The sequence below is a fragment of the Artibeus jamaicensis genome, unplaced genomic scaffold (genome assembly GCF_021234435.1).
Source record: "Artibeus jamaicensis isolate MK-2021 breed Jamaican fruit bat unplaced genomic scaffold, CSHL_Jam_final contig_1015, whole genome shotgun sequence".
Lineage (NCBI taxonomy): Eukaryota > Metazoa > Chordata > Mammalia > Chiroptera > Phyllostomidae > Artibeus > Artibeus jamaicensis.
In genome coordinates, this window is record NW_026521194.1 from 17,522,709 (window position 1) to 17,776,514 (window position 253,806).

Sequence of the window (253,806 nt, forward strand, 5' to 3'; positions counted from 1 at the left end):
GGTCCGAAAGAGGGGGCAATATCTGGCCCACCTAGGGATGCCAAATATTGCTGCATAACAGGGGCCCCTCCCAAGGACATAATACTAAAATCTACTGGGCTCTTCTGTCCGCTGCCAATTGGAAAGACATCTCTCAATGCCAGAGATTTGTGAAAAGGAAACAAAATGTTTATTTAATGCTATTCAGGCCTAATGCCTTCATTAAAATATCAAAGTCCTTTAGGGTATACACCTACACCACACAGCGCTCTCTTCTCCCACTGTCCCAACTCCAGCTACCGTAAATCAGGAAAAGAGCACACGTCTGTGTTTCAGGCCGCTGGCATCGTCATCTGTGTCAGGCAGGATCTCGAGTTAATCCAAAGTACTGTGGTACCCTCTCATGGTCCACTGGCAAGAGTTCTTTGTACCCAGTTCCAGTCAAAGTCTCTCTTGCTTTCCAGGCCCCTCGACCAAAGGGGGCACCCCAAAGCCTCATGGGCCTCTTCTACCAAAGCTGCAGGGGTCTGCACTCCACCAAAAGCATGTGGCTTTCTTCTTCACCTGGCTGCAGGGATCTCCATTCTGGCAAAGCTGTGTGGTTTTTCCCTTTCACCTGGGAAAGAGGGGGTCCGCACTCTGCCAAAACCATGTGGCTCCCTCTTTCACCTCACCAAGAGGGGGTCCTCACTCTGCTGAAACCGCGTGGCTCTCTCCTACATGACTGCAGGGGTCCTCACTCTGCCCCGAACCGAGTGGCCCTCTCCTCACCTGGGCAGTTATCCCCTCATGTCCTGGAGCCCATCTTTTTCAAGCTCTCACACAGGCACTCTCACTCAGGGGCACAGCCCCTAGTTTTATTCTGGATCCAAGCTACTCCCTTCTCCCTGGCTCAAAACTTGGCCATAGCTATTTAACATATCTATGAAACCAGTTAAAGGTTATAGATATGTTAAATAATCATTCCAGAGGTTAGCTGCAAAACTATTGCTATGCAAAACAGCTCTCAATGGCCTTGGCTCTATTCATCCCTTCCCCCTGGGGGGAGGTGTGAGGACATCTTATATGTCTCTCCAATATTCCTATACACTTTGAATTCTGGACACCATTCCAAATCTTTCTGGGGGCCCCCTGGCTGCACCCTGTATCATTAGCAACAGTAAATTTCTCTTTCTAAGCTTCAACTATGATGGAATAGCAGAAAAACAACATAAAATCTCTACTTCAATTCATATAAAAAGAGTGGAGGAAGTCACAGCTCAGAAAATAAGAGGTCCAGTGACAACCATGGACTTCTGCTGAAATGAAAACACCTGTGAAAGAACAAATAAAGACATAGGCCTGTGTGTCGAAGGCACAAAAATATCTTATAGTATAAGCACAGCTCCTGGGAAGAGAGTTTCCCTTGACTTATGTATGACTAAAGGACTTAGTTCTGCTCTTCTCTGGATTCCTGTAACAAGGTGCAGCCAAGAGGGGAGCCCCCCAAAAAGGGATTTGGAATGTGGTCCAGAACTCAAGGTGTCCAGGAAATATTAGAAAGACATATAAGATGTCCTCACCCCTTACCACCCCCCACAGGTGTGAGTTTGGGAAGGGACAGATGGAGTGGGGCCATTGAGAGTTGTTTTGCATAGCAACAGTTTTGTAGATAACCTCTAGAATGGTCATTTAACATATCTATAACCTTTAACTAGTTTCATAGATATGTTAAATAGCTGTGGCCACACTTTGAGCCAGGGAGAAGGGAGTGACTTCCACCCAGAATGTAACTGGGAGGCAACACCCCCTGGTTACAGTCCTGCATGAGAGCTTGGAGATGATTGGCTTCACGCCGTGGGGCCACACCTGCCCAGACTCACTATGGCAGCCCAGTAAAGCAGGGAGGATATGGGAGACCTGGCCAGTGTAGCCAATGGTAGGAGGAGTTGGAAATGGGGTTGCAAAGGAGGACTGGCTCGGGCATTTAAACGCAGACTCAGCAGCCAATGAGAAAGGGCCACACGGCTTTGCCAGAGTTGGTGGGACCTCTGCAGCCATGTAAGAGGAGGAGTGCCATGTGGCTCTGGCAGAGTGGGGGCCCTTGCAGTGGGGGGGGGTGGGTAGAGAGAACCATTCACTTTCAGCCAGAATGGGGACTCCCGCAGCCATGTGAAGGAGAAAGAACTATGCGGCTTTGCCAGAGTGGAGACCCCTGCAGCTAGGTAAAGAAGAGAGTCATGCACTTTTGGCAGAATGCAGACCCCTACAGCTTTGGTAGAAGAGGACCATGCAGCTTTGGAGGTGCTCCCTTTGGCTGTGTGGCCTGAGAAGCAGGAGAGACTTTGCCTGGAAGAAGGGTGAAATAACTCTTTGCCAGTAGGCCATGAGAAAGTGCTACATAGCTTTGGAGTAATTAGAGATCCTGCCTGGACAGCGACACAGCTGACAGTGCCAGCAACCTGAAAGTGCGCTCCTTTTCCTGAGTTACGGTACCCCAAATTGGGGCAGGGGGAAGCCTGTGGTTATTCTAAAGGACTTTGATTTATTAATGAGGACATTGAGTCACTACTTTAAGTTTGTATAGCTTTAAATAAACCTTTCCTTTCCTTTTCGAAAATCTCTAGCATGGAGAGATGTCTTTCCTCCGGTGGAGGACAGACAAACCCAGTAGGTGGTCCAGATGGTATTAGTATACTGTCCTTGGGGTGGGCCCTGTTGTTCTGTAACAGTTTTTGGTGTCCCTGAGTGGGACAAATATTTCCCCCTTGGACCTCTGTCCTGTAACATTCACATATAATTTTTTTCATTCTTTTATTATAAACTCACTCTATTCTAATTGTCGTAGTGCTTGTCTGTCTGTCTCTCCACCTTCCCACTCCCACCCGAATCCCATCCAGCTCCTTCAGGGTAGGTATCACATCTGACTACCATTGGCTTTAAAGCCCAATATGTATATAATGAGTTCTTAATCAATGTTGATTGGATTTATGCATGAGAATAGTCTCATTTTGAACCTAGATTGGAGTAGTGAGTTCATTAATCAACTTTGCATTAATAAAATTTCTTATCATGTCTCGACAAAAAAAATTAAAATGTAGGTGAGCCAATTTAGGTTTTTATTTTTCATTAGCCAGTGCCCAAACTTTTTATCATACTCTTACTGAATGGACCCCCCCTTCTTCAGGGTCACCCTGTACTAGGTTCACCTTGCCCACCACCAGGGAATTATAGCTCTCAATGTGAGAGATTGATGAAAAGAAAAGAAATTATTTATTCAAAAACTTATATACAGACTTAGAGTAATGACCTAATGTCTTTGTTAAAATTCTAAAGTCCTTTAAAACATACACAAACCCACCAGTCCTTCCTTTCTGCCTTTAACCCGTCTGGGGTACCATATAGCAGGAAAAGAAATAGAAGTCCATGGCTCAGGTGGCCCCTGATTCTCTGATCCTTCCCAGTAATCTGCACCCAGCTGGCAGGCCTCCAATGGTTCCCAGCAGCAGCAGCTATTTCACTGGGATCTCTAGTCCTTAATCCAAAACCATGTGGCACCTTCTCATGGCCCACCAGCAGCAGTCCTTTCACCCCTTTTCTTCCCGAAGCATCTCTCCTGCATTCTTCCAAATGGCTGAGAGAGAGCCCTGCATCACTGCTACATCTTGCTTTCTGGCTTCCTAAGCTACGTGGCAAAGGGAGCCCCAAAGCTGTGTGGTACCCTCCTTCTTGCCAAAGCTGCGTGGACCCCCCCTTCCATGGCTGCCGCAGCACCTGGGTTTAAATCCCAGTGCCAGTCTTCCTCTGCAGCCCCATTTCCACCTCCTCCCACAATTGGCTACACCTGCCAGCCTTCCCATATTTTTTTCCCAGCTTTTCTGGGCTGACACAGTAGCCCTGGGGCATGGAGCAAATCATCCCCGAGCTCTCATGCAGGCACTGTAACCAGTGGAAGTTGCCTCCCACTTACATCCTGGGTCGAAGTCATTCCCATCTCCCTGGCTCAAAGCATAGACACAGCCATCTAACATATCCACAAAACCAGTTAAAAGTTAGATATGTAAAATGACCATTCCTGAGGTTATTTGCAAAACTGTGGCTATGCAAAAGAACTCAATGTCCCTGCTCCATGTGTCCCATCCCCCAGGTCAGACTTGTGGGGATGAGGACATTCTATACTTTTAATATTTCCTGGACACCCTGAGTTCTGGACCCCATTATTAATCCTTTGGGGGTCCCCTGGCTGCACCCTGTTACAATGCTTTTGCTAAATGGAGATATTACTTTAATGTGAGCATGAGCACATCATCTGAAATGGAGTTTTGGTTAAAAGACTATAATATAAAATTAGATGCTAAGTATAAAAGTATAAAATTATTTTTCCCTGAGGAAAAAATATTCCCATTCAATGACACAATTCTAATTTTCAGTCTTGGAAAAAAAACATTCTAAATCTAGTTTGAGATCATTTTTGTAAATGATATACTAGCTGGGATGCAGTAAGGTGCAAGTAACAGGAAACCTGGCTTGCTAAAAATAGAAAGGAGTTTACTTTTCTTACCTACTAAGAGGTATGGAGACGAGTGACTGCGGATGTTAGTTCAGTGGCCCAATGATATCAAGCCCTATGTTTCTATGATTCTCTTAACCTTGCCTTGGGCTCACAGGGTAGCTGCCACATTTCCAAACATCACATCTACATTCAAAACTGAAAATAGATGGAGGGATTGTTCCAGCTCAGACATATCTGTTACTTTTTAATCAAGAAAAAAAAGCATTTCTATAAGACTCATTCATTAGTGGATTTAGGCATAAATGCATTGTCAACAAGTAGGTCACGTGGTCATTTATAGATGCAAGTAAGTCTGGGAAACAATAGTTTAAGTGAGAGGCAGTAAAGTACTTTGTCCAAGAAGTTGGGAATGGTTTTAGGGTAACAATCAAAAAAGTCAACCCCACAGGGCAATGTGAGGTGACAGAAAAAAATGCACTGAATAAATTCAACTTTAACCCTAAATTGGGATCACTGCTTTGCTGCTAGTCATCATTTTATTTTGTTTTTAATTTTCTTAGGTGTCAATGTCTTTATCTTAACAATGGAAGTTTTGTTATTATTCACCAAACACTGCATGTTTGAGAAACAGAATATATTACTTTAGGATGCATCTGAAAACCCCTTGTTTCTAGGTCTTCAAGCAAATCATTTTATTTCTCCTGTGCACCAATATTGTCTGCAACTTAAATGAGTTGAACTAGAGCATCTCACAATTCTTTTATACTTTACAATTTATTATTCTATGATTTGTGGCAATAATCCATTAACTAAATAAGTGTCTAGAAATCCTGGAGTTAAGCAAACTATGGAAATAAATAATTATAAGTGGTTCAATCACTGTAGAAAAGACTTAAACATTGGTATGCCCCATAAGTAAGCAATTACATTCCTCTGTATAAACACCAAAGAAATTCTTGCATTTTTACACTAATAAATAAGGAAACGAATGCTTACAGAGACACCATACATATAACAAATATCCAGAAACAACTCAAATGCACAGAGTAGGACATAAATAAGTAAACTGTGGTATGTTCACGCAACACAGACTATTTCACAGCAGTTAAATTTTTGGAATGCCATGGATGGGTTTATAAAGATAACATTGAGAAACATGAGTCCCAAAAGTTATATACCCCATGTCAATACCATTTTTATAAACTTAAAACAACTAAAACCAAATCATGCATTTATTAGAAATATATGAAAAATAACTATGTATGTTTCCAAATGGCAATGAAGTGATTATTATAACAACCCAGGTAGTAATGACATTAGGAGGGGGATCCTAGGACAACACGTGGAGGGGTTTCACATAGACAATGTCAGCTGCTGTCACTGTTCTAATCATCCCAGTGATACAAAATGTATACATATTACAGGATTTTAAATAAGTAGGTAAACACATACATGCACACAAAGGGCAATAATCTAATAGTATGGCAATATCAAGAATGATGGGTTATGATTAATCCCATTCTGTTTACTTAAACTTTAAGTGAAAAATGTAAAAGCCCAACAGCACAGGGAATATAGTTAAAAATTATATTGCGCCCTGGCTGGTGTAGCTCAGTGGATTGAGCATGGGCCTGCGAACCAGACGTTCGCAGTTCAATTCCCAGTCAGGGCATATGCCTGGGTCACAGGCCAGTCTCCAGGAGAGGACACACAAGAGGCAACCATACATTGATGTTTCTCTCCCTCTCTCCTCCCCTTCCTCTCTAAAGATAAATGAATAAAATTTAAAAAATTTTTTAAGATTTTATTTATTTATCTTTAGAGAGGAAGAGAAGGAGAGAAATATCAATGTATGGTTGCCTCTCATGAGTCCCCTGCTGGGAACTGGCCTGCAACCCAGGCATGTGCCCTGGCTGGGAATCGAACCGTGATCATGTGATTCGCAGGCCAGAGCTCAATCCACTGAGCTACACCAGCCAGGGCTAAATTTTAAAATTTTTATATTGCAATATAACTTTTAAAAGTTATAATTTATAACTTTTAAATTGTAGCTAAATGTTCTATTGCAATGACTATGTATGGTTCTGGATGGGTGCTGGAAACACTGGGGAGAGGACTTTGTGAAGCTTGTACGACTGTCTAATCACAATGCTGTACACTTGAGAACATACAAAATAATACTTAAACTGTAACTGAAAACTTAAAAATAAAATGTTGAAATTTATATATGATCTATGGAAGAAGGTCTTTAAAAATAAAGATCTTAAGCTCATGTTCTTCATTCCCCATGTCAAATAAATAATGCAAAGTTTCACTCACCTAAAATAGTAGCGTTTCTTGGCTATTTGGGATGCCTTCTATCAGAGCACCTAGTCTTGTAACTAGTGACACTAAAGCAAGGCAGCAGACCAGAAATATAACACATCCTGCCCCGAACTTCAGTCCCTCTTGGGACGACAGTCACTGTCTACTCTCCTTGACCACCAGTCTCACCCCTGCACTCCCTCTTATGGAGCAGGGTCAGGACAGTGAGACGTGAGGATCCACCCCCAGCATCTTCCTGAGCAGACAGGAGATTGTTGAGATGACTGAATACTTGCTTTGCAAAACAGGTCCTCTAGGACCTGTGAGAGGTCATGCAGAACCACAGATGACTCTACAAGCTAATGGGGAACACAGCAGATGAAGACAGGCAAAGATAAGTTATTGAAATATAATGACACATATACCCAAATCGAAGCAACTTATTTGCTCATTATTATGCACACACGCAAACACTCACTGTTACCATCATGGGGGATGGATATAAATAAATAAATAAATAAATAAATATATATATATATATATATATATAGTTTTTATATATATAAATGAACAAAATAAGCAGTCTTTGCTCTTATGAAATTTACATTCAACTAAAGAAGACTAGCAATATTTAAGTAAACAAACAAATAATTTCAAAGCACAAAAGTGAAATAAAGAAAATAAATGTCATGTATTATAATGGAGATTGTGAAGAGAAACATTGCTTTAAAGTACAAATGACTTCAGTCCTATCTTTAAGACCTTCAAACCTGGCAGGCTTTGCGATTGCATCAGTGCTTGTCAGAACAAGTTCACAGTTCCTTACACTTAGCAGGTTAACTTGTATCAGCCAAATTCAAGTGTCATTAGGCTTACACATCTGAAGCTACTGAAATCTGACCAAATGTGTGGAGTGCTCATGCCTCTTCACCATTCAGCCACTCTGTAATTAGGCTCCTTTTTAACCCTTCCCCCACCTCTTCCTTGGAACCCTTCAGAAAGAAAGGTGAGTCACCCCCCCCCCTTATAATTACCAGCAACACCTGAAGAAGAGCACATTTCCTTTAACAGGCTCCATGCATTTGACCTGTCTGAGGGTTGTATCTTAAGGGAATTTGTTTACTTATTTTTCATATCTAATTTTTATTCTGAAAGGTAAAGCTCTTCTGAATTAAAGTACAGTTGACATACAATATTATATTAGTTTCAAGTGTAGAACATAGTGAGAGTTCACATTTTTATACCTTACCAAGTGATTGGCACAAAAATCCACTATTCCTCAGTGACTGTGCAAAGTTATTGGGATATTAGTAATATTTCCTACACTGTACTTTATATCCCCATGACTTATTCATAAGTTTGACCTCTTAATCCCTTTAACGTTTTTGCCTATACCCCCCCACCCACCCAACTTTCTGGCAATTGCCAGTTTTTCTGTATCCATGGGTCAGTTTGTTTTGTTTGTTCATTTTTAGTTTTTCAGATTCCACACCTAAGTGAAAAGATACAGTATTCATCTTTCTCTGACTTAATTTCACCTAGCAAAGACCTGGTAGATCTATATATAATTTACATAAGGATGTATTTGGAACAGCATGTTACATATTCAAATATATGTTTGTGTGTGCATGTGCATGTGCATGTGCATGTATATGTATATGTATATGTATATGTATATGTATATGTATATGTATATGTATATGTATATGTATATCCATCCCATCTTGGGACCCCATATTCAGATAAAGTTTCATAACTAACACACTTCTTAGGGGCACCCATTCATCCATGGCTTTGAATTAATAATCACGAAGAAAACTTCTAAACTCTGACAAAGTTGTGACATCAGCCAGTGCACTGATTAAATCTTAGGGAGAAATTTACAAATTTCTATATATAACTTTGTGATTTTTTTCAAATTTTAAATTTGACCTAGAGTTGCTATCAGAAAGCCGATCACCTCTAACCTGCAACATGACATCTGCCAATAACCCACCTAGTTTGTCGTCCCTAGCAGTGAAAGGAATTTTATTTTGGAATAAATTTCTTGAGTTTCCAGTTCACCTCTTTCTTACTAGGCAACAGGGGTAAGTGAGAGAATGGTCCAGGAGATCTGTCATACAAACATTGTGTACATCTATTTCAAGACTGAAAGGTGCTGGGGGAGAACCTGCCCACCAGAAGCACTTGTGTTAAACCTTTCATCCCATGCCTGGCAGTTCATGAAACACTTTGGTGAGCAGCTGGTTGTGAAAACTTTCAACTGGTTGTTGAACCCTTTCTCATCTTCCCCAGTTGTAAGTGTTCCAGAGAGAATACTGTAGAATAGGGGAGAAATCAAGACAACAAACACAATAAAGTTAAAGCCACACTCATTTGCTGATAGACCCAAACCCTTTCTTTCTCACCATTTATAAAAAGCCATATTTACAATTATGACACACCTCATTTCTAAGTCACTGTCATTTCGCCACACTCTGCACAGAACCATGATCCTGGTAGCTCTCTGACATCACACTTCTCCCTTTCTCTAAAGTGGTTCCCGCAACACAATCTAGAGAGCAGCTTCTCTCACACTGAACAGGAAGGTGGGGGTATTCTCAGGCCCTCAAAAAATGTGTGTGTGTTGAGGGGGCTACTATGACGGGTTGGAATTATGCTATTATGGATGCTTCCAGAGTTTAATTTTTCTTTTTTCTTTCTCTTTTCAAAAATACTTTTTATTGCTGTTCAAGTACAGTTGTCTCCATTTCCCTCCCATCGCAGCCAAATCAAGATGCCAGCATAATTTTTGGCTGTCAGTCACTTGTGCAAGGAGTTCAATTTTAGATAATGTCCATTGTTTGTGTGAGGAATTCAAAATTTATCTTTCACTATAATAAAAGTAAATATATACAAAGCTTTCCAAACCAAACTAATTGCACATCTATGTAGCTAAGTCAAGATATTACAGGAAAGTCAGCCAAACAGAGAGGTGATCTCTAAAATCTTTTTAATAGCCCACTAATATCAGTGATGTGTGATTTGTTGCTTTATGAATTGTTTGCTCTTCCGGGTAACTGGGAATTTGTACAGAATTTTTTAGCCAGAGGACTTTTTCCAGAGACATTAATCTGTAATTCATCCATCTGTAAAAAGCCAAAGGCCTTTTACTTCACGTGGACGACTATTTCCTTGGGGTATATCCTGAGAACAAAGCAAAAATGGACTGAATTGACTGTATTTTCTGCCTTTCATCTGAGTGTTTGGTGTGCTGAACATTTCAGCACAAACATTTTCAGAGTTTTTTAACTTTAATAAAGAAAAATGTATTTCTTCATTTTGAACCATAGCTAATGAAATGTGACTCTGGGCCAAGAAAGGAGTGGTTACCAATTTCCTGAGAACTTAATGAAATACAAAGTCATTTGTATGAAATACAGAGTCACCTATAAACACGACTTTCTACTTAGATTGGTTCCTTTTATTTCTATGTTCAACTCATATTTCTTAAGATGTTTTACATTTCTTACCCCTTCTTTGTGGGGCATTGAGAATGTAATTTTGAAACTCAAGAGCCATCACCCACTTTCTTGTGTTCTCCCTTACGCCAGCCATCCACACCAAGAACATAGTGGTCCAGGAATAATATTTTAACATGGGCAGCTATCATGATGCTATTAATAAACAGCTATTCTGCTGATAAATCAACATGTGGCTTCTAATAAGTATGGGAGTGTCGCCCTCATCTCTTGTTCCTGGAATGCCAAATGCTTGTAATTTCAGTTTCAGACTAAAGAAAGTACCATTATGGTTATAGTAATGGAAGTGCAAAGTAAAAAAATTTTTTTCTTGTTTTACTACAAAAGAAAGATTGTGAAGAGTTTCAAGTGTGGACAACCCCATTTCTCTAAAAAAAAATTCTCCAGCTTTCCTAGTGAAGATCCTGGGTTTTTGGTAATCGAGTTGTATGTTGCTTCTCATGGAAAGCTGTTATTGATTCCGTATCAGTTGGAATCTTGGCTACAGCAGGAAGATCAGATTCACCCTTTCTTGCTAACTTCTGCTCTTGGGACCAACAGAATTCATTCCTGGTGTTGATAATCTTTCAGAACATAGTCCTGGTTTCATGGAAGTAATCTTTAGCTGTTGCATTCATTCTGCAATTTCTTTCAACACCTTTAGCCCTTTCTCTCCCTCCTTTTTTTCTTCTGATTTCTCCTTGAAAAATTGCCTCTAATTTTATGTCTTGAATTATTACATCTATAAATGGTTCTCAAGTAGATATTTCTGTCTCTAAGGAGTTTTCCGTCTTCATTTCAATAGCCTGCTGGACGTTTTTAGTTAGATTTTCTCAAAGCCCCTCAAATCCAAAAGGTCCAAAATGCAACACATCTGTGCCCTCTTCCAGGATCTCTTCCAGACCGTTCCCGTCGTCCCACTCATTACCTATCAAACCTGGCCTTTGTCTTTTACACTCCTCTCTTTCTGGATTTCCTCAACCACCTGCTCAGTTCTGTTGATTCTGCCTGTGTGATCTATCCCTTCTATTTCCTTGTTCATTGCCAGGGCTCGTTTAAGTTCTTCATTTTCTCGGATCCATGCCATGGCACTGTATCCTAAGTGGTTTGCCCACCTCCTGCCTCTTTTACCCACAAACCATGGTATGCACTACTACCAGACAGCTTCTGAGGATCATTACTCTGGTCCTCAGGAGCCAGCTCACAACCACCTGCAGAATCAAGGCCCCCTTCAGAATCAAGGCCTCCTGCAGAATCAAGGCCGCCCACGACCGTTCAGGGTCCCTACAACTTTTCTCTGGGCATTACAGGTCATTCCTCACTTCCCTCCTCTCCCTGGTACACTCTCTAAGCTCTGACAAAACTGAGCTGCTGGACAACGGTTTCAGACGGGGTTCCCCGGGGGAAGCAAACTGGGAGGCAGAGATGAGTGGGCAGGATGTATATTAGGGAGCGCTTTCCTACAGCTGTGGAATGGGAGGGATTGAGGCAGGAATGGGAGGAGGAGATGAGCTTCCATGCCTACACAGCAAAGATGGAGCTTGGAGTCAGACTGGTGCTGAGAGTTGTAATGAGTCGGGGTCGGGCAGGGAAGAGGGCTGGGCCTTGCTAAGCCTCGTGGATCCATCGCAGGATGTAGGCTACTCTGAGGAGGGCAGCTTTGTTCCCTAGAGGCATTCCCCGACAGGGCCCAGCTCACGCTCACCTTCTGACAGGACTCCTCACACAGAGAGAAATAAGCCCTTTATATTCCCTTTGTTCCACAAAGTGTCTCTGAGCAGTATATCATGCACCCTCCCACCCTCAAAATTCTCTATGGGCACTTTATACAAGTTCCATGGCAGATCGCTGTCTCTAAATGCTGCCATCTAACCTTTCTCTTTAGTCATTACATGCCCCTCTAGTCTCCTTTGCAAACAGGTGTAGCTATGCTTTAATGAATACCTGTGGCGAGTGATATATGCAATTTCTAGACTGGTGTCCCAAGGACCTGTTAGACCCTCGATGTCTCCTCCTTTCCCCCTGCTTCCTAAGAGCTGGGGCAGAGACTTGGTCCCGTGAGACGGAAGCTGTGTGCTGAGGCCGGCATATCAAAACGATACCACGAGGAGCCACCATTCCAGATCTGGACGGCTCATGCAAGAGAGGAAAAACTTTGATTTTGTTGAAGCCCCTGGAATTTCGGTCTTTGGTATTTCAGCTGAACTTGTACATCCTACCCAGTTCAAGCTGCAATACTTCTGTTCCCATTTCCATATGTCCATAGTTCACCAGTTCAAATGCTCCCTCATGCAGAGAATTTTGTTGATCTCCTCCCTACACCCCTAAAGCAAGGAGTAATGCTTTCCTCTGCTGCTCTTCCTTAGTAGTTTATCTGTATTTTGTATCTAATATGATGCTTTCATCTTAAATGGTCATGCTTTCTCTATTTCTCAGTTTTTCAACTGACCTCTAAATATCCTGCAGAGCAGATTCCAGGCCCCGCATCTTCTGACCCACCAGATCTAAATAAGACCTTTTATTTAGCAGATGTTTGTATTACACTCTGACTCAATGAAGTTGTTTGTAATATGGGATTGAAAATGGCATTTCTGTATTTTTTACTCATCAGTTTTGTAACAGAAAACTGTTTCACTCATCAAAGGTACTAGAAAAATCCCATTTTTCTCTCTCACTTAACGTCCTGCAGATATTTCAAATCCATTAACATATTCTTATACGTTCTCACAGGAGGGGTGCCATAGAAATAAATTTTCAGTCTTTTCCTTCAGTTTTGCTGTCCTCTCTTTCACGAGTTCTAATGAAAACTTAGGAATTACACTCAGGGAGTAGTTTTCATAATACAGACCCTCTAAACCTGGACACCCCCACCCCCCACCCACCCTGGTCTGCTTGTGCTGCTGGCCGAGGCTGGGGCCTCAGCCATCCGTGATCCTGGCAGGAGTAGCCCACAAAGACAAGCAAGTTGTCTTTGTGGGCTAAGCAAGTTCTCGTGTTCTCCACGAGAAACTACGGCTTTCACCCTCCTGCTCATCTTTGTGTGCCAGAGATCCTGTTTCCTGTTCTCCTAGCTTCAGAAAAGGATCCTGAGTGTCCTCTCTAGGTCCTGAATCTGGCCCTGGCACTTACCACAAAGGTGATCTCAAGGAAGGTGCTAAACCTCTTCAAATTTAATTTTCAACTGTAAAGTGGGACCAGAAGAGGGGCAATCAAGTGGCGTGGTTACAGCATGGACTCTGGAGCCCCATATACCTGGTGTTTCACCCCAGCGCCATCAATGATGGAGCCCCCACACTCCCCGTACACACCTAGAAAGCTATGGAAAGATCAGGAAAGACTCTGTGAAGGAGGTAATATCCGAGGTGACATTTAGGGATGCATAGGAATTGGGGGCTTTGGGAGAGAGAAGACATTTTCTCAGCAGAGGAAACAGACTGAGCCAAGACCGAGAGGCTAGAAAGTATTTGTGTGCCTTAATGATTTGACTGTCCCCTCCATTTCTGCATTCCAGGGCCCATAGAACAGAGAACCTGGCACACAGGAAACGCACACACATAAATAAGCAGGGAGATGAAAACATAGATCCCCAGGAAACTCACCTGCCGCCTACCTTTGTGGGCTGATTCAATGGTGGTGGGAAAACAACAAGATAAAGGTTAAAGAAATTAATGAAGTATTAATGGAAGTTCTATTTTGATGATCAGATTATATCTGTTGGTTTTATTTTTTAGTTTTTGTTTTCCAAATTTTCTGCAATGAACATGTAGATTTTCATGATTAATCAGAAAAAATTAAAATTTAACTTGTTTCTTCTTGCTGGATTTTTCAGCTTCTGCATTGCTTTGCTCAAGAATCTTTTCCATATTTCCCTGGATCCAGAATTACACAGGGACCTCTGCATTCGCCAGATTGGCTGGTTCATCCCTAAATCCAGCTGGTGAGAGTCAACGACTAAAAGAAAAGACCATGTTAAGATTTGTGTGAATCTAGTCAGATACCCCTGGTTGCCAGGTAGCAGACATCCCTAATCAATCTCAGCGTTCTTTCTAACCAATGGCAGGCATGGCTCAGGGTCCAGGCAGCCATTAATCTGCCTTAGTGAGCACTGAAACAAAACCTCAGTGAGCATCCAGGAATGAGCGTGGAGACAAAGCCTCTTTGCCAATACAGGCTTTGTTTTCCCACAGTTGAGCACATCTGAATAAGCTTAGCACACAAAACACCACTGAAAGGAAAAACCTTCACGCAGGCTGCCTTCAATACTGTGGCTTTCAGTGCCTGCTCCACATCCACACAAAATAACAGTAAGTGGCAACTCACAAGAAGGCCTTTTTCCATGGCAGCGAGACTGGAGCAAGGCTATGTCTCCGTACTCACTGGAGCGGTCGGACAATTCCAGAGGCCACACATGAAAGTGTCTCAGTAATTTATGCAGAAGTTACATATTAGGGGCCAACAGGCTTAATCCTATGCAAAGACAGGTTCTGTCTGCACCTCCTTGATCCACACAGTGTCCTTAAAATATGAATTGGCTGCATAATTTAAAAAATAGAAAACTTATATACAAATATGAATTTCTGGCTTCTCTAGAAAAATAAAGGATAGGGGCAATGGGCAATGAAGGACCCAATTTTCCCCATGCTGACAGTTGGCCAGAGATGAGCAGAGACAGGGCGTGTGCTCTCCAACTCAGCTCCGTCTGTCTCCCTTATCCGTCTCTATACTGGGTTGTTCTGCTCATTTTGGTAATTGGTTTCCGCAGACCTTAGGGTCTGTCATTATGCTTTATAGCTATTTGCCTACACATGAAAAGCATTTTAAACCTACTGCCTACAATCCATTCACTATTTCTACGGGAGTTACGATGACTCTGCAAAGCGGTGTCTGTTGCTGCAGGACAGAGGACCCCTGATGTCACTTACCATCCAAGTTACCTTTTTCTGTCTTTACCCTGAGGCCTGGCTCAGCCAGGAGCTCTGCCGCAAGCTCATTTACCCCCTGAGGCTGGCAGCTATTTAGAGCTCCAAAGAGATCTGAAGAACACTTGATAGACTCCTGATCATTCGGGATGAAGACTTTCTTGTGCTTTGTTTTGCCTTGTTTTTGTAGGCCCAATCGATTCACTCAGCTTATTTGGCTTTCTGATCATCAAATCGAGTCAATGTTCTCACAGGGTGGACTCTGTGGGGTCCCAAGTGCAGCCTTTGCAGCCACACCAGGGCAAGTGCAGCGCACACAGGCAACCAGCTGGCAAAGGCACATCACCAGTGCCCAGCAGGACAACTATCTTCAGGTAATGAGGAATCATGGCATTTCCTTTCTCTCTGGAAGTTATATATTCAGCCTAGAACACGTGGTCAAGGGCTGGACCTGCTGATAGGCTTCTGAAAAGACTGAGGAAGGGTAGGTAGCTTCTATCTAAGGCCTCAGACAGAGAAACACTAACTTTAGTGGACTGGAAGTGAAGCTGCACTTGGAAAAATGATTTGGACCCTTCATTAATTGAAGGACTTACTAAAGGATGCTTTAAAAGCATTTATGGTTCTTCTCTACCCCCCTCACTCCAGACTGAAATTAGCCAGGGGTTTTTATGTTAAGAAAATATCACAGTTCACAGGTCAGGTCAAAAAGCCTTCTTTGTCATCACTGACAGCACCAGACATTTAAGGCTGATCCATGATGAGTGCACAATATCTAGAGATACAACCTTCTGATGGAGAACCTGGTAATCATCTTCACACAAGCGGAAGGAACCCAGATATCTGAAGGAGAAAGTTAGACCGAATGTCACAAGTCGTTCTTCTTCCAAGGCACCTATGGACTTCCATCGACCTTCCAGCCCAGGTTACACATACATAACAATGAACGATCATGATATTAGGTCGAATTGCATGGCTTTCCCCTTTCAATCCCCTCTCCTCTGTGAATCCCTCCTTGAGCTTCAGGGCAGGGATACAGTCTCCCTCCTCTCTCCTCCTAAAGCACCTAATGCTTATGTCTATTAGGGCACTTACCACATTGTATTTACATGTTGCGTATCGCCTACAAGATCTGAGAGCTCATCACTGTGTTTTTGAGACCTGGCAAAACAGTGCAGGATTTTTAGAGACCAAGTGTTTGTGAAAGGCAGGAAGGAAAGAAAGGAAGGAGTGTCGGAAGGAGGGTGGAAGGAAACCCAGGCCAGATGGATGAACTATACAGCATTACCCACCCCAAGGGTCTGAGCTCCTCTTCCCAGCTGTTGGCACATGTTGCTTTCTGAGTCTTGGGTGTGTTTACTGTTTTGTTAGATTGATGATCTCTTGTCATCCTTCAAGACTGTTCAAAACTCCTTTCAGGAAGCCTTCCTGCATCCCTCTCCCACTTGCCCCTCCTAAGTTTTTACTCTCGTTCACAATTTCATTTGGTATGTGTATCTCCCAGCTAAATTGTGAGCGCCTTAGGCCGAGAACTGGTTTTTGTTCCTTTAATTCCTAGGAGTTGTTCCTGGCATACAGGTTTAATAAATATTGGCTGAATAATTAAATCACTGAGTGGCCATCCCTAACCCTTGCACAGCAACCTAACGGATGTCTGGCTTAAATTTCAAGTTACCTAGGAATTCCACGGTGAGCATATGGATTATCTACTTAATTATTAGCATTGAAGATTTAATTCTAGGGCTCTTGTTCTATTCTCCAGGGAGTTCTGGCTTCTGGGTCACTTTCTCAGTCAGTCACCGAGGGGTCATAGAATAGAACTCATTTCAATGTCAACCTCAAAAACAGAATGACTGAAAGGAAAACCTGTCAAAAACCAGGTAATTCTTTTTTTTAAATCAAACATACATGACACTCTAATATGCTTTCTTAATGTATAATATTCATGTCTTTTAAGTATTTCTGTATTTTTATTACATGAACTGACATATGGACCGTGATGAGTGGACATAAAAGTCACATACAATTATTCAGACCTGGGTAGAAGAGGCTCTCCGAGGGGATCTTTAAGTACGGTGCCCACTGGAGAGTAAGAGCCAATGAAGGCTAAATAAAGAAAGCTGAGGTCACAAAGGGCAGGCAGAAGTTTATCAGTTGGGTTTGGACTTGTTCCTACAGGAAACGAGAAGCCCCTGCAAACTCTGACCAGAGGAGCAGTGTGGTCAGACCAGCCCCTCCCTGTGCCAGGGCAGGAGACCCACGAGGCGTCAGGGGCTCCCGTGGCCAAACCAAGGCACGGCGGTGGGGATGGCGAGGAGACAGGCCGACAGACACTCATGAATATCGTCTGATGAGCTGCACGAGAGGAAATACCCTCCTTCCAATGTTTTCGATAACAGTTTGTATAACCAACATTTCTATTTCCTTTACAGCTTGACTGTCGATTTGGTAGCAGGTCAAAAGTGTGGATGCCATTAACAGCCACTGTCCTTAAACTCAGAAGAGAGGCACTAACCAAAAAAAATATTGATCATTATGATTTTATAGTGCGTTTTTTCTGACTGATGAGAAGCAAAGCATTTCCATTAAACCCAATGAAACTGAGTCCTAAACAGGAATATATTCATCATTAACCAGAGATTTTATTTTGCTCCATTAACTGCTTAAATTTTCAGGGAGTCTTCTATTAAGAGATCTGTGCTAAAACTCTGGATGGTATCAGGCACATGGCCGTTTATTCAACAATACATAAGAACACAGAAAAGGGGGTATGAAAAATGACCAAAGTATAAAGCTACAACATTTACATTAACAAAGGTTTTAATACAGACTTGACTGAAAGATGCATACAGTGAGTACTGAATCTCCATTCATAGGCAGCCAATGAAATTATGAATGAATTTATTGAAACAAAACTTCAGGTTGTGCACTTAAAAAATTACAAACCATGTAAAAATGAAAATCAACCATAGAAGCAATGGCTATCGAATAGAATGGGATGACTTGAAAGAAAGGGTTCAAGTATTGTTTGTAAAGTTCTTCAGACACCAGTCTTTGAAAAGTTGTGCATTTCCCATCTTTGCATAGTAAAACCAAAACCAAAACCACACATACCACTTGGCAGAACTCCATAGCTCTATGTGATTCGTGTTTCAGAACATGCACCTATGTGTACTGCTCACTTATCTAATAGGAGTAGCTCTAATTCGGGGGAATCATGCAGTGTCCCAGGTGAGCAATGAAGTCAGCGTGCATCTCCTCGTCCATGTGTCGCTGGTCAATGCAGCAGGAGTGTAGTGGGTGAAATGGGAACTGGTCATTACTGAACACTGACTCTTGTCGGGTAACAAACGGTGATACGCTTGTGCTTTGAGATCAAAGTAATAGCGAAGATTATTCACACCATGAAAATCAGCAAATGAATGGCATGGGCAAGAGAGAATACAGCAGAGTTTGAAACTACATCACCTAATACCACCAAAAGTAATTATAATCCATTGTTTACGATTGGTATGGTTGCATAATCTTTCATATTCATACACACACAGCTTAAAGCTTGTGCATTTTACATATACACACAAACAACTGAACAATGGAGCATAGGTTTGGTTACCTATGAAACTGCCGGTGTAACAAAAAGTTACACTGACATTTGCCATATATACATAATATTTGGGGACCACTGTGGTCTGATTTAAAACATAACATCGCACGTTTACAATGTTGTTTGTGAAATGCTCAAAAGTTGATAATAAAGATTGAACTTGTTTTGTAACCACCATGGTTTTGTTTCTATTAAGTCACCTGGTGCATCTGGAAGAGCAGTGAAATGTACACAGTGCGCTCAGCAGCGGTTTCGAATCCACTAGTGAGCAAGATCCAGCAACAGAGACATACATGATGCAGTGATGGGAAGAGATGCCGAGTAATCTGAGTTTCCTCCGAGGTGAAAGAGCCACTGCCACTAGGGACAGGGGGCATACAACCTGTGTCTGAGGAAGCCAAGAATAAGGCTGGCACACCTTGCAGAGAACCCTGTTACAGCAATATAAACATGTGGCTATTTCTAGAGGAAGGTTGCATACTGGTGTAGCACCTAGTACTCAGAAAGCAGTAACAGGATTAAGATGTTAGGTTATGGTCTATTGGAGCATATAGAAATCAAGGCTTCTTGCTCAATGACTGTGATACTTCCACACTTAAAAATACATGGAGAAAAATGCACTGTTTCAAGCAGCGCATTTTTAGGCCATAATCCTCCCCAAAGTCAAAGCCAAAGTTGTGAGACTAGTGTCGTGAATCGTGCTGAAAAGGAACTGAAAGCTATCAACTTGGTTGTCGTGAAGTGAACAGTATAATTGATGTCCTGTTCTTGAAAAGAGGACATCAGAGAACTATGGGTATTTGGGGGTCTTTCAGGAGAGCTCATTTCCAGAAGGACGCTTACTGAAGGATCATGGACAAGTTTTACATTCAAAACCAAGCTGGGGCCAAATTTTTTTAGTAACCTGACTGGAAGTGAAGATGACCATATTTATGGAAGAAGAAACCTCAGTGAAAGTGACCTAAACTCAGAGAGACTAGAGAACCCAGATTAGATCTGCAAATCTGCCTGGAAGGAAAAGAAGGTGAAGGTGCGTACGGCAGAACCCTGCTGCCACCGTGCACAGTGGTCCACAGACCAGCAGCGCCCTGTGGGCATCCGACGAGCTCACCAGAAGGTAAGTGGCTCTTTGCCTCCATGTCCAGTTTGACAGTGGGCTTCTACCATATATATTTCAGAGCAGTATGATGAGCACGAAAGAAATATTAACAGTAATAGATATGAATGAAATAGAAAGCTTAACTTATTCCCAAGCTTTCAACACTGAAATTTTTTTTTAATTTAAGGCTTTAAGTTTATCTTCCTTTCACATTAAAGACAGGGGAAAAAATTGTCACAACCAAAAACTAAAATCATGAGCTTGGCACTTTTGTGATTAATTTGAGAGGGTGTCTACTTTCTTACATTATATACATATGCTTATAATGACATTAAAAACTTTTAGAGACTTATCAGTACATATACTTCCATTTACATAATTTTCGTGTTTTTAATATGGGTTATTTTGTTTTGTGTCCCCCCAACTTTTGTTTATTTTTGGTTTCGAAGCATTTCATGTCATTCGAGCATTTCCTTCCTAAATTGCACCTGTTTTGTGCCCAAACTCCCTGCATCAGTGACTACGTCTGTCTTTTCTAAGCCCAACAATCACTGTACAACATGATACAAGAGAGAAGGACAGAGACACCTATGCTGAGAAAAGGAACCAAAAAGATGGGGAGCAAACAACAGACTCAAATTTACAGAGAACCTTTACAAGGAAAATAGTTCAATACAGACAAATGAACGTTGATGTGTCAAAATCTTTTTCCATATTTACATTTATAAAAGAACTATACAATAGCATCAACGCTCCAATTCCGGCTCCCACTTCCAAAGGCTGCTCAGCCCAGGAGAAAAGACAATGGGAAAGTGAATCACAAGAGCAGGGGTCTCTGGAGTTCATGGTCTGGTTTAGACTAGGGGGTGGGGGCCAGGCCACTTCTTCATGTTCATCTGTCATCTCCACCTTAGGAATTCAGTTGCAGGTTTTGCTGCGGATTGGCTTGCTAGCTGCTTGTTGTAGTTATGCCATGCAGATTTTACCCTTTCCAGAATTAGATCTTCATGCCACTGGAGTGTGTCATTGGTAGAAAAAGAAAAAAAATCATGCCAGGTCATTTATAAGTTACTAAGTGCCGGCAGGCTGAGGAAGGAAAAAAAAATCATTTGTTATTTTTAATGGTTCTTTTATTGCACTTAATTTTTGTTGTTGTTCCTTCTTGAGACCTTTAGTTAGGAAAAGACATCCTCGAATAGTTCTTTTTATAACACTGTCTTTTGTCCCCCTTTTATTGACAGGTGGTGGGAGGAGTTCTTTGAAATGATTTCCAAAAAAGGACGGTTTTCTTTTACCTCATCCTTGTCACCCCAACTTGAGTTCTGTAGTCATGACCACCCAATGTTCTTGTTTACAGGCTTAAGAGTTCTGGCAACGTCACTGAAAGTACGTCATACCCAGAATCCAACAGTGCGAGGCACCGTTCACCCAGTGCAGCTGATTCAGATGGGGCCTTGCTGAGAAGGATCGAACCTCCTCTTCTTGACATTTCTTCCCGAGGGCGTCGACGATGCAAGCAGAGGGGAGAAAAATCCACAATATTAATCAGATCATGATGAGAGAAGGGTGATGATAATGACAATGCTAGTTCCAGAGCAAAGTAATCAACCCACACCGAGGCAGATTTTCTGAAACTATCTTGCAACTGAAACACAGAACACCTCCTACTTTTGAATGTCTTGACATCTCCACTGGAATATACCCATTTGTGAAGACCAAAAGAAGCTTCAAGTTGTTCATTTGAAATCATTGGAAGTCTCAGCAGCCCAACTGGTCTCTTATTTCAGAAGTTATTGGCATGGCTAATTGTGACTAAATGAAAATTATGATATGGAGAACTCTTTCATTTAGGAGGACTAAGATAAACTCTGAAGGTTTTGCAGCTGATTTCCTCCAGGACCTGAGAGTTCAGGATCAGTGCATCAGCCTTTGCCAAGAGGGCAAAAAGCCTCATTCTACTCAGTTATATTGCTGCCTTGGCTGAGTGAGCAATTACCAGGCCATGGAACAAGCATTTTTCATGTATAGAAAGTTGAAAACCAGAGTGCACAGGAAGACAGTACACTCAGAGGAGAATGGACACAGGCTCAGGTTAGTTAAGCAAATGCAGCAGATTAGCTTAGTTGAAGGAAGCAAGTTAAAATTAGCTTAGTTGAAGGAAGCAAGGTAAAGCCTTGCTCACAGTGTCCAGTCTCCTGACAAGTGGTTCTTATGTTTAAAAAGAGAAGAGAACCAGCAAGACACTTGTACAAGGCAACGACAAAAGTTGGCTGCAACCTCCCCTTGGTCTGGTTTCATGTGGGGCATCAAGCAAGGGGGCTCATGCATTTAATCTGCGCACTGGGCGGGTGCAACACTGCTGCCACGGAGGCATCATGCAAAACCGGAGACCGAGGGGTCCCCAGGAGCCCTCACTCCCCTGCCCACTCTCTCGTGGCCAGCGGGACGCCCTTCCAGCCCCACGTACCGAAAGGATTACAGTATACTCCTCCTCCCCACTAGGTAATTCAAACTAAAAATAATAGCAAAGCTCAAAATAGGTATGAAGGCATCCTGTAAAAGTTCTTAGATTTTCCCCCAAATGACCACTTTGGTGCTTCCCTTTTGAGATATCAAATATGAAAGTCTTTAAAGAAAATCTCCTTTTTCTTTTTGAAAGTTTTTATTAAAACATCTTCTTTAATGGCCCAAGCATATGGTTCATTGATCTAGCAGGTAATCCACTGTGGTGAATACTATTAAAACAGTGCTACTTCCTTTTCTTTCCTATCTCCCACCACCCCCAACCCTCATTTGAGTCAATATTCTTGAACGAAGGCATTGCTGATACTGGCTCAGAAATAGAGCTGAAACCAAAGGGACGTCTCCCATAACGCATCCGTCACTAAGTGCTTCAGAGCACAGGGTATGTGTCTTCTACCCATGCTCGCAGCCCGTGAAGGCTGATATATAATGAACTACACTTCCAGAGAATCAGGTGGGGAAAAACAGGGACTGCTTGACCTTGTAAAATAACCCTGGACTACTACTAGTTAGCTATGCATTACTGGAACTAAAGAGAAATGTTAAACTAATGTTTCCATTAAAATGAATATAGAGGAGACACGAAGCCAGCTGGCGCTGTGCATGTAAATGATTGTATTGCCCACATCTAAATTCCTTTATTCAAATGCAGGGAATGCCAGGTAAATAGCCATGTCCAAGGTCATAACTGCAATCCAGTTCATTTTTAAATGGAGATATGAAATCCCATTTCAGCCTGGCCTACAGGCAACTCCAGTGTCCACAAGTTTGTGCTCCCCCTGACAGTCAGTTTTGGAAGCTTAGACTTCATTTAAAAAAATAAATAGAAACAATGTTCGACAGGTCACTGGGTTCCACGGCTTAACCAAGAGGCCAAACCGTGCTTTAGAACCATGTATTTCTGAGACGATGGAATCTGAATGCCAACAGGATTCCAGGACCATATTTCCTTCCTGCATGACAAGGGGCACACTGGTGAGACAGACTCACTGTGAAGGTCCCTCACATATAAACTGTAACCACTGGGGGACACTGTATGTTGACAGCCGCCTGCCCTGAACTGTCTATATGAACAAAACCTTTTTGTCCAACTGTAACGTGAAAGCACCACTACTATGGATACGTGCTTACTGTCTGCCTTCCACGCTGTTTCATCTGAATACTCTCTGCTCACTAGGGTAGTGATGGCAATTCACTTCCTCATCATAACCTGTACCGTAGTTCTGCATCATTATAAAACAGTGTCGTAACCAATAAACCTTGCATTGACCCACTTTCCATGACCTTTTACTATTTCTGAAAAACCTGTACTTTCTTCTATACTATATATTATACACATATACGTCTATATAAAATTAAAACAAATCTTTTCAGGTAACCATAACCATCTCAGATTGTAAATCCTTTAGATCTTTCAAAGGTATATTTACCTACCACTACTACAGTGAGTCTTATCTCTCCACCGTGAGTCCTTGCCTGCCACCAGTAATGCCTCACCCAACCCTTTCTAGGCCACCTTAGACTGAGTTCCCTCCCCGGACAGTTGAGTCAGGGGGCTGAACTGGGTCTTTCTGGCCCACCTGGCCCCACCACCACCTGCTAGATCCGAGTGAGAAAGTGCCTGACTCAGCAGTGGCCGGCACTAGGGAATTCTGCACTGGGGTATGGTCATGGAGTTCCAGTAAACAGCAGTCTGGTTATCCGCCTCGTGGGAAGACTAAGTAACACTGATCCAATTCCCTAACTCTGTAAAATCCAAAAGAAATAAAAATATACTGATTCTTTCCAGAAAATATTCTTACCCATATTAAGTTCCTTTGAAATTTCATCCAACTTGACACCCCAACAATTCAGTTAACTTTCCTTGTGAGGACCCAGATAGGGTCCTTTACATCTTCACGGTGTGAGAGCCTAACCAGCCTTTTCTGTAGAGTGGCCAGTGAATGGAACATGGGCCAAACATAAGTGCTGGCAAAGTCAGGCTCAGTAAGAATCTGCACCCCAAAAACTTCTCACAGAGGAGAAACCACATATGGTAATGCCACTCTTCCTACATTAACTCTATTAATGTCAAGAGCAGCTCTGCCAGGTCAGCATGGCCACCACTGCCATGAACCCCACGGGGAGAGCAGCACTGGGAGAGGGGAGAGGCTGCTGGGGTTCCACAGACCAAGATGCTACAATATAGTTGGGAGAGCGTAACACTCATCCTAAAATCTTGTGGTTTGAATTGCCCACAACCCGTGTCACTGCTGACTTCAAGTAATTTTCCTACCATCGCCTAGAGTTTCCCTTTCCTATTACCATGAACTAGGATGATGTTGACAGACTTTATGTGCATGCGAATGACCAGATCACTCATGTCAACTTTCCTGTATTCAAATTTAGACAATGTCAGATAAAAAGCCATGTCCAAGGTCATGACATTCTGTTCATTTTAAATTGAAGTATGAAATTCTCTTTTCCTTTTTTGGTCCTCTTTTCTCAGCTTTAGAGAAGATGCTACTAAAATGGCCCTTCATCTCCATGATTTTCTCCAAAGTCTAATACAAGCAACATCTCTAATAATGTAATCTTGTAGGTTATTATTCAATGTTAGATAGAGGCTATGCGTCTCCACAAGTCCCCCAGGACAGAGGGCTGCGACCCTCTGTGCCACAGCTCTAGCCTGGGGGTGTCAGTGACAGACAGGAAAAGAGCATAAGGTGAGGGTGATAAATGCAGATAGGTGGGTATGTTGGACAGTGTGGCGCACCAAGACCCTATGTTTGTTTTCAACAAGATTTCTCGGAGAAGAATTCTGAGACCCTAAAGGCTGGGAATCTGTAGACTAAACCATCCCTTAGAGACGTGATACTTTTGGAGTATGACCTTAACTCAAGTTACTGAGGTATATCTACCATATTACCGAACACATCAGACTATGTTGAATAAAAGAACCTGCCAAATAAAGCACTTTTCTACTGTAGGATTTCCTCAGGAATTCTACACTCTTGCTTGTGGGAATCTTGTTCGCATTAAGCAAAGACTCTACTATTCTGCTAAGCAGTAACCAAAATTTATTTTATTTTTGATCACAATAATCTGGACAAACCATCATTATCACCTTATACACCCAAGGTACATTCATTCACACATGCTTGCACACTCACGTACACTCCTGCTTTTTACCACGTATTTCACAGGGAATATGGTTTAAGAGGAAAAACTATATATAAAGAACAGCAGACAGTGGCAGGGTCGCAGTATAGCTGCACTTCTCATTTATTCTTGGACAGGTCAGGTATGGTATGACACCACTCCCACATCTGCCCTGCTCAGTGTCGCACCTGAGCAAACACACCTGAGGAAAAAGTGACAACCCCCCACAGTGGTTCTGCATCTTCCTTTAACCTGAAAGTTTACGTGCCCTCAAACCCTTCAGGGTTCTTTGTTAACATCTCTTCTAGTCATAAAAACCTGATAGCCAGAGGGATTTCCAACAAAGGTATTTAGAGCAACCTTCAAAACTATTTTTGAACTTTTGTTTCTGAAGGGAACTCTTCTGTATGCACATTGAGCTTAATGAAAAACTCAAAGGCTTTCCATTCCACTAGGAAATATATTCCCAAAGCATGTCTAAACTAATCACGTCCCCAATTGCCCAAGGGCTGAGACAACCTAAACTTTACCATTTGTCACCCAAAGTCCGTTATTGCTAAGTTGAAGTAGTTCTTTAATGCTGAACATAAACCACATAGCTACTATTGAAATTGAAAGCAAATTTAGAGCCTCATTGTAGCAACCAATAGCATAAAAAGCAGCAGTTTCTCCACATTTAAAGTCCTAAAGTTGTTTCACTTCTTCATTTTCTTTCAGAGCATAAAAATCTTGACTCCACACTGTTCTGGCCCTTTCTGCAATGTTTTTATTAGGGTCACAGGGCATGGGAAGGGGCACCGACCCAGCCTGCCAGTATGTGCCTGCACAGCATTCCCACGCCGCGCTGAGGGTCCCTCTCCCCACCTACCCTTTTTCTGTTCATCTTATGACTGAGACATCTCTTTCTGATATAAACAATCTGGACAGGGCCTAATCCACTTATATACACAGTGATAAAAGGCTTTTTCCAGTTTTCCCCAAAGAAACATGCAATTCAAGCTGTGAGCTAGGCGAGGCCGCTGTTTTGAGGTCCTGCTACAGAAGAGTGGTCTTATCTCCAAATGCTGAAATGGGAATTTGGTGTTGCCTGTGGCGGGTGACAGAGATACACAAAGATGCACAGCAGTGTGTTTTCTAGGCCTTTGAAACTGAGGTTTCCCAGTGCCTGAGCATAAGCCAAATTTATCTTTCTTGAAGCATATTTATGAAGGAGCTCAAGGGGGCATTATAAAATAACAGATCATGGAAAAACTGGAATGTACTGTGACCTGTTTACAGTAGGGAGACATCAAGAACATTTTTGCTTGAATTAGGCAAGTCCAAATAAATGCGTTATTTTATTATGTGCCACATGAAGTGAGTCAATATCTGGGCAATATCTTGTTAACATAATGAAAAATTCAGATATGAGTTGCCCATTTGGAGTGTGCTTTTGAAAAAATGTGGATGCCCAAACTACTGTTCAAACAAGTTCAAGTTCATAAATATCTCTGTAGAAAAGAGGTACTATTTGATAATAGCTCTCCAAGTTGAAATCACAGGAACTTGTAGGCTTGGTTTTTTTTTCCATAATCATTTTCTAATAACAACATTTTAGGTGCTTTAATTATACTGAATTCAGAATTCCAAATACAAAAAGAACTAAACTCCCTAATTAAGGCAATCGTTCTGACAATCCAGGTCAGAAACTTCCTCTGTTGAGTAACCAGATGAAGGCAAAGTGAGTTTTGAATTTGGGTAACGGTCTTACTTCCCACTTAAATTTGTTTCTATAGATCAGGTTGAAATTTAATTTATCACAAGGAATATTTGGCATGGAAGGTCTTATGTACAAATTATAAGTCACTGCAGCATGAAAAGCTAAAAAAAAAAAAAGAAAAAGCAATTACCCAGTGAATCTGCAGTATGGAAACATCCAACCTGAATAAATTAGGTTTGAAAATTTCAATCATACTTGAGGGTTATTTATGATTATCTGGCATGTATGTTGAAATGAACTTAGTTCAGGGATCAATGTATAATCCAAACTAAGGGATGCTGTGAAAACAGCCCAGGCTCCCCAGCCATGTCAATATTAGCAGTTAATTAGAAACTATTAAGTATGACAAACCCACAGGTTTTAAATTCCACTGTGAAGCTGCTAATTCAGTGGTTAGAGAATTAATAAAAATATGTTTGAAAATCTGTTTTATAAAATACTGAAGCTTTTCAAATCATAAAGCTACATGTTACATGTAAAAATAATGAACAAATGGTTACTTAGGTTGTGCAAGTTTCAAAATGTCAATGGACTATAAACCAGTTTTAAACAGACACAAGAGCTTTCTATCCACCATTTCTAACTACACAGTTTCCCCAATCGTCTGTGTATAAGTAAATGTATCTCAGAAGGCTGCTCCCAAAGGCCGGGATGTCTTCTATTAAAGAACTTCCACTTCTTTCTCCTTAAACCTGCGCATGGGAATTCCTTCTACATTTCATGTTTTCCCACTTGCCAGAAGATGACACTTGAGTTTTCAAATTTCTTCTTTTCTGACTCATTTGCGAATAAAGAAAATATTTATTTTAATCCATTTTACTGTTAAAACTTGTAGCAGGAACTCAAAACGTGGTTGTGTAAGCAGAAAAGAGAAGTGCCAGAGCCACTGAGAAGAAGGCATGCGGCGTTGCTTACTTAAATCCCCATCCTGTGCCCCCAAGGACAATAGCTGCTACCAGGATGGCACCAGCGATGGAGCCTATTATGAGATTGGTGGCACTAGGACCTGTGACAAAGGATCATGGGAAGAAAGTCATATGAGCCAACCACTTTCATGACCACAAGGGAAAGGCAGTTGAACGGTTCCAGGTAGTCAACACCCTGCATAAAAGATTGCTGAACACACACAAGTCACCTTTATTTACTCAGCTTCATTTCACTTTTCGATGCTATGGAGAGCTACCGCTTGGATTTGAATGCCTGTTGTCTAAAGTTCCTGCATCATTTACAATTAAATTCCATTAAAGTCACCTTTCACAGAATTTGAAGCAAATATGCCCCAGTCACTGTCGTGGCACGTCTTTCTCCTCCTCCCCTTTCCCAATGTCATGAATCAAACAAGTAAAAGAGCACATCAAGAACCCGACTGTGTTAGAATTAGCTCAACCTTCTGGCAAACGAGGGCATGAAAAGAAGGGAAAATATTCTACTGAAATGTTCTTTCAAGCAGCACATAGAGTCGTCTGAATGCTAAATTTCTTATCCCCCCACTGGGAGACAGTTAAAATTCAGAAGTCAGAGGAGGTTACCAATAAAGATCTGACTTTGAAGCCTTGTTCTCAAAGACACACTTCTTCATTGCACAGACTCAGGCAATGTTTGTGCAAAACAGTAACATGGGGTTCCAAAGGCAAGAGAAAGGAAGCATGAAACTCAGGTAATTTGAATGAAATAAAAATAAGAAAGTGGAGTTTTTATCAACTGTTTGAGGAAAAGATGATTTCCAGTACACCCTCTCCGCTCACATGGAAAACACCTTGACTCGCTTTTTTCAAATGTAAGCAACGTTAACTTTTTAGTCAAAGAATTATTTTAAATAGCCCATGTTACAGGGCACAGTGCCCCTCAACAGCAAAATACCTTCTTTCCTCACGTTATGTCCCTGTTCCTGAAGTCACAAGGCCAATTTTGGTAGTTCCCCTAAAATCCTCGGGTTTGTGTATGCATCCATTGCTGTGCAAAAAATTCTCTTTTCTGCTCACATCAGTGCCGTCAACTGTGTACATAAATGGATGCCACTTTCAGCAGCACCAAAACTGTGTGCAGCATCATGCTTTTACTCATAGACCACCCAGTGCTTGTGGGCGAGACGGGAAGGTGGAGGATGGCTACAATGGGAGTCAGGGATGCGGTCCCTTCAGGCTCCTGAGTTTGGACACACGCATAAGACTAACCACTGAGGTCCTACAGAACACAAGTCTCAGTGGCCTTGAGAGATACCAGTGATAATAAACAATAATGAGAGCGGTAAAGGCATGTTAACTACTGTACACCATATCCTTACTAAGTGGGTGCACTTCTAAGGACTTGACATTATCTCATTTGATCTCACAATACCAGAAGAGATAGGGATCCTGCCTCTCCGTTTCACAGAAGGAAAAATAGAGGCTTCTAGAAGTCAATGCATGGTGGAGAGAAGATCTGAATCCAGATTTGTATGAGTCCAAAGCTTACAGTATACCTCAAAGGTCAGCAAATCACATCCCACAGGCCAGCTGTGGTCCTGCTGTTCTCTCAAAGAGACCTTCCTGGAGCACAGCCAGGCTCGCTCACATGGCTTCCGACTGTGTTTATGCTAAGACAGCAGAGCTGTCTCTTGTAAGAGACATCCTGTCACCCGCAAAGCCGACACTATTTACCATCAGGCCGTTCACAGAAAACTTGCTAACCCTGCACTAATGAAACATCATTCCATTTTCCTCTGCAAAGTTTAATAGGGAATCACATTTTAAAACAAACATTCGAAACTATTTATATTATCATGTTTTAGACATGATTTGTACATGACTAACTCAGAAAACAGGCTAGAATTAGAATCAATACATAACCCACGAGAAACGATTCCTGATTTACAATTATAAACTCGGGAGTGGAAATAAAGCAAATCAAAACAAAACCCCTGTCCATGGAATCCTTAGTGACTAAATGAGCATCACACTACCGGTTAAATTAGTAAGTGTTAAAACTACACTGCACTATGTGGATTTTATTATTTTTACACTATATTTACTTGTTTAGCAATTATGGCAAAATTTAAGAATTGGAAGGAAAAATCAGTAAACTACTACCTAAAACAGTGTATAACCCAAGAATAATATCTATTTTTAGAAAAAATATATATACACTTACACAGACTTACCTGTCACAACCAGGAACAGTCCCAAACCAAGAACACCGGAAGGGGTGGGTGACAAGGACTACACTTCCCAACCAAAGTCCACCTCTCAGACTCAACGGGAGAATCAGTAAAATTCATCCCTTCCATTAGTAAGTCAACAAATTACATAAAAATGGAACTGGAAATGATTTTTTTAAAAACTATGTTTCTTTCAAGGAGGAATTTCACATAAACGTATGTGGAGAATTTTCCCTGGAAGAGGAATGTTGCTTCCATGTATAATCCAGTCAACAGACCCAAGGTGAAATTTTATAGGACTAAGTTTGTTTTCTCTACATATTTTATTTCATATATACTGTATTTTTAACAGGTATGGAGACACAAAATCTCTTTTCCAGTATTCCTAGCTTCTCTGGGGTTAACTAGCTTCGCAGACCACACTGATGGGATGTGACTTAGAAAATCCAGGTCCAGGCAAAGCCCTTCCTCAGTCCAGAAGAAAAGGCTTGGGTAGACACCGCAACCCACAGACCTGCTCCCTCGTAATGCTATTTAGGTCCCTGTGTCTCCCAGACCCAGTAGGACAGGAGAACATCCATCTGCCGCCATCAGTGGCACTAAGGAGGCCCATGTGTGATGTTCTCAACGTGCCTATTGTCTGGGCTGGCTGATGGGAGGATATCTGGTGATTCCTTGAGACACTAGTAATTTTGTCCCTGGGCCACTGGTGAAGTGTTATCACCACCACAGTGAATAGAAAAGATGGCACGGGAGGGACTATTTTTCTTTCTTGTAAATGCTCTCCCTGAAATTAGAAATAATCGCGATCATCTGTTAGTCTACAGAGCAGCAATCTCACGGAAGCGCTATCCCCCCGGGGAACTGACGACTCTTCCAAGGACACAGCTCAAGGACAGAGCGAGCGCAGGAAGGCACCAGGACAGCTGTACTTCCGTGAGGGCTCGACGGGCATGTGGCGTGCAGGCCACTTATCTAGACACTGGCTGCTTGTAAGACAAACCCACCAGGTAGTTAGCAATTTGCTGGTCCGAATTAAATATCTTTTCAGTCTCAATGCTGCCTGCTCCCAAACATAGATGTAAACTTCAAATTTGAATTTATTAACCTTTTTTTATAATAAAAACAGGCAATATCCTGAAAATCTTCTTTTCAAAAACAAATTAAGATGAAGACTCCTATATCACTCTCAATCAATGGAGAAAATATTAGAGGCTATCATTCAGATCATGATCTTTCTTTTTAAAGAAAGAGCTACAATTATTGATAATTCCTCATTGTATATGTGAACCTATTTGACTGGTGATAATGAAATTTGTTATAAGAATCCTAATAAAACACTCATACAAAGTCATTTTTGCCAATAAACAGTAAAAAAAGAAAGTCTGTATTTTAAAATGACTTTTCCAAGCAGAGGAGCAATGGAAGCTTTTGGGCCACTGCCTCGATTGAGCAGACATCCTCGGCACCCCGATATTATCTTATGCCCCACATTGTTCCAGACAGGAGAAGGTTCTCCGCTACACGAGGAAACAGCACGACACAAACACATCCAAGTCACAGCACAGTGGCACGACCACGAGACACACGTGAACGAGACAACACGGGAGGGCAGCTCACACACCGGGAACCACACGGAAACACTCCGAAACTCAGAAAGATGCTTACTCTATTCCCCACCCTGTGCCTCCAAAAATCACCCCCAGGGCCAGAATGGTGCCCGCCACAGCACCTATTAGCCTGCTTGTGGCCATGTTCACTGTGTGGAGGGAAAAACGGAGATTGTTTTTTTAACAAAGGAAATTAAATGCACACTGATTTCAGTCACATGCCAAATAACTTCTTCAGGAAATGCCTGGAAGGTCAGTTACACATTAAAATCTTTGCTCGGTGACTTGACATTATACTGCATACACACTGAAAATATTCAAGGAGAATTTTGAATCTACCTTCACACACCAAAAACCCTAATTAAAAACATAATCTCTTATACTTTTGGACACATAAATAATCCAACTGGAGTTATGGTTCCTATAAGGAGTGAGGTGAAATTAAGATGCAATTTAAACTGTGTAACAGCCAATCTGTATTTTAGTTACAAAGGTTATAAGCCGTTAGTGCATTTTTTAAAGAAACTCTTGAACTATAAAATATGTCTAAGAAGCTACATCTTTTGAAAATCCAGAACTTATTCAATTCAGTGAAATCCTTACAAATTTAAACATGAGTATCTTTAAAATTAAATGAATTGTTAACCGGGAAATTATTTTACCTGGAAAAGGCTATTTCAAATAACCCTGCAAAGTTTTTGTTTCTGCCACAGCATTTGACATTTTGCTTTTTGTTTACAGTCTTCGGTTCGTAGACTTTGCCCTGAGAAAAGTAAGGGTCTCTGGGAAGCCGTATTAACTGCTTCGGACCAGCGAGTGGTAGGTTACTGAGGAAACAATACTTGTTCACCATGGCTTCCACGTAGAGCTTTCGGTGCAAAATGGGACTGGAATGAGCCCGGGTCTCCAAGGCAAGATGCAAGAGCAAGATGAAGTTTAGGGTTGAAGTAGGAAGGCAGAATATTTGTGGTTGAGTGTGTCTGTGTATCTGTACATGTGCGTGCAAACATGTGGACATATAAACACTCTGTCCCACATTCCAAGTGAATCAAAAGTACTGGCTTCCTGTCCCTTTCCAAACGAAAAGCAGAAATTAGCTGTCACAAGGCTGCAGTCACACAGACTGCACTGTGAGACACAGTGAAACAAAACACACAGCCACAACAGGAAGCTGCAATTTCTTAAGGCTTAATATGGGGATCATTAACCTTTTTAGCTAAATATTCTGCCAAAGGAGAGTGAACCTTAGATCTCTGACCCAGGTGAACAACTCTACGATTACTTTATTTCACCGCAGGGCAAATCAGAGGAGATTCTAGTTTCATTATTAACTAAGCACAGCCTGAGTTGTTCCTAAAAACAAAAAAAAGATGGGCACACAACAGAAAACAGAGGAAGGTTCCTGGGAGTGCTAAAGGGAAAGGGAAAAAGAGCAACATAGAAGGTGGTGGTAATGTTTTCCAAATATGACAAGACACGATAATACTAAACCTAGACGATAGCTCAGATTTCTGAACTGTAGAGGCAAATACTGGGATGAAAGCTATGCTAGATATAATGCCTCACATTTTTAAGACCTTAGAAAATCCTTGCTTTCAGAATACTAAATCAACTGGGATACATCATGTTAAGTATATATATATATTTTTTTTGGGGGGGGGGCCTAAGTTCTAGGCATTGGCTCTCAGAGCCAAAGTACACAAGAGTCCTGGTGCCCCTTCAATTTTTATATAAGCCACGTATACTGAATTATAGGAAATACACACCTTCCTGTAAAATGTGATGCTGAGTGAACATGTGCTAATATGTTCAACATTATAGTGACTGTATGAATGATGAATAAAAGTAACTATTTAACAGGGCTTTTATATTTGCTGAGGATGTAATTTACTACTGCAGAATCCAGAGGATTAGGCCATCTGCAACGTAGATGTTGGAAACACAACCAGAGGGAACAAGATATTTGTCCAGATGCTTCAAATATGTATTCAAGAAAAACAGATATAGTCTGTAATCTCTGCTGATGAAAAGAATTATCTCCAAATTCTTAACTGATAAGTAGGTACTCTTAACAGCAAAGCGAGATAAAAGTGGAAAGATCTTTTTCGGAAGTATCCTCTCCCATCCCGTCCTCCCTCCCTCCTGGGACTTTAGATTCTGGCATATCGAAAATATGTCTAAAATCCATTTGACTCTTTATCAGGATGGTTACCAGGCTTATCTCTTTCAGTGCATAGTTTCTCCATCTGTTCTCAGATGGACATGAATTACCAGAGTGCCTCACGGGTGGGCAGATTTGGACAGGGGCCATACTTGGAAACGGAGGTCTCAGCTGTTCGTGGCCACGAAGAATTTATCATCTCAGTAAAAAGAAATGCCCTGGACCTTTGGGGGCCTATGCTCTGGTTTTACTTCTGTGCTAATTTATTTATTATATAACTGTATTTGTGCACTCACTCATTCATTATCTACTAAATGCCTTTTTCTCCCAGGAACTATGCTGGGCATGTAGTGGGGTATCTTTTTTCTCTTTTCATCCCACCAAACCTGAAGATGAAATTCTTAAAGATTCTAGCTAATAACACAATCATCATATCTCGAACTTAACTTTGCTCCCTCTTTGGCATGCTTATCCTTCATTGTAACTTGATTTAATTTAATTGTGGAAATTGTTTATTACCCTGCAGCATGTTTTGATTTTTGTTTCCTTATTTATTTCTGTCGTTTGTTGGTATACTAGTTATTACTTTTAGTCTTAGCCTCTGCTAACCAGTTCATATGTGCTAAAAGGTGGAATTTTTTTAAGAGTATATAATATCAAGAGTCAAACTCTGACTTTTCTCCTTTTCTTAAGAATTTCTATTTGATATGTAGAATTCTTCCACAGACATCATACTTCGGATATTTTGAAATTGTGTTTCAGAAACTGGGCAGTTGGTTTTTTCCCTTTTCTTTTCTTTCTTACTCTCAAAGAGTCTCTGAAACAGAAAGGCACACTATGTAGTCATATAATTACAACGAACCCAAACGGGCTGTGAGGCCATGTCCCTCAGTGTCCACACTTCAAAGACAGGAGGCCCCGAAGCCATCAGTTTTACTCTATGAGCCAAAGTTCTTTCTGTGGGGATTTATTATTTTTGCTAATATTTAAGATTAGGATAAATACTAGATATCCTCTTTACGCTTTAGAGGATCCTGTCAGCATGACAGATGTTTTATGTAGTTCCGTATTTCAACATGTCAGACACACACTCAGATCTCCTTCTTTTCCATGAAGTAATAATTTTTAAAAAGTTCACTTGGGGATACATAGGGCCAAATACCTAAAGAAATAAAAAATACATTATTTTATATGAGAATATTAATTCAGTCAGTTTAGCAGCCAATAAAAATGTCATGGCATTTTTCTGAACCCAAACAAAAGAAACACACAGTTGTTGAAAAACTTCAAAATTTGGTAAGTCCTTACATTACTGATGAGGCTATTATCAATGAGAAAGGTAATGGAGATATAAATATACACGAGCAGGATCGTATCTGACAACCATAACGTCTCATATTTATCATCTGAACTGCCCACAGCAGGTTTGTGCTCTCACAAAGGGGCCATCTGTTAAAAAGATGAATGCAAAGGTAAACACTAACACTCCTCAAGGTGTTAAGACTTAGAAATTATTGTTTTCAAAATACTAAATGCTAAAAATAGAACACTCCTTTTGATAAGCAATGGATCAGCTAAGCTTAATCATTACTTGGTTATTGTTTCAGCTTTTCTAACTTAATACATACTCAGCTTTAAATGAGGTTGTGTGCAATTTCAGAAAAAGCCCTGGGCTCAAGATCAGGTAACCTATGTTTTATTCTTGGCTCTGTCCCTAAGTATCTGTTACCCCTGTTGATTAAATTAGTTTTCACATTTGTAAAATGATGGGTCTGCACTAAATTGCCATTAAGGACTTTCTATCTGGTTTGATGACCATGATCAGGATGATACGGTCTGAGCAGGGCTTCCCAGAGATGTTCTATGTCCTTCCATGCCAATGAAAACATTTGATAGGGTCCAGTACCTTCTCTTCCCTCTTACAATGGTGATGTAAACTACCCAGTGAGAAAAGTTCCACTTTCGTACTCCATAACAAGCACCACAATGCAAAGATGCCTACAAGTTGACAAAAATTATGGGTATTTGACATGACTCTCCTCAACAGCAGGTGGGGGTGGATGCTAGGCGCTTTAAACAAAGTTCAATGTACTCTACTATTACAAAACAAACTAAAATAATTTCTTCCAATAAGTTCAGTGAAAACAAGTTGGGAGAAGAGAGACCAGAAGAGTCTTTATAGGTAAAATAAATGACGATGAGAAAAAAATAAAGCATATGTAATGGAAAATGTTTTTTTAAATCCTTACATCGTTTTTGCTTTAAGATCCTATTTCTTGCTGTTTAATATTTTTGATTTGAGAAATTAGAACAAATAATCTAGCACGGTGTGAGCAGTGGACGAAAGTGGACAACTTCGGCTGGTGCAGTGTCCACAACGCCAGTTCTTCCACGTATAGTTTCAGTCCCCACCCAGATGAGTAGGTGAGTCTTTTAATTCTCTCAGAAACTTATAATTAAACTGAAGGAAATACCCACAATACATTGGTTCATTTCTGACATCCTTGAATGCATGAGGCCAGAGTCACAGGATTCACCTTTGCTTTTACGACCTCGGTCTCAACCCAAAGAGTATAGTGGAGTGTGATCTATCTTTTATGTCACACTGTTCATGACAAAAAACAAAAAAGGCAATAGTTTCATTTTGTCTCTTGAATTTTTTCTTTATAACAAGGAAGTATAATAAAATTAAATAAGACTAAGTATTTTTTAACACCTTCTCATTGTATGTATACAGAACAACCTTCATTGAATGGACATAACAGGCCCAGTTACTGTGGGTGCTGCTCACTACATAAGGCAAGCACCTGGAGAGGCCCAGTCACCGGGTTCAGAACGGCCAGTGCCAGTCAAACCGGTTCCACCATGAGAAAGAATACATAGCATTCAGCTATGGAGAAAACCTTAGCTCCTCACACAGCTGCCACACCCACTGATCGAGGGGATTATTGGAGAACTTGTTCCCTGGCATATGTTGTCGGTTTGGCTAAAATAAACTCTTATTAAAAAGTTTTTAAAAGAAAGTACCGATTGTTGAAATATCTTGAGTTTATTACCTGTTACGCTTCCTCAAGGCAATACTGCAGATGAATAGTGCTAAACAGAAAACCAGCACACCCATATGAAGCATTTCCTTTCCTTTCCATATTCCCAGAGGGAAGGGCTATCGTATTTATTGAGTGCCTACTATGTACTAAGGATGTGCTGTCTTTTAAATGGTAGACAGTCAATACATATTTACTATCTGGATAAAAATAGAAGCATATAGTTTCTCCCTCATCTTCTCTTAACCAGTATATCAAAAATAAAATCATAATACCTACAACAAAGTGTTGTAGTTTTGATTTCTGTTATTCCCAGTTTTACTAGCATAATAAACTAGCTTCTACAGAAGCTAAAAAGATATAAATAAAGGTAAACCTATTATTTAGTTGAACTATAACTGCTTAAATTTTCTGGAAATCTAATAATTTATAACAATAACTATTCTTCATGTATATTAATTAATGGCTTTTTTCAGTTTAACCAAGATTATTAGAGAGCAAGAGGACTTCAACGATCTGAGAACCAATGGCTACGTTACTCACTCTGATGGCTCCATTGTCTCATTAAGAATGGAAAAAATACAACAGGAACAAAATACACCGAATACCTAAATTGACCACTTCTGAACTGTGGAATAAAAGGGTGGTTTTTCTTTTCTTTCCATTTTATATTTTCACATTTTACTTGACTATCCAACATGGGGCATATATTATTAATTAAACAGGAAACAACATTAACATTATCAAAATGAATTTCCATACCAAAGAGACAAAATTTAGATTTGAACGTGTTTTCTTTTTAATCTTTCCTGTATTTTCAAAATTTTCTCTAATAAACATGTGTTATTTGAATGATCAAAGGGTTATCTTTAGAGATAATGTAGAATTGTACCATATTAAATAGGAAGAAAACAAAACAAATCACAAAAAAACTGCTGTGAATATATTCTTCTCTAGAATGTAGCTGTTCAAATTATGCCCCCAATAAAGTTTCCTAGGCCTGGATGGGTCCAGGAATAAGGAACAGACAGAGCCAGGCCATTAATAAGCCCCTACCTAAGGAAAAAAGGCAGAGTTTCTAAGCCAATTGACCTCTGCTCACGTGTCCAGGTATCTGTATGTATTCCTGGAGGAAACAGCTTTTAGGTCTTTAAGAGAATCACAGACATGCTGTGCAAAGAAAATTTGGAAACAATGAACCTCTGTATCTCCTGTTAGGGTCTAAATCCTCTCTAATTCTAACTTCTGATGGTGAAATCCACAAATTTTTTGTTCTAGTTTTAAAGTAACAAAAGGCTACATATACAAATAGAATTGGTTCCTTTTTAGTAATAGAAGAACAGAAACAGACCATGAGGGTGTGTGATTGTGATTCTTATAGAATTTTAATATCACAGGCATGTTAAGCAAATGTATGAAGTGTTTCAACACACCCACTATTACTGAACATTATGCACGTACTTGAATAGCCCAAATCTCTTCAGGAATTGAGGGCTTTAGACTTTCATATGCTTTTGAAATCATATTTTCCCATATGAATAACACTGAACTTGAGAGAGTTTAAATAAGCTTTTATCTAAAACTAGGCAGATCAAAATGACACTATTTCTATACCTGTTTTTCCTAACTGCAGGAAAAAAGCATGGTGATTATTTATAAGATACTGTCAGCAGTACCGAGAGAAACTGGACAATTTCACTGGGAGACACCATTCATTCAAGTAACTCCTTGGTTTCTCAGGTCTGTGCAGTGCAACTGACAACTCTTTTTCTTGATCTTTGAAAACCACATGATGGGTTGTGATGAGGGAGACTAATGACAAAGTGATTACCCTATTCAGGAAGACACCGACTACAATATAGCATTACATTAACAGAGGAGAATGGGCCTGATATTGGGCACCAGCCCTGCCTCAGGCTACCTGGATGAGCACAGGTGCCACCTGACCTCAGGGCGTGGAGGCTGTGATCTGCAGAATGAGGGTGGTGTAGTTAGCTGCTCAATGAGACTCCTTTGACTTTTAAAATTCTAATTTCTCTCCTTTTAATGGGTGATTAAAACAAGTTTCAGATCTCTTGTGTTTTCTTTGAAGAAGTCAAGTCCCGTGAAAAAATTCAACTGCTTCTTAAATCAAAAGTGTCTTTAACACAGAGCATGAAGGACAAGCTCCGTGTTCACTTTTGAAGTACTGAGGGATGTCATCCACAAAGATTCAGCTATGAGAAAACTGACATAGCTCAGACAAACTATGAAATGATTAGCATCTGTGGTGGTGAAAAGAGAATGAAGTTTAAAGGAAAGTGGAAGAAGGAAAATTGTATATTTACTTCTTCCTAATCTCAGTTCTAGAATAAGAGATAATTCAAATAATTTTTCAATTCTAAAATCCTTAATTCTGCAGTAACATGAACTACACATTTCAATGGCTAAAGAGATATTCTTATGTGCCTCCATTCAAACCTATTAAGTTGTTCTACTGGCACCCTCAGAAGAGTAGCAATGAATTTAGCAAGCTGGGAAGTGAAACCGAAATCACACAAACCCTTCGGTCCTTCATCCTTGGAGGGATGAAGGTTCCTGACCGGATCCCGGATACTGCAGTCTGTCCCTGCCCAGGTGAAATCACAGATGCAAGTGGCTTCGTTACTACACACCTGTAAAGAGGAAAGAACAGAGATGGAACAGTTTCCTGTCCTTGACAGAGTACTGATGATAAACGTGAAAGAGACGTGGGGCCAGGCAGACATGTTAGGAGCCATTTGGAGTTTTTTAAAGTCTGCCACAGTGTTAGATATCAGACAAGGGGAAACCATGTATGGGTCAGGCAGGTGAATGGTGGTTTTCCAGTTACTTAACAACAACAAAAAAGATGAAAAGGAAGACATCTTATTTTAAATGTTAATCATTCACATTGATGTTATCTAAGTACACGTCTGACAATGTATTGATAGTTTTTTCATAAGCAGTTGTTAGAAACTATATTTTAGAAATATATATGCTTAATGCAAGGAATTAATAGAGACTGGTCCCAAGAGGCACTGCCAGAGATAAAGACCAGGAGAAATAAATCACCAATGCATTGAATTACCTCACCACGTTTGACACCAAATTTCATTTGGTGGCCCTGTCCAGCCAAATGAGCACCGCTCCCACCTTCCCTGCCTGCCCAGAACAGCTCTTCTCTCAGTGGGCCAGGCTAAGGCCCTCCTAAAGTGGTCTTTGTCTCCTCTCTCGTCCTCTGAGGACCAAGCAGCAGCTGGAAGGGTCTTGAAATTTAGATAAAACACATAACCGTCTGCAAACTGCAGACAGAGGAGGTTAAACCCTCATCTGCCTGGGAAAAACATTCAGAAACAGACTCTAAGAGCAGATAAAATCAACCTTAAGCCTACCGGTATAAGAAGTGTTTTCATCTGAAATGTTATAACACTGTGATTATAATTAACAAGATCAAATGGGACTCTTTTTTTAACGAGATGAAAAAGTGGGAAGTATAGCTGAGAGTCAAGGGCCCTTTCAGTGTATTGAGTTTTATAATGCTTACAAAGCAATGACGGAGTAAGGAAAGGTTCTGCCCACTGCTTTGACTTTAATGCAGCAAGTAATGAGAATTTACTACATGCCAGGTACCTATGCTAAGTGATGTATGTACAGCAGCTCAGTTATCCTCACACTAGCACCCTGAGGAACAAGAGAGCTTGAGTGACTCGCCCAAGGTCATGGGGACAGCAAGAAGCAGAGCCAGGATTCAGACTCAGAAGGATTCCTTCTAGCCCTTGATCCATGCTCTTGATCACTAGGCTGCACAGCTTCCCTTGTGAGCCTATGGTCCAACCAAACCTGAAACTATAGTTGCTGGGCATATGCTTGTGAGGTCTTTCTACCTTGTTTATCCTACAGCACCTGCTTAGCTCTCTATATTTTCGTTCCTTTTAACCTTCATCCCAGCATCTTCCTTTTCTGTTAAGGCTCTCAGTTTCTTCATGTTTCTTTTACCCATTTCTGAGGTCTGTATAAATTCTGAAATATCTTTCACTAAGCCATGTTTAAATAATTGTTAAGATTTGTTTTTAGATATTAAGCCTAGGTTTGCCAGGTGTGTCTGCCCGAACACTTTGTTCATAGAATTAAGAATGTGCACCGGTAGAGGGAGCACCTCTTTGACCAGCAATGATACAAATATAACCACAGGACTTTAAATATGTGAATCATATCAGCCAGCCAACCTTTAGCATGGTGTGACCTTGCACACATAGATACCCAGCACACATGCTGAGTAGCTAAAAGGGAATCACTGAGAGGGTTCAACTTATTTCCAATGGTATAAGTAATCACATTGGGTTTTCACAGTTCCTTTAAAAATTATATCAGTTTTCTTCCAACTCCTTAGATGTCAAGCTGTATCTAGAGGATGTGGTGAATATAAATAGCCAGTGACAAAATAGAGCATAAAATACAGCATATCAATATGTATGTGTGTTATCGTTAGCAGATAAGGGTACTAAGGAAATAAAATCACACTCAATGCGCAGACACTGGCAACAGCCACGGAAGGAGAGTTCCTGAACTGGAAGTCCAGGTGCCGTGAACTCTGAGGATGCCAGGTAATAAAGGTCTGAACTGGAACGCTGATGCCTACTTACCCCGTGGCCTGAACAGACTTTACCCTTGGAATCGAGTGGGCAGCTACTCATATTTAGGGCCTGAATCTGTAGGCACTTCCGATCTAAACACATCATAGATGGGCCACATGGCGTTCCGTCTTCCACATAGCCCACATCTGTATCATCATCTAAAACCACGTGAGCACCACTAAAAGGAGAAAGATATTCACACGGTCATTGGCACTATACTTACAAATACAATGGCAACATGAATGAGCCTTGCTGTTAGGACTCTGAAGAGGCTGCCCTTGGATATGGATTTCTCCTAGCATTTCTCTACACTTCCTTTCCCCTTTTCCCCACCACCTCTTAATAAAAGGGCGTGACAAAAGAAAATACCTATCTTTACCTTTATCATACTACCTGTATTCAGGAAAAAATGTCACTTATACCAAGTGTGTTCTAAATCTTCACTTGTAAGACGAACATTAAGATGATAAAAGAACCAATATTATCATTCGCTCTCCAAGGCTTTCCGATGTGTCATGGTACAAAAAGGCAGATGTTGAGCAAAATTAGCAAATAAAAATATTTTGAAAATTGTCATTAGATGATTGGATTACTCGTGAATGAAAAAATAAAGTGGGTTCCTCTCTACTGATATTTACTCCTAAAATGTCAAAGTTCAAAACAACTTAAATTTGAATAATAGTCAATACACTACCCTTACTGACAGAGTACCCTGCTGACCAGTTTACAAATATACCAGTACAACAACTGATTTAATAAGGCCAGTGTATCTAGAGACATGTGAATACCTGCATATTCACAGGAAGCTTATGTGCTTCAAACTATACTTGAGGACAACAGACCTTTCCAGGGAAGGTCTCCCTGCTGAAGACCCTGTGAGAACTGCCTTTGGGGCCACGTGAAACACTGGAAAACAGCAGCCATCTGACTGAGATGGCATTATCCAGTCTGGTTGGCCAGTCAACTCACTAAATTTTGGTCAAAATTACTTTTGGATGGTTCCAGATCTTACATTCCCTCCCATAAGATGAAAGCTTGCTACTCTGAGGATACTAGGGATAAAAGTTTGCAGATGCTGAAAGCAGTTCTGTAGGAGAAATCCCCAAAGTGTTTTGAATGACAGTACCATTTGATTGAAAGCACAGCATCTTAGAATTATGACTACTTGGAATATAATATGAGTCCCTGGATTAAAAAATAAGCCTCATATTTTCTGTGTTTTGTACTCATATGTAATTGGATATCAAATGTCTGCCTACAGCTATAAATAATATTTTAACAAATATTTTCTATATGTGATGATGTATTTATTAAAGCACCTTCTAAACCAGACACATCTACACGAAGTAAATCTTAAACTCTTTTTTTTGTAATAAATAATAAAACACAGTGTTCAAACAATGACATATTCTAACGCTTAAAGATTTAATCGTGGGTCTAAGGAGATTCCATAATTCTACTCTTAAGATTATAATTACAAAGAATGCCTCACTAGTAATAACTGGCGCAATTCTTTAACAAATGTAATTTGCAAATCTAGACACAACTTTGTCTTTCTTATAGATGACTCTTAGCATGAACGGTGATGATAAAACCTCAGTCAACACTCCTCTCCTGAGAAGTAGGGAATTTCCCTTGATTTTTCTAACTTTGTATTCTCCTGATTCACTAGGTTTTCCAATCTATAATGTTACCTGCAGTCAATCACCCGGCCTTGATGATAGAAGGAAGTTGGGATGATCTCTCCCTGAAGTTGGCCAATACGTGGAGCTCGTGTAAGATTGGTGCAGAGTAGAAATCCACAGAACACATCACTAAACATGTTTTTAAAAAAGAGTAAGACAGGAGGAATTATGCTCAAAAAATCAAAACTATTCAGTCCATATACATTTAAAATATGAAAACATGTTCTTTCCTTCCAAACAGAAACACTGGTTCAGATGCTGCTGGTTGGCCATGACTCCCCTCCTTCCTGGCTGACGGGATCACACTTTTGTTTGGAGGTAGCAAACTGTTCAGTCCTGAAAGATGGCCATGACTGGTGCCTAAGCTTGTCATGCGCTTCCATTCCCTGTATCCTCTTTCGGAGCTGTCCTTCCTTCTTATCCATCTAGAGCTAAAAGTGGCTGGTGGGTGTTGAGGAGTGAGAAGAAGCTGGCTAAGAAGCTGCTTGGGAGAATTTTGCTTTCCGGACAGAAGGTCAGAGCTTGACAGGAAGATCTTCGGTTCCTACCTTGGCTTCCTGCCTTTGAATGTGAATTCGTTACATCTAACTTGTAATCATTAAGTTCACGGGCATAAAGTACAGACTCAGTATGCAACGAATTGCAGAGTGAAGGGGCAGAAATTATCTGGGTGCTGAGAAAGGAAAGAAGGGGAAGGGCCTAGTTAAAGAACAAGATTGAATGACCCATAGATATGGACAATAGAGTGGGGACCAACTGTGGGAGCTGGGGCGGGGGGTGGGGGAAGCAACAGGGAAAAAAATGGGACTTTTTTGTCAACGACAAAAAACATGGTAAAAGGATAAGATGTCCTTAAAAAGTTTTAATGTACTAAAATTTCCACAAAAAGACAAAAAGGAAAAGTAGAAGAAATCACCTGGGTGCTTAGTGACATTACTCAATGACTCATCCACCACGAGGGCTCCTACCTCCAGCCCATTTAAGTAAACAATGAATTTCTTTTAAAAAATGAGCAAAGAATTAAAGTGGTACATCACACACACAAAAGGAAATCCCCTGTCCAAAAAACACATGAAAATGTACTACATTCCAACTGTAATCAGGGAAATGCAAATTAAAACCACAATAACATAGCAGTTCACACCCACCAGAATAGATAAAAGTAAAAAGTTGGGTAATGCCCAGCACCGGTGAGAATGAAGCCCCAAATTCTCATTTACATATTACTGCTGGGAAGGTTTACTATAGGACAACCATTTAAAAAAGAAAACAGTGTGACATCACTTTGGTGGCACTGAAAACATACATCCCTATTTTATGTATAATGACAGTAATTTTTCTTATAGGCACAGGCCTTTGAAAAATGTGTCCGAGTGTGCACCAAGCTGCATGTAAAGAATGCTCACAGCAGCATGGCTCTTAATACCCAAAACACAGAAACAATCGAAACGTCCACCAACACAGACGGATGGAGAAATAAACTGTGGTGTATGGCTATGACTGTGAATGAAAGTGAAACGAGTGAGCAAAAAATGAACACTTGAAACACTGAACTTGAAAAACAAAATACGAAATAATACGGAAAGTATGATTCCTTTTATATAAACTTACCAAAACTTTTAGCAAAAACACTTTGTCAATTGTTCACAAAATGAACGAAAATGGTATTTTACTTAGAATGGTCCCCCCAAATATGCACAGTCTATATGTGTTGCTTATAGAACTGTGTACACACTAGACCATGCATAGGACCTATCTTGTAGCAACAGCACCCAATTAAAACCCAGTATTAGTTTGTAATACCGTGGCCAAGCATCTCTTCCAAACAAACAGCAAGTAAAATACAGCATGTGAGAAATTTCCTGAGTTTTACAGAAATGGTGAGTCCATGCCATAGAAACAGTTTAGTCTGTGGCCATTACCCACATATTCTTTAAATGTACGCTTTAAAATTTAAAATACTGAACACTGACTTACGAATCAGTCCCATTTACTTTGGGCCCAGTTCACACTGGAAGCAGGGCCTCCCTGCCCACTCCGCGGGCCCCACGGCCGGCCACTCACTGTTTGCTGCACTGGATCCACCGGTCTCCATCCTTCCCACAGTTCCCCTTCTCTGTGCCTTCTGTGTTCAGCTTCTCGTAACAGAACTTGTCAGACCCTGAAGCCTCTTTTGGAGATGAGCGAGAGAAGAAATTTATTTTAGATATCTTTATTATTGATAAATAAACAAATAAATGAAGAGAACTATATTATAGTTCTCTAAACAAAGTAGTTCTCTTTATTATACCAGTGACACGCCAGTAAATGTTTGACAACTAATTATTTAGAAAAAAATCTTAATTTGCAGTACTGACCCATTTTTCCATGGTATAAAAATCATTATGTAACGTTCCATGGTGCAATACATGGTGAATTTCAAGGTATCAGTGTGATGTTGACTGGCTTCTAAAATTCCTGAAATTTTAACAGATGGCTTTCCCAAGCTAATACAAGGTCACTCCAACACACCACTACTTTTAACTTGAGAGTCAAATGCATTCCCAATTTTTGCTGGTGAGTTTGAGGGTAGGAAGTAGCAATGATCACCAGTAGAAATTAGTCAAGTGATACATAGAAACCTAATAAACATTTGTAGTGTTGTTTTATATTAAATTAAGAGATACTATAAAGTCTTAGCCAACCGACATTTTACACTGGCACCTGGGTGTCTATATTTAAACCTTTGAAAAGAAATATGTCTCTACTATCCTTCCTCTGTCAAAACTGAAGCACCAAGAGTAAATCTTTTACTTAAATGATACTGGCCAAGCACTTATGCATGGGATCTATTCTCCTTTTGTGTACTTTTTGTTTCTTTGGAGGTGACCCAGCCTCAACCATACAGCAGACCCATTTCTCTCTCTACTGGTCTGGCCCTCATGAACTGGAGTTCACTGGAGAGGCACTGCCAATGTCAGGAAGATGGTACATATTAACATTCCCAGAACGTCCTGAGAATCACGGCCATGCACCCAAATCTCTACCTGCCTGCACTTCAGGCATCCCCTGTGTTTCTTCACTTCACACTGAGGCTAACAGATTGCAGAATTTAAAAAAGTAAGAGCTAGAATTTTCCTGGGGCAAAAGAACAGAAAGCTACTTTTGGCGGGTAACTGTTAAATCCAGAATACAAAATAAACTATGCAAAAGGCTGGGTAATGAACGTAACCATTGCACTCAACCCAGTCTTTCCAAGTGGATGCACTATCCCTTCTCTTACAGGCACAAGCAATGAACGACACTGTTCAGTTCTGATGACCAGTTGCTAACTTCGGCAGTTGTTACTGGTGGTTCTGGGACTAAGATTTACAGTTCTCTTTACATCCTTTTGCAGATTTTTAAAAATAAAACATCACTCCAAACTATACATCTCTTTCAGCAAGACTGGCAGAAAAGAACAATACGAAGAGAAGACTGTGGGTAACTGTCAACAGGAAAACGCAACCTACTCGTTCCCCAGATGTACTGACACTGGTTGTCCCGGGTCTTGCACTCCCCACTGTAACAGCGGCCCTGGGGACAGGGACACACACGTTAGCAGGCACACGGAGACACTTCTGTTTCCTTCCCCCACAATTTTTAAAGTGAAAATGAGAATCACAAACATCTTAGGACAAGCGCAAGCCTAACAGGCAGTTAAAATGTAAAACTCAGAACGGACCTCATAGTACAGCTCTTTAACTCTAACTTAATCATCTAAAATTTTAAATGTTATGGTAAACAAAAGCTGGTATACTTCTTTGGATGCTACCAAAACCATGCTCAGCTTCTTTTGTTTGTGAATAGTTAGGTTATCACATGGCTTTAGGGAGGAAAAAACACATTATAACAGATTGTCATATTTTTCATAATAAACACACTGAAGTTCTTGAAAGATAGTCACAACTCAATAAATTAGATTCCTAATTCTTGCCCTTAAATCTGGACAATTTATCATCAGATTTAAATATAATATAGTTAGCATTTGGTACGATACAAAGCAACTCTGTGTTAGACCACTCTAATAATTTACTATTGTTTGAGCTGTAATTTCCTTTCAAAAATTTCATGTATTTTAAAAGACCCTTGTAAACAAATCCTTTTAAAATCACATTTAAAATGAATATGCCAGCATACCTGATTTTGATTACATGCGTATCCATCTTGTTTATGAAGGTTTGGTGGGCACTGAAAAATACAATATTTTTAGTTAATGTTCATTATGTTAAATACCTTCTGGTTATATGCATAATATATAAGAAAAGCAAACAAGTTCAAGCATGGTGAATATATAATTAGAAGTGTTTGGGAAAAAGATGAGTAACTCCTTAAGTAGATTATTCCAAATTAATTCTCCCATTATAGGTAAAAACTAATAAATTAGGTCCACAGTTGGTGCTTTTTTATGCCTCTCTGTTTTCCATGACGCAGACCGGAATGATAACTTATGTTCACTTGCCTACAGAGATAAAGGCAGAGGCATTAAAATGGACAATGAAGGGATATGAATCAGCTGGTTATGTAGGAGCAGACACATTCAGGGGCTAATTTATAGGCTGGCTCAGCTCTGTGGAAGATGTCAAATCTGCATTTGACACCCACAATGCTCACCTATAGGCAACATTATTGAAGAAAGAAAGAAAAAGAGAGAGAAAGAAAAAGAGAGAGAAAGAAAAGAAGGAAGGAAGATCCTCCCTTCAAGTCAGTGTAAGTGCCGTATCTCCATCACACTTCTGACCTCTCAAACCACAGACCTGTTACTAGAACAATCCTGACGTGATGGGTATTTCTTTTGCCAGGTCTATTTATCAAATACTAATTTAAAAGTACACTTCATTTTCGCCCCAATTGACCCTGAATACATTAAGTGTTTATTCTCTGTGCATTTCATTTGCCACATTTAAGTCAGCTAAAAAAAAAAGTTCAAGCCGAAGTCTCTACTACAATGTTCAAAGAAAATACGAAAAGGGGAAAAACACACGCACACAGACGTGGCAAGTAAGAAACACAGTAACATGCACTGAGGTCCTCCCTCAGTTTTCTGTCACCTCCTCAGGAAAGGACAGTTGCACTTTTTCAATTATGCAGGCCCCAAATAATTGGATTCATCCTTTATTTCTCCCTTTCCAGTCGGAACACTTTGAGATAAAATGCTTGAGTTCTACCTCTTTCTACAGAATATCCGACTCTGTTATAAGCAGTCATTCACTACAGCTTTTCATTCAACCTGATGGTGACTATTCAAAGAATATAATCATCAGCACTAAACCCTGGCATACTGAGCCAACTACACAAAAACAGAGATCCCTGTGGTCTCTTTCATCCATCCAAATCCACTCAAAACACAGTCATTATCTTATTAATCACTAACATTAATTATTCACTGACTCCAAGACAAATACAACCGCATGGAACAAAAGCGAACAAGAAATGCTGCTACCACAATAGGCACGTCAGGGTCTAAAATTAATTTGTCGTGTTTGGTCTTTTGTGATGGTTCAATAAGAAAGGACTCATAGAATTCCTTACCAATGAAAAATTCTGTACCTTATTACAAGCTGTCACAGCTACATGCAAGATTTCTAATCAATTTAGTTTTAGTTTGGGCTAATAAAAGCCAGTGATTTGTCGTTGGAACATTTAACAAGGGAAATTAGGGAATGTTTTATGGTCTCAGGAGACATTTAAAAGAGGAGAACCATAAATCTGGGTACTTTATTCTGCCTGCACAGTAACAGGCCTGTGAGCACAGCTCGAGATGACTCCTCCAAAGGCCACCCCAACCCCACTTCCGTGCCGTACAAGACGGTTCCCATGAGGGAGACTTCAGTGAGATAGCAGTTAAATGGGCTTATTTTAAGTCGTGTTCTACTACCTATTGACATGACATATCTCAGCTGGGCGAGTATAGCTTATTCCATTATAAACTGTGAAGTTTAAAAGAACCTCAAAGCCAGCAGTTGATGCTAATACCAAAATTAAGCAAAAACATACTCTGAGATAAAAGAGATACAGTCATAATGTCGCCAATCATACTGATTTCTCAGAGATGCAGAAATTCTCAGAGATCACATTTTCTTAATCAGTATTAGGATGGATTAAATTCAAAGTTCATTGCGCCTCACAAAGCCAAAGAACTAGAAGGTGCCTCAATCCCTCTTTGCCAATTACCTATTTCAGGCTCCATCCTGTCATTTAAGGAAATTATTACTAAGAAAACATGCTATTCTAATAAGCCACTGAGGAATTAATAATGCAGTTTTTACTTTAGACATATGAGATAAAAAATAACATTTAAAAAAACTTAGACAATAGAATATCTGGTTGAACACTGAGCTCTCATTATAAAAGCCCTGTTTGTAGGGAATGCTATGACAATTCAGGAGTTAAAGGGTGAAATGGAAATATTATACTTCTAAAAGAGCTGAAGAGACAGGACCAAAACAATGTATGATGGGTATAAAAATAGTATTATTCTATAAAGTTAAAAATATAACTCAGGGAAATGTGTATCAGGAATGCCAGAATACTTGACATAAAACAAAGAATCCACATAATTCTTACACTTTGCCACTACACTGTAACACATTTACAAAGAAACCTATTTACATGTTTAAATATAAGAAACAGATACACATAAAAAATCACAAAAGAACATCCTGAACACATGTCAACTGTACCATATCCTCACAAGGGCCCGTGAGGACTGAGTTCCAGATGATGTATATCAAGAACTTTCAAAGAGGTCACTTGGAACCTTTCTTTCCCTCTGCTCTTGTCCTTCCAGGGAAGGAAACTCAGTGTAACTCCGGCTCCTCTCAGGTCCCTCACTCAGGTCTTTCCCAGGCAGGTAGAGGAGTTGACTAGTTGATATACTTGGGAAGAACAATGGCATTCCAGCTCTGGTCTGCTACTCCTCTCTTGCCCACTCCCATAAATCATACTCTCTAGCTCCTCCATGACATACAAGCCAAGGGCCAGGCATTGCGGAAAGAAGTCAGCCCAGACCAACTCTGTCAGTAACCTGTTGCTATAGCCTGAATCTGGGATCTATAAAGAGGGCCATTTAGCCCTCACACTAAGCCATGGCTTTAACTTGGACATTTTCAATAATAAAAATGATATACTGGCCTCCATTTCTACTCTACTTATTGATAGCCTCTTAGAAACAACACAATCTGGCCATAGGTAACTCCACTCCTAGGAACCTATCCTAATTAGCTGACCTTGAACAAGAAACACTCTTAAAATGCATAAAGGTATCTCTGCCGTATTAATTATCATAATAAAAAGTTGCCAACAATCTACATATCCATTGCTGGATACAAAAGTCAACTAATATACACGAGAGATTCATGCAATCATAAAAATGATATTTGTGTAATAAATGGTTAGTGATATAGGAAATACTTTTTAAGTAACGTCAGAATGAATAGGAAGGTAAAATAAAATCCAGAATTCTTGCCAAGTTTCTACCTGTCCTGATTCCTGACTTTCCCTCTGAGTTGTTCTTGCTATTCTTTCACTGAAAGCTCTGCTTTCATTGCATTTCTTGAAGAAGTCAAGCTTCCGTACCTGCTCTTTGCTGCCCAGCTCCCTCCGATCTGCGTTTCTGCTTAAATGCCAGCTCCTCCAAAACCACACACCTGACCACCCCACCAAAAGCTCCCACTCCACCACTGTTTTCACATCACCTCGTTTTATGCTTAGCTTTTAGCCCCGTCTGATATTTTGTTCATTTTTTCTCCACACAGCAGAACAGAAGCACCAGAAGAGCAAGGGTTTGTCCATCTCTATTCCTGCCACATCCCAGTATTTACAGTAGTATGTGACACACAGTAGGTGCTCAAGAAATGTTCATTTGGATGACAAATTAAGGCTTTAAATAACATGACATTAATTTTTAAAGCCATAAAAAAGTATGCGCTGGCTGGCGTAGCTCAGTGGATTGAGTGCAGGCTGCGAACCAAAGTGTCACTGGTTCGATTCCCAGTCAGGGCACATGCCTGGGTTGCAGGCCAGGTGCCCAGTGGGGGGCATGTGAGAGGCAATTACACACTGATGTTTCTCTGTCTCTCTTTCTCCTTCCCTTCCTCTCTCTCTAAAAATAAATAAAAAATTTAAAAAGTACATAAATAAGGAAGGTTAGATGTCAACATTAATTATAATGTTACAGTAATTTTGACGTGAGGAAGATCATGCCACAGCCTGTGAACTGGGAAGCTGGGCTTCGTAAGCAGGGGCTGAGAAAGGAGGCTCCGCCCCCAGCCCCCGCTCCGCCCCCAGCCCCGCTCCGCCCGGAGCAGTGCTGCTTGTTTCCTGCTTTCCCTGCTGGGCCTCCATCCAAAATCTTGTTTTTAAAAAGGGTTTTGTGGCTTAAGAATGATTGGAAACAGTACATTAGTGCTTCATTAGTGTTTTAGATGTGGGGACCAGGAAAGAAAAATCAATTAGTTGGGTATAAACCATATAAAGGGAACTAATTATGAAAAGGAAACTTGGAAGAAAAAGATATTTAGATCCAAAAATCACAACAAATGTTCTTAAAATAAAGGCAGGGTGGAGAACTGGAAATTACTACAAAACAAAGCAAAACAAAGCAGAGGAGCCCAAGCATATTTGCACGTGGGATCCAAATGCAAAGCTGTAGGAGGTACCGAGAACTCAGACTGCCGTACCTGGCCAGAGTCCCCGGTACAGTACTCGGTGATGTCACACCCATTCACAGCATCCCGACACTCATACCCTCTTGGCTGGAACTGCAAATCAAAATTCAGCATTAGGAGCTAGTACCAGTTAATATTTCAAAGAGTTAGCATTCTGATGCTCACCTATAATTTTGATATTCTCTCACAACTATAACCAAACTCCTTGTATGAATTAGCAAGATGGTTGCAGAATAGAAGCAAGGCCCGGTTACCGCTCTCAGCAGTAAATATGAATCATTAGCCAAGGCAGTGAATGTTTGGATTTCACAACCCACTGTCTCCAAGTATCAGTTGTAAAACACAATGTGACAGCAATTATGCAAAGATGAAACACTGGTGTGTCTTAAGACAGAACAACACTAAAATATAAACATTTAGGATTTCTCTGAAGATTTGTGTACATGCCCAATGTCCACTAATTAATGATGATCTTGGACATTAATCTTGCTTTAGCTAAATATACACAATCAAATTTCAGTGGTTCCCTTTGGTAACACCAGTGAACGCCTTCTGTATACAAGGCATTTTGTTTGTCTGAGAAGGGGTAAGTAAAAGATGCACTAAAAAGCCCATTACCTTCAACAATTTATAATCTGGATATAAGGTGAGTATAAGCGAAGCTAAAATCTTTTAGAATACCGTAATATTTAATACCCATTAATACTGCATAAAATAATCAAAACTGTGTAGTTTTATGGGTAAAAGTAATATTAGATGTTTTTACAGATGAGGAATGGGAAGACTCAAAAAAATGGCTTTTCAAAATTAACTGGTTGCTATGGATGGAAGGAACTATGTGCCCATACACAAACAAACACACATTCATACAGTACTTTCTTATGCAAATTTTTTGTCTTTATAGGGGATTTAAAGAGTTAAATGTATGAAATGTGAGCACTAGCTTTTACGCTCGGGGTCTAAAATGAAAAGACCACAGAAACCGTCTCTCTTCTATTCAACCACTTAACCTGCTCTTCACCCGCATTAATAGGGCAACTGGCAATGTCTATTTTGATAGAAGTATGAATGTATTTTGAAGGAGACCTTGGAGGGTAGGATGGTTGACAGTGAATTACAGTAAAGGTAAATGTTGTTGCCCACAGAATTTGGGTAGATTTATTGATTTTACAACATTGCCACGCACCCTGTCAACCAACCAATTTGTGGCAAACTATACACATGTTCAATGTGTACACTGGGATGTTCAGCTAATATGGCAATGAAAAGAAAGATGAAACTATCAGGAAACTCACCAGACACGAGGTATTGTTGCAGCAGGGCCCGTCGCTGCAGTGGGCCCCATTGGAGAGAGAGCATTTCTTACAGCACAATCCATAGCATTCCTAGAAAAAACACTTCCCATAAGTAAGTGAGGAAGCTTACCCACTGTCACTCAGCATTCTCTCCACATCTGACTTGTACATAATCCAGACAAGGAGATTATACTACAGTAAAAAAGTACTTTAGGAAAGAAACAATCACTTAAACAATGATAGATTTCCTTCCTGCCATACTTCGCAACGAAGTATGATCTTCTATGAAAGGGCTTCTCTACCAAAAAAGACAGCTTATTTCATAGCAGGTACCCCACCCTTGCATAGCTCTATTACATTCTTCACACTCAATGTAGTTTTATAAAGACAAAAAATACACAACACAGAAATAGAAATGTGAGCTATGAATTTTTAAGAGGTGGGGAATTTGATTAGAAGGCCCTATTAGGTTTTTTCAGATGGGGCCGAAAGGACATGACTAATTCTAAAGGGCCTGAACTGGGATGAAGCACTGAAGGGCAAGATCAGAAAGAAAGGCAGCGCGAGACCACAGCCAACGACAGTGCAGGCTTCTCACTAATGTTATCCATCGTTGCTCTGGGTGGGAGCTGCGCTGCAGGGAAAAACGAACCCTGATACCTACCACGTGGAAACCACAGTCACACTCCTCCCCAGCTTCTACATATCCATTGCCACACTCCGTGGGCTCAAATAGCTGAAAGAGATTAGGGAGAGAAAAGGAAAACATTTTAATTGATCACAGAAAATCAGCACACCAATAGGGCCCTTCAGTCAGCTGTCACATGATATTCTGGGATCTCTTGGAACGGCATCTTATAAATGTGTCTGTGTGGGAAGTGCTGTTCACTTATTAATAACGTTCTAAAAACCATGTTTTAAATGGGGTAATATCTCTTGGCGACTCTCTGGTGGTGGGCTCCTGAGATGACCTCCACCATTACTGCTACTTTTTATGGAGATAAGCTGTCAGGAAGAATAGATCATTTCTCATATTTGCTAATGGAGCTAAGATGCATTGCTAATAAGACTCACGTATCTAATTTGCTGACTTATCTCGAGGAAGCTGAGAAGACATCAAAATTGTCAAAAAGATAAAAATGCTTCAGGTACAGCCAAATGTAATAGGTACCATCAAGTTAATACAAATAAGCTTAGAAAAAGGTGTGGCTGGAAATCCACATCCATCATTCTCATTGAAAATAAATCTATAGTGCCTGAAGCATATTAAACACACGTGCAGACATATGCATGAATATATAGAAATCTCTCAGTCATTCCTGGAACAATGGAAGAGTCGAATGTCTAGAATAATCCACCCTTGGGTGCTATGAATTTGCTTGCCAGATAAACTTTATTTCGACAAAATGTGGAGGCAGTTGATTGTTTATGGGAAACAGTCATATTTCCCTTAACCCGAAGCAAGATTTCTCTAAGCATGTCCACCACACACCTGGGTGAAGACTGAAACAGCACATCCCAACCCAAATCCTTAGAGGCATGAGTATGAGAGGGAGAAAGAGACTCCTTCCGCAGCAACATCACACACCCCAGGAAGGGGTGAGTTCCACTGAGTACCTGAGAAAGATCCAACCCTCCTTCCACTTCCAGTAAGGAGAACTACTATAAGAAACAAGGAAAGATGTAGGTACACATAGCTCACCTTCTTACACAACCACAGCAAAAATTACAATTAAACTATAGATCAACTATCCCCAGAATCATCAGAAAATCAAGCTATATGGAAGTCTGACAACCAAGGAATTAAAGAAGTCACATTCATCCAGATGAGTAGGGAGTTAGGAGGGTTGGAGATGCATGGAGACACGTGGAGATGCAAAGATGTGGAGATGCAGAACAGGAGGTCCCACACCCACATGCGATGGATAAAAATCAGGAGAGATGAGATACCTTGGGAGTGAGGGATCCAAGCCCGGCATCAGACCACCCAGCCCAGGGTTCCAGTGCCAGAAAGATAAATTCCCATAACTTTTGGCAGTAAAAACCAGTGGGGCTTGGGGCGGTGGAGGAAACCGAATGATTCTCAGGCATCTACTCTTAAACGGCTTGCAACAGACTTAGGACTTAGGCAGACTCACTCCCTCTGGGCTCCAGCAGCATACAGGGAGACACTGAAGTGTCTGGCATCAGGGCAAGTGCTGGGAGACAGCTTCCTATTGGACAAAACCCCAGAAGCCAGGCAGCAGCTTTGTCTCCTTTCTGAGTTCTCCCCCAAATAGAGCCACAGCAGGGCGATACCATATCAGAGATTCCATCAACCCGGTTCACATGGGTTGCCCCATCCTGGCAATTACCTAAGGGTCTACCCCATCCACAGTACTGATGTGCTTTTCTACAATAGGCCACACTACTAAGACAGGGAGTCAAAGCAGCTCTACCTAATACATAGAAACAAAAACAGGGAGGCTGCTAAAATGAAGTGATGAAGAAATAGGATCCAAGTGAAAAGAATAGAACAAAACTCCAGAAAAGGAACTAAACAAAATAGAGATGAGCAATCTATCAGATGCAAAGTTCAAAACACTGGTTATCGGGATGCTCAAGGAACACACTGGGTACTTCAAAAGCATAAAAAAAAAAACCCAGGTAAAAATGAAGGTTACACTAAGTGAAATAAAGAAAATTTTACAGGGAACCAACAGTGGAGGGGATGAAGCCGATAATCAAATCAATGATTTGAAACATAAAGAAGTAAACAACACTCGATCAGAACAGAAAGAAGAAAAAAGGATCCAGAAAAACAAGGACAGGCTAAGGAGCCACTAGGACAACTTCAAAAGTACCAACACTTGAATCATAGGAATTTCAGAAGGAGAAGAGAAAGAGCAAAAATTTGAAAACTTACTTGAAAAAATAATGAAAGAAAACTTCCCTAATTTGGTGAAGGAAATAGACATACAAGTCCAGGAAGCACAGAGAATCCCAAACAAGATGGATGCAAAGAGGATCACACCAAGACACATCATGATTAAAATGCCAAAGGTTAAAGATAAAGAGAGAACCTTAAAAGCAGAAAGAGAAAAGCAGAGAGTTACCTACAAAGGAGTTCCCATAAGGCTATTAGCTAGTTTCTCAAAAGAAATGTGCAGGTTAGAAGGGATTGGCAAAAAGTATTCAAAGTGATGAAAAGCAAGGACCTATAGCCTAGATTACTCTATCCAGTAAAGCTACCATTTAGAATCTAAGGGTAGATAAAGTGCTTCCCAGACAAGGTAGAGCTAAAGGAGTTCATCATCGCCAAGCCATTATTATATGAAATGTTAAAGAGACCTATTTAAGAAAAAGGTCAAAACTATGAACATTAAAGTGGCAATAAACTCACAACTATCAATAACTGAATCTGAAAAAACAAACTAACAAAAAAGCAGAACAGAAACAGAATCATAGATATGGAGCTCATTTGGAGGGTTATCGACTAGGAGGAGGAAGAGGGAGAACAGGGGAAAGGTGCAGGGATTAAGAAGTACAAATTGGTAGGGACAGAATAGACAGGGGGAGGCTAAGAACAGTATAGGAAATGCAGTAGCTAAAGAACCTATATGCACCACCCATGGACATGAGCTAAGGGTGGAAAAGTACCAGAGGGAATGGAGGGCCCTGGGTGGAGGGGGCAAAAAGACAAAAATTGGGACAACTGTAATAGCATAATCAATAAAATATATTTAAAAAAAGAAACAAAGAAGGTCTCCAGGAAAGTTGGCTGGGACTCTTCTGTAAGAAAGTCCAAAGGTCCTGTATCTGCCATATTTTGATCAGCAAGCAGGAGAAAATGGAAATGGGAAGGGCAGACTGGAACATGATTGGTGCTTTACATCAGGCAGCCCACGTGGAAAACATGGTTGTTGGGAAGGTTCCCACAGCGCAGAAAAGATGCACATAAGTAATGTAAAAACACATAAAACACACATGCATGCAACCTAACTAACAATACTTGAAAAAAATCTGTCCTTCATTACATACATATAAATTCTTTCACTGGAATACAAGGGGGCTTTTAAAAAAATCTGCTATGCAATTTTATATTTACTAACTTTTAAAATTGAAGGGGTATAGTTATTTTCATTAGTTGCCAAGTTATTAAAATAATTTCTTTCCGTACACAGGCAATGTTAGAAATCTAACAATGGATCCCTATATGCACACTCAAAATCTTAACTTTTGCAAACAACTCAGTGTCATTTCCTTCAGTGTGGTGCTTATAATTAGTTGGTAAGCTGCAAGGCAGATACAGTTAGCCATGTACATTGCAACTCAAAAATACCAGTCGCTGACATTAATTCATCATTACTCATTACATCCATTTTGAATACTCCGGAGTTTTCAGGTTTCTGTCGTATTGAGATGAATGCCATAAAAGGCAGGCAGCCAAGTTTAACGATGCAAGTTTACTTTAAAATTCCTGTTTGTTTTTATGCAGCCCCACTGAGAATTTATATGGCAGGCATCAAACTGCCGTCCCCCGACCACAGCAGAATCACTGAGTTATGGGGCGGGAACAAATTATTCTGTCAGTCATCCACATTAGTCACTGATTTTTAAAAAAGGCTGACATGATTGTGCTGCTCTCTCAAGTTGCAGAGTATTAAAACATTGTGTATAGCAACAAACTATTTTTGACTTATGAGGTAGTATTTTGAAAGGAAATACGAAATGTGCGAAGTTAGAATCTCAATACCATCTGCTAACTAGCATTGACCCTGCGTTTTTGCCTGTGGGGCAACGTCCTCCAAACATCTCACTACAGGCTTACAGGCCCTTATCCAAAAGCTGGATAGCTGGGGAATTTCAGAATTCTGGCTTTTCTGAATTTTAGAAAAGTACGATGCATTTACCACGTTCCATGTAAGAGCCCCAAGTGGACTGACGCATGCCCTATAATCAAAGACATTAACATGTCCAATGGGTCTTCTACAGACTCATAAGAAACTCTTCTAACTTTCAGAGCTTTTTGAATGAGGGATTCTTAGATAAGGGATTGTGACACTGTGCATGTGAACTGTGATGAAATGTCAATTAACAATATGGACCTTCTCAAATAGAAACTGTGTAGTATAAATACATATGTGTACTTATGGGATCGGAAAACACTTTGGGCCATTTTTTGGCTAGCTGATATTAGAAATGCCTTTTTTCTGGGAGAACAGACCACTGAAAAAGGAAGAAGGAAGGAAAAAAGGAAGGGAGGGAAGGGAAAGGAGGGGAGGGAGGTCAATAGATAGAGGGATGCAGGCTAAGACTTTAGTTATACCCCTAGAGAGAATGGTAAGGGCAAATGGAATCTCCGTCAGAGGGATAAGTTGAAGTAATCTATCTTAACCCAACCCACTATTTCTTAGCAGCAGCATGAAAACCCTCGCATGAAAATTTCAAAGACATTTTAAAAGATTACTTATTTTGGTGGGGGGAGGGTCATAGCTGGCACTGAAAAACCAGAGACTCAGAGCAGGGAAACTACAGTTTGGTCATTTATTTAAACAAGTCTCAGTCTTCAACAGGATAAAGCCTTTGATAACTAAATGCTAATCTGCTTGACAACAAACTTGCTCTCCAAGAGAGGTATCTGATATTTGGCACTCTTCTGTTATTAAAAAAATACAGAAATAACTACGCATTCTAAGTTACTGACCTTTGTTGGCCTATTGAAAAGGCAGGCTCCACCCCCTCTCTGTAAGAAGTCTCTATACTCCAAAATGCTGCACTTGGAGAACTTTCGGGAATGGGAAACCCTGAGGAAATAAAGAATCAATGATGCAAAAAACTTCCCAAAAACAGACACCAGAGAAGAAAACTAAAACCCTAGAATTAGAACAAAATATTCACTATGGACCCAGATGATTTTACACAGTTTTTGACAAGGCACTTTATTTTCAAATAGCCAAGTAATACGTGTGATAAGAGTTTATAAAACAAAATTCAAAGAAAATCGCAGATTTGGGGGCAAGGTCAGAACCTGCTCAGCATTCAAGCCCTTTGTTGCCTGGGCTTGAAGGAGTTTTTGAAAAGCTCATGACATAATTTGCTCATCTAGGCGGTATTTTGAAATGAGGTCATTTTTATTTGCTCTTTCTCAGTAAAGGCAAGTACTTTTTGCCTCCGTCCTGAGTAAAAAGAGTTCAGGAACCCACTAGATTTTATTTTGAGAAGGGAGTTGAAATGGTCAATTTATTAAAGATTATATAATACAAGCTTCAGCAAAACAATATGGGTAAACGAGGGAACCCTAAAAAGATGTTAGAACACACACATATGTTTTTAGTGTGCATATACGCAACAGAATTATGGCAAACTCCTATGAATAACAGCTTCTTATTCTCAACCACAAATACTACTATTGGGTGACATCCATGATTTAGTAGGACTGCAACATGAGCCTCTCTACGATTTAAGTGATCAAATTACTATCTCTACGTCAGTCAGTACCTGCAGGAATGCTGTACGCACACTCAAGGTTAAATAAAAGCACAGAACTTGATTCCTTGAGCATATCTGCAATTGTACTTAATCTGAGATTTGCAAGGCCACTTATGCTAGGGTATGGTCTAATATTTACATATCCCGATATGTGAGGGTGGTGTATGGAAGGAGGCAAAATCTGCCACTGTTGACCGTGATCTCTTAGGAGAACTACACAGAAACATATACTTGAGAAAATATATATTAACTGTGAATTGTTTTATCATACCCTAATTTTAGTCAGCCCAAAAATTCATTGAAAGGGGGTCAAATATACAGTGATGGAAAATGATTTGACTTTAGATGGTGGGCGCACAGTGCAATATGAAGGTCATGTATTATAAAAATTTATATTTGAACCTTATATAATCTTATCAACCAATGTCACCCCAATACATTTAATAAAAATTTCATTTAGAAATTAGGAGTTTAGAAGACATCCCTTTGTGGAACCAATGTTGAAAATGGCATTAAGTCCCTATAGCAGTTCTCAAAAAAGCCTTTGTAAGGCCATAGTGATACTGAACTATGGTGCAGAGGCAAGGGGGCCACGGAATCTAACAGTTTCAAGTTTAAACTACATTTCTAAAGCCATGTGTTCTCAAGTAGCAGGTAGCATGGTTGACTCTCTCTGCAAACCCTCATGCTCACACTCCCGATGTCCTGTGAGCTGGTGGAAGAATAAGGGAGGGACTCTGTACAGCAAGTTAGGGTTTCTGGCCACCGGGGCTCTGGTACTAGCAAAGGCTAACAGATTGAGCAGATGTCAGGCACTGACAAAGGAAGTCAGAGAGGCACAAGGGTAAGGAACCTCTCCCATCTACGAGGAGAGGGCTCTAGCTTAGGCAGCTTTGGGGCAGTGGTTCCCCAGGACAGGGGTCCTTGGGAAAGAGGGCAGTGTTTCCAGGCCTTAGTTCACAGAAGTAACGGCAGCTCCAGGGCAGCTGCTCTAGTGCCCAAAGTATCCACGAGAGGAGAGAGGAGAGAGGTGAGGAAATGTTCAACATCTATCAGGAGAAGACTACCTAATTTAGACACAATAAATCTGTCTTTAAAAAAGCATTGATTATATAAGCAGTGTAGTACAATTTTTATTGCAGCAACATGTCTATTTGTGAGTTCCTTAAAAAATGAATTGACGACGAAATTGATTTTCACTGACTGCTTTAGGTAGACAACCAGCTTTCATTCTAAGTGCACTAAAAAATTAATGACTCTATTAAACTTAGAAGCATTTAATACTGTGCTATCTTTAAGGGTTCATAGAAATAGAAGTAGTTACTATATTTTACACGTACCATCAACTTTAAATACAAAGTTAAAATATAAAGTAAATGAGTCCTTTCGCTTTTAAAATATCAGATCATTAATTATTGAATTTATCCTAAGTGCTTAGACTAAAAAACCAGTACCTGAGAGACGGTGCATCTAATTATATGCAGCGCTCTGAGCAGAACCCATTGATCAGACACGTGTATGATGAAAACTTACCCTGTCTCTTCCATTATGCAGCCACCCCAGGACTCTGTGCAGTCACATTCTAGTCCGAGGACACCATTACAGCAACAGAAGAAAAGGGAGACAACAGAAATCACGTCTTTCATTCTCATCACAGCTTCTAAATAATTTCTTACGACTAATTCCATGTCATAGCTACAGAAGGTGACGTCTCACTGGACAAATTCGACTTCTTTAAATCAGTATTTCTTTATTCTTTGCAGAAGTGCAGGTTGCTTCCTTAGACAACAGCTGGCAAGAAATACAGTCATGCCTCTCCTCGTTTTTGTAAGTGAGAGAACTCAATTAAGTTCCTGGGTCAGAACCTGCTGGTCCAGGAGGCTTCTTCTCTATGCTTCTAGTTGGACTAGTAGATGAGTTTCACTGGAGGTAGGTAGGCGGGTAAGTTGCATTTGAGCTGCTTTTTGACTCTAGATCTAAGCTCCCTCCTGATAGAATTGCACTCTTATTAAAGTTGTGAAAGAGCCTCGCCCGCATCGTGTGTCCACACTCGGGTGGTTAGAGTCCAGAGTGTGAGTACTGTCACCCACCACTGCACAGTACGAGAAGGCTGGTGGCACTCTGAGTAAGTATGATGTTAGGGATTTTGAAAAAAGGACATTTCTACAACCCAAACATACCAAGAATTACCTTAAGTTGCTCATCTTACATTTTTTTAGAGGAAAGAGATATACTGCAATTAAACTACAATGACTTAGAAATGAAGGACTATGTTTTAGTATCTATTTTTATTTTTTATTATTGTTCAAGGGCAGGCATCTCCATTTTCCTACTACCACTTTTCCCCGCCCCTCCCACGTGTTAACTGACTGGACATGCATCGCACAGACAGAATGGCATGTGAAAGTGAGTAAGAAGGTCAGTGTACATACTTGGCTTTCTGCTAGAAGGTTCCCATTGGATTCCAAGGTTTTGAGCCAGGCTCTGCGATAATACTTGTGCCACTGCCATTGGAAGACCATACTGTTTTTCAGAGTTGAAAGTGTGTGGGAAACATTTGAGAGAGTGCACAAAGCTAGTTATTATTTCTTAATCATTACCTCCTCACATCTCAGTTCCCTAAGTAAAGCCTCATAGCATCAAAACGCAGTACACGCTCCTTCCTCATTTCCTCCTTACAACAGGGCCCAAGAAGCAGAAAGCCTCTGTTAGCACATGGCGTCTATCAGCATTCATGCTCTCCCATGGAATCATAACATACAAGTCCTCAAAGGCTGTGCCCCAACACGACTCATAGCAAATCAGGAACACAACTAACTACGAGTTTGTCAAGACAGGTCTCCACTGAAGGTGGTTATGGGGACAACCTGGTGCATTCCACTAGTGATCAGGGTTTGCAAATAGTTGGGTCCGGCTTTCTGAGTGCTGTTGCCAACTGTTATAAGAATTTTTTTATATAAACAAAGGTACTGAAATCTGAACAGTGAGATTAAGGAAATCATTGTTTCAATTAATTCTACAATTAGGTAAGTAGAAGGCATAAAGGTAAAAAATTTACATAGGGAGAAAACAAAGGTACTGATTAGATACTATCACAAACTCTGATAGAAATGAGTTAAACCTAATGTGGGCAAAGGAGCATTATAACTTTCAAAAATGTGATAAGGGAAAGATTAATAAGCTTGTACGAATTTATCCACAGATGCCAAAAAATTCTCTTTGCCTTGCATTTGCCTGGTAATTATAAAACTATTCTTACGAAATGAAACAATACTTCTTTTCTAACAACAAAGACCAGTTTGGGTTCTATTTAGTATTATAAAGCACTAATATTATATTCTTGATGTCATTATCACTCTAAAGTCTGAGAAAGGATGTGAACTGGACCACAGGGAGAAAAAAAGAGATCAGATCAGGTGCAAAGATGAAGCTCTACTTTAAGAAAATTGACAAAATTTACCTCATTCACACCAACTCCCCTTGTGCGAGAGCAGACACCTCCAAAGTAACTCAGACTGCTTCTCTTATAGTGGAATGTCACGCGCCTTAAGAAAAAAAATCAGTATTAGGACACCAACGTCGACCATCACATAGACGGTCTCCTAAGACCCGTCTCTTCCCTTACACTGAATACCCCAAACCATCCCCCTTCAAAAAAAATCAAAAACTGCATTTCAAATACATTTAAATTTACACTGTCCTAAAAACCTTTACATTTGTATTATGTTAATAATCTCGGCTGAGGGAAGGTTAATGGAGCCCCTACAAAGCATCGTGTATCGGCTCAGGAAGTGAGGACACAAGTCGTGACTTTTTTCTACTAGAGAAGATCTGGTAGTGATACAAAATATTGCTGATTATTATAAAATGTTGATTGAAGACTGAAAGATAAGAAAGTAAATAGTGCAGGTGAGAGAAAAGGAAGGAACCTTGACTGGTCTGATTCCAGGACAGAACCTCAGAGAACTGTCTGAAAACAGCTTCACCATTAGTGGGGAAGGGAACACGTTTTACACACAAGAAAATATGGTACCTCTTTTCCTTAGTGATATAAGTTCAATTTTAGTCAGTAGTTCACCTCAAAGGTCTATATTTCCTAGCCTCTCTCCCAGCTCAATGTGGCCAAATGAGTAAGATTTAGCAAATGATTTCTTCGTGAAATAGACGTGTGCAAGCTTTCAGGTGCTAACTCGGCTGGAAGGAATGCCCTCTTGCCGTCCTCCAGGACTGTCATGCCTGCTTCCTGTAATGAAGGCTGGAGCACCAGCAGCCACCCTGAATCCTGAGTTGACCTTGTAGATGGAAGGTCTGAAGGTAGGAGGTTTTCTGAAGGTAGGTCTAATGACTGCAGAACCACCCTCCCAGCACCAGACAGCCCACCTCCATGCTTCTTACATCACAGAGAGCAATCAACATTGCCCTTGTTCAAAATCCATATGTTGACATAGAACTTAACTGATAAAGTGAAGGGATAAAGATAAACGTGAAGCCAAAGACTACAGGTACATACGAGATGAGATGCACAGCATCAGCGTGTTGCTTGACACGCTGCCGGTATTTGGAGAACTCATGAAGCATCTGCACAGGGTCGGTGGTGATGTCAATGTGATCCTTCTCAGTCCAGGTCTCTACAGCCACCAGGACAACCCTGGTATTGAGCTGTTCCTTGTAAATCTGGGGGCGTAAGACAGGACAGGTGCAGGAGGAAAATGCTGGGTCAAACAGGCACAGTCAGTGATTCAGAGTCAGCAGAGGGACAGGAGGGGAGGTGAGGGGGGAACACGAAGTCATCATTAGCTCGTCAGAGAGAATCTTCTTTTTCTTTCTCACTTCCAAGAGCAAAAACAAAGAGAGAATGAACAATCCCACAATCAGCCTTTCCTACAAGGTTATGTCAATCTCAAATCAGCACATGTGCTGGCCAGGCATCTGGCTTCAGGAGAGAGAGTAGGGACGTCAAGATTCTAAAGTCTGGACATAAATTCAGAACAGGGTTTAGAAAAGACACCCTCTCAAACCTCAGAGGAGGTAGCGAGTTGGAGCCAAAATAGCAGCTCTGGGTGGCGCATTATGGCCAGTAACTCCTGCAGGATTGGAACGGATGGCTAAGTCCTTGGACGAACACCAACACCATGGCTGGCTTGCCCTTGGAAGCTTTGTTACACGAAAAGTAAAATAACGCTGGGAGAGAACCACCAGTCTGAAGCCAAGAGAGAAAAGAACAGATTTGTATCACCAGTTCACCTTCGCCACAGGGTGGCGTCACTCACAGCGTTTCAATTGTGTCTTTCTGCTCTCTTCCTCTACTTTTGGCCCGGCAGCTAAATAATTCACATAATTAAGCAATTTCAATGAATGTTGTCATTTTGTCCTCTTTTCAAGCTAATTAAGAAAATAATGGATGACCTTTGAACACGCCGAAGAAAGGGAATATCAGCATGCCTAAATCAATGAAGCGAAAATGATTTTTACAAGAAGCAAGTTAAATGTAATGTCTTTTAAAAATCAATTGTTCAGCTGCAGAACCTTGTACGGTTACGCAAAATAAAAATTACACTTTTCAAGATGTAATTCTGTTCAATCATGCTGAAACGAGTAACCGGGCTGCTGCCAAGTAAACAGCTCTGGCGGGGGAAAGGTGTGTTTAATATTCTCATTTCCATATTCGCTTATAATTTTCCTCTCAGAAGACTGACAGGAGCTAAAATTAAAGAAAACCAGGTATAAATTGGCTTTCAGAATTTCAATCCTAACTCCATACGACACTCTATGCCCATCCAGCTGTGCCTACCAAGCATTGCATGAGTCTGCGTATGATTGGAGGGTTTGAACTGCGCAAAAGGCAGAAAAGAAGGCAGCTCTTTGGAGAAAATAAGTATCATTTAAGTATTTAGCAATTTATAAAATGGGTTTTGTTCACTAGTTAAGAAGAAACATACAATAAATATCAGATAAAAATATATTTAGCTGAACAAAATAGCACTTTACGTTAGAATAGACAAAGTAGAATGCTATATTTAATTTATGACTAGTCTAATGAACAAGTTATTGGAATATAATGAATAATATTCACATCTATGGATTTCCTACCTAAAACAAGAAAAGGCAAGAAAATCTTAACCATCACTCCCTGTAAATTACAAAATAAGGAAAAAAATTATCAATAGAAAAAATTTTTAGAGTTAGAGGTCTTTATAAGGAGAGAAGCATTTTACTGTTTCAAATCGGTTTTATTGGGGACGCACTTAATTCTGTCACCTAGAACTGAAGTCTGAAGCATTCATCCAAGAGGAACAGTAAGAAGATAAATTTGGGGTTCAAAATTTTTTTGCATTTCCTATACGCTGCAAACAAAATCCACCTCAATGTATTAGTTCTTCTGCCATACATTTAAGTCAGTAAGTTCAACTGATTATTATTAACAAAGTTTCCTCTGTCGAATTTAATTTACACTCTTCTTGGTAGCTAATTTTCTCCAGCATTTTTGTCCTCCTTGGGCGCTGGTGACAGTGAGAGCCGGACATCCCTCGGAAGCAACTCGAATGCATTTTCGGAGTTCCGAGAATAACAGGGCGGTCCCCCGAGAGTCTGGTAACACCCCTCTTTGTGAAGCCAGGACACTGCATATTCCCTTAGCCAGATGAGCTTAAAGGTGGCATTTTTACTTTTTCCCAGGAGAGAGCTAAAGTAAGCACAGAGAAATATACACCATTCTGCCTTGGGAAAATAGATTTGAGAAAACCGGATACTTACAGAGTCCACGAGGTTGACCACAGATTTTGCAAAGTTGTTGGTATGTGCGTGAGAAGAGCGATACTTCTTATACTGGGGAGGAAAAAAGAGGTATCAGTCACTGCTAAATCATAATGGCAAATCTCAAAATTTAGCAAAAGCAGAAACCCCACAGCAACAGTAGAAATTGGAGATTAAATATACAGAACTTAGTGTGCGCCATGTTGGGTATGGTGGCGTTCTCATATTATTTCTGTGTGAGGCAGCACAACTCTGACAACCTAAAACACCCACAATATTCCGGGTACCAGAGAGGGCCTCCAGAAATACGTGTGAGGAGCCTGGCTCCAGAGAAGTGAGTTTATTTCTGTCTCTATGTCTATAAACACAGTCCTTTCATCACCAATGAGACAAACTTCCCAGCTTATAAAGGGCTGATACCAGGACATTTAGTTCCAACTGGACACGTTCCTCACTTTAAACTCAAGGCCACATACACATCAAAAAAATTGCTTAGGCAGCACCTTAAACACTGTCTATGACGTGGAATGTATCTGCCATACATTCCAGTACGTTCTTTCAGAAGAATGCCTCCTCCGAAGGAAGACTTGGGCTTTTGACTGCTCAAAGTGAGAAGAAAGAAAAGACATAAAGCAGAAGTGAAGTGTGCCAATAGCTTATGATTATTTAAGAAAATAAGGAAAAATAAATCAATGGAATAGTTACGAAGCAACAGCGAAAGTTGTTTTAGCAAGGTGTACTTTGCTTACTCTGTCTTTGAGAGAACACTTGAAAACAACAGTCTACCACAGGGGCTCCTGCCCCCTACTGAGAAAAAAGAAAAACATGCCCAAACTGCCAAATAGGACTTGCACCTTAAGTTTTTACAGTTGTGTCTTCAATTACAACTATTAAAACAATGCATCCTCCATAAAGACTCAAAATATTTCTACATTAAAAACCACGATGCTCTTTGTTTGGCCTTTTCCACTTTCACACTGTAAATTTATCAGACTCTCCCCATTTCGTTCTCTCTAACCCTATGACTATGTTTTTAAACAAAGAATATATCTTAATGCTTACATATCTGATATTTATTTTTTATACTACTGAGCATACTTTCTCAGCCCATGATAAATGTTCAATAAATGAGTAGTGTGTTATTAGTAGCATTCATTAATTTAGAACTAGGTATATGTATAGCATTTGCTATCATATGAATGTTTGTATCTGTCCCCAAATTCATGTGTTGAAATCCTAACCCTCAAAATGTTGGTATTAGGAGGTGAGACCTTTGGGGGGTGCTTAGGTGAGGAGGGTGGGACCCTCATGAATTACTATTTATATAAAAGAGGCTGCAGAGAGACCCCTCTTGCACCATGAGGACACAGAAGGACATTTTAACTGCTTTTTTAAAACTGAGAATAAAGAAGCTGCTATAAATAGTACAGCATTTTAAGTTGCCTATCTTTAAAAGTAAATGCACAAGTCTCTCCGAGGTGATGAAACTGTTTTGGAACTAAGGAGAGATAATGGTTCACCACATAGTAAAGGTACAAAACACCACTGACTTGTACACTTAAAAAAAGTCTTGCCCTTAAGAAGCACACATCACAAAAAGAAAGTAAAAATACTAGTTCGAACTTCCTTTATGCAGTGGTGTTATACATCTATGAGAACAAATGGACATTCCTTCTGAATATTAATTGGTCTTTTTTGGCAACCTCTTTCTATAGTATAATGGGCAGGGAAATCTGACATGCAAGTTTCAAAAACGGAGGTCTTTTGAAAGCCTATCAAAATGGGATAAGATTTTCATTTATTTCATGTTTGTCATTTCCAAGTCTCTGATTTTCTTTTAGAAAGATCCCTCTGTCTGTTGTGAGGTGAGTGAATTAGAGAGGTTCAGAAATGGAAGCAGAGAGTTGTTGGGGAATTACTACAATAGTCCAGGTAAAAGATAACAAAGGCTGGACATCTGTATCAGCTGTGGACGGTGAGAAAAGAGAAGAATGAAAGAAGTCTCCTAAGTTTTGAACTTGAATAGCTGGAGGAGTGCTGGTGCCATCTAAAATAAAATCAGGAGAAGGACTTAGGGAAAAAGAAGTTCAGGACCCAGGAACCGAGAGTTCTGATTTGGAAATGTCCAATGTGAGATGCCTATTTAATATGCAAATATGGATGTCAAATAAGCTGTTGAATATGTATCTATGGAACTTAGAGGGCTAGAAGCATACAGGGTGATAAATTTGAAGCCATGCTATTACTTGAAGACTTGAGACTGGGAGGGATCACTCTGAAGGTGAGTGATAGAAGAAAAAGAAAGCCCCAAACCAAGCTTCAGAGCACTCCTATAATTCTGGAGTTCAGATATAAAAGACTAAGAAATGGACGGTGAAGTGGGAGAGCTGTTCTGTCACAGAAGCTGAGAGACAAAGGGAATCTTTCAAACAGGAGAGAATAATCAACGGTGTCCAATGCAGCCAATGTCTGCTCTGAGTTGAGATAGGAGATAAACTCATTCAATTAACAATTCTTAGAGAACAGTTTATGTGTATTCCTAACCATGAGTATTAGTGAGAGAGCACTCAATTTGGTAGGTACCTATAAAGTCGAGTTTTTCAGTATGCGGAACCTGTGAAACTAATAGAGAATAACACTGAATGTAAACTATAACTGAAAACGAAAAATAAATAACAGTGGTTTTAAAATAAGAAAAACCAAATGAGGTTTAAATTGAAAAATATTTGAGCTAGTACATTTTCGTTGCTGACTTACGCAGAAGAATACAGCAAAAATGTAAGCAAAACATTTGTATTCCATGTACTTTAAAACAGTTCCATCATTTTTCTATTAGAATAAGGTTTTTAATATTTATATTTAGATTAATGGCTCAAAGAAATATTTGCAGACCCTTTTCAAGGCTATAATTGGCTTACAAATTAGGCTCCACCAGCCAGCCACTAAAATGCTTTCTACAAAATTAAGAGATTGTGTGTGTGTGTGTGTGTGTGTGTGTGTGTGTGCCTAATGAAACCCACTGATGATCTGATGCTTGTTCAAAATAAGATATCTGCATTTTCTTCAGAAGGCCAATATGAGGTTACTGTGAATTAAGGAGGTAAGCTTGAATGTAAATGCAGGGAAACATTTCTATTTCCTGCCTGAATGAGAACTAATTGTGTATACAAAGAAAAATGCCCCATCTCCATTTATGAGAAAACTTACTTTCACATGATCTGAATACTGAAAATAATTTACATGTAAAGTGCCAAATTTGCCTTTCCTTCCTAAACAAATACAATCTTTAAGAAATTTGTTTTCTGAAAAAAATAAGATAAAATTAGAGCTTGATTTTCAATCCAAGGATAACAGTTATCAAAATAACTATGCTGCCTCATCCAGCACAAAGATTGTAAGATGAATACTCTCAGTAGGGTGATTATTCTAAAACCTTACAGCAAATCTCCTGATATTGAAAAACAGATGTAAATTATTCTAGTTTAGCTTTTTAAATCAAGACTTTTTTTTCAAAGCACTGGGAGTTAAACATTTCCCAGCATGTCAAAAGTACTGACTATATTAGCAAATAAACTACTGACCAAAACTCTTTAGAATGTTCTAGGCTTCAGCCAAGATATTTTATAAGAGAAGTGGTTAAGTGGAATATGGTTAAGAAAGTTTCTTACTTTATCTTAAGAAGAGGCCAATGGAGGGGGCAATAACTATTTCTCATACATTGTTTAAGTGTTACTAAAATGACACATTGAATGGCATTTTACTATGACAGAAGTAACAAAAGATTATTCATCTTTCCAATGTTTTAATCGTCAGTTAAGGATGGTCTCTTTGGGCATACCTTTATTATAATACAGGTGCTTATTTCCTATAATTATATCTGCCACAAATCATAATAATTAGCGAGGAAAATAACATGCTAGCAGAGAAAAGACATGAAATGAAATTAGAAAGCAGTGACCAAATACACAGATGGAGAAAAGCAGAGAGTAAGACTTTTACATGAAGACAAGTGAAAGTTGCCACACCTTGTTGACGATGTGAGAGGGGGTGGGCGGGGCAGGGGAGAGTAGGCAGGGGAAATGGGGGACAACTGTAATTGAACAACAATAAAAATATTTTTAAAAATAAATAACAATTTCATTAAAAAAACAGTTATATCCATCCAAGTTACAATCATTACTAAATAGAGGGAAAGTTTAGAGTCCTGAAATTTCTATAAAACCCAGTGTTCCAAGACACCACAAAATAAATGAAGTCATTTAATATTACCAACAAACAAAGTATCTAAGTATCTTGGCTTTAATGAGTAGTAAATGATAACTGAATAAAAAGTGAAGTGTATTCTTTTTCAAGTAAGCTGTTGGGTCCACAGCACATTGATTCTATACTCTTACCATTTTGTGATCATTAACAATCATAAGTTCCAAATATTTCATTTCTTCAAACACACCACGAGACGGCTGTGGAAAATAAAAATATATGGTCAGAGAGAACAGCACCATCTCTGATGAGGACTGGCCAATTATAGACTGACTCTGAATTTCAGAAGAACCCTTTGCTGCCTATTTAATAAACACCCTTGAAGAAACCTGCTCAGAGAAATAGAAAAAAGGGACCATAACATGTGAACAAACATTCGAGTATTCAGAAAAGAACTATATTTAAGTGTTATTAAAGTACTCATCAAGATAGAGAACCACCTATGTCATTTTTATACGATTTTTATATATAAAAGTATTCCAGTGAAAAATGTATAGTATAATTCTGTTAAAACAAATAATCTCAATTTCTTTGGCTCTGAGATGTGATAAAATATTCATCTCTATTTAAAACTTCAAGAAAGTCCTATGTAAAACACAATTAACAAGAATAGCAGAGTACTATCAACTGTAGTAAAATAGAAACTTTAATTCAATGGAGTGAAATCTTAATAATAGTATACTAATTATTTGACACACAGCTTCTCCCAGGAATAAACATTAACAATGGCAATATTCTAAATTCTTCTAAATTTTTATTATTATGAGATAATCTGTAAGAGCAAGGGCTAATTATCTTAGCCTTTATTTGGACTTCTATTTCTTTTTCACAATTAGAAGACTACAAGGTCATTGATCAGTTTATATTTCATAGGGGTGAGCTTTAGTGAAATGTCATTAGCCTGTATAAAACTTATTACCAACCACAGGACTAAAAAGTAACTAAGATATCTCTTTCAAGAAGAACTAAAAAGATATCTCTAATTTTAAAAAAGAACAAGAAAAAGAGACGTGGATCAATTATCACCGTCATACAAAGACAGGATCATAAAAGCAGGAAGATCTGACCTGCAACTAAGTTTTTGATGACTGGAGGTCTAATTTTTTCAGAAAAATTACATTCACCAAAACATTATCTAAAATGTGCAATTCCCAGTATAATTACTCATTAAGTTATCTAGTAAATTACCATGTAATCTATATGCTATGGAATTAATTCTCAGTTACATACTATTCACCATGTAATTACTAGACAGTCCCCGTCATCACGGCTTTCTCATCTACTATGAAAAAGACTAGCAACATAATTTCAGTTACGAAGCCCCTATACTTTTATCGATACATGGGAGCCAAAAGACAATTGCTGATTACATAATTATATGATTCTTATTTAGTAACTATTATGATACTAATGGTCAAATAGATTCATTCTGTTCAGAAAAACACATGCGGCTTCAAAGTTTGGTATCACAGAGGTTTTCATTAGGAAGAAATAAAAAATAAGTGTGATTAGCCAATATCTAAAAACCTAACTCTTTCCTATTTCTCTTGTTAACAGAAATGTCTTATGTGATGATATTATATAAGACATATTGTTATTTTTATAATTTTTTTCTTTTATAGATTCTAGATAGAGAGGAAGGGAGGGAGAAAAGGAGAGAGAGAAGCATCTATGTGAGAAACTTCCATCAGCTGCCCCATGCATGCACTAAGAACAGCAGACCAAATCCACATCCCAGGTGTGTATCCTGACTGGTAATACAAATGCCATCCATCCTTTCAGGTGGTGGAATAATGCCCAGCCAACTGAGCCACACCACCCAGGGCAAGCCATATTTTTTTAAATCTGCTATATTTTCAATAGAAAAAAAGTACTGCAATTTTCATAAGAAAACACTTTGAAAATAGAGCTAAAACAATACATTCCTTCTATGACATCGGGGTTCATAGAACACCATAATCAGCTTACTATAGGGAAAGTAGATTAAAAACTAATATACCTATAAGACTCAAATTTTAGGGGTCTTTGGTTTGTTGTTCTTGTGTGTAAGAGGAAGTTGCCCACATCTTAACTGTTTCAGGTGCACTTAGGTGCAATGATGGGCAACAGCTTAACGGAGTGAAATGGCCCCACCTGTGGCTCAAGGTCACACTCACATTCACTGCTCTCTTCCTCCTCCTTTTCAACCACTGTAATTCAGATAGGAAGGGCCACTCGTGACTGCTTTCCACACCTGAGTAAAAGAAAAAGGAATACCAAAATGTATGTTCAACTGCATTCCAATGGGAGTATGTTTTTCAAATATCGCATGAAGGAGTATTACATGAAGAAAATCTTCATGGATAAGAGATTTCATCTCAAATCAAAATTAAGGTGAAAAATGTACACTGGTCATTAAACATTTCACATTCTCACAGTCACACACATAATCCAATTTGTAATTAATAAATTATAATATACATCAAACATAATTTTCTTCCAAACATCATCAAAAACAGAATGAGTTATTCAAGACTCATTAGAATGTGTATATTTCGCCTACAATCACCTGATGTTCAATATCTGAAAATTTAACAGAATTCCACTATGCTTAATTCGGTTTAGAATTAAAAATAATGTATGCCATAAGCTTTTACATATATTATCAAGGACTTTTTACATCAATAAGCAAAAGCAGTAACATCACATATAGCAATATCCAAAAGAAGGCTTCTGCAAATCAGCATGCTTAAGATGTCTCAGGGACGAAGGCCTGTGAGAGAGAGTGCAAGTTGGCCGCAGAGAAGTAAATTTGACCACACTCTGGTTCCTCGTGCACCTTTAGTCCTGGCTTCATGTTTCAGTCTCTCCATCTGAAACAACTACCCACCCCTCATTACACGAAAGCTACCGTTCACTCCACCACCCATCCACACCGTTCACTCCAGTTCTCAAGTCAATTCTGCTTCCCACAAGCCTGCATGTCTACCAAGTTCCACCAAATCATAGCTCCTATTACATAAAATGGGATGGCTGTTTGAATTAAAACTTACTGAGATTCTTCATTTGCTTAGAATACTGTCCTGCCAAGGTTTTCTGGATTATATGTGGTCGACCTGTGCTTTTCTGAAACAAAAAACAATTGTAGACAACTGAAAAACAAGATGTAATTATGCCTCTATGGAACAGCGTTAGAACTTTCTGTAATATCTTTCCTAAAATGGGGGCATTTATATGCTAATGTTTTAGCTATCAAAAATGAAAAGTGCATGATGTATTGAAATTTCAATTTTAAATAAATAGAGCATCATCTAATTGTTTCAATTTAGATAAAAGCAATAGTCTTATTAGCTACTCTTAAGTCTTAGCTTTCTCCAAAGCCACAAATAGGAAATTCACAAGAAAAAAGCCACAAATGGTCAATGCATATATGAAAAAATGATGAATACTTTAATAATCCTTCAAAGTAAAAAATGGAAATATACGAATTGGTGCCTTCAAGTTGGCAAAGGTTTAAAAATTGATAACCAAAGTTAATTAAAAAGAGGTGAAAAGTACTCTTATACACTGCTGGCAGGAGAAAATTGGTAGCATAGTTCAAAGAGAAATTTAGCAGTTCTATTAACAGCCCTGAAAACATCAATACCCTTTGCTCTAGAAATTACACTTCTAGAAATGTCTTATTTCCATTACTAGTATTACTATTAGCTCCCATTACTGAATGCATCCTGTGTGCCAGGCACTCTTAATGAACACACTATGCAATTTAATCCTCACAAGAACTCCATACAGTGCATATTTCATCCCCATTTTACAAATAAAAATATAGGAGCTCAGAGAAGTACATTACTGAACTTACATTACAATCTAATGATCCAATTTATTTTTAAGTATATGTGAATATATCATTGGGAAACTGGAAGAACGCACACTGCAAAGTGAAGAGAAGTTATTTCTGGGTAATGGGATGATGTGCAACTACCACTCAGTTAAGTTCTTATTTTGCCTTTCCAAATTTCCTGTAATGTATCGGTTTTATAATCAGAAAAATATTTTTAAGAGGAGTGTTCTTAATAGCTTACATAGCCCTGGCCCCTAGCTCCGCTGGTCAGAGCATCATTTGGATATGCCAAGGTGGGGATTTGATCCCTGGTCAGAGCATATACAAGAATCAGCCAATGAATGCATAAATAAGTGGAACAACAAATTGATGTTTCTCTCCCTCTCTTTCTTTTTTCTTTCCTCTTTCTCTCTAAAATTAATAAATAAAAAGTTTAAAAAATAGGTTACATAAAAGACTTACAATAATTAAGAATTTCACCATTCATGTACTACCTAAGAGTAATGAATTCTCACTAGAAACATCACATCCCTATTACCTGACTGACTGTAAAGCATACTAAAAATAATGATAATAATAAACAAAATATCAAAAAACATCTAAATTCAAGCACATTAAACTCTGGTAATGGGTGAAAACGTATCTAGAGTAATGAGACACAATTTTAAACACAGACTAACTGCAAGTTTCAAGTGCTGTTCCTTTCCCTCCAGTGGCAAGAAAGATGAGGACAAACTGTTCAATGAAGACAGAAAAAAACAAGTACCACATGATTTCACTTAGATGTGGAAAGTTAAAAAAAAACAAAATAAATGGACAAACAGAAATAGTCTCAAAGATGCAGAGAACAGACTGATCATTGCCAGCCTGGAGAGGGGCTGGGAAGATGGGTCAAAACGGTGAAGGGATTAAGGAGCACAAACTGGTGGTTAGGAAACAGTCACAGGAAGCACAGCATAGGGAACAGAGCCAATAATATTACAGTAACTATGTATATGGTGCAAGGCGGGCACTAAACTTGTCACGGGGATCGATCGTAAGTTACAGAAGTGTCCATGCACCTGAAAGTAATATAATGTTGAGTGCCAACCGTAATTGAAAAAAATAATAAAAGTTGAAAAATAAAAGGCAGGCAGCAAGAACAAAAATAAAGAAGAAAAGGCATTCAGCATGCAGCGATCCACTCGGGAAGAATACGATCGTGGGTATAACAATGCAAAACCACCGCTTTAAACGTTAGGATAATAGCAGCCTATATTTATCAATCTCTTCAATAGTTTATTAGACCCAGTCACATACATTTATTAATTCATTAAAGCTAGAAAATTGCCCTATTAGGGATGTAATGAAAAATTACCTCATTTTACATGTTTAAATACTCTAAAGCTTAGGGAGCTGTTACTTTTCGTTTTGTTTTGTTCTTTAAATTTTACATTATTTTGTTCTCTAGGGTAACAGGGCTATTAATTAATGCCGGAAATTAAATTTTTAGCTGAATGAGTCAAATACTTTTGCTCTATACCTACTACTGGAGTATGGGAAAAACACTTTATTTAATCAAAATATCTTTATCTAGGTGGGGTTGTCTCATTATCTGTTAATTTTTATAGTTACTAGCTGAAAAATGATACAGGATTATTCAAACAGTCACCATGTGATATTTAATGACTTTTCTGTCTCAAATTTGAAATTGACCCCATATTCACGCATATATTGCCATGACAAAGGAAAGAAATGTTTGTTCAGCTGTTATTATCAACAGCCTGCATGACCATTACCTGTTTCAAAATTTATATCTACATTTCAAGTCTCTAAAGATTAAAAAAACATTTTTTGCTCCCTATCAAATGACTGCAATATTCTGACTCTGTCACTTTCAAGCTGTTCTCCCAGTAGCTGCTCTGTTCACTGACATGACTTCCCCACATGACCTCCCAGTGCCTTCACCTCCTACCATCCCGCCCTTCCCACTCTGCCCCAACCAGCCTTCCTCCAAGCTCCTCCAGGCTCTGGGAATGGTTCTGCCTCAGGGCCTCTGCATTTGCTCTTCTCTGAAGTGTTCTTCCAGCTGCCTAATTTCTGGAAGGCCTTTGTTCAAAACTAGTACCTCATTGTGCCCCTTCCCCGGATAGTTAATATGAAGGCTGAGCTCCACTCCTTCAGCCTGCGCATTCCTGTCGGCCCCTGCAGACTGTAAGATCCATGAGGTTGGGGCTCTACGTCTGTTTTGTTCACCTTTCTGTCCCCAGCACCTAGAATGGTACCCGGCATGTAGTGAACTCTCATGTCAGTATCTGATGAACATGTGTCAGATTTCAAATTTGGTTACATTCTATTAGTGAGCAACACCATCAGAATGTACTGAGATATAACTGACGTTAGAGCATGGTATAAGTTTGTGTGCAACATGATTTGATATATGTATATATTACAACATGATCTCAACAATGAGTTCAGCAAACACCCATCACCTCACATGATACAATTTTTTTCTTGTGATGAGAACCTTTAAGATCTACTTTCTTACCAACTTTCAAATAGAGAGTACAATATTACAGTCCCAGAATTTAATTGCCTTATAACTGGAAGAATGTACCTTTTGATGAACTTCACCCATTTCGGCGCCCCCACTGGCCTCTGCTACCTGCTAATCTGTTTTCCATTTCTATGTATTGAGCATTGTTTCAGATCCGACAAATAAGCGAGATCATATAGTGTTTCTTTGTCTGACTTACTTCACGTAGCATAACACCCTCATCATTTTTTGTCTAGGTTGCTGGCCTGTACATGACTCTAAACACTATTGTCAACCCTACCTCTAAAAACACTGAAATATTACATAATATAATCATAGTGCGGCCGCAAATTTTCCCACTGAGGGTTCTTAGACTCATAAAAGGTAATACATGCTTACAGTTGTGCACTTATCTAAAGAAGTGGTGACAATAAAAGCTAGCTGAAAGAAAAAGAAGTTGGTCTATACAAAGCATCATGTCCTCTCTGCTCATCCTATAGACTGGAAAGAACTTCCACTTCAGAAACCTCATTCTGCCACATCTTAGCATCCTTTACCCATAGCCTGGGATGTTCAATTTAAGCTTCACAATTCATGGTGTCATTCTAGGTCTGAAATAGGTACAATACATAAAGGCTCATTGAAATCTACGTTATATTCTTTTCCTTGCTCAAAGGCGAAGATGTTGAAAGAATACACCATAAGGGAACTGACGTTACAGCCAGACTTACCTCATCATGAACCAGCTCCAGTGGTTCGATCATGTACATGAAGGTATTATCTTCAAACATTCCACTGCAACACAAGAAATCATGCAAGGAGAGAATGAACACTTAGAGCAAACAGCAAGGAATAGCAGGTGAGCTTCATATTGTGTCTTTAAATATAAAGAGTATAGCTAAATAAATACCTTCGTGTTGCCCCAAATCTAATTTACATATCTGTATGGAATCCTGCTGTGGTCCCCACACTATAGTCAGACAGTGTATAGGCTACACAGGGTGTAAAAAGCGTACACTGCCCCAGTTGGTGCGGCTCAGTGGATTGAGCACGGGCCTGCAAACCAAAGAGTCACTGGTTTGATTCCCAGTCAGGGCACATGCCTGGATTACAGGTCAGGTCCCCAGTAAGGGGTGCGGAGAGGCAACCACACATTGATGTTCCTCTCCTTCTCTTTCTCCCTCCCTTCCCCTCTCTCTAAAAATAAATACATAAAATCTTTTTTAAAGTGTACACTAAGAGCAAACAAATTATACCTGACATAATTAATTTTTGAAATTAAATGGACATATTAGAAGATTAATCTGGGATTGGACTGTTTGTGCAGTTCCAGCATTGTGAGTTATTATTCCAGAATAATGCACAACTAGCCCCAATGTCTTGTTATGCAAATTCAATATCATCTATTAGAAAAATGGGTTCTTCATGCATAACAATAATCTAAAATTATCTGACTCTGAAGAGGCAAACAGAAGCATCTTTATGCTTGCAAATTGTGAATTTCCATTAAGCAGTAATAACTGTGCTGAAATTACATTTAATTTACAGAGATACAGGATATTTTACTACATGTAAAGATAAGATTTTCAAGACCGGTTTTCCCCACATGAGTGCAAATACATCTTTACACGATGTGTCCATGTCTGGTTCTAAAGGTGCCCACAGATGGTTTTTAAAGCCTGCCTCCAAGCCGATGTATGAGCTTCTCTCTTTCACACCCACTCTCGTTTGGCTAACTCCTGGTTCTCCTTAGGTCTAAACCAACTGGTATGTGCTCTGGCGTCCACCTCTGGGAAACCTTGCTGGATCTAAGTTAGGTTACCCTATGTCCTTCCCCTTCACAATACCTACCAAAGAGGCAAATTCATTATCAATCTGTGTAATCATTCGTTTAATCTCAGAATCTCCTACAAACTCTAGGTGTTCATCAGAGAGCAGAGACTGTGCCCTCCCTGTTCATTACTCCAGATCCAGCCCCTAACATGGGAATGGCACAAAAGAATCACTGCAATACAGATCTGTGACAGACGGGATGGAAAGAATGAGTGGAGGGAAGCAAGTTCATTCTCCCAATGAGAGGCCCACGTACTGAAGTCCATTGCAGGTCGACAGAGCCACCCTGGAGTCCTTGACACCTCGGATGCTTCCATGGTAGTAACAGTGCTCTCCGCCCTACAACGCAGAAGAAGGCCGACTTGAGAAATTATGCACCATGATTCACTACTGGGACACTGCTGTGCAGCAGAAGAACTGGGAGGATGGTCCCAGAAACTCCTCCTGGTTAATATGAAATTCCAAAGAGCACCAGGCAATTTTTCAACTTCCCTGTAATGAGCATGTGTGTACAAAATTTAATGAAGGATGAGAGGCTTGATGAAACTAAGACACCAATGCAACTGGCACAACTTATATACCTTTCTTAAGCAGGTAAGGGAGTACATACTTAACAGGTATTGTTCTGGAAGAGTCCTCTGCCTAAATGAGGAGAGACCACAATGTTGCTGTTTATAATCATTTGTTACAGAAAATTACATAAAACCTTATTTTTCCTTTCCTGTCATTTAAAATTAGTTTTTTAAAAAATTTTGTTAGTAATATACAACCTAGTTTTCAAAGTCAAATGGTAACTACAAAGCTTATGTTTTCAAATATAGCAAACCCTTCCTCCCTCCCTTCCCACCGCCACAGCGATCATTTTCAACTCCTAACCGCTTCTGTTGTTTACCTATGTACTTCTGAATGGAATATTCATACTCCTACCTCCTGATTTCTTGCACTTTAGAAATTATTTTCCTAATAATGAATCTTAACACCCCCTCTGCCCCCAATGCATTCCAATACACAGCATCAATTCTGACTTAATATTTAATGTTTACATCACCACTGTGCAAAGATTGTGCATAGCTGTGCCACTGCGAGTACATTTGCTTCCTTGCTCCATTTTAATGTTTTGAGAAATTTTGCTTCATTTTCTTGTATGATTTTCCCATTTATTTAATAGCCCCATTATCTAAACTATTACCTACAACTGTTCTACAGTCAAAGCCATCAGATAACTAACTTATCATATCCATTTTTTTCCTGGAGACACCCTATGGTTTCCCTTTGGCCTCCTGTCAGGCCCGGTGCACACCCACCAACCAAAACCGCTCTGCAGTTTTGCCCTCCGCCCCCCTTCTACTCTGATTCCCAGGTCCCATCTACATCTTCTCCATTCAGCCTCACCCTCCTCTTTTCTGGAGGCACACATCCTCTGATACTTTCTTGAAAAAGTGTTCATGGGAGATAAATCTGGTGAGAACATGCACAAATGAACATTACTTTTTCTGTCTTTCCACCTGTGTGACCATTTGGGTGGGGAGAGAATCCTGGAATGGAAGTATCTTCTCTTGGCATTCTGATCGCATTCTGCATAGTCCTACAGCTTCTAATGTTGATGTCGTGAATCGGATGTAATTCTAATGTTAGCTATTTCCTATCAAATGTATTTTTCCCTTTCAGGAAGACTTTAGGAAATTTTATTTGTCCCCATTTTTTTTTTATAAAATCTCATGACATGTGTTGGTGTGGGTGGGTCTTTGCTTATCCATTGCGCTGGGCACTCTGTTAGACCTTTTAATCAAGAAAATGCATACACTCTAGCTCTGGGAAACTTTGATTACTTCTCTGATTATTCCCTCCTTTCCATTTTTCTCTAAAAAACGGAACTTTTTCACCAGAGTACAGAAGATATGGTTGCCTGACTGTATATAAGGCCTGGAATAGATCAGGGATTTAAATGGGCTCCAGGCAGACTTCCAATCGACCTTTCTGTTTTCATGTGCCTTCAACTTCTGGGCCTTTCTGGGTGCAGTGACGTGAGCGGCTGGCTTCTTCTGGGTTTGCCCAGAAGAACTGCACGGAGCAGGAAAAGCTCGAACCTCAGTTACTCCTCATCCGCCTGCTTTCTCTCTCCCACAACTTTGTGGACACCTCTCTTCTGCTGTCTTTTCTTCTCTTGTCTTGCCCTTCTTTAAACTTCTTAACCACTATTTGAGCGGGCTATGGAAGGGAATAAATATAAGCATTGAATCCACAATGTTTAACCAGAAGCTTCCTATTTATTACCTTAAATGGAGCGTATTGGACATACTTTGACTTCTTATTGATGATTTACAGTCATTCCAATCACTGATTATTATACTGTATCACAATAGCCTCTGAGGCCACTTAAAGTGACTAATGGTGTCCACCCACACACCAAATGACCACTTCCCAACCAGCTCAATTTGTTTCCTCTTAGTAACTGTAATACAAATCTTCAATGTCAGTTGTCTAAATTTGGTATTATAACCTTGTTAATATTTGATAAAGGGTAGCTTTTTGGGTTTTGTAAAACAACCTTATGTATAAATATTGACTTGTATGTAACATGTCAACTTCTGTTTTCACAATCAGCTCTGGAACCTATAAGGACAAATGATATCACACATCTCAGTAATCTGAGAATCCAGCTCAATACCACACAATGAGACTTCACACTCTTCACATGATCCTCAAAGCAGTCACAGGTAACTGTAAATTCCATCAAAGTGGTTATTTAGGACGCAGTATCATACCAAAAGGCTATCTCAAATCAGGCAATTATTAGAAGTGCACAGCAAACACTGCCATATTTACTTGACCTTTCTAAGAAAAACTGTATTTTTTCAGGTACTCCTAAAAATATTCCTCTTTCCCCAGAAAATATTTCCAAGTCCTTCCTTAGATTTAGTTTCATTCACCGGCATTGGAAAGTGAAGGCTGACGTGCTCCCTCTCAGTGTAAAGGTCATTGTTATCCGTGTTAACTAAGGCAGAATCTTAACTGAAGGGAACTGTTTCAATTCCCTATGTATTGGAATGCAGACCACCCTATTTTCTGGGCCTCAGGTGAGACTTGAGGCAGCATCCCATCCCTGATGTTTATCAGCATCATTAAAAAGTGTTCATCTCTAATTGTGTAGTTATATTAAGTGCTCTAAGTAGTTTGGTGGGTTCTAATGCAGTGTTAATATTAGTAGTATTAGAGGGCTTTCTGAGCTACTAATTACTAAATTTATATCAAGTTTTTAAGAAAGCGTTATCAGAAAAATACCATTTAGCAACTCTCCGGATCTACGTGGCATTTTATAAACATCGCTGCAAAGTAACATATTGAGGTAGTTCACATTAAATAAATCCTGGCTGAAGAGGCATTCCCTCTTGGGTAAAAGGGGCGACAGTAGTGGACCAGAGCAAAGAGGCCACTTCGTTAACAGTGACACTGCACAGCCGGCCCCAGGGGTGCCGTCCACACGAGACTAGCCATCGTGAACACTGAGTCTCGCAGCAACTACTCTCTCCATGTACCAATGGGGAGACAGTCGCAAGGTGTTAAAAGGCTCTGCCGACGACGGCAAAAGCCGAAATGAAATCTCACATCTTCAGACTCTCAAACTGGTGTTCCTCCAGTCAGAAGGGCCTCAGGGACTTCAAGAGTGCTGGCCAGTGAGTTTGAGATCGCCAGCTATGCCTGGGCCACAGATATGTGACTGAGCAAACAGCAGGCTGGGGAGCCAACTGGGACTCATCTGGTTGGCGCACGGCACAAGTCTGCGTGGGCCTCCTGGGGCACTTTGGGATTCAGAGCTGTCAGTCAGTTACCTAAACTGAACGCAATGGAGCATCTGATAAGTGAACGTTATTGACTAGACAAAGGAACTTGTAAATCCTAGTCAGTATGCTCCCCAACTTTCTCAGCCTCCCACTTTCACAGAGCTGAACACCCCACAGCCAGGAGATGCTCAAATAACTGCGACCTGGCTCGACACGGCTGCCGGGCTAAGAAGCCCACTGGAAACCACCAGACCGCTCCTGCAAATAACGACGCACTGAAGCCAAACGCATCCGTTAACACACTTTCCAACCAGAAGTGGCCAGGGACAGCAACGGCGTGGGCCTAGGGATCACACTGCACAGTGGGAAACAGAGTTGTTCCCTGGTGTCGCTGATCAAACGACAGCAGTGGTTTTCTATTCGACTTACTTTAAATACAACCCAAATGGAAAACAGAAACCTATGTTTTAATTTGCTTTAAAGAAATAGGACCTATTGGAAATAGGACCTATTGTTTTAATTTGCTTTAAAGTTGCTCCACCTTTGTGTCTGTTTAATGATCTCATATGTTTTAGTAAAGTGCTATCACCCAGTTCTTACCATCCTCATCACTAAAGAGACTCTCATAAACTTGGTTGTTCACAGTGACCAACCTCCCATTTTTTCAACTGACTCCTGAACACGTGGATAAACGTTTGCAAAGAAACTACAATACATAGGACTTAGCTCGTGAATGTGTGTATTTTGATATTCCTGGATGTATAAGAAAATATGACTACATATTCACTATTCTGTATACATATCTTTAAATACCTCAAACTTAGCAACTAGTATCAATTTATTTCATATACCAGTGGTCTGGCAGCAAAAGAGGAAAACATGTCTATAACTGGACACATATACCTGAATGTGAATATCACAGAATTAAGGAAAATTTTAAAATATTTTAGAGAATCAGAGAACTTGTGACCCCAACAACGCCAGTTTAATTATTTACCTTTATTAAACTCAATGGGGGGGTGTTTACATATGAGAACAAGTTGGCTGTACCAATGCCATATAAATTTTTAACAGTTCACACAAAATTATACTGTGGAAACTTAAAATAGCTTTGTGAGAACAAATACTGTCTGCTCTCTTGACTTCATGGGGATTTTTTAAACTTCCAGCCAGGAGCCACACCCACCAAGGTCCAGTCCCTCTGACAACAGTCCCTGTCCGGAAGTCCTCACGGAAGAAGGGTGCTTACGTTGAGCCCCAGAGACGACTCAATAAGGAAAGCACACGCACACGCACGCACACGCACACTGCAGTGGGGACACTGAGCAGGGTGATGTGACTGCAGTGATAAAGAAAAGGACAAAGGCGGGGATTTTTATCTGTCTGGTTCACTGATACATATCCAACACTTAGAACAGTGACTACAGCACAGGAAGCACAATCAATACTGTTTAATAAGTGAGCGAGAATGGCTTAGTCATGAGCCTCAGGGGCAAGACCTGCCTTAAAGGAACAGAGGATTCTTGTTTGTTGAGAAAGTGGGTAAACAAACCTCATTCCCCACCTGATGGTTTTTTGCCTTTCAGGTATAATTGACAAACCAGAAAATCCACTCTTTTAAAGAGTACAATTCAGTGGTTTGCAGTATATTCAGAGAGGCGTGACGCCATCACCACTATCTAATTGGAGAATATTTTCATCACTTCACAAGGAAATCCTGTACCAGTAGTCATTCCCCATTCCTCCTTTCTACCACCTCCCCACAGCTCCTGGCACCCACTTATCTGCTTTTGATCCCTGTGGATTTGCCTCTATGTGCCTATTTTGGATATTTCAAATAAACGCAATGATATAAATATGTGGTCCCTTATTGTAACAGGGTACAGCCAAGGGGGGGCCCAAATAGGGACTTGGAATGGGGTCCAGAACTCAAGCTGTCCAGGAAATATTAGAAAGATATATAGGATGCCCTCCCCTCTCCCAGCCACAGGTGTGAGATGGGGGAAGGGACATGTGGAACAGAAATGTGCAGAGCTATTTTGTACAGCAACAGCTAACCTCTGGCATGGTCATTTAACATATCTATAACCTTTCATTGGTGTCATGGATACGCTAAATAGCTGTGGCCATACTTTGAGCCAGGGGGATGGAAGTGACTTCCACCCAAGATGTAATTGGGAGGCAACTCCCCTTGCTTACAGCACCTGTGTGAGAGCTTAGAGATGATTGGCTCCATGCCATGGGGTCATGCCTGCTCAGACTCACTGTATCAGCTCCGTAAAGCTGGAAGAATACGGGAATGCTGGCAGGTGTAACCGATTGTAGGAGGAGTTGGAAATGGGGCTGTAGAGGAAGATTGGCGGGGGATTTAAACCCAGATGCAGCAGCCATTGAGGGAGAATCACGTGGCTTTGGCCAGGGTGGGGACCCCTGCAGCTCTGGGAAGGGAGAACCATACGGCTTTGGGGTGTTCCCTTTTGCCATGTGGCTTAGGAAGCAGGAGAGACTTTGCCTGGAAGAAAAGGGGGTGAAAGGACTCCTGCTGGTGGGCCATGAGAAGGTGCCACATGACTTTGGATTAGCTGGAGATCCTGGCGGCAACACAGCGGATGGTGCTGGGAGCTTGAATCTTGGACCTCTATTTCTTTTCCTGAGATACGGCACCCCAGACTAGGGCAGAGGGAGAAGGAAGGACTGTATGCATCCGTGGGTATTCTAAAGGACTTTGATATTTTAATGAACACATTGGATCACTACTTTAAGTCTGTATAGCTTTAAATAAATATTTCCTTTTCTTTTCACAAATCTCTGGCATTGAGACACATCTTTCCTCTGGTGGCGAGCATTGCAAATCTACCCGAGGGTCCTTTAGGTAACAGTATATTATACAACCTCCTTGGCCCTGTTCTGCAACATTACAGAATGACTCCTTCTACTTAGCATAATGTCTACAAGACTGATCCAAGGTGAGCATGAATCAGGACTTCCTCCTTTTCTACGGCTGAATATTTCTTTGTGTGAATATACCACATGTAGTTTATTTATCTGTCAATGGATGAACATTTGGGCTGTTTCCAATGTTCCATTATAAATAATGCTGTTATATACATCCATGTACAAGTTTTTGCTTGGGCATATATTTTCAATTCACCTGGATATATATATATATCCAGGTGTGTGTGTGTGTGCGTGTGTGTGTGTGTATAAGTTTAGAATTGCTGAGTCATATGCTTAACATTTTCAGGAACTGCCAAACTATTTTCCAAAGGAGCCCCACCGTTTTACATTCTACCAGCAGTTTATAAAGATTCCAGTTCTCCATATTCTTGCCAATATGTGTTATTATCCATCTTTTTTATTATAGCCATCCCAGAGGGTGTGAAGTAGTACCCATTTAAATTTAAAATCAAATGAGGGAGTGATCAAAAAATAGCACCTTCATTTTTGATAGCACTATACTAGAGGAGAGAGAGGATTAGCTGGGGATCCAACAGGCCTGCTAAGGCTGCACCCCTGAGTTGGCCAGACTTGCCAACCCAGACCCAGGCATCGTGGGACGACCAACCCTCACCCACCACCCCATGCACACACGGACTACCACTTACAACTGAGACCGTGGAAAAGTAGAGAGAATGTGCTCTTCCTGTAGGGAGGTGGATCTCACAAAATACAGAGAGGAAAGGACTACACGGGCATGCCCAACCCCCTTCCCACCCGGTGCCCTTCTGTCCTGGGTAGGAGTGAGTGAGGCAACAGAAGAAGCCCGGGTGAGAAAACAGCTAGGAAAGGACAGTCTCCCCATCCCAAAGTGACAAAGAGGAATAAGGTAGGGGAAGTAGGGCTGGGAGCACTGTATCCATCTATTCAACCTTCCACTGCTGTGTGGGTGGTAGTTCTTTTTATAAGCAGAAGAGAAACCAAAGAATTAGCAAGCACTTAAAGTTAATGGTTCACCTAAAAGGGTTTTAATAGAAATACATTAAATTTGAAAAGTACTTTTAAACTGTCATATAGGTGCCTAATTCTTTTATAAGCTATGAAATATTTAAAATTAACTTATTTTTAACAGGTTCATCAGCAAAGTTAATCAACAAATCAAGAAAGTGGTTACTGCGTATCACATGCAAAGCATTGTGCTAGAAACTCTAACAAAAGCTATTCCTCAGTCGGCTGCAGAACAAAAGTCTTCCCTATGTGCTTACTGATTACCTAGCAGCCAGGCTACATTACCGACTGAAGTGGTTACCCACTCCAGCTCCTTCACTTATTTCACAAGGAAAGAAGCCCTTGTAACCCACTTTCTTCTAATAAAAGTAAAGCCTAAAGCAAGAGCCTCTTCTTAGCTAGAAGAGGGAACTAGGTAGGAGCAGGGTAGTGATGAAGTAGGAAAACCTAGACAAGATTCTTCAAAGTGTGGATTCAACATTTTGTTTGAAAATTATTCCCAGAATATTTCAAATGTTCACACTTATATTTAATTTCAACGCTGAACAGGCTATTAGTGAATCTGTTTCTTTCTCATCATGTGAATACTAGTGCATACGTGTGTGTGTTTGAGTTATTTGGAAGAAAGTGTGCACAGAGCAGGCTTTTTTAACCTAGCCATTTTTAGACATTAATTTCTGGTACGCTCTACAAAGATTTCTCTCAAACAACATGGAATGCAATGTATAGTTTTTAAAAACGTGTATGTAGTAGGAGTGGAAATGTGAATTTATACAAACCTTCAGAAGGAAAAACTCAGCGTCTAACAAAAAACCTTAAAACAATATGCCTCTCTTGACCCACAAAATCCCATGACCGGAATTCATCCTTAAGCAATTATCAAAAATGTGTTCAAATGGCTGTGTTCAAATGTATGTGGAAAGCCTTTCTCTAGAGTTCTTTGCACAGTGAACAACTGGAAACAGTCTGTCTATTTCTATGGGACCTTTAAACAAATTATAGCAAATAAATAGGAAAAAATTATGCATTTTTAAAAATAAAAGTTTAGAAGATTATTTACTATATGCTAAAATGTTTGTGATATTGTCAGGTTACAACACCCTGCTGCATGACAGTGTCCACATTAACATCCTGGCTTTGGCGAGTGTTATATACAGACACAGATACAGACACGACAGACTGTTCCCATTAATTCATTATACACGAAGCAAGTTTGGGCACATGACCTGTTTGGAGAAAACGGGTCATAAACAGGAGAAGTGCAATGAACACAAAAACAAATGGCAAGGGACATTTCTTTTGCCAGAGTTGAGCCACTTTTTGTTTTAAATTTTAGTTTCAAACAACACAAGATTTGACATCTCTTGTTATTAATGATAAGGCCTCCTTTGGACACCTCGAATGACCTCTGGAAGCCCATTAGCTATTCTGCTTCTAAAATTATACACACACACACACGCGCGCGCGCGCGCGCACACACAGACACACTTCTTAGTGAGAAGTCTGGATCCAGTTACTGCAGCCTGCAAAGGTGGCTCATTTGCTGAGTCTATAAAGTTCTTGCACAGTCTCCTCTGCTCCAGACTCATGACTCAGCATCTGCAGTGCTCCCGGCACTGGCACAGGGACAGAAGCTGTGGCTGTACAAATGCCAGGAAGCACCATTCCCATGCTTGATTTAGCATTTCTGCTCACTTTCCACAGCATTCAATTTTAGGGAGATTCAAACCCCCCACCCCCAGATGCAGCCTAAGGCAAGAACAGACAGATCAGTGACAATAATATGTGGAAGTTCTTAATCTGGGGCAGAAAAGTCAAAGGTTTGGAACACATCAAATCCCAGTTTTGCCCACTGTTAATTAGACAGCTACAAACCCTGAGTGATGCCATGTCCCCCAGGCAGTATTTACAATTAAATATGTGTCTTGAGGCTGTCGGATTGTTCCCCACTGTGGTCTATTCTCCCGTGCTTGGAATATCCATGGACACCACTTTCACTCCATGGCACTCGGTGGATTTCTCCTACAGATCCGAGTTTGCATGTGGCTATTCCAAGGACTTTTACCCTGACGGGTAAAGATCACTGTGTTCCTCACGTACACTTAATCTCCTCACATACAAATAATCTGCTCGCTTCAAACTAAATCCACTTGCTCCTTATTGATCTTCCCTGAAGTGAACAAAAGTGAACCTCCAACGGAAGGGAATCAATTACCTAATCACCCTTATGTTCCAACACTTGCTGGCAGGCTTATTTTGCCCTCTCTCTGCCTTCACTTCCTCCTTTGCATGACAGGAGTAACATCCACCTCATAGAACTGTTGTGTAGGTTAAAAGGGAAGGCACTCCCTAAATTTTCCTTCCCCCACCTTCGTGGGCACTGAAGTCACTCGGATCAAATACTCATCCCAATAACCCATCCACTCCTACCATTCACTTTCTATGACCACAGCCTGGTAATCTACTAATTTAAGATGCTGATATGAAACTGTATAGCTCTTTCTCCCACTCACTTACTAAGATATTATATGTAAAACAAAACAATAAACATTTCTCTACTGGTCTAAATACACAGAATCTCAACCATTATCTTAAACATTTGTAAATTTTCATAAACTTGTCCTAAATAGATTTTGAAATGAAACATATAGAATTTTTGCACTGTTGTATAAGAGGATAGATGATTTTATTGAGATAGACATCAAAACAACGCAGCATGCACTGAACAGTCTATGATTAAGTATATTTATACTACAGGATTTCCATACACTGTCAACCATACCTTAGAGTATTGTGGTTTCCCATTTTCATAGTGAATCTCCACATAATCAGAAGACAGCAAATCACTACAAAGGAAAAAAATAGAGTGATTTCTGCATCTAAGATAGATGGAGGTTTAACAATAATCAGTTCAGTCAATGAATGTGAGGGGCAGGTGCACCACAGTCCAAATAGCTACAGTCCAAAGTGAAATGAAGTTTCATCAAGTTTCAGATGTTATCCAGCAGGAACTCATTCCTCAGTCTGTTCAAACACACAGGACATGGACAACTGAAGGGTGAACATCTTTTATGCCCACAATTCACCCCTTGATGGACATGTCAATTAACACAGAACAAACAAAAAAGGCAGGTTAGCAAGAGATTGCCTTATAAAAATCCCACTATAGTGATCTAAATAATTAGAATCTCATAAGACACAATCACCAAGAAAGAGTACAGAATAAAGGCCAACTCCCTCACACAACTATTCGACTCCGCTGTTGTAGCACAAACCAGCCACAGGCAACACAGAAACACAAGCAAGCTGCTATGTTCCAATTAGATTTCATTTATAGCCACTGAAATTTGAATTTCACACAATTTCACACACCATGAAAGAGTATTCTTCTTTGTTTTTGTTCAGCTTGTTAAAAATGTAAAAAACAACATTCTTAGCTCAAGGACTATACAAAAACAGGTATGGCTGGACTTGGCCCAAGGACAAGTAGTTGGCCCAATTTGCCAAATACTAAAATAAAAGATCAGTTAAGTATGTAGATTTTGGTGTCAGACAAAGTAGAATTCAGAGCCTAGCCAGCCCCTTCACAGCAACGTGACCATGGACAGGTTACCTGACTTAGCCTTCATGGAAACAAGGAAATGGAAACAAGAAAGAGTATGAAGATTAAATGAAAACACGTGCACAGTGCTTAGGCCAGAACTCAGCACAGAGCATATGTGCAGTGATGGCGCTGAAGCTGTCACTCTGGATTTTAACTCAACCTCTTCATATACATTCCCCCCTGTAGAACACACAGCATACAAAATATGGGCATCTAAAAGAACACAGGACTGTTTTAGGGTACTTGGATCGTCATTTGAACTCTGCTCCTAAAAATAACAAGCGGTGACTCACATTTACTATGTCCTAGGCACTGTTCTAAGGACTGTAAGGGTATTAACTCATGTAATCAGAAGGGTAACTGAAGGACAACAGAAGGTTCTAGTGCGAGCCAGATGTGCACCCTAAATGTAGGCTCCATTTCCTCTTCTGCAAGACGAAGGGCTGGAGCAGACGATTCCTCAGGTCCCTCCTTGCTCTGACAGTCTGTTTTCTATAAGTCTACCTAATGGTAGGTTTTCTTATTAAGAACTCTTGACACTACTTCTTTCACCAACACCTCAGAGGACTCGATGATTCTGCATCATTTTGAGAGCTGCACTGGATGTAGTTCTAAAATGAGCCAATGAGGAGGGCAGGAGGAGGCCCAGAGCCAGGCAGCAGAGAACCTGGGAGTGGCACCTGCAAGGGCCTGGTTCCCTGGGTGAGCTGAGGGCCAACATTTGCACCACAGAAATAAAGCACAGGCCTGTGCCTTGGACAGGTGTTTATAATGAAGTTAATCATCAAATGCGCATCTACCGATGATTCTATATTCAAAACTAAATTATGGTACATACTCATTCCCTGCTGAAGAACCTAAATAATAGCAAAAAATAACAACAATTCTTCACTCCATATCCTTGGGAATACCTGACAGGGTGCAGAAACTTCCTTCATACCTAGTTAATGAAGTCAGCAACCGGCACTGTGAATATACACCAATCGGGCCGCTGACGGTACCATTTCTCTGAGGAACACGTCTGTGACACCAGGAGACAGAGAGTCTTCACTAACTGCATGCTAATTACTTCTCTCTACAGGTAATTCATTACTTTCAAAATTCTCCACCACACAATCACTGGAGCATGTCTAAGAGTTGCAAATATAAAGTTATTTTAGTCTACTACTTTTGCTTGTAATTACAAAGGCAGATAGTTTTCTAACCATTAATTGCCAGATCTGATAAAGGTCACTTTAATTATCCTACTTCTCCTTTCTGAAGAGCCTCTCCCCACGCCCCCAATTTACATAGCTGTTTCTAAAACTGATGGCATTTGGGAATACTGAGGAAGAAAAACAGCTCCTTCTCTAGTAGCCTGTGACAGACACTGAGCGACGTAAAATCACACCATATTCTTTGCATCACCACATCCCCCCACCTCCTATAAAGAGCACATATCCCCACCGGTGCCATTCTTTCCTCCTGGCTGACCACAGCAACCCCTCCCTTAAAATTGCTGCTGTCACTCATCGCAGCGTCTCTAGCCCTCACACAATGCCCAGTGCACAGTAAGCCCAGCCAACGTGTGCTGGGTGAGCAAACATCTAGCAGCATCTACGAGATGCCAGGCCCCCACCATGAAGGGTGAATGGCTTCTAGTGTTTTAGAAAAATAACTTGAATCCCTTACTTTAAAGAAAGAACCATAGGCTCCTTCTATGGAACCTTGTTGTGAAAGACTGTAAGTGGCATAACCAAGCATGATGTTTGGAATGAGACAGCATAAGTAACAGGGCCTGGGGTTATAAAGAAGACTGCTAGGAAAGCCATACCCTGGACCACAAGGAAACCGTCTGTTCTACATAAGTGAGAGATCATTCACTTCCCTGTAAAAAATAGTCCAACTACCAGTCCCCAGAACTTCCAGTTCTGAAATGAACTGTTGAGCCCTCAGGCTGTATCTGTGATTCGAACACCAAGTAGATCGCTGGAAGCAGCACACACTGTTCTGAAGGGACCTAGAGGCCAACGGGGCATTCCTTCACCAGCAGAGCTAGGGAAAAATCTAGAAGAGTAGCAAGCACCAAGGCTTAACAACTGGGTGACCATATAATTTATCATCCAAATCAGGCCATTTATGGGAGACAAAAGAGACCCATTAATGATTATGCCAGGACAACAGACATCAATCGGAAAGGACTGTCCTGGGGAAAGTAGGACACATGTTTACTCTACTATAAAGCTCAAATGTAAGGTACTCACATCAAGTTCTACATGAAAGATCAGGCTAGTCCATGGGTAAAGGAGACCCCCAAAGCTGAGATGCTACTAAATAAGCAGTGTGTGAGTATGCCTCCTTTACCAGTTGTTTTTGGGTTCTGTGGTTGCTTAAATGGCCTCTGTTTTAAGACAATTGTGAGTGGGCACCTTAGGTTCTCTCTCTCAGAGCATAATATCAGGATGTAGACACTGGGAGAGGAGTCAACAGCCCAAGACCAAAAGCTAGAAAGCTGTGAGTCCAGTCACTCTAATACCCTGGTCTTCTCAGGTCTAGACCAGCCATTCTCCTTCCCACACAATGCCTTTGTTCTTAAGTAAACAGTACCACAAATATCCCAATTCAATTCTCGGTGCTAAAACACATAAATTCGTTTTCATAGGTATTCAAACTGGAACTGGAACAGAAGTCAATATCTATGTGAACAAAGAGTGAAAAATTATGTGTAGAGAGAAAGGAGGGCGACTAATATCCATTTTCATAATTCATGCATGTGATTATCTTTTGAACAGTGTTTAACTTCTCAATATTGGGAACCCTGATTGTTTCAAATGGTCCCTAACAGATTCACCCAGGAAGTCTCCTGCCACCCTCCCCACCAGGTCTCACATTCATTCATTTAATAACAACAAGGGCTGGCCCTATGGATAGGCTCAACTTCATGGAAAAAAATGCAGCCCTAAAGGAGCTATGTTTCTCTTCCTTTAAAAAGCATACCTTATGTTGTACAATAGTTTCTTATTTTAATAGGTGCTATATATGCATTGTAAACATTTTAGTAATTATGGGTAAACAAAAAAGTAAAAACCATTGGAAGTTTTACAGGAAGCAATAGCCCACTATTATGTTTGTGTGTATATCTCTGCAGATGTTTTTCTATGTGTGAATATAAACATATAAACATATTTTTTAAAAGTTAACATTATCATAACATTTTCTAATTTTTTCATTGAATGATGCTGTGAACTTCTTTCCCATCTTTCTGTAAAACAGATAAATCCGTTTTATAGAAAGTGTCTGTAACAACAGATAAATCTACTCACGAAACCTCTTGTATCACTTATAGAGAATAGCCATATGTGTGTATGTATTTACTCTTGTCTAATTATTTCCTCAGGAAACCTTTATAAGTAGTACTTGTAAGATTATAAAAGCTTACGTATTTAATGGGTGAACATGCTTTCAGGGCTTTGATGGCTATTGCTAAATTGCCCTCTAACAAAGACGTATTAACTCATGTTCCCAATAGTAATGTGCGCAGTGCCAGTTTTCCTCCATTCTTGCCAGCTTGGGCTACTATCATTCATTTTTATTCTCTGAAGTGATGAGGGAAAGTGGTCCCTTGTGGCTATTTGAATGTACAGGTCTTTTCCTGCTAATACAACTGTAGGTTCGTATATGATTGATTACTTTTAGTATTTCTTTTTTTCTTTTTTTGGTGAATAGCATTTTGCACATTATATTTTGTGAATTGCCTGCCCATGTCTTTTGCCCACTTTCTGTTGACTATTTGTTTTTGTGTGTTTTTGGCTCCTTATGTGAAGGATAGCAATCCTTTGTTTATATATTTTGGAAATGTTCTGTCTTGCCTTGAAATTTTGCCTTGAAATTTTATGTGTGGTCTCTTTATAACTTATGTAAATTTAAGAAATTTTTAAAGTCATCTTTTAAAAAATGATTTGTGGATTTAATGTAATGCTTAAAACAGTGTCTCCTTAACATTCAGCTATACTTCTATAGTAAATTTATAGCTTTATTTTTAAACCTACATATCTTTAATGAGTATATTATTACTTTGGTATAAGATTTGATGTAGGGATCTAATTTTCCCAAAATGTTTTGTCACTTGTTCCAAACATACTTATTTTTTATTTACCGCACTTTTCAGACTATAAAATGCACCCCCCCCAATTTGGGAGGAATAGTGGTTGTTAATGCAGCTGTTGAGTTCTGTTTACACTTACATTGGTGAAATATTATGCTATTTATGTTATTAAATATTTTACTACATTTTTTGCCTCAAAAATTTTTTCCCTATTTTCCTCCTTTAAAACCTAGGTGTGTTTTATGGTCCGAAAAAAATGCAGTATTTTCTTCTCTACCAATTTAAAGTGCCATTATTTTCACATTTTACATTTTTGATGTGAACTTGAATGTCTTCTCAACTTTCTATTCTGCCCTTTGGGGTGTTTGTCTCACAGGCCAGGACTCTCTGTAGTGTTGTTACTACAGTAACGTATAGGGTCCTATTGTTATTTCTCTTTTTTAAGAAATGTTTGGGTAGTTATAAACATTTATTTTTTAACACGAACTTTAGAATAATTTTGTCCAGTTAAAAACTTTCCAAGATTTCGTTTGGGATTACATTAAAATTATAGAATGTATGTATATCTATACATATATACCTGTATGTATAAGTATTCACATACATCATAAATATATAAAATTTGTTGCCATTGTTGTCGTTGTTAGCAGAGACTTTCCTCCAGATGACTGCAAGGCTATTTTGCTGATGCACGTAGAAATGTATTTTATTGTTGCCTGTTTCTCTTATAACTGGCCCCCTTCCTTCACTCTTATTATTTTTGAGAATTTCCCCATTGATTCCCTTTATATTCTTTTCACCATTTCATGCATACCTTGGAAAAACAGATACTGTACAAAAATGTGCAGTTTTACTATACATGCTAAAAATGAAAGAGGTTGGGAGTTCTTGTTCTGGGATGTAGCAAGAACTGGATTTGGAGGAGAGTCGTTGTTTTTGTACAAAGTTACCAGGGGGCAAGTTTGGTAATAATGCAGACATGTCCATTCCCTATAATTTTACTATGTGTCGTGCCTGGTTTAATAATTGTATAAATAAATGTTGCACAGATCAGAAAATAACCTGGATTAGCAATATTTGACAAACTATAATATTCACTATTTGAAAATTATGCATCAGAGCATTTCAGTTATGTGTGACTGCATCGAAAAGATGTGCCATCTTTATTTGGATGCCAGTTTTCCTTGTGTCTAGATTTTTTTTTGTTTCATGACATACGGAGGTAAAACCACAAATGTGAGAGTAACTACAGTTCTGTCACAGGAGTTTCAGGATGACTGGTATATGTGCAGAGATACTGGCAGCCACTCTCAGATTGTTTTAGTTGCTGCATATGGTTTGCTTTAAACGTTGGAGAGGAGAAATGAAACATCTTTCAGTTTTATTTAATTAAAGGTGTTTCTATTGATGCCATTTTCTCTGAAGGGAGCTCACAGTTATTTGTGTGTTTATTTGTTAATAAATTTATATAGGTTTCAGGTGTACAGTTGTATAGTACAGCATCTGTATATTGTATTGTGTGTTCATCACCCCAAGTCCGGTTTTCCTCTCTTACCACTTATCCCCCCTTTACCAACTCCTACCTCTCCCAACCGTCTTTCCCTCTGGTAATCACCATACTATTGTTTGTCTGAGTATTTTTTTCTTAATCCCTTCACCCTTTTCACCCAGCCCCAGCCCCTCCCCTCTGACAGCTGTCAGTCTGTTCTCTGTATCAGAAAGGAACTCCTAACTGGCTCTTTTATTGGCTAATCAAGCTGGCTTGTGTGTGGACACTCAGCTTTGATATCACCTTATGTTTATCTCTTATTTCTCTCCTAACTTTGCCTTTCTCTACTTCCCTATCTGTTCATTTGCAGCCTGCCTATCTTTCCTGTTCTTATTATACTGCAGTGTTCTTAGCTATATTATGGGGCACGGGACCATCACCTATGAGATGCAGGAGTGCCTGCACATTAAAATTTCTGCTGCAACCTCTTGGGTGGTTTAGGAACTTGTGAAATTCCCATTGTGACCCTTAAAGAACCTTACACCCCTACATCCTGCTCATGCTAGGAGTGTTCTCCACCTTCTAGGACATATACGCACACTCCCCAGCTCTTGCGTAGCACGCCATGTTTGCTTGATCTAACACAAAGCCTCAAATCAACCTATAATTGCTTGTACCCCCTGAACATACTGTTTCTGTACTCTTAAATCTCAACCTCTCCATGTCTACAATTTTTAAAACAGCTTAAACTTCACTGAATTGTTTACATCCAAAGGAGTATATATTTTTGAGTTGAAACAGTTTTTCATATAAAAATGTTTTTAGGTGGGATGAGTCTAACTTTTTCTTAAAACTTGAGACAAGTGGTGATTGAACACCATTTTCCTTTTTAAGCCTATTGTTTTCAAAAGGAAAGCAATGTAAGGGCAGAAGAATTATTGTAAGGTTACCAGCTTCTTCTGTGTATATGAATGTCCTGAGTTTAAATTCTGTGTCTCTCTTCATTACAACTTACAGCATTTAATAAAGTAAAAATATTTGTGTTAATAAAAGGGAAAAAGAACTTACAGTGTAAAGAGAGAGTGGGTATCTGGTGTGCATTATCAACGCCGTTATGCCGTTGGGAGAGAATGGATTCACGATTAACTTCAGGCCCAGGAGAGGAAAGGAAAGGAGCCACAGACATTGACAATCCCACCACCAACTACACAGGGAACAGTGGCCGCCCAGCTGCCTCTCCCTGCAACTCAATGTGACCAACATTCCCTGAATACCCGAAGGAGGTTGAGGTGAGGACAGAAAGGGAAACAGAAAAAGAGTTCTTAGCCCTCAAGGTGATCATCAAAATAATCTCACCCCAAGGTGAGATTATAATCTCACAATTAAAATAAAACAAGGCCAAGTGCTGGAAGCAACCTAGGTGCCCATCAGTAAATGAATGGATAAAAAACTACAGTACTTTTACACAATGGAATACTACGCAGCAGAGAGAAAGGAGTTCCTACCCTTCATGACAGCACAGATGGATCTGGACAGCATTATGCTAAGTGAAGTAAGCCAGGCAGTAAAATATAAATACCATATGATCTCACCCATAAGTGGAACCTAATCAACAGAACAAACAAGCAAGTAAAATACAACCCAAGACATTGAAATTAAGAACAAACTTACTCCCAGTCAGGGCACATGCCTGGGTTGCAGGCCAGTTCCCAGCAGGGGACAAATGAGAGGCAACCATACATTGATATTTCTCTCCCACTCTTTCTCCTTCCCTTCCCCTCTCTCAAAAAATAAATAAATAAAATATTTAAAAAATAAATAAATAAAAAATTTTTTTTAAAAAAAAGAACAAACTTACAGTAAACAGAGGGGAAGTGGGAGGGGTTAATGGAGGGAAAAGGGGGAATAGTTTTCAGGAACAACTATAAAGGACACATGGACAAAACCAAGGGGGAGAGTAGAAGCACTCTGAAAGGAAAATGGAGACAACTCTACTTGAACAACAATATAAAAAATGTGGGGAAAAAAGACAAGGCAGCATATACCCTACTATTGTAACAAAGCATCAAGCTGCTCCAAAGGAGAAGTTGATTTCTACTAAGGTGATTAGAAACTTCTCAAAAAGAAAAGCAGGACCAGGGCAAATTCATGACAAAATATGGACCAGAAAATACAGGCAGGAAAGAGCAGGCCACACAGACAGCGACCAGGGTGGGCAAACACGTGAGACAAGAAAAGGTGAACCTATATTCAAGGTACAACTAACCTCCAGTTAGACCAGAGCATCAGTTGCAGGAGTGATGGTGTTAAAGAGGCACATTTCGGACCGGTCAATACACATGTTTAAGCAAGAAGTTGGAACTTTCAAAGTAAAGTGCCCTCTAGGGCCAGGGCTCAGAACGTGGAAGGCCAAACACAGCTCTCCTTTTTATAAGGGCTGAGAGCATATACTGCATTTCTGTCCTCAGAAACCACAGAGACTTTAGGGCCTGGGAAGGGCTGAACACAGACAAGGTTCCTTTAGTGGGGCTATTAGAGCCATCTGCAAAGTAATTAATGCTAGCAGCAGGAGAGAATGGCAAGAGACCAAAGACACTAAGAAAAGGCCTCTGCACATGTAAAAACCCGTAGCTTTAACCTTCCTTCACTCATTCCATTAATGGCTAAAGACTGAATGAGAGAAAAAAATGAAGCAGATGAGAGCCAAAGAAAAGATGAAAGATTGCTTAGTTTTGACTTCAACACTTCCATTTCTTTAAATACGTTTGTTGTAAATTAGAAATATTTGTCCTAAAACTTGTTATGCAAATGCTAGTATGAACTTTGAATCTGTATGGTGTTTTAATAAAGAGTAAGACTTTTATAAAGCAACCACAACTGTCTGTGTGTGCTCTTTCCCTCCTTTCTGCCGTGCTGAAGTATCTAACCCCTTCTTTCTCCTGTGCTGCTACAGTCTGAGTGTGCGTGATATCTGCTGGCTGACCTGAGACCCAAATCTTCTGCAGAACAAGTCCCACGAGACAGACTACAGACGAGTCTGCACAGCCCCATAAAAGAAGAGGCATTGAAGTTGCCACCCTCCAGTTCTCTGTACTAAGCAAAAACAACACTCTGCAATTATGGTTTTCTTCACTCATATAACACAGGGACTTTTAGAGATGATAGCCATAGTCCTTCCTCAATGTTAGATGTTTAAGAAATTATCCCAATGTAGTGATTAGAAACATGGTACTGCAGTAATATCAAACAATGTGGGAGATAAGAGCACAGCATATCAAAAAATAGAAAGGAAGGAGGAAGAAAAAGAAGAATTTTAAAATGTTTTCTTCAAGCAAGTATGAAATGATTATAATACAAAAATAGCATCTATTTTTAATTGCCATTTAGAAAAATGATTTTCAAATTTTTCTCACCTTCCGAGCACATTTCCTAGCATCATAAAATTATTCACTGAGCCTTTGATTTTCTAATCAAAAGTCAAAATTTGCCTAATGGTCAACTAACTTCTCAAGTGAAGAGAATTTTTCATTCTTCCAAATTATGTACTATTTCAAAATAATAACAAGATAATAGACTTCTGAATAATATAGAATTTATTGGGAAAACTACCATTCACTTGTAGCTTCTCTCAAAGGGGGATTTCTTCAGACTTATGTACACTTTTCCGACTCGAAGTAGTTTATCAGAGTGCTGACTGATAAACTTTTTGTTTTGCTCATTGTTACAGGCTCAGGCATGGAAGAATACCTGGACTAAACAGGCACCCAGAGCTATTTGTTCCTTGAATGAATTAACATAAATTAATGAATAAATAGGCAAACAGGAATCAAGAGATCCATTTCCTAGCCTGACTCTGACACATCATCTCTGAGATCTTGGAGAAGTCCTCAGTATTGTGGAGCAAGATTTCTTCTTCACAGAAATAAGAATGTTGAATTACAAGATCTCTAAAGAAACTTCCAACTCTAAAATAGTGAGTGCACACATGAGTGCCCTCGTCTCCGACTCTAAAAACACACCTGTGGTAAGGTGGAACTTGGGGCCTGTTACTGCACACATCTTATCCTTTGGTACATGCTTTGTCAAAGAATTAACTGTCCCTACACCGGGCCGGGACCCTGGGATTTCCAGAATGGTGCTGAAAGAACAGTTCCATCTGTGCTCCTTGGACACTGTAAAGAGCTGTTTATAATTTTTTTTCTAATTCTACATGTTTCTCTGTACCTCAACCTCAAAAAATAACACCTCAAGTTTCTAGGTGTAAAGTGGTAAACTCTTTCTACACATGAGATTAATAATGAACAAAAATCTTTCTCATAGTAACTAATCCGAGCGCTAACGATCCAGGTCTGCTAAAGCCACCTTTGTGCTAACACCAACCCATGTAAGTGGTATATTGAAAATCAGACAACACAAGAACAAAACCACTAAATTGTAACCAAAAATGTATAGAGGGCTTAAAGTCAGACTAACATGCTTTTTTCATAAAGATACTGAAAACCAAGGTTAACAGGCAATACTAAGTACTTATGATATAAGTAATGTATGATCAGCAAATTTCATGAAATTTGATGTCACTTTGAAAAAATGTATAAAATATTGATTATGGGTGATCAATTTAATCTATTCTAGTCTAAGGATACAATCTGGATATTTTCTGTTCTAATACAACAACTGAATTTTTATCTTTTAAAAGCTGATCAGATCATTAAGTTTTTGCACTTGATTTCTAAATATATCTCAAAAGTCAGTTAAAGTAATTTATAGGCAGCTACCTTCCTTCTTTTTTAACATATATAATGTGTCAGTAATAAAATCAAATCAGTGGTGGCCAAAAAAAGAAAAACAGATCTATAAATCAGAGTTTTAAGACAATTTCTATAATGTTTTACCTCCAGCCACACCACTTTCATTTAATTGTCTTAAAATTTTAAGTCCATACAGACAATCTTACCCTTTACCACTAAAATGCCTCTCAATGTTTGGACCAAAAGCAAGAATTTTCTAAGATTCTAGAAGCAGCCAAATCCCAGGGAGACTGACACAGAAAAAAGGAGAAACTACTCTATTTAGGTCCTTTCAGAGAAACTATTTTTAGTTTAATCTTAAAACCAGACATTTTTGGAACCCTGGTGGAAAGTCTAACAACTATATGTGATCCATTCTGGCAAATTCACTGAGTCTTGATAGTAAAGTGGGTAAAATTGGAGATGATGGGAAGGAGAATGACCCTTCATATGTGAATTAATTCATATCCAAGAAGGTCATACATACCAAGGTTGGTAACTTGCAACAAGGGTAGAAAATGGAGTGGTTTATATTCAGAGAAAAAGCCAGAACCTAGTAGTCTGGTAGAGTCAAAACTCTAGATCAAGAGAATTATCAGGAATTGGAATACATAAGGAGGCTAAAGATCACGCCAGCATATGAATATCTGATACACAAATGAGATTTTGCAAACTAACATCACAGAGAAAGGGTAGGTACTGTTATATCCACAGTTATCGATATTGTTGCCTACACAGAAGGAGCATTCTAATAAAGTTTTGTTGATGACCACTCAACAATCCAGGAAAATTAGAGGAAACAAAAGACAAGACACAATGGCATGCAACACTCCAGTCTGGGGAATCCACAAGAAGCTGAATGTCCTACAAGCAGTGCTTAGCCCCTAGATGAGTAAGGCAGGGCCTGAGACAGGACAGGGCAGAGGTGGGAAGAAATCTTTGAAACTCAGACCCCTTTCTGTCTCTGTCTTACAGATAAGTATCCATGAAGGCAAAAGCCAATCCCAAAAGTCAGCCTGTGAACAGTGGGAATGTAGGGCTGAAAGAAGAATGAATGATGGATGAAGGATGGAGATCACGCTAAGGGCAGGCCTCGATATAATTTCAACACCTACCTAGAACTTTATGAAAGGAGTGTGTGTGTGTTGCCTTATACTACCTATAACAAACAGTAAGACATGGAAATGTTGCTGGTATAGATCCTCAAGGAGCAGGGGTCAAGGAGGCAAAGAGAAACTGTGTTTTCTCAAAGGGAGAGATCAAAATAGGACATTTCTAATTGTTCCTTATAACACTGACAAGGGTAGACTGGGTGACAGTGCACTGAATGCTTCCACTATATATATTTGAACCTTTCATCTCACCCTAATTCTGACTTCAGTAAGACAGCATGAACAGCGGAACCCTTTCACAGACCGTTGATTCCTCTTACAACCCTAAACAAACTTTTCCTCTATCAAATGCAAGGAATAAACATGCTTCCACATCTTTATTTTCTTTGGATAATTCTTTTATTATTTGGTATTACTATTTTTCTTTTTTCTTTCCACTTTTTATTTTTGAAAAAAATCCTCAATCTCCTTCCTACACAAGGTTTAGGATGAGCTGTTCCCTGGGGAAGGGGAGTAAAGGAAATATGTCTGTGGAGGACACGTAGAGAGCACTCGAGACAACCATAATGTTCTAATTCTCAAACTGCATGGAGGGTATGTGTGAATACCCATTTATTAGTCTTTAAACTGCAAAGATATCTTTCCACTCCTTTATGTGTGTATTTCATCATTTTAATAGAGGAAAAGGAATCCAAAATATCTGTAAGTAATAAAAACAGAAGGACCCAGTACAATTCTGACATTAAGAATTTTGAGTCAAACCGAGCCAGAAATGGACGGAAGAAAAAACATCTAAAATGCAAAAGCTAGCACTGCTACCCAGAGGGGGAAATCTCTGAAGGATCCGTGGGAGGTGAAAGGCACAGAGAGAACAAAAGGCAAAGAACTTTCTCCTCCTCTAAAAATAGCAGGCTTATTAGACCATTTTTAGACTACAGTGTTCATGCAGGAGTCCATTTCTATTAAAAGAATAAAACTTAGAAAGGGAAAAGTTCTTGGAAGATACCAAAGTATGAAAAAGAAAGTACAGAAAGGCAACAAAATGTAATAGGCCTGACAGGAGTTGAACTATATGTGATTTTATTATCAAAATATTTAACTTTCAAACCAAAGAGCTAACGGTCAAAAGATTAAAGGGGTGAGACAAAACCCTTCCACACAGGTTTTCCAAGGAATTCTGTTAAAACAGGGAAGAACGTGGGTGGTGCAAGGTAACCTAACCCGCACAGCTGCAGCAGGTGACACATCCCATACCCTTCATTGGCACAGTCTACAAACTTCAACTTAATTATTTTAAAGAAATCCTGGTTTTCAACAACTAAAACTGCCATGACTGGAAAATATCCATCTCAGTCGTTTTGATTGTCACTTACAAACATTTATGAATTCATGGTGCCCACAAATGACTCCCCTGTCTCACTCCCACATTCCCCATTGTTTAAAAAGATGTATTTGCACAGGGGAAGGTGGGAGTCATGGGTGACACCACCAACAGTGGGTTTAAGGACAAGTAAAACTGTGTCACAACTGTACTGTGTCATGGTAGACAATACAAGCCACTTCTAGACGTTTGATGCTCAACCAGATAAAACCTTTTCAGAGTTCCTATTTTTTCATCAAAGACAGTGTATTCCATTGTTAGATATTTAGAACATCCAATAATTCTGAAAAGAAATTGTCCTGGGAGAGCTTTCACATGCATGCTCAATGCGTCAGATCCGTGTTGTAAATTGCTCTATCTTTATACACAATTTTTGAAATCCTGGGGCCAAGGAATGGCACTTAATGGCCTATTTGGATGACTAATAATATCTAAAACCGGAGGGTAATTTTGAGATGACTAAGAATTTAAATATCCACCCTAAGCTGCAATCTGAAGTCAGAAGGGACTGAGTAAAGTAATGGTACAATGAGACTTTTTTCTGTGCCTCATGCCCGATCATTCTTACATTTCTTAAGTATAAATAAATTCTAGTTAGTTTATCCTTTTAAAGAATACTGATCAGGCTGTTTTTAAAAAATGAAAGGTAATTCTGATTTGTTACCCCATAACCTCAGAAAACAAGCCTGTGGATAGCCGTTGTCTTTAGCTCTTTCATCTGGATTCTAGGTACTAAGTCATTCTCCAGAGTTGCCTAGATTTCACCACAGATACCACTGAAAGAATGATCTAAATACCCCAAATCTCTGGCCCCTCTCCCTCGAACGGGATATCCAGTAAAAGTTCTAAGTTACTGGACCCTCATTATTACCAAGTCATCCCTTTTATAAGTTCAAGGTGACTGCCACTACAGCACTCCTGAGAGAAATCGTGCATAATGGTTAAAACATTTCCAAAGACTGGAAATGTCTCCCTCCCTCTCACTTTCCATCTTTGACTATCACTGTGTTTTTTCATGTTCGGATTATAAGCTCCTCATAAATAACAACAGGAGGACAAAAAGTTGATTAATAAGCAAAAACTACTATACATTCCCTATGAAAAGAAATGGTCCCAAGTTCAAGCTACCAAAAACTACGAAGCTGAAGACCGGGAAATCTGAGCCACCGCCGATTCCCCAGAATCTCACCAGGTCAGAGCACCTTTCCGAGGTGATGTGAAGGACAGGAAGGAGGCAGGGGAAGTGCCAACACCTGCCCACCGCACAGAGACCAAAGGAGGCTCTGCAATTTTTTCCATGCGCCCCTTCAGGACCCTGTTGAGGGACGTGCCTCTCCAAAGGAGAGTTACAGACCAGTGAGGAATAATGAAGGCAACAAACCCAAACAAGCTGTGGGACCCTGGCTCGCCCCTCTAGCCCAGTCGCCATACCCTTTTCTCCCCACACTGTGCTTCGGCAAACAGTTACCCCCTGGCGTGGAGCCATCATAACAAAAAAGAAATGAACAGGGACTTGATCATAGATACTGAGGAAAGAAAGAAGGAAGCACCAACGCCAGGGAGATGGAGGATATATATATATCACATCACAAGGAACAGAGGAAATGTTCGGATAAATACTTCTCAGTGGCCTTAAAAAATTTCTAGAATGACCTCTTTTTTAAAAGGAGCTCAAAGAAAAGTCAAAATAGAACAGAATAAGATAAAAAGGAAGCTGGCAAAGCTCCAGAGGAGAAGGAAAAAATAAACATTACAAGGATCCAAATACAGTTGGAAACATAAAGTGGGGACCAGGAAGCCATGATAAGGTGACAGAGACGACAGGTAACAGAGGACGGCACACACACAGTGTTGATGTTCCCGACGGAAAGGATGGACACACGGAAGGAAACAGGCACAAACAGAACACACATTTTCTAAAATAAAATTTAAAAAGCCTGAATTTGCAGCTCGAAAAGACGAACCATGTTCCTGGAAAACTTTATAAAGATTACTAGCACTAAATAGTGTTATTAACCCTGGGGAAGTTACTGATAAGGAAAAATCAGATAATCATGTAAAGAGGAAAAAAGAAAGCTCTCTAAAGAGGGAAAACGAGGTTGCCTCAGACTCATTCACAGCAGTTCCCCGAGCCCAGAGATGGGGCGCCATCGCCATGAAGTGCTGGAGCCCAGACACGGGGCACCATCGCCATGAAGTGCTGGAGCCCAGACACGGGGCACCTTCGCCATGAAGTGCTGGGCAAAGTATGACTCAAAAATTTCATATCCAGCCAACTGCATACTCTCCGACTATGAGTAATAAACACACCTTTTCAAGCATTCAAGAATTAATGAAATACAATACCCTAACGGCTATACTGAACAATATACTTTTCAGTTAGTTCCAGTCAAGCAAAATACAAATAATCCAGGAAGAATGAAGAGACCGTGGTAAAAGGAATAAGGGCGGGTGCTAAATCCCTTAAGTAAAGAACTACTATTCACTGTGAGATTTGTGGTTACTGAACAAAAAAAGCCAGATGTTATAAACCTTGACAAGGTAAAAGAGTATTGTAACACAGGTGAGGAAGAAAGGGGAAGAAGGGTAAGTGTATTCATTTTTCTTCACTCCAATATACAATCTTAGTTAATTATTCCAAGCAATGTTTTCCACTTTATTGGGGCATTTTTTAGCATGTAATATCTCTTGTTATAAAGAAATATTCTTCTGACCTTCATCAATTCCTTTATTTTCACTTTTCTTTTGTTAAATTTAATATTAAATTTAATCATTTATATTTAAAATATGATTACAGATTACTCCTATGTTTGTAAACCACCTATCATACCTTTCATCTTTATGCCCAGAGTTCTCTGACTTAATTTTTATAAATAATAGTAATGGTTACTTCTGAACTGTAATTTTCAACTTTTTCTTTCCACTTTTGTTGGTATTGACTGAATTTCATAATGAGCACTATCATTTTTATAAAAACATATATTTCTTTAGGAAAACTGCTTTGGATTTATCTCTTCTGTGTCAGAAGTTCAAAGAGTTCTGACAACAAAAAGGAAACTCATCGAAACAGCCGCCATTCGCTGCGTTTTATAAGATGATCCAGTAAGCGGACAGGTCTGTAGCACCGGTACTGAGGATGACGTAACTCAGGAACCCCATTACTTTGTCCTGGAAAGCTGCCATTGTAATGAAATCCTGCTTTCGGATGGAAATCAATAAGACTGATATTTACCAGTGACCTCGGAGAGAAAAGGTGGGAGAATTATCCATGGCTACTAAGGGGCTCTTGTTACAAATCTTAGGTTGTTGCTGACTTCTCAAAAACAGGAACCAGGTCTTTACCACTCAGACACAAAATGCCCATTTCGGCACAAAGACCTAGGTAAGTGCTAGGTAAGTGCATGCTAACATCTGCTTTAATGAAGTGATATCTGAGAAGCAGAGGGCTTTACTAAGTCCTTAACTTTTGTAAGTACTGTTGTACAACTTACTTACAACTTAAAGTTAAGTAAGTACTTAACTTTATATTCCGTAAAAGAAATATAAAGTGAACTAGGCAATTTTTAAAAAAGGAGAAAAGCTCCCTTCATGTCCCTTCTTCCCCGTTCCCTTCATACCCTTATCCCACCTGGAAACCAGACCTAGAAGTAAAGGAAATTCAAGCAGGCTGCATGGTGGTCACTGCCCTACAGATCTGTCGGTTCCAAGCTTATAAATACATGAACTGGCATAAAGTCTACCAGGAAGAAAGGACACTCCTACAAAGCTGAAAGACACGTATACACTAAAAAGCATGTTTGCATTTTTTATTGCAGTAATACTAAACACAAGCATAAAACTATGACTTGAAAATACATGACACTGAACATTCAGGCAAAATCTCATTAACAGCAGTAAGCCAAAAGGTGGGGGGGAGGTAGGAGCGGATACAGGGGTAATAAATGGTCATGAAAAGGGACTTGACTTGGGGTGATGAACACACAATACAATGTACAGATGATGTATTACAGAACTGTAAACCTGAAACCTGTTAATTTTATGAACCAATGTCACCCCAATAAATTCAATTAAAAAAGGAAAAAAAGGAACAGTAAACTTTCCAATGAACCACCTGGGAAAACTCTATTCAGTAAATGCTGTTAGGCAAGGCTTTCATTGCAACTTGTCATCTAAAATGCCGTGGCTTTGTCAGCTGTCAAAACCTGAACTCTACTTTCTCCTTGGAAAAAAAAAAACAAAAGGCCTGTATTTATTCCTATGTTAACATTGAAAAGAACCCCCTCTTATTGCAAGGTAATGTATCATCCCATAATGTCTTTCAGAGCCTCTGAACACCTTCTTACATTTAAAAAAATTTAGCCATCCCATCCTCTTCCACGTATACTTTTAGGTTTAGACCATCATTAATTCTAACAAATACCTACTGTTCAGTGTGAAAATACAAGTACAATTAACTAGAAAACAATTTTTTTTCATTCTGCTCAGACAATGCTAAGGGGCATAACTACATACCTATTAAGGAGTTAGACTGTTTTGTCAGCAACAGGAAAGTGAAACACAATTTTTCTAATTGATATAAAGCATGGGAGCCCTTATCCTTTAGGGAGCAAACAACCATGAAAACAAAAAGACTAGATCTGCAACAGCAGAAGGTAAAATTCAATGAAGGTAGCCTGCTTACCTCAACATGAACATAGAGATTTCAAGCTGTAACTGAGCAAAAGGTTGAACAAGTAAAGGCCAGAGAGTGGGAACACAGGAATATGAAGATGCTTAATAGCTTACATTGTTCGGAGGTACAGTGGCCCTGGGGAAAGACTCAAACTGAGGTGCTCCTCTACCTTGTGAACACACCAACCACGCGGTGAACCTGGGAACTGAGGCTTAAAGACCATCCCATTTCACTTTTCAGGTAAAATCACTACTGTTTGTGTCCCCACCCTTCTCCCTGTTTATTCCTTCTCCAGGGTCAGCTTATGGTAACTGACCCCTCCCATAAGCCCCTTCTTCAGCAGTACTTGCTCAACAAAGTCCAGATAAAGACTGCCTTTGGTCTGGAGAGACTGGGATGGTGAAATATAATGCCTGGCTTGTCCAGATTCTTGGTAAGAAATTCCAAGAAACTTCTTGGTGGCCTGTGAGGCCTATATTAATTTATGGGAAAGAAACAATGCTGGGTTGTTAAGAGAATTCTAAGTTTTAAATCCAACCCTTCTTCACAGGATGATCCATTTTATAAAATGTCACTATACAACTGTATTGAGGCCAGGCATTCCCATGAATGCACGTGAATCAGAGTGGTCCCACAAGACCCCCCAGCTTTCTCAAACCTGGATTCTCTGTACACTCAGCACTGCATGAGGCTGCCTCTTTAGAGAAGCAATGGAACTCTAGGGCCAGACTGCTGATTTGAATCCCAGAACGACCGCTGACTAGAAGTGCAATCTTCGTGTGCAAGACCTCAGCTCTGTGCCTCAGGTGCATCCTCCCTAAAGAGAGGGTACAACGTGCAGGCGTTGCTGTGAGGATTCAGTGGGTCAGTTCACAAATGGCACTGTGCACCGCAGCACACACCGGGAGTGATGGATGAGCGCTTATTACGGTCATTTTTTCTTGCCTGGATTCCAAGTCCTGCTAACTTTGAGTCAACATTTGTATCCTTTTGCTGATAATTCTGAAAGTGAAAATCAGACCTAAACCATCACTGTCAGAAGCCTTGGTTTGCAAATATACACCACTTGCAAATTAGGTAACTGGAAGTTTTGGTAGTCCCTTCTTGCTCTGCAAGCCACTAGGCTCTACCAATGCCTGGAGAGAAAGCCTTAAGGAAATGACATTTGGTATTTGATTCCTCGAAACCTCCATTCTCAGTCTCAGAATACTCATCGAATTTCTGATATACTCATTCTTCTTCCTACTTACTCCTTACTATCTAAATAATCTGAAATATTTAGATACAAAATGCACAGTTTAATAATCCCATGTACACAATCTAGAGTCATACACATAAAAGTCCAATAGGCAATATGCCCCACACTGGGAAAGAGAATGACAATGGCGGTGGACTGGAAGTTTTAAGTCTTAGGTCCCAGGACTCAATATAAACTAGGCCACCTTGGGCAAAGAGTTTATAATTCAGTTCACTTGCCAGTGTGGAATTTGGTGAAAACTCAACAGGCTCTACAAATTATAAAGCATGTATCCAATTGATAGCTACCTTTCTGAAGTTATTCTGTTATAAAGTAAAATAATACCTCTTTTTCCCCAGGCCTCAGATTCCTGAGACTCTTAACCACCTGGATCGTGGCCAGCACCAAGGACACAAGGCAAATCAATACTTTAAAGGTAGGACATCTTTTACACTTGGCTAGAGAAGACCTTTATTTCAAGGTCACTAAATCTCGGTTTGCATAAAATGCTAATAATTTTGCTTATCTCTTTTTCCGGCTATAACATTAAAAAGCAACAAATTAGCAAGAGCTGGGCTGAAAGAACAGGTTCACCGATAGTAAAATCATAGCCTACAGCAAGAAAACAGGTGTGATATATATTATACAGTTGGTCAGCCAGGTGAAACAATAACCTTGCATATTTTTAAAAAGTTAAATTATATCTAATATATATTCTATCAAAGAAACAGGAAAACATTTAACCCATTTTAGAAAAATTCTTTCAAAAGGGATTCTTTTAAGTTTACTACATCAAGGAATAAGCTTTAGTTATCTGGAAAACTCACTGAACATAAAACAGTCCATTCCCCCAGCAACCTTATATAAATGAAGATTCACAATGTAAAAGCTTTAAAAATAGCCCTTATAGGTTTTAGGTGATGGGAGAAAAATAGGCCAAAATTTACATAGTTTCCATAAACATAAATGTGTAAGTGGAGCTGTGATCATTTCCAGTGGTTTTTAAATAGAAACCTTACTATAGTTTCAATCAAGTGCTGCCATGAACAGAAAAACAGAAAATGAGCCTGCTCAGAAACCAATACCCTCACCATCAAAAAGACTGCGGCCAGAACCGATTTATGACCAGATATTTGCACAACATTATTAACGACGGGCAGGAACCAGAAAGCGCACCCAGCTGCAGGCCCTAGACACCTGTTAAGTGTCTATGATACATGCCAGTCTCTTTCACATACTGCACCTCGGTTAGGCCTACCATCCATCTCAGTTCACAGTTTAATAAACTGAGGCTCAGTTTTTAATAAACTGAGGTAGTTGAGCATTCCCCCAGTGGTGGAATGGGAATGAATGCTACAAACCTAAATCACATTTTCCACTACACCCCAAGAGTAATTTATTCCCGGCACAAATGATGACTCCCCTCTACCTAGTGTCAGGCACGGTTCTAGGTGCTGGTGGGTCATGTGTTCCCTCATCTCTCGTCCTTTCCCCACCCGTGTCTCCTCTCAACCGACCTTCAGACAATGCCTTTTTGTCTCTTCTACTATAGCATCCATGGAAACTTTTCTTCTTATCCCACAGGTAACAGTCTCTCTCTTGACATATGATATGACCTTCAGCTTAAAATAAACATAAGTACAATTCTGCAAAGTGAATGCGCTTCTCCTTTTTAATTATGTTAACTATTCAAATTAGCACCATGACCACATCAGACAACACAGTGCGCTGGAAAAGTCAAACTCCATTTCCCTAAGGATCACAGTGGCTTGGCCAAATTACTGCAATCTCCAGGGAACTAATTTATACTGCTTCACCTCATAAGGTTTACGCTTATATTTCTAAAGCCATTATCCAATAAAAATAAGCAATTAGCTTCCCAACATACTGAGAATAAGTATGCCTGGAGGAAAAATAGTCACTTAGTCCACCCCACAAACGAACGGGATCTGAACACTCTACCGAGCCTCGTGCTTTGCTCAAGAGTAGACAGGGGCAGCCTTTCCGCGGGGCAAGTCTGCAGTGCCTCAAATCAAGTACACATCTGTCCTATCAGCCAGCTCTTACTGATTTGTTGCTTTTTAATGTTACAGCCAGAAAAAAGAAATAGCCAAAATGAATAGCATTGTATATAAATCAGCATTTAGTAATCTATTCAAAAGACTCGAAGTCTTCTCTAGACAAGTTCAAGAGATGCCCTGCCTTAAAAATAGTGATTTCACAGACTCCATTGCACCCTTCTGCCTTGTGTCCTGGATGCTGCTCCTGAATATACGCACCAGAAAAATTCTTACACAGGTTCATGGGCAACAGGTCCACAGGTCCATTACAGTATAGACTGTGGTTGCAGGGAGCTAAAAGGAATCCAGATTTCTCCCCCTGGGGAGAGCGACGAGGGCTAGATACACCCCACGGTTAGACACAACAGACTGGACGTATACAGTTGAAGGCAAAGCTCTTTAAATGTTATGCTGAGTAGAGATTGGTAGCATAATACTTAGTATCGAAAACAAAATTATATGCCTCAACCTATAATATATGTATTTATAAGAACATATACAAATAAAAGATCATATAAAGACAAAGACTTTGTCTTTGTAAGACAAAGTCCCACGTAAGACACTTAGTTGGCACTGTTGCCTCGATTAGGACAGGGTGGGGGAAATAAGAAGGGGACCAGAAATGACAAGAGTGAAACCATTACGAAATATTGGGGCTCTGTCCAGACCAGTGATAGGGTGTTCCATGAATGAGGAAGATGATTAATGGCCTGAATGTTTATGTTACGGCAACCTCCTGAAGTTCATGGAAAAATTAAAGGAATATTCATTATAATCGCCAAAATACAGTATATTTACAAATGCTTGACCTCTTTCCTATTGCTCTTCAAAGTCAATGGAAAATACTGATTTTACCATATTTGTTTTACATAGTAATGATTCAGCAAATAACATGTTATTGAGAAAAATACATGCTTTTCTTTCTTAAAAAATTTTAAATCCAGAAAACACAGAGGAAATATTTTTGTTGGCTCACAGGTAATACAGAAGAAAATATCTACAGCTATTCATGAAATGTTTTTAAATAAATTCATCGGTGACCGCTTTTGAACAAAGACAATGGCCAAATAACTTAGCCAACTTAAAGGGCACAGCCTTACACACAGGTGCCTGCTGTGTGGACACAGTAAGAGAATTTTCGACCAGATTTAAATGGCCAATGTGTTAATAATAATAAATATAATAAGTAAAAAGGCATGGTATTTAATGCTGATGGTTTTTAGATTATTTTTCTATATACCACCATCACTCTCCAAACTAAGGAAAGTTAACGTGTTTTTTCTAAGATTCTTCTCAAAATCACCAGCTCAGATAGAGATTAATTTTTAACATCAATTTTCATTTTTAAATAGTTTAATATTTTCTCCAAAGAAGACAATAAAAACATATTTAAGTTACTGCATACCAAGCCAGCATGTGAAAATACTTTTTATATTTCAATGCAATTTTAGAAATAAAGCTAAATTATATTTAACATGTTGGGTTTTATATCTCCTAATGGTTATGAACTGTTCTCTTAATAGACTGCACTCAGTTCATGTATAAAGGTGTATATCATAAGACCATATAAGGTCATCTATAAAACATGAGACAGCAAAAATCGGACAGAATTCACCCTGAGATTGCTTTCACCTCACAGATAGTCCTTACAGACTTCAAAACACCATTTTTAGACTGCAAAACCCTCCTACTTTTTAATACTACTGAACACTAGCAGAGAAAACTATAAATAACTTCTTATGTGCTTAAAAAATGGTACTTTTCAAGTACTAGAAAAATCCTTTTTGTAACTTTCCAGTCTTTTCTACTTAGAAAATAATCGATAATCTTATTTGGTATTCTAGGTGAACATGTACGAACAGAACCTTGGTTATTCATGGGGAGGGGAGAACAACAGCAATCTCAGGATAGGAAGTGCTAGTAACTGAATTAAAGAGACTAATATTCAGTCTCCAAAAGTGAGTGACTTTTAAATACGAAACTCAGACTGGGAGGTAAAAAAAACTACAGAGATAGAAAAAAGGGAGGTAATAAGTCCGTTCAGTCTAAGGATCAGACCCCTTGGCCTGAAGGCGCTCTGAAAAACAGAAGAAAACCACTCGGGGGGATAAGGGGAGATTCAAGGGCCAGCTAGGAAGTTACACTGCATGGTGTTTCCGAATTTATCGAGCCCCTCCTCTCATGGTTCAAAGGAAGCTCATGAAAGCCGCAAGTTGTTCTTGGAGACAGGAAACAAATACACAAACATGAATGTAATAGTTTTCACGCCAGTGTCAAAATTAAAGCTCTTTTTTTAAAAAAAATTAAAGCTCTCTTAATCAAATCAGCAGGCTATGTAAACTCTTCCAAATTCAAAGTGGAGCTTCAAAAGTTACATACTTTAACCAAGTTAAGAAAGGTGGGAAGCTCACCTAACACAGCCTCCTTCAATCCAAGAATCAAGTGTTTTATGAAAGACATCGATACCTTGACTCGCAACTCAGAAAAGCACCAGAGTAATCCGTGATTGCATCCAACTCTCAAAGGCGATCTGGATCATGCTTTCTTCAAATAGTAAGAAAACATCCTTTATTCAAAAACATTAAAAAGTGCAAAGTTACTACACTCAAAGCCCTAAATCAACAGTGGAAGGTGACAGAGGGGCTCAGGTGGAAAGAAAAGTGTGTCAGGAATGTGTCCCCAGCTAATCGTGAACTCCCCACACAGGTGGAGGCGCAGGCCATGACAACAGACCTAGCACAGACCCACCCTCTCTCAGGCTCTCGGACTTCCCTTGATGCCAAAAGTAGAGAAAAAACAAGATGGACCCTCTGGATTTCACTCAAAAGACAGGACAGGGACATCTGTGCTGCTGCAACAAAAGCACTACTATAGGGCCGTTTTTTCATCCAGTTAGACTGAGAAAAGCATTCTGATTTGATTCCAGAGTCTGTATCACCTACTGTACTGCTGTGGCAAGAGAGAAGTCAGTCACATGAAAGGTTTTAGTTCCTTCTTCAAGACCATTTTTCACAAATGTGGTAATATCATCGACTGTCCCAGATAACCACCCACATACCTATGCCACACACACGCTGAGTTCCACCAAAGGATTTGTGGGTTTTGTACTTTGAGAGCCATGTAATTTAATTATTACTTAGTTGGAAGTGGGCTTCAAAGGAAGAGCCAAAAGACTGATTTTCTTTTGGCTTCTGATACAGCTTTGCTGCCAGACAGTGAGGATGGCGCTACGAGACCACTCTACACTGACATTAGAATCTGATCAAGGTACCGAGCAAGTCTTACATACTGGCTCTTACAGGAAGAAGAAAGAATTCCCTCCACATACAACAGAAAAACGCCATTTTTCAAACAAGTCACGTAACATTTTAATTATTGAAAGTACCTCCAAACAGCCTATCTTGAGGAGCACTATGACATCCAAATAAGAAAATGCAGGAATGGGTGTTTTGTTGACGGGACTGGGAACAGGAATAGCTTCACTGTTCTCTGAATCTACAGACTTGGAAACCTTGCCTCGAACTGCTTTTGTGAAAAAGGGTACTTAACAGTGTCTTTCAGTTCGCTCATTTTTCTCTAGTTCACCAAATCAAAAGCACAAAAGAACTGAGGTATTCAAAGCTGGATGGAAAGGTAGAAGTATTATTGACTTCTGAAAGCACACACCGCTGTCACTCTATGTTAACACATTCAGTGGCAAGTACACTAATGATTTCATAGAAATAGAATTAACTAGACCTTCCAAAGGAAAAAGGGCACATATTCATTTTTAACTTCAGGGAAATCAGCCCTTCACTTTTCAGCTCATAGAATGACTCCTAGTTATTAGTTATCAGTGAGAAAACCAATGCAAAATAACTATCCTGCATCAACAACCGTCACTCGTATATAGCCAGTGAATATTCCGTATGAGATATTGATTCATCCGTAAAAATAAATGAGTGCTCAAGAGTTATTGCTCCCCCAACCCCATTTAAAAGTATTAAAAATAATTCACCCTAAAATTACTCATCCTTCAAAATACAGCTCAACCATCCCTTCCTCTGCATAGCTTTCTCTGATCCCACACTAAATTGTGGGCTCCTTAAAGGGACTACATCTCACCCTGGCTGGTGTGACTCGGTAGATTGAGCACTGGCCTGGATCCAAAAGGTCCCTGGCTCAATTTTAGTCAGGGCACATGCCTGGGTTGCTGGACAGGGTCCCCCCAATTAGGGACATGTGAGAGGTAACCAATTTATGTTTCTCTCACACATGGATGTTTCTTCCCCCCTCTCTTTCTCCCTCCCTTTCCCTCTCTCTAAAAATAAATAATTGTTTTTAAAAAGAGGGAGATTACATCTCATTCTTCTTTGTTTCCCAATAATTTAGCATAGTACAGAGGCTGAAGGAAGGGAGGATGGGCAGGTGCTGCCAGTCACACAAAGAAACCCTTCACCATTGTCTGAAGAGCTTTAAAGAGCAAAGCACCCACCTCCTTAGGGTACCAGCTCATCAGCGCTTAATGAATAAATACCAACAGTAACAAGAGCCTCAGATGCAATTAAGTGTCTAAGAAATTCTAGGGATTTATAAGAGACATAGTCTTGTCCTTATGCTGTGAGATTCTTCTTGTCCCATAGTTTAATCTGTTATTTATTACATACGTGAAGTCATTTAGGCAAAAAATAAAAGCAGAAGCAGTGAAGTGCACATTCTACATTGTGTTAGAGACTTTTAGCCTCTTACTTGAAAAATATTCCTGTAAGAAAGATAAATATTTTTATTTAATTATTGTTCAAGTACAGTTTTCTGTCTTTTACTCCCATCCCAGCCCACCCCCCAGTGGTCCCCACCTCCCTCCCATTTCCATCCCACTTAGTTGTTGTCCATGTGTCCTTTATACTAGTTCCTAAGACAAATACATTTTTAATTTTAAAATTATTTTAATTGCAATTTAACTTAAAACTTTCAGCAGAAATAGTCTTCTGGAACAGCCTGTGTAGACTGTTGTTTTTTAAACACAGGTGAAATACTAAAGCACATGGAAATCACGGAAGATAAATTAGAACTAATTACTTAAAGAGAGGACTTTTATAAATACATCACAGTAAAAAATAGTTAAGATTCTAATATTATAATTAATTTTTTAAATTAGGGGAAATGACTCTATGAGTCTTGTCTATAAATCATCAAAAATGATTCTAGAAATAGCACAGTTCCTATTAGCAGCAGAATTTAATGCATTATTGTTTGGGCTAGATTTATGCAAGGAATAGGAGTACTGAAAGTTTAGCAAAATATAAGAAAGGCAAATGATATAAAATTTATTTCTCTAAGATCCATCTTTGTCGAGCTTTCCAAACATAAGTTCAGTGGAATTACTTTACCACTGAAAAGTGTCTCAACTCGCAAAGGCATTAACAGTGAGCAATCCTGAGTTCTGGCCCAGCTCTGCCACTGACCAGCTGTGCAGTTTTATTAATTTCCCCAAGCTTGCATCTTCTATCACTCCACGCCTCACCTCTCTTGCTTACCTTCAGGCCTTCACAAACTCTAACACTCAAACCTTTGGCCAAATCTTAAGCTTTAGGTCCGAGCTCAGACATGTAGCTCCATAAACATTTAGCTCCCTATCCACTCCCACCTTCCCACGAGGGTTAAGAGCCCACCACACGCTTCTCACACAATGATGTAAATGCCAATAGGCCTGGCTTTCTCTTCCCTTGTTCTGTAAGCTTCGTGAGGAAAGCATTTCTCTCTGGCAGCTTCAAGAGTGTCTGGCACTTAGTAGGTCTCAATATACGTTTCGGAAATAAAAAAAGTGCTTGGAATGGTTCACTAAAGGCTTCAATCAATGGAAATCTGTCGATCAATCCACTGAGGTTAGAAAGAACTTTATGCATTTGGCTTTCACAGAAGGTCAATATGAGAAGTCCATTTAAGTAACATTTCTGGGTCATTCACAAAACCATGGTTTCAGACATTAACCATGCTACTGAAGGCTCTGCTACATCAAACTAAAGAGATAAATTTCTCCTGGATAGGAAAACATTTACATCTCTAAGCAGATAAACTTTTATTAGGTAATGGGAATTATATACCACAGTATGTTGCCTTTCTCACTTAACCATCAGAAAAATAAAATCTAAATTTAATTAACTACTATCAATTCAGTAAGTACTAGATGCCTAGTAACACCAAATCCTATACCATGATAAATTGCTGCTGCAATTTTTATACATTCGTCTTCAAAAGACCAAGAGTTTTGAAGAATGAATCAAGTTCAAGTTTTGTTTGCCTATATTCTTCAAAGGGTCTTTATTTAACCCACCAGCCATGAAATAGTCTTTTAATTCACTAAATATGTGAATTAGACTATTTTTTATATCCTAAATTAAATAAACAGTGCAATGTGATCCCATTCACAATTAGAAAGCTTTGACTTCACCAGAAAATCTTAGATGCCGTATTTCTTTCTCCCTTGTGCTAGAGGCCGTAGACATAGATTCGCCCTCTCTGGGCAATCACAGTCTTCTCATCTCTTGAAACTTAGAGAGTCTAAGACCAGGTCTTAGGGCCCTCCTGATTTCCCCGGCCTGGTGTTTAATCTCTCTGGGTCCCATTCATCCATAACAATTATTAACAAACAGGCAAGAGGGCATGGGGGTGAGGAAGTCACTCGCTGCAGGCTGAGGCAAACTCCCACTGCCCTTCGCTATCCAAGAGTTACATTAGGTCCTGTCTACCTATGGAAATCAAGAATCAATGCATAAATACCAATGGTTTAGATGTGATTTTATTTTTACTCTTTCTGCTATTATAGTTTTATAATTATATAATTACATATCATTGTTTTTTGTTTTAGAATTATGAAGGTCACTTGCAAAACACTTTGAAAGTAGGTCAGCTACACCATGCTTTAAAAAACAGAACTAGAACCTACTTAGAAGATCCTTAATTTATTACAATTTTTTTCAGGAGTTTCTCGACCTGATCTACCCAGAATAAGATGGGCCGTCATCTAAAGCAAATGATAACGACGACACCTGAAGCAGCCAATATAAGGTTAACTCTTTAACCAGAAATATCCAAGGGGGACCTGAAAGGTACACAATGGATCGGGAGAAAGCATCCAAACGTTTAGAATTAGACAGGAAGGGATGCCTTACGAGGTGAAACCCCCACAGCGATTCATCCCTGAGAGCACAGGAAACCACAGACCACTAACTACTGGACCTGCAGGGGAAATAAAAAGCAACGTTCATCTACATCATATTGCACGTGACAGCGGCAATCAGCATTTATGGCAATTTGGGGGATCTTTGTGTCTTAAGATTCCTTGTTATCACAGATAATACCGAAACTATGAAAATAGTTCCACTCTTCCTGAAGTACATGAAGATAAAAAGACCATAAAATGCACCAGTGTTAATTACGGGAGACAAACAGATTTACCCATTACCACGGAGCGGCTTAATGCTAAACGTCTCATGGCAATAAGTAAGCAAATAAATGAAAATTAGGATGTGTATAAATTTGCGAGGGCTGCCTTAACAAAGTGCCACTGGTGGCTTAGACAGCAGAAACTCACCTCCTCACAGTTGCAGAGGCTAGAAATCCCAGATCAAAGTGTGGGCGGGGTTGGTTTCCTGCTGAGGCCTCTGTCTCTGGCCTGCAGGTGGCCACCATCTCTGTGTCCTCACGTGGCATTTCCTCTGTGCACACACGTCTGTGTCCAAATTTCCTACTCTTGTAAGGACACCCGTCATATTGGATTAGGACACACCCCAAAGACTTCAAAGACAACTGAATGGCCTCTCTAAAATCCTTATTTCCAAATACAGCTACTCTAGAGGTACCAGGTGTTAGGACCTCGACCCGGGAGTCTGGCGTCGAGGGGGGAGACACAACACATAATAGATGGTCTGCTCAAAAAACAGAATTTTTCAAAATCCTGTTGGGGCCTTATTTTCTTTATACTATTAAAAATGGACTAAAATCGTCCAATTCTCTTTTTCTGCCTTAATCTGAGCAGATAAGCAATCATTAGAATTATGCCCGGCTCACTTGTAAATTGCTATCCAAAGCTGTGATCAAAGCAGCCACATAAGAAGGCTCCAGATGGACAGCCCACGCTGAAGCCCAGCACGTGACCGACTCTCCCCAGGCCTCAGGTTGCTCAGCTGTAAACAGAGATTATTCCATCCTCCTCACAGGGTTTTAAAGAAACCCAAATCGAAGAACGTGGGTAAAGGGCTTACTTAAGCACATGGCCTATCACCCTCATTATTACTGTACTAGACAGCTCTCCTTACACAGATCCCTGAAATTAGGAAATAAAGCATTGAGGCTGTGAGTTAGCAGCATCTTGGAGACACAGGATCGTGCCATGAAGAGCAATGTCACACACCATGCCTACCTCCTCTGGACTACAACCCGGAGAGCGTGCCTTAACTGGCAGCCGCAGCAGCAGAGAGTGAAGCCTGGGCTCTGGAAGGACGGCACTTTCCCTGCTTCCCTGGCTCGGATGCATAAGAGGCATTTCTGCAGCAGAACTGATAGGAGGCAGACAGTAAGGGAGAAGCGTGGGGGCAGCAGTGACATGCACAGCCAGCCAGCCTTGGTTCAGGAGTCACGCAAACTCAGGAGCTGAGTCGGAAGACGGCAAGGCCACAGCATCGGCCGGAGAGCAGGTCAATGCTCCTCACTCGTCTCCAGCCACCGCTCCTAACTGCTGGCCCTCGTCACTCACAAAAGGCAGCAGGGCTGTTTCTTCTCCACACGTTCCTTCTTCCAGACCAAATTTAAGTTTAAATCTCCAAAGTTGCAGAGCTGAAATAACATTCAGCGGAGTGAGACTGAAATTCCCTCTGCGAATCTGGTGAAACACGGAATGGGCAGTTTTGCAGTTGCTGCTTGAATGTTCAGGCTGCTTTGAGTGAAGCGGTCACCTCCTGCCCCCTCTTCTCTGCTTTGCCATTTCCTCTCTCCCTGCCCCATCTTCCCACACAGACAGCGTCGGAGGCAAACTCTGGCATGCCCTGCCCACATGGCCTCAGCACTCCCCTCCGTACACTGAAGGCAGCAGACTACAATGACCGCAGGCTGCTGGCCTCAGGGCCTGTTCTACCCAGGGGGCAGCACGAAGGGAGGTACAGGAGAATTATTGCTCTGAGAAGCAGCCCTCTACCAACGACAAACTGGCAGTTGGTGGACAAACTTCCATCTTTTCGGCCCCTCAGTTGAAAAACATTCTGGCATGTTCTAAAGAAGGAACCCACAGACTCCCAGAGGTCCTCAGTGGGCTGAGCCCCAGTCGGGCACATGGGAACGCTCGCCTTTTCAGTTCCCTCCTCTTCCCCATCTCACTTCCCCACTCCCTACAGGTATTTCCTAGACTCCGGGCCACAGGATTTGCTACCAGGGGTATCAAAACCACGACAGCATCCTTGAAAAGGAACGTCAAGTCCCACCTTACCCATGAAAGCATCCCTCAGCACCAGGGCCTCCAAAGTGACTTGCTATCCCGTTTTATTTCTGTCTGCATATGTTTTCATCGCATCGCTCCACTGAGGGCTCCTGGGGGGGAGGGATCCTCTTACGCAGCTCTGAATTCCCTGGTTGCTCAGCACAGTATCTGACGTACACTGGACACTCAGTAAATGCTTGTTGGCTGAGTAAAGAATGAATTAATCATGCTAATCAGCACCGAAAATCAGCTTCCTTATTTAACCTAACCAAAACTACATCACTGTGGCTCTTTTCTTCTTTCCAAAGCACCGCGTGAACTGCTTTTAATGAGCAAATTACTGTGAGTGTATTTCTTTAAATCAGCGTTTTCTTAATTAGTATTCATCTTAAATCAAACACCCCTGATTCCCCCCAAACCAGAACAAAGATCCTTTTCAAAATCCAGAACTACCTTACTGGATGCGTTCCTACAAGCTTTTTTTATCCTGCCTCTCTTCTTACTTAACACTTCTTTAAGGCCAGCCTTTCCAGGTCAATCACCTGTACCGTGCACCACCCTACCTTTTCCTGCACACACTCCACAGCGCACACCTCGAACACCATCCCTGGGGGAAAGGAAACATCACTGCAGGTCAGCACACACATCTCTGCGCAGAAGAGCTTTGTATTTGAGGTCTGTGTACTTCCCTGAACTGGGGATGCTCCATCAATTTTCCTTTTCTGAGATTCCTGGCAGCCCCCGGTCAGTCTCCGCCAGCCACATATGTGCACCAAAGCCAAATCCAGGTACGACCCAGGGCTAGCAGTGCCTCCCCACGGGGTCTGTCCGAGGTCACAGAAGGTGTAATATTTGTCCAGATGCCAGTCATCCCTCTCTGCTCTAGACAAAAAAGTGTGGACACAAAATGATGGAGCTAAGTCGGACCAGTACAACTTTCCCAGCAAGTCAGGCTGGAGAAGGAGGCTGGCACCTTGGACTAAAAGAGGCTTTCTGGGGAGCCTGAGAAGGTGGACTCAGTCAGCCACACTACCCAGTAGCAAGCAGAAGAGCTAGAATGACAGCAGTGAGTACCTGATTTGTACAGATTGCCGAGGAGACTCTTGGGGCACCAAGGGATTCTCACCTCACCCAGGAGCAGATATTTTAATGTGAGAAGCCGCCAAAGCCTAATTCCATCGTTTTAGATATAAAGTAAGCATTCTGATTCCTCCCCCTTTGGAGGAACAAGTAATGGTATAGAAAAGAGTGGGAGTCCTTCACTCCCTGTGAAAGCAGAAAGGTTCCCAGGGGCCCTCTTCTCCAGGGTGGTGAGATGAGAATGTAGGGAGGGGCAGAAAGTATTTCATGATATGGTCACGCATCACCAGGGGGGCCTCTGTTCTCCAAGGTGCTGCTTGGGCATTATTCCTCAGCCATTGCCCTCTCATCTCAGGGAAATGGACAGATAGAGAAGAGCATCCTCCAAAGACACACCTGTTCACCCAAAACCTTCTCTGCATTTCTCCCAGAGCAGCCCATTGATGACAGAACCCCTGCTCACACTGTGGAATGCAGATCACATACACCTGATAATTGCACATGCACGATTATTTTAGCTTGGCACAGGCTCAACAATAATAATGATTCGACTTTCAGCATTTCCTCCAGCCCCTCATCCAATGTCAGAATTGCTTCTCTCCACTCGGTCCCCGATGAAGCAAAGCCCTCCCTCTCCGGGTTTCTCATCCACTCCTCAGTTTTAGGCTATCGCCATCCACTACCAATGTCTCGCCTTGATTTCACCCAACAGTGTACAGTGCTCTCCTGTACACTGGTTAAGACAAATGCCCAGGAGAGGCTTGTAAGACCCCTGCATTCTCTCTCTAGCGTGCTGCTCTCATAGGAGCATGCTGCTGCTTTATCAACCGACACTTTACATCTGATGCATGTTCCGTCTGCTTCTCCCTCCGCACCAGGCAGAGGTCAGACGAATTACAGAGATTCATTTCACAACAAACAGGAGAGCATGCTGAGGGCCTGAGCAATCACGTCAGATACAGCCAGACGGAAAGTTAAAAGAGCCAAATATTCAATGAGTTCTTTAATGGATGTCTAGTACAGAGCATGTAGGACAAGTGGAGGAGTACCAGAAGTATTACAAATGTGCTTTGGGTCTTTCACTCAACAGAAGTATATTGGTCTAAACTCTCAGTGCTCACGCACCTCTGCCATGGGCCCGTCAAACTGTCTCTAATTTTTTCTTCAGTCCACTTTCAGTAGGGGAGAGATCACATAGTACACTACGTTCTTCTCATTTACAAAAAGAAAAAAAAAACAGAAAAACACTGACTAAAACCAAAGCAAACTCACTATGTGGCTTTTCTTAGATCGTGAGCTCCATGAGGTGAGACTCTCCAATGCCAAATCCCCCCAATGCCCAGCCCAGGGACAGCCTTGCTATGGTAACAATAATGAGTCATAAATACCAATATTTGTTGAGTATATTCATCAGCTCCAGCTGCCCTAACAAAATAGCATAGGCTGCGTGGCTTAAACAAGAGACATGTACTTCTCACACGGCTGGAGGCTGGATTCGAGAACAAGATGCTAGCCGATTCAATCCCTGGTGAGGACCCTCTTTCCAGCCTGCAGACACCTGCCTTTTCGCTGTGTTCTCACACAGCAGAGCCAGGGAGCCCAAGGGGGCACCAAGGTGCCTCTTCTAACAACACTAATCCCATCAGATCATGGCTCTGCCCCAGGACCTCACTGAACCTTCATTACCTCCTTGTTGGCTTTATCTCCAAATACAGTTATGTTGGGGGTTAAAGTTTCAACACAGGAATTTTAGGACACATTCAGTCCACAGCATTAAACATGTCCTTCCAATGAGAAGATGCATAAACACCACATATTATCTCATTTAATCCTTACAACAACCTACAGCTAGAAAGGAAACTAAAGTTTAAGAAGAATGCAGGAAGGGGCAAAAGTAGGTTTACAGCTGTGAGCACATGAAACACGGAGTTTCTTTTTATATTATTATTTATTAATTATTGTATTGTTTTCCATATGAACAACGGTAAATCTACTTTTGTTCCACCCTGTACATCCATACAATGGCATACTATTCAACTACAACATAGGTGAACCTTGAAAACATTACACTAATAAAAGAAATCAGTCACAAAAGAACACAAGTTGTACAAATCCATTTAGATAAAATGTCTGGAACAGGCAAATTCTTAGACACAAAAAAGCAGATGAGTGGTTGCCAGAGGCATGGGGTAGAGGAGAATGGGCAGTGCCTGCTGCGGGTAGGTTCAAGTTTTCTTTCTGGGGCAACAAAAATGTTCTGGAATTACTGTACTTTGCCACGTATAATGTGTACCCACGGTTTTTGTGCACATTACACAGGATTATTATACCCCATGGTATGTAATCATTATACCCACACATAATGCACAGACGATAGGAATTTTAGGGTATGTGAATTATATCTCATGCTGTTGTTAAGAAAGAAGTTGAGAAACTGTCCAAGTTCCACAATTAGTAAATGGCAGCCCCAGGCTCAAACTTAGGTCTGACACCAGAACCTGAGCTTTCAACCATCACATAGCTCTGATCACGGTTATTCCCAATGAACATTTGCTGAGAGACACAAGCAAACTGAACTACAGGCTTTGGCATAATTCCAACGACACATGTGGGGAAGAAAATCCTCAGAGCCCCACCCCCACCCGCCAGGCACTTCAAAGGATCAATACACATTAAGAATTATTCATCTACGAATCCCTTTTAACCTTCTGTAACTTGGAACAATTGTTATTCTAGAGGAAAAACAAAACAAAATGTAAAAGGAGGGTATCCTGCAAGGAATATGAGTAAAGGTCCTCTGAGGCCAAAATTAGGATGTTTTGAGCCAAATAAAATGTAAATCTGTGGGTGAGCGTCTGTGCTCCCCCCGTCCTCCCGTGTCTTTCCACCCAAACGCCTCACTGCAGGCAATGCTCTGGCCACACTGTTCCTCTCTGATCTCGCCTCCTCAGTCTCCCACCACCCCCGCTCTCCACTGCACTGCGGTCACACCTGCCTCTGTCCTTCTTGAACATTCCACGCTCTCCTCAACACCAGCTGTCTCACTGCCCTAGCTGTGAGGGGTCCTCAGCCTCCCAGCCTCCTGGGGTGGCTCATCATTGAGAATCAGGCTCAGCTCAATGTCCCTCTGCAGACACACCTTTTGGCTTCTGTGACATCTCAACAACACTGGCCACCCCCACCTACAGTCCCTCTCCATCACACAGCTGAGTTTTGTGTCCTTCAATGCACTTGTCTTTATTTAGTGGCTCACCGTCTGCCTTCTCCCCTGGAATGAAGCTCCATCGGGCAGGCAGGGACCTGTCTATCTTATTCCCAGCAGCATTAGCGGTCTTTGGCATATAGCAGATGTTCACTCGACATTTGCTGAACAAATAAATAAAAGACACACCTCTGCCATGAGATGCCTCAGCAAGCCGAGGGCTCACTCGTTCAATCTAGGACAGCACAGAGTCAAAAAGGCTCTTCTCGAGGGAACTCATATCACAGTAATCTTCAAAAGCTGGCAATCCAGGCCTGGTAGAGTCATTAACCATCTACATTCTATGGCCACCCCTTCGATTAGTTGGTGTTAACATCTTTATGCTTTCACTCCTCCACTGAGCCCACATACTTATTATATACATTTTGCCTTTTCCCTCCTCTAACAATTTTAAATTGTTATAAATAGTGTGGCAATGACCACCCTATAATGGGAATGAGGTTTCTCTTTCCTCAGAAGCTCTTTTGGTTCCTCTGTGACTGATTTAAAATTCTCTTGGCTCATTAAGTTTATTCTAACATGGATCAGACTTTTCCGTTAATCCCGGCCATTGAAAGTTATTTAAACTAGAGACCCACGCTGGCCAACTCATGTCACGTATGCTTACAAAGTATAATTCCCCTGGCTCCAGGCCATCATTACACACTCACGTTGTCTGCAGATGGTTCGGAAATCTGCACAGGGGATATATCACAAGATGAGAGCTCCCACGGCCTCCCTCCCACTGCACCCACTTTCCCCTGCAAGGCCTCCACTTTCTCCCAGTCTATCAGCCTCCTCCTGACCTCATCTCCTTTCTTACCCAGAATGCATCCTGATATTTATCTACCCAAGTTATTCACCAGTATTCAGAGAGGTCCGCCTCCACAGTTTTCCACTGAACCCTGATCCATGCTACAATTTCCCCGCCTTCCCTCATAAACTGCAGTAATAAATAATAATAAATACATTTTAAAAGTCTACCATTGGGAATAATGATGCCAGACTAATGCATAACACGTGATTTCTAATGAAGGCTGCTCATAAATTTAGCATGACCTTGGTGAGCTTCCCCACCCATTCCTCTCAGCAATTAACCTGGACTTTCATGACTTTCCTCAAGCCCCAACATACCGTCCCTCTTCATCCCAATCCCTATGGCAGATAACGCCATTTCCAAGCAGAAAAAAATCTTCTGAGATGTGTTTCCTGAACTCCATCCCTTCACCTGCAAAGTAATCTTTACCTGCACACGCAATAATATCTTCACACAAGATGAGAATGAACTGTCTTTTCTGGTTCAGAACTACCAATAAATTCTGCCTGATCTCACTCCCTTCTGTCTTCGCCCAGATCTTGCTCCATAAAGTCTCTCTATTCTGTATCTTCACCTCTCACTCTTCTCAGCTCCATCTCTCAGCCTATCATCTTGCGCTGTTATCCCTAAAAGGCCCCTCCCTTGACCCCAGGGCCTTCCTTTAGCCACTACTCTGGTTCTCTCTCCTTCTCAAACCTCCCCGATCAGCACTTGCTGTCTGCACATCACCTTCTCTCATTCACTCCCAGCCCACTGTCACCTGGCTTCTGCCCCCAGAGCTTCACTGAAACTGCTGCCTTCAGACCAGCACTGACTGCTTAATTGGCAAAACCGAAGGGAAGTCTTCACTCCTTATCTCCCTAGATCATTCTACTGCAGGTGATGCTGTAGATCCCACTCACCCTCTGTCGCTTCGTGGGCTCCTCTTCCTCTCCTCAACACATAGCTATCTTCCCAGCTTATGTTCTCCCTATTCTACCCACCCTCCCTGGACAATCTCTCACATCCATGTTTTCCATTAACACTTACATGGAAATGACTCTCAACTCTGTTCTCTCCAACCCCCGGGTCTTCTTGAGCTCCAGACTGTTATAGCCACCCACCTCCTAGACACGGTGTCCCCAAACCCCTCAAATCAATTATGTCCTGATTTCACATTCTTTTATGTTTACCATTTAACCTGTTTGTTCCCTATGCTACCCATTTCAGCTGGATCCCACCATCCACCCAGCATCCAACCAAGGCATCTATTAACTTTAACTCTTCCTTATGCCTTGTCATCCGCATCCAAGGAAACTTAATGGTTTTTATCACCTGAAGATTTCTTGAAAGCATTTCCTTTCTGTGCCTCTCTACACTTCCTGAGAATTGAACTTCTGTTTATTCCCCTTACTCCACTTTTCACAGTCTAGGAAATAATGGGCAAGCACTTGAGCATGATATACAAGATCTTCCAGGACTTGAGCTGTCTCTAGGCCTACCTCTCCTGACTCATCTCCCTCTGCCCCAACCTTGTAATTTACCACGAAGTTCAGCAAAAAGCCGAATGCTCCCTTAACAGCCACAGAGCTACATGGCCCTGCCTCCTTGGCACGCACTATCTCCTCGAGCAAATAATTCTCTGTATTCATTCATCCTCACTCCCTCTCTTTCTCTGCTCCCCCCTCACCCATCCCCAAGACTTCCCTTCCTCACTGACACTGGTCCTGTAAGATTTATCTCAAGCCTCACCTTTCCAAGATGCCTTTTCATACTTCCCCAGCCTGGAGAGCTGCCTCTATTTGGTGCATGTTTATCTCTAACACAACAAATTTCACTCATTAAAAATTACATGTTAATCTGATGGCCTCCCCCAACTAAACTATAAGCTCCTAAAGGCAAGGATTGCTCACAGCAGGTGCTTAAGTTGATTCCTTTGCACATTAAATATTAGTGGTAAATAACTTTCTGATGTGTTTCCAGACTTCTAACTACCCTGGACGTCCCATAGGACCCTTTCTCGGTCATTTGTTTGGGAGGCTCTGCTGTGGCCATCAGCCTCAACCAACACATAGCAATGTTGGTTGCTACCACACTGCAGTCTGGAATGACAGTATCCACTGCAGTAAGAGTTAATGGGACAGAGGACCTAAACACTAAATTTAGCCATAGCTAACTTCTCAACATAGTCTAAGATTTGGCAAGACAAATCTCTTAGATGGGCGCAGTGCTGACACAGCCTGGCAAAAAGGAACTCAACCAACGCTCAGCAGACCCAGAAAGAAAAACCTGCAGTACTTCTCACAAAGGAAGTTCTGAGTTCTGCTGATTCATTCCGACTTAAAGCTGCAATAACACTTGAGCAAGGAGCACCCAAGCTGACTCTACATTTTTTTCCTGCAGAGTTCACAGAATTTGGCATACAGGAAATTTAATAGTTCTTCTTTAGAACCCTTGACGATTTCTCAGATTATTGATTGTGGTCATCTACATTATAGTGTCTGATGGCACCACCTGGTATTTTTCTGGCAAAGATGAAGTCCCGGTCAAAATGCTGATGAGAGTTTACAATGCTGATGAAAGCCTCTTGAACTAAAGAAACCCACACAAGAAATCCCTTTCACCAAGTAAAGTTCACTGCTAACTCCGTGAGAGGTTGACGAGCCTGCCTTTATCATCAGCTCTTGCCCATGCTTTGTACAAAGGCACCTGCACAATGGGTTCCAACTCAGAAAACTGCATTTGAATATCAGCATAAACACATGTTCCGAGAAAAGTCAGGCAGATTTGTATCAGGGCCAAAATTTCTAAAAGACCTGCATGACAGCACAGCAAAGAAGCTTCTCAAAGTATTTACAGGCCATCATTTTCTTTCTTCCTTTAGAATTGTGATACAGTAGGAGAACTGCCTAAAGCAAGGATAAGAGAAGAAATTTTGAGACTGAAGTCTAATCATACTGGAGTTGGTCATTTATCCTGCCTCCTATATACAAGATAGTAATGATTTTATAGTTAACATTTAATTAACTATAAATATTACTTCAAGCATTTATTTCACTTACATCATAATATCCAAGTACTATATTTGAGATATTTCACGAGTCAAATGTTTGTTTTTTCTTTCCAGAATAGGAAAAAAACATGAACTTCAGACTTGCATGTTTTTCTTTAGGTGCTATACAGCACAAAATCAACTTCAACAACAGACATTATTTTGACTAAATCCTTCTCATGAAGTGAAGTTTTATTACACTTGCTTAACAGGATTATGACTAAATACTTACTTGTTCAGTGTGAGGTCAAGAATAAATCTGGAGCCAAAAGCTTCAATCTGGAAGCTTGCCTGGGCCAGATGGACAGCCTAGGGAGCCAAAAAGACAAAAAAAGTCCTTAGCTTACTTTCCTGCCTTCAAAGCTGATACATCAATATCAAGAATATTTAGTAAGAACTTTTTTATGGATTGACTTACTTCTTTACAAACCCTTATGTAACAATTCATTCTTCTGTTTGTGTTTATTAAAGATGTTATATACATTTATTTTTAGACAGAAGGGAAAGGAGGAAGAAAGAGAGGGAGAGAAATATCAATGTATGGTTGCCTCTTATGCGTCCCCTGCTTGGAACTAGCCTGCAACCCAGGCATGTGCCCTGACTGGGAATCAAACTGGCAATCCTTTGGTTTGTAGGCCAGCACTCAATCCACTGAGCCACACCAGCTAGGGCTCATTCTTCTTTAAAAAGAGTCTGGTGCATTGTCACAGTTGTACTCGGAAGTCCTGAATATCTGTGCAGCAAGAAACTCAGAGAGTCCTTTAAAATGAACACATCGTGATGGAAATCAAGAGTATATTCAGCTGGACTTACAAAGTGACCATGATGAATTGTGCAAAAGTCCGACTAATTAAAGCTTGGCTTCAGCTTATTTTGTGCACAAAGCTAACCAATTCTTTCTGCACACCTAAGTGAAAAATCATGTCAGCTCTCTGCTCTTCATCAGGAATTGGAACTTTCCCTAAATGATGTATCAGCAGAACGTTACAGTAAAATGGGATAGCACAACCTTTTAACTTCAGGAGCACTTAGAACCAGGCCCTCTGTGACGACTGAGAGTTTATGTCCCCCTTTAAAAGACACCCATGTATACCCCACCGCTTCTCAGCCTTTCAGCTAAGATGAGGTAAAATGTGTGTGAAAGTCACACATTTACAAAAGTTATCACTACTGTGCCTTAATTCAAAATACAAAGATAATCTCATCTACACACAAACCATGTGTACTAGGTGTTACACATTAGTATTATGTGTACACATTCAAGATTAGTATAGTTCATAGAATCATTTTGAATAATGTAAATTAACACATCAATGGATCTTTTTTATCATCACCCAAGGACATGTTTATTGATTTTAGAGGGAGGAGAAGGGAGGTACAGAGAGAGAAGTATCAGTGTGAGAGAGCAGCACCACTGTGCCCTGACCAGGAACCACCTCCATGACCTCTAGGTTCGTGGGCAACACTCCAACCAACGGGCAACCATCCAAGGCAAATCAATGAAGTTTTGTCCAAGTATTATCCAATACAAAACTCTCCTTTGTTCTCCTATGGGGAGGGGGGAAGGGGCAAGGATGGATGCAACATTCACACCCTTCTCCCCACCCCCTTGCTCACGAACATCCTTCCTCCAGGCTCCCTTCCCAAAACACAACACTGGCCACAACACTGGGGAAGCCGCACATGCACACAGCAGGCTCTTTCCACTCTCACTTTCTCCCCAACTGAGGCCCTACTCATCTTTTAAGGGCAAGCCCACAGCATTACTTCAAGGAAACTCTTCTTCACAAGCTTAAATGAAAGTGAACTCTTCCTCAGGGCTTCGGGGCAAACTTTATTTGCCCCTCCCTCCACTGGCAGGAACACTTCCCATTTGGGCGTGGCCCTGGCCCCGGCCCCGGCCCCGGACAGCGAGCTCCACGGCTCACATCACAAGCATCTGGCAAGCAGTTGTAGACTAATGGCCTTTCCCCAAAACATATGAACTTCCAATTAATTAAGCAAATGCTTATTGTCAAGACTTCTGTGGTGCCAAACCTATAACATACTATAAACCATGACTTCTTGTCAAGCATAAGTGCTGGTGAGAGAGTCATTCCATAACTGTCAATAAATCAAGTTCATCCGCATCACTTTTGAACAAATGCTAAACACAAAGCAATGACAAGGCACCTCAGTCCCTAACACCAGGTGACACAACGCCAAACGCCAACAGCCATGCAGAACAGGGCCATCGTACTTGATCTGGGTGTCCCACGCCCAGAAAGCTGCATGGGGAAGACACATCTGTCTGGTCAAGTCCGGTCTCCATCATCCGCAGAAGAACCTCCCTCTCCCTGATATGCGGGTCACGCACAGTCTTTAATCTGAACTGATTCTGTGTCTTGAAACATTAATTTTTGCATGAGTATTTTTATATTGATGAATTATTTCTACGAGGGGAAATTTTTCAGCTCTGGGTCCCAAAAGTTTTTAAAAAACCCCAAAACCTTACTTCCTGAGAATAAAATAGGTCCACAGACATATTTTCTCTTAGGAATATTAAATGATAGAGAAGAGTTCATTAATAAGAGCCCAGCCTAAAAGTGGTGATAAATGTACCTCCTTGAGCATCTTTACAAATACTAAGAAAAGCCAGTGGCCCAGCAAAAGTCTCATTTTACAGCAAATAAGCAATGAGACAAGTGCACACCCCAACAAAATCCCGGCGCAAGACGAAACAGCCTAGTACTGACAGCTTATCCCACTTCATAGGATTGCTGGGAGTTGGACAGTTTGATCATTGCTGCGTAAGTTTATACAGAGCCAATGTGACAGGTTGAGTTTGGCAGATTTACGGAGCAGCGAGAAAATACTATGAATACTGAGATTCTTCCACTGTGTTTTTCAGTCACTTGTGCCACACACGCATTAAGTCCCACTCTGCGCGTAAAGATGGTTAGGATGTGGCCTCTTGCTCAAGGAACATCAGGCTCCAGGGAAGCTGGGGACGCTGCCAGCCTCAGAGTTATGTCTAAGGGGTCACAGGGACTAAGGGTCATCGAAAGATGTGATCTGAACAAAATTCCAACAGATGCGTAAGAATCCATCTGGCAGGAGTAGAAAACACATTCAGGGCACGGGGCAGGGGGTGGGGGCTGGGAACATTCACAAAAACTGAGTAAAAAATAAATACAGAAGAAAACTTTTAATGTTTAAAATAGAATGTAGCCTGTAGGGAAATGGCTTTTAAAGGTAACATCAAGCAATGAATCTAAAAAGAAGTGGGCGGGAGACTGTGGGGCTTTGTGTGACATGCTCAGTGACAGGACCGCTCACCTACATATACATGCCTGTGGCCAAGGCGGCACGCTTTCCTCTCCATGTGCCCCCATATCCTCAACACAGTGCCAGGCACATGCCACTATCATCACTGCCATCCTCACCATCCAGGACAACACTGTGACTCAAACCTACTGACGGATCACTGCCCACAACTGAAACAATCACAGTGTCATCGACCACCTTCCTGTTTCTCCACAAGGGGAAAAATCTGATTTTATCACATGTATCAGTACGAATGTTGTAACTTTTTAATTTAATGCTAAGAGGCAGCACATTTCCCTATAAAGTGATTTCATATTTCCTCAAGCACCAATTTTCCTTGTAGGAACATCAAATGGAATTAGTATATTCATCTACTATACCTGTATCCATGTTAAGTAATTTCAGTTCAGTGGTATGGGTTATCCCCCTACATTCTGTTTCTCTTCCCATTGCTGTGCGGTCTGCATCTGTATGCAGAGTACCGATTCCTCTCTACACCCAAATAAAGACCTAACAAATGTTACTTTTCCTTGTTATTCTGTGCTGTTGACTCTGTCATATCCTGAGATGGCTTTTAACTTCTCGAATCTCGATTATTCTACATCAATTGATCACTTTTCTTCAACAAAGTATTATACAGTTTTGATAACTGTCACTTTTAAATATGTTTTCAAATCAGGCAAAATGAGTCCTCATCATTGTTGTTTTACAAATTACATTTTTGGATATTATTCGCTTTTATTCTTATTAACCTACTTCTTCCAAATGATAGAAAAATTGGAAGGATGGCCAAGATGAGCAGAAAATTGTATAATATACGGCCACAACACTTATGGTTCATTAAATATTGCAGAGTGATTCGCTGACCAGCATCACTGACACTCAATGAAATACAAAGCCTACCTTGAGTCTTTTACAAAGAAGGAACTCTGCATCAAGGTTTGGAGTGTGTTCAGTAATACAAAGTCAGACCACAGGAATACTTGAGAGATGAGTTCATGAACACACATAAGGTCATAATGAGTCATTTTCTCTTTCCAGATACCTGTTAGACACACTTGATGATTAACACTTGTTTTTACAAGGACAGTCACTGAAACAGAACTGGGAAGAATGCAGAGTTTTATCGTCAAAGAGTCATTTCACGAAAAGAATAAGCACAGCCCTGGGCTCAGAATTACCACCCTGAAGGACTGAGAACAGCTGTTGCCTAAACACTCCGATATTTTTCCTTTGACTCAGAATCTGGCACAGGGAAATTACAGGAGCTCTATAAACAAAAACAACTAAACTCAATTATATACACAAACCTCCTTCACTGAAAGAACAATTTACACATCTTAACAACGTGCTTTTGTTACTGTATTTTCCTTCGAATAGACGGCACCTAATGGTATCTTATTAAACAAGTTTAGGAGACGGTTAGGGTCCTCAGCGAAGACTGGCTTTGCATTTTATGAATCAACGCTACGATATGAAGCAATCATTGTGTTCAGCTTTGCATAAGGTATATTATATAAGCTGAACAGACACAGTTATGTTTTCTTGAGACTTATATTCTAGAACAGTTAATTTAACATGGTGATAGAAACAAGAGAAAAACGTGATTACATATAAAAATAAAAAGCAGGCACTCCCAGGATATATACATTTTCATGCAAAAATGTTTCACACATAACAAGTGCTCAATCAGTCTTCTTTACTACTTGGCAAGGATTTGTGAGTTCTATTTTGTGAGTTATATGAAGTAGGCATATAACTGGAACTAAACATGGAAGATGAAAAGTTTACTTTCCCAGATTTCAGAAAATGTTATGAGACTGAATTTCATAATTCAGTCGAAAGTGAGCAACCGGACTTGAGGTATATTCTCAATCACAACATCCTCTGAGCATGTATTTTAGTTTAGTACATGGTGTGGGAACCAGAGAAAAATGTGGGAGGAGTTTCCCTGCTCTTGAGGAGACAGTCTTGAAGTAACAGAGGAAATGTATCCAGAGTGACATGTGAGTAAGAAGAGAAAATGCTTTCAAATGGAGGCAGAAGCCCTGGGAACTACCAAGCAGGTCTGCGCAGACACCAGTGGGAAGCTTCAAGCTCAGCTTCCTAAAGAAGAGGCCTGTGGACTTCTAGGAAGGGAGGTGCTAGAGAGAGCAAACATGCTGAAAGGTTAGAAGCCAGGACTAATAAAACTGTCTCCCCCACTGAAAGGAATCGTGGAAAAAGTAAAACACTAAATAGCTGATTACTAGTGAGACTATAGGTGATTTTTCCTGTTTTTAATTCCCTTATTGCTTTAATAATATTGCCTATTCTATGTTCAGGAAAGTATCAAACATATAGATCTTGGCTATAGTAAATGGAATAAGTGCTCATCAGTAGATGAATGGATAAAAAAACCTGTGGTATGTTTACACAACGAAATACTATGCAGTAGTAAAAAAAAAAAGAAGGAACTCTTACCTTTTGTAACAGCATGGATGGACCTGAAGACTATTGTGCTAAGTGAAATAAGCCAGTCAGAAAAGACAAATACCATATGATCTTACTTATATATGGAATCTAATGAACAAAATAAGCTAGTGAGAAAAACAGAATCAGAGGCATAGAAGCATGGAACATACTGACGGCTGTCAGAGGGGAGGAGGGTTGGAGAGAAGGGATAAAAAAAGGTAAAGGGATTAACCAAAGAATATATATGCATGGTCCCTGGACATGGACAACAGTGTGGGGATGGCTTGAGGGAGTGGGGAAAAGGGGGGAAAATCAGGATGACTATAATAAACAATAAAGTATAATTAAAAATATATCAAATATATATGTTGTGATTGTGCGTGCCCACGTGTATGTGTACATATATACAATAACCTTCTCAGGAAGTATTTCTCCCTCCCTTTACTTGTTTGTTTATGGTTTTTTTCTCCTATCCTTCATGATTTTTCAGTAGATGCTTCAGGAGTTTTTCTTCAAACTCCTTTTTCTTCAAACACAGTGGGGGAAGTTTCTAGAATCTCAAACACCACCTTCTTCTGAGATTCAGGACATTGTGTGGTGTTTCAGAGAAGACAGGTTTGGAAATTCACCCACTAAGAGGGAAGAGAACCAGCTAATCAGACACTGGGAGGAGCCTGCCTGGTTTCAAAGGCAGAGCTGCTGAAGAAAGAAGATCGGAGAGCCCTGCATCCACTGGGTCGCACGGTATGTTCTCTTCTTCATACGAAAACAGGGGACATAGAACCTGGTGACCCAAATAGTTCCATTCCAACAGGAAACACACTGTCCAGTTTAAACTGAAGTAAGTTTGAGGAAAATGTGTCACTTTCTTTAGATCACATAGACCTTTCTGTAAATGACGAATTTGGGTCTATGCCAAATGAGCTGGGAAAACATCAAAGTTCAACCTGTGGGTCTTTTTTCTGGATAATACAAAAACTCAAATACATAAATATATCTTAGGGGTTTTAAAGTCCAAAAGAGAACATCAATAGACTATTTTTCATTACAATCTGGTTCTAATCCTTTATTCTAAATTTGCAGATGGGTAATCACCAATGTGATCAGGACTCCCACATGATAAAAATAATAATGCGCTATATTTCTTGTGTTTTAACTATCTCAGTTATGCAGAATAATATATCACCCCATGAAGGTAAGTTGGATAAATATGGTTATTACTCTTTTATTTTTAAAAGAATTTTCCCAGGGCTCAGAGAGGTTAAATAATGTTTTTGTCCAAGGTCACACATCGAAGGAAGAAAGATGAGGTGTTTGCTTCAGTTCAGTGAGAAAAAAATGTCAAGTTTATGCCAGAAATCCTAAAACCTCAATGTTTGAGGTTTTATATATATAATAGCAGCTTACCATTGAATATATATAATAGCAGCTTACCAACAGGATGGGTGTGGGGATTAAATTATATAATAATGAAACAGAAGCTTCTGGAAAATGTTGGCCGCGTAGAAAGAGCTCAATAATTTAGGAATGGGGTCGAGGGGGTAAAGTAGAAGGAAAAAGAAAGAAAAAAGGGGGGAAGGGGAAAAAAGAAAAGAACTCTATTAACATTTGAAAAGGTTATCAGCCAGCTCCGCCTTAAAAGTTCTTTTCCAATATAGCTGATCACCTTCTAGAAAATCCAATGTGCATTTATCCTCTGTAAAATTTGCAAATTTTATATTTTTTATTGCTAATTACCATCAGGTATTATGCTTTGACCTTGTTCAAGTCGTCATGTCTTTAAAATAATATGAATCATTTTCCTGAGAAGTGGAACAGCTGCAAATGTTAGATGAAGGCGATTTTGCAAATTAAGGTAATTTGCTGAACGTGTTAGATGAAGGCGATTTTGCAAATTAAGGTAATTTGCTGAACATTCTTCTCAAGATGTATTTAAATAGGTAGTTTGTGGGAGACAATGCCGTCATCACCATCTCCTTCTGGCATGACAGGATTATTGGTTAACCCAGTAACAAACTGGCACTGAATCCCTAACCTGTGTAAAATTTGGTGGCAAATGTGAAGATACAGAAGAATTGGTATTGATATCGAAAAGTGTATAATCTGGTTAAGGAAAGGAGATGAGAAAGGACAAAGAGTAGGAAATTCAATACCTCAATTTAATAATAATAACAAATATTATCTGTGCCCTGGCCAATGTCACTCAGTGGGTGAGCATCATCCTGTAAACCAAAAGGTCATGGGTTCAACTCCTGGTCTGGGCACATGCCTGGGTTGCATGTTCGGTCCCCAGTCGCAGCGCGTGTCAGAGGCAACTGACCGACATTTCTCTCTCACATGAATGCTTTTCTTCCACTCCCTCCCTTCCCCTTTCTCTAAAATCAATGAACGTGTCCTCTAGTGAAGATTAAAAGAATAAAATAATAAACATTATTTGTAAAGATGCCACATACAATTTAAGCACAATTAATTACTCAATTTAATGTTAACGAGTGCATGGTCTGGGTTACAAGTGCATTTAAATGAGAGGAGTAAGAGTGCTGAGGGCTGGAAAGAGCAAGGGAGAGCGTTACTGGAGAAGTCTTCACATTTAAGGAGAGAATTCAGATAACTCTGGGGCCAAACAGGATGAAATTTCAAAATGTTTCTAAGTGTTAGCTAATAAATAGAGACTTAAGGAACTTGCTTTTGAAGTAAAAACACCAGATGCCTTCAATTCTGGACCATTAACTATGTTCTGGATTGTGGTGAGAATTAACTCATGGCGGTTTAAATTATAAAGTGAAGCATTTCACGAGATCAAGGGGTCGTGTGAACAAAAGCCCCCAAAATACTAATGTATTTTGTTAATCAATCTATTTTTCAGCCTTAAACCAGGAAGCTGAAATCGCTGCTTTGACGGGTATTACAGACACAACACCAAACATCAGCGGCACTCACTCTTCTCCCAGCCCAGAGACGGCTCAGCATCTCCGTGGGCGAGGCAGGTCACCGTTTGACCTTGTCTGAGCCGACCTAGCCCAAGAAGGTAGAACGTTTACTCTGAAAGACGTCTGGCCAACATTCAAATATCTAATCTGATGACACAGGAAGAAAGGATAGCATGTCATATTTTAGCTTCTGACAAAATCTTTTACAGGAGCTCTTTCCAAAAAATAAAAGTAAAAAAATAAAAAGGCAGTTTAAAAGAGAAACCAGTTTCATCTTCCTCTTTTCTCTTAACTACCCTCAGTCTGAGGTGCTCTCAAAGTTTGACACAGACAAAAGGTGGACTGTGCAGAGAAAAAATAGTGCCATTGATCATCCAAGCAGATATTCCAATGAATAAATCATAAGTTAGCTATACTAAAAATTCATCTTTTAAATTCCTCATAGTCAACCAAAGAAGAGAAGTTGTATCTAATATTACAGGGGGAGGTCTTTTTAGCCCTAAAGGGTCACATTAATTTCTTCCGGAGTGATCACTGCAACCCAGGAGAACTCTGTAACAATACGCTTCCACCGACAAAGCACCTTCGGACATTGGCACGAGCCATCTTTTATAAATTTACCCCTGGTGATTAATGCTTGCTGGATATTAAACTGACCGGGCTGCCTCCAAAGAGAGCTGAAATCATAAGCCTTCAGAGCTCCTGCCATTTGAAAACGTGCAAAGTACTACAAGTATCACTATAGCTCTATTATTTCGCTTTCCTATATTTTCCGAAGGACGGATAAAAATACAACTATGACAACAGTTACCATGGAAGCGGTTCCTTTCTACTGCCTTTCTGAATAGTAACATTTAATTTGATGCATTAATCTAGCGGCTGAGGTGTGATTCACTTTGCTCCTTTTCCTCATCAATTCCCACCTCGCCAAACTGCATGACTGCAAGGGGTGCCTCTCTCTCCACGGCCACTCGTGTCATAAAGCGAGAACCTATTTTTTCTTTCTAGCCAGAATCACTGAAGGTCCACTAAATAATTTAAATCAGAGAAATAGGGTATACGCATTTTAGAACGCACAAGACACCAGCTCCATGCATAATGTCTGTGACTCATTACGAGACAGTTTTTTCAAATGTGCTTATATAATGGTAGTACTAGCTTGAAAGAAGAAAGCGTCCATAAGGCAGCGCTCCCAGAGGCTCCCCTGGTCTGCTCTCCACAGTCTCTGGAATCCCAGCCACCACAGCCCAGTGGATACAACTCAAATATCTATCTATCGAGGGCAAAAGAAGGTTCTTTCCCTTGGATCTTTATGATGACCACTTAAGAAGTAGACGAGAAGGAACGAGTCTGAAATACGAAATGAGATTTATGATGCAGAAATGACACAAGTCAGTTGAGCCTTATTATATCCAGCAAACCATATATGCGATCGAGTCCATTCCAATATTAATTTCCAGTTCTCCCTCACTGAGAAACTATTTAAAATGGACAACCAAGGGAGGCTAAGCAGACCTGTTTATGCCAGATCGCTCTTTTCTTGAGATATCTTTTTTGTTTTACTTTTATTTATTTTTTATTTTAATTGTTGTTCAAGTACAGTTTTCTGCCTTTTACCCCCATCCCAACCCACTCCCCCATCCCCCCCCACCTCTCTCCCATTTCCACTCCCCCTTGTTATTGTGCATGTGTCCTTTATACTTACAAACCCTTCCTCTTTTCTCCTGAAAATTCCCTCCCCTCTCCCCTCTGGTCACTGTCAGCCTGTTCTCAATTTCAGTGTCTTTGGTTATACTTTGCTTGTTGGAAAACAGTATGGAATTTTCTCAGGAAACTAAAAATAAATATGCCTTTTGACCCAGCAATTCCACTGCCAGGATTATATCCTAAGAACCCTGAAACACACCAGTACTACCCTGCAAAAGAACCTATGCACCCCAGTATTCTTGAGACACCTTGATACTACTCATCCTGAGGGTGAATCTTACACTGCTCTTGTCCAGAACTGGTTTGTGTCAGGATCTCTATACCAGTGCTGTTATTTCCATTTGAAGAAAATTTTCAGGCTCTGCTTATCTGTCCATAGCAAAAACACAGCTATTTGACAATGGTATTCCTAAGAAGCCTTTGCTTCCCTTAATTACCCTTCGCAAGATGTGTGCCACAAGGTGGGGGTTACTGGGGTGGAGTGTCCTTCTGTCCACAGGGACCCACCTCTGTCTGCGGCTACAGGGTAGAGACTTCTGGGGATTCTGGTTCTTAGCTGTGTCTGGATCCATCCTTTGCTCTGAATTTAGACCTTAGCTATGACCATGGGTGGGTTGCATTCTGCCTTTTTGGATGGGAAAAGTAACTCTCAAATTGGGGGCCAAGACAAAAATGGATTTCCCCACTGTACACACATGCAGTAGCTGACGGACTTCCTAAGAGTGCTGTTAAGCCAGACCCTGGACATAGGGGTTCCCAGTTGTCGTGTATCATAACTTCACTCAAAACAAGTACCTCGTGCCGTACATGCTGTACTCGAAGCTAGATGTGGACAAGATGATACTGCTGTGACCTCACTTTCTCCAACATTCGGCTTCCACAGAATTCTGTGAAATACCAACCACTCACCCTATAGTCACCAATTTTAAAACTAACATTTAGAATACTGACTCTTACACAGAATATCCTGCCTATTTTGGTAAGCAAATGATGGACTCACCATTTCCACAGAATGTTTAAGGTTCATTAAAACTCCATTTTTATTTACAAATGAGAACCCAAAATTGCATGGAACATTAAAGGCATATAAAAATAAATACAGTACTTTGGAATACATCTATTTTATATGCTATCTCATTGTTCACTACATCGGATATGAAATCACTTATTCAATCAACAAATTATTATTCTCTCTACCATGTTCCAAGCAGCAGAGGGGAGTAATACAATCAACAAGTAAATTTAAAGCCAGTCAGTAAAAGGCAGAAAACTGTACTTGAAAAATAATAAAATAAAATAAAATAATAAAAATAAAAAATAAAGCCAGTTAGATGGTGATAAATGCTGTAGATGGAAGAGAATAAAGTAGGTAAGAGGCAAAGGTAGTTAGGGAGTGCATCGTATAGAGAAATGACAATATCAAATAGAATAGAGAGAGAAAAACTCTGAAAAGGTGACATTTGAGCAAAGATCAGGAGAATAAGGAATAAGCCACATGGATATCCAGAGAAAGAGAACTCCAGTGAAAAAGGAACAGCTAGCTGCAAAAACCCTGAAGCAGGAGCATAGTCGTATGTTAAGGCACAGCAGTCAAGGCCGGTTTGGATCAAGTGGAGTAAGTCCAAGAGAGTGTCCTATGCGATGAAGTTAGAGAAACAATGAGGGGTCAATTGTGTAGGACCTTGTAGGCCACTGTAAAGAAATGTTAATCCTTTTTACTCTTAATGAAATAAAAAGTTGCTGAGGACTTTGAGCTGAGAAGTGATGTGATCTGCCTTCCACTTATCAAAGTGCACTCAGGCTATTGTGTTGAAACAGAGTAAAGGTCGGGGTGGCCAAGAGAAAAAGCAGAGTGTCCAGTTAAGATACTGTTGCCGTGATCCAGGTAGGAGTTGAAGGTGGGTTGGACTTTGGTAACAACAGTGGAGCTGACGAGAAGTGGTCAGATTCTGGGCAGATAATTAACAGCTGAGTCAACAGGAGTTGCTCACAGATCAGATACGGATTATGAATAAAACACAGGAGACAAGGAAAAGTCCCGAATGTGGGGCCTGAACTAACCAGAAGATGCAAGCAATGGGATGAGGAACATTGGAGGTCAAGGAGGTGGTGGTAGGAAAACAAGACTTCTATTCGGGATCTATGAGGTTTGATATGCGCATTACATATCCAAGTGGAGATGTGGAATAGGCAGTTAGACATAAGGCATATATAGACATATCTTTTAGGTAACATTCACTGAGTAAGTGGGTTAAGAAACAATGAACAAGTAAGTGAATGATTAAGTGTACAAATGAATGAGTGAATAAATGAATGACTATTGAAGATACAAAAATTCTAGTAAAAGAAGAGGAGACTATAATTCAAATTCGGCAGACAACATACTGTCTGAAATAGCTATAGCTTAAAAGGGAAAACGAAGATAATTGGGGAGGCAAAACTGTAAAGTCAGTATAAAATAACCCACTCACTGGGTTCTAAAATAACATTTTCAATTAAAACAGTGTCACTTTGGAACCAAAGAGGTATATTATGCACTACAAACTCCCCCAAAACAATTCAAGTCCAAAAGCATCATTTTCACGTCTTGTATATGTGTTAAAATTCCAAAGGAATGCAGAGTAAATGAAGATGTCAGTTCTCCAACAAACCACGTAGGATATATGCACGGAGATACACACACACACACACACACACACACACACACACACAAAACACAACACAATGTTGTCTTTGATTTCTCTAGTCTATTTCCATATTCTGGAAGTCATACCATCTTAACTGTTTTTTCAAACTTGTCCCTGCTTTTAGGCATACATTGTGATATATCTAATTTTTTTTTATTTTTTTAAATTTTTTATTTTTAGAGAGAGGGGAAGGGAAGGAGAAAGAGTGGGAGAGAAACATCAGTGTGTGGTTGCCTCTCGTGAGTCCCCTGCTGGGAACTGGCCTGCAACCCAGGCATGTGCCCTGACTGGGAATCGAACCGCGATACTCTGGTTCACAGGCCCGTGCTCAATCCACTAGCTACGCCAGCCAGGGCGTCATATATCTAATTTTAGGAATTTTTAAAAGTCTACATTTACTGATTTTAATTTACTAATTATCTATCAACTTAGAGGCCTGATCTAAAGACACAGAAACTAAGGTATATCTCATATCCAAATAGTGTAGATTTCTCAAAATCTCTAACCAATATAGAAATTAAAGTTTATAATGCAAAATCTATGAATGAAAATATTCTAGAGATACAAATCCCTTCATTCCTACAGATGTTCCTTGGGCTCCTACTTCAATTAGCAAATGACAAGAAAGGAGACGTCAACATTTTTTTTTAAATCACAATGCTATTGTAACAGTGCCGAAAAGTAAAAATCTGAGTCATAACTAGAGAGGGCATGATGTTAGTAACACTTGATAAATAATCCAAAATAAAAACTGCTTATACAATATAACATTAGCTCCAAAAATATACAACTATAATAAATTTAACATTGTTTTATCTCAGCCCCATAAAGAGCAAGCCATTTAAATTAAGACCTCAGCAAATTCTTTCTGCCCTCCATTCCAGTTAACAGCAAATTAGCCAGCCTATCGCAGAATAAAAAGTACGGACTCTGCCAGAATACTGTAGTATTTAAGTCAGGGTAGCAAAGGATGAAGTCCGCTGGCTCCATGCTCAATCAGGTTTATGTGAGAAACAGCATGTATGTTGCAGGACAGAAGATAATAGTTCCCATTTTCCTGACCTCTAGGCTTATAAGCTTTATTAACAGGCTTCCTCAACCTCAGCACTACTAACATCTTCGGCTGCGTTCACCGGCCTGGGAGAGGCGGTCATGTGCACTGGCGTTTGCTGCCAGCATCCCTGGCCTCTACCCACTAGATGCCAGCAGCATCCAGTCTCCAGCGTGACAACCAAAAATATCTCCAGACGTTGTCAAATGTCCCCTGGGGAGGGCAAAACCGCCCCTGGTTGAGAACCCTTGACCTATATGTTCAGGAGATACATAAATTCATACAGATTCCTCCAGATGTGTTGCCTTTACAAAAAATGTAACCTTCATTCCACAGCTCACTTTGAGGGCTTGCCAGAGCCCTTGAAACAAAACAGCAGGAAGTCCCTGACACTCACAGAAAAGGGGAGTTTGGTTCTGTCAAACGTGAAATGTTCTTCACTGCTGTAAAAGCAAATCCTTCAAAATGTATACCCATAGAAATCTCCCCCAAATTAAACTATCGGGTTAATCCATTAAATGACTCACATGTACTCTTGAAAAACTAATAAAGAAATGTTGCAACTATCTACACAGTCCAGAAATTTGGGGTTTTTTTAAGAGTGCTTAATGTTGCTTTTTTTTCCACTCCCCATAGTGGCAGCTTATTACCTTTTGAAATGTCATTTGGTGACTCAAAAGAGAATAACCGTAATTTAAACAGCAAGAAATGAGGGTGAGTAACTGTACGCAGCCTCAGTTTGGAAGTTAATAAGCTGTCCTTCTATGACGAGTATAATACGCTTTTTCTGTGGGTCTAAACGCCAGGCCTCTAAATACCATTTCCATGCAGGTGGAGCCCCCATTTCCATCTCACTCCATCCAACCTGCCCCTGCGACCACCTCCAAGTCGCCCGTCACCATCTCCACTCAGAGAAGCAGCTGTCTGCCCGAGGAGCACGGGCGCCACCTTCTCCCAGCCTTTCTCACACTGGGAAACAGCAGCACCATTGCCCAGGAAAAAGCCTTGTAGTCATTCTTGACAATTACTACTATTAACAAATTTCAATAATTTTGTGACTTAAAACAACACAAACAATTATCTGACACGTCTGGAGTTCAAAAGTCCAACATTAAAATCTACCATCTAATATTAAGGTGTCAGGAGGGCCATTTCTTCCAGATGCGCCAGGGCCAATAAGTCCTCTTCTCTCTTCCAGCTCCTAGAGGCTGCCTGCATTTCCTGGCCTGCGGGTCCTTCCCCAAATGACTGCCACCTCTGCTTCCATCATATCTCCTTCTCTGACTCTGCCGCTTCCATGGACTCTCATTATTACGTTGGGCCCACCCAGATATTCCAGCATAGCCTCCCCATCTCGAGATACTTAAATTAATCACATCTACAAAGTCTTTTTGCCACGTGTTAATATTGTGATTTATAAGAAATATTTCTGTGCAGTCATTCAGATGACCAAAGTATATATGTCTCATATATATTTGGTCTTCATCCAAGATTCCTGGCTTACAGCAACCAAAACCCTTAGAAGGTTCTTAGCAATTAAGAGCATCTTTTGTCATATTTGGTTCCTGGGGTATCTTATGATTCACAAGAAGCCCCTTTCCACCACAACTGGGTCCATGCTAACAAGATGACTTTTGGAAAGCACTTAAGGATGGAATCTGGTTGCCAGAAGAACCAACAATGAATAACAGGTTGGAATGTTCAGTCCCACCCCCTGGCCTCTCTGGAGAGGAGAGAGACCCAAGGTTCAATCAACTACCAATGGGCAATGATTTTACCAATTGTGCTGATGTAATGAAGCCCCCACAAAAACAAAAGGAGGAGGCGCAGAGAACTTCGAGGTTGGCGAACACATGGAGGGATGTGGAGAGAGGTGCATCTGAGTAGGGCATCGAAGCTCTGTGTCCTTTCTCCACTCTTTGCCCTATGCATCTTTTCTATCTGGTTGTTCCTGCATTATATATCCTTTATACAATAAACCAATAAACTAGTACATAAATGCTTCTCTGAGTTCCATGAGCCATTCTAGCAAATTAATCAAACATGAGGAGTGGGTCCAGGGAACCTCGTATTTACAGTCGGTCAGTTAAAAGTACAGGTAAACACCTGGACCTGCAACCAGCATCTGAAGGATGGGGTGGGTAGTCTTGTAGGACTGACCCCTTCATCTGTGGGATCGGATGCTACCTCTAGCAGTGCCAGAACTGAGCTAAGTTTTGGACACCTGCTAGTGTCCCAAGAATTGCTTGTTGGCACGGGGAACCCCCTCAACACAATACAATTGGGTCATCATAACCACCTTTTACCACATAAGGTAACGTTATTCATAGGTTTTGAATATTAGGATGTAAACACCTTGGGGGGGCATTATTCTGTCTACCACATCTCCTAACCTTTGCTAGCCCACCCACCCCCTCAAATCATCCACAATTTGGAGGCTCTACCTCTGAAATATAGCCCAAATCAACAACTTCCCCATAATTTCTCTGCTACCACCCTGCTAAGGCCATGCAGACTCAGCTGGACACCTGTGAGTGCCTCCTAACCAGTCTCCTTGCTGCCACTCTTGCCCCTCTGCAGCTCGTGGTCTATACCGCTGCCAGAACTCTGATCTTTGCCAAATATAAATCAAGTCATGCTATTTCCTCTTTTAGAACCCATGAGTGACTTCCCATTAGATGAACAAAAGCCTAACAGGCCCTTCATCCTCTAGCCCCTTCTTACCTTTAAAAAATAATGGAGAAGGACATCCACAATGTTTTACTCCCCAGAATGTCTCTCCATCCCTCATCACCAACCTTCCAAGGCCTTGCACACTGAGCAGGAGCTCTTAGCTACTTATCAAAGGGAGGTACTTATGTTTCAGCCACCCTTCTTGAGTCTCCAGTTTTACTTCTCTCTCCCAAGGCAGAAGACAGCAACTTACCACATAATTTTAACCCTCAGCCCTCCCTCTCCAAGTCCATTTTAAGTGCAAAATTCTTACTGACACTACAAAAAATTTTTAAATGTTCAAGGAAAAAAATCAGGAGGTGGGGGAAGAAAGGAAAGAGCACCACATAGTGTGATATGTACTTCGTAATTCTTTGCAGGCAGACAAGATAATATCTTAGGTTGATGGATCTAAAAATGAGGCAGAGATGAAATATTTAATGTTAAAAGAACTAAAAATAAAAATTTAACCGAGTTTGGGAAGGGATGAGAAAGAGCCTTTTACTTTTCATTTTATTCCTTTATGAACTCTGAATGCTTAGACCATGTAAATCCAGTAGAGTAACTACTAATTGTATACAATTAGTAGCATAAAACAAATTACTCATCTGTTTTTTTCACCTATTGTAACATTGCTTCCCTCTGATTCTCAGCACTAAACTCTTTTAGAATTACCCCTCCAGAAACTGTCCGGCCAAGGATTTTCTGGGGTAAATAAATGAGAGGGCACTCTAATCCCACCAGCAGCTTCTCTATGGAAAGTGTTCCTTAGGCCCGCCCCCCTCTGGGTCTCTATTTTTCAAAACTCTTTTTCTCCAGATCACCTCACACCAACCACTTTTGGAACCAGCTACTCTTCTCACTTGTAAATAACAAGGTCTGCACTTTATAATTCCTCTTCTTCCAACATGACAGAATCTCAGGGAGGTAGCTACTCCACAAACACAGCCATCACATGGAATAATGAACAATCCCGAATCCAACCACTTAATCTGCATTTCTTTGCCTCTGAGGAACACCCATTCCACTCTTATTGGAGGATATTTCACAGAATTTTAGGGCCATAAAGGAATTCGAGAGGACAAACTCACCAACATCAAAGCTGTCCGAGATAAAAATGCAAACCGCCAGACCTCATACAGATCTACGCACTCTAACTGCGTAGGTGTCCACAACCTCCCAACCTTCCAGTGCACATAAACACTTGAGACAACCCAAATCAAACCCAATGTCTCCACTTTAAAAATGAGTGTCAAATCTTGAGAGGTGAGTGATTTACCAAAAGTTGCCCGCCTAATATACAGCCAATTAATTCTCCTGCTTGTATATTTCCAGTATCCCTTTTAAAGAAACTTGTGTGATAGAACATCCAAAAAGTATGAGAAGGGAACTGTGTCAACATAATAAAGGCCATATATAAAAACCCACATCTAACATACTCAATGAAGAAAAATAGAAAGCTTTTTCTCTAAGATCAGGTACAAGACAAATATCCCCACTTTTGCTACTTCTAGTCAACACAGTACTGGAAGTCCTAGACAGAACAATTAGACAAGACAAGACAAGAAAAGAAAAGGCATGCAAACTGGAAAGAAAGACATAAATTACTACTGTTTACAGATGACATAATCATATATGCACAAACCCAAAAGATTCCACCAAAAGAAAAAACCTATTAGAACTAATAAATGAAGTCATCAAAGTTGCAGGATACAAAATCAACACACAAAACTCAGTTGTATTTTTACACATTAACAATGAAATATCCTAAAAAGAAATAAAGAAAACAATTCCATTTACAAGAGCATCAAAATGGAATATACTTAAGAATAAACTTAGCCAAGGAGGTTAAATACTTGGATACTGAAAACTATAAAACGCAGATGAGAAATTAAATCAAACACAAATAAATGGAAGGACATTCTGTGTTCATGGACTGGGAAACTTAGTGTTCTTAAGACATCAATACTACCCAAAGCAATCTACAGGTTCAGTGTAATCCCTATCAAAATCTAAATAACATTTTTTGTAGAAATTTATCTATCTTAATTTTTTATTTTAATTTCCCAGAACTTTAAGAAATCCACCTCAAGGGACCCTGAATAACCAGAACAATCTTTAAAAAGAACAAACCTGAAGGTTTCACACTTCCTGATTTCAAAACTTACTACCAAGTTACTATCATCAAAACAGATGTAAAAATAGACACATAGATCAATGGACTAAAGAGCCCAGAAATAAACCTTCACATATAGAGTCAATGAATTTTGAGGAGAGTGCTAAGACCATTCATCAGAGAATGGACCATCTTCTCAACAAATGGTGACAGAAAAACTGGAAATCTACAAGCAAAAAATGAAGCTGAGGCTTTAACTTACCCTGCATATAAACGTTAACTGAAATTAATCAAGGACCTAAACATAAGCTCTAACACTAAAACTCTTGGGAAAAATAGGGGGAAAAGCTTAATGACATTAGATTTTTCAGTGGCTTCTTGGATATAACACCAAAAACCCAGGAACAAAAGAAAAATAGGTAAGTTGAGCTTCGTCAAAATTAAAAACTTTTGTGCAAAGTGCACCTCAGCACAGTAAAAACAATCAATGAATTAAAAATGATCAAAGGATTGAACTGACATTTCTCCAAAGAATATATATAATCGGCCAATAAGTAAATGAAAAACATGTTCAATATGACTAATCATCAGAAAAATGCAAATCAAAACCACAATGAGATACCACTTCACATCCATTCGGATGTCTGTTATTAAAGAAAAGGAAAAGAAAACAAAGCGAAGAGAAACAAAACAGAAGAAAGAAAGGCAGAGAGAAAGGGAGGAAGAAAGGAAGAAAAAACAGAAAACAGTGTTGACATGAACATAGAGAAACAGGAAACTCTGTGCACTGGCTGCTGGTGGGAAGATAAAAATAATGCAACTGCCATGGAAAATGTTTTGGTGATTCCTCAAAAAATTAAAGAGAGAATTACCACATGATCCAGCAATTCCACTTCTGGGTATATACCAAAAAGAACTGTAAGTAGGTCCTCAAACAGATACGTTTATAGGTTCATGTTCATAGCAGTGTTACTGACAATGGCCAAAAGGTGGGACAACCTGTGTCCACCAGTGGATGCCTGGGTAAACAATGCGGTGCATACATAAATGGAATATTATTCACCTTGAAAAGGAGAGAAATTTTGACACATCCTACAACATAGATTAACCTTGAAAACATTATGCCTACAAAGACAGTAAAGTAAGTCAGTCACAAAAGGTCAATACTATGGAAGTCTACTGATATGAGGTACCTAGATAGTCAAATTCACAGAGACAAAAAGTTGAATGGTAACTGCCAGGGGCTGCAGAGAAGGGGGATGGGGAATTAGCATTTAATGAGAACAGTTTCAGTAGGAGAAGATGAAAACATTCTGGAGAGAGATGGTGGTGATGGTTACACAATAATGTGAATGTACTTAATGCCATGGATATGCACAGTTAAATGGTTAAAATGGTAAAGTTTATGATATGTGTATATATATAAACACAGAAAAATGTAAACACGCAAAAACTGAACGATTCATCCTCTTTTGTCTTTAACATCATTCTGTTTGTCTTGTTCATCTAACCATTAGTAAATCTCAGCTTCCAAAATATACCCCCAAATACTCCTTTTGAGCAACTTTCATGTCTGAACCTCAGCTTACACCCCCCTTTCTGTGATCCCCCTCCTCGTAAGGCCCGATGCTTGCAGCACAATCTGCTTCCTTCAGCTCTGACGTAAGAGACCCCTTTTAAAAATTCTGCGAAGACACCCATCACCACTAGGAAGCTTCTCTTCTTTGGCCTCAAGCAACATCCCCAGCTTCCAAGGAGTAAGAAAGCACTGCTCTCCATAGAAATAAAAACTGTGATACTCACAGTTTCATTTTCATCAGCGACCACGTGGTTATAGAGAGAGGGAAAAAAGTCACTGAGCGTGGTATGGGTTGTTGCACTGAGGGGTGACATGATCCAAATTAGCACATAAGTAGATCACGCTGCCTGGTGTGTGTAGAAAGGACTGGAGCCAGAGTGACAGGGGTAGGACAAAAGCAGGGACAAGAGTTAGAAAGATATTTAAATAATACCAGGGAGAAGTGATGGTGGGTTACACCAGACTGGCAGCAATGGAAACAGTGAGAAATAGTCAGATTCCAGACAGCACTGAAGCAAAGACCACCAAGATTTGAAGTAGTGCTTAAAAGACAAAGGGTAAAGGTTCTCGGCCAGAGTGACCGGGAAGAAGATCTTCTATTTACTCAGATGGGGGAGAATGTGGGAGAGGCAGGTTGCCATAAGAGCTGTTAGAGAAAAGAGCTCTGTTTTGGACATGATGGGTTTGGGTTGCCTGTTACATATTCAAGAGGAGATACCAGATAAATAGTTGGATATAAAGCCTGGGTACCAGGGAAGAGATTATGCTCTCTGTGAAGAAACCGAGATACTTAAATGTTACATCACAAACAAGTGTCCTTAAAAATAATAAGTTCATAAACTTTAATACACTTGGGGGTGTTAAAACGTATCAGGCACAGTCAAGAACTCTAGGAAACTGAAATAAAAAAATAATTTAAGGTCTGACAGGTAACCAGGACACTTTATAAATTTACTATTTGGGAAATAATCCTAAAACAAATCAGTAGGTCTTAAAAGGATTAATGTCCCAAATAAAAGAATAAGGCCCTGGCTGGTGTAGTTCAGTGGATTAAGCACAGGCCTGCAAACCAAACAACTGTGGTTCGATTCCCAGTCAGGGCACATGCCTGGGTTGCAGGCTAGTTCCCAGCAAGGGATGCAAGAGAGGCAACCACACATTGATTATTTCTCTCCCTCTCTCCTTCCCTTTCCCTCTAAAGATAAGTAAATAAAATCTTTTAAAAAGAATAAAAGAAAAATACAGGTATAGTTCATTAAAAGAAAGTAACAGTTATTTTCAAGAAAATGTTTTCCTCACCACTGCAAAAGCCAAAAGTAACAGGACAGCATCATCCCAATGTCCCACTGGTTCTGAAGGGAACAAGCGATCGAGTTCACGCTGCCCAACAGTGATAAATGCCTCTAACTGCAGTCTTGACACTCTACAGAGATGGAAGTTCACTGCATTTCGCAGGACAGAGCACAGCGATTAACAAGGTAATGACTAACTGTGTTCACTAATAGAGTTCACTAACTGTTTTCAGCCATAATTTACAAGAGGAAGGGAATCAGTGTACATATAAACTCTTCTTGGTCAGGGCAGTTAAGATGCAATGCTCCAAATTTTCCTTTCCAGTCATGGCATGTTCAATAATGTCTCAGTGTGTAAATAAAAAAAGAATTTTATTTCTGGTATTCTTACCTTCCAGATCAGAAGTTCTACATACTATTCTAATTGTCATGGTTTCATAAGTGTTAGATTACATTCTAAAGCCAGAAAACTATCAACTGTAGATGGAAGTGTGTCTTGGGTTTTGTTTTGGGGGGGATTGTCCTGGAGAAGGAAGAGTGGTGGGACATTTCTTAGGGGAATTATCATACGAGTATGTGCTATTTATAGTGTTTGAGGACACACTGTGCCTGCCTTAGCAATCAGCTCCACAAAGAAACCAGTTCACCTTACACCTCCCAAAATACCCAGGTCCAGGTCCGCCCGGCAGAGCCCCGGGTAGGAGCGAAGGTTTAGGGAAGACTCCGGTACACCCCTGGAGTACCAACAGCAGGTTACAGACGACTGCCTCCACTCTGCCTGGAGGGCTGCGGCCTCTAACACATCTCACCACATCCTCAAGCATTTACTCCACTCTCATCTGAGGTGAAGCAATCAATTCACCTGCAGCCTGCAGCCATAAAACCAGGAAGACCCCGGAGAGTCCCCCTCCCCACAAATATCCTCACAATTCCTTCTACACGCACCTTTTCTATATAGAATTTCCCTTTTATTCTTTCCCCCCACCTCCCTTTTTAACAAACAATCCTTTATTCATAAAAGAGCAGTCCACAACTTGGATTCCCTAGGCTTTGAGTCAGTAATAAGTAGGTAATATCCCTGAGTACTTCCTATATGCCAAGTACCATGCAAACCGCTTTCCGAGGGAGAGGCCATGTCAGTCAGTCCCAGCCGCTGGGGTGGGCACTGTTATTACGTCCACATTACCGATGAGAAAGCTGGAGCTTAGAAAGGCTCGGGAGCTTGCCCACGTCTAAATAGCTGGTGTTAGATCTTTCACGCCCCCGACCCAACCTCCGCCCCACTCTTCCCCAGCATGTGGCAAAGGAGTTAGTAAAAGAAGTCAGAGAACGTCTGACATTCAAAAGAGTGTAGTATAAATCATATTTATCCCACAAGTGAAGCTTATACGGCATCATTAAAGTGCCAACTTCCCTCCTTTGCACGGAAATAATAGCTTGTCTGCATAGGAGCACTGGTTATCGCATGCTGACAAAAAGTTTAAATTGGGTGTTAGTAAAAAACAGAGGGTAAATTAACCAGTTCCTTCTTATTAAATTCAGCTTGTTTTGAAGACCTATTTCTTCAGGCTGCAGAAGCCTGTATTAGAAAATATTTTTCAAAAAAAAAAGGAAGGGAAAGAGGGAGAAAAAAGCTTTTCTAGACTAGTGCAACATCTGACTGAGAATTTGGAAACACGAAGTGTGAACTCCCTTCTTCAGTAAACAGGGACGATGGGGAATCTGATACAGGAACCAGAAAGTTAAGATTAACAAGATAAGGTAAGCAAGCAGGTAAGCAAAGTATTGTAAAAATGTCAGCATTTTAAACAGGATTATGTATCTGGATGCTCCCTTCAGGGGAAAAAAAAGACAAAACCAAAGCACAGAGGAAGGCGAGGGGCGGTGGGTGCACTTGGTGTAATTAGTTCATAGGCCCTGAACATAGATAGAAAAGGCATCCACAAGGGACAGAAACTTTCCCTAGATGTGATGTGTCAAAAAAACAAGGGACTGGAAGTCTACAGACCAAGGTTGTGGTCATTCTGGCCGTGCCAATAATTCCCAGCACCCAGACCAATGGACCTGACCACTTTGAACTCAGTTTTCTCATCTAGAAAACATAAATAATCATCTAATAATTAACCTTGTTTTATTGCTGTGAGGATGCTGTCTGATTATAGATATGAAAATGCCTTGATAAAACAGTTTAGGGTCACTGCAAAAGCGATATATTATACTGGGAATTACCAGCATATTGCAGAGTGAGTTGCAAGTGGATGTAACACATTCAACTTTGCTGAAAGTCAAGAACAAGGAGACAGGAGGAGGATGGGCACACCCCTAAGTGTTGATTCATTTACATCATTAGTGGAGCCCATCTGCAATGCAACTATTAACTTTGAGAGTATATGGTATTAGCAGGCCCATTTACAATTAAAAGACAGTATAAAGCATCTGTACTACCCAATTAAGTGTTCCAGAGTAAAATCAGATAGAGAAAATTCTCGAATGTCAACACTAAGGAAAAGGAAGCACTGGAACAGTTACTGGATTAAAAATCAGTTTCTTCATGGCTCTGGAATGTTTTCTACGACATGTCTCTAGGCATGCTTAGGTTTGACTTCTAAAATTAATGTTCAGCCCCTCTGAGTGCAGAAGAATGATCATCTTGTTCCCACTCCCCTCCTAAAATTAAAAATGTGCTGCTATGGTCCTGACCAATGTAATTAGTTCAGTTTGCTGGGCATAAAAGTCACAGGTTCAATTCCCAGTCAGGGCATATGGCTGGGTTGCAGGCCAGGTCCCTGGTCATGGTGGTATATAAAAGAGGCAACCAATCAATGTTTCTCTCTCATATTGATGTTGCTATCCCTCTTTTTCTCCCTCCCTTCCCAACTCCCTAAAAATAAATAAATAAATAACATATTTTTTTGATGTGCTAGGATAACTCACTCCCACAAGTGGACAGTGCCATGCAGGTAAAAAAAAGGTGAGTGTCCCCAACTACATGATGATAGATCAAAGCTAAAGTTCAACAGTCACTGATTATGGGGCCCTATTTACAATTCTGTTCACTGGTTCTTTTGAACTTAACTCTCTGCAATTGATGTCTATCAGTAGAGGAGATTATTTTAATTTCCATTCTTTTCATTTCTAAACAGAAAGCTTAGAGAGCATTTTGCACTAAGACAGACTTTGCTAATAAATAAGTATATCTCATAATATAATTGGAAGTAGTTCTCTAATTCATTAGTTTGTAATTTTCCAGGCAAGGAAAGTAGCCTCTGTCTACTCTTCAGCCAGAGCAGATGCCTCTATCACAAACTCTCATTTGGAGCATCAAGCCAGTTTGCCGGTTTCGCTCCATCCCAGACGGGTACCCAGGGATGGAGAAGGCACCTCTCACATGCTTCTACAGAAAGCAAACACTTTACCCTAATATGCTAAGAATGAATGTGATTGCTTTAATATCTCATTATTCTGAGTAAAATATGATAACCGGATCTATTCTTTTCTGATAGAAGTCCCAGCATTAGATTTGATTAAAATTATTCTGAATTTATATAAATTCTAAACACAAAGACTCCTTTGAAAAACTGCAAAAATCACATGCTTGGTGGATTCTGAATGAGTGAATTATGTGAATGAATGAGTCTTTCATAAGGTTAAAGGGTACCCACGTCACTTGTGAATTGAATACTTTCTATGAATAAGGCCTTATGATTATGTACAGTTTTGAGAGGAAAAAAACCTTTTCACTCAGCAAACACATATTAGGAGCAATTAATTAATTACTCAGGTCTTAAAGGTGAAGATGACCTTTACCTTCTGATGATCTTCTGAAGCAGGGATTTACCAGTATTTGAACCTAAAACAAAAACCTAAACACATATTACTGACTGGTTAGGTTGCTACCACTGATCACAAGGGATTTCATAACTAGTCCCAGAGTTTGAACAGAAAGGAATGGAATTACCCAGACAAAATTACCTCCTGCCATGGACTGACCTTTGGGTAAACAGGCCCGGAAAAATGCTGAAAGGAGAACAAAACAGCCAATGTGTGTCACACCAAGGAGCTGCAGCTCCTCCAGAACGTTTCACAGTCTCTCCTTCACCCCACAAATCAAACTCATCCAGATGAAATTAGGCTTGTTGCACGAGCATAACAGCAGTCACGTGAGAAGTAAGTGTTCTGTGAAGATGAATCCGTCAGCAGCGGGACTGAGGGACTGACAGAGAGAGACAGGCGAGAGGCGATGACAAGAACACAATACAGAGAGAAAGAGGGATGGATTCCGAGGAGAAACGTCAAGACTTGATAAGTGACTATTTATAGACAGAAGATGAAGGAGAGAAGAGGGTCAGAGATGACTCTGAAGGTTCACTCTTCAATGGCCAGGAAAACAGTGGTACGCTGATTACAGGGAGCAAGGCAGAAGGGACAGCTGTCTCCCTGCCTGACTGCCCTCAGAGGACCGCCACCACCCACCCTGAGCAACGTCATCAGGCGAGTAAATGTTCTTGGTTCACTTTTTTTGACTGGATGCTGAGAGAAGGACAGTGGCCTAATCTGTTAACAAAACCTGTGAATAAGGAAGGACCAAATGACACCAGTCATATGGTGGGCAGGAAGGAGCTGAATATACACTGAAGACATTTTCCCTAATCCTCACCTGAGGATAGGCTTTATTGATATTAGGGAGAGAGAGAGAGAAACATCAACCAGTTTCCTCCTGATCGAACCCCCAACCTAAGAGTGTGCCCTGACCAGGGATTGAACCCAGTTTTTTGGCATAGAGGACAACACTCCAACCAACTGAGCCACCTGGCCGGGGCTGAAGGGAGACTTGGAATAGCACAGCTCAAACTGGGGACTGCTAGAAAGAGCAACAGCAGTCAAATCAGTCCAGGGCGAGATGGCCAAAAATGGCCCGGACTCTGGGGAGAGAAGGATCAAAGACTAGGGCCCACACTCAAATGCCCGAGGGACCAGGCAAGTAACAAAAATGAAGGGTGAGTGTTAGACGAGAAGAAGTGGAGGGGACTGAAGTCAACCGCTCGTGCCCACCCCACCTAAAGAGGAGAGACAACGGACGGGCTACTTCCACCCAAGATCACCTTCCAGAGAAATCATCCCACCCACCATGCTCGATCATGTATGCTCTTTTATCTTCTTTCAGCCCTTGTCAAAACCTCAACTCTTTGTGGGGTTGTTCTAGTTCTGTTTACGATCTGTCTCCTCCCACTAGAAGATAAATTCCCCGAGGAGCCACGGGACTGACAATCCTTCAATGCTCTGTCAACAGCGAGCTCGCCTCCTGGCGTCACAGGACCAGGACATTGGCTGAGGGGCCAACCCCAACCCCTTGTGTCTTCGCAGCCTTCACAGCCCTTCACATTCACGATGCGCCACTCTCATCACACCCCGTTCTCTCCGTAGCATGAGCTTGTGCCAGGATAAGGCCTGGGTTCAAACCCTGACTCTGTCCGCCACTTACCAGCTTACGTCCCTTTAGAAGACACTAACTCTGAATCTCAACTGCTACATCTATAAACATGTACACTAATGGGTTTCCAAAAATTAAGTGAATTTTTAACTGACTACAAATGTAACACTAATGCCCAATTCTTTTAAATTTCCCATACTTGAGTTTCTCATTTTCACACTCACTGTACCAAACTACCTACTGCCACCCTGCAGGCCAGAGCCTTTACCTCTGAATCCGTGGGTCCCTCTCCCCCAAACTTCCCTCCTCATTGCTCATTAGAGCCAGCTCAATTGTTTCCTCCTCTAAGAGGTTTTCCTGCACTTCCCTGGGTACCCACAGGCCTTTACTCTTACAACTAGCAACAGCGCCACCATGAAGTACATACAGCCAGCTGCCTGGTTGCTAATGACCTCCAGGTTATGAGCAAAACTAGGGGCTGAATTACTTTTCATCACTTTTACCAGAGTCCAGCATGGTGCCAGATTCGAAACAGGTATTCCATAAACATCCGCTGAGCAGAACAGAACTTAACAATTAACATATAAATCTGATTTACCAGATACAAGCGGGTGGGCACCTCTTGCTCTAACATTGAGAATTAATCCACAGCAATGACAAAAACTATGACCTGATCAGCTCTTGATTAGCCATATTTATGGTGAGTGCCAGTGATAGGAAATTGTTAATAAAGGTATTTTCACTAGGTGTGGTACACGCAGTACAAAAACTCAACCAAAATTATCTCTCCTACTGATCACAGTGCCAAAAAGTGGTTAAGAGAAACCTGAAGCTCTTTTGGATGCCATTTGATTATAACATAAAATTTCCCTGAAAGCAATACACTCTAACATATGAGTGTTCACTCATCAATTTGTTCAACAGCTGCTTCCTGACAGCCTATATATGCCAGACATCACCAGTGAAACCATTACAAGCGTGAATTCTATATACTGACATTTTAAAGTGAATGCCTAGGAGACCCAAAAAATTTGGTAAGGCGACTGAAGCCAGTACAAATGGTTGTACTGTCACATAACCTAATAGTTGTCACCCTGCCAATCCTCAGAAAGGATGCTGTATCTCTCGCTGTCCCACACCGAAAACAATGGAGCAGCTGGCTCCGGGATACTCAGGAAATGTGCAACTGGCCTTGACCTGAGGTGGAGCAGGAAGTAATAATCATCGTCACGATCTAAATTCACTCACACCTCTCTCTCCAACCTGGGGCACTGGGGGGGGGGGGGGGGGTGATGAGGAAAAACAACTTTGTTGTCCAGAGTTGTTGCATAGACATTTTTACAGTGTGATAACCCTGCTCACACCCATGGTTTGAACATTTAGATAAGGACTTGGGTTTAGGATTCCTGCCATAAATTCCCATTTTGCTTTCACATCTTTTAAAAGAGTCACATAGAATTAAGCCTGAGAACAGTTAGTGACCTTGGCCCAACCACCTTATGAGTAACAAGCAGGTGCTTGCTCCCCTGCCCTCTGCCTTCGGATGGCTGGGGACCGGCATGGAGGACTGTCCTTCCCCCAGCCCCACTTTGGGAATCTGTAATACATCTTCGACTGCTTCGTGTGAGCATACTAAAACTGAAGCTTTAAAACCAAAAAGTCTCTTCTCCAAAGTGGGAATGCAGATGCTGAGGGAGATGCCTGCCTACCAAGGGCAGATGGCTTGTGTCCCCTCATTCAGTTGGGCACAGTCTGCATATTCTTTTCTCAAAACACCTGCTCCCCCTGCAACAGGTAACACAAGGCTGAGCGTAAGCAGGTTGACTAAAGTCAAGGAGATGATTTCCACCTTCCCCGGATGCTGTGCTATGCACAGTACACCTCATCTGTCTCTTGGAAAAGCAAAGAACCCTAGGCAGTAGAATACAGAGAAAGTAATTTTTGACTAAAGGGACATTTCAGGAAAAGGCCTGAATGGGAACAGACTATAGCACCCCAAATCTTGCCTCTGTGGCATGACGATTATTTTTGACCAATTATTGTTAAGAATCAGCAAACACAAGAGATGCTCTGAAAAACCAAGTAGAAGTTAGCCTTTTGTAAGCGGCATTTACATTTATAAGAAATCTCCACTGGTAAGGGTATCTCGAAAGGGGAAAATGACTAAAATTTCTAGAAACTTTTAACAAAGGAGAAGGCGGAGACGTAAATCTGCATAACAGCCTCAATCTTGTTTACCACGCTTTCCCCACACCCTCCCAGAACTGGCGCTTGACTGGCGCTTGACTGCGGCCAGCATCTTATGTCTTTAGCTGAAGATGTTATTGAAGGTAATGGCATGGACCATTTTGAAGAGTTACTCGGTTTTCTTGGGCCTCTCTTATGTACACAGAAGGTCTACATGTTATTAAATTTGTTTGTGTTGCTCCTATTTACCTGTTTTTTAACACAGGGTGCATCTCAGCCAAACACCTAGTAGGAGAGAGAAAAAGTTATTTTTTTCTCGCCCACAGGTTCATTAACTTTCTTAGGAACAGACCTCAAAGAATTATCTCAGATTGATTGGAAGAATGAATGAATCTAAATTGTTTCTCCCTCTTTTTAAATGTATGGTCCATGTTATTCATATATTGCATTAGTGGTTAATAAAATGCTTATTTTTAGTGGTCATAAAATTCCATTTATGATTTTAAAAATATCTACAAAGGAATAAGATATGTCTTGGTATCTAAGCAAAACTAAATTTTTCCATTTCAGACCCTAATATTTCTACATGATGGTAAACTGACATTCTAGCTAGTAAGAAAAATTTATAATAAATCATCAGAAAATAAAGTAACCTGAAACATTAATCCAAAAGAACCTATGCACCCCAGTGTTCATAGTAGCACAATTTACAATAGCCAAGTGCTAGAAGCAACCTAAGTGTCCATCAGCAAATGAGTGGATCAAAAATCTATGGTACATTTACACAATGGAATTCTACGCAGCAGAGAGAAAGAAGGAGCTTCTACCCTATGTGACAGCATGGATGGAACTGGAGAGCATTATGCTAAGTGAAACAAGCCAGACAGTGAGGGACAAATATCATATGATCTCACCTTTAACTGGAACATAATCAACAAAAGAAAAAGTAAACAAAATATAACCAGAGACAATGAAATTAAGGACAATCTAACAATAGCCAGAGGGGTGGGGGGACAGGACAGTGGGGAGAAGGGTTTTCAGGAACTACTATAAAGGACACATGGACAAAACCAAGGGGTAGGATGGAAGCAAGGAACGAAGGTGAGTTTGGCTGGGGTGCGAGGGAGTGGTGGAGAGAAAATGCAGACTACAATAATTGAACAACAAAAGAGTAATTTAAAAAAAAGAAAAGGAACTATTAAGAAATCTGAATTTGAATAAGCTAGTAACTGTTCAGACTGAGGAGACCATATTCCTCATCTGCTCTAAACCGTCTTGGTTTGAGTATTGCCTCAGCACAAAATTATTATGTGTGCCCTCTCTCACTCTTAAGCGATGGCAGAGTTTGGGCAATACGTTGTCCATCACCCCTATATGGAGATAAAAAGATTCTGACAGGCATGAGCAGAGCAGGAACAATAGGCCAGGTACAGACTGTCACCGGATCAGGAAGTCCTAGGTGCCTAGCAATGGGGAAAACTAGAGAAAACTACTATTATAGGCTAGAACCTTGGCCCCACAGTTGACCACTCCTCCCCTAGCACGTCAACAGTCATGCAATTTAGATGCTCTTAGGGGAGGAACAAATGACTAAGGGACCAGGGAATAACCTCATACAATTACTCTGCAAGCCCTTGCATGACCACTCCCTTAAGCCTAAGCCCTCAGGACACTGAGGTACTACTATCCAGCATCAAATAATCTTAGGAACAAAACCTCGGGTCTGCAGACCACAGAGACAGGTTTTTGGTCAAAAGAGAAATACCATCTAGGCTTCAGCTGAGTTTCAGCTCCAGGCCCAGAAGAGCAGCAAAACCAGATGAACCGAAACCAAGGCTGACACCAGGACTAGCTGTAATAACTAATGACCCCATCTGGGCACTGACCAATCAGTAGAGACCACAACCCTGGAAAAAACAAAGCTGGGAAGCTGATGAATATTCTAATGAATCCTCCCCTAAGGACCCCACCTTTGGAAAACAGATAAAAAACCTTAAGACAAAGGGCCTAGACCACATGTGATGGCTCTCTCTCTTTCTCTCCCCCCACCCTCTCTCTGAAGCACACTCATGCCTTCTTCCTCAGGTGCATACCTTTGATTTCTTTCTCCTAAGTTCCAAGGGCCCTCTTTTGCCTCTATAACTTGTTCCCTGAGTCCACACAGCCCAGCTGGCTCACTGCTTCAACCTCTGTGACTGTCTCAATAAACTTTCTCTTGCATTTAACTTCTTGGTACTGAATTCTTTCTTAGCCAACTCAAGAACCAAGGTCTAATTCTAACATTCACAGTTAACAATTCCACAAGAAAAACTTTAAGGTTTTCAAAAAGCACTGGTATTACAGAAGTACTTTGTACCACCTGCTCTTGAATGCACCAAATTTGAAAGAGTTAAACATTTTAACTTTCATATCTGTAAAGTAGTAAGTCTTGTTCAACACTGAATACTTTATGAAATCAACACAAAAATCTGCCTTGCAACCTATACCTGGGACTTTCCCTCTTCACATCTACCCCCCAACTTGGAGAATCCAGGAGAATAGCACAGTGATTCAGCATTTCTCAGGCGTTCATGAAAATGTGCTTGAGTGCAATGAAATCAGAGAGGAAGAAAGGTACATACTACAAATATTAGAATCAAAAGTTATAGAGGCAAAAATCATGACATTCTACACGGCCTCTCTTACTGAAGTATTTATAAAGCAACTAAACTCACAAGCATCTCTCATCACTACTGTTAGGCAAGTCATCAAACATGAAAGCAGAAAGCACTGGGAAGGAACTCTTTTTGTCAACTAGTTCAAGAGATGCTTAAAAACAGAAGTAAAAGTGAAATCCCAGAACAGGAAGGGAAATTTCCAGGGACACACCATTTAAGAAGAACACTGTTTATACCCGCATGGTAGCACTTTTTAGAATCTTGCTTATCTCATGTTTGTGTCTCCTGGAAAACAGACACTTCTTGTTCCTCCGGGTAACCTTTATCTCTTATCTGAATCTGGAGCATACTACTTTGCACATAGAAATGGGCAACAAACGTTTGTTGAATTTAATAAGAAAAGTGCTTTCAAATATAATTACTTTGTAAATATTTTTTGAAGATAAAAGAAGCCCCACCACCCTGGGGGGTGAGAAGTGGAGAGGCAGAATCATTCCAACAGCAGGTATGAGTTCCACAAAGAGCACTCGATTCCTCTACACGAGTGGGGAATGAAGTTTTAACAAAACTATTATCATAGAAACTCAGTGATATTGTAGTCCAACCATGTCCCACCAACAAAGCAACCATACATGGTTAAAGCATACAACAGGAGTTAGTCACAGCCTCCAATAACTGAGTTACAAAGAAGTTCCACTGAAATTTCTTTCAACTCTCAGCTCAGGAGTGCATGAACATTCTTTAACATAGACTTTGAGGCGGTTTTTATTTCTTCCTCTAACACCTTATGCAAAGGCACTGAAGTTTGAGAACTTGTCACTTTACCACAGACAGTCTCATTAATTAAGAAAGTCATAAAATGGGCCTCAAAGCATTCATGAAGAGGGCCTTGGACTCTTCTTCCTTACAACCACCACCAACTCCTATCAGCAAGACAAATGAGTAGACATGATCCAGGAGTCAACCCGGTAAGTTTACGTGGGAGCAGATGGGAAAAGGGCTGCGAGACAGAGACCCATTCGTCTCAGACAAGGTGGGCAGCCACTACTGCATAACACTATGAAACCAAGTCAACTTCCCCAATAACAATAATCAGTACAAAAGGAGCATTTTCTCAGAAACCTGCCTGGTGTACAAATTAATATTCAGGTCTTTTGAATTTTATAATAGATGTTTCACAATTAGCTGTTTTAAAGCTTCCTAAAAGCCTGAAGTTTCTAACTCCCCATTTGTAAAAGGGAGATAGCTACCACTTACCTTCATTTTAGAAAACTAAGAAAACAGTAATGTAAACCACAGTTACTTTTCTAAAGTTCTACATGTTTAGACAGTTACTGTTCTTCTCAGTTAAACGAGGATGGTCCCAAGTAAAATATTTGACATACAGACTCAATTTTTCTGCTCCTGTGTTAATCTGCTTGGGTCGAAAGTATTATTAACTCAAATAAAGAATAGTAAGCAAGACAAAAAGAGCCCGTAAACTTTTTGGATACTCAGCACCTTCACCCACCGCTGAAGGCCTTTTTAAAACCAGCGCTACTTCCCGAAACCAGCCTGAAAAGTAAAGCGGCCACTTACAATGACTGCAGACAGTCTGAAGTCTGATGCTGACCAAAACTGGTCTCTCTATTATATAACTGGTTTGTGAATATTCACCATAATCTTTCAAAATGTCAAATTGTTTACCTACTGAAAATATAACAGAAAGTATTTTTCCCCCATTGAGCAATTAAAGAAAGAAAGAAGTTGTTTAAATTTAAACATTCCATTTCTAAGTGAAAGACTGATGGGGGAATCTGCAGCTGAACGGCCTCATTTAACAATCTTCTGTGTCCAGATTGAAAGTAGTTTTCATCATGGCAGGGGGAATACTGCACCCTTACATAAAGCCTCACAGGTATCAGTCAGGACTGTAGACATAGTCCCTTAACTGCTGTTCAGTGTCCAATGACCTGGAAGATACAGGGACCAGATTTCAGCTGTCAAACTTATAAGGCCAGTAAAAAAATTCCGACTCCAGTTTAAAGTCAGAGAAGAGAAAGAGCAATCCTATCCCCAGGTTGATTCCCTCCAGTTTCTCCCGTATCATGATATTGATTTCCTAATAAAATGTTGCAGTAAAATTTGTGAAATCAGATTCTGGCAGAAAATCAAATCCAAAGTAACTCTGTGTGGCACCTACTTTTGCATACCCCGCCCCCTGCCTACCTTGTTATGTTTTTGCTGGTGCCTTGCCTTTGTGTCAAGAATATGGTAAGAGCTTTCAGAGTCTTGGTTGATGTAATATACGAGTCTTGAAGGCAGCGTGATTTCTTTCTGCATCGCATTGCTGTAGCTGGTATTACTGCTGCTATTCTGTCGCAATGTGTTGTCGTCTTCTGCCAGGACTCCCAATTTTTTTTCTGCAGTTTCATTCCAGTGTGGAGCTGGTTGGAGAGAAAGGGGCAGGGGGCAGAAACATACACAAATGCACACATATATACCCTATAAGTACCAAAATGCATCTGTTCCATGAATGGCAAAAACAACTTTCTTATTTGTAAGCAGGTAAGAAGTGCACGCACAGGAAAGCAAGTTACTGCAACAATGAAATGGCCTGGATAAGTTAACACCCAGTAAGGCTTATACAATTATGGACTGTGGATTTTGACTTATGTTTTGTATGTACATTTCTAACCAGTCTCAAATCTATACTTCTACCTATGGGTTGGGGCAGAATGGACTTGAGGGAAGAGTCATTAAATGAACATAACTCAGGGGTTGTGACCCTCATCTGAGTCCACACAGGCTCAAAGGCATATTGACTAGGAGTCCCCATTGGAGAGCTCAGAATGCTCCTAAGATGACTTCAGTGCTGAGTTCAGATTAACTGATTCTTTTAACAAAATGGACAATTCCCTTTTCGTCTAACTTTGAGATGAGCAAAACTCCTTTGCCATAGAGGCAGGCAGATGCTGGCAGCTTTCCAATTCCTTTCTACGTTCCTGCCCAGGCCAGCTTTCTGTGTTCATTGATTTCCAATGGTATTGAACAATGTATTATCTGAATTGTTCATTATAATGACAGGCATTTTGAGAAATAACAGACCAAAGGTTTATATCCCGGAAGTTCCTCTTCCCCACTTTAATTCCAACAGCAGGAAATAAACCCAGAAGGTAATTTGAGGAAACAACACATTACCACTATTATCGCTACATCCTTCCGCATTCACATTCAGGCTCCACCACCCAAGAAGCAACTTGTTCCCTCACTGCATTTCCCTTCCACTGGGGTCCCCTCAGCCAAGTTGCACAGAGGGACCCGCATCCACTAAATACCTTCCAGTGGAACCGACAGTAATTAGAATGGTTTTTTAGTGAATGCAACAGAAATGGACTTCAAAAAAGTGAACTGGAATAAATGGGGGCTTGGGAATGAGAAAGGTGGAGAGGCAGGCAGGGAGGCGCAGAAAGGCCGAGCCCGGGACGTGTCCGGAGCGCACGGACCCGCGTGCCCTTCGTTTTCCTTTGCAGGGCCCAGCAGGCAAGGCAATGCAAAGGGCACCGGGGCCATACCCACCGCTGGGTGCAGCAGCCCCCCAGGCGCCGGGCCAGGACGAAGCGGAGAGAGGAGGCAGCAGGAGAAGGACGAGGAGCAGGCGGCCGGGAGGCGCGCGGGCCAGGGCGCGGGCAGGCGCCGGGCCGGCGGGGCCGCCGCGGGGGTCGCTGGAGGCTCGCGGATGGCTGCAACCCGCCACGGGCGTCAGCCGGGAGCTGCTGCCTGGCGGCTTCATGGCTCATAGCTCCCGAGCGCAGCTCGGTGTGGCCCGGGAGAGCGCCGGACTAGGCTGCGGGGAGGCTGCGGGCGGAGCCGGTCACGCCGGCTCGGCGCGCATGGTGCTGCCGCGGGCAGGGGGTCAGGACTCGGAACTAGAGACAGGGCGGTGCCCCCTCCCCTGCTTGCGTCTCAGGCCCTCCGGGGGCGGATGCTGAGAGTCGGGGGGTCCCAGTCGCTCCGCCAACTTGGAACCTCCCCAGATGCTCCTCCCTCCCTGCGGCGGGCGCGGCCGCTTCAGCGACTGCGGGGGCTGCTGCTGGGACTGAGGATGCTGAGCCGGCGCAGGGAGCGAGCGGCGCGGGGGCGCGCAGCGCGGGTGTGCTCCCTGCCCTCGAGAGCGCGCCCGAGCGCGGCTTCGGGTCCTGAGGCTGATGCTGAAGCTGATGGGGATGCTGATGCTGTTCCCTGGCGTGGGACGCACTGCGCATGCTTTATTGGGGTTGGGGGCGGGGCGGGGGCGAGGGGGAAAAAAGCCTCAGAGTGATGCAGCAACCCAGGCAGCTTCATAGGTGATGGTGGCACCTCCAGAGTTGGGGGGAGGGGAAGCTGTCAGGGGGATTAGGCTGAAGAGTAGGCGTCCTGGAGCTTCCAGGCCAAGGATGCTGTGCACGCAGAGAAATCGACCTGCCCTCTCCACTACCCCATACCTCACATAGCCTTTTTATTCCAACCCTCTCCTCCGGGAAAAAAATTGAGGCCAGGCGTTTTCTTCTTAATACTTTATTTCCTTCCTGCAGATAAATATATAAAGTATTGCTGCGGGGGAGGTAAAAATAGCGCGGCTCCTCATTTAGCTCGCGGGCAGCGGGTGGAAAACCAGGGCTGGGAAGCATGTTCTCGCGTCGCAGGCTGGCGGGCGCAGACGTTGAGCCGCCTCGCAGCCAACCAGACCCCCTCGCAGGGATCCCCGACGCGGGGGCGCTCGGCGCAGGCCTCTGTTCCTGGGCCAGTGCCTGGGGGCTTTACGGAAAACAGGAGCCGAAGACGTTTACTCAAAAGTTCAAAAAGTGTGTGTGGGCGTACTCGAGAAGGATTTAGAAATTCTGGCGGGGAGGAAATAAGGAGATTAGAAACGGAGTGTGTAGTACCTCTCCTAGGAAATGCATCACTTTTTAGCCACGTGGGCATGGGTGGGGGAGGACACATTTCCAATTTTGAGATCCAGTCTTGAGTTTTGAAAAGAGATTTTTCTCTTGATGCTTTAAAAAAAAAAAAAGTAAATCCCGAGTCGCTGATTTAGGTAGGTTAGCAACCACTAAATCTGATGGATTCAAATTAGGGACTGGGGCATACTTCTGACCCCAAACTCCCACAGTGCGAGCTTTCGTTTACTCACCCTTCCGATGACAGCGTGAGTAATACTAGTGCTGTCTTATTCCGTTATTGGCAGTTAAAATGGAGATAATGACATCTACTTTGCGGGATCAAGAATTCCACACTTGAAAGAAAGAATGTGGGTACAGAACACTATAGCAATGACAGGACTCCCGGTACTGTTAGCCACGTTCCCCACCCCCGCTTAACAAACAGGGGGAGCGGGAGGGCGGAGAGGGGCAGAGAAATATGGCCAGACGGGGATCGGAGATCACAGAGCTGTCGGGGAGTTCGCCAGTAATATTAGCTCTTCTTTTCTATGTCAGAGCTAGGGTGTCAATTTATTACACATTTATTAATGTAAACGTGTGTTCCATGCTACCTACCCCCAGTGAAAGCAGCAACGGTTTCCTTTTGGCTCAATATTGTTTCCCTAGAACCAAGCACGGTGTTTGCGGCACAGGGAAGAGTGTCACGAAGAACGTCCTGAAGGAGTAAACAAGTGGTGCGCGCAGCAGAGTCGCGGTGGGCCAGGCTGGCGAAGCCTCCACCTCCCTGCAGTTCCTTCTAGTAGGTCAGCGTTTCCGGGGGTGCCTCCCTCCGAGCAAGCGTATCCTGGATGGGTTTTCCTAATTGATACATGACATAGTGATCGTTTTGAAAACGGGCTTGGGAAAAAGGTGTTCGGAGGAATGAGAAGGGAGAGGGAAATGAAAGGCAAAAGATGCCCAGATACAAAGTTGTTTGAAGGGCATCTATCGCGATTGAGAGACAACCTCTCAAAACCAGTTCCAAAAATTAGAGCTATGGGTCAGCCTGGACCAGCGGACCGCACCCCCCACACCAGTTAGTTTTATAAGCTACGGTTCCAATGCAGGAGCGTTTACAAAGAAGGATGTTGTCTTCTGAATTATAGTAAAAAGACTGCATTTATTTACAGGAGTTTAATGGCTGAAAGCAAGATAATGTGTCAGCAAGTGAGATATGAGTCAGAAAAGGAGTAATCACTCAGAAAAATTTACTGGAAGTCTGGTCCTCAAACCATATATTTACTGGAAGGTTAAAAGCAGAATTAAATACCTGTTAAGTGGTTTGTTAGATTTAGTAATATTCTCATTAAGTCCTTTGGAATGGATTTACCATTGGGTTGGGTGTGTGGTGAGTGGAGGGGACACTCACAGGTAAGAGGAGGGACTCAGCAAGCTGGAAGGGAATGAAAAAAGGGAAGGTACCAGAAGTCACATTTAACTCTGGTTAAATATGTGCGCTGGACCGGAAGAGCATCAGGGACCTTCGGCGTGGCCTGGTCAGAGTGGTGGGTATGGAAAACTGCTGCAGCCACAGATGAAGGCAAGAGGCCAGAAGGTTCATGGAAAGGACACTGCACCAAGTGACATGGACACTAAGTAAGCACAATAAAGGATGTGTGTTTTATGGCCCAGCAATTCCACTTCTGGGTATATATCTGAAGAAACCCAAAACACTAATTTGAACAAATGTATGCACCCCTATGTTTATTGCAGCGTTGTTTACAATAGCCAAGCTAATGGAAGCAACCCAAGTGTCCATCAATAGTGGATAAAAAAGCTGTGGTTGATATATACAACTGAAATGACTGGGTCATAAAAAAGAATGAAATCTTACTAATAGCAACAGCATGGATGTACCTAGAGGGTATTATGCTAAGTGAAGTAAGTCAGATAGAAAGACAAATACCACATAATTTCACTTGCACATGGAATCTAAAGAACAGTATAAATGAACAAACGAAACTGAACCAGACTCATAGACACAGAGAACAGACCGATGGTTGCCAGCGGGGAGGGGGGTTCAGGACTGGGTGAAAAAGGTGAAGGGATTGAGAAATACAGATTGACAGTCACAAAATAGTCATGGGGATGTAAAGTACAGCATACGAAATACACTGGATAATATCATAATAATCATGTATGGTGTCAGACGGGAACTGGAAGTATCGGGGGAGCACTTTGTAAAGTATATGATTGTCTAACCACCATGTTGTACACCTGAAACTGATACAAAATAATAATGTAAACTGTAATTTGAAAATTTTAAAACAAAGGGTGTATGCAAGCAGTGACTCAAGTGCCAATACTGCTTATGAAAACACTTCAACTGGTCTGGTGAGGGAAGCCACTGGAACTCCTTCTTTGCCGCAGTCTGTTGCAGGGGACAGAAGTGGACCCACTTGAAACCAACAAGAAAACTGGGTCCGGACAGCAGCGAGCAAATGGTAAGGATGGGAATATTAGATTTCTAAGGACCTGCCTCAACAGAGCTGAGATTCTGGGAGAGGAGGCAGAGGAGCGAACACAGGAGAGGGGCCTAAAAGGAGAAGGCAGGTGAGAATCGGGGCAATGTAGCAAAGCAGGTTCACAAGGGCAACTAGAGTAGAATCATCATTTGGCCCGAAAGCCAAGGCCAAAGAAGGGGTGCAGCAAATTGGTGGCTGGCCATGATGCTGGGAAGTGGCCTGGGAGAGGGAGAGCCACAGCACCATCGGGGCCAAGGATTCCAGAGCAGCTACAACAGACCTGGCTGAGAACAGAGGATGCTGTTGCAGATTCAGCTCTTCGCAGCTTCTCCAGGGTTTTGTTTGTTTGCTTGTTTATTTATTTGTTTTGTTCTCTTGTTTCTTTTTAGAATGACTGGAAAGATTGATCTTACAAGTAGAAATGAATACCTCCAAAGGCAGAAGACAATGTGCTATTCTTGGTGAAAGTAAAAACTGAGATCTACTAGTGGGACTTTCCACACTGTTCAGGGGTCAGCAGACGTTTTCTACGACGGGCCAGATGGTGAATATTTTCGGTCTTGTGTGCCCTATGGTCTCTGACACGTATTCTTTGGTGGTTTTTCAACTTTTTAAAAAATGTTAAAACCAGGCCCTCATTTGTGATCTTATCATTTTAACTGCATTTATGCATGCACATGTGACTATATCTGTGTTATGTGTATAAATATTCTAAAAATCTCTCGTCAGCTGCACTATCTCCTATGTTTGTGAGCAGAGGAGCGTGTGCAACAGCCTACGTGGCTCTCCATCGACATTTAACTATTTGTATAATGAATAAGTAGTCGCTTAATTCTTAATAGATGTTCATCACTTGAAGGGTATTAGCAGGGAAAGAAGGGAAAGCAGCAGTTTTTCATTTAGAGATCATTCCCAGACTTTGACAAGGGAGAGAAATATCAGAAATCATTTGCCAAAAAAACCCCCCACAGATACTGAAAAGATTCCAGAGTCTTCTTTTGCTAAGATGTGTTTTCTGGTGAGTTTGGAGATGCTGAATGGATGCTACAGTCATGAGAGCCAAAGAATGGAGTAGCACCTGCAGTGACAGCCCTTTCTGGAGCCAGTCAGCATCAGTGACCTGCCTGCGGTCCTGTAACTCAACATGGAAGAGCAGCTTCGTGGCAGCAAGCTCCCTCTCCAGGCACAGAGATATCTCAGATGACCCGATTCCAGCTCACAAAAAATAAGTCTGCAAGTCCATGTTAAATGCACCTGCTCATTCTGAAGGACAGACCGCAACGGGTCAGTTCCAGCAGTCAAGATGTGACTGATGCCAACCCTACTAAGAAGGCAAATAAGTATTTATTACCCAAGCTGCAATGGTCACAGACATTTCCAGTGGAATCGTTGAACAGATAAAAACGTCTCAAAGTGTCAAATTGTGAAAACATCTGAAGAACGATAACCACTGGAGAAACCTAAACTTAAGTTCTTGCTTAAATTTTTTTATTTTTAAGTTACAGTTGATATTCAATATTATATGAGTTTCATGTGTGCCGCGTAGTGGTTAGGCATTTATATAACTTACAAAGTCATCTTCCATATAAGTCTAGTGCCCACCTGAAACCAAGCAGTTATTACAATAGTATTGACTGTACTCTCTGTACTGTACTTCACAACCCATGACTATTTTGTAACCGCAATTTGTACTTCTTAATCGTTTCACCTTTTTCACCCAGCCCCCCCATCCACCTTCCATCTGGCAACCATCAGAGTTTTCTCTGTATCTATGAGTCTGTTTCTGTTTTGTTTGTTCATTTATTTATTTTTTAGATTCTACATATAAGTAAAACCATATGACCCACGAATCTCGCTTCTGGGTATTCATCCAAAGAAATCCAAAACACTACTTCAAAAAGATATATGCAACCTCATGTCCATTGCATCATTATTTACAATAACTAAGATGTGGAAACAACCTAAGTGTCCATTGGTAGAAGATTGGATAAAGAATACGAGGTACATATATACAATGGAATATTACCCAGCCAAAAGAAAGAATGAAATCTTACCATTTGTGACAATATGGATGGACCTAGAGGGTATTATGCCAAGTGAAATAACTCAGACAGAGAAAGATAAATTAAGTTCTTAAAAGATACTACATTAGATGAAGGTTAACTAGGAATTCCTGGTGGAATAGTATAAATTTGGGAAGCAGTTGATTTTTCCTCCCACTAAGTAAACTTTAGGGTAGTTTATCCCACAGTTTGATGCGTTTACAAGCTGTGGCACAAAGGGATAAACAGGTATGTCATGATGATTTGTGGTGATGATATGTGCTACGAAAACCTTGAAAGAATTGTGTTTATTAAGAATAATCACTGAGTCAACATGCAAGGATTAAGCTCTCACTCGGTCACGGAGCAGCACTAGGAGTTTCTGCAGAAGCAAATTGCCATGTGCTAATGGAGGGGGGGTTACTTCAGTGTCTCAACTACTTTTCAAGATAGGAAGTGAATTTTATCTTAAAAGGTTAGGACTCCAGCAACAGAATTAATATACTAGTGTTAATCCCTATCATTTTTAGAGTAACAATAGCTAGGCCCTTCAGGAATGTTTACTTTAAAAATTACTGTGCATTTTACAGATCGTAGAGTAATTTTATCTATTTTCTTTTGTTTAATTCTCAATTCAGTGAGAAAGAGAGGGCAGTTATTACTGTTCTTTTGGGAGCTCCGTCTTGGATGCAAGGACACTAAAGTTCACTGGTTTTGATTTTTTGTTTTATTTATTGATATTTTTTAACCTTGACCCAAGGATATGTTCATTGATGAAGGGAAGAGAGAGAAAAAAACCACCACTGATGTGAGAGAGAAACACTGATCAGTTGCCTCCCATATGCACCTGGACTGGGGATTGAACCCACAACCTAGGCATGTGCCCTGACCAGGCCTGAACCTGCAACACTTTGCTGTATGGAATGATGATGCTCCAACCAACTGAACCACCTGCCCATGGCTATTTATTGATTTTTTTTAGAAAGAAACATCAAGTTGTTGTTGCACTTATTTACACATTCATTGGTTGGTCTTTGTATGTGCCCTGGTCCAGTACCAAACGTATAACCCTGGTATATTGGGACAATGCACTAAGCAACTGAACGATCTGTCCAGGGCCTCACTGCTGTTTGTACATTCCTGGCTGCACATTCACGTCACCTGGAGAACATTAGCAACCCACTGATGTATTTAGAATCTTTGAGAATGGGGTCCAACACCAGTGTTCTCAGAATCCTCCAGATTAATTGACACGTGTGGCCAAGGTTAAGATACATCGGGTAAAGGGAGTTTCCAAGATCACACAGCTGCTCAACATCAGAACTGGAATTGGAATCCTAAATACAAGTCTGATGCTGTCCCCAAGGTTTCCTTCTTTATTTCTGTTCTTATATCAAGTCAACCTTGAACTAGGAAAGAATTAAAAATTAGTTTAGTGTAATTGTTTTGGGATCTAAGAAAATACAAAATCAGACAACATTTGAGCCAGAAGTTACGTACCTTTAAGATCATCTGAGTCCAAGCCCATTGTCCAATTACAGAAACGAAGATGCAGCACTTAAGCTTGTTGCCCAAGGTCACAGTACACTGTGACAGAACTTGGACTGGATTCAGGTTTCTCTTTTCCAGCTTTCCAGTACTTTCCATTGTTCTTTGCATATGGTGTGTTTTTTTTTTAATTGACTTGCAAAAATTCTGCTCAGTCTACCATTCCATTTCTGGTTTCACATATGACACTGACTCGTAAAGATAAAAAAGGGTAGCCCTGGGCGGTGTGGCTCAATGAATTGAGTGCCAGCCTATGGACCCCAAGGTCTCTGGTTCAATTCCCAGTCAGGGTACACGTCTGGGTTGTGGGTCGGGCCCCCAGTTGGAGGCATGCAAAAGGCAACCACACACTAATGTTTATTTCCCTCTCTTTCCTTCTGTCTAAAATTAAATAAAATCTTTTTTAAAGGATTTTAAGAAATAATAATCTTTTAAGAAATAATAATATCAATAATGATAAGGAAGAGGAAGAGAAATTATTTATGCAACACTTACTATGTACCAGATACTGTGTTCAGTGCCTTATTGGCATGATCTCATTTAATCCTCATACAACCCTGTGGGAGTAATAATTCTATCATTACCCCCATTTTGAGGGAACGGAGACGTGGAGAAGTTAAAGGACTCGTGCAAGGTCTGGAAGCAGGGCTGAACCAGGAACTGTGTCTGCCTCACTCCCACCCACACCGTGATGACTCACAAACACCATCAACCTAGCAAGTGTAATAATAAAACTCACCAAAAAAAAATTCTGAAATTCAATCCTCTGCTCATTCCACATTTAAATAGCAATTAATTTTGTTTATAACCAGAGACAAAAATTCTTGATGCCATATCATCTATTTGACCACTGTCCCAAAGCAACTCACCTGACACAGTCTCGTAGAAGAACCGATAATACTCTGGTACCCGGGCACTCAGCTCTAAATACAATTTTACATTTCATTTTTGTCTGTTTACAACCACCGACACATCGACCCACACACAGGACTGTTCTGAATTATGTTTCCAACTTCACAGTAGAGGTTTCATACAATTATTTTCTAATTTCCAAAACAAAACCTAATTACCATCCAGACATGCGTGCCTTTCATCGAAGTCCACTCCACAGGAGGGGCCAAGATCCTTACTTACCAGATAATTGAATTTTTTCTAAATGTTAAATTAACCAAGATAGCTGCCCATTAAATTTAATTTCATTGTGATTGTGATTAATAACATTTATTAATCTACCCCATCAAATACTGTAGTATTAGCTTTTGCCACATATTGACACATTCAGATTTCTAAAGACATCACTATGAGAGTTTAAATCTTGATCAGCTGTCATGAATTATTTATATTCTGCTGTCCTATGGCAAAAAGAAGAGTTGACATTTATATCATTCTTTGGATGGTGCGACATGCTTTTGCACACCTTTTATCATTCCCTATACATATCGAAACAAGTAAGTTAGAGCTGAACTAGCTGTATGATTTCTATTAGGTTGTCAAGGGACCAGACTCTTCATGTCATGGACATAGACATGGCTTAGAGATAGAAAACAAATAATAGAGACAGACAATCACTTCTCCAGAAGGAAAAGATAAACTCTAGGATTCTACAGAGTCCAGTTCTAAGAAGTTTTATTTGCCATTCTGATAAATTATCTGAGGGGTAAATTGCATGCTGAAATGCACTGTCTTGCAGAAAACATTAAGTTCTTCATGTAATAAAATGTTTGGGTCAACTGAGATAAACTATAAACAAATTTGGGGGGGCTGTCTGACATGGCCTGAAAACTAGTAACAGAATTTCAATATCAAAAGTAAGTTTTGGCAAAAACGATGTAAACTGTTTATATACAGAAATAGCTATACATCCCGCCACCTTCAAACATCACTGTACACATAGGTTATCATCCAAATTACAGCTGGCAATCACACACATACACACACACACACACACACAGTCCTTCAACACCAATGTGGGGAACAGCCTGTGGAGTGGGACTGTTCCTTGAATAAAACAACCTCATCTAAAAATGTCAACAAAACAACATGATGACCAAATAGAAAATATGACCAAAATTACAGCCAAACTAACACCGACAAGCCCTATAAAGGAATTGGAAGTGGTCCAGGAAAAATGTCTTTTAAATGACTAAGCTGCTGCCCGGTGACAACAGCCTAAAAAAATAAAGAATGATGCCAGCTGGTAAGATAAAGAATTAAAGAAGGGTATATTCTAAGACTTTAAAATCATGAACAGTGTAGAGAAGATGAACATAATCATCCAAATCCAAAAATATTTTAATGAAGTAGTAGCATCTGAAACTTGAGAGATGCATTTTGGACAGGTAACAAGTAACACCACATATCATGTTAAATTCGTTTGTAGTAGACCCTTCTTGGGGAAACATCCCTGCTCAGAGGTTTCTCAACTTTTTAAAATTAATTTTATTTAGTCATTTTTCAAGTACAGTTTTTTGTCTATTTCTCCCATCCCAGCCCCCCCCACCCCATTCTCCCCACCTCCCTCCCATTTCCAACCCCCTTAGTTCTCGTTCCTGTGTCCTTCCTATTTGTTCCTCCAAATCCCTCCCCCTTTTTCCCCTTAACTTCCCTTCCTTCTCCCCTCTGGTCACTATCCCCTTGTTCTCTATTTCAGTGTCTTTGTTTTTATTCTGCTTGCTTGTTTGTTTTGTTGTTTAGCTTCCTGTTAAAGGTGAGATCATATGGTATTTGTCTTTCAACACCTGGCCTATTTCACTCAGCATAATGCTTTCCAGTTCTATCCATGTTGTTGCAAAGGGTAGTAGCTCCTTCTTTCTCTCTGCTGCATAGAATTCCATTGTGTATATGTACCACAATTTTTTTGATCCATTCATTTACTGATGGGCACCTAGGTTGCTTCCAACTCTTGGCTATTGTAAATTGTGCAGCTATGAACATTGTGGTGCATAGGTTCTTTGAAATTGATGTTTTAGGATTCTTGGGATATAATCCTAGCAGTGGAATTGCTGGGTCAAAAGGCAGGTCGATTTTTATTTTTCTGAGAAAATTCCATACTGTTTTCCATAATGGTTGTACCAGTCTGCAATCCTACCAACAGTGAACTAAGGACCCCTTTTCCCCACAACCTCTCCAACATTTGTTGTTTGTTGCTTTGTTTATGATAGCCATCCTGACTGGTGTAAAGTGGTATCTCATTGTGGTTTTAATTTGCATCTCTCTGATAGCTAATGATATTGAGCATCTCTTCACTTTTGAAAACATTCTGAGCAGTAGGTCCTCGAGACTATGTCTGTACCTCACAGTCTCACTCCCCAAAGGCTCAATGTGGTCAATCAAGTCTCTACTTGAGTCTGTTTTTGAAGACAATTTTTTAGAGAAGTTTAAAGTTCACATCAAAATTGAGGGGAAGGTGCAGAGCTTTCCCCTACACCCCGCTCCCACACAAGCACAGCCTCCCCCATTATCAACATCCCCCACCGGAGGGGCGCATTTGTTACAACTGATGAACCCATATTGACACATAACCACCCAAAGTGTATAGTTTCCATAACAATCACTCTTGGTGTTATACATTCTTGGTTTGTACAAATGGATGATAACAGATACCCAGCATTATCGTATTTTACAGAGCATTCGTCCTAAAAATCTGTGCGCCACCTGTGCGCGCCTTTCCCACCTTTGGCAACCACTGACCTTTTTATAGTCCTCATAGTTCTGCCTTTTCCAGAATGTCATATACTTGGAGTCATCTACTACGTATCCTTATCAGATGGGCTTCTCTCACTTAGTGATATGCATTTCATGGTTCCTTCATGTTCTCACGTCTTGATAGCTCATTTCCTTTGAGTATAGTATACTGGCCATTGTCCGGCAGTGCCACAGCCTATGTATTCATTCACCTAGAAAAAGACATTTTGGTTATCTCCAAGTTGTGGCAGTTATGAAGGAAGTTGCCATAAACATCTGTGTGCAGGTTTTGTGTAAACATGAGTTTTTCACACGTTTGGGTAAATACCAAGGAGCACAACTACTGGACATTTACTTTTGCAAGAAACCATCAAACTCTCTTCTGCAGCGGCTGTTCTACTTTTGCGTTCCCACGAGCAGCGTGTTAGAGCTCCTGCTGCTCCCCACCCTCCCCAGCGTCTGTGTTGCAGGTCTGGCCATTCCAACAGGCGTGCGGTGGTGTCTCCGTTGTTTTACTTTGCACTTTCCTGATGACATATGACGTGGAGCATCTTTTCACATGCTTATTTGTCAGCTATATATCTTCTTTGGTGAGGGGTTTAGTTAGGTTTTTGGCCCATCTCTAAATAGCACTTTTTGAGTGCTTCTTGTTGTTGAGTTTTGAGGGTTCTTTGTGTATTTTGAGCAACAGTCCTTCTCAGATGTGCCTTTTACATACATTTTCTCCAAGTCTGTACTTCTCTTTTCTTTCTCTTGACATTGTCTTTTGCAGAGAATAAAGTTTTTTAATATTTTAAAATTATTTTTACAGAGAGGAGAAGGGAGGGAGAAAGAGAGGGAGAGAAACATCAATGCGTGGTTGCCTCTCATGAGTCCCCTACTGGGGACCCGGACTGCAACCCAGGCATGTGCCCTGACTGCGAATTGAACCAGCGACCCTTTTCTTCACAAGTCCGTGCTCAATCCACTGAGCTACACCCGCCAGGGCAGAGAATAAATTTTTAATTTTATCATAATACAGTCTGGCTTATCGATTTTTTGTCTCATGAACTATACATTTGTTGTTCTATCTAAAAAGTCACTGCCATACACAAGGTCACCTAGGTTTTCTCCTATGTTATCTTCTAGGAATTTTGTGATTCTTCACTTTACATTTGGGTCTGTGATTTATTTTGAGTTCATTTCTGCGAAGAGTATTAGACCTGTGTTTAGATGCACTTTTTCGAATGTCAATCTCCAGTTTTTCCATCACTCTTTGTTGAAAAGACTATTGCCTTTTCTCCTTTTCCAAAAATCAGCTGATTATATTTATGTGGGTCTATTTCTGGGCATTCTGTCTTGTTCTATTGATCTATTTGTCTTTCCATTCATTGATACCTCATTGACACCTCACTAAACAGGAGGAAGATGGGCAAAAGCACTGGAAAGGATCAACTTGTGAGATACAAGAGAAACCAGAGCAGTGTGATGCCTAGAAGCAAAGAAAAGAATGTATTTTAAGAAGGAAGGATGGCTCCACACCAGGAAGACAATCCAATTCAAAAATGGGCAAAGGACCTGAACAGACTTCTCCAAGGAGGACATACAAAGGACCCAGAGACATATGAAAGGATGCTCAGCATCACTAGCCATCAGAGAGATGTAAATTAAAACCACAATGAGATACCACTTCACATGGGTCAGAATGGCCATCATTAATAAATCAACAAACAACAAGTGCTGGGGAGGTTGTGGAGAAAAGGGAGCCCTAGTGCACTGTTGGTGGGAATGCAGACTGGTGCATCCACTGTGAAAAACAGTGTGGAATTTCTTAAAAAAACTGAAGATGAAATTGCCTTTTGACCCAGCGATCCTGCTGCTGGGATTATTCCCTAAGAATCCTGAATGACCAATTCAAAAGAACCTATGCATCTCCAAGTTCATGGCAGCACAACTTACAATAGCCAAGTGCTGGAAGCAGCCGAAGTGCCCATCAGTAAATGAGTGGGGAGAGTAGTGGGAGCAGGGAATGGGGATGACTGTAATCGAACCACAACTAAAAAAAAAGAAAGGTTAAAAAAAAAAAAAAAGGAGTGATCAACTGAGCCAAAGCACAGTAGGAAAAGGGAAATGAGGAATGAGAATTTCCCATTGACTTTAGCAATGTGGAGGCCTCAAAACTAAACTATACGTATCTTTTTTTTCTCCAAAGGATTTATTGAGACGAGTTACACATACAAGGACAGAGAGGCTAGGGCGTATAAACAAGACTCTGGAAGGAAGTACAAGGACTCAGGGTAGAACCCAAACAAGAGAGTGAAATAAATAGAGGGAAGGAGCGGAAGGCCAGGAGAAGAGACCGACAGACTATCACACAGGGATAACAACATGGGGGCTCCATTAAAATCCCATTTACTTATAAAGATATACAGGCAGTTATGGGGGATCCTGGGGACCCCACACCACCTCCATTCCCCAGGAAGGGGCAAGAGAAGGCCATCTTTCCCCATGGTTGATGCTGTCAGGGCGAAGGGGCTGCCCTTGGAGGAGTGTTGGGGAGGTAGGGGTGGGTACAACCCCAGAGGACATCACCTGTTCCCCAGACAGTTACTGGCCCTGGAGGCGCTGGGCAGTGCCTGGAAAGCTGTGTTGAGGGAACTAGAGGGGAAGGTGGTGGACTGGGTGTGCTTCCGGGGTGGTCCAGGCCCAGCATTCCCACTGAGGACAGCCTGGCTCTGGCTGGCTCCATGGCTCCAGGGGACCCAGAGAAGGGACATCTGGGATTCCTCCCAGCACAGCTCCCACCCCCATCTGGAAGGATGGAGAGGAGAGATAAGGGTTCAAAAAAAAAGACCTAGCACCTTCTGGTGTCTTGGAAAACCTGATCCCCAAGAACACCCAGGCCTGGTTGTGCTGCCCCCAGAAGACAGCTAGAAGACCCGGAGTGGGTGTCAGGGAAGAAATGAAACTACCAGAGGCCATCTCAGAGGGTGATAACTGAAGGAGGCACCTCCCCTGGCTGGATGCTGGAGGAAAGGCAGGCCATGGGTGAAGGCCTCTTGGGATGAGGGCCTCCTGGGGCAAGGGCCTTTAGCACTACCGGGCTGAGGCCGGTGGGAAGAAGCAGGGCCTCTGGGCCTTCAGACTGAGGCTGATTCATCTCTGTCCCAGCTGCCCAGCTCCACTCCCCCACCAGACCCGGGCCAAATGGGCGTCATACAAAGACGTTGGCCAGGGCTTTGGCACTGGCATTGGCAATGAGGGTCTTACTAGGGTGGCAGGCAACAGCATGGATGGCCTCCCGGTGCTTCTCACAGTGGGCTGTGATCTCCTGCACTCACATTTTGTTGTCCAGTCTCCACAGACGCAAGGAGCAGTGGTGGTTCTCCGACATCAGGAATACACCATAGGGTTTATGGCCAGGCAGGTGGCCATGTCCAGGTGAGCAATACACTTCCCTATCTGGTTCCCCATGAAGCGAGTGCCTCTGCTGTCATGAGTGGTGATGATGAGGGGCTGGTTTGGATGACTCACCACCTGGTGGATCTGGGTTGGGCCACTGCTCCCCTGGGACTCCAGAGTGAGGGGGGCAGCCAACCTCCAGGTCATACAGAAAGTGTCCCCAGAGTGGAAGGAGACCACAATGTGGGCAGGCTTGGTGATGGTGGAGGCCATTAAGGTGGAGCTATCATGATTGCTGGCTATGGAGAAGGTACAGAGGCAGGTCCAGCTGCTCCTACTGGGGTCCCAGATTCCAAAAGAGGCCAGAAGCTGGGAGATGGGACTGAAGGCCAGGCCACACGGCTCTCCAGGAAGTGGCTCAGCCTGCTCAGTCATAACCATGTAGGGGTCCATGTTGAGGTGTGAAATCTTCCAGCTGTGGATGCAGGCATCTGCCCCCGCCACTGTGACAGCATTCACTGTTCATGCCCATGGCTGCTGCCAACATGGGCCCCTGTGCCTGGAAGGCATGGGTAGGTTCCATGTGTGGCACAGCATTCTTGTCTGTGACAGCCTTCTGAGGTTCCAGAGCATGCACGGGCTGCCAGAAGCAGTGAGCAAAACCTAATGGCTGTGGTGGAAAGCCAGGGAGCAGAAGCCATCCTAGCATGAGTAGAAGATGAATCTGGGGTTCCACATCCTTCTCAAAGCATCTTGGCCATTAGACAGGTCACACCTGAGGTCATTGTCATTGGTGATGGGCAGATCTATTAAGTCCCCCAGGCTCACCACCCTGCCCCCTGTAGTGTCCATGATGAAAACATAGAAAGAGAAGCCAAAGGAACCTTTGTGGGGCAAGGGCTGGAATGTGCCAAGAGGTATGACCATCACTTTGGGGACCAGCCCATCCACATCCCATAGGTCAGCTAAAATTCCCTGTTGTTTGATGCCCCCGCACCCCACTCCCCGGCTTTCCAGCTCATGGTGAGTTCCTCCTCCAGAGCATCACCCAGGACCCAAGGGTCTGGAGAGCCCTCCCTGTCCTCTTCTGAGCCCAGGAAGTCAAACTCACAGATGGCATCCTCTGAGTCACCCTCCTTGTACTCACCCTCCATTTTGGTCACCAAGCCTTGGCTGGCAGCTTCACATACTGCTTCTTGTGCTGCCCACTGTCCTGTCCAGCTGGTCCTCCTCATCGCTGCCCTCGTCGCTGCCTTTGTCCTCGGTTCTGCAGGAGGGAGACCTGCCGCAGCACTCTCTGCCGTCTCGGTCGCCTGCATTCTTCTTGATCTGTTCTGCCATCTATTTCACCAATACCAACTCCCCACCGCTGAGCCCCACCCACCTTCCTGGCCCCTGGGGCCTGCTATGACTCTGGGGCCCACTTTGCTGGGCCCCACTAAACTCCAACGAGAAGCCCAGTAGGGACCACATGCCCTTGGACCCCACATCCAGGATGGTGTCAGTGTAGCCCACCTCTTCTAGGTACTGTCAGAGGAGCTACTGCCCCTCCTGTAACAGCAGTGGCCTCTTTTCCAAGGTGACTGACTCCACAGGGCTATTGGAGACTTGTTCTGATAATTCTGGTCTCTTCTCCCTCTGGTTCAAGTCTGTCCCAAACTTCAATATATGATATTTGGCCCTCTCCTGCTGTGGCACATATTCTACCATCTTGATCCGCCACACCAGCTCTTTCTTGAGATGCTCTTGAGCCTGTGACTTGGCACATTCGGCCTATGAATGGGCCCTCTCCACTTGGAAGTGCGCCCATGCAGGCCAGATAAAGTGCAGGATCCCACAGGCTCAGAGCTTTGACCCTTCCTGGGGCCAGGAGCTGCCCCTGCTGCTGCTTCCCTTAGCAGCTGGAGGGCCCTGGGACCGGGGCGGGGGGGGGGGGGCGGGCAGAGACTGGGACCCTCCTGTTCAGCTGGTGCCGTGCCAGAGCACAGAGAGCTGCAGGAGGAGGCCCCCAGTGCCACCTCTCCCTTCCAGCCGCCCCTAAACTATACATATAGTGAGGACAACTGTTTGTTTCCTTGTGTTTGTCTTGTGCCCGTTAAACCCGGGAGCATCTGAGGACTATGAAGCTGCTTCTGCCCATATGCTTTGTCTACAAGTTGTAGTGATTTATTAGAATGTATTTAGTGCTACTGCACTCCTTTGTCGGAACAATGCGTAATTAAATAAGTTTTTACAGATCTCTGAAAAGGTGATTTTTTCCACTGTAATGCAGTATCTTGCTTAAACACTTTTTAACTTTTGAGGAAAGAGATTTTGTTTGTCCTGCAGCCCTGTGAAGAGTTTGTTTCAGCCTGCAGTAGGAAATAATGTTTTGCCCAGTTGTGCGCTAGATCACAGAGAATGTGAGTGTGCCAGTGCCCCGAGCAGCCGCGGTGTGCGGTGTGGGTGTGACAGGAGCGATGAAGGGGGACTGCTTGAGCCACAAAATACTTGTTCTTGCCCACACCTCTACTTCTGAGGAAGACAGAGACCTAGAGGAACATCAGGACGACCTGAAGGCAGCACTCCCCACCCTTAGTCACATCAGGGCCTGAGACAAAAAAGACAGTGTTTAGTAATATCTGTATGACACATGGAGGCAAACAGAGAGGTCTTTGGTCTGCCAGAGGGGACAATCCCCGTGGTTTTGGTCACCTCAGATGCTCAAAGATGCCCCAAAGACCAAGAGGCTCAATATTTTAGTGCATGATATGCCTAGGGATATTACCTGCCTTTAGTTCAGAAAATACGGATTCAGAAATATGAGTTATTTATCTCTACATTCTGAGAATCTAGCAGAGGGCTGCAGCTCTCAGAAATATTACTGAATGATAGACATGAATGTGCAGTTTCCTTCTGACCCCAGGGAATGGAGTGCACAGGATTCAAACCCTGAAGTCCCAGATACTGGACCAAACGTTCAGAATCAGTGTTATCAGAGGGCCCTGAGAGTTGTCCTCATCTATCAGTTCACAGGTTTTAAATACATGTAATATAAAAATGCAACCAGCAGTGTGAGGCAAACACAGCTTCATTGCTGGTAGAAATGCCAGCAGGTGCCACTGTTCTGGAAATGCAAACAACATGCCTTAACATTTTCATACCCTTGGACTTTTAGGAATCCGTCCTAATTAAAATTTCAAAACTGCAAACAACATTTATATACAAAGATATTTGCATAGTATTGTTTTTGCACAACACAGAACCTTGGTTAAGTATATTACCGTATGATAGAATTTTTTAATATATTTTATTGATTATGCTATTACAGTTGTCCCATTCCCCCCTTCATTTCCCTCCACCCTGCACACCCCCTCCCACCCACATTCCCCTCCTTTAGTTCATTTCCATGTGTCATAAGTTATTTTGCTTCTACATTTCCCATAATATTCTTGCCCTCCCCCTGTCTATTTTCTACCTACCATCTATGCTACTTATTATCTGTACCTTTCCCCCATCTCTCCTCCTCCCACTCCCCTGTTGCTAACCCTCCATGTGATCTCCATTTCTGTGGTTCCGTTCCTGTTCTAGTGGTTTGCTTAGTTTGCTTTTGTTTTAGGTGTGGTTGTTAGTAATTGTGAGTTTGCTGGTTTTTTACTGTTTATATTTTTTACTTCTTTTTCTTGATAAGTCCCTTTAACATTTCATATAAAGAGGGCTTGGTGATGATGAACTCTTGAACTTGACCTTATCTGAGAAGCACTTTATCTGTTCTTCCATTCTAAATAAAAGCTTTGCTGGATAGAACAGTCTTGTGTGTAGGTCCTTGCCTTTCATGACTTGGAATGCTTCTTTCCAGCCCCTTCTTGACTGTAAGGTCTCTTTTGAGAAATCAGCTGACAGTCTTATGGGCACTCCTTTGTAGGTGACTGTCCCCTTATCTCTTGCTGCTTCTAGAATTCTCTTCCTCATTTTAATCTTGGCTAATGTAATTATGATGTGCCTTGGTGTGTTTCTCCTTGGGTCCAACTTCTTTGGGACTTTCTAAGTTTCCTGGACTTCCTGGAAGTATATTGCCTTTGCCAGCTTGGGGAAGTTCTTTATTATTTGTTCAAATAAGTTTTCCACTTGTTGCTCTTCCTCTTCCCTTTCTGGTACCCCTATAATTCGGATGTTGGAATGTTTAAAGATATCCTGAAGGTTTATAAGCCTCTCCTCATTTTCTGAATTCTTGTTTCTTCATATTTTCCGTTTGGTTGTTCCTTTCTTCCTTCCGGTCCACTCCATTAATTTCAGTCCCAGTTTTCTTTCCATCACTATTGGTTCCCTGTGCATTTTTCTTCATTTCACTTAGTGTAGCCATTATTTTTTCATCTAATTTGCGACCAAAATCAACCAGCTCTGTGATCATCCTGATCACCAGTGTATATGATGGGTTGGCTATCTCTTGGTCACTTAAAAGTATTGGCTCTTGGACTTTGATTTGTTCTTCCACTTGAGCCATAATTTTTTTGTCTGGTCATGCCTGTTAGGTAGTAAGGGGAAAGCCTTAGGTGTTCACCAGGGCAGGCAACCCAGTGGCTGGGTTGTGATGCTGTATGTGGGGGTGGGGTCAGAGAGGGAGCAATGGCACTTGTTCCACTCTCTCTCGGATTTCAGTCCCCTCTGCTGCTTCCCCTAAACAAATTGGGCTTTTCTGGTGCTGGTTCCCAGGTGGGTGGGCTTGTGTACATTCTAGGACCCTGTGGGTCTCTCCAACAAACTCTCCTGTGAGGCTGGGAATCTCTCCCAACACCTCAGCCCCCACAAGTGTTTTCAATCGGTGCTTTTAGGCTTTATTTCCCATCACTAGGGTCCTGGGTTGCGGGGTCTGTCTCACTCCCCAATTTCACCTGGTTTATCTGTGCTGGAATGTGTGACCGAGATCAGCTGGCCACCTCACTGGGTCTGTTCATTGCCACCCCAAGCCCCGGTCACTAGCCACCATTTTTTTTTACCGAGACCCCTCTTACTGGTCTAGTTGAACAGTTGTCAGACTTCCATACAGTTCAATTTTCTGTCAGTTCTGGTTGTTTTTTGTTTCTAAATTTTTTGTTGTCCTTAATTTTGGTTGTGCAAGGAGGCACAGTGTGTCTACCTATGCCTCCATCTTGGCTGGAAGTTCGTATAATAGAATTTTATAAAACTTTTAAAATTTCATATGCAAAGAGTTTTGATGACACAATAAAATGCTTATTTCACAGTACTAGGCAATAGAAACAAAAATACAAAATGACATATTGATTACAATTTCAATCATTTAAAATGTATATGTTATGTACATACACAACCTACCAATATTCAAGAAATGACCAAGTGACCACTAGAGATGAGATTTGGGGGAATTTTTGTTTTCTTCTCTTTGTCATGCCATATTTTATAAATTTTTTATGGTAATACTGATGTATTTGATAAGATGTTTTAGTAAAATTATGTTTTTAGAATCTATAGTGAGATGTAAAGTATTTATAGTAGTAAGTAAAAAATCAAGATGCATAGTATAGTTACAACTATATAACTTTTGTAAAATGTATATTATTGTAAAAGGTATATTTTAAAAAAGAAAACTTCAAAATGGTAAATGTGGTTGTTTCTGGGTAATTAGATTGGGCAAATCATCATTGTCCTTTCTATTTTTCTGCATTTTTCAGTTTCACACAATAAAAATATATTAATTTTATATTGATACCAACAAAAAATTTCTTGACTTTTTATTCTAAATTCAGACATTAAGCAATACTTGGTAGAAATTTTCCCAAGTAGAAGATGAAGTAAGGCCAGGTTGGAGGAGGGTCTAACAGGCACGCAAGGGACAAAATCTTTTGCAAAAACATCAGTGAGACTAAAACAGACTCATTGTAAGCGTGAAAGACCTCATCCAACCCCATTTCCATAATCGAGTCTGCAGTCACTGCGAGACTTGAGAACAGCAGTTCAACTCTGACATTTTCTGTACTGCCACAGATAGCAACTTCTCTCTCCATCCCAAACAACTCCAGCTCGAGCCATGTTTTTGTTTAAAGCATTTCTAGAAACAAGATACTGTTGAACAGACATAAGGACAATAAAGACACAATGTCTCTTTGTTGTGTTTTTTATCCCCAACATGTTTTATTAAGATCCAGAGATGCCTGAGTGGTCATGGTCCCCAGATAGAGGGAGGTAATGGACCCAGATCACAGAAGGCCAGAGGATTGGTGGGAGGTATAGGGGCAGAGTTTTGTCCAGAAGATGAATTGATAAAAAGACCTAACATTTCTGAATATACTAAAAAGAGACTTAGCTGGAGGAATTTAGCCTTGAATTAGCAAACATGAAGAGCAAGATTATTATTAAGTCCTAGAAAAGCAACAGGCAAGAAAAGTCATCATATAATATCAGCTACCCATAGCATTTTATGGTGATAAAATACCACAAATATTAATATAATCAAAATTATGATATGACTATATTGGGAGGTTGGATGTATACATGGTGTATTCTCATCTGCCATAGCAAATTCCACAGTAGGGAATCAATAGGTTATGTGTGACACCCACTAAAAAGAAGTAGTAATATAGGCATGTTATTGAGGTATATGAAGGTAAGTACCAAAAAAAATAGCTAATAGTGGTCACAGAAATGGTGAGGCTTGCTGCTGGGGTATGAGCACATCAAGGATGGAAAGACATACTAGAAAAGGCTAATATAACTAACCCCCCTTTTCTCACCAAACCTGTAACAAGTTCCCTTAGGGGCTGTCTTTGTAAGTAGATGCTTAATTACCCCCTGCTCCCTACTCCACTTCAGTGTTTGCTTTTTACTGCAAAAAAAGTAGAAACATCTGCTCTACAGTCATTTCTGTTTATTTGGAAGATTGAAAAGTTATTTAAATAAATGAGCATTTCATTCTTCTGTACGGTTTTTGTTTTGCAGAAACCATCTTTTCATAAGCAGAGGGTAGCTGAGTATTTCAGTGGTTCCTTGCTTCCTCCTCCCCTCCCCTTCCCCAGGAGGCTGAACGCATTTGAAAGACAGCTTGATGCATTTAGCCTCACACAAGTGCCATTAACCACGTGTGGCTAATGAGTCTAAATTTAGAACTACTACCTTTGAAAAGCTCATTGTCTCTTTCATTGATAATACCTTTTATTCTCTGTAATAGGGAGAGGTCCATTTTTGTGTGTGTGAAGCAAGGAGTTTTATCTTTTTTCCTTAGTAGTACTTAAAATGTTTTCATTGCATGAAATTAGAGTTTTGACTTCAGATTTTTTTTTTACTTTTTTTTCAAACTGTTATTGATACAGGGTGCAGACAGGGGGGGGCCCAAAAAAAGATTTAGAAAAGTGTCCAGAATTCAAAGTGTATAGAAATATTGGAGAGACATATAAGATGTCCTCACTGCCCCCCACCAGGGGGAAGGGATGAATGGAGCCAGGCCATTGAGAGCTGTTTTGCATAGCAACAGTTTTGCAGCTAACCTCTGGAATGGTTACTTAACATATCTATAACCTTTAACTGGTTTCATAGATATGTTAAATAGCTGTGGCCAAGTTTGGAGCCAGGAAGAAGGGAGTGGATGGGGACTCAAGATGGAACTAGCAGGGACTGAGGATGGAACTAGGGGACTCAAGATGGGAACTAAGGGCTGCTCTCCGGAGTGAGAAGGGCTTGGACTCAGAATGTAACAAGGGGCTGCGCTCCTGAGCGAGATGGCCTGGGTGAGAGCTTGGAGAAGACTGGCTCCAAGACATGAAGGGCCCCCACTTGGCCAGATGAAGAGAGAGCCACACGGTTTCAGCAGAATGAGGACCCCCCTGTTGGTGAGGTGAAAGAGGGAGCCACGTGGTTTTGGCAGGGTGCGGACCCCCTCTTTCCCAGTTGAAAGGGAAAAACCACGCAGCTTTGCCAGAATGGAGATCCCTGCAGCCAGGTGAAGAAGAAAGCCACATGCTTTTGGTGGAATGCGGACTCCTGCAGCTTTGGTAGAAGAGGTCCACGCGGCTTTGGGGTGCCCCCTTTGGCTGCGGGGCCTGAAAAAGCAAGAGAGACTTTGACTGGAACTGGATACAAAGGACTCTTGCCAGTGGACCATGAGAGGGTACCACAGTACTTTGGATTAACTCGAGATCCTGCACAGTGACACAGCTGACGGTGCCAGCGGCCTGCAACACAGACGTGTGCTCTTTTCCTGATTTACGGTACCCGGAGTTGGGACAGTGGGAGAAGGGAGCACTGTGTGGGTGTAGGTGTATACATAAAGGACTTTGATATTTTAGTGGTGGCATTAGGCCTGAATAGCATTAAATAAACATTTTGTTTCCTTTTCACAAATCTCTGGCATTAAGAGATGTCTTTCCAATTGGCGGTGGACAGAAGGGCCCAGTAGATTTTAGTATTTTGTTTTCGGGAGGGGCCCCTGTTGTATAGCAGTTTTGGGCATCCCTAAGTGGGCCAAATATTGTATTGCCCCTCCCACCTCTTGTTCGGTAACATTATGATTGATTATTTTAGTCAAAGATCCTAGTAGGATTTCTGTATATTCCAACTGTTTATGGAGTCTATATGCTTCTCTGCATTTCTTTTTTGTTGTTTTTATTTGTTTGTTTTATTTTTTTGAAGTGTACACACATAGTTACACTTCATGGAGTTGCATCTAGCCAACTAACTATGTTCTGGTGAGGATGTAGGGAAAATCACCTCTCCCTAGAATTTCTACCTCTGACCAAGGGAAATGTGTCTTGAAGAGCTGTATGCAGATTGGAGGCAACTTGTTTGCCTGTTCTGTTGTTAGAAAATTGACTTAATTAGAAGACAGGCTGTGGGCGATCCTGTGCAAACAAAGAAACAGCAGGCAGAACCCAGTTAGCCTGGGACAGCAAAAGTCACACTCTCTTTTAAAACACTTTTTTGAATACTGATACTGCTTGTCTTTAGTACTAAAGGTACACCTGTTCTTTGTCTAAGACCCTAGAAATTAAACTCGCTCTCTAGCACGAAGTACCTGCTCAATGGAAAAACAGTGATTTTTTTTCCTTTTAATGTTTTTACAACGATGAGAGATCTGAATGAATGACTGCATTCTAGATTAATTTTACACTGCATTAAAACTGCTCTGTATTAGTTTTCGACCAAGTAGAAACACCTAAATACAGTGGATGTTCCATTTTATTTTGTACTGATGGAAACAGGAAAAACTTTTCACCCTTCTTGAGCCATCCCTCGGTGACCTGTGTGGACCTGAACAGATAACGTACTCACCTTGCCTGAATCTGGCAGATGGGTCCAAGTCCAGACTTAGCAGTTCCTGAGGAGCATGTAGTTTTGCATATAAGCCTGTATTTGGCTCTAGAAGTTGTTACTGTCCAAGAATGTATTACATTTTGGAATTCAGTTTTGAGCTACTTAAGGCTATAGCTGGTCACTTGGTGGATTTGATGGTAATCCTATATATTGGCTATGTGGAACAAATCTAGGCTTTTGGATTGAGTGTAAAATGTCTTCTTTTCCTATATTAATAGAGATATTAGATTTATTAGTCCTTGGATTTATAGTGTTATGACCACTGTGTGAGTGTGTGTGTGTGTGTATGTGTGAGTTTATGTGCATATCTATATCATTTGGGGCATCAATTTTATAATCTAACATCTACTGGGTTTGGTTTATTTTTGGTAACAGAGGAGCTAGGTTAAGAAGATTTTCCTGTGGTCAGGAAAATGATAGCTGATATTTTCAAGGTCAATCTAAAAGACTGCCTTTGATTTTAAGTTTTTGTCCATTTCTCATACCCAGGCCTTCATTCAGAATCTGAAAAGAAGTGAGAAAGAAAATTAAGTCACATAATTTTTAGGAATCCCATCAAGATCATACCCTAGACCCTGCTTCAAAAACAGAACAAAATGTGACTTCATGTTTCTCATTCATTCTCTCTACTGCCTCATTTTATGTGGGTATCCGGCTTTACCTGCTAAGTGTTAGAATACTGAAGGATTGCATGTCACTACAACAGAACAAACAGCTTCAAACTGAATCTTAGTCATCCCATGTGACAAGAGTTCTTCGGCCATTCCCAGTGCCAGGGAGTTTTTACTGGCAGTCCTTCTCGCTAGTCCAGCCTCCTGCGTGGTGTACACATTTCCTGACTGTGCCTGACGTGCATGTCTGTGACACAGGGCATTGGTGCTTGAACACTTATTAGGTTTCTCAGAAAGCTCAGAGTGAGGAAGTCACTCATATTTTTTCTTTTTTGGAGTACATGCAGATGTGAACATTTTAAAACAGATTGGTTTCACAGCTCTAGAACAAATATTCCCAAAAAATATATGGAACCAAAAAAGACCCCAAATAGCCTCAGCAATCCTGAAAAAGAAGAAGAAAGTTGGAGGGATCACAATACCTGATATCAAACTATACTATGTGGCCACTGTAATGAAGACAGCCTGTTAGTAGTGTAAGAACAGACACATAGACCAATGGAACAGACTGCAGAGCCCAGAACTAAACCCATGCCTCTGTGGTCAGTTAATATTCAACAAAGGGGCACGAGCATACACTGGAGTAAAAACAGTCGCTTCAATAAGTGGTGTTGGGAGAACTGGACTGGTACATGCAAAAAACTGAAACTAGACCACCAACTTAAATTCAAAATGGATAAAGGAATTAAATTTAAGTTGTGATACCATAAAAGTCCTAGCAGAAAACACAGGCAATAAAATTTCAGACATCCCATGTAGCAATATTTTTGCTGATACATCTCCAGGGCAAGGAAAATTAAAAAAATAAACAAATGGGTACTAACTTCAGCAGCACATATACTAAAATTGGAACGATACAGAGAAGATTAGCATGGCCCCTGTGCAAGGATGACATGCAAATTCGTGAAGCGTTCCATATTTTTATATGATCTCACCTTTAACAGGAAGCTAAACAACAAAACAAACAAGCAAGCAGAAAAAAAAACAAAGACACTGAAATAGAGAACAAGGGGACAGTGACCAGAGGGGAGAGGGAAGGGAATTTAAGGGGAAAAAGGGAGAGGGATTTGGAGGAACAAATAGGAAGGACACAGGAACGAGAACTAAGGGGGTTGGAAATGGGAGGGAGGTGGGGAGCACAGGGCGGGGGAGGCTTGGATAGGAGAAATAGACAAAAAACTGTACTTGAAAAATAACTAAATAAAAATTTAAAAAAATAAAAATAAACAAATGGGACTACATCAAATTAGGAAGCTCTGCATGGCTAAAGAAACCATCATTAATATGAAGAGGGAACTGACTGTATGGGACAGCATATTTGCTGATGATACATCAGGCAAGGATTTAATCTCCAAAATATATAAAGAACTCACATGACTCCACTCCAGGAAAACAAAAAACCCAATTAAAAAATGAGCAAAGGAGGGACTCCCAGCCAAGATGGAGGCATAGGTAGACACACTACCTCCTCGCACAACCAAAATAAGGACAACAATTTAAAAACAAAATAACAACCAGAACTGACAGAAAATTGAACTGTATGGAAGTTGGACAACCAAGGAGATAAAATAGGCACATTTATCCAGACCAGTAAGCAGGGAGGAGTTGGGCAACCAGACGGAGAGGGGTCGAGGCACAAAAAGCGGTGGCACTGGGCGTGCGAGACAGCAGGGGGTGGGCAACAGGCTCAGGGTGGCAACAGGCAGACTCAGCAAGGTGGCGATTGTGAAGTGAGGCACTGCGCACAAGGAGGCTGACCTGGCGGTCTCACATTTATGCGCAGATAAACCAGGTGAATTTGGGGAGCAAGACAGACTGCTCAACCCAGAGCCCCAGCAATGGGAAATAAAGCCTCAAAACACTGATTGAAAAACATCTGTGGGGCTTGATGCTCAGGGAGAGACTCCCAGCCTCACAGGAGAGTTTGTTGGAAACACCCACAGGGTCCTAGAACATACACAAGCCCACTCACCTGGGAATCAGCACCAGAAGGGCCAAGTTTGCTTGGGGGAAGCAGTGGAGGAGACTGAGATCCAACAGAGAGCATAGCAAGAGCCATTGTTCCCTCTCAGCCACCCCCTACACACACACATACAGCATCACAACCCAGCCACTGGGTTGCACCGCCCTGGTAAATACCTAAGGCTCCGCCCCTCATACACAACAGGCACCACAAGACAAAAAAAATGGCTTAAATGGAAGAACAGATCAAAGCTCCACAGCAAATACAACTAAGTGATAAAGAGATAGCCAACCTATCAGATGCACAGTTCAAAACACTGGTGAGCAGGATGCTCACAGAATTGGTTGAGTTTAGTCACAAATTAGACAAAAAAATGAAGGCTATGCTAAGTGAAATGAAGGAAAATGCATAGGGAACCAATAGTAATGGGAAGAAAACTGGGACTCAGATCAATGGAGTGGAACAGAAGGAAGAAAGAAACAACCAAACAGAGAAAATGAAAAAACAAGAATTCAAAAAAATGAGGAGAGGCTTAGGAACCCCCAGGACATCTTTAAACATTCCAACATCTGAATTATAGGGGTACCAGAAGGTAAAAAGGAAGAGCAACAAGTGGAAAAGTTATTTGAACAAATAATAAAGGAGAACTTCCCCAATATGGCAAAGGCAATAGACTTGCAGGAAGTCCAGGAAGCTCAGAGAGTCTCAAAGTAGGTGGACCCAAGGAGGAACATACCAAGGCACATCTTAATTACAGTACCCAAGATTAAAATGAAGGAGAGGATTATAGAAGCAGCAAGAGATAAGGGGACAGTCACCTACAAAGGAGTGCCCACAAGACTGTCAACTGATTTCTCAAAAAAGATCTTACAGGCAAGAAGGGGCTGGAAAGAGGTATTCCAAGTCATGAAAATCAAGGACCTCCATTCAAGATTGCTCTATCCAGCAAAGCTTTCATTTAGAATTGAAGGGCAGATAAAGTGCTTCTCAGATAAGGTCAAGTTAAAGGAGTTCATCATCACCAAGCCCTTATTTTATGAAATGTTAAAGGGATTTATCTAAGAAAAAAAGATAAAAAAACATGTATAGTAAAATGACAGCAAACTCACAATTACTAACAACCACACCTAAAATAAAAACAGAAACAAACTAAGCATACAACTAGAACAGAAACAGAACCAAAAAAACAGAGATCACATGGAGGGTTAGCAACAGGGGAGTGGGAAGAGAAGAGAGGGGGAAAAGGTACAGATAATAAGTAGCATAGATGGTAGGTAGAAAATAGACAGGGGGAGGGCAAGAATAGTATGGGAATGGTAGAAGCTAAAGAACTTATGACATATGGACATGAACTAAAGGGGGGGAATGTGGGTGGGAGGGGGTGTGCAGGGTGGAGAGGGAATAAAGGGGGTCATAGGACAACTCTAATAGCATAATCAATAAAATATATTTTTAAAAAGAAAAATCAACAACAAAAAAATGGGCAAAGGACCTGAATAGACATATAGATGGCCCACAGACATATGAAAAAGTGCTCAACATCACTAGCCATCAGAGAGATGCAAATTAAAACCCCAACAAGATACCACCTCACACCTGTCAGAATGGCCATCATAACCAAATCAAGCAACAAGTGCTGGCAAAGAAATAGTGAAAAAGGAACCTTGGTACACTCTTGGTGGGAATGCAGACTGATGCAGCCACTGTGAAAAACAGGATAAAATTTTCTAAAAAAAAATTTTAAATGGAACCGCCTTATGACCCAGTGATTCCACTGCTGGGAATATACCCTAAGAATCCTGAAACACCAATTTAAAAAATTAAATTGCACCTCTATGTTCATAGCAGCACAATTTCTAACAGCTAAGTTTTAGAAACAGTCCAACTGGGCATCAGTCAATGAGCAGATTAAAAAATCGTGACACATTTACATAATGGAATACTACACGGCAGAAAGAAAGAACTCTTACCTTTTGCAACAGCATGGATGGAACTGGAGACTATTATGCTAAGTAAAATAAATGAGTTGGTGAAAGACAAATACTGTATAACCTCACTTATAACTGACATCTAGTGAACAAAATAAACTAACAAGAAAAATAGATACAGAGATATGGAAACGTGGAACAGACTGATAGCTGTAAAAGGGCGAGGGGTGGGGGGAATGGTGGAAGGAAGGGGAAGGGATTAGTCAAAGAACATGAGTGCATGACCCATGGACATGGACAATGGAGAGGGGATTGACTATGGGAGTGGGGGTTGGGCTGGATGGAGGGGGGTCAAAAGAGAAAAAATTGGGGACAACCATAATAGAATAAACAAGAAAAAATGAAGTAAAAACAGATAAATTGAGTTGAAACTATTTTTTTCATTGTTATACCCTGTCGTTTTATTTTATTTTTTATTGTTGTTCAGGTACAATTGTCTCCATTTTCCCTCCACCACTCCCCCCACACCAGTCATTTCTAACTCCCACCCTCAATCCTATCCCCTTCTGGATTAAGAGAATCATAGTTATAAGTTACTACTTATGAGTTAGTATTACTCCCCTCTCCTCCCCATTTATGATCATGTTGTCACCTCACATTTGATAAATGGATGGTTTAAGTTATTGTAAGTGCATGACCTGTTAGGGGTGGGTTTTTTTTGAGTGATATTTCTATATTGTTGTTGACATGGTTGGAAGGTGTAATTACTTAGGTGGAAGGGAAGTGTAAGTGGATACCAAACTGGGCTTTACTGGAGAAACAGCTGCATTTGTCTTTTGTCCTACAGCACATGTGGAAAGGACAGTTTCAGGTACTGTGTGTGCTAACCTCTTCCTGGACATTATAAAGAATCCAACTAAAACAAAGTTTTAAACTATTTCATATGTGCAAGTCTATTGAAGCCAATTTTTTATTTTAGAGATTTATGTAAGTCTTTGTACTGAGATTCTGTGCCTTCTAATTTAAAAAACATGAAAATAAACTACTATGACATTATTTTTCTGCTTAACTCTTTATATGTTTATTTGCAAATTAGGAAGATTAATAGAAAAAAGGAAAGGACAGATGTGCAGTGCTTTTTTATCAAAAAATTTTAATAATAAATTAGAAAAAATATGGTTCCATTTGTTGACAGACTACTGCACACCAGATCAACAAATGCTCTCATGAACAAATATCAACATTTGCGGCATTTATTCTGACATTTCCAGAACAGCTTGGATGATTCGAGAAGATCATAAAAGTCTTAGTTCCTAATACTTATGCTGTTGTGTGTGAGAGGTTTTTATTAAACATAAAATATGTTGTCTTCTGTGTGATGGAACCGTTAAAAAATGAACTGTCACAGGTACTAAAGCTGGGCATTCAACATACTATATTTGACTCAAGGGTTCACACAATGCGATGTAGACAAATGTTCTCTCAACTTACATCCAGGATAGCTAAAATATTGCTTTAACACATGTGAAAAAGTAGAGCACTGTAACTATTTGGCTAGCTATAATTCCAGGCTGTCTAAGTTGAGTAATTTCCTCAGGCATTCCAACTTTGATCGACCACAGCAAGAAATTGTAGCATGTCTGTAAAGCAGCCAATGCATCTGTATATATGTCCTGAGGTAGAGAGAAGAGAGAGAATGCCAAGAGAGAAAGAACACTGTCGTTAAGAGCAGTTACAGAAAGAAATGGAAAATTTTTTTGTTTCCCTAGGAACTCTTCTTAGATAATTGAGCCTCAGATGTGTAACTATGCCTTGTGGTTCTGTATTAATAAATGAAAGATACTTCATTTGGCCTAGTAAAAATGTTTTCTAGCTAATTCTGCTGAACTGTATTGGGTAAACTCCATTAATTCTTAAATGTGTCATTCTTTTTCTAAATATTTGTTTATTTTTAGAGAGAGGGAAAGGGAGGGAACAGAGAGGGAGAGAAATGTTGATGTGAGAAAGAAACCTCAATTGGTTGCTCAGGACCAAGACTGCAAAACTCTTCTAGCAACAGTCCCAAGGGAAATGTCTCCTGCTCTCTTTCCTGTGAGCATATGCTGTGCTCTAACCCGGGTCAGTTAACATGCATTTCTTTTATTTCAACCTCAAACTGATCTAGTCATTTTAGTCTTTCAAAATACAGATTAAAAAGCCAACTATTTTATTTCCATACTGTATCGGTTAGAACTGTGTACAGTTAACGGTAGGTTGATAAAAGCTTGTTTTTCTCGCTTAGCAAGATATCAAATGGTAAGCTCCTGCCGGCATTTGCCCAGCTCAATGATGTCAGGGCTGGTATTTCTATGATTCTCTTGGTCATGCCACATGGTCGCAAGATGGCTGCCACATTTTTAAATGTCAAAATCAAGGCAGGAGGAAATAGTTAGGATCAGCACTAACCACATCTGTCCTCTTCTTAGCAGACTTCCATTTACATGCTATTCACTACAGCTGTGTCACATAGTCACCCCTAAGGAAGAGCAGGGGAGGCTGGGAAAGCAGAGAATGGGATTGTCACAATTGTTTTGTTAGATCATGGGTCTTACTTGGGAATCCTTCTTGCTTAAGACTGAGCACATTGCCACCCTGAACAAAATCGGGGTTCTGTTGGAAAGCGGGGAGGGAGTAGGGATATTGGGAAGATGCCAGAAGCATCTTCCACAGATTCCCAGTTCTAGTCATCAGACTATTGGTTACAGTCCCGGAAACAGCTATTCATTCGATATAAAACTCTGCCTGCTAACCAAATTTCTCCTTATTAATCAGCTCCAAGTGAATACGTGGTCCAGTGGATTGTAATGGCCTGTTCTGCTGGCACTTGATGTTGTTGTCTGAGTCATTTGACAACTTAACTCTTTGAAGCTGGGTCTATCTTAACTGAACTCCAAGGATGAAGCGTCCTCAAAGTAGGTGTGTGCGAGTTAAAGGCAGAGTTTTGTAAGCAATTTTCAAAATTTACAATCAATTTTATGAAGGGAATACATTGGTAAAAAGAAGCAAGCTTGTCAGAATAGTTCTGTAAGTATGATTTATGTCATATGAATACCTGGAGCCTCTTCAGCTTATTCAGTGGTTGTTGCAGAAAGTCAGAAGAGACTTTGGAATCCAGGTTGTACCAAGAGTAATGCATTGTATTGGCTGAAAACAGCTTTACTATTCTAGCGAACTATCCAATAAAAAAGCTATTATGGTCATCATCTACCATGGTGCACTTATATATAATTGCACAATTATTCTTGTTACTAATATTTTCATGTCTTAGTCTATAGGAAGAAATTGAAGCATAAAAAACAAGCTGTATAGGAACAACACAGAGTAACAAAGGGAAAGAGGTGAGAAACAGGGATTGATCTAAAGAGCACCTTCATGTTCAAGACCATCAGAAGAAGAGGAAAAATGTAATATTATTTAGTTGCAGTTCACTGGTGTTTTTACTGGGTTCAATACAGTATTTACATTATTAAGTTTTTTGTTTCATTTACTTTATTTTAATTCACACAATGTCTTTTTTTGTAGTCTATCATTTCTGCCTATTTCTATTTTGTAATTTCTGGTTCTCTATCTTTTTGAAGATCTGGAACATAACATTTTAAAATCACTTGATATGTTCCTAATTTTTTGCATTTCATTATGCATGAATCCATCTGATTGATAAATTTTAGGGGTAGTTTTTTTTTTTAGCATAGTTTTTTAAAATTTTTATTTATTTCTAGAAAGAGGGGAAGGGAGGGAGAAAGAGAGGGGGGAAATATCAATGTATGGTTGATTCTCGCACACACCCTCATTGGGGACCCAGCCTGCAACCCAGCTGTGTGCCCTGACTGGGAATCAAGCCCATGACCCTTCAGTTCATGGGCCTGCACTCAATCCACTGAATCACACCAGCCAGAGCTATAAGTAGTTTTCTTAATGGTGAATTTATATTTGGGTTGATAGACTCATCTTGGGTGGCATTACTCTTTGTTGCTTTGTCTTAGCTTGTTTTCTTTCCCTGTGATCACTCCTTTCCATGTCTAACTTTTGCACTTGCCTCCATTGAGCCTCCAGGGAGACCCACCACCCAAGACCATAACCTGGTCCTACCATGGAGGGAGAGTTCCAAGCACAGAGTGACAGGCCTATTTTAGATGTAGTTACTGAGCCTAACAGGCCCTGTTGCTGGGCTTGCTCTACTTCCTCCTGTCCTTGCAGGGACTCTGCTTTATAAAGTCAGGGCTTCAAGAAAAGATCAGAGCTGTTTTAACTCGTTTCATGGTCAAGGCAGGCCCACCTAGCCTTTGGTCTTACAGTGTGAGGCTGGCACTGCCGCCCCACCACATGTGGGTGTCATTCCCTTGAAGGAGTCGCACTCTTAACTCTGCCTATTTCTGTACCTTTAGCCCAGCAGGCCTATGCTGCAGTCCCAGCTTACTGCTGAATGTTTCCATTTCTAGCCCATAAAAATGTTTAGCTATTGTTTGTTTTGGGTTTTCTTTTTCTATAACTGCCTTTTAAGTTTGGAGCAGAGGGAAAATGATAAAGGATACACTCACAGTACTATTGGATGGATAAGTCTGGAAAGAAAATAGAGTGTGACTACAGATAAGTCTATAGATCAGGAGTCAGAAGTTGAAGAACATTAGAGTTTGGCCAAAGCATGGCCCTGCTTCCAAAAACATAGAAATTATCCAACCAAAGGCAGCGGGAGTATTGGCTGAGGAATGAATAATGCTCACATGCATATTTACTGTAAGAAACACAGACATATTCTAAAGAGGAAGAAAAGAAGAAAAAAACATTGCCAGAATAATCCATATGGTTTTTTTACAGAGCCCATCCATGCCATCAACCCCCATGACCTCAAATTCAGAACGAAATCAGTATGTCTTCTCCCACATGTTTTTTAGCCTTCTTTAGGCCAACAGAAGAAATACTGTTCTCTCTCTACCTCTTTTTCTGCAGCAGCACAACCTAATGCCTTACTGCTGTGTACAATTTCCATGTCCCCCTGAAGCATTCCCATTTCTTGCAGGTAGAGTCAGATGTCTTTTTCCAAACTTCCACCTGCTCCTAAGCTAGTTCCATTCCTCCTCTACAATATGGAGGCTCACACTGGTTGTCAGACTGGTGCCATCCTTCCCAGTATGCTTGCTGTCCACTTGATCTTCAGACAAAAAGTATTTTGAAAGCTACCACTATTCCTCTCCAAGTTCCAGACTTGCCACTTTCAAAGCCCAGGCAATATTTTTCTGATCCCATAAAAGATTTTGAATCCTTCTTCTTACAGTTTTCCTCTGCCCTTGAGAAAAGATGTGTGATGGGAAAAACAACTTTTGTTTTCTGAGTTGCTGCTGGGCATTTTACAATATGATAGCCCTGCTCACATTCAGAGACTGGGCATTTAGATGAAGACTTGAGTTTAGGATTCCCGCCATAAGTCCCTGCTTTGTTTCTCCTCGGGCACTTTTTGAAACAACTACTTAGAGTGAAGGCCCTGAAAACTCAGTGACCACTACCCTGACCACCATGTAGGTAAGAGCTGCTGGCCCCCGCTCTCTCTTCCCTAGGACAGAGGATCGCCCTTCCCAGCTCACTACACAAGGTTGGAGTACCCTGTTTCTAAAAGTCTATAAGTGACAAATCTTGTGACTATCTCCTTTGTGGGGTGGATTGAAACTGCACCTTCAATCAAAAGGACCCATGGTTTCAGTTCCCCGCAGCGGGAGCTCCAAGGAGCTGAAGGAGCTACCTGCCAGCCCTGTGTTCGTGCCTTGTGCCCCCTCGCCCTGCAGTTCATAATCTGCATATTTTTAATTCAACACACCAGCTCCAGCTTCTCAACACAACATGGTATCTAGAATCTGAATGTCCTGGCACCATAGGCCTTTATATTTTCCAAGAAAATGACGCACCTCTGTATAGAAAGGGTCCATTAGAAAAAAAAATACTTATAGGTATAGATGTGTATCCTTACATATATGGATATGTTAACATCTCATGGGGAAGAGGCTTTCTTAAGTAAGATGCTAAAAGCAAAATGGCAAACAAACAAAACACATGGAAAAAGGTTCGTCAAATGAGTTTGGCTACATCCAGACTTAGGCCTGTGTTATCCAGGACTCCAGGGACAAAGCTAAAAGAGAAGCAAAACTGATTAAGAGAAAATATTTGCCACATATTTGACAAAAGATTATTTTACAGAGTTATAAGAAAAAAGACTAACAGCATAATCAAAATGAGAACAGAGGCTGTGAACAGATGATTTCCAGAAGAGAAAATGCAAATAGCTAATAAACATATGAAAAGATGCTCAGTCTCACTAGAAACCATGGCAATCCAAATTAAACAATCATGACATAATATTTCTCTCCATTAGACTGAAAAAACTGTCCAATTTTATTAATGAGCTTTTGCGAGGTTTTGAGTCCTCTCAGACATTGCGGGTGGAAGTGTGGGTTGGCTCCCGCAGTGTGCACGTCCCCTACCACCCAGCAGCTGCACGTACAGAGCTATGTGAAACTCTGGTATGTGTGCACACTATGGCACAGACACACATGGGGAGGTTCCATACTGCGCCGCTCACAACAGACGAAAATTAGTAACATTTTAGTGTCTGTCAGTGAGGAAGTAGCTAAAGAAATTCAGATCCCTGTTATGTATGGTATAGCAGCTAAGAGGAGTATGTTAGATCTACTTGTGTTCACATGGGTAAATCTCAAAACATCATCACTAATTGAAATAGGCAAGTTGAAGAATTGTATGCATGACATTAAAGCATCTTGTCAAACACATGCCCAAACTTACACACAAACAATACTAAAACGACATTCTGAAAACTCATAATAGTGGTTGTTAGCTCTGGAAACTGGGAAGAAGCACATACCACAAGCAAGAAGTGGGATAATAGGATTGTGTTTGCCAAAAAGTTCATTTGGTTTTTCCCATAAGATGGCTATGGTAGTGCTTAGTTGTCTTTAACTTCATTCACAACAATTTTGTTAGATTGTATTGTGACAGCTGTCATATGAGCATTCATTTTTTTAAAAAGCTTATCAAAATTGGTAGATTTTTGTGTAGCCATTTGCATATTGAAAATGGAAGAAAACATGCAATATTTTTGGCATGTTATGCTTTATTATGTCAAGAAAGGTAAAAAAGTGACTGAAATGTTTAAAAAAGATTTTGCAGTGTATGAAGAAGGTTCTTTTATTGATTGAATGTGTTAGAAGGTGCTTGCAAAGTTTCTTGGTCCTACTGACATTTTGGCCAGATAATTCTTTGCTGTGGGGCTGTCTTATGCATTGGAAGATGTTCAGCAGCACCCTTCACCTCTACCCACTAGAAGCCAATAGTGCGAGAGAGCTGGCTGACATACTCAGAATATCCAAATCGATCCAATCCAATCCAATCAGAAAATTATTGGTGAAAATGAAAACTGTGTATTTTATTTTATGGAAAAAACTAAATGGACTTTTTGGCCAACCCAATAGCTAACATTCATCCAATACTCACTAAGTGTGATATAATTTTAAGTGTTTTGCATATATTATTACATTTAATACTTAAAGCTGCCCTTTGAGGTAGGTATTAATAACGTTTTCATTTTCCAGATAAGGACATTTAGGTACAGACAGGTTAAGTGACTTACCTAAAGTTGCACAGGCAGTTAAGTGGTAGACTTAAATTGGAGCCTAGGCAATCTGGCTGCAGCTCCTCCTTTAATTAGCCTGTGACAATGCCTGGAATATGGCACTGGGGTGGGGGGTAGTGGGACAATGCCCCAAGAGGGCTTGGTGGCAGCTTTAGCTGTAAGTGTCTGGTGTTTCGGCAAGAGAATGTATTCAGGAATCACTTACATAACTAAAAATTAATTTAAAATAGGGAAAGCAGTTACTGGTGTATCCTACCTGGAACCACCTCCAAAAGAAAAAGAAGAATGAATGAATAAAAGGAGGGAAGGAAGGACAGAACAATGGAAGAAAAAAAGGAACAGAGGGAAGAAGGAGGGAGAAGGGAAGGAAGCCTTCTTTCATGCATTTTCTAGCTTGAAGGAGGGGAGGAAGGAAGAGAGAGAGGGAGGTAACAAGGAGAGATGACTTCCACCCTTCTCCATCTATATAGTGATGGATTTGATAGCTCTGGTTTACTGGACACTTCGGCTCCAAAATCCATACCATTATCAGAATTGATCTCCGCCAGGAGGAGAAAGAGGAACAAAAAAGAAAAACAAATCCCTTGGATTGTGAATATACTCTCCAGTCCACAAATGCCGGCAACAACAGTCCAAAATTCTCTGCGGAGATGCTCTGTTTTGAGATGAGCCTTTCTTTGCCCTTGGAACTAATTCCTAACCCATTACAATCAGTTCTGTCTCATTACCCAAAGGATGTTGCCTGGCCTGCAGTTATGCTTGTTGTTTGGCTCTGATGGAGAGAAGAGACAATTCCAATCAAATTGCAGTTAAAGCAAGGAAGGAAAGAAAAGCTTTTCTTAGTTTCTAGAAACCATCCACCACCTCCCTTCTGGAGGTCAAGACCTTCTGGGGGGTAGCAGGCACCTCCATCTAAGTAGAAGCTTCTTTCATCAATCCAACTATGTGGGAAACCAGTTTTCCTAAAGAGAAAACCCTACAAGACAGTGAGCCAAAAATAAATTTTGCCTCCAGGTTTAACCTTTTCTTCAACACAGAGAAAGTTCCAGGCCCTAGCACTGTGCCCTAAACTGTGTTCTTGGACTTGACCAATCCCAAGGTCTGTGGCTAACCCCCTTGGGGGTGTAGTAACAGCCAAGGGAAGTGAGATTTGAGCTCCCCCACGTGGCCGAAGCCTTCTACTGACCTGGATGGGGCGAATAGGTTTCTGCAGGCTCTCCCAGATTTTTCAGGTCTGTGAGCAATCCTGATTCTCTGCGGATGTTTCCATAGCATTTTCTGAAGTAACATTATTATTTGATGGGTTCTTGTCCCGAGACACCAAATACTGCGGTGATTATGACTGCAGCTAGCCCAGCATATCTTTCTCAATAATAGACAGTACAATCTGCTTATTCCTGTGTTTTTGCCAACCCAGACGGCACTTCTTATGCGAATTCACTTTCTGAGCAAGTTTTTTATTTTCAGGACCATGTTACGATTTAGTATCTTGTTTTTCAACTATTCTATGACCAAGGAGAAAAATAGCTCTAGCCTGCCTGTGTCATTTAGTCTACTATAGTCCTCAAAACAGGGCTAATCTAGTCCCGTGATTAAGAATAAAATAAACCACAATGGGCTTGATGCATGTTCCTCACCCCCCGGATAACCTCGAGAACACAAAACACAGGGCCCCTTAGTTCAAGCTTGGAGTATTTTCTTCCTCTTCTGTCTCAGGAACTCCTCCCAGATATAGAGCAAGCCTTGAATTTGGCAATTATTCTTGCTGCAACAGCATATTTTCTGATTCCTAAGAAAATGTTCTTTTTCTTAAAAGAGTAAAATGACCAAAATGGAAAGGCAAACCACAAGCTGGGGAAATACTGCAACTAAAATGATAAAGCACTTATATAAAACTACCAGAAAGACCGTCACTCCAGTAGCTAAGGGTACAAAGATTATTTTCAAAAGAGGAAACACAAATGGGTAACAAAAATTGGCAATAGTTCAGCCTCTAAAAATCAAAGAAATAAAAATTAAAACAAGGTCACGTCTTTTATATATCATGTTAACAAAGATGTGTAAAATGTTAAAAGGATGTATTTGCATACAGTTGAAGAGACACTGGACAATTTCCTTTTGAAAACAATTTGAAAAAATATCAGTAGGAACCTTAAAAGAACTCCATATCCCTTGACTTCTGGAATTGATGCTAAGAGCATGCTACAAAATAAGTAGAAAGTTTTATGTACAAAATTCTTATTAAAATATTATGGGTAGAAACAACGTAAATAGTCAATATTAAAAGATTGTTTACTGCCATAGATTTCTTAGCCAACTGTTCCTCATTCCTGATTCTACATTAGAATCACTTGGGAATTTCATTTTTATAATAATGATGTCTTGGCCTCGTTTAGAACGGCTGAGACAAAACCTCTGGGAGTAGGATCTGGGCATGTATATATTTTTTAAACTCCAAGTGATTCTCATATTACTGATTGAGAGCCACTAGCTAAGGAAACTATGGAAGATTCATTAATTTGAAGATCATGCAGCCAATACAAATATGTTTTCAGAATTTTTTAAAATATTTTATTTTGAAACAGTTCTAAACTTAATGAAAAGTGATAAGGTTGGTACACGGAACTCTTTTAAGACCCATCACGCAGAAACCCCAGCCTTGTTTGTCCAACTAGGGATATATGAGTCCATAACACATGTGAAGTTGCGTCTACCAGGGAAGATTATTACAGACTCAAAACTTTTATTGGAGGTTGGTCACAGAGCGCAACCTTGCCTAGCAGGGATCAAAATTCCGGACTCCAAGAAGAAAAGCAGGTATTCAGTGTGAACCATATCCCGGTACAAAGAGTTTAGGCACAGTGAACCTCTCTTATCAGTTCGAGTAGTGGGAACACTCCAAAACTCAACAAAATCCAAGATTCCAAATGCTGACCAGGGCCAGTCTTGCGAACAGGGCTTTCTGAGGACAGGTCTTTTTTTTCCTGAGGCCTACTGTGCTCATGCTTTTCTATGCAGTAGGTTTGAGTGATGTTTCTGATGATTAGGCCCAGGCAATGTATTTTGGGCTTGAATATCACAGACATGTACTTCTCTTTGCACTTATTGGATAGAACACGACATCAATTGGCCATGGAATAAAGAATGAGATTCCATTTTGACGTTTGACTGCTGACAACTTTCAAGTCATTTCTATCTCTTCTCCTGCCCTATATCTGGGCAAGCTAACAAGAAAGCCCAGATGGTCACTACTTTGGTGCAGGTGAGAAGTTCAAACCACACAAGCCCTGGCCTTGGCCTGTGAACCATCACCAGATGCCCCAGCCCCCAAACAAAATAGAAACCCAAACCAGTCATTCTACCTGTTTTCTGAAGCCACACTTGTGAGCCTGCCCTACTGGACCCCCAAATGTGCGTAGTAAACCTTTTCCTGTCCTCTTCGTGTGTGTGATCATCAGTCTCAGCACCAGAACCAACTCTGGTAGACGATCCATCTCATCTCTAAAAAAAGTCCTGTTACCAGTGATATTGACTTTACATGGTTAAGACCGTGTTTGCCAGGTCACTAAAAGCATAAAGTAAGTCTCTCCCCTTCTGTAATCAATAAACATTTTGTGGAAAGATCATTTCACTATGGAAAATCTCATTCTTCACCTCACTTTTACCCACTAGTTGTGACATTCATGAATGTTAATCATTACTCTGATTCTTGCCAAATGCAGATTTTTCTAACATCATCAGTTCTACATTTAATAACTGACTTTCTACTCTAAGTATGACTTCTCTAGTTTTCTCATTTATTTATTTATTTACATATTTTTCAACTTTATTGGGATATAATTGACATATAACATATACAAATTTAAGGTATACAAAGTGATGATTTAATAACATACATATTATGAAATGATTACCACAATAAGATTAGTTAACACCTTCATCACCTCACATAATTACAATGTTATGTATGTGGGTGGAAAGAACACTTAAGATCTACTCTCTTAGCAAATTTCAGGTATATAATACAGTATTAACAATAGCCACCATGCTGAATATTGTATCCTTGAATCCTTTTTATCTGGTAACTGGAAGTTTATAGCCTTTAACCAACACCTCTCCATCTCCCCACGAACGCTAACCACTGTGCCTCCTTGGATGTCATCTCCTCATAGGCTATAGGGAAAATCCAGTCCCTGTTCTGCCTTGTCCAGAAGCAAACTTCTCCTTAATGGCCTTTTGAAAAGAAAGAAAGAAGAAAAAAGTAACATTGAATACTTTTTAAAGAAGAGAATGGAAAGAAAGGGAAGGAGAAGTAAAAGAGAGAGAGATACAATTGCTCACAGAATTTTTAATAACATTGGAGAAAGCTTGTGACTTAATTTTTTTAAGAATACAAAACTATACATACAATACGGTCTCATTTATGAAACCAAACACACACATACACACTGACCTGAGCTGGAACTCACAGAGATACTAGCAATGCTTGCTCTTCAGAATAGGATTTTTCTTATTTTCAGTTTTTCTGTATTTTCTGAAGTTTTAAAAACAATAATTAAGTAGCATTTTTATAATAAAGAAAAAAATCACAAGTGAGACCAACTCACTTCACCTTAAAATAAGAAGGAAAATAAGAAACGAAAAGAGAGCAAAGATGAGCCCTGGCCGATATGGCTCAGTGGATTGAGCACAGGCTGTAAACCAGAAGGTCGCCAGTTCGAGTCCCAGTCAGAGCATATGTTTGTGTTGCAGGCCAGGTCCCCACTGGGGGACACCTAAGAGGCAACTGCACCTTGCTATTTTTCTCCCTCTGTTTCTTCCTCCCTTCCCCTCTCTCTAAAAATAAGTAAATAAAATCTTTTTGAAAAGAGAGCAAGCACACAAAAATTACCCAAATATGCAACAATTTTTTAGGTAGAAGAATTCTATGAGTTTTCATATTAAGATTAGAAATCTCACCTAACATCCCAACATGTCACCATCACCACCACCACTAAAAATGTAGTGGTGGATCCAAGAGACTTGTAGCTCCAAATAAGATGCTCTGCATACAGAATAAGACTGCCTTCTCCTTTACACTGACCTGAAGACTCTCTCTCTGGCGTTGGCTATCCAAATTCTTGACTTAATGCTATGATGCTACAACGAACTTTTCAACTGAACTTTACGGTAATATTTAAACTCCATAGAATTAAAAAAGAAAAGGTAAAGTTATTTTAAACACCCCAAGGAACAAACACAGCTGTAGGGGGCGCTGCACATAAAAGCCTAACTCTCTTTGCTAGACTTGCATGTGGCATGTCTTCCACGATGCTTCCTCCGCCATCTTATATTGATAAAGTCAGTATTTGTAAGATTTAAAAAGATCTTGTCTACAGATAATTTATCTAAATGAACATACACAAAATAAAAATAGTCTTTTGCCCCCCGCACCAAACGTTTTGCCTCTTTTGTTCACTGATTACCCAGTAAAATTCAGGATTTCTTCTTCTATGTAAATCTTGTATTTGCCATGGCTAACTTAGTTTTCTGCTATTTTATTCATACATATTGAAGAACTCAATGACATAATTGGCTTTGCTTTTCACTCAGTTGCTCAGGGCTTATAAAAATAAAACACAAATACCCACAGCTGTTCCAGGCAATCACTCAGCTCTTTGAGAAAAAAAGAATTCAAATATAGGGACAGGTGGCCTCACTCTCGGCACAATATTAAGAATCAAGGGTTCAGGGACTGCAGCTGTGTTTCCAGGAGAAAACTAGCAAACTCCTAGGTTTGCTCGGTTAACTATCACTACCTATGGATACACAGGGTCAAGGACTGGTCTTTCTCAAGTCTTGCTTTTCCTGGAAGTTGACCAACTGTTATCCAAGGTCTTTCTCTATAGGAATACTTCAGGATTTCTGATTACACAGTGCAGATAGTTCAGCAGTTCAGAAAATGTGGAGTCAGCCAGCAAACTGTCAGGTAGTGAAATTGGTAAAGGATACACCAGGTGTTCTACCTGCCCTTTGTACAGCTAGCCTGATTGCAACAACTTGGCCTTCTAAGGACAATTGAGCAAGGGCATGAAGACAGAGCAAAGGAAGGTGATAGCTCAAATGGTTTTGAAGGAGATTAACTGGGTGATACTGTCTAATTCTACTCAATATACTCACAACACCCAGCTTAGTCCAAGATTCTGACTGCTACCTAGAAGAAGTGAGATCACAGAAGTCATGCTTCCAGCTCTTTTTAGCTGTGGCTGTCCCCAGAGCCTGCCTTGCGACCCCTTGCATCTCAGCATGGCACTACTGTTTGCAGCTTTATTTACATCTCTGACTATAAATTCATCACAAAAAATGGGACAACTGTAATGCCATAATCAATCAAATATATTTTTTAATAAACTTTTTAAAGCCCTGGCTGGTATAGCTCAGTGGAATGAGTGCAGGCCTGCGAACCAGACAATCGCGGTTCAATTCCCAGTCAGGGCACATGCCTGGGTTGCAGGCCAGTTCCCTGCAGGCCAGTTCCCAGCAGGGGACGCACGAAAGGCAACCATACATTGATATTTCTCTCCCTCTCTCCTTCCTTTCCCCTCTAAGATAAATAAATAAAACCTTTAAAAAACTTTAAAAAAATAAATACATAAAAAGATGTGTGAAGAAAAAGAAAATTCATCAGAAATTTAAGTTGGGAGCCTTCACTCTCTCTTAGCCTTATGGGCCAGAGCCCTGGCCAGTTCTCCCAAGTGGTGATGAATCAAATAGCAGCTTAAATCTCTATACCATTTTCTACCCTAAATTACCATAAATCTTTTCCAAAACAATTCAACCAGTGATTCATGAGCTGTATTGTCACATCCCAAACATCTTTTATGGCAGCCCGTTGACTCCATTTATTTTTAATTCCCAATGGAAAAAGAATTTGAGAAGACTGATCAATATGATGATACAAGAAAAAAATCTAACAAAAGAAAAATCTAATGGCAATGTTTCATATATCTTAATAAATACTTAATAAATACTTAGGAATGAACATAGCAACAGAAAGCCATTGCCAACTGAAGTAAACATTGATGATGCACTCTTAAGGATCAGTCCTTCCACATGTTATGGCCTTCCAATCATCTCCTTTTGTGAATCCCAAATTTGAGTAATTCTTTTTTTTTTTAAGATTTTATTTATTTATCTTTAGAGGGGAAAGGAAGGAGAGAGGGAGAGAACTGGCCTGCAACCCAGGCATGTGCCCTGACTGGGAATCGAACCGTGGTTGCTTGGTTCCCAGGCCCGCGCTCAATCCACTGAGCTACACCAGCCAGGGCGAAATTTGAGTAATTCTTAAGAGGACAGAGGATTCCGGGAACATGACAGAGCAAGAAGCATCAGGAATCAGTTTCCTCACCTAGACAACAATCACACTGGCAAGACCTGTCTGATGTAATATTTTTGGAACTCTGGAGTCTACTAAAGGTTTACAACTTCCAGGGGGAAACTTGGACAGTAAATTGTGGCCAGTTTCAGTCAATTTCATCTCTTGGTGCAGTAGCAGCTACTCATCCCCCATGGTAGGAAGCTGTACTTGCATACAAGACTTGGGAGCCAGGATGAATAAAAAGGACCCCCTACATCAAATATTGGGGATATGTGCTCTGATAACTGATTGACCAGGAATAAAAGCCAAAAAGTTAATGATAAAAAGACTACTTAAATTACAAAATTGGGCTAAATTTGTTTTTTCTCCTTTCTCCTACCTTGCAGGAATTTGTAAAGGAGACCACTTCAGTTTTGAAGAACCAAGGAATCTACACATTGTCTTAACACATTCAAGTGATAGGGTAAGAGAATTGGATGATTTCACTGCAAATGAATGAAAGAACTCTGAGTGGAAACACAGTCTATATGGCATATTTGAACACTACCTATTACTGCCTTTTGTCTGGTCCTAGAATGATGAACTTATAGACCACCAGAGCTGAGAAAGACTTCAGTGCTTGTGTTTCAACATTCCTCATTTTACAAACAAGGAAACGTTATTAGTTCTTCAGTATCAGTTTGGTTCCTCTAAGACCCATTTCTGCCTCAGCAAGGCATGCCAGAACTCATGTGAGAGAAGTCCTCCACTAGGTTACATGATTCCCACACCTTTACTTGCCCTGTGCCGCAGTCCTTGTCCCAGGCTCTCTGTCTCTGTTAATGCTTCATCCAGTTGATGCATAACTCAATGCAGTATCCTCCCCTTCAGTGGTTCTCACTACAGAGCCAGCTTCATTGCCAAGCAGTAGTTCATGCTTTGACTCTATGGAAAAATGATCTTAAGAGCAACTTTGTAGGTAATCTTCCTCCTGGTTACCTAGGACCTAACCCTGAAGACCTCGTATGTTGACCAATAGGCAACATTCTCAAGTCTAGTTTGACCTAAGCAATGAGAATAACTCTCTTTTTCATTTTTCTACATCTTGATCTCTTCAACTAGATTATAAATTTCACCTTTCTAGTCTTGCCCACATTACCTAACATAATTCCTGGCATATAACAAGTGACAAGAATATTGGTTAATTGATTTAAATCACTCCCTGATCACCAATACAACCCCCACACTACATTCTGAGTGAGCAGTGTAGGCAGCTGCTGGCTTGATATAAATTTAGAGTTTAGGAGAGCTCTCCCAGCTCAAGGACCGTTTCTCTGCCAGGATACCTAAAATAACCACATTACTCACTCCTTTGAGTCAAGGCCTTGAAAATTCTTGTTAAAATGCAAATGTCATCTGAGAAGGATGACACGAAGTTATCAATGCCTATTAATAACATATAATATGATTGGTTTAGCAGGGAATAAGAAAGGTCCAGAATATGGAAGGACAGACTTAAATCAGCCCCAAATTTTAGGACCTGGTGAAATCAGGAAAGGCTTCTCAGCAATTGGTGGATGCATACTGAAAGAAAAAGGATCTTAGAAAATAGAGATGAGGTGATAGAAAGAAAAAAACCCACCTGGTACAGTGCAAAAAAGATTAATAATAATAGCTAATATTTTTAGGTACATATTCTGTGCCAGATAATGTTCCAAGTGCTTTAGATATATTAGCTCACTTTTTTTTCCTCATCTATAAAATAGGCAGAATTATTATTGCACACTTTCAGTTGAAGAAACCAAGGCAAAAGAAACCAAACCTTAAAATCTCCTCTCTGCACTCTAGCTTCTCATCTCTCATTCAAGGAAGTGGGTGCTGGGGCTACCACCTTCCTCATGCTGCTCCAGGTATAAATACCTACAGAAAAGCAATGGATTTGACTATACTTTCTATTTTTATTAAATTATATCTTACTGATTATGCTATTACAGTTGTCCCAATTTTCCCCCTTTGCCCACTTTAGACAATCCCCCTAATCCCTCAGGCAATCCTCACACCATTGTCAATGTCCATGGACAATGTATATATGTTCCTTGGCTACTCTATTTCCTATGCTGTATTTTACATCCCCATGACTATTCTGTAACCATCAATTGGTACTTCCTTATCCCTTCACCTTTTTCACCCATCCCACTCACCCTTCTCTGTACTAGCAACCATCAGAATGTCCTCTGTATCTATGAGTCTGTCTCTGTTCTGCTTGTTTGCTTATTTTGTTTTTTAGATTCAATGGTTGATATATATGTATTTATTGCCATTTTATTGTTCATATTTTTTATCTTCATTTCTTAAATAAGTTCCATTAAAATTTCATATAATAAGCCCTGGCTGGTGTAATTCATTACATTGAGCACAGGCCTGTGAACCAAAGGATCGAGGTTCGATTCCCAGTCAGGGCACATGCCTGGGTTGCAGGCCAGTTCCCAGCAGGGGCCAATTTCCAGCAGGGGAGGCACGAGAAGCAACCATACATTGATATTTCCCTCCCTCTCTCCTTCCCTTCACTTCTAAAGATAAATAAATAAATAATTAAAATTTTTTATATAATAATGATTTGGTGATAATGACCTCCTTTAGTTATTTCTTACTTGGGAAGCTCTTTATCTGCCCTTTGATTCTAAATGATAGCTTTGCTGGGTAGAGTAGTCTTGGCTATAGTTCCTTGCTTTTTATCACTTTGAATATTTCTTGCCAATTTCTTCTAGCCTGCAAAGTTTCTTTCAAGAAGTCAACTAACAGCCTTATGAGAATTCCCCTGTAAGTACCTAACTGCTTTTCTCTTGATGCTTAAGATTCTCACTTTGTCTTCAGCCTTTGACATTTTAAGTATGATGTGCCTTGGTATGGGCCTCTTTGGGTTCATCTTGTTTGGGACTCTCTGCACTTCCTGGATTTGTATGTCTATTTCCTTCACCAAAGTAGAAAAGTTTTCTGTCATTATTTTTAAAATCTGTTTCCAGTTTCTTGCTCACTCTCTCTGTCTTCTCTTTTCTGGCACCCCCATGATGAGAATGTTGGTATGCTTGATGTTGTCCCAGAGGCTCCTTACACTATCCTCATTTTTTTTATTCTTTTTTTCTTTTTGCAGTTCTCATTGGGTGTACTTTGATTCCTTATATTCCAAATTGCTGATTTGATTCTCAGCTTTATCCACTCTGCCATTGATTCCCTATAAAATGTTCTTTATTTTAGTTAGTGTATCCTTCATTTCTGACTAGTTCTTTTTTATGGTTTCCATGTCCTTTTTTATGCTGTTGAAGTTCACTCTGAGTTCATCTGCTCTTCCCATAAGTTCACTAAACATTCTTATAACCAGTGTTTTGAACTCTGAATCTAGTAGATTGCTTGTCTCTACTTTGTTTAGTTCTTTTTCTGGAGTTTTTTTCTGTTTTTTTATTTGGGCCACTTTTGTTTGTCTCCTTTTTTGCAGCCTCCCTGTATTTGTATCTATGTATTAGGTAGAGCTGATATGTATTAGGTAAAGTGTCCTAACATAGTAGGTGTTCTGTAGGGTCTCGTGGCACAGCATCCCCTGTCACCTAAGCTGGGTACTCGAGATGTGCCCATGGTGTGGACTATATCCACCTTCCTCTTGTCGTTGAACATTGATTGCTCTTAGCAGGTCAATGAGAAGGATTTTCTCAGGCTGATCAGCTTCAAGGACTGGCTGTGGCCTCAGACTACCAACCTCCAATCTCTGTGGAGGATTGGCTGTGCAGGAGTCCACTCCACAGAGCAGAACTTACTTTGGCAGGACTCTGGTGCTTGCTGAGTTCACCCCTTGGGTGTGTCTCTTGTGGAGGTGGTTGGGTAGTGGTGCTGACATGGTCTGTAGCTGCCCACTTGGGGTGCAGGCTCTGGGGCTTCCCAGAAGGTACAGGCCCAGGTCAGCCACTGCCTGTGTTCTGTCTGAGGCCATCTGGCATAAGCAATCTGCAGATGGCTGCTACTTGGGCTGGGCTTGTAGGTGCCCGAGTGAGTTCAAGCTGTGAACCAAGGCTAGCTGCTGCTACTTGCAGGCCTGGAGCCTCTTAACAAGAGGTAGGAGGCTTGCTGAGGCTAGATGCTGCTTTTTTGAGATGGAAAATCTTAAGCATGAGCCAAGATAAGCCATTTGTTTAGAAAAGTGACTGGGAACAGCTTGGGCTGGCCTAAAAGTTGGGTGGGACATGGCCTCAGAGAATCACCAGGGTGGGACAAACAGTGTGAGCCAGGTTAATGGAGTCTCAGTTATTGCGCCTGCCTGCCAGTTCTTTTGGGGTGGGTTCAGAAAAGGAACAATGGCCTCTGCCAGCATTTCTGTCTGGGAAAAAGCTGTCTCCTTGCTCTCGTCCTGATGCCAGACACTTCAGTTTCTCCTCGTATGCATCTGGTGGTGCCTTTCAAACTGCTGCCCCAGTGCTGTAGCTGAAAGTGAGTCTGAGTAAGTCTGTGGGCCCTTTAAGAGGAACTGCCTGGGAATCCAGCAGTTGCTGTCTTCCACAGCCTCGATCCTTGCTGGTTTTTACAGCCATAAATTATGGGGACTTAATCTTCCTGTTACTGGATTCCTAGGCTGGGGAATGTGTTGTGCAGCTGTGACCCCCCTCTCCAAAGATATCCTTCCCAATTTTTATCCACCACACATGGGTGAGGGACAAGCCTGTTCTATCTCCCTGTCCCTCCTACCAGTCTTGATGTGGTTTCATCTTTAATTCCGTAGTTGTAACCCTTCCATTCAGCTCAATTTCTAGCAGTTATGAATAATGGTTGTTCTATAGTTTAGATGTAATTTTGACGTGGTTGTGTGAGGAGGCAAGCTATGTTTGCATAGGCCACCATCTTAGCTTTCTTCACTCCATATAATTCAATTTTACTTTTTTCTTTAAGTTAAACACTTCTGAATGGCCACAAACAATTCAACAAACAAAGGGCAACTCAGAGTATATGATAAAGGGCTAATTTTCTTAATTGACACAAAACTTTTAGATATATGTCCCCAAAAAGCAGGAAAAATTGGCATGGCATATAAATTGGATTTAAGTAATTCAGAGACTTAAATCTAATTTAAAATGTTTGAACTTAATTATAATTACAGAAATGCTCCCTGATACCACAATATATTATTCCTCACCTATTAGCTTGGACACAATTTTAAAGATTGATACCTAATTTTGCAGGAAGTTGGGAAAAAGAGACTTTTATAGACTGTGATTTGAAAGGGGAATTGGTGCAGTCCTTTTTGCAGGGCAGTTTTAGAATATTCACCAAAATGTGAAATGCACATACAGTTTGACTCAACATCACTACTACAAACACAGTCAAACAATTCAGCAAGGATATCTGCCCAAGGATGTTCACTGAACATTTCTGTTTGGTAAGTAGATCAGAGAAAATAAATTATGATGTCATGAATACACTTCCATAGATATCAATGCTACACCCCAATGGTCTCCCAACTGAGTTCTATGCACCAGGGGTCCATTGAAAAATTTGGGACAATATAGGGAAAAAATAAAAAAATATACAATTAATATTGAATATATATTTATATAGTTTATCTCATTCTTTTTAAGTCATTCTCATGTATGTTTTAAAATGAACCTAATAAATAGATGTACTAGTTGAAGGGGTTCAGAGTATGGCACCCCAAAATGCACCATTCCAGCATAAGGATTATTTGAACTGAAAAAAACTGAGAAGAGACAGACACAAAAAAGACTCTCTACCCTCTATCTCTCTACCAAGAAAGGGAGGGTGATTCTTAATCACTGGGGACAACTCTAGATTCTTCTCATCCCAGAGATGTCACCAGAGAGCCATACATAACAAACCTTGCTGAAACCACCTTTATGTTCCATTAGTTTCCCCATATATTTACATTTTCACAATTTGCTACCCCCTAGAAGTTCAAAATCCCTTTCCTTTGTCTTGTCCCTTCTCTAAAACTGTATTTTCTTTATTAAGATGCTATATAAACCCTGATAGCATCTTTATCTTGGACTTCCCAGCCTTCAGAACTGTGCAAAATAAATGTTTCAGCCACTCAGTCTATTGTAATTTTGTTGTAACATCCCTAGTGGCCATACAAGGTCCTTAGCAATGGGGCTTTAAATTACTTCTCCCTGCTCCTTCCTTACTCCCTTTCCTCCTCCCCAAACCAATGTACTCACAGACTCTCACTTATGTGTTTTGAGAGATACTCCTCTGACCGTCTCCTGTGCTCCTACATTTAGTGCTTGATGTGCCACAAATGCAAGGCTTTGAATGATATTTACCAAGACTATTTCTTAGAGTTATGTTTTCAGCAAGCAACTTTTAGAAAAAAAAACCACAATTTCTCTCTCACTGGGACAAACAGCAGACTTGCTTAGTGCTTGCTGTTAAACAACAGGTTCCCAAGCTAGTGTTTCTTTCCTGTAACACAACTCACCGCAGTTTCAAACATCCACCTCAGCTCTTTGTGTCACTGTCATGGGGTTTAGAAAACAAGGAAACTGACTTGAATAGGCTGATTGATACTTATGCTACTTACCAGGCTGTATCACAGTCCTTTGTATCTCACACAGGAATCTTGTGTCTTCTGCCAACAGCTATGAAACCATAACAGGCTAAGTAACCAGCACGTGAGTACAGTAAACTCAAATTTCAGAGCTGACAGTGGAGCCTCTTTTCCACTTCTGTCCTGTTGCTCCCATTTTCACTTTGCTTGATCTATTATTTTCTCCTATTTTTGCTTGTGTCTTCTTTTTTCCTTTCTTTTATGGTTATCCCATTTTTAATTCTTTTTTTCTTACTGATTTCAAAATTACACTTTATATTTTTATTCACTTAGTAGTTATCCTTAAGTCATGCTTATGACCCCTCCTGAAAGTTTAACCACAATCTCCTTTCTTCTCCCAAACTCTACAAAGATTTCAGAATGCTTCAACACTAATCACACATCTTCTTTCTCCATGTTATGGTTGTCCTTTATGTTAATTTAATTCCACTTTATTTTAACTTCCTTTCCCTTTGTTTTGTTTACTATAGGCAATTAGTAAGCAGATTTACCATATGCTTACTAATTGTTTTGCTCACCATTGCACCCTGTATCCCAGTGGTTTCTTCTCGGTTTAATTCCTTTCTTACAGTAAAGTATAACCTTCAGTAGTTTTTTCAGCAATGGTTTATGAGTGGTAAATTCTTTCAGCCACTTTACCTGAAATACCTATATTTCATCTTAATTCTTTGGAGACTGCAAGAGCAAATTTTTTTTCTGAAATTTTTATGTTCCCAGTGTGCATAAGAACAATCTGGGCAAATTTGTCAATGGCACATTTTTTGGTTCCTTAGAGACCTTTTGTTAGTAGTTTTGGAAGGGGCAAAACAGGAACACATCGTTTTGATTATCACTTAAACTGATTCTGATATAAGAATGTCAAGGCCACACTTCGAGAAAAAATAGGGCTATAGACAGAGGAATGCTATGGAAAGGTTTTTAGTTTGTTTTTCACATTTTTCCCTATAAAAGTAACATACACTTATTAAAGGAATTTTAGAAGACTAAAGATATAGGGAAGAATAGGTCATTTAATTCTATCCAAATACAACTACTGTCAAATATACAGTTGATCATTATTAGTGGATCCCATATTTACAAATTCACCTACTCCCTAAAATTTCTTTGTATCTCCAAAATGAACACTTGTGGACATGCACATGGCAGTGAATAACTTTGAGTGGCCCGTCAGACCTGTACTTGTGTCCAGCTTTCCTGTTTCAGCTCTCGGTGTAGTACAAGAAGTACCAGCTGGAGATCAGCTGGGTGGGGTTTCAACTCCACCCCGACACCTGTTCTTGGGATAGTCTTAGGCAAATCACGTAATGCCATTGACCCTCTTCTCATTTGTAAAATAAAGAAAAGATAGAATCTACCAGGATGGCATGTTTTTAGGATTAAAGATTATAATCTATGTGAGATACATATTTCCCCTAGGAGCAATGCATCAATATTAGCAACTTCAGTGGTTCCCAGACTTTATGGAACATGACTACCATTATAAGAACTGACTGTGTTTCCTCCCAGATTTTTTAATACAAAGAAATTTTTTGTAGTGCTTCTGTTGAGATTTATAGGCTATATTTACTGCCCAAGGCCAGCTTCTCCCACTCCTCATAACCTTCCCTAGGCCATGGTTTCAGGCTGAATGCATATCAGAATTATCTGGGAGACTCTTATATAACTGATGCCAGACCCCACCCCCAGGGATCCTGATTCAATTGTTATGAATTGGGACACAGATAGCTTTTAAGAGCTTCCAGGTGGTTCCTGTGAGCAACCTGGGGTGGAACTTCTATTTAATCTATTTGGAGGAGAAGCTAATGGTCTCAGAGCCCCTTGGAGCCACCCATTTGGCAGCCCCTCTTGCTATGGAGGATTACTCCCCATTCATTCCCAACTCTGCACTGGCCATGGCTCATTCCTCTGCCCACCAGTGCCTGGAACTCGGGCCTCCTGTCCTTCCCGATGCTGCTCTTCATGCCGCTGACTTCAGGGGAGGGGTGAGGTGCAAAGGACCCCAGAGTGCCCTTACTGACTGGCCCTTTAGTCTCCTCTCAACAGTTCCACAGAGGCTAGAAGGGGGAAATGGGCTTTTTGGAAGATTGGAGGTGATAGAAGGGACTTGAAGAGCAAAAGAAACAAATATAAACCATGCACCAGATATGATGGCACTAACATCCATAAAAAGAGCCATCACCACCATAGGATTCTAAGTGCAGGCCCTGAATCCTGCCTTCTACCTCCTCCCTCCCTCAGGCAGCTCCTAGGACACAGCCTCAGGGGACATTTCCCTAAGGCTGTTCCCCAGTCTCGAATAATGTTCCATGAAAGATGGAGAGGGGTCTATCTACCCTTGCAAGACAAAACTATGCCTCTTCTTTCTCCTCATAGATACAGCAGATAACTGCCGAATCCAATGCACACACACACTGAGAGAAAATTCCTCAATAGTGAACAGTCTCAGTTCATACCAAGCGTTCAGAGAAACATTTTCCTAAATGTGAATTAACATGGGCCCCACATAAATTGAAGGTAACACTTTATCCTTATTAGGCAAAGCAATCCCAACCTCAACACCCAACAACTATTTCTTATATACCTGCTTGCAAACCCTTCTCAGAGGCCTGCTGGTGCTAACTGGACCATCTCCATGCATTTGTCCAACATCAGAGCCACCTGTCTCTGGCAGCCATGCCCTGGTTCCACAAAGAATTAGCACAGCTTGGAAATCCCTCTTGCTTTTCTATTATATTAAATCATTTTCTCAGGCAGGGCATTTTCAAAACTAACTTTTATCTGTGGTGGACGGCAATAAGAGGTTTATTATCCTCCCTGGAGACCACTTCCCTACCTCATCCTCCGGGTGTGGTGATGGAGATGGGAGGAGGAAAGGAAATTTGTATATTTTATGCTTTTGGATATTTAATACAGTTCTGTGTTTTAATATGCTTACTGAACATTATTGTACCAGTACTTTTCACACTATAAAATAGCGTAATTAACTATTTTAGTTGCTAAAAAATATTTCATTAGGTGTACCAGGGGCTACTGAACTACTCCCCTACATGTGTGTACATTAAGTTTGCTTCCGGAGGGACTTCCGCCAAGATGGAGACGTAGGTGGAAGCACTGCACCTTCTCACACAACCAAGTTTAAAAACAATAAAGTTTTAGCAACAAAAACGCAGCCAAACCACAGAAAATTGAACTATACAGAAGTCTGACAACAAACCCTTCAGCCAAACCAGTAAGAGGGGCAGAGCCAGCAGCACAGCGGGGTCGGGCAGGAAAGATCCACTAGACTGACCCGGGCACTCGACCCAGGTGCACCAGCCGCCATGGACAAATCCCAGATGTGGAGAAGTGGGCAGACCCACTGAGGGCAGAAGGTGTTGGACCCACTGAAGGCGGACCGTGGTTGCACATTCCAGTGCAGATACACTGGTGAAGGAGCGAGCGGTGAGACAGACCATGCAGGCCCCAGTGGCAGGAAATGGCAGAGGGGACCGCTATTGTCCCTCTCTGACCCCGCCCCCACATACAGCCTCACAAACCAGCGACCTGGGTGGCCCCCCTCTGATGAACACCTAAGGCTCCGCTCCTCATATGTAACAGGCATGAACAGATCAAAATATGGCTCAAGAACAACTCAGAGCTCCAGAGCCCATAAATCTAAGCGATAAAAAATAGCCAAACTTTCAGATGCACAGTTCAAAACACTGGTGATCAGGATGCTCACAGAACTGGTTGATTATAGTCACAAATTAGAGGAACATATGAAGGCTAAACTAATTGAAATGAAGGGAAATGCACAGGAAACCAATAGTAATGGAAAGGAAATTGGGACTCAAATCAAAGGAGTGGACCAGAAAGAGGAAAAAAATGACAAAACAGAAAAGGATGAAGAAACAAGAATTCAAAAAAAATGAGGAGAGGCTTAGGAACCTTCAGGACATCTTTAAACATTCCAACATTCGAATTATAGGGGTACCAGGAGGAGAAGAGGAACAGCCACAAATGGAAAACTTATTTGAACAAATAATTAAGGAGAATTTCTCCAATCTGGCAAAGGAAATAGACTTCCAGGAAATCCAGGAAGCTCAGAGAGTCCCAAAGAAGGTGGACCCAAGAAGAAACACACCAAGGCACATCATCATTACATTAGCCAAGATTAAAATGAAGGAGAGAATCCTAGAAGCAGCAAGAGATAAGGGGACAGTCACCTACAAAGGAGTTCCCATCAGACTGTCAGCTGATTTCTCAAAAGAGACCTTACAGGCAAGAAGGGGCTGGAAAGAGGTATTCCAAGTCATGAAATCCAAAGACCTACAACCAAGATTGCTCTATCCAGTAAAGCTTTCATTTAGAATGGAAGGGCAGATAAAGTGCTTCTCAGATAAGATCAAATTCAAGGAGTTCATCATCACCAAGCCCTTATTATATGAAATGTTAAAGGGACTTACCTAAGAAAAAGAAGTTAAAGAAACATGAACAGTGAAAGGACAGCAAACTCACAGTTATTAACAACCACACCTAAAACAAAAGCAAACTAAGAGGACAGCTAAATCAGGAGCAGAACCATAGAAATGAAGATCACATGGAGGGTTAGCAACAGGGGAGTGAGAGAAGGAGAAATGGGGAGAAGATACAGAAAATAAGTAGCATAGACGGTAGGTAAAAAATAGATAGGGGAAGGGCAAGAATAGTATGGGAAATATAGAATCTAAAGAACTTGAGACACATGGTCATAAACTAAAGGGGGGAAGGGTGGGGGAGGTGGTGTGCAGGGTGGAGGGGAATGAAGGGGGGAAATAGAACAACTGTAATGGCATAATCAATAAAATATATTTTTTTAAAAGTTTGCTTCCAGTTCTTTATTGTGCTAAACAGTTCTGCGTTAAACATCTCTGTAAAGCACCTTGCTTGGGACTATTTGCTGAGGATGGATGCTGAGAGATAGAAGTGCTGAGCCACGAGCCAGATACGTTTTTCAATTCTTGATAAATATTGGCAAACACTTTTCAAAGGACACGTGCAAACTAGCACCTTCAGCAGGAGGCTGGATGTGAGTGGCTTTTAAATGAGGAAGCGACGCGACCAAGCCTGCAGTTTAAAAAGGTACGTCTGGCTTCATAGCTAGGCCAGGTTACATGGGACCACGGCAGTGCAGGTGAAGCTGGAAGGGGCCTGGAGCTAACTAGAGAGAAGGCTTCATTAATTGACCTGGCCACCAGACAACCAGGAAAGAAGCAAGGCCCCTACTGGCCTGAAACTCGCCATGCATAAATGACAAGGTGGAAGGGACCCTGCTGTGCAGAGCAAGACATGACACAGTGTCTGCTATAACTGGGTGGAGGCAACCGAAGCACCCGGCAACCCCAGGATGTTTTCTGTCCACCTAAGTAGCGTTATGCGGAAGTGTGCTGGAGACGGATGCTAGAATAGCAAGAAGCGTACACCCATGCTCAGCTGTATTTTATAGTCAAGCTTTTGTTTGTTTTAAAAAACAAAACAATTTCTTTACTTTGTTTCTGATTGTGAAAATAAGCCATGCTCACTCTCCTATTTCTAATTGGCATGCTGATTGTCCCACATTTTAAAGAGCTTTAATGTCTTTTTGATAGTCCATACAACCTCAGGATAAATTTCCCTCGAGACAATTTTAGAGTCTAAAAATAGTAGTGAGAGCACTAGAGTTTCTTTTCACTTGAGTAAGAAATGTAATTTCTATCAATGACTTTAAATTGTTCATTTACAACTAACTGGAACTTATTTCTCTATTTAAAATCATAAAAACTTGCTTTTTAAATTCAAATACACAAAGTATACTGATCCAAACCCTGAATCTTAGATATATTACCTCTACAGCAATAATTTCAACCAAAAAGGATAGTAAACATCATCCGAAAAATCATCAAAATTACAATAATCCACCCTGCCTGGTGTGGCTCAATTGGTTGAGTGTTGTCCCTCACAGCAAAAGTCACAGGTCCAATTCCTGGTCAGGGCGCATGCCTGGGTTCTGGGTTCGGTCTCCAGTGGGAGAGAGGCAACCAGTCAATGTCTCTCTCACATGGATGCTTCTCTCCATCTCTTCCTCCATCCCTCCCCCTTTCTCTAAAAAGAAATAAGTAAAGTACTTTTTAAAATTATAATAATCCTCCAAAAAATAAGGATGCTTATTTTATGTAGTTTTGCTTAATTTGGTTTATCATTCACATCTATGAAAATTTGCTTAAAGATTTTTTTGCAAATCAAAGATGTCTGTGGGGGAAGCATGCAACAACATTTCTTTGGTATGAACTCAGATATTACTATATCTATCAGTCTCAATATGCATCTATACTGATTCCCTTTCTTAATTTTTATGTATTGGTTTTTAGAGAGAGAGGAAGGAAGAGAGAAACATTGGGTTGTTGCTCCATTTATCATAGGTATTCTTTGGTCAATTCTCATGTATGTCCTGACCAGAGATCAAACCCACAAGCTTGGTGTATTGGAACAATGCTGCAATCAGCTGAGTCACCTGGCCAGGTAGGGCTGTCTCTAGTGACACTTGCATATGCAAGCATATGTGGTGCTTTTTGTCAAAACCAGAAATAATTATTTTTACAACTGTCTCCCTCATGTTTACTTTGCTCCCACTGCTACAGAATCTACTCTACACCCTTGAAATGCTCAGTCTCATTTCAGGATACACCAAAAGCTCTGGAGTGCTGGGCACCTTCAAGAACACAAATGATTCCCTCAGCTGATTTTCCACAGACTTAACTGGCTTTCCTCTGAAACCAACTCTAGTATTTATTACATTGAAAACACAGTTTTTTACAATCATTCTTCTGACAATCAAGTAACAAGGAGGTAATGACCAAATTAGTATCAGAATTGTGAAATGCAAAAATTGCTTTTCTTGCCAACTATACTAAGGGTTACACTTTATCAGATAACAGTGAATAATTGCCCAGCAGCTTGTGGAGAAATTTTACTTAAAAAAAAAGTTTTTCCCACAATAGGAATAGAAACAGAAATGGTCAGCTACTATTGAAAACTCTATACAGTTCTAAAAGCATCATTAGTCTGCTTCCTTTCTTATGAACCTTATCTAACCCTGCTGTTCTTATAGAAAACCACTGATGCATAAACCAGGTGTTGAACAAGCTGTAAGTGCCCAGCACTTTTCCATCACCCTAGTTGCTTTCCACAGGGACCCAGAAGTGCCGTTTCCACGTGAAAATCGCTTCCTAATTAAGAACAAAGAGAATAATTGAGCAAAAAATCTTTTTCTTAGCAATTTTCAACATTGAGAGTAAAGAGTAGATTCAGAGGATTGCTCCCCAAGATGGAGTTCCACTCCCCAACAATCCTCACTGCCCTTCCAGTCTGGAGAGGCAGGAATTGGCCAATAGGTGCCCTTAGTGGGGTGAGAGGAAGAGAGGGTGGTAGTGGGGATAAGTTAATATATACATGAAGCCCTTAGAACAGTGCTGTACCCAGTAAGCACAGTGTGTTAGCTACTCTCACCATCATGATTAGTATTGCTGGCTTTCTTCTTATTAAAAAATCGTATTCCTTCTCAATACTCTGAGATTTTCTGGGTATCCAGGGCCAGTGGAGGAGATCCCAGTGTGTCTCAGCTCAAATAGATGGACAGGGTTCGTAGGCACCCTTCATCTTCTCCATAGATGAGGCAGAGTCTCTGGTGGTTTTCTCATGAGAGGTCATTACCACTGTCTTCCTGCTCCTGTAGCACCAGTACCACCAGCTCTCTGCTCTACCACAGCGCAGTCACAACTAGCAGGTGCCACTTCCACAGTGGCCGTCACTCTCCTCCACTGCTGCCAATATTGCCTTTGCCATTTCTACCGAGATGACCAAAGGTGATCTCATTGCCAAGATTACAACCTTTCTACATGGCTTACAGTAGTCTCTTCTTTTACAGGTTATTTTCTCAAAGCTATAGACACATGTCCTTAATGTTGGATAAGAAGATTTTTGTGTGACATCAAATCTTAATAATCTCAAAACCTCTAATGAGTCTTCATGAGAACAGAAAGAAATGCTTGGGGCTTATGGAGCGATGGCGTTTCTTCTATCGTTATGCAGATTGTATTTCTCGCCTTCATCCTCAGGATTATCTTCACTGTATTCACAACCTGCTTATACTCAAAGTGTCAGAAATGACCAAGAAGAATGCTCGATGGTTGTCCTAAATTGTGAGCAGGGAAAATGTGACATGGGGTGACAAATGAAATAATAGTTTCGAGATAGGTCCATGTTGACATTTTTAAAATAACAGCCTTGTGGAGACAAATGTGAAAGAAATGTAAAACAATCAGAAATTATACATATATTTTAAAGAACCCAGGAACATTCTGAGAAGTCAATAATATACAGAAATTTGGGGGATAAAGGGGTAGTCGATAAAAGTCTTGTAATTGTGATCCAATTTCTTTGATTATGGCTCTCTACTAGGAAACTCCTCATTCTTCCACTCCCACTGAGACATTCTGAACTCTCTATAAGCATTCAGTGTTGGGAAAGTGAGACTCTTTGACTGGCTTTTTATTTCCAAACAATGGGAATTCTGGAGTATTCAGAAACATGATAGAGGCAACCCTGACAAACATGTGGGGCGTGGGGGAATGAAACAATATTTTCATTTAAGATTTCATAGTTGTATATCTTAAAACCCATTTAGAAATATCAGGAGGGAAGACTTTGTAAAGTATACGATTGTCTAACCGCTATGATGTGCACCTTAAACTAATATAAAATAATATTGAGTGTAAACTATAATTGAAAAAAAAGATTAAGATCCAATGACTGACTTATCCAATAAAAATAAAATCCATCCAGAAAACCCATTTAAATTATCTCAAGAAAATCATGGTCTGATATATTGGATGTTTTATGAGAAAGTATGCCTCACAGTTTTTACCTCTCTGATCAGATATCAGAAGCTAGTGGGAGGCTTCTTCTCAAAGCCTGTGAATCTCCCTTTTTTGATTCCTCAATCCACCTTATGAAATCTTAAATAAAATTCCTTATCTATATGGAGTAGATATTTCTTGGGGAAATATGAAGAATAACTAATTTGTACTTCAAGGTTGATGGAGGTCATACTAAAGGCAGAGACAACCACCATCTGGTTAAATGTGCAATGTGCTATGGAAGTTTTGAGGAAGGAGATATGAAAGGTTTGAATGGGTAAAGTGAGAGTAACATCAGGTACCATGTCAAAGTGAAATGTCAAAAATTTGGGGGCAAATGAACTTTTCAATATTTCTCCTTTTTTAAGATTTTATGTATTTATTTTTAGAGAGGGAAGAGGGGAGAAAGAGATGGAGAGACACATCAATGTGTGGTTGCCTCTCAGGTGTCCCCCACTGGGGAACTAGCCCACAACCCAGGCAATTGCCCTGACTGGGAATCAACTTGGTGACCCTTTGGTTCACAGACAGGTGCTCAATCCACTGAGCCACCCAAGCCACGACAACTTTTCAGTATTTCTTAAATCACACAATGTACATAGATGACTGATAAGTGAAGGGAGATAAATAAGGGAAACTTCTTTGGATCAGTCATATTTAGCATATACTTTCATGCCTCAGAAATGAATAAACAGCTCTGGCTGGTGTGGCTCAGTGGATTGAATGCCAGCCTGTGAACCTGGGGGTCACCAATTCAATTCCCAGTCGTGGCACACGCCTGAGTTGCAGGCCTGGTCTCTAGCTGGGGGCATACAAGAGGCAACCACACACTGATGATTCTCTCCCTCATTCTCCCTCCCTTCAACTCTCTCAAAAAATAAATAAATAAAATATTTTTAAAAAATTAACAAACATAGATTCCAGTTTCAAGAATGTCATATTAGACTTCTGGTCAAGATGGAGGCATAGGTACACATGCTTTCCCTCCTTGTGCAACCATTGAAAGAGTTACGACTAGATCTCAAAACTAGTAACACCCTGAACTGTCTGAAAATCGAGCTGTATGAAAGTCTGGCAACCAAGGATTTAAAGAAGACACATTCATCCAGATGGGTAGGAGGGGCAGAGTCATGGAGACAGGCAGAGAGGTGGCGTGGTACAGAAAGGATGGGAGAGATACCTTCTGAGTGAGTGATCCCAGCCCCAGGCCAACCACATAGCCCAGGGTTCCAGCTCTAAGAAGACAGATTCCCAATACCTCTGGCTGTAAAAACCAGGGGGTGGAGGGTAGCAGAAGGAACTGTTGAATTTTCACTGCTTAAAGGGGCAACACAGTATTAGAACCTATGTAAACCTATCCACTCCAGGATTCACCACCAGGACAACTGGAAGGGTACCAGTTGCTCATGCAAAAGGGGTAAAATCACTAGAAATAGTGTGAGCACTGGGTGAAATGCCAGAAGCCAGGTAGTGTCATGGTCCCCTCTCTGAGCCCTCCCCACACAGTCACAAAATGGTGAAGTGGGTGTCCCAGCCTGGGGATTAATTAAGGCTCCACCCCACACAATTTGCAGGTGACTTTTCAACATAGGCCATGCTACTAAGGAAGTAAAAGCAGCTACCTCATACACAGAAATAAACACAGGGAGGCTGCTAGGTTGAGGAGACAAAGAAATATGGCCCAAATGAAAAAATAGAACAAAACCCTAGAAAAATATCTAAGCAAAATGGAGATAGCCAACCTATCAAATACAAAGTTCAAAACCTTGGTTATCATGATGCTCAGAGAACTTGAGTACAGCAAAAATAATAATAATAAAGGAAGAAATGAAGATTACACTAAGTGAAATAAAGAATAATGCATGGGAAACCAACAGAGAAAGGAAGCTGGGATTCATACCAATGGTTTGGAACATAAGGAAGAGATAAACATTTAACCAGAACAGAAAGGAAAAACAAGAATTCAAAAAACAAGGATAGACTTAGGAACCTCTTGGATATCCCCAAACATGCCAGCATCTGAATCATAAGGATGTCAGAAGAATAAGAACAGCAAGAAATTAAAAACTTATTTGAAAAAATAATGAAAGAAAACTTTACTAATTTGGCGAAGGAAATAGACATACAAGTCCAAGTGACACAGAGAATCCCACACAAGGACACATCATAAGTAAAATGCCAAAGATTAAAGATAAGAAGAGGATCTTAAAATAGCAAGAGAAAAGCAGAGAGTCCCCTACTAAAGAGTTTCCGTAAAACTGTCAGCTGATTTCTCAGAAGAAATTTGCAGGCTGGAAGGGACTGGCAAGAAGTATTCAAAGTGATTAAAAGCAAGGACTTATAACCAAGATTACTCTATCCAGCAAAGCTATCATTTGGAATGGAACGGCAGATACAGTGCTTCCCAGACAAGGTAAAGCTAAAAGAGCTCATGACCACCTACCCATTATTAAAAGAAATGTTAAAGGGACTTGCTTAAGAAAAAAAAAAGATAAAAACCATGAACATTAAAAAGGCAACAAATTCACAATGATCAACAGCTGAATCTAAAAAACAAACTAAGCAAGCAAGCAGAACAGGAACAGAATCATAGATATGGAGATCATTTTCAGGGTCATCAGCTGGGAAGGGGAGGAGGAAAAAATGAGTAAATGGTGCAGGGATTAAGAAGTACAATTGAAGACCTGGCTGGTGTAGCTCAGTGGATTGAACACAAGCCACAAACCAAAAGGTCGCAGGTTTGATTCCCAGTCAGGGCACAGGCCTGGGTTGCAGGCCAGGTCCCCATTGGGGGCATGTGAGAGGCAACCACACATTGATGTTTCTTTCCCTCTCTTTCTCCTTCCCTTCCCCTCTCTTTGAAAGTAAATAAATAAAAATTTTAAAAAACATAAAACAAGTTTACTTTCTAAAAAAAAGAATTATAATTGAAAAAAAAGAGTTCCAGCCCAGACGGAGGGATAGGTAGAAACATTTCCTCACACAACCAAAAGAAGGATAACAACCAATTAAAAAAGAATAAACAACCAGAAGTTCCAGAAAAGCAAACTGCATGGAACTACAACAACCAAGGAGTTAAAGAAACATTCATCCAGACTGGCAGGCGGGGTGGAGACTGGCAGCCAAGTGGAGAGGACGCTCAGCAAGGCCATGGACCACACAGGTAAGGCAGGGCTGGTTGTCCAGGAAATAAAGAATCAAAACCTCTAGCGATAAAATACTGTGGGTTGCAATGGCTGGAGAAAAATCTCAGTCCCACAGGAGAGTTTCTTGGAAAGTGGGGCTAGAGCAGAGCAACCAGCATTATTCCCTCTCTGACCCCTCCTCCACAGGCAGCAGCACAACACAGCAGAGGGTTGTCCTGTCCTGCCAAATACCTAAATCTCTGCCCCCTTACCATATAACAGGTGCGCTGAGACAAAGAAATATGGCCCAAATAAAAAGAACGAATCAAAACTCCAGAAAAAGAGCTAAACAACAAGGAGATAGACAACCTATCTGATGCAGAGTTCAAAACACTGGTAATCAGGATGCTCGCAGAACTGATTGAGCTCAGTCACAAAATGAAGGAAGAAATGAAGGCTATACTAAATGAAATAAAGCAAAATATACAGGAAACCACCACTGAAGAGAAGGAAACTGGGACTCAAATCAACAATTTGGAACAAAAGGAAGAAATAAACATCCAACCATAACAGAATAAAGAAACAAGAATTCAAAAAAATGACAATAGGTTTAGGAACCTATAGCACAACTTCAAACATTCCAATATCCAAATCACAGGGGTGCCAGAAAGAGAAGAGAAAAAGCAAGAAATTGAAAATTTACTTGAACAAATAATGAAAGAAAACTTCCCCAATCCAGTGAAGGAAATAGACTTTCAGGAAGTCCAGGAAGCCCAGAGATTCCCAAATTAATTGCACCTAAGGAAGAACACGCCTAGGCACATCATAATTAAGTTATCCAAGATTAAAGATAAGGAGTGAATCTTAAAAGCAGCAAGAGGAAAGGAGAGATTTACCTACAAAGGAGGGCCCATAAGACTATCAGCTGATTTCTCAAAAGAAACCTTACAGGCAGGAAAGGGCTGGAAAGAAGTATTTCAAGTCATGAAAGACAAGGATTACTCTACCTCTAGATTACTAAGATTACTACATCTAAGATTACTCTATCCCACAAAGCTACTATTTAGAATTGAGGGGCAGATAAAGTGCTTCCCAGATAAGGTGAACTTAAAAGAGTTCATCATCACCCAGTCCTTATTATATGAGATGTTAAAGGGACTTATCTAAGAAAAAAAGATAAAAAATATGAACAGTAAAATGACAACAAACTCATAACTATCAACAACTTAACCTAAAAAACAAAAACTAAGCAAACAGCTAGAACAGCAATAGAATCAGAGACATGGAGATCACATGGAGGGTTATCAGAGGGGAGGGGAAAGGAAAGAATTGGGGAAAGAAGGTACAGAGAATAAGAAGCATAACTGATAGGCAAAAAATAAATGGGGAGAGGTTAAGAAGAGTATAGGAAACAGAGAAGCCAAAGAACTTATATGTACAACCCATGGACAAGAACTATGGGGTGGGGCAAATGCTGGAGGGTGGGGGATGCAGGGCAGGAGGGATAAAGGGGAGAAAAAAATTGGTACACCTATAATAGCATATCAATAAAAATATATAAATACTTTAAAGTATATCAATAAAATATACTTTAAAAAAGAAACATAATTGGTGAACAAAATAGACAGGCAGAAGTTAAGAATAATACAGAAAATGGAGAAGCCAAAGAACTTACTTGCACTACCCATGGATATGAACTAACTGGGGAGATTGCTAAAGGGAAGGGGGATATTGGGCAGAGGGAGAAGGGGAATGGAATGGGACAAATGTTATAACATAATCAATAAAATACAATTAAAATATTACTAATAAAAAGACCATCCAATTATATATCCATCATATTTTCATTTTGTTTTATTTCCATTGCTGAGTATAGCTGCTAAATAGCTATTAAAAAGCTCCCTAATGTGACCAAATTACTGTGCTCTAGAACAGGCTGGTCTCAACTAAATTATAGGTGAGCTCCAAAGACCTATGACCCAGCCATGATGCGAACAGTTTACATGCTCAAAAGATAATTATGATAATTGTGTTTACGATAAAATAGGTACATCTGCAGAAACTATATTATTTCATTTTAAATCCTGTTCCAACCATTTTCTTTCTATCTCTTCTAAAATAGAGGAAATAACATTCCAACTCCAATTAGCTCAGCAATGAAGATGAATTAAGCGAGAATAGTGAGCAAGACAGAAAAGACAGTTTCAAGAACCTCTCATTAAAATGGAAATGAGATGTTAAGCTGAAGACAAGGGGAAGAAAATTTGTTCAAAAGACATTTGAGTTATGATAGTTTTAATGTGGTACTATAATGACAGACTTCTAACCAGTGATTAACTTAACTAGTCACATGAATCATCAACCTGCCAGTTATGTCAAAATGAGTTGGCCTGAACAATGAGTTCTGAAAATAGTCCCAGCAGATGTGAAAGCAAGTGGGAAGGCAGGTAAGAGAAAGAGGAGGGGAGGGAAGATTAGTTGAGGACAAGGTGGGTCCTGAATGTGAAGCAGCATTCCGTTCACATGCCAATTCACTATCTTTACTTCAGCACAATGAACTCTTCAGCATGGACTGGCTCAATTCAATGCTCTTCATCAAATTAGAAGTATTCTAACTCCCAGTAGCACGTTACTGTTTGAGATTCAAAACCAGTTACTTATAAATTCAAAACTAGCAGTCACCTATCTATATTGTATGATTTGGAAGATACAGAGAGGTCTGTTCACCCCTAAATCTTTGCACTTCCAGCTTGACATAGGACCTGAAACCTTCACTATTATAACCCTTCCATTAAATTAGATCCTTCTCTGGAAGGTCACTGGGAAAATGCTAATATTAGTCTTTAATATTAGTATATTAAAGACCACTCTGTTACACTCCAAACCACCCTGTTACACTCCTGCCTAAATATCCTTTTGTTGAGCATGGCTGAGGCTTTCCCAGTTGCCTGGGATAATTCTGTGAATATATCAGACCTACAGATTTTGGCTGATGTACAAGTGACTAAGCCAAGAGAGCACACATATTGACAAACATGAGGCTCTTTAAGAGATATAAGTAAAACACATTTTCAACTGTTTTTTTAATTAGAGGAAATACCGCTTGTGAGTTATTAAGTCTTGCAGCAATGAAAATTAAGGAACTACAACTACATGTAAAAACATGGATGACTCCCACAGACAAGGGTTAAGCAAAAAAAGTCAAACATAAAAAGACTCCATTAATTGCATTAATAAAACAGGAAAAGCTTCATGATGTTGAACTTGGAAATGATTTCTTGGTTATGATACTAAAAGCACAGGCAAAAATAGAAAAAATAGACAAGTTGGACTTGATTGAAATTAAAACATTTTGTTCATCAAGGGGCATTAATTATCAAAAGAGTACAAAAGCCCAGAGAAGAACAACAACAAAGCACAAACTGGACAAGAGGTGCTTAATAAATTACTAAATTAATCACTATTAAAAATTTTAAAAATTAAGTGGGAGATACATGCCTGGCCATATAAAGAAAGAGAAGTGTTCCCCAGCCTCAATTATGTATTATCTTTTTTATCAGTTATACAGAAACCACTAGTATTATGTAAATGTCCAACTTAGCTAATTTAAAAAATCTGTTACAAAAAAGTGAAAAAGTAACTCACAGAATGAGACTATATTTGGAAATCATGTATCTCATAAGGAATCAATATCCAGAATGTATATGGAACTCCTACAGCTCAACAACAACAAAAACCCAAACAACTTCATTTTTCAAATGGGCAAAGGATCGGGTGACATCAAGATGATAGAATAAAAGTTGTTTATCATCATTCCCCCACAGAATGCTGACTTTGATAACCAACCACAGAAGTATTTTTGTAAGAATTTAGCAGCCCAGCAAAGAAGTTTCAGCACACCACTGAAGCAAAAAATCAAAAAATAAGGGCATTGAAGAGTTAGGTAAGAGGAATAATTCCACTTTACCCCATCACCTCTCCCCCAAGGCAGCTCAACTCAGTACCAAGAGAGATCCCCTCAGTATGGGATTTCTTCCAAGGAGAAAAAGTGAGAGGCTACTGTATGACCACCCAGGTTCCCTAGCTGTTCAGGACACTGCCCAAGATGCCCACTGACTTTTTGCACCACCCAGAATACTGAGATGACTGGCACAACTGAGAAGTTGGAAGAAGCTGGGAGTACAAACAAGGCTCATAATTCATCAGAGGAACCTGTAATTTATGGTTCTACTAACTGCTTCAGAGATTCCATCAAGAAGCCTGCACATAAGCCACTTGGGACACTTTGCCTGTAGACACCCTCAAACCATGGGTATCCCCAGTGTTCCAAGTGCCCCACCCAAACACCCTGCTATGGTCAGCTCCCCATGTGCACCCTGGGGATGGCAAGAGTGAGCCTTTACAGATGGCATGCGAGCCTGTGCAGAGAGCCAGCCTAAATCTGCGGGTTTAGGAGGCACACAAACTCGAGCAATTGAGTGCACTACCCTAGGAAAAACAAATGAAAGGCTCTCACCACCCAGCCTGGCTTTGTGAGGTCAAGAAAAAGCATATGATCTTAAGAATCCCCCATCACCCCCTCTCCTAAGAAGAAACAAGAGGTGTGGAGTGGACACATTCATAGAAGAGGTCTGAAAGAGCTTCAGAATCCCTAACAGGGCTGACTAATGAAGAAATTTCTCTCCCAGCATCAGTGAGTAATACTGGAGGAGCTGATTGCTTCTTCAAACATGAAGACAGCAATGCAGTCTCAGAGAACATGAAATGTCAAGGACGCATGACACCACAAAAGGAATATAATAATTTTCCAAGAACCAGTTCCAAGAAAATGGAGATCTACAAATTGCCTGTCAAGTAATTTCAAATAATTCTTTTAAGGAAGCTCAGTGAGCTACAAGAAAAGACAGATAGATAATGCAATGGAATCAGGAAACTACTTGAACAAAAAAAGAAATTCAACAGAGAAAGAAATAATTTTTAAAAGTACCAAATAGAAATTCTGGTGCTAAAGAATGCAATAAATTAAACAAAAAAGGCAGTCATAAAGATGGTGACATAGGTCATTCCTGACTTCAGTCTTCCTTACAAGAAAACCAACTAAAAACTATCCGCAGACAAGACACCATTGTGAAAATCCCAGGGGTGAGGCTTAAGTACCCGCTGGACCACAGACTGAGAAGGGCCATATGAGAAACGTAAGAGGAGGAGCTCCACTCTGACCACATTGCCCCTCAACTGAGCTGGCACAGCACCACACCAAGAGGGCCCCCAAGGCCTACAGTTTACCCAGTGGGAAAAAGAGACCCCCAAGTGATCATCTAGCTCCCTCAGCATTGTGGGTCACTTCTTGGGAGGTCCACTTGGGTTTGGTTTCACAGGAATATCAAGGGGGATTTTTGGAGCTTGGAGTCCCGGAATGAGATTGTGACAGAGAAGGGAGCAGGGCTTAAAGTAAAGAGCATGCTGCAGTTCTTTGAAGATTGAGTTTCCACTTACAGCTGCATCCACGTGGAAATCCCTAGTGGAGGCAAAGACAAGACAATGGCCCTATCTGGCTAGGGAACTTGGTGGACATTTCTACCTTATTCAAGACCCCTAACAAGAAACATGGCCTTGAAGCATGTTCTTCTGTGCCACCCAGGAGAGGGAAGCTAATTCATAATCCTGCCTACTGCTGAAGGTACAACACCCCTCCTCCAACTAATCAGTAAACATGACCTGGGAATCCGGGCCACTGCAGAGCCTATTCTATAGCTGTGCTTGGACAGGGAACCAAGCCAGCAGTTCCATCCAACCATTCCCAGCCAGCGACACCTCAGAACATGGGCAGTGGCCTTGCCCCCAAATAGAGCCCGTGGCAAAGTCCCGTTTTTCCACAAATGATACCAGTGGAACAGTCCAGTGAAGGATGTTTCTGGCAAAGGAAACCTATAAGGTCTTTAAGAGGGGGCTGCTTACTCAATGCATAGATAGGAACCAAGGATCATAAAAAAATCAGGTAAGCATGACACCACCAAAGGAAACTAATGAATGAAGAATTCAGAATTATCCTCTTAAAGAAATTTAGTGAATCTCTTCAGCAGCAACTTGACCAAGCAGAAGGAAGAATTCTGATGTTTGCTACACATGAATGAACCCAAAGGACATGGTGCTGAGATAAGCCAGACGTAGGAAGACAAATACTGCAGAATCTTGCTTACACGTGAAATCTAGAAAAATCAAACTCAAAGCGACAGAAAGTAGAATGGTGGTTGCCAGGGGCTGAGGGGTCAGAGAGATGGAGAGAAGTTGATCACAGGGCACAAAGTTTTAATTAGAAGATGAATTGGTTCTGGGAATCCAATGTATAGCCTCATGACAAGTTAACAATAGTATGTTATATAATTAAAATTTGTTAAGATTACTTTCAAGTGTTCTCACTACACACAAAAAATAACTACCACTTCCTGAAGTGATGGGTATGTTAATTAGATTGATTGATTTCATAATGTATACATAAGTCAAAACATCATACTTCAATAAAGCTGATAAAAACAGACAAAAGGCTTAAATAGACATTTCTCCAAAGGAGATAGTACAAATGGCTAATAAGCACATGAAAAGATGCTCTCCATCACTAATCATTAGGGAAATGCAAATCAAAACCACAATGAGATACCACCTCACACCATTTATATAGCTATTCTTTTTTCATAAAGCCTAGAAAATAACAAGTGTTCGTGAGAATGTGGAAAAGCTTGAAACTTTGCCCAATGATGATGTGAATGTAAAATAATGCAACTGCTGTGGAAAATGTTATGGTCATTCCTCAAAATATTAAAAATGGGATCACTGTATGATCAAGCAACTCCACTTCTGGGTCTATAAGCAAAAGAATGAAAAGCAGGGACTCAAACAGATATTCACACACTCATTTCCCGGCAGCATTATTCACAAAGCCAAAGGGTGGAAGCAACCCCCAGTGTCCATCTACACAGTGGTACATACATACAATGGAGCGTTACTTAGTCTTAAAAAGAAAGGAAACTCTGGCTCTGTGCTACAACATGGGTGAACCCTGAAGGCATTATTTAAAGTGAAATAAACCAGCCATAAAATGATTCCAATTACATGAAGTACCTAGACCAGTCACACTCACAGAGACAAAAAACAGAACTGTGGTTGCCAGAGGCCGGGGGTAGGAGCGAAGGGGGAGGTACTGTTTAATGAGTGCAATTTTCCCTGGGGGAGGATGAAAACGTTCTGGAGATGAATGGTGCTAATGTCTCTGCAACAATACAAATGTAGTTAGGGCTTCTAAGCTGCACATCTAGCATTGGTTCAGATGCTACATTGGATGTTATATACTTTACCCTAGTCCAAAAAAAGTCACCTACAATAAAACAGGGCCTGCAGCTGAAGCTGTCTCTGCCAGCAGTTCCCAAAAGTCGGTCAGTCAGGACTAGTGCCTAGCTAGCTGCAGGGGAATTATTACTGGAATAGTTTGGATAAAGTACAAACTATAGGACCCACACCAAGACCCTCATCTGTAATGCATAGGGTGGGGCCTGAACATTTCTATGTCCCCAAGCAATGCTAAGGTGCAGCCATGTGTGAAGTTAGCTATTTCTGCCATTTTGACAAAGCATAGGTAGAGGCAAAAAATGTGATTCTTTTGTTTATAAAAATCTCAACTCTAAATACACTACTTTTATACAACAAGATAGATTTTTGTTTGTTTTGTTACGCGATGTTATATTGCTATTCAAGAAAAACCCAAGTTGAATAAATCAAAGTCTCACACCTTGACTTCACAGACATTTATTACTCAAAAAAAGATTGACTGATGTTAATCTTTTAAAATCAAGTTTTTAGACACATTTTCTCAACTCCCTATTAACTTTGTGTTGAAATTTCCTAAAAGACCCCAGAACACTTCCCAAGCAGCAGGGAAATGTCATCTCATACTGTGTCTTGGCAAATGCTGGCATTATAAAATGTCTGATTCTTTGCTCATAGGCACATCACAGTTTATATTTAAAATGTCAGCTTCCACCTGAAATAATCAGGGGATTTTTCAGCGAAAGCACTACACAGTAATTATACCCCATTTGCGCCTACAGATTCATTCATTATTAACAACTTTATGATTTTACATCACTGATCAGCATCTTGCTAGAGGCAGAAAATTTATCTAATTACATGCTAAATCAAAAGCCTAAAGATGTCTACAGGCAGTGCTTGATAAGTGGTGACACATGGTGTCATGGAAACATTGAACTGACACCCAAGGACCTGATACTCTAGACCATGTGCCCCCATCCCCCTTCAGAACTCAGCTCTCATCGCCTCAGCTGAGTGAAAGGAAGGGCCCTCAGCCAAAAGGTTATGCTTCCTCCCAGAGTCGGGCTAGACAGAATGGCCGGTGGCCTCGGTCCACACATCTCTGCAGGTTCACCCCCTGTTTACTTTCCTGGCGAGGTCCCGCCAGTGATACAGCTGCATCACGGTTCCAGCCCTCCGCCCAACCCTGCATCCCTCGCTCCACAGAGCTAGCTCTAATAAATCCTCGGCAACAGGATCTTCATTGCAGAGTCTGTTTCCATGGAAACCAGACCTGCATCAGCTATTCTCTCAACTAGCTCTGTAACCATAGCAAAGTCACTTAATCATACCACTGCCTGTAATTGAAGAAGTCTTACTGAGCTTGGGGCCACTGAAAACCCCCAGTGTCACACCGAACAATGTTCTGTGGTGGCAGAGACCTGCTCTCAGGTCTGCTGTGACAAAGTTCATTCATTTACAACCCATTCCTTTGTATTCCTCCCCATTTAGATGGCAAGGAAGAGAAATTCTGTATCACTACCAGGTGTCCGTTTAAGGTTCATCAATTCCAAAGGAGCCGATGGCCTTTTCCTGCAGGAAAAAATGTCCTGGAATGGGGGTTGCTGAGCATGATCAGCTCATTCGAGTTTACTGAGGACTTCCCCAGCTTTAGGATACAGTGCTGTGTCCCAGGACCCCCTCAGTCCCAGGTAAACCTCAATAGTTGGTCACCCTAATGTGGTTTCCTCTGCCCCCTGGTCCTTGGGCTTGCACAACTAGTCATCCCCCTGGTGACTCTGGCCACCTGGCTTGTACACAAGGCAGAATCTAAGTCCCAACCTTCGTGGCCCTTTTATTATCCTTGTGTAAGACTTACCAGAGTTGTGATTAGTTAGGCAATGATTTGTCTCCTCAGGAGATTGCAAGAGCCAAATGGACCTGTTTGCCTAGTTCATGACTGTATTCTTAGTGCCTAGCAGACAGGTTGGCACACAGGCATACCAATCAGTATTTGTGGAATAAAGGAGTGAAGTGGGAAGGGAGGAGATGGGCAAGAGAGGGGGAAAGACTAAGAAGAGGAGCAATTGCAGGTGAGAGTGAAAGTAAACGTGAGGAGTGGAGGACTGTACACGTGCCTCCAACCTCAGACCATGTACCACACCCCTGGATCACATCACTGTATCACTGAACAGTTGTTAAGTGTTTGGTAAGTGACAACACACCGATTTGACATGTATTCATAATTTTTAATTTATTTTTTATTGGTTTTCAAGTACAGTTGTCTCCATTTTCCCCCTCCCCTCACCCTACCCATCCCTGCCTCCCACCCTTGATCTTACTTCCTTTGGCTTTGTCCATGTGTTCTTTATACAGGTTCCTTAAAAACCCTTCAGATCAAGTATACTGTGCCTGGAGTACAGCAGACCCTCAATTTTTTTAAAAAATTGCCATGTGAATGAATGAGCTGCACTGCCATTTTGGGGGTCTCTGTTTCACATCAGTCCGTGGCAAGATTTTTAATTCCTAGGATCAGAGTACTTTCTCTAGAAGAAACCCTAAGCCGGCATTTGATTAAACCTCCCAATTTCTTTCAAGATATCTGTATATCACATCTTTGTTCCCTTAAAGTAATATTTTCTGTGGGTTTCTATTTTTTTCTCACTGGTTACTACTGGGATAAAGCAAGTCCTTTTATGTCACTTGAAAACACTGAAATTTCTCTTTTTTAAATTCTCAGAACCATAAGAATTGTTATAGTATAACTCCCCACCCACGTAACAGCTTTTTGATCTCGATGCTTAAACTGAAACTGGCCTAAATTGAAACATATGCTTAACAAAAAACAAGGAAATTCTGTGTCCTGTGAAGTTACTCATCAATACTAAATGTTACCCATTTTGAACAGCAATTCATAGACACAGAATTCATGTGGAGAATGTCATCCTATTAGATTCTGGCATAATGATAATTATTTTTGGTACACAAATGTGGATTTTGCCAGTATGAGCTACCAGAATTGATTTCTGCCTTTGTTTTGCTTTTATAAGTGACTTTTATTCTTGGACCACATAGGCCCAAGAGTAACAGTTTCATTTGTCAAGCTGAAAGATTATCTTTATCTCATCAATTTATTTCATACCAACTATAAAATATTTACTGCTATATTTTATAATATAAATCACGTGAACTAAACAATATAAATAGCAAACAAGGCAGATGATAAATAGATAGTTGGTAGATTAAACAGGTCAAAGCCTCTTTGTCTGATGCCTAACTGCGAAGGGAAATGGTGAAGTCCGCAGCCCCCTGGCTGCTCTCCCAGGGCTCCGTGGCTGACGAGATGAGGGCTTAAAGCTCCTAGGAGTGTTGCATTTGGGGAAGATACTCTAAGGCAGTAGTTCTCAGACCTTGACCCATGGACCCCTGAGGACTTTGGGGACCCTTTCATGGGGTCTATGAGATTTTTAAAAAGCAGTTTCATAATATTACTATGGCATTGAGTTTTTTGCCCACTGTGTTAACATTTTTATTGATAACACAAAACAATGGTGAATGGAACAGCTGGCACCTAGATTCATATCAAGACAGTGGCCCCAAACTATGCTAGGGGTCAGTATATTCTTTACCAAAATAACTAACTTAAAAAAATAGGTTTCACTTAAGAATGCTCTTTCACGTAAGAATCAGTAAAAATTATTAATTTTATGAAAAATGGAGAGTTGAGCACATGTCTGTTGAGTACTCTGTGAGATGAAACAGGAAGCACACATAAAGAACTATTGTACACTAATGTGAAATGGTTGTCTCCGTACAGAACGATTGTGCATTGATTTACAAACTGGACTAGCTGCTTTCCCGTGTAATACCATTTTATTGGAAAGAACAGCTGGCAGGCAAAGCATGCTTATTCAGATTGGGATCTTTGGCAGACATTTTATTGAAAATAAAGTGAGCCTTTAGCTTCAAGGAAAACAACTGACAATATTTTTGCCAAGGATAAAATGCAAGCTTTCACGTGAAAATTAGAATTTAAAACTTTGTATTCAGTACTGTGAATCTAACAGGTTACCAATGCTTAAAGATTTTTCTGATGAAATGGGTAGCGATAAAAACAAATGTGACTTTTTGATATTGTATATAATGAAACATTTGGAAGATCTACATAACTCAGTGACGTGGTATTTCCCAAGTGACCAACGCACAGTGTAACAAGATCATGCATGGGGAAAAGCTCCATTCAATGGGCAAAACATACCAATGGGTTTTAATGTGACAAAGTATGAAAAGAACACTGGTGTGGTTTTAGAGCCCACATTGCAACTATCCTTTAATAAACCACCACTTGTCAAGTTTCTGGGGTCATTTCAAAGACAAATATCCACAACGACCTGCCAAAGCTTTTAAAATACTCCTCTTCTGCTCCAACTTACATCTCTGTGAGGCCAAATTTTCTTCATAATTCAATGACAAGCAACAGATTGAATGCAGGAGGAGATACAAAAATCCAACTGTCTTCTATTAAACACTAAAAAGATTTTTTAAATTGTAAAACAGTGCCACTCTTCTCACTAATGTTTTTGTCTTATAAAATATAGTTATGTTTTATTAAAGATGTATTATTTATTAGCATATAGTAGGATTATTATTGCTATTTTTAATTAAGTTAATGTCTTTATACTTTTCTCATTTTTATAGAAAGTAAAATCTCAATAGATATAACCTATACAAACAAAATCCCTTTGAGATCCTTCATAATTTTAATAATATAAAGAGGTTCTGGGTCCAAAAAGTTGAGAACCACTACTGAAGATGCAAAAATCTTTGCTGGTTTGAGTTCTTTTACTGTCACTTGCAACAAAAGTTGGAAATGAAATAAAGGAAAAAGAAAAGAGTTGAGTTCCAAATTTGGTGTCACATCAATATAGAGATAAAGAATCAGCCCTAATACTCAGAACAAAGAACAAGAATTCAGCCAATGCAAGGTATAGGAGCCAGAGGTAACCGAAAATTTAAGTCTTCCTTATTCTCCCTACTTAAGGATCTGTAGAAATATTTAGAATATTTGAATTTGGAATTTATTCAAAATATTAAGAGGAAGAGTGATTCAAACTGACATCTGGGTAACCTAAGGTTCTAACAGAAAAATTCCACCTATAGAAATTTGATTTCAAGAAATTATACTGAAATGTCCATCACTGATGAATGAATAAACAAAAAGTAGAATATCCATACAATGGAATATTATTTGGCCATAAAAAGGACTGAAGTGCTGCCCTGATGGTGTGGCTCAGTTGGTTGGGCATCATCCCATCCAGAAAAGGGTTGCCAGTTCAATTCCTGGTTGGGGTACATATGGAGTGGCAGTAGGTCCCCATTGCAGCCTGCTCCAGGGGCAATCAACCAATATTTCTCTGCCACATCAAATTTTAAATATATTTTATTGATTATACTATTACAGTTGTCCCATTTTCCCCTCTTCATTCCCTTCCACCTTGCACAACCCCTCCCACCTGCATCACCCCTTTAGTTCATGTCCATGTGTCATAAGTTCTTTAGCTTCTACATTTCCCACACTACTCTTACCCTCCCCCTATCTATTTTCTCCCCAATGCCTATGCTACTTCTTTGTACCTTCTCCCCACCTCTCCTCCTCCCACTCCCCTGTTGCTAACCCTCCATGTGATCTCCATTTCTGTGGCTCCACTCCTGATCTAGCTGTTTGCTTAATTTGCTTTTGTTTTAGATGTAGTTTTTAATAACTGTGAGTTTGCTGTTCTTTCACTGTTTATACTTTTTATCTTCTTTTTCTTAGATAAGTTCCTTTATTGTTTCATATAATAAAGGCTTGATGATGAACTCCTTGAACTTGACCTTATCTGAGAAGCACTTTATCTACCCTTCCATTCTAAATGAAAGTTTTGTAGGATAGAGCAATCTTGGATGTGAGTCCTTGCCTTTCAATGACTTGGAATACTTCTTTCTAGCCCCTTCTTGCCTGTAAGGTCTCTTTTGAGAAATCAGCTGACAGTCTGATGGGAACTCCTTTATAGGTGACTGTCCCCTTCCCTCTTGCTGCTTCTAGAATTCTCTCCTTCATTTTAATCTTAGCTAATGTAATTATGATGTGCCTTAGTGTGTTTCTCCTTGGGTCCAACTTCTTTGGAACTCTGAGCTTCCTGGATTTCCTGGAAGTCTATTGCCTTTGCCAGCTTGGGGAAGTTCTTTATTATTTGTTCAAATAAGTTTTCCACTTGTTGCTCTTCCTCTTTCCCTTCTGATACCCCTATAATTCAGATGTTGGACCATTTAAAGATGTCCTGGAGGTTCCTAAGCCTCTCCCCATTTTTTAAATTTTTGTTTCTTCATTCTTTTCTGTTTGGTTGTTTCTTTCTTCCTTCTGGTCCACTCCATTGATTTGAGTCCCAGTTTCCTTCCCATCAGTATTGGTTCCCTGTGCATTTTCCTTCATTTCACTTAGTATAGCCTTCATTTTTTCATCTAATTTGCAACCAAAGTCACCCAGCTCTGACCACTAGTGTTTTGAACTGTGCATCTGATAGGTTAGCTATCTCTTGGTAGCTTAAAAGTATTGGCCCTGGGGCCTTGATTTGTTCTTCTGTTTGAGCCATAATTTTTTGGTCTGCTTGTGCTTGTTGTGTATGAGGGGCAGAGCCTTAGGTGTTCATCAAGGCTGGGTAACCCAGTGGCTGGGTTGTGACCCTGTTTGTAGGTGTGGGGTCAGAGAGGGAACAATGGCACTTGCTCCACTCTCTCTTGGATTTTGGTCCCCTCTGCCGCTTCCCACGAACAAATTGGGCCCTTCTGGTGCTGATTCCCAGGTGGGTAGGCTGTGTACATTCTAGGACCCTGTGGGTCTCTCCAACAAACTCTCCTGTGAGGCTGGGGGTCTCTCCCAGCTCCTCAACTCCCACAAGTGTTTTCAATCAGTGCTTTTAGGCTTTATTTCCCATAGCTGGGGCGCTGGGTTGTGCAGTTTGTCTCACTGCTCTTTTTCACCTGGTTTATATGCACGCAAATGTGTGTCCACGGTCAGCCACCCACCTTGCATGCCTCACTGGATCTGCTCATTTCCTCCCCACACCTGGGACTACCAGCCGCCACTTTTTTCTGATAGGACCCCTCTCTGCTGTCCACTGACTCTGCCCCTCTTACCAATCTGGATAAATGGTTCATTGTCGGACTTCCATACAGTTCAATTTTCTGTCTGTTCTGATTATGTTTTTGTTACTAAATCTTTGTTGTCCTTAAATTTGGTTGTGTGAGGAGGCACAGTATTTCCACCTATGCCTCCATCTTGGCTGGAAATCCCCAATGTTTCTTTTCATCTCTTTTTCCCTCTCTTCCCTTCTCTCCAAATAATAAGTAAATAAATTTTTTTAAAAAGAACGAAGTGCTGATTGATGCTAAAACATGAATGAACCTTGAAAATATTATGTTTAGTGAAAGAAGCCATATCAAAAGGCCACATTTGTGTGATTCCTTTTGCATGAAAGATTCAGAACAGGTTAATCTATAGTGACATTAAGTAGATTCATGGTTGATGGCTCTGGGGTAAGGAGAAATGGGGGTTGCTGATAATGGTTGTGGGGGCTATGAAAATGTTCTGGAATAAGTAGTGGTAAAGTCTGTAGATCTTTGTGAATCCACTTAATTATACATTTACAGGGTGAATTTTATGGTATATGAATTACATCTCAATCAAAATTATATAAAATAAGATATAAACCTGGTATAATAGTATCATCATACAGCTGCTATCAGAAACAACCACAAATTTGTGGCTGAAAACAATAGAAGTGTATTCTCTTGCCATTCTGGAGAGCAAAAGTCTGAAGCCAAGGTGCCAGACTCCCTCTGGAGATTCTGGGGAGAATCCATTCCTCATCTCTTCCAGCCTTGGTAGTTGCTGGCATTTTCTGACACATTATTTTGATCTCTGCTTCTGTCTTCACAGTGCTGTGTGTGTGTGTGTGTGTGTGTGTGTGTGTGTGTGTGTGTGTGATCTCTCTCTGCTTGTTTCTGATAGGGACAGTTGTGATGGTATATGTAGGGCCTTCCCAAATAATATTACCTCAAGATCCTTAACCTAATCATATCTACAGAGACTCTTTTTACAAAACAAATATCTCATACATTCCAGGGCTTAGGAGGTGAATGTATCTTTGAGAGAGCCATTATCAACCTACCATATCTGGGTGTATATGCAAAAAAACTGATGTGGTATGGTAGCCATTGATGTGTGCCAGCTGAACCTGCCTTTGAGAAAGAGCTTGCCAATCAGCATAAGGCATGCGGTTAGCTGACATTCTCCAGCTCCACCAATTTCAGGATGTGCCACAGTCCTTCAGGCAGCCCAAGCCAACAACTGAGCACGGCAGGTATGCAAGACTCTGGTCACCAGCAAACATGGGACTGCTCTACCAGCATCCCTTACACCAGAGCTCTCCACTGATCTGAATGAGCTTTGGCTCTTCCTACTTAATTTATCATCCTTTTCCCACTCCTTACCTACCCATTCGTATCCCTCTCCCCTTGATATTTCACAGGGTCACTCCCATAACTCTGTGTCGCTAATTTGGGCTTGACATATTCTTCTCAGAGGGTCCAAGCTCAGTCAGTTGATACAAATAGCAAGGTGGCCTTTCAGGACTATGTTACTCACTGCCCAGCTGCAAGCGATGACCCTTTGCCCCAGGTGCATTGATAGTCGCTGGTGAACCGTAGGAGCCTACTCATTAAACTTTTACCAGTGGTGACTTGGGAGATGGTTCTGGTGGAGGAGACTTCTCTGGCCAGTGCACTAATTCAGGCGTTTGAGAGTGAACAATGCATTCAGGACAATGGAGAAGGCTGGTTATTACTAAAGGACATGAAGGTTTAATAAAAAACTGAAGGCAGTTAACATTTAAAAACTAAGCATGAAAGCCAAACGACCTCTCTGACAACTTACAAAGAGACTTATCTCCTGCAGTGAGAAAGCAGACACAGCTGTGGAACAAATTCAGAGCAGCCAAACCTCAAAGATGATTGAATACTTGGCCAGTCTGTTATGCTAAGATCAGGACTCGGCTAGAAAATACAGGCTCTGAAACCTGGGATAGAGATGGATTCCTAAAAGACCTCGGCTCTATAGACTACCCTGAACCCTCAGAGACTTCAGAGACTACCTATGCCTCTCCGTTAAGAGATAGTATTTCACCCTGACTTGTGTAGCTCAGTGGGTTGGGCATCATCCTGCAAACCAAAGGTTCACCAGTTCAATTCCAGGGCAGGGCTCATACCTGTGTTGCTGGCCAGGTTCCCAGTTAGGAGTGCACGAGAGGAAACTGATCTGATGTTATTTTTTTCTCTTCCCCTCTCTAAAAATAATCAAATAAAATCTTCTTTAAAAAAAAAAAGAGCCCTGGCTGGTGTAGCTCAGTGGACTTAGCGCAGGCTATGAACCAAAGGATCACCAGTTTGATTCCCAGTCAGGGCACATGCCTGGGTTACAAGCCAGGTCCCCAGCAGAGGCCATGTGAGAGACAACCACACATTGACATTTCTCTCTCTCTCTTTCTCCCTCCCTTCCCCTCTCTCTAAAAATAAATAAATAAAATATTTTTTAAAAAAAGTTAGCATTTCCTTCATGAGGCCCTATAGTGAGTTGGGACTTGACCTGTGCAGAAAAATACTGCAGAGACCTCTCCCCTTGCAACCAGCTGCCCCTCAGAGCTGACGTCATCTCCTCATCGGGCTCCAGATCAATCACTAGGATGAAATCCCAGCACAACACAACTGGGTGTTCCTGTGCTGGAAATGATCAGGAAAGGAGAGAGTACACCCTAAAGGAACTGCAAGGATTCACTAGGATGTACTAACAGAAGCTGTGGGATTGCATTTTGAGTGTACCTGATCAACTCCTGTATAAGCAAGAGCTTACTGACTTAGGGTCACTCGCTCAGAACACAAGATTTTACACTTTGCAAAGAAGGACCCAAAAGAATGGGACCAACTTACTGGTAGGGTGCCTCTGAAAACCTGGAAAAAGCAATAGCCCATGCTCCGTGAATTTGAAATGCATGAGTTGCTGTGGCAGGAAGACAAAGTAAAAGGCTCAGAGAATCAGACAGGCTATGATGCATATATTATGGGTGTCCAGAGGAGGACAGATAAAGTGCTTCTCAGATAAGATTAAATTCAAGGAGTTCATCATCACCAAGCCCTTATTATATGAAATGTTAAAGGGACTTATCTAAGAAAAAGAAGATAAAAAAGATGAACAGTGAAAGGACAGCAAACTCACAGTTATTAAGAACCACTCCTAAAACAAAAGCAAACTAAAAGGACAGCTAGATCAGGAGCGGAAACATAGAAATAAAGATCTCATGGAGGGTTAGCAACAGGGGTGTGGGAGAGGGAGAAGGGGGGAGGGGAGAAGGTACAGAAAATAAGTAGCATAGACAGTAGATAGAAAATAGATGGGGGGAGGGCAAGAATAGTATGGGAAATACAGAATCTAAAGAACTTGAGACACATGGTCATAAACTAAAGGGGGGAATGGTGAGGGAGGGGGTGTGCAGGGTGGAGGGGAATGAAGGGAGGAATAGAACAACTGTAATGGCATAATCAATAAAATCAAATAAAATTTTTAAAAAAGACCAATCAGAGGATTCAGTTCTACAGGAGAACCTGGAGGACACACCATCCACAAAGGCTATCAGAAATGTAGTGGTGAGAAGGGCCCCAACGTCACTGAGAAATTCAGTGGTGGTCCTCCTCAGTAGATAAGGGCTGACTGTAGAAGAGGTAGTCACAGAGAATGGATCATTAATAGCAATGGTGATAAGGGGTCCCTGAAATAGTAGACACCAGGTAGTGGTACATAGCTGCCCAGCAGAAGCTCCTCTTAAGATGGAAAAGGTACACCTGGGATCAAGATCAAGCAGGACCAGAGAACATGTGTAAACTGAATGACAAAGTCATCTACACTCCCACTTATCTTCCATGGTGGTACAAATGCTCCTCCTTTAGCTTATACTTCATGCACATATTGGCCCCACATGACCAGCTGGAGCCAGAGGAGAAAACCTGAGTTTGGTGTACAAATATGTTATCTCTGAATGTGGAAGAAAGCTCAGATCAATAGAGGCTATATTACATTCCCATTCAGAGGTGAAGTTGAAAGACAGGGAAAAATCTTTACAATGTCTAGAGCTTTCAACTTGCTCACCAGATCATTCACTTTGTGCGGAAAGAGAAATGGTCCATGGTGAGAAAATATATAGAATCACGGATAGTAGTGAATGGCCTGAGAAACTGGTCAAGGGACTAGATGGAAAATTCTGGAAGTTTGGAGCAAAGAGTTCTGAAGTTGAGGCAAATGGACAGATATATGGGAATCAGCACCAGTGTAAAGATGTTTGTATGATATATTAACACCCACCAGAAAGCATCCACCACAGAAGAGGCAATAAACATTCAAATAATAAAATGACTCAGCCAGCTGACACTAGCCAGTCTTCACCACAAATCATCTGAGGACTGAGAGATGGGCATTTGAGTAGTCACCCTGTCAGAGATAGAGGCTGCACTGGGGACCTTCAGCATGGATGTTACTGACCAAGGTCAATCTAGATACTGTCACTTCTAAAGGTCTAACCTACCAACAATAGAGACCAGTTTTGAACCATGACATGGCACTATTTGTCAGGGGCCCCAACTGGTCACTTGATGACCATTTGACTTCTTTGGACCTTTCATGTCCTGGAAGGACCAGTGAGTGATTCATTCTCTTAGAAATACTTATTTTAAGTAAGTGGGTATCTTTCCTGCCTCCACCTTTCCTCCAGCATCATGACCTGGGGACTTAGAGTGACTAATCTGAAGCTATGAAGTTACACACAATATAGCATCCAAACTACTTCACAGTAAAAGAAGTAGAGTAATGGGCCTATGACCGTGGGACCCATTGGTCACATCATATACAATACTATCCATATGCAATACTTAACAGTGAAATGGCCTGCTAAGGTGCAAGCTTAGAGGCACTACCCTGTAACAAACCCTGGTGAAGCTGCTCCCCAAAAGTGTATGGAGGAGTGGATCTGCATGGCTCCAGGAGAGGACAATGGTAAAACCTTAACCACAGAAGTGCGCCTCTTGGCTCTCCCTTCAAAAAGAACCTGCTGGTCAGCAGTTAGAAGTGCAGTTAGTTGACAGCCTCTAGCTGCAACACCTTCAGGACCCACTGATTGTTGGAGCTGAGCCCATGAGCCTTCTGGACAGCTGCCAGCCAATGACCGACTCATTTTTGGCTAATGTGGAACTCTTCTATGAGTCATCTTTGTACTGAAGCTCCCTTTGGGGCTGCCCAGGACTTTATCGCACTGCACCACATTCTGTGGTTCTTCTCAACCAAGCCTTTTTCTTTCCCTCTCTCCTTTCATGGGTTTCACACATACACTGCTTCTGAAGACTCGCTACCTACTCTTACTCCCTTTTCTCTTTGCATTTCACAGGCATTTTATGGGATAGGTTTGTTTCGCAGTATGCCTTTTGCATTTCTAACTCTATCCCATTGTTCCATCCTGGAGGACCTAAACCGACATATGAAATAATTAAAGTTTTTCTTACCAACAAATACAATAAAATTAACTCACATTTCCTCCCTTACCAATACCCCACCAATGGACCACTACTTAACACCATGAAAGTCAAGCACTCATTGATGACCTCAGCGTATATTGCATTAGCTACAGCACCTATAAAAATCCCAGAGTCATTAATTTATTCATGCAACACTTATTTATTGAGGACCTACTCTGTGCTAGGTCCAGACACTGGAAACACAGCAATAAACAAACCACATTAAGAAATCCTTTTTATGGAACTTACAGTCTAATGGGGCAGACAGAACTTTTCAAAAGATGGACGACCAGAAAAATGCATATATGTACTATATTGCTCTCTTTCCTCAGGGGAATCGCCTCTTACAGCATGACAATATGAAAGTGAGCCTCAAATTTTTACTATGGATGAATATAAGAAAGAGCAATGTGTGAACGCACTGCTGTATTTTTTTGGTAGAACAACTAACTATAAAAACCAATTTAGTCTATGTTAGAAAAAGTCCTTATTAGAAATGCATATAGGTTTGTTCTAACAATTTTATTTCTAGAAATTTATCCCAAGAAAATAATCATGAACATTCAAAAAGGTTTATCCACAGGAATATTGGTGGCAGGGGTTCCATACTTAAAAAATAAACTGATAACAACAATCTAGAGCCATTTAAACAAACATTTTTGTCATCCATGCAATGGAGTACTGCATAGCCATTTAAGAAATGTAGAAAATATGTCAAGGAAAGATGTTCATTGGTATTTAGTGGCAGGACAAGCTGGTTACAAAACAGTACTCTCTACACCATTTACAGGGTCATCCCATTAAAACATGTATCTGGAAGACATACACAAAAATACCAACTGTGCTATTTCTGGATAATGGGACTATGGATAATTCTGGATAATTTTAATTTTCTCAGTCTGTTCATAGCTTCAAAATTTTCTACAATAAACAGGTAAATTCATTTTATCTGCTACCTTATATTTCTTAAAGGTGTGTTTTCGTTTTTATTTTTGGTTTTTAAAACAGTCACTCAACACCTCTGACTTGAATATCAATTAGTAAACTTTTCAAGTGACTTTCAGGTAGTTGGAGATGTCTTAGAAATAGAGGTGTCCAGAGCTCCCTAGTAACTAACCCAAAGGAAAACTAGTCCCCAAACAGTGTCCTCAGAAGTCTCTGATTAGGATACACAGGTGCAGAATAGCACATCAGAAATGCTGCCGAGGAACCACTGTTCCTGCATCACTGATTATGAGTCATTACGATGGATCTAACACCTCTATGTCACAATTTTCTCCCATGTAGTAGGACTTGCCTCCTCCCCTACCTCTGCTAGATAAGAAAAGACATATATGTGAACACATATGCACCTTCCCACTCTCTCAAAGGATCCTGCAACGGCAATTTATGACTGGATTTTTTTAATGAAATTCAAAGAAGAAAAGAAAAAGGAACTTTTTTGCATAATAAGAAGCCAAAAGTTGTGTGGGAGTTGACAGGGATTAGCTCTTCCAGAATCCCGATGCTAGAGTTTGCATTTTAGTATCTATTTTATAAATAGATAATATTTATTATATATACTAAATATTAGTATATAACAAGTTATCATTTTGTAATATATAATTAAAGTCTATACATAATTTATTACATATATTATTATATGTAATTTTTATATATAGGGTCTGACAGAAGTAAGGCCTGCTTGAGTGTAGTTTTTGTAGACTAATAATATGGGTGTAATAATTTATAGTTTTTTTGTTTTTATTCTCTAAAATGTACTTATTTTTTTATTGTTGTTCGATGCAATTATCTCCATTTTCCCCCCATTTCACCTAAAATGTCATATGGTTTGCTTGAGTATGATATTGTCATGTTTCAGAATTACATGCTTATGATTTTGTAAAAAAATATTTTGTAATAAAAAAACTGCATTCTTAGAGAACAGGTTGACAGTGACCAGAGGGGAGAGGTGAGGGAATTTCAGGGGAAGAGGAGAAGGGTTTACAGGAACAAGTATAAAGGACACATGGACAAAAACTAAGGGGGGTGGAAATGGGAGGGAGGTGGGGAGGTCTGAGGGGGTGGGTTGGGATGGGAGTAAAAGACAGAAAACTGTACTTCAACAACAATTAATTTTTTTAAAGGTGCATTATTTGTGCTGGACCCTGTATGTATAATTTTTTTCAAGGCCAATCATGGGGAAAAAGCAACCTGCCACTCCAAGTATATACCTTTCAATGAATTTTCCCCTCTCCATCATCAGGATATTTTTTGTAAGATTTTATTCATTTTTAGAGAGGAGAAGGGAGGGAGAAAGAGAAAGAGAGAAACATCAGTGTGTGGTTGCCTCTCACATGCCCCGCACTGGGAGCTTGGCCCATAACCCAGGCATGTGCCCTGACTGGGAATTGAACCAGTGACCCTTTGGTTCAAAAGCTGGCACTCAGTCCACTGAACCACACCAGCCAGGGCAGTACATTTCTCTATTTGACTTTTCCAATATCTTTTTAAAAGGTGACTCACACCCCACAACAAAATCTTGAAAATTAAAAGGTATCTAGGAGAAATAATCAAGATCCGGAAGAGGGAAGGCAGAGCCAGGTGAAGGAGATGCACCCCACAGGTCTGGGGTGGGAGGAGTCCCACCCTGGAATCAGGGTTCTGTGAAGCGCATGGCAGGGAGAAGGGGGGAAAGTTTGGGCAACTGTGACAGCATAAACAATAAAAAGGAAAAGAAAGAAAGCACACAGCAGCAAGGAAGACTAAGGCCAAGGTTGGCTGACAGATTAAACCAGTAGAGAGACACCAGGCCTTTTTGGATTTCGACAGTTTATTATTTACGTTGACAGCAAAAGAGTAGCCAAAACTCCAGCTCCCTGTTATCTTTGTCTCACATAACAAAAAAGGTGACCTCCAAACAATAAGGATCAGAATATTGCAACACAAGCTGTGGGACATTCCATTGCTGCAGAGCTAATTCTAGACTGCAGCTAGGTGGTTTTGTAGTCTGCAGCTATATTCCAAAGGGCCAAGGCAAAACGCTTCATACTTCAGGAGTACCCCAAGGCAAAGAGAAACTCAAGGGTGACGGCCTTGAACTAGCTCACCAAAGACCTCTATTCCCTGAGTTCTGGGAGAATAATAAGTCATTCTTCCAAGACTCATGTTAACTGTGTTTCAGGCCTTTGCCTGAATGACTTAGGTGGTGTGTGTAAGGTTACCAGGACACCAAGTGGAGTTGTTCCCCCATAGGCCCCATGTGGAGTCTATTATGGTGAATCTTATGTCAAGACTCAAACTTTTGGAGTTATGTGAATGCTCATTTGGAAATGTTAGAAGAAAATCACTCAGCCAATCATGTTCAGTAGGAGTACCCAGGGAGGTCCAGAATTTCCTGGCCTAGAGGTCATTTGAATGTTTACAATACGCTAACTAAACCAATTTTACTAATGTTCCTTCCAACCTCCAAGGTAAGACATTTAGTGACTGAATTATAGGGATAATAATACCCATCCTACAGTGGTTGTGAAGACGAATTTAGGTAATATAAATAAATTATGTACAGCATGTAATATGTAGCAGATGCTCATCAAATGATAGTTTCTTTCACTCATTAATTTGTTTGTAATTTATTTACTCAACACATACTTTATGAAAAGGTACTGCAGGCACACAATAAATATATACTCACAAATTATGTACATTAAGTGCTAAGCAGAAAGAACATATATTACACTGGACATATTGTGAGACAAAAAATGTAATGCAAGCAGTAACTACTACATTTTAGAGGAACCTACATAACCTAGTACAGAAGACAAGATGTATAATTGTTTTTAAGTATATTTTATTTGTTATGCTATTACAGTTGTCCCATTTATTCTCCTTTGCCCCCCTCCACCCAGTATACCCTTCCCTCCAGCAATCCTTCCCCTTAAGTCATGTCCATGGGTCATGCATATAAGTTCTTTGGCTTCTACATTTCCTATACTATTCTTAACATTCTGTCTATTTTGTACCTACCAATTATGCTTCTTAATCCCTGCACCATACCCCCTTATGCTCCCCCTTCCCATTCCCAGCTGATAACCCTCCAAATGCTCTCCATATCTAGCATTTTGGTCCTGTTCTACTTGTTTGCTTAGTTTGGTTTTTTGGAGTTTTTTTTTTTAATTGAATTGTTGATAGTTGTGAATTTATTGTCATTTTAACATTCATAGTTTTTATCTTTTTCTTAAAAAAGTCCCTCTAACATTTTATGTAATAATGGCTTGGTCATGATGAACTCCTTTAGCGTTACCTTGTATGAGGAGCATTTTATCTGTCCTTCCATTCTAAATGATACTTTTGCTGGATGGAGTAATCTTGGTTGTATATTCTTGCTTTTCATCACTTTGCATACTTCTTGCCAGTCCCTTCTTCCCAGCAAAGTTTCTTTTGAGAAGTCATCTGATAGCTTTATGGCAATTCCTCTATAAGAAACTCTCTCTTTTTCTCTTGCTGATTGTAAGATTCTCTTTATATTTAACCTTTGGCATTTTAATTATGATGTGTCCTTGTGTGGTCCTCTTTGGGTCCATCTTGTTTGGGACTCTCTGTGCTTCTTGGACTTGTATGTCTATTTCTTTTGCCAAATTAGTGAAGTTTTCTTTATTTTTTCAAATAAGTTTTCAATTTTCTATTCTTCTTCTCCTTCTGGCATACCCATCATTTAGATGTTGCCACATTTGGAGAAGTCCCAGAGTCCTCTTATATTATCCTCATTCTTTTTGAATTCTTGTTTCTTATTTCTGTTCTGCCTGAATGCTTATTCCTTATGTTCCAGATCATTGATTAGAATCCCAGCTTCCTTCCCTTCACTGTTGGTTCCCTGTAGATTTTTTTTCTTCATTTATGTTGTTTCTGTACTCAATGTGTTCTTTTAGCATCCTTATCACGAGTGTTCTGAACTCTGCCTCTGATGGGTTGGCTATCAGGTTTCATTTAGTTCTTTTTCTGGCATTTGTTCTGTTATTTCATTTAGGCCATATTTCTTTACCTCTTCAGTTTGGCAGCCTCCCTGTGATTGTTTCTGTGTACTAGGTAACCTTATGTAATCACCAGCATGGGGCAACCTGCTTCACTACTTTGTGGCTCTGTGTGTGGGGAAGGCTTGGAGAAGAGACTGTGCTGCTTCCTGGCTTCTGGAGGTTTGCCCAGCACTCACTCCATTCCTGGTCACTTCACCCACTCCCCATGTGTGACTGGCACCCTTCCAGCTGTTGCCCTGATGTTGAATTCCAGAGTGCATGGGTTTACTTATGTTCTTAGACCATGCAGGCCCTTTAAGCAGAGTTTCCTGGAAATCTGGCATTTTTTTTCCACAACCCTAACCCTCACTGGGTTTTATAGCCATAATTTATGAGGATTTATCTTCCTGGTGCTGAGACTGTCTGTCCTGGGCTATGCAGTCTGTCCTGGGGCTGGGAATGCTCTCTCCCAAGGTATCCCTCCCAATTTTTACCCACCACCCATGAACATGGGAGCACACATGCCCATTCTGCTGCCGCCACCACCTTTTCACACCATACTACATCTCCTTACCACTTCATCCATCCTAGCCTCTTGAACCCATCTGAATGAGTGTGGCTTGCTTAAATCCCTGATTGTCAAACTTCCAGACAGTTCAATGTTCTGACAGTTCTGGGTGTTGTTTTCAGATTTAGTTGTATTTCCTTTTGTGGTTGCAAGAGGAGGAGAAGCATGTCTACCTACACCCCACCTTGACCAGAATTCTGTAAAGCTTTAAAGAAAAATATATGAAAACATTTCAACTCCAGAATTTCTATTTGGCTTTTTTTCTAATTTCTCTTTATTGGTATTTTCTAGCTGGTAAAAGATTGTTCTTATGCTTTAATTCTTTAGTTCCCTCTAGTTCTTTATATTTGTATATTTCTAAAATTAATATTTATAAATGTTTATTTCTATATTTAAGTAATAAATTATATATATATATATATATATATATATATATATATATAATACTGAAGACCTATTTAAAGTCTTTGTCTATGAAGTGTAGCATTTGGACCCCTCAGGGGAAGTGTCCATAGGCTCTTTTCTTTCCTGTCTATCAACCATACTTTTCTGTTTCTCTGAAAATATTTTTTAAAATTTCATTGGAAACTGGACATTATAAAGATGAAGGCATATGTGGGTACACTTTGCCTCCTCACACAACCAAAAGAGGGACAACAACATCAAATTTAAAAACAAAAAACAACCAGATTTGCCAGAAAATCAAACTATATGGAAGTCTGAAAACCAAGGAGTTAAAGAAGAAATATTCATCCAGACTGGTAGGAGGGGTGGAGACAGGCAGCCAGGGTGGAGAGGACACGTAGCAAGGCAGCAGCTAGAGGACCAGGTGGGTGAGGCGGCAGCTGGCAGTCCCACATGTGCATGTAGATAAACTGGGAGGAACAACTTGGGAGCAAGATAGGGTTCCAGTGGGGGAAGAAAAAACATCAAAACTTCTGGCTGTGAAAATCTGTGGGGCTTGCAGTGATAGGAAAAACTCTCAGCCTCACAGGAGTGTTCATTGGAGAGATCCACAAAGTCCTAGAATGTACACAAACCCAGCCACCCACCCTAGAATCAGCACCAGAAAGGCCCAATTTGTGGGTAGTGGGGAAGCGACTGAAAGCAGGGTGAGAGCCCAGCAAGCGGCATTGTTCACTCTCTGACCCCTTCTCCACATACAGCGCCACAACGTAGCAATATTGATTGCCCCCCTCCTGGTGAATACCTAAGGCTTCACCCCTTACAACATACCAGGCATGCTGAGACAAAGAAATATGGCCCAAATGGGAGAACAAATCAAAGCTCCAAAAATAGAACTAAGCAATAAAGTGATAGCCAACCTATCGGAGTTCAAAATACTGGTAATCAGGATGATTGAGAAATGGTTGAGTGTGGTCGCAAAAGAGGAAAATGTAAAGGCCATGAAAAGTGAAATAAAAATAATACATACAGGGAACCAACAGTGAAGGGAAGGAAACTGGAATTCAAATCAATGATTTGGAGCAAGAGGAAGAAATAAACACTCAACTAGAACAGAATGAAGAAATAAGAATTCATAAAAAATGAGGAGAGGCTTAGAAACCTCCAGGACAACTTTAAACATTCCAACATCTGAATCATAGGGGTGCT

General features: G+C 40.7%; 1 protein-coding gene, 1 non-coding gene and 1 pseudogene across 3 annotated transcripts; 1 reads left to right on the forward strand and 2 right to left on the reverse strand.

The window, feature by feature from the left end:
* Positions 1 to 18,288: 18,288 nt before the first annotated feature.
* ADAM23 (ADAM metallopeptidase domain 23) lies at positions 18,289 to 165,137 on the reverse strand. 2 transcript variants are annotated; one of them, XM_037166032.2, is made up of 26 exons: positions 164,665 to 165,137; positions 163,315 to 163,532; positions 129,230 to 129,306; positions 89,734 to 89,797; positions 79,481 to 79,563; positions 78,123 to 78,186; positions 74,089 to 74,161; positions 73,213 to 73,289; positions 71,191 to 71,256; positions 66,797 to 66,868; positions 64,554 to 64,717; positions 63,504 to 63,588; positions 62,476 to 62,566; positions 61,577 to 61,625; positions 59,259 to 59,358; positions 54,237 to 54,308; positions 53,573 to 53,662; positions 52,290 to 52,370; positions 47,749 to 47,799; positions 47,082 to 47,145; positions 45,655 to 45,760; positions 43,600 to 43,719; positions 41,915 to 42,083; positions 39,814 to 39,925; positions 28,236 to 28,326; positions 21,249 to 21,388 (listed from the first exon to the last, which is right to left on the reverse strand). In XM_037166032.2, the coding sequence occupies exons 1-26, from the start codon at positions 164,876 to 164,878 to the stop codon at positions 21,340 to 21,342; spliced, it is 2,502 nt and encodes an 833-aa protein (XP_037021927.1). In that variant the 5' UTR covers positions 164,879 to 165,137; the 3' UTR covers positions 21,249 to 21,339. The 2 variants fall into 2 exon arrangements, with proteins under 2 accessions (XP_037021928.1, XP_037021927.1); XM_037166033.2 differs by lacking the exon at positions 28,236 to 28,326 and having other exon boundaries at positions 18,289 to 21,388.
* A 13,841-nt stretch (positions 165,138 to 178,978) lies between these two features.
* LOC119064319 (striatin-4-like) lies at positions 178,979 to 216,604 on the reverse strand (annotated as a pseudogene).
* On the forward strand, positions 189,954 to 190,060 carry LOC119064392 (U6 spliceosomal RNA). The gene has a single exon (XR_005085391.2). It is a non-coding gene; the product is annotated as a U6 spliceosomal RNA (small nuclear RNA).
* Positions 216,605 to 253,806: the final 37,202 nt, after the last annotated feature.

Excerpts from the sequence above, each read along its gene's own strand:
- ADAM23 (XM_037166033.2), bottom strand. The coding sequence starts at position 164,878 with ATGAAGCCGCCAGGCAGCAGCTCCCGGCTGACGCCCGTGGCGGGTTGC. Across the intron at positions 66,869-71,190 it reads TTGTTAATGATCACAAAATG|TATAAGAAGTATCGCTCTTC; the intron begins GTAAGAGTATAG and ends TTTCCTCCCCAG. Across the intron at positions 43,720-45,654 it reads TGGATCCAGTGCAGCAAACA|TGATGTGTTCTGTGGATTTC; the intron begins GTGAGTGGCCGG and ends AAACATGTTTAG.